At 38.7% G+C, this 245,253-nt stretch overlaps 9 protein-coding genes and 1 pseudogene across 29 annotated transcripts in view; 7 read left to right on the top strand and 3 right to left on the bottom strand.

Moving 5' to 3' along the window:
* The window catches only part of slc6a22.1 (solute carrier family 6 member 22, tandem duplicate 1), a 34,309-nt gene extending 31,711 nt beyond the window's left edge, over positions 1-2,598 (bottom strand). Inside the window, exon 1 of one of the 2 annotated variants that reach the window (XM_037534868.1) lies at positions 2,469-2,598. In XM_037534868.1, the coding sequence (XP_037390765.1) occupies positions 2,469-2,509 (41 nt within the window). In that variant the 5' untranslated portion in view covers positions 2,510-2,598. The remainder of the gene's footprint in view (positions 1-2,468) is intronic. The other variant, XM_037534869.1, reaches the window with a different exon arrangement.
* A 6,375-nt stretch (positions 2,599-8,973) lies between these two features.
* On the top strand, positions 8,974-24,044 carry slc6a22.2 (solute carrier family 6 member 22, tandem duplicate 2). 2 transcript variants are annotated; one of them, XM_037534776.1, is made up of 15 exons: positions 8,974-9,190; positions 12,128-12,327; positions 13,661-13,795; positions 15,825-15,965; positions 16,279-16,360; positions 18,265-18,397; positions 19,325-19,459; positions 19,640-19,743; positions 19,871-19,995; positions 20,263-20,375; positions 20,560-20,697; positions 20,887-20,989; positions 21,163-21,263; positions 22,447-22,617; positions 23,213-24,044. In XM_037534776.1, exons 2-15 carry the CDS (start codon positions 12,132-12,134, stop codon positions 23,354-23,356), a joined length of 1,821 nt encoding a protein of 606 aa, XP_037390673.1. In that variant the 5' UTR covers positions 8,974-9,190; positions 12,128-12,131; the 3' UTR covers positions 23,357-24,044. The 2 variants fall into 2 exon arrangements, with proteins under 2 accessions (XP_037390673.1, XP_017568118.1); XM_017712629.1 differs by having other exon boundaries at positions 12,125-12,327.
* Positions 24,045-33,022: 8,978 nt separating this feature from the next.
* On the top strand, positions 33,023-36,230 carry LOC108436244 (annotated as a pseudogene).
* Positions 36,231-37,973: 1,743 nt separating this feature from the next.
* LOC108436247 (synaptoporin) lies at positions 37,974-48,003 on the bottom strand. Its single transcript, XM_017712616.2, has 5 exons — positions 47,845-48,003; positions 44,618-44,736; positions 42,434-42,632; positions 42,010-42,201; positions 37,974-40,039 (listed from the first exon to the last, which is right to left on the bottom strand). Exons 1-5 carry the CDS (start codon positions 47,866-47,868, stop codon positions 39,716-39,718), a joined length of 858 nt encoding a protein of 285 aa, XP_017568105.1. The 5' UTR covers positions 47,869-48,003; the 3' UTR covers positions 37,974-39,715.
* A 28,080-nt stretch (positions 48,004-76,083) lies between these two features.
* On the top strand, positions 76,084-174,055 carry cadpsb (Ca2+-dependent activator protein for secretion b). Of its 15 annotated transcripts, XM_037534878.1 has the most exons (33): positions 76,088-76,728; positions 106,952-107,065; positions 109,948-110,280; positions 122,654-122,734; positions 122,934-123,167; positions 125,676-125,797; positions 132,314-132,425; positions 137,514-137,653; positions 140,835-140,901; positions 141,064-141,172; positions 143,635-143,847; positions 147,047-147,058; positions 150,249-150,385; positions 151,146-151,333; positions 153,423-153,524; positions 153,664-153,727; positions 153,904-154,027; positions 155,357-155,425; positions 156,797-156,829; positions 158,356-158,462; positions 158,963-158,992; positions 159,443-159,451; positions 161,560-161,716; positions 161,855-161,996; positions 163,150-163,311; positions 166,487-166,642; positions 166,926-167,073; positions 167,551-167,625; positions 167,744-167,827; positions 167,936-167,968; positions 168,088-168,195; positions 172,249-172,353; positions 173,248-174,055. In XM_037534878.1, exons 1-33 carry the CDS (start codon positions 76,390-76,392, stop codon positions 173,422-173,424), a joined length of 4,086 nt encoding a protein of 1,361 aa, XP_037390775.1. In that variant the 5' UTR covers positions 76,088-76,389; the 3' UTR covers positions 173,425-174,055. The 15 variants fall into 15 exon arrangements, with proteins under 15 accessions (XP_017568126.1, XP_017568127.1, XP_017568128.1 ...); XM_017712630.2 differs by lacking the exon at positions 156,797-156,829; XM_017712633.2 differs by lacking the exon at positions 155,357-155,425 and having other exon boundaries at positions 76,090-76,728.
* A 681-nt stretch (positions 174,056-174,736) lies between these two features.
* On the top strand, positions 174,737-179,077 carry cplane2 (ciliogenesis and planar polarity effector 2). Of its 2 annotated transcripts, none has more exons than XM_037534879.1 (5): positions 174,737-174,965; positions 176,810-176,962; positions 177,514-177,638; positions 177,731-177,867; positions 178,145-179,077. In XM_037534879.1, the coding sequence occupies exons 2-5, from the start codon at positions 176,830-176,832 to the stop codon at positions 178,380-178,382; spliced, it is 633 nt and encodes a 210-aa protein (XP_037390776.1). In that variant the 5' UTR covers positions 174,737-174,965; positions 176,810-176,829; the 3' UTR covers positions 178,383-179,077. The 2 variants fall into 2 exon arrangements, with proteins under 2 accessions (XP_037390776.1, XP_017568106.1); XM_017712617.2 differs by having other exon boundaries at positions 174,737-175,134.
* A 3,111-nt stretch (positions 179,078-182,188) lies between these two features.
* wdr82 (WD repeat domain 82) lies at positions 182,189-187,500 on the top strand. Its single transcript, XM_037535114.1, has 9 exons — positions 182,189-182,574; positions 183,474-183,571; positions 184,208-184,274; positions 184,485-184,584; positions 184,688-184,804; positions 185,140-185,295; positions 186,443-186,512; positions 186,667-186,809; positions 186,972-187,500. Exons 1-9 carry the CDS (start codon positions 182,414-182,416, stop codon positions 186,999-187,001), a joined length of 942 nt encoding a protein of 313 aa, XP_037391011.1. The 5' UTR covers positions 182,189-182,413; the 3' UTR covers positions 187,002-187,500.
* Positions 187,501-189,066: 1,566 nt separating this feature from the next.
* On the top strand, positions 189,067-207,040 carry LOC119262527 (twinfilin-2). 2 transcript variants are annotated; one of them, XM_037535112.1, is made up of 9 exons: positions 189,067-189,408; positions 196,823-197,001; positions 197,146-197,241; positions 199,065-199,169; positions 199,321-199,335; positions 200,462-200,587; positions 201,404-201,554; positions 202,775-202,896; positions 204,775-207,040. In XM_037535112.1, exons 1-9 carry the CDS (start codon positions 189,312-189,314, stop codon positions 204,940-204,942), a joined length of 1,059 nt encoding a protein of 352 aa, XP_037391009.1. In that variant the 5' UTR covers positions 189,067-189,311; the 3' UTR covers positions 204,943-207,040. The 2 variants fall into 2 exon arrangements, with proteins under 2 accessions (XP_037391009.1, XP_037391010.1); XM_037535113.1 differs by lacking the exon at positions 199,321-199,335.
* A 4,880-nt stretch (positions 207,041-211,920) lies between these two features.
* cish (cytokine inducible SH2-containing protein) lies at positions 211,921-215,978 on the top strand. Its single transcript, XM_017712641.2, has 3 exons — positions 211,921-212,545; positions 213,314-213,477; positions 214,700-215,978. The coding sequence occupies exons 1-3, from the start codon at positions 212,526-212,528 to the stop codon at positions 215,188-215,190; spliced, it is 675 nt and encodes a 224-aa protein (XP_017568130.1). The 5' UTR covers positions 211,921-212,525; the 3' UTR covers positions 215,191-215,978.
* A 3,373-nt stretch (positions 215,979-219,351) lies between these two features.
* Positions 219,352-232,771, bottom strand: hemk1 (HemK methyltransferase family member 1). 3 transcript variants are annotated; one of them, XM_017712645.2, is made up of 11 exons: positions 232,538-232,771; positions 230,732-230,908; positions 229,660-229,751; positions 229,220-229,313; positions 228,883-229,014; positions 227,769-227,833; positions 227,632-227,681; positions 225,099-225,204; positions 223,623-223,718; positions 222,636-222,746; positions 219,352-219,994 (listed from the first exon to the last, which is right to left on the bottom strand). In XM_017712645.2, the coding sequence occupies exons 1-11, from the start codon at positions 232,595-232,597 to the stop codon at positions 219,964-219,966; spliced, it is 1,014 nt and encodes a 337-aa protein (XP_017568134.1). In that variant the 5' UTR covers positions 232,598-232,771; the 3' UTR covers positions 219,352-219,963. The 3 variants fall into 3 exon arrangements, with proteins under 3 accessions (XP_017568134.1, XP_017568135.1, XP_037390831.1); XM_017712646.2 differs by having other exon boundaries at positions 232,725-232,761; XM_037534934.1 differs by lacking the exon at positions 230,732-230,908 and having other exon boundaries at positions 232,538-232,769.
* Between the last annotated feature and the right edge of the window lie 12,482 nt (positions 232,772-245,253).

The raw sequence follows: 245,253 nt of genomic DNA, 5'->3' as shown, positions 1-245,253 counted from the left end.
AAGTGGAGGAGTTCAAGTATCTCGGGGTCTTGTTCACGAGTGATGGTACAAGGGAGCGGGAGATTGACAGGCGGATTGGTGCTGGGTCAGCAGTGATGCGGGCTCTTTACCGGTCTGTTGTGGTAAAGAAAGAGCTGAGCCATAAGGCAAGGCTCTCGATTTACCGGTCGATCTACGTTCCCACCCTCACCTATGGTCATGAGCTTTGGGTAATGACCGAAAGAATAAGATCGCGAATACAAGCGGCCGAAATGAGTTTCCTCCGCAGGGTGTCTGGACTCTCCCTAAGAGATAGGGTGAGAAGTTCAGTCATCCGGGAAGGACTCGGAGTAGAGCCGCTGCTTCTTCACGTCGAGAGGAGCCAGCTGAGGTGGTTCGGGCATCTGGTTAGGATGCCTCCTGGACGCCTCCCTCGGGAGGTGTCACAGGCGAGTCCACCTGGGAGGAGACCCCGGGGAAGACCCAGGACACGCTGGCGCGACTATATCGCCCAGCTGGCCTGGGAGCGCCTCGGAATCCCCCTTGGAGAGCTGGTGGAAGTGGCTGGGGAAAGGGAGGTCTGGGCTTCATTGCTTAGGATGCTGACCCTGCGACCCGAACCCCGGACAAGCGGAAGATAATGGATGGATGGATGGATATATATACATACACATATATACACACACATATATATACACACATATATACACACACACACACATACATACATATATATATATATATATATATATATATATATATATATATATATGGGTCGCCAGTCCATCACAGGGCTATATATATATATATATATATATATATATATATATATATATATATATATATATATATATATATATATATATAAAATTTTGCTGTGAAACAACGCTGTTGTGGATGCAATGGGATTTTACTATAGCAAAACCTCAGTCTCAGCATGTAGATAAAAATGAAAGAAATCTAGCACAAAGCCATGTCACAAACGAGGGATGACCCATCCTGATCATAGAGATTTAATAAGGTAGAGTTTAGCACCAACCTTAATCCAACACACCTAATCCAGGTATTGAAGTTTTTCAGGGATATCTGAATATTAGAGCCAGGTGTTGGAACTGATATCTCCAGGACCAGCAGTATTGGGTCCCCCTACCCAAGACTAGCACTGGAGGTGAAAAAAGTCATATTGACAAATTCACTGCCTTTTGATTTGGCACTGTCATATGATGCCCCCTTTTCTGTAAAGTTTGTCAAATTCTTGTCCCGGTAGAGCTGTCCTAGTAAAATGTAAATTATGGTGATGTGCATATGCCAAGGAGAAACAAAAGCTCAGTAGTGGAATGAAGGGTAACATAGGCTTACGGAACAAGACCGTGAAGCATGAGCATAAAGCTGAAACATTTAATGTGGGCACATAGGCAGTTACAGCTGCAAAGTATGGACCAATGCCAAATTAATGCCAACATGCATGCTTTTAGAATGAAATTCAACAAACACATATGGAGGAATGTTGAGCCTCCACATACTTTTGATCATGTAGTGTACATTATTTCATCTGAAAATAGCATATATGTATACTTTTTGTGATAGCTATGGGCAGTAGACCAGTAAGAGTCAGAATGCAACTGATTCTCACATGGAAGCTGGTTGCCAACATCTGAAGATGAAGCGATCTTATGAACACTCTCTCGCTGAAAGTTCATGTTTTACCGCTTCTGCGTCTTTGCATTACATTTGTTGCAGCACATGGTTTGGTCACAAATCAAAGTGTACCTTAGTATAGTTCAAGAAGGAGGAATAAGGGGAAGGGGTTCCATTTAAGTGATACCTTGTCTAGCATTGTTTTATGGATGCCTGAGTGAGTTAGGCCATTATTGTACTTGTAGAAAATAATTCTGAGCATTTCTATGCATGTTGGATGCTGTTTTGTATAATGTGTGAGATGAGAAATGGATGAGCCCCACTTTGAACTCAGCCAGACTCTTACTTGTCACATATTACTTTTATGTTATAGTTATGGAAGCAGTAAGTTCACATATGACCACTGATTAATGTAGCTAGCAATACCACAATACCAGTATCTTCATGATCTGTGAATATATATAAATGTTATATGTTACTCATAAGTTCAGAGTGAACTTCCTCTGTTCTCTCTTGTGTGTGCAAGGAATTTGCTAGGTTGTAACAAATTAGCTACTCCTCAGGCCTTGGTTTTATCTTTGTTTCTTTAACTGAATTTTATTCCTGTATGTTAACATTCTATTAATTATTCAGATTACAGTTATGTGTAACCATTGTTTTACCATTGCACACATACACACACACACACACACATTCTATGTTTGCCTTATATTTACGCTGTTTGAACCCTTTAATTTCCCTCTGGAGATTAATAAAGTGTAATCTCTTATTGGTTAAATTTCAGGACTTAATCAGGCTGTAAACTGCAATTAGATTAGATAAATATTATATATAATAATATAAATACTCACTATGTTCCACGCTGGGTAACTGTGCAGCATCTATCAAACATCTTCACTGAGGATTCTTTCACAACAGCGACTTTGAAACCTGCTGGCTCGACTGCCGACCTGCAACTGGTAACTGTGATCCTGAGTCTGATGTTCTCCATCCAACTAGCACTGACTTTAAAACCCAGCTGGCAGACTTCACTATTAATGAGTCATCCATCCATCCATCTATCAATTTTCTAAGCCACTTCTCCGTACAATTAATGAGTCATGTTTTAATAAAAAGTCATGTCAAGCCAATTCTGTCTAAACCATAGTAAACTCTGCTCAGCAAATAAGGCTACACATTAAATAAAGCAAATCAATGATTAACGTTTCCAAACAGATGTACTGCATCATACAACCAAGCAGTTAACACCTTGCCATGCTCCATTCCTTCTATAAACATGCTGATCAGGTACAGTTCACCGCAAGTTTACAATAGCAAGTGGATTGAGTGGATTACGATGGCAAGAGGAAAAGATGCAAGTGACTTTGAAAGAGGGACGCAGACGTTAGGTGCTTCAGTTACATAGACTTCAGTGTTCAAAAAGAACGGTGACTAAAGTTACACCTGCATTTAAGTCTATAGGAAAGACATCAGTAAATTGTGTTCGGGAAGGTGCTTTCAATGACCATGATGCTTGTGCAATATGTAATGATAAACAGAAAAGCATTTGTTATTAAGGTTAATGGGAATGTCAAGCACAGGATGATCAGACTGTGTCAGCTGGAATAACCTCTCCTCAGCTATTTTGGGGACGAGCTAGTAAACATTATGTCCCAGAGGCAATATTATTGTTTGACAAAACAGCAAGAAGGGCCAGGGTTTGATTGCCTTTCGCCCGATGACCGCTGGGATAGGCTGTAGCACTCCCCGTGACCACTCAGGGAGAAGCAGCTTAGAAGATGTGTGTTTGGTGTACTATTTTGATCATGTGGAAGATCATGTGGCACAATCAATTATTTACAGCCAATCAATGCTTCACTATTTTTTTACATCATATTATACAATAGAATATTTTATCTATTTTTTTTCCTAGCAGGTTGCCAGCCTAATAAAATGTCTGCCACTTACCTCACCCCTCTAAGAATTCTAATTCATTTTCATGACAAGGTGCAGATATTTCAGAAGTATTGTTGAAAATAACATTGTGCTCATGGTTTTTGGATGGATAATAAAGCTCTACCTATTCTCTGCCAAATCACCATGGCAATGTTCACATTGATAGCATAATTCAGCTATGCTCCCATTTATTAAGATAATGTTAAAGGTCTGGTTCCAAAGCATGGTTGGTAGAATTGTTGTTAAACATAGATGGTACACGACTGATGGTCATATGCACATACGCCATATGTAAGCATTGTCATGGTGATTCGCCATATATGATACCTAATCTGTCCCTACTCGTGTGTGTGTGTGGCTACAAGCTCGGCAGATAGACAACAGGTTTCCCAAGAAAAGCCGGATGCCAAAATTCTCTTCAAGCTTTACTTAAGATTCACTGTAAAACTGTAAGCAAACATACAAAATATATCCTAGTTACATTTATTTGCGTGACACTGTACATTTAAAAGAACAGAAACCGAATCGTTAACTTAAGGCTAACGTCTATGGAAAAGTCCATATAGGTGCTAGCGATCAGCGTTTGCAAATTAACTTGAGACATAGAACTTATTTTCGTTCATCAACCAAGGTTTACATCAAAAATAGTCTCAGTATAAGTTTATACAGCAACTGAACATAAAAATACTCACAGGCAAATGTTTTCCTGGCCATAAAATGCAGAGTAAGAACCGTGACTGTTTATTTTTCTCATACAGCTTAAACTACCTACAGAACACTGAAAGTGCAAATAAACGCTGCTGAGACAATCTTGACCACTGGAGGTCTCCCTTTTGCCCAATGTTAATAACAGAACATCACAATACCACTATATTACTTTTCGATCCAATACTTAGTAACATTTGTCATTTCTTCAGTGACACCCAAACTGTATTTTCCTTTTTTTTAAATAAAAAAATTGATGTAGTGTGTAGGTAGTCAACATTGTATAATTTATTGTCCATATATGGACACTTACAATGGCCTTGTGCCATGCATCTGTCCTCTGGGCCCTGATGACAGCCGCAAGAACCAATGGGAAGGCGCGGCCTGAATCCCAAGGGACGTCACTCAAGCATGGGAATGAAGAACGGGGAATAGGGGCTAACAAACTATGCAGAGAAACAGATGGACTACAGTATGTAATTGTAGAACTACAAAGTGCACCTATGTAGTAAGTGGAGTTGATAAAATAGACGATAAGCATAGAATCAAGGAGGCTTTAATGTTATTAATGTTATTAATGTTTTAATGGTCTTAATGTTATGCCTGATCGGTGTATGAACAGACATGACATTCAGAGTCTTTATTAAACTTTAGCAACTTTAAAGGGTCAAACATTGAGAGACATTTTACAAGAAACTCACAGAGAAGTTTCCTGAGATGTGAGAAAAGCGGCTACTGCTGAACTAAAGGTTAAAGCAGAGCAAAGTCTGAGTTTGGGTTTATATTTTCAGCCTGTAATACAACATCAGCACACACTGTGATATACTTACAGCCAAGATGTTAAAATGGACATAAAATGTTATGGCTGGCACAGTGTGTGTGTGTGTGTGATTGCACAATCGCCACTAGTCCAATGAACGATCACGTTCTGTGGTTCATTTTGTGTGGATTGCCTGAAGCTTGTAGCAAAATTGTAGCGAATGTTTTCAGTATAGCTACACAAAAATTTGTAGGTGCTACAGCTACTAAGCGACATTTCATATAACTGTAGCGGCTACAGCTACTAGCTACTAAAATTTGTAGCTACTACAAAAAAGTAGCATGCTACTTAGCTTAACTGTAGCCTCATTATCGCCCCACCTAAAGAAATCCACAAAAAACACAGAGCAGCCAAATCAGAGCAGAGTTTTTTTTTATATGTCTCAAAGGCTTTAAAGATTTTGCATGTTTCAAAGATCTAAAAGATGAAAACAGGTTGGAAAAAAAACAATTGTTGTACATAATCTCACAAAAATGTCATAAGTAGATCTCGAAGAAAAGACAATGAAAAGCATGGCCATTTAAGGTTTTATCAAAGTCTCCAGGTAGAATCAAAGTGAAATCACATAGAGGATCTGAGGATGACGAACAGTAATATTTTAAATTATTATAAAATATTTTAAACCCTTTGGTACGCTGTGCTGCCCCAGCCTTGAGAACTGGTAAGAAGTGGACACCAAAGGCAGCAGTAGCAGATGCAAGGGTGGCTCTCAGACATCGAGACATAGTTGGGGGTAGGGGGGGAGGGTTGGCCTTGGAGTGATGGCTCCTACCTGGGGGAAAGCTTCTCCAGCAGACCACCGTTGCATGGTGGTGGAGGAGATTAGAAGGCAAGAGGAAGCATCCAGGTGTGCCAGAGCAGTCAGTCAGCTGCAGCAAGGACGGTGGATGAGATGGAATGGAATTGCCAAAAAGAAAATCTCCTGGAGCGAGCTATGGAACATGGCGTCTAACAGGCTAAGCTTTATCATAAAAGCCACTTATGACATTCTGCCTACGCCAGCAAACTTACACCTGTGGCTTGGTGAGGACCGGGCATGTTCCTTGTGCTCAGCCCCAGCAGGCCTCAAGCACATTCTTGTGAGCTGCAAGACCTCCCTTTCTCAAGGCAGATACACCTGGTGCCACAATCAAGTGCTGCGTTGTCTGGCCTCAGCCATAGAAGAGAAAAGAACTGCCACAAATGCCGCTCCACTTAATGCGCATCAAGAAGTCCAAACCTCAACAGCCTTCATCCGGGAGGGTGAAAGACAACCGACCAGAGCCCCTCCCACAATTTCAAGCCTCATTGGTATTGCCAGGGACTGGCAATTGCGGGCCGACCTTGACAAGAGCCTAGTGTTTCCATCTAACATTTCTGTGTCAAGCTTGCGCCCAGAGCTGGTTTTGTGGTCCAACTCCTGTCGCCGTGTTTACATCATCGAGCTCACTGTGCCCTGGGAGGAAGCCATTGATGAGGTCTATGAAAGGAAAATGTTACATGATTCAGGTGTGTCATTCAGTTGCATGTGGATAAATTTTGTTAAATCCACCCAATTGATGGTTTTTCACATTACTTTGTCAGGTAAGAATTGTGCTGATGTACACATTTTATTCATGGTCTATTGCTCAAACCTTTAAATCATGTCAGGGCCAAATTCCAAGTCAAATTTTAAGTTTCTCTAGGAAAAAAGGAGCAACATTAAGTAATGGGTCACGCTGACACAATAAGTAGTCCATATACAGGTTTCTTTTAGTTAAACATATACAGATCAGTGTATTTATCATTACTGCAAACAAGTTAATGTGGTACACAGCAGTTAAAAGTACATTGATTCTGTAAGTCTATATCCCAAAAAACATAAGGTTGATTTTATAGCACGTCTCTCTCTTGCTTCTAGTCTAGGGTACAAATGCAATGTGAGTCAATTGGAAATGTAAAAATATACAAAACTAATGATAGGTTGTAAAATTAATAGAGAGTTTCAGTGGTAAGCAGAACAAATGTAAAATAATTCCTCCTGCTAAATGTTTTGTTCTTTTTAATGCAGTAAATTGTATTATCCTAAGGAAAAACATGAGCCAGAGTTGATTTATTTACATATCTTTAATTTGAAATAGGGTCTAGCTTAGAAAAAAGCTTTGAAACACATTTTATCAATATTTTTTTAATTGTGTCTGGTTTACTAAGAGGACTTTCTGTTTTTTTTTCTTTGTTAATTGATATCTATCCAGTTTATAATGCTTAATGCAGAATTTTCTTATGGTCCCTGAGCACCATTGACATCTAGTGCAATAGACTATATAGCTACAATATCATCAGCAAAATTATAGGTTACAATGTTACTCCATGTTGGAGATATGCTTATATACCTAGACATATATGTGTAATTATGAGAGGTTCAAGGCTGAAAGATACAAGTGTGAGTCAAGATTTTTAGGCCCAACAATCATAATCATAGGCCACAGCAGAGGTCAGAGCACAGGTTGTCAGGGTCAGTCATAGTAACCTGTAGAAGCAAAAATAGAGCAAAACAAAACAGACAAAACAAGCAATAAACAAAATAACACAAGGAAATCCCATGAACTTGAAGCCACAGCTTAGAAGTGTTGCTGCATACAAGACTTTGCAAACAGCATAAGGACTGCGATAGGACAGGTGGATACCATTATAATCGAGAGGCACTATGGCAGAAACACAAGATTACAAACTGGGCTGACTAGTCGCAGGTAAATAATGATTAGGCAATGGAGCGCTAGGCGGAGCTGTAAAATTCCAACACAGTATCCCAGGCTGGGAATTCTATGACATAATGATGAGGGGCTGTAACTGTAAATTTCCAAAACAGGCTCCTACAGTGGGAATTCTGTGGCATACATAAAATAAATGCTGTCTTAGGACAGCAACTCTAATCTGCAGTATGTTAACAGTTATTAATATTAATTTATACACTGTCAGCATAATCCAGAAAATGCTGATTGAATAGTCAACACATTTCAGCCATTAAAATGTTGTAATTGAATCAATACAATCAAACCACACGCCTTGACAAATTTGAAGTGTTTACACCCCAAGATTAATGATCTCTAGCAGTTACATGGTGTTAAGACATATCTAATGTACAGTACCCAGCCTCAGTTCCCACCTCCTGTTAATAATATCTTTGATGAGATTACACAAGACTGGACATTGCTGCACATTTTCAAACATGCTAAGATATTAGGCCAACACTAGATGTCAGAGTGCAGCACTGTTGATTACCTGGACATCTGAGCCCATTCTGTCAATGTCAGAATGTGCTAATTCTGTTCCAAACTCTTTGCACGTTATTATGGCATATAATTTCTTTTGGCCAATCAGGCAGTTAATTTCAAGCAACTTGTAAAACTTTGAGCCCATACTCTGGCCACTGTACCCACTGAAGTGCTCAGTGAGATGTAAATAGAACGTGTTAGATTCAGGTTCTACAGGTTAAACAGGGGGACATGGGCAGCTTAGACGTTATCAGGTTTCCACCAACTGAATAGACATAAATGAAATCTTTATCTGAATGCAAAATAATATGTTTATCTAATGGAAAAGGATTACTTCCCTTACACTTTGTAAGTGTCCACATTCTAAGGCTTAATATTCAGCAAGCATTAGAAAAAGAGAATAGTTAGGTGTTTGTTAGTGAAACTGAGAGGGAAAGAGAGGGAGCATAGAAGAAAGAGAAACTGAAGCAGACATAGAAGCCCAAAAGCCCATGCTGGTGGCCAGTAGTGCCACTGATAAGACATGTCTGCATATCTCTTTAAAAAACATGCAAAATAGAAGGATAGAGACAGACAGGGGGGCGGGGCATGCACCTTTGCCTTCTCAAGCCCAGTTTAGGCTTGCTGCCTTAAGGTACCTCAAACTGCTGGTTTAGGATCAGCATGCTTTCCCTCTATTCAGTGCAGACAAAGCAAGACCAGTTTAAGAATCAGTGGCTCAGAGCAGCTCTGCCTGCGGGGCTCTTGACTCCTCCTCAATTCTTCATTCCTGTTGTGTCAACCTATCATTCCGAGCTGCTGCTGCTTCTAATGGACACAGTCATATGTAGAAACGCTCATCCATACAGGAAACATAAAAGACAAACATCTGCAAAATCAGGTACAGTTTGATATCCCTTTTGCTTGTTTTTCTGTGCACTGAACTTCAGTGGCAGTCATTAACAGAAAGCAATGCTGTGGTTACTTACTGAACTAGATTTCCCTCGTGTCTGATTTTTTTTCTGGTTTAATCATGCTTGTTGTGACATAATAAATCTAATAGGCAATTAGTGGTTTACTTTTTCATTGTATGCCAGGAAGATGAGTGACATTTTTGCCACTGGTGACTTAACAGCACTGCTGACATTGTTTTGGCGTTTTGGTAGGTTGTACTGTAGGTACTATACTGTAAAATGCAATCTTAAAAATAAAAGTAACAGAAATGTTTCCTTGGAGCTATCCCATAGAACCACTTTCACTCACTAAAGAGTCTTTTAATTTAGTGTTTTAAATTGAGTGTTGTAAAAAAAAAATACTTAGGGCACCAGAAGAAGTTCCTCTGTGGCATCATCCCAAACAACCTTGTAGTGAGAAACCGCTGATTTCTTAATTCAAAGCATGTGGGTCTGGTCAGGAAAGGGACATTTGACTCTCAAAGGAGGTAGATGAAGGGCTCCCCTCGAACAGGTGTAGAAGCACGGTTATGAATCCTTCAGGATTTTGGCCACTTGATTTTTTTCATCCATGTTAGTGTGAAGCAAACAAAATAATTCCAGTTGTGATGTAGCTGACAACAACTTGATAAACATCTGCTTGAACTATTACTGACTGATTGTGTGTTGAGGAAGCCTCAATAAAGGTCATTCAGATTTGGGCCGTGACAGCTAACTGAAAGATTATTTCATGTATTTTCTCTGTAATTTTATGTCATATTCTTTTGGAACTGCCCGGGGAACAAAACCCTACAGTCTATGTAACACAGTGTTTATATGTTTCATCCTTTTCCATATCTTCCTAAAGTAGTTAAAAACAGCTATGATAAGGGATATGGTGCAACTGCTGATATTGCAGTACTTTTCCACTTGCAAAGCTTGGGCTGGACCCCAGTGGGTGGATTCTCTTGAAACAGAGCCTCTGAGTTAAATTCCAGAATGCACTGAGCTGAGACTCCAGGATGCAGTCTTGCACTGAAAAGCAATATTTTATTTATTTATGCATTTCTTTATTTATTTGAATGGTATTATAAATAAAACTGTAAAACATTCTATAGAAGACAAATATGCTTTCAGAATGTTTAGCATTTACATTCTAGCTAAAAATCTATGGCAGCAAATGTGTAGGTCTTTATTTTGTTAGCAGAAATGCCCCTGGCTCTCATGAGGCTCAAGTTAACTGTTAAGTTTTACTGACAGGAGTGTAAAAATGAACACCTTCCTATAGAACTGTTTGAAATATGTGTGTCATAGTCAGGTGGGGCAGCCTTTGCCATTAATAACATAAATGAACTGAGGTATTATGTGAAGTGAAAAGTAAAAAAGGAAAAGTAAAAAAGTAAAAAAGCACTTGGCTTACGCCCAACCTTAATAACAGCTTCTCCCTCAGGGTCGGGGGGAGGGGAGGGGGGGGGGCGGTGGTGTGGGTGGGTGTGGTGCTGGAAGGTCATTGGGCAGAAGGCAGGATTATACAACCCCAATTCCTATGAAGTTGGGACGTTGTGTAAATCATAAATAAAAACAAAATACAATGATTTGAAAATCCTTTTCAACCTATATTCAACTGAATACACTACAAAGACAAGATATTTAATGTTCAAATGGATAAACTTTATTGTTTTTTGCAAATATTCACTCATTTTAAATTTGATGCCTGCAACACGTTCCAAAGAAGTTGGGACAATTCAACAATTAGTGTCCTCAGTTTTCAAATGGTTATTGAGTGTTGTTAAAAGGAAAGGTGATGTAACACAGTGGTAAACATGCCCCTGTCCCAACTTCTTTGGAATGTGTTGCAGGCATCAAATTCAAAATGAGTGAATATTTGAAAAAAACAATAAAGTTTATCCCATTAAATATCTTGTCTTTGTAGTATATTCAATTGAATATAGGTTGAAAAGGATTTGCAAATCATCGTATTCTGTTTTTATCGATGTTTTTCACAACCTCCCAACTTCATTGGAATTGGGGTTGTATTATATTATATTATATTATATTATATTATATTATATTATATTATATTATATTATATTATATTAATTTATATTATGCAGTCATATACAAAAGCTTTGGTGAAGTTAAAATAAGTACACATCCTCTACAGAGATATATACTTCTGCACATTTCAATACACAATTAATGTTTATTTTGTGAATTTTATATATTAAATTTTTTTCCATTATGTTAAACTCTGTTTTTGATAGAGGTGATTTTAACTTATTTTCAATTAGACAATTAACAAAATGTGTAATTTGACCAGGGCATAAGACTGGATTATATTATATTATATTATAATATGGGAAATGGGAAATGATAAATGAGTAGCAATGGGAAACTACCTGCTCTTTCTTAATAACAGCAGATAGCAGGAGATCACGTCTAGCCACACAATTCCTCTTTGTGGTTAACACACCTACACAGTAAAACACTCCACAGCCCAGCATAATAAAACATGTGCAACACAAAGACACACTGTTAGCTCGAACAAGCACAACAGTAACAGCGCAAATGTTGTCCTTTCTTACCATGAGCATGGCACCGTCTGTGAGCTTCTTTGCATGGCTGTGCCTCCCACACAGCCCATGGCAGATGCCACAAATGGTCCAGATTTACTTGGAATTGAATATCATAAGCTTACATTAAACGTTAAGAATGTTTATGAGAAATGGGTTGTGTTCCAAAAATTATCATATTATATTCTATTTACAAAAGTGTAATATGTGTAATAGAGCAATGACTGCATAGCTCATGAGTTGCATTTACAATGGTATAATTTCCATTCCTGTATTTGTACCTGTTATAGCCTGCTTTGCATTGTGCTATCGTTTTTTTTTTCTTCTCAGCAGAATTATGGACCGTGGCTATGAGCCAGCAATGAGGCTAAAGCTGATGAATGGAACAGGCTCTATGGCACAGCCCCAGCACAAACCTCAGCAGAGAGAACAGTGGGCCAGTAAACTGGAGTTTTTCTTGGCCGTTGCAGGACATATTATTGGCCTGGGAAATGTGTGGAGATTCCCTTATCTGTGTTACAAGAATGGAGGAGGTGGGTTAAGAACTACTTTTCTTCTGCTTATAGATTAATTAATGTGGATTACTTAGCTCCCTGAACCTTTATGGTTAATAATTCAGCTATTAATTGCAATGCTTATTATTAAATAACTACTGTGAGTTATAAACTATAAAACTATATATAAACTATATATTATAAAACAAGTAAAGTAAAATGATATGATTGATGAAGGTCTGAAGTTGCGTAGTATGAAATATGAAGGAGTAGGGAGCTGAAATCCTGGCCCATAGGCTTTAGGATTTAAAGCCGCATTGTGTCATTTTGCATGTACTTTAACTGTATGTGGATAATAAGATTATAAGTACAATGATGTTCATACAATTCAGGCAATGATTTTTTATACTGTACAGGCTATGTTTGTGAGTTACTATGTCTTAAACCAGTCTGATCTGTCGCATACTCTTCAGGCCTCAGATCAGCATTAGAGAAAGCTTGCTTCCTGGAGAAAAGCTTAAACATGCCTACTGTATGTGGTACTGTTTCTCTAGGACAGGGGCCGCATGAGGCGGTGGGTGAAGTTGTATAACTGCATACTTGGTTTTGTGGTAAGACATGCAAGTGACCTCAGTGACTTAAACACATGAGCAGGATTGTAAAAAAAAGTCTCCATAAGCTTCCCTCTTTCTCAAATTATCTGAGGTGCATGATGCTTAAAGGAATAATTTATTTAAAAAATCAAATGTATATTATGCCTCCTTATACCATATATACAGAGCTGATCTGTCAAGACATGTTTAATGTCCACAATGTGCTTCTTTATTTTTTTTGCACTGGAGCTATGAGGTTAATATATAAAAGTTATCAATAAAAATGAAGGAGTCCAGGTCTCAGGATGGCAGCCACTATAGTAGATGCAGCATATTTTTATTCAGTTTTATAGATAACCATATGTCTTGTTTGTCAGAAACATAAGCAAGTCTGTTTGAGATTGCCTAACAACATGATGTGGTATGAGGTAAGATTGCTGTGATTTAGACATGCAGCTTACAGAATGAAATAGTGAAATATGAACCTCCTTTTGTTGTAAGCTACATTAGCCCCATAGCTCCACTGCAGAGCTAAAGAAGCAATCTTCTGATGCCCTGGCAGATCAGCTAAATTTGATATATGGGTAAAATTATACAAATTAGATTTTTCACAGAGTGCTCCTTTAAATAAGCAACATTATGCATGTAAATTAGAGGAGCTGAATGCATAGATTCAATAGATTACACTTTTGCTGACTGAACAGTTGACACATACAAGAGTATTTTGTTCACTTTTATTTTCTGAATCATGTATTGAAAGCAATTTGTTTGTATCAAAGGAGCTTTCTTTGTGCCATACGTGCTCTTCCTGTTTTCCTGTGGGATACCACTCTTCTTCTTGGAGACATCATTGGGCCAATACACCAGCCAAGGTGGCATTACATGCTGGAGAAAGATCTGCCCCCTTTTTGAAGGTGAAGGAGACAATATCTCACCAACTGTGCACTTAAAGAAATGTTTTTGTATTTTTTCATGGGACAACACAATAGAAATGAAACTTGGATATAACTTAAAGTAGTCAGTGTACAGCTTGTATAGCAGTATAGATTTACTGTCCTCTGAAAACAACTCAACACACAGCCATTAATGTCTAAATAGCTGGTAACACAAGTGAGTACATCTCACAGTAAACATGTCCAAATTGTTCTCAACTGTCTTGTTATCCCTCCCTGGTTTCGTTAGAGTTACAAGGTTCCAAGTGTGAATGGGGAGCAGAGCTGTTAAGTTTGGGGTTTGGGGTACAATTTGCTTATACTGGGCACTGGATATTCAACATGGCACCCAACTCTGAGGATGTGAGAAATAGAATTATTGCTCTCCACTGCTTCTTCTGAAGCTGATGCACAAGAAAGCCTGCGCACAGTTTGCTGAAGACAAGCAGTCCAAGAATATGGATTACCATGTCCTGTGGTCTGACGAGACCAAGATAAACTTTTTTGGCTCAGATCGTGTCTAGCATGTGTGGCGGAGCCCTGGTGAGGAGTACCAAGATAACTGTCTCTTGCTAACAGTCAAGCATGGTGGTGGTAGCATCATGGTCTGGAGCTGCATGAGTGCAGCCGGCACTGGGGAGCTATGGTTCATTGAGAGAAACATGAATTCCAACATGTACTTTGACATTCTGAAGCAGAGCATGATGCCCACCCTTCGTAAAGTGCGCCACATGGCAGTTTTTCAACACAATAATGACTCCAAACACACCTCCAAGATGACAACTGCCTGAAGGTAAAGGTGATGGACTGGCCAAGTATGTCTCCAGACCTAAACTCAATTGAGCATCTGTGGGGCATCCTCAAGTGGAAGAAGGAGGAGTGCAAAGTGTCTAACATTCACCAGCTCTGTGATGTCATCATGGAGGAGTGGAAGAGGATTCTAGTAGCAGCAGCTCTGGTGAATTTCATGGCCAAGAGGGTTACGGCAGTGCTAGATAATAATGGTGGTCACACAAAATATTGACACTTTGTGCACAATTTGGACATGTTCACTGTGAGGTGGACTCACTTGTGTTGCCAGCTAGACATTAATGGCAGTGTGTTGAGATTTTTTAGAGGCCAGTAAATCTATAATGCTATACAAGCTGTACACTGACTACTAAGTTATATCCAAGTTTAATGTCTATAATGTTGTCCCATGAAGATATAATAAAACATTTGCAGAAATGTGAGGGGTGTACTCACTTTTGTGGGATACTGTCTAACCTATACTCGTTTAAGTGCATATATTCTTTAACAAATATTCGTGTAAATTTACATTTAACAGTAGAATTATATAGGACTCTTATTGTGATAGCATTACAGTTCCTGCAAAATGTGAGTGATTTTTTTTGGTTAAAACGAACAGTTAAAACTGATGTGTGATTTGTGATGTATTAATTTTTCAATTCTGTATCTACCAGATGTCATGAATGAATCCACAAAGGCAGATTAGAGTAATTAACATCTGTGGTTTAAGTTAGTGATCACCAACCCTGTTCCTGAAGATCTACCTACTAAGAGTCTAGTTCCAGCCACATGCTGGAGGGATATCTGCCCACGTCTGCTGAATCTAATTAAGTTCTTCAGAAGTCACTGATTGGCTGGGTCTGATGCTGTAATGTTATGTGTTTGTGGGTTTGGGAGGGGGGCGGTGTAACATGTTTGACGCAGGTTGGAACTAAACTCTGCAGGAAGGTAGCTCTCCAGGAAGAGGGTTGGGGACCACTGGTGTAACAGCTAAATTACATCCATTATGCTGGGTAATCTACCACACTCTCTGCTGAGTAAAACAAATCATTTTAAATATTACCCGGCCGGGTTTATTGTAAATATGATAAATTGTAAATATATGACAGGCCTCATAAAGTTGCCAGTAGTTTGAGATGCCTGTGCTAGAAAGATAAGCTGGCATCTAATACTTATTTTTCAATGGTAAAGAAGAAGAAAATGCTTTTGTACTTCTTCTCAGGACTTGGCTATGGTAGCCAGGTGGTGGTCCTGTATACTGGAGTCTATTATATCATCATTCTGGCTTGGGCATTTCTCTACCTATTCTCCTCCTTCAGCTCAGAACTCCCATGGGCTAGCTGCAAGAATAGCTGGAACACAGGTGACAATACTCTCATTGTAATGACCTGGTACTACAGCAATCTAGATTTACATCATGTTCTTTCAATTCAATAGTGTTTGGTTTAACTAAATAAAGTTTAATGACAAGCTTTGTACAAATATTTTTTGTGCCAGAATGAGGCAAACATTTCTAGGTTTAATGAAACACACATTCTGCTGGAATATTCAAGGCAAACATTCTTCATTTGTTCCTTAGTTTATGGAGCAGCTTCCGGACATAGACTTCTTATGCAGGGACTTCTTATACACTGTGAGAGTTTATAAGAATATTTTTTCCATTTTTCTGTTTGTAGAGTACTGCGTGGAATTTAGTCAGAGCAACATAACTGAAAATATTCCAGTAAAAGTGACATCCCCAGTTATGGAATTTTGGGAGTGAGTATTTCAGAATGGCACCCTATTAAAGTGATTGTCTGGCAAAAATATTTTGGGTCAGAAAACACATAAGCAAGGCTTTATGTTCAAGTTTACAATTTAACTCAGTTGTGATGAGCTTCCATTACTATCTTCTTCAGATTTGCATGTCTTGACTGATAGACTACAACCCCAATTCCAATGAAGTTGGGACGTTATGTAAAACATAAATAAAAACAATGAATTGTAAATCCTTTTCAACCTATATTCAACTGAATACACTACAAAGACAAGATATTTAATGTTCAAACGGATGAACTTTATTGTTTTTTGCAAATATTCACTCACTTTAAATTTGATGCCTGCAACACGTTCCAAAGAAGTTGGGACAGAGGCATGTTTACCCCTTTACATCACCTTTCCTTTTAACAACACTCAATAAGCGTTTGGGAACTGAGGACACTAATTGTTGAAGCTTTGTAGGTAGAATTCTTTCCCATTCTTGCTTGATGTACAACTTCAGTTGCTCAACAGTCCAGGGTTTCCATTGTTGTATTTTGTGCTTCATAATACGCCACACATTTTCAATGGGAGACAGGTCTGGACTGCAGGCAGGCCAGTCTAGTACCCACACTCTTTTACTATGAAGCCACACTGTTGTAACACGTGCAGAATGTGGCTTGGCATTGTCTTGCTGAAATAAGCAGGGACGTCCCTGAAAAAGACGTTGCTTGGATGGCAGCATATGTTGCTCCAAAACCTGTATGTACCTTTCAGCATTAATGGTGACTTCACGGATATAAATAACACACCCCCATACCATCAGAGATGCTGGCTTTTGAACTGAGCTGATAACAATCCAGACAGTCCTTTTCCTCTTTGGCGACGATGTCCATGATTTCCACAAACAATTTGAAGTGTCGACACGTCAGACCACAGGACACTTTTCCACTTTGCATTAGTCCATCTCAGATGAGCTCGGGCCCAGAGAAGCCGGCGGAATTTCTGGGTGTTGTTGATATATGACTTTCACTTTGCATGGCAGAGTTTTAACTTGCACTTGCAGATGGAGCGACAAACTGTGTTCACTGACAATGGTTTTCTCAAGTGTTCCTGAGCCCATGTGGTAATATCCGTTACAGAATGATGTCAGTTTTTAATGCAGTGCCACCTGAGGGATCGAAGGTCATGGGCATTCAATGTTGGTTTTCTATCTTGCCGCTTACTTGCAGAGATTTCTCCAGATTCTCTGAAGCTTTTGATGATATTATGGACTGTAGATGATGAAATGCACGTTGAGAAACGTTGTTCTTAAACTGTTGGACTATTTGCTCATGCAGTTGTTCATAAAGTGGTGAACCTCGCCCCATCCTTGCTTGTGAACGACTGAGCCTTTCAGGGATGCTTCCTTTATACCCAATCATGACACTCACCTGTTTCCAATTAACCTGTTCACCTGTGGAATGTTCCAAAGAGGTGTTTTTGAGTTGATTCCTCAACTTTCCCAGTCTTTTGTTGCCCCTGTCCCAACTTCTTTTTGCAGGCATCAAATTCAAAATGAGTGAACATTTGCAAAAAACAATAAAGTTTAACCATTTGAATATTAAATATCTTGTCTTTGTAGTGTATTCAATTGAATATAGGTTGAAAAGGATTTGCAAATCATTGTATTCTGTTTTTATTTATGTTTTACACAACTTTCCAGCTTCGTTGGAATTGGGGTTGGACATTTAGGGTAAGAGAAAAATTGTGTAAATGTTTATTTCTTGCTGAAGCCTTGATTTAAAACTGCAGACAAAATTACATCTTTAGATGAAAGAAAACTTTGTAAATCCATCATTCAACCCAGCTCACATTTCACATTAACTGGAAGAAAGCTTGAGTTATGAGAAATATACCAGATGTTGAAATGTCTGTGCTTGTAGGAGAAGGATTTTGGGTTTGTCTGGAGGGATTGAAGAGGTTGGTAATGTGAGGTGGGAGCTGGCTCTGTGTCTGCTGCTGGCCTGGATCATCTGTTACTTCTGTGTGTGGAATGGAGTGAAGTCTACTGGCAAGGTGGGCACCACTATGAGATTTGTGGACTGATGCCAACATTCAGTTTTATGTACATACTTCCTGAAGCTGCATTTAATTAGTATTGCAGAGAATTTCAATATTTCTGACCAGCATTGAAGGAAATCCCTTCAATAAAACAATGATGATGCCTTTGAGGAATGTGATGCTGTTTTGAACAGCCAGACTGTTTAGAAACACTGTTAATTTGTGAAGTAGAACAAGCAATATACAATTTGATCTTGAACACAGAGCTCTTCACCTCATTCTTTAAGATCTGTTTTTAAGGCTATCTTATATGATTATTAATAAGCGACTTGTTTTTGTCATTTAAGACTGTGAGGGTTTTCAAAGACTTTGCAACTAAGATGTTCTTCTGACTATGGTCTCACTAGTCCAGTAAATGTCTGTACTGCCATGTACAAACTAATTATTATACACTTGGTCACAGTTTATGTTACCACACTGTGAAATGTAATAATTGAGTAACAATATTTCTCACTGCTACCTCAAAAAGCTGATTTGATGTTTTTCACAGATGTAAGTTTGCAAAGTTATCTGAGAGAAGGCCATAGTGCAAAACAGCAGTGAGACTTCAGTCCTCTCTCTACTGCTCTTCCTCTGGCTTAACTTTAGGCAAGTCACACTGAGGCGTTTCTTTTGTAAGAGCCAAGGAATTATGCCCACCACTTTTGGAGGTGTGGTGCCACCCCTGCTACTGACACTAATGCTTTTTTCTTTTCATTACCAAAGTGTGAGAGTGAAGAGGCTGTTCTATCAGTCAGTAAATTCATGTTTAACAAAAACTATTGGAGCCTGTTCATTTTTGAGCATATAAAACTACATCACATTATTTGTTATCAGCATTTTGAGCTTCTCAGAATCAATATTGCTCAAGCCTTAATTCACTGTGCTGTCATATTTTCTCAGGTGGTCTATTTCACTGCTACCTTTCCTTATGTGATGCTGGCAGTTCTGCTGGTACGTGGACTCACGCTGCCTGGAGCCATTAATGGTATCAAATTCTATCTGTATCCAGATCCTTCACGCCTCACGGACCCTCAGGTACTGAACTGCAGACTTAAATTCTTTGGTTCTTTGTGTCTTAACTGTCTTAACTACTACTTGTTGTTTAGCGTCACTGTAAATATGAATGCAAGTAATATTAGTCTTAAGAACATGTGCCAAAGTTTGGATCACTTTTGAACCACTATCCATGTTTGAAGATGATGTGTTCCATTTCAGGTGTGGATGGATGCAGGTAGTCAGATATTTTACTCCTATGGAGTTTGTACAGGCGTTCTGACAGCTTTAGGAAGTTACAATAAATATGAAAACAACTGTTACAGGTAAAGAAAATAAGACTTCTAGAAAGTAGTTTAATATACTTTTTGATTAGGGTTATGTCCATAATTCTGTGCTTGAGAAGGGGTCAAAGGTCAGAAAAGACATTTCTTGTCTTTTTATGTTTTACAGAGACTGTGTGTACTTGTGCTTGCTAAACAGCATGACCAGCTTTGTAGCTGGCTTTGCCATCTTCTCTGTCCTGGGTTTCATGGCAGATGAACAGGGAATGGACATTTCAATGGTAGCAGAGTCAGGTATGATATGTGTACTGGCACAAGATCAGTCAAACCCAAGAGTAACACAGAATCTTTGTGATGTAGAAGTCTAGTATTCTGTTTGTTAAATTGCATTGGAAAAAAGAGACTGCTATGAACAGAAAGCTATACATTTGTTCATCATTGTAATTATGGTCATATGTCATATAATATTTAATGAGCTAAAAGGCAGGATATCTAAGTAAATTATGAAGTTTTATGAACTCTCTTTAAACATTGCACACTCATCAGTCTTTCTTTCTGTAGGTCCTGGTCTGGCATTCATTGCATACCCACGTGCAGTGGCCTTAATGCCTTTACCTCAGTTATGGGCAATTTTCTTTTTCATTATGATAATTTTTCTTGGATTGGACAGTGAGGTGCGACTCCACATTCATTTCAAACCTTTAACTGGTTTCATTTAATAGAGAATAACTTTTTTGTGTGAATCACATTGAAGGCCCGATGGTAGGCCTATCATATAGAAACATTGCTAGAGGAACTTTAAAATAAGCTGTATTAGAATGTGGGATTGCTAATGAAGAGTATGTTTTGTATGTGCAGTTTGTATATCATGAAGCTCTGGTAACGGCAATCTCAGATATGTATCCCTCCTTCTTCCAAATTGGACATCGGCGTAAAATCCTGCTTCTCTTATTCTGCGTAGCCAGTTTCCTCATTGGCTTGCTGATGGTAACAGAGGTGAGAGGCCATCCAGAGTAGTCATATGGCAAGAATTCAATGTTTTCTTCTTCATCACATTAAACAAACAAACAACTTTGTGGTGGTAGTGCAAAATACATTTTAACCATGCCACAAATCAAGAGTCTTGATTACACCCTTCAAAATGAAAATAGGATTTTAAGAAGTTCTTTCTCTGTTTTTCTGAAGGGTGGTCTGTACGTCTTCCAGCTGTTTGACTATTATGCTTGCAGTGGAATGACTCTCCTGGCCTTTGCCATCCTACAGTCCATCTGTGTTGGATGGGTTTATGGTAGAGACTTCTGTTGTAACATATTTGTTATCTTGGGTAAATGTAAATGAAAGAAAAGCCTGATTTTTAGCATGCAGATTTGACACTCTGCTACTGTTTAAGTGATCTTAAAATATCTTAAGGAATAGTTAGGTTAAAAGCAAAGGAATTATGTATACTGTTTGTGCTTTTAGGTGCAGACCGTCTGTACAACAACATCGAGGACATGATTGGCTATCAGCCCTGGCCACACATGAAGTACTGCTGGAAATACGTCACCCCTATTATTTGCACAGTGAGTAATTTGCTGGCAAAACAGTTCTCAAGCGGAAAATGACCTAATTTGCTAAAATTTGTTTTCAGAAGTTCAGAGGTTACTGAAAATAGATTTTTTACACATACATTTAGATTATCTAACAGACCATGGAAGTCCTTGGTAAGACAAATGGCTCTCAGATAGCAATTTAGATATGGTCCAAACCTGGGCCACATCCAGCTTTTACTTGCAGTCCACATACCTCATGGAATGATGGCACAGTAGAGGGCCAGATGCAGTTGCCAGAATCCAGTCTGCTTCCTGACATTAGAATGCCACATCTCAGCCATCTTTAAACCACCACTGCAGGAACTGATCCACCACACAAAACCACTAGTACGATAAAAACAGGGACTTCCACTGTTGTACAGTGCCACCAGACTCAGAGAGTGGAGGTCAGCGTGTACTTTCCCTACTTTGACTACCAGCTTCAGATGGTTAGGGGGGTTTAATAGGATGTCAACTCAAAATATGTCAACTCAGATCAATTTTATTGTTCTATTAACTTATTGTTCAATGTGCAATGAAAACTAATTTTTAGCAGCCACAAATTATTTTAAACTAAATCTTAATAAAATTCTGAACTAGGAAATGTAGGATTGTGTTGGGCTAAATAAATTTAATGTTTTACCCAACATTTGAAGTAACAAAGAAAATGTGACATAGGCCAAAAGATTTTCGGTTGGACTTTTTTGCAGTTTACTATGCCATATATGGCAGGTATCTAAATTTAAACTATGCTCCCACACTATGCTGTTTAAAACATATCAGCACTGGCAATCTTTGCCAGAAGTGGCCCAGATCTGTTTTGAGACATGTGGGCCACTTTTGGCTCACATGCCGTTTGCTAGTGCCAACTATGGGCAAGACATGACCTACATCTGCATGTTATATATTCATCTCATTTACAAACACTGTTCTTTAAACAATCAGCCATTGAAAGTTCCTTTAAGCTTTCATTATTTTCAGTATCTCAGCCTGCTGTAAGTCTGTTTGTGACACCTGTCACCAGCATCTGTCTTTCTGGAAAAGACAGGTGAGACCTGTATGACTTCAAACTTCAAGAGTTTATGTAAGGAAAAGCCTGCCTGGTTAACTGCATGTCCATCTCCCTCATCCTCATCATTATCTCTCTTATCTCCTTTCTGTATCTTCCCCACAGGGGACTTTTGTCTTCTCCTTGGTTAAGTACACCCCTCTAAAGTTTAACAACGTTTATGAGTACCCTTGGTGGGGGTATGCCATTGGAGGCTTCTTCACACTGTCCTCAACCTTGCTGGTGCCTATATGGATGGTTTATGCGGTTTGGAAAACTCCTGGCTCTATGAGGAAGGTAAATGAATGTTGTCCAACTTTAATACAAACATCTCAAATGTTTTGGAAGTGACTTAGCAGTGTCAGTGCAAAATACACATAAATGTAGTCATAAATTTTCTTTAGGCCTTAGTTATATCCTTCAAAAAGTGAAAAAAATGTAACTGATATTGTATTACATTCTATTGTATTAGTCTGGAAAAGGCTACAAAGGATAGAGAGGATCAAACCCTAGTTTGCTACATAGAGGACACTGGTATTACCCACTACAGCATGATCTAAGGTTCTCTTTTTTAGTACTGGAGCTACAAGGCTAATATAGATAACAAGTATTGGAAGCTTGTATCCCACGAATTAGCACCATGCAAACTGCTTGTCTAAATAATCATTTCCATCAAAACGTGGAGATGTTAAGTTATATCAAACAGACCTGCTTATGTCGTAACTGACACCATAGCCTTGTAGCTCCAGTGTGAAACTAAAGAAGCAAACTTCAGATCTGAGACATGTGTTGGCTAATCGATAAATATCAACAGATAATATGGCTTTCTGGTAAATTTTGAGCTTTTGAAAATAATATGCTAAGCAAACTGTAATTTGTCTTCCTAAACTAGCGAATGAAAACCCTGTGCACCCCTGCCGAAGACCTGCCTAATCCAAAGTCTCCAAAGAAAGGGCTCTCTTCTAGCACGTTTGAGACTTTCACAGATCTTCAGACCTTACGCACTGTTCACAGACACACTCCAGCAGACATATGAACTCGCTGTAGTACGTAAAGGAGCATACAAACACACACTCACTCCAACAGAGCGCACTGCTACATGGTGGACACTTTCAAAATGGCCTGGTCATTGCTGTCATCCCTATCATCTTCATCATCTTCATTGTCATCATGACAAGCAGAATCTTTGATTTCTTTTTACATGCAGTGTTTACATGTTTCTCTGAAATGTACACTGTTACAGAAAAAGAATGGCATGTTATAAGCTATGTGTACAGGACTGTAAAGTTGAGATACAGTTATATAACTATGCATTATACAACTGTATGTTGTATAATGTACAGTTAATGCCAGTGCTGATAATGAGGCGTTATTTTTCATTTACACCAATGCCTATATTTAGACGTGATCTTTATGGATCAGTCTGTTGCCATTTTTCAAGTTGAATCTTTATCACTGCCTGTATAGAAACAAATTCTTTTAAATGTTTTATGATTGTATGGTCTTGCATGGATTTGTATGGAATTTCCTTTGTTGCCTATGAATGGCTGTAAGTTTGTATGTCTTTACTCAAATTTATACACTTTAAAGATTTCTATGAGACATGTACTTTAAATAGATGAAGTTCCCATAATGAACATTATATGCCTTTACAATAACTACCGTCACTGTTGGTTGAGGTTGGTCCCTCTTTCTATACAGTACAATAAATAAAATTGTTTTAATATTTTGGGTGGCTTAATGTAACAGTAAGAACATTCTATTCATTATAGGCTTTGAATGGACTTATTTGATAATTATAACTTTTGTAAACTGCTAAAATTTTCTACATTAACAGAGGCGTTCCCAGTTACTGTGAGAAATCAGAACATTATTTTTCTCCTTAACAAAGGGACCACTTGTTGTTGCACACACAAGCCTATTTAACACATGCGCTTCCAGGAATACAGTAATGTCTTGTCTTTCAGCTTTGGAGGAACAGTTCCATCTACTGGACAAATTGAATTATTGCCAGTTCTGTAATAATGTTTATCCACAAAACACTTATTTAGTGTTTATCCACAAAATACTATATTCAGACATTTCAATACTTCTAATAGTAACTAACAAACTATTGCTAATATTTGCATGAATGGAAAATGAAATGATTGAGGATTGCAACTGTACTGCAGTTTCTTGCAAAGCTTCCTGGTCCCTGAGTGTTGTGTGTGAATAATCTGCTACACCGCTGTGCCCCACTATCCACTATACAAGCACTTTTTAAAAGTTTCAGACCTGCTTATTTGTTTAGTAACCTACGCCCAAAGACTGTTTTAGATTGGAGCCTTATATAGTAAACTCAGCTAACCACAAGCACAACAGTCCAGTTATATCCTCAACATGTGTGTACATGTACACTACCCACCAAATATTTTAGGGCACCTGCTTTTTTTGTTTTTTGTTTTGTTGAGGAACATTTTCCATTTTTCTCCCTGTTTTATTTTAAGTGAGAAAACAGCTACTTATTTATATTCATTTATACATTATGTATATTTTATGACAATTGGTTTCATATTCATGTTTGAATGGAGAAGTGTGATTCGTTACTCCAGAGAACACGTCTCCACTGCTCTAGAGTCCAGTGGTGGTGCTTTGAACCTCTGCATTCGACACTTTGCATTGCACTTGGTGATTTAAGGCTTAGATGCAGCTGCTCAGCCTTGGAAACTCATTCCTTGAAGCTCTCTACGCTGTTCTTGAGCTAATCTGAAGGCCACATGAAGTTTGGAGGTCTGTAGTGATTGACTCTGCAGAAAGTTAGTGACCTCTGGGTGCTATGCGCCTTAGCATCTGGGTCATTTCATATGACCTACCACTTTGTGCCTCAGCTTGACCCCACTCTGCTGACCCCACTCTGTCATTTTATGTGGCCTACCACTTTGTGGCTGAGTTACTGTCGTTCCCAATCACTTCCACTTTGTTATAATACCACTGACAGTTGACTGTGGAATACTTTAGTGAAGAAATTTCATGACTGGACATGTGCACATGTTGCATCCCGTCACAGTACCACGGTGGAATTCACTGAGCTCCTGAGAGCGACCCATCCTTTAATAAAGTTTATAGAAGCAGTCTGCATGCTTAGGTGCTTGGTTCTATACACCTGTGGCCATGGAAGTGATTGGATTGGGTGAGTGAATACTTTTGGAAATATAGTGAAGCTTTAGAATTGTAGCTTCTGAGATAGCTAACACTACATTGTCTATACAAAGAGATAAGTCTAAAAATATGACTGACACATCAAGAGACAAAATAGACGAGCTGAACAAACAGATCAGGTTTCAGTGCGACATGAGAGCTGCTGCGTTTTAGCGCTCACAGAGACGTGGCTATCCATGGCAATTAAATCTCCCATCCAAAAAGAACAGACTCTTGACCACTGTTACACTGCACTCAAGAACCACCCTGCCTTCAGCAAAGCTGATCACACCTCTATTCTTCTCCTGCCGGGATACAAACTAAAACTTAAACAGGCAAAACCAGTTCTCAGTTCAGTCCATCAATGGAGTGAGGGGCCATCTTCACACTTTAGTCATGTACTGGTGCTTTCTGACTCTATTTTCACCTGAAAGAGTGAAAAACTGCTGAATAACACTGCAAATTTGCAGCTGAAGTCAGACACAGCAACACTCAAATAAACATTCAGTACAGGAAGATTTTTTGTTGTCAGTCAGTCAATCAGTGACTTAGTAAGAGACAACAACTCATGTAGGCTGGCTCACTGAGCAGTCCAGCAAAATCCAGTCCATCTACTCAGCTTTTGGACAAATAATGTAGTACAAATTCTGTCTTAGAGAAACTTTTGGAGAAACTTACATCTTTTACTTGAAAAAATTGTTGGGAGGGGACTTTATACACACAAGAAATGACAGTGCTGTATTATGATTAATGCCATATATTAATAATAGAGAAATAAAAATGTGTTTTCCATTTTGCCATATGTGTAATATGTATATTTGCTGTTATCCTTTTCAAAAACTCATTATATCCAAAATTGTTTCAAATGGATATAGAGCATGTTGAAAGGAAAATCTTCATATACATAACGGTCATAAAAAGGGTGTGGCAGGGATGTGATGCATCTGTTTTTTTGAAGTGTAAATAATTAGATATAATATTTAATTCTAGCAATTCATTCTGTCATTTGCCATGTCTGTCCATTGGAGGTATATGAGATTAGGCACTGTCCCCACACACCTGACTTGATTTTCCTTTGTAAGTACCTCTAATTGAAACTACTCCCATGATGGCTTCTGGAATAGACCTTCATTATTTAACCTTACTGTCTCATATTAATTAACAAAATACTTCATCACAAGTTAATTAGAAAAATCAAGGTACTTTCAGCTTTAAATGGTAGTGTTGAATGCCATTAGACCTGAGAAGAGGTGGGTTAGAAGAAACTAAAGAGGAACCTATACATTGAGCAAGAGGAACCTCTGAAAGATCAGATGTGGAAGAACTTTGGGCAGTTTTGGTGTGCTTTAAACTGCAGAGTCTGTATTTTACCTATGATGCTAGATGATTTTTGTAGCTGTAACCAGCTACACAACTGCTTTGTTTTCTCAGATTTGTTACCAGCATTACAGTTTATAATATGTGCAATCATTTCAGTGCTGTAATTCATAAATTTTTATAGCTTGTAATTAATCATTGTTATTATTAAGGGTGGCCAATTTGGCATAAATCTAACATAATACTCAAAGACATTATACTTGGTCTCAAAATGTTCAGTTTTTCTAAGATTTGATAACAGATGAAAAAGTACCAGCAGTGCAAACTATGAATGCAATGATTTTTATTCATTGTTTTGATGCACTAAATCAAACACACAATTTGTCATTGTTTGATATCCATAATGTGCTCAGAAAACCATATGGTTTCATCATATGATATTCATCATGATAACATTGTCTTGTTTCCCACCCCGACTGTTTTAGTAAAAAAGGGGCTGTGTGAATGTGTGTCTCTGTGGATAGTAAAACTGGCAGGGGAACTTGTGATGGACAATAACGTAAATGAGAGGGAACAAATGTCATGAGCAGTTATGTACATTCTTGGCTCTGCTCACTCCTGCTAACATAGCCAAGATTTTTCTAGAGGGTGACAATCCAATCAGAGAGGATTGGAGCATTAGGTGGAATACAAGCTCCAGGAGTGTTAACAGCTTGTTAGTACCTATTTATGCCTCTAATGCTACACTCACGCTGCTAGCAACTGGAAATCCATCTTGAAAGTGTTGACGTACCAACTTGGGAGATTAAAATCTAACAGATATATCTGTTTTATATATATATATATATATATATATATATATATATATATATATATATATATATATATATATATAATAACACACAATCTGAAGATGAGCAAATCCTGCCATTACAGGCCATGTCATTTTCAGTTCTGTTTTTATCTCACTCTTCTGTCTTTATTTTGACACACAATTGCCACAACACAAAAACATATCTGTCAATGTCTGCCTCTTTCTGTATAGAGTATTGAATTTTAAACATTATCTGCAGGATGTTTCTGTTTCAGGACAGTCTTTCTTTCCTGACATCCTTTACTGAACTACATGTACATGCTAACTGCAAGTGAACAAAATGCCAATAAAACCTTTTCACAGGGCAATTTTATCTAAAAACATGCTTCTATAATCCTTTAAATGAACAGACCTTAGCATGTAATAAGCCTGGGATTTTAAGTGGATAATACTCATGCTGACCTGTGCCAGGATAATATTCAGTCAATACAGGTTGAGCTGATCTACATCATTGTCTATTGGGTTAAGTTGGCTATCCAGCATATTCTTGGCATTGATACTGTCAACATGAAAGATTAAACCAAAACTAGTACCAAAGTATCCAAAGCAAACTTCTGTGGTGAACCAGTGAAAACTGACAATAGTAGTCATTAGAGTCTATACTATTTTTATGCATTTCAATAAAATGGTCACACAAAGCAAACAGAATTCAGTTTTCTAGCATGTTAACTAGTCAAGTCAAGTCAAGAGGCTTTTATTGTCGTTCCATCTATGTACAAGTACACAGTGGAGTGAAATTACAACAACACGGTGCAACACAGAACCAAAAGTTCAAAATGCAAACGTGCAGACTTCCTGTGTGCAAACAAACAATTAAGCTAGAAACAATATAATAAATATGATAAATTAAACAGACATTAGACACAGTAAACTGACAGGACAGTGCAGCACAGACACAGCACATATTTCGGGACATGAGGTAGTGAGAATAAGGCGCTGAGATATTTAACATGCTGCGATCTGTGAGTCACGTAGTCAGATGACAGACATAAACACAGCAGTTACTGAGGTAGTAAAACTTAAATAAACAGTGTAAACACAGTATAGCAGCAATGTTCCAGATAGTGCAAGTAGAGCATCAAAAGAGGTGTGTGTGTGTGTGTGTGTGTGTGTGTGTGTGTGTGTGTGTGTGTGTGTGTGTGTGTGTGAGAGTGTAGAGTATGTGAGTGAGGACGATTTGCAGATCAGTCCTTGTCAGTATAAAAAACCTGACTGCTTGCGGAACAAAGCTGTTGCAGAGTTTGGCAGTGGTGGCACGGATGCTCCGGTACCTTCCGCCAGGCCCAGCAGGCTCAGTTTACCAATCAGCTGCTGAGGGATGATGGTGTCGATTGCTAAACTGAAGTCTATGAACAGCATTCTGACATAGGTGTCTTTATTGTGCAGGTGGGTGAGAGCCAGGTGGAGTGTGGTGGAGATCATCATGTGGAGGCATCATCTTTTGAGCAGGTGGGTACCAGTGAAAGAGGAAGCTAGTCTTTTATGTGCCTCATGACAAGCCTCTTGAAGCACTTCATGATGATGGGAGTGAATGCAATGTTATGGTAGTCATTGTGGCAGAACACTGGAGACTTCTTTGGCCGAGGGATGATGATGGTGGACTTGAAGCACATTGGAACGATTGCAGTGCTCAGAGAGATGTTGAATATGTCCATGAGAACATCAGCCAGCTGTTCGGTGCATTCTCTGAGCACTCTGCCCGGTATTCTGTCGGATCCTGGTGCTTTTTTGGGTTGACTCAGTGTAGAGTTCTCCACATCAGCTGTGGTCAGTACCTGTTCACTTGGAGGAGATGTGATTTCCTTCGCTGTCATGCCGTTCTGTGCCTCAAACTGAACATAGAAGATATTACGTGCGTCTTGAAGGGAGGCATCACTGCCACAAGCAGGTGGAGGTGACTTGTAGTTCGTGATGGCCTGGATGCCCTGCCACATGTGCTGTGTGTCAGCAGTGTTTTGAAAATGATTGTGGATTTTCTTTGAGTAGGTATGCTTAGCCTCTTTGATGGCCTGGGAAAGCTTGGCTCTTGTTATCCTGAGGCATGCTTTGTCCCTTGACTCGAAAGCCTTGTTGCGGGCTCTCAGCAGCATGAGCACCTTTGCAGTCATCCATGGTTTTGGGTTGGGGTGCGTAGTGATGAGTTTGAAGACAGTAACATCATCAATGCACTTGCTGATGTAGCCAGTCACTGATTCTGTGTATTCCCCCAGGTTGATGGAGTCACTGGTAGTTGCTGCTTCTCTGAACATCTCCCAGTCAGTGTGCTCAAAACAGACCTGAAGAGCAGAGATAGCGCCAGGTTCTCACTTGCTTCTGGTCTGGTTTGACATGTCTGATGAGCAGTCTGCATGAGCATCACAGAGATCTGGTCTGAGTAGCCATTGTAGGGGCAGGGCTCAGCACTGTACATACCGGGGGTGTTTGTGTAAACAAGATCCAGCACATTAGCCCCCCAGGATGTCCACATACTGGTGAAATTTGGGGAGTACTGACTTCAGATTAGCATGGTTGAAATCTCCAGCAACAATAAGCAGTCCATCTGGGAGTATTTTGCAGCTTCGCTGATAGCATTGCACTGCACTACTATGTTAGCAAATAAAAAGTTGCTGTGTTCACCAACTCTCTTCCTGGAGATCTACTTTCCTGCATGTTTCACCGCCAACCTCAAACAAACACACTGCATTCAGCTAATCAAGGACCTCTGAAGGCTGGTTACTACTGCTGAATATTATTACATTCTGTGAATGTATGCATATATGATATGGTAACATATTAAGGGAGAAAAACAATGAAAACAATGTTTCTTAGTAAGTTGTAGGACCACCATCAGCCACCAGAACAGCTTTATTGGATCTTAGCCTATTATATTATTAGTTTCTATTATGGAACTCTGGTGTTTTGATGAAGGTTGTAGAGAGCGCAGTCTAACAAATTGGTCTAAAATTTTCCTTAAGTGCTCGATTTAGTTCACATCTAGTGTAAAGGCTGTGGCATATGATTTATGTCATTTTCATACTCATCAAATTTTCAGTGACCCCTCATTCAGAGGACACCTCATTCATGGACTGTCGGCCCTGGGAATCGAACCGGCAACCTTCCGTTCACAGGGCCAGATCCTGAACCTCCAGCCCACAACTTTACATTGATTTGCAGTAACCCTTCTTTCAGTGGTGGAAACCTCCCACAGCATAACAAAGCCACTGAACCCCCTCATTATAGCGGTCAAGCATTCAGGCCAGCATCACTGTCTTGACGGCCACCACACAGGCACTCACCCGCTTGTAGAGAATGTGATTAAATGGGTAGGCCAGATGGTTTCTGCACTACATAACTTTCAGATGTGCATTCATCTTTATAATGAGGAGTTTCTGCACTGCAACTCAACTATATCATCCCTATATATACTATATTGACAGGAAATCATCATTTACTGCACTGACAGTCATATTGAGGAACTATTGCTGTTTCTCCTAACATGTTGCATTAATGCATTGCAGGAACAACTGTAAACTAAAATGCTCCTCGTGATGTCTGCCAAGTCTCAAACAAATTGCTTCAGTTATACCATTCTGTGGTGAAAATCCTGTTAGGCTTTTTTCACAAAATGCCTGCACCAATGCTCTGACAATGATGGACTAATGAGGTTTGTCTAATTGACTAGTCAGTGAAAACAAGGTAAAGGCCAGTTTAAGCAGATAAATGAAAGTGTCTCTCAATCTTGGCATGCAACCCACTTGGCTAAAACATCCAAGGGAATTATATTAAATGCTGACACATGCAGCATTCTTACATGCAGTAAGAAAGGCCTGTACTTTTGTTTGGTTGATCAGATACGTAAATACTTTCAAATCAAAATAGTTGTTTAATTTACATCTAATATGCTGGAGTACAGTACCATAATTATGAAATGTGTATCCAGTCCCTGTCCAATTTCTAATGGTCTACACTGAATACTTGTTTTGGACATAATTGTAATCACACGATCTTGTGAAATACTAAAAATAACTACAATAATATTGGATTTCATATGAATCTTGCAAGGTTTGTCCTCTAAGTCTGCACTTACCACTACCCTTAGGCATAAAATCCTGTTGGTGCTGTTAATGTGCCAATACAAACAGTGCCGTGTCTGCAGGTTTACAGCAAAATCAACTTTATGTAACATGTATACTGAACACATAATGTGTCATTTTGGAGAACATTTGAACAAATCTTATGGTATAAAATATGATGTAGCAATAAAAAACAATAGTTGCTCATTACTGGTTAAATTAGCTATTTAGCCAGTAGTTATTTACTATGAAAGAAGACTCACCAAGTCATGTAACAAACTAGAATCATACTGTTTATCACTGAACTCTCTTGTTCAGTTTTGTCAATAATTTGAATAAGGAGGCTAAGCATGTTAAATGATCCACTCTCAATAAAGTTAAAACCAATTGAATAATTAGATAATCCTTTCTAGGATGTCTCTCTAGGGTGTCTCTTTTTTGGCAAGACCTCACTGGTTAAGACTGATTGCTGCAATAATCAGATTGCCATAAGAAATATGTTCTCTTACAAAATGCAGTTTGCATTTGAAGAATGCAGAAGAATAAGTGGCTTAGAAAATAGCTTGAAATGTGCTGAAACAGTGCATATTTCTCAGTTATCTCACTGCTAAATCTGAACGTTTTACACTTTTAAAAGTGAAAAGAGCCATAAAGTGTTTTTAGAGCAATGCAGTCTTATATTCAATGAGCCATCTGGTTCTCTGTTCTTTTACAAAGTTTAGGGAAAAACGTATTGTCCTTTGTAGATGACCTACTGTTACAGATGAGGCAGATGATAATCAGTTGGGTATATATTAAACAATCTTTTAAAGGTTCTTTTAGCAACCAAATGTTATTCTGTTGAGTCAGTTCAAAGCAGAAAACAGGGTATTTAACATTATTTTATCCTCTGCATTTTGTCCTTTGTTGATGGTATGCTCCATTTATTTATTTATTAAATCCTTAATTCCTTCCTTTCTTTCTTTCTTTCTTTTCTTCTCTTTCTTTTTTCCTTGCTGATAATTAAATGACACACATAGGCTTAACTCTTTCAAGCAAACATCTCTGCTTTCAAATGTGTTGTGTGCTTATTCCAGTGTAGGTCAAAGGTTAGCATATAATCTGTCTCAACTTTCACCCCCATCTTTCCTGATTACATTTGGCTTTCTTTTATTAATCTCCTCATAAGATATAAATCCAGCCCCTTCAATATAAGCGCAGGTCACAACTTCAGGGGGACCAAAACTTATTAAACACCTAGGAAGCCATTTCAGATGTTTTCTTTTTGTCAGTAGGTTTGATCTTCAGGATGAATGGCACAGAGGGACATTCTACATTCCCATGTCCAACAGGACCGGGCTTGTAAGGAACCCTTTTGAATATACTTAGTACTGCTTAGCTGATCCATGGCAGTTCAAACTACTGGCTTTCTACGTGTTTATACTGATCTGTTTTGGCCTTCCAATAAATGGGCTGACACTAGTGGTCACCACTCAGCACAAAAAGCTCAGACAGCCTCTCAACTTCATTCTGGTCAATTTGGCAGTGGCTGGAATGATCATGGTCTGCTTTGGATTCATCATAACACTGACTATAGCTTTTAATGGCTACTTTGTCTTTGGACCTACAGGCTGTGCCATTGAGGGCTTCATAGCAACACTTGGGAGTAAGTAAAACACTTTCATTTTAAAAGCTTTAATTTATTAATTTACTTTAAAAGTGCTGTGAATTTGTTACATTTGTTTGTTTCAAATTTGCAGCACCTGAAGATTTTTGCAGGTATTCATGTCAGCATTTTCACTTTTTTCCTTTTAGGTCAAGTTTCATTGTGGGCCTCGGTTGTGCTGGCTACTGAGAGATGCATAGTGGTGTGCAAACCCATGGGCAGCTTCAAGTTCAGCTCTACTCATGCTTTAGGAGGCATTGGTTTTACCTGGTTGATGGTAGCTAGTTGTGTGTTCCTCCACTTGTTGGCTGGTCCAGGTCAGAAAAGTTTTAGTTGTTTTCAGTATGGAAGTTGGAAAAGTGTAAATAATGTTGGTTAATGGAAAGTTAATATATAGGGGCCTCAAAGAAGTTTTTGGCATCTCTTTTGACATGGATAACAACAAAACTGTCATAACTGACTTATGTCATCTTTTTCCAGACAGATTCATCCCTGAAGGCATGCAGTGCTCATGTGGACCAGATTACTATACCCTGAACCCTCCATTCAACCATGAGTCATTCGTCATTTACATGTTTAGTTGCCACTTTATTGTTCCTGTCACTGTCATCTTCTTTACTTATGGAAGACTTGTGTGCACAGTAAAACTGGTAAGGCATTTTAAGTGCATATAGAATCCCAACTTGCTAAAACATTTGTATTTGTCAATGATTATCATTCATTAAGAGTACTGTGTAAAAGTAAGAGACCACCCTTCATTTATTTGGTAACAGTTTATTTGAAGTCCAGTCAAAATGACCATTATGTACAAGTCATTCATTTATGAGTGTCAAGCAAAAAGTAGAATACATATTAAACAGAAAACAACACAGAAGCCTCGACAAATGCATATAATGTTAAAATTGTCATAATTTATTGTCAAGCTTTACTCTTAGAAGTTGGTTGTGATTTCTGCTTCTCATGATTCAAATAACCAGTCGCTTCTTTGTTGACAGCAATATATATATAGTGGCATTATATTTTTTAAGGGTGTAATGACTGTTGGATCCTATGTTGCATCTTTGCTGCAAACCTGACATTAATCTAATGATGATCTTCTTCAGGCTGCAGCCTCCCAGCAAGAATCAGCATCCACCCAGAATGCAGAGAAAGAAGTGACACGAATGGTCATCTTGATGGTCCTGGGTTTCCTGGTTGCTTGGACACCTTATGCTAGTATTGTTGTTTGGATTTTCATGAACAAGGGAGCTGCTTTCATGGCCCAGTTCATGACTGTTCCTGCATTTTTTTCCAAAACCTCAGCAATTTTCAACCCTATCATCTATGTGGTGCTAAACAAACAAGTAAGCCCCCAGTAATACATACTGTTGGATGTATTATTCTACAGGAAAAATGTGTTTTTGAAGAACTGGCCAGTGAAAGAATTTTTATGGAACCAATAGGAGAATGTACAAGTTAAGCTAAGTGCATCTCAATATCTTATAGAAATGCAGCCATAAGTTCTGCTTTACAGCATAAATATAGCATCTCTCTATTTTTGCTTTTTTTTCCTCAGTTCTGTAGCTGCATGCTGACCACCCTTTTCTATGGCAAGAACCATTTTGGTGATGAAGACTCCTCTTCAGTAATCTTAAACAAAACTGAGGTGTCTTCAGTGGCTCCAGTGTAGATGCAGCTCATCGTCTGCTCTCTCTCTCTTTTTCTGCAATGGACTGCCCTGACATCATCATTTCTTGGCTGATTTCTTGTTCCTATAAGCATGATCTACATAGCTTCTATTATTAGAAGTTATATAGTACCATGATCTCTCCTCAATCACTATGTAGTTTCTTTGTCTCAAGCCTCTGCAATCATTACATGCTCGGGTGATTGGCACCATAACCGGATTAAGAAGTCAGAAGAGTAGGAGACACACAATAGTGCTTCTGGAGAGGTAATGCATTGATATCTTGATTTTGCATCTGGTTATTTAATTAATTCCACAAAATTAAGCTCTCATTTGCATAAGGAAGCATATGGAGAGTCCAGTCGGCTTAATCAGTGTCCAGTCGTTTGTCTGGCAGGTTGTTTAGCAGGTTTCTTCTGTTTATACTTTATACTAGATTTGTGTATATTGTGTACATAAAAAGCAAAGTAAAACAAAACAAAACAAAGGAAAAAGGTGAGAGTAGACATTTGTAGACACAAAGCTGAACAGTACACATATAGCTGAACAGCCAAACCCACATGTCACATGTTGAAAAACCCACATGTTGAAAAAATCTTACATAAACACACTGAACAAATAACCAGTCAGCGAATGTATTTTGTGGTTAAGGAAGGTATGGTGCAACATGTTTTTCCTGAGGGTTTGCAATGTTCTTGACAGCTTTTTGTGTAGGCTGAATATGCTTTTGCAAACAACAGAGGGCAGTAGACCCCACAAACCATCTGCTCCTCTCCAACAGACCAGAGACCTCAAATCAAATAAGACAAACAGTTTTATGCTTTTACGTTCACAAATATTTCAGCATGTCTACTTGAGGATCATCTACCATCCAAATGCACATTCGCACATGCTTAAGTGCACATGTAGAAACAGGAAGTGGCCACTAAGAGGATTTGCATGGAGGATGGGAAGAATGGCTTGTTTTGAGGGTTTTGCCTGTCAACAGAGCAGTATGAGTTGGAGAGAGACCATGTTCTTTGATCCTCATTCTCATGTGGATGTGTGAAGCAGTCATTCCAGGGCATGTGCTCCTGTTGGGAACTGCACTGGTGAATGAATGAATGAATGAATGAATGAATGAACGAATGAAGGAATAAAATGATAAATGAATCGATGGAAAAGATAAATGCTTCCTATTGGCCAATGCACTGATAAATAAATCAGTGAAAGGAAATGACAAATACCCCCTGCTGGGAACTGCACTGAATGAATGAATAAATGTATATGCTTTCGATTGGGAGTTACACTAATGATATAAATGAATGGGAATGATATATACATCCTATATATATATATATATATATATATATATATATATATATATATATATATATATATATATATATATATATATGCACTGTGATTTCCTCATTTCATACCATGAAATCTACAGTAAACTTACAAAGTCTAAATAGTAGAATGTGAGACCTGGAGAAGCTGAATGCTTTGGTGTTTTGATTCATGAGGATCTGACCAGAAACCTGACGATGGGCCAGTAGGGACAGATGGACGAACAGGAAGAAGTACCAGGACTGACAGAGAGGCGAAGGGGGGGTCAACCTAACCCCCCCTCACCTACACTTGTTCCAGCTAATAACTAACACCATGGAGTCTTATCATCCGCTCAGCTAAGTCTAGGATTAGCTTTTATGCTCAATTCTCCGTAGCTGAATTGAAAACCAGCACAAGATCCCTGGGCTGCACCAAAATCACTTTGTGAGTCAGCAGTTCTGCCTTGCTGGAATGAACTGCCAGACTTAGTAATACAATCTGTCTTTTACAGAGTAGGTCTAACATGCATTTAATGATTTTTTTCAGTTCATCCAGCTGAAAATAGAGAGAAATACATTAATATAAGCTCAGATCTTTGCTAAGATGACTGTGTGCAATACTCTGATCACATATTCATAATTCTATGTGAAGAAGGAATCACGTTTATTGACTTCATTTTTGTTTTTGATACGGCTAATGTTTGTCAATAGATTTCTGCTTATATCAACATCAGCTTGTGAGAACAGTACTCATTATACAAGAACACTGCAATTATTGCCCTGCAGGCTCCGCCCACTCTCTCTCTCACATTCTCTCTCTCTCATACACACTCTCTCTCTTTCTCTTTCTCTCTCCTCTCTATCTCTATGTAATTGAGCCCTACTAACAGCTGCAGACAGTTCTTAAGCAGCAACCTTTCATTTCCTGTTATAAGCTAAATGGCAACAGCTATAGACCCATAGCCACCTAAAGCTGCAATTTCGGAGGCTGGGCACCTGCAGGCAGTTAGATTCACTGCAGTGGGTCGGAGAATGGAAAGCAGAGCCTGTAAGCATGAGGACAGGCTAGAACTCTGACAGACCTAGAGATCCTAATTGCCCCCTAATACCCCCTCATTAACGAGGCTTAATGAGGAAAATGAGTGTCTTCTCTTTCCCTTTGTCTTGAGCATGAGAAGAAGCTGGTTTGCTTAGGTGGGTAGCCTTAACGAAGAGACAGCCCAACCAACCCAATACTGATTTTGGAGAACAGAACACAATGAAAATATTCTGGAGCTGTGAAAGAGATCTTTGATTTGGAACATCACTGCTATTGCAACATAGTCAAAATTAGAAATCATGTATTAGAACTTTCTCTCATTACTCCATAAGAGTGAGAATGCTAGTATAGAAAAGATTCTGACTAATTCTCCCATCTTAGGAGTACTGGGTGTGGTGACATCATTACATACATATACATATACATATACATATATATATATATATATATATATATATATATATATATATATATATATATATATACACATCTGTATATAAGCTTAGATTTTAGTGCTTGAATATTAAAAGACTTGCCCAAGACTGATACACACATGACAGTAATCAGAGCCACCTGACAGAATTTTTAATGTCTTTATTCCCTTTTAGACAACAAGGCCAGTTTACAGTGTTCACTGATCAACTCTACAAGGTACAACATGATTGCATCACTTGTGTTGACTGAGACTTTCTACATCACTACACTTCATGCACTGCACTGGACACAGCGAATATACCAAGTAATTAATAATACAGCCTTCTGATTAGGCATTTTACATCTTCAGACACCTCATAACCTCAGACTGTGGTTTTGACACAAAAATATGTCAAGAAAATCCTACATACAACCATGTCATCAGTATAGTTTTCAGAGAGGTGCAACTATAACCATACTTCACTTTGTCATACATGAGATGAGATGTTTACTTGTCTTCTGAAGTGTGTCTTCTAATATGCTTTTATAACTCACTCATTCACTCACTCATTTTGCAGGCTGATGATTCTCCTGGTTGGGCTGTTAGCACCCATATAGCTTTCCGTGCTTCATAAGAGCAGGGCTTTACATCTGTGGCACTGTATGTCCTTGTTAGGTTGGCTTTACAGTGAAACCTCAATGCAACTAGTGGAATGTTATGAGTTGCCTGAAAACTTGGCGGTTATGCAAAGCAAGTTTCACACAACACATTTAATTTGATTTGATTAGCCAAATTAGCAGCTCCTATATTTTAATGCATCATATTATTCTCTCTATGGTCTCTTTAAGTAATCTATGGAGTTTTATTTACATTTGCATATTTGTAGCACTTTAAAATCATCTTTGCATAATTTTTCTCAGTGTCATTGCCTTTCTTTTTTAGACTACTACCCTTACATAAAATCGTTCTCTTTTTCAGCCTTCCAATAAAACACATTCTGTTTCATTTTCTTGTCCATTAAAGTAATTAAATCAGTCCTTTGGATTGATGATGCATTTTAAGTGTTTTGATTGATTGGAGATGCTTGCAACTGTTGCAGCTGACTTTCACGTTGTAGCTGACTTTGTGCATGCATCTTCATCTCGTTTCCAACACGTTTAACTCCCTAGCCTACATTGTTGTTGGCTGTAAGGGCATCTTCACATTATTCAGGACACTTTACATTACGCAATTTGAGTGAGAATTTTTCAAGCAGTTAAAGTTGCATGTAAGTTTCACTCTGTAAAGCCAACCTTGAACATGTATTTTTCCAATTCTTTTATTATACCTGATGAGTCTGACACTATCAATAAATACAGTACATAAATCAATGAATACAAACATTAGTCATGTTCACTGGACTTGTTAGGCTTATTCACTTGAGAATATACTTAAGAAAAACATCAAATATGTTGTGTACACTATCAGTACACAAGCAAACGAGGCCTCATTATTTAACAGATAGAAATGTTTAAATTAACATACAGTATTTTTATAAGTAACATTAGCTTTGATTTGCATTTGCAATGCATACATGGTTACATTTAAACACAATTAATCTTCCTGAAAAATATAAAACCACAAGACTAAACCAGAGAAAAGATTAGCCAAAAACAAAGTCAATTAAATAACCACTGACTCTTCTGCCAATGACAACAGAATTTATTCATGTCGCCTGTGATCCTGCTACTGGTCAAGGATTTTTCGGTTTCTGTCTTTTTCTGTGCCCCATAGGACTCAGAACTCAGAATCTCAGAACTTATTTTCTCTTTAGTCTCTCACTTTTTATCTCTTTTCCTTTTCTCTTGTCTCTTTTTATTTTTGACTGTACATAGTAATCACTCTGTATTCACTTCTCTCACTGACTCTCATTGACAAATATCAGAGGTCCTTTGGAGGTGGGGCTCCCCATCTGTCGGTAAAGCATCGGTGGTCCCAGATTGGTCTGCGGCAGGCTGAAGCTTCCACTCGATAGGTCAAAACTCGCCTGGCTGTAGAGCCTTTGTTCAAAGCCTGCTCCGGATTGGTCAAAGCTGCTTTGACTGTACTGCCTGAAACTGCTGCTGCGTTTCTCAGAGGGGGTTCTGGAGGGATAGCGCTGACCAGACTTGTGCAAGCCTGTCTCTTTGTAGGCAAACCAAATGTTACCAGCCCACAGGGAGAAGTTCAAGAAGCCAAAGGCCTGGAAGCAGGGAAGGATGGTTCAGTCATGACTGATTCACACTCCCAAAAATAAATGGCTCTTGGATTGCATGTATGATTTCAGGAAAAAAATATTTGACTGGTGCAGAAGCTTTCAGTCTGTGATGTTTTGTTTTTTTTAACTTTCAAAAAGGTTGTTCACACTTCAGCATCTCATTTAGAAATGGTGACATAAAGAACCATCCTATAAACAATTCTTTAGGGATCCAAAGGGTTCCTCAATAACAATAATCCAAAATGTTCTTTTTGGTGCCTTTATTTTATGAGCTTAGAAGAATGTAATGAGAAATCATATTCAGATATAATTTTAGAAGGTCATTAATATTTGTGTATCCGCACAAAGGCTCATGTTCTCCAAGCCTTTTGTTCTTCTTTTTTGTTGCATACAAAACAAAGTTATCTTTAGATATGGAACAAAAGCCTCTATACATCCTTCTGAGGATTTATTGCTTGCTGAATAGCTAATTTTTGAATATTATCAATGAAAAGTGCCCCATTTAAAATTGCAGACACTTTTTTTGTTTAAATAATATGATATTCTCGTGGTGTAGGCCAAAAGTTCATATGTCCCACATTTTTATAAATTCTCCCCCCACTTTCAATCCACTTGTGATGTCTACATGGTTTGCATAATTTTCAAACCTCAAAACATCTACACAGGTTGTTTCTGTTACTGTGACTTTAATCCCTTAAATGCCAGGCTTATTATGTACTAAGGCTTATTATTCAGTGCCTAAAGGGATTTCAGTGCAAACCGACTGAGCTAATCTCAGGTTATACAAGTGTGAACTAAAACGGGCCTTTTAAGGGGTTGATCTTTTTTTTGTCATTGTATGTAAGTTAGTGAAACTGAATTAGTTGTGTTGTTTCAATAAAATAAGGTGAGCTGTCAGACTTACTTTATAAGTGTTTGTTTGATCAATGTATTATTGTTGAGTAGAACTACATTGTTGTTGGCTGTGAGTGCAACTTAAAATCTTGTCTTTAATTAGTACATATTACTCAACTGAACATCCTAAACCACTTAACACAGTTGTGTGGCACCACCTGACACAACATTTTTGAGTAAATCTAACATTTCATTTTTGGGGTAATACATAAACATTTTCAGTCCAGTTAATCAAAATTTACTCAAATTGCTTTAGTGGAATTTACTTGAATTCATTAAGTACATAATACTCAAGCAAGTACCTTAGAAGCTACTTAAAACAGTTGTGTGCAACTGACTTTAGTGTACATTACTGTTTACGTGTCTGGGTTTATACATAGTAATAGCTTATAGAATATAAGAGTAACTATCCTAACCCTAATTAGATCTCGATATTTCAAGTATTTGGGAATACCAAGAAGTTGTTTTATATATATATATATATATATATATATATATATATATATATATATATATATATATATATATATATATATATGATCTATTTACAGTTCTTTGTTATCTAATCATCTGTATTTGATCATCATTTTTGTATCCAGGGTTGGGTGGCAAGGGTGGGGAGGACGAGTAGGATGGAGGAGTGGAGTTAGATTGTTACAAGGTATTGTGGAATTGACATTGTTTTCTTTCAAGTTGTGGAATAAAAGGGGGGGGCAGCATGGTTGTTAATCAAAGAGGAGTACCATTTGATCAAGCAAAAAGTTATTTGTGCATTAAAATGCTATGCGTGTTTTTGATTCCATATAGAACCAATGTGCTTACTCAGGAAGAACCATTTATCACTCTGGACACTTTACTTTTCTGCTCATTTGACACGTCTAACTCTTTTTTCTATGTTATAAGCGTTTTAATGGTATAAAGAAGTAATGCAATTAGCATAAAGACATTCTCATTTGAGGACTGGTGGAGTTACTAGTTGTTTCTGACCAACAGAAAAACAGGCTTGTTCACAGAACACCTTGCTGATGTTCATGATAGAGTGTCACGGTGAAGTAACTTACCACCGACATGTTAAGATTGGTCCAGGCAGGCTCCTCTAGTGTCTCGCAGAGGTTCTCAGGGTCTCTGCAGGCAGACATTAACAGCTGCATCTGACCTACATCTAAGGCTGTTTTCAGTCCGGACAGTGTTTTAGCCCAGGCTATTGAACTCACTAACCACAGCCCAGAGAAAACCACCGTTACCAGACAGTCCTGCAGAAGAAGCACATTAGATTTAAAAAGTGTTGATTACTTCTTTGAAAAATACTAGCTGCCACACATGTCACAAAGGTAGTAGGAGCCAGATATTGTTATGCAAATTAGATGATGATAATTGGCCCCTACTAGCTTCTATTCATTACTAGCTACTTTAGCTTTTTTGGATGATGTGAATTTTCTAAGATTCTTTTCAGCTCATCCACTACGTGATTCTGAAAGCACTCACCAGTACAGGTCCTCTGTTCTTTTCTCTGTACTTGTTCTGGTAGAAGATGTACACTACTGTAGCCAGGAGGGAGTAGAGAAACGCGAGAACAGACACAGTAACGAAGAACTGTGTTGAAGAAGAGTAATCTCCCTCGAGGAAAAGCGTCTCATGCCTCTTACCCTCACAGAGAGGAGCATTAAAGTGCACCTGCTGAAGTCTGGAGGAACAGCACAGGAGAAGTCTCAGAGACTGAGCAACTTTCCAAATCACACTCAAATCATAAAAGATTCATTCTGGCTTACATACATTAATGTACTACATTGTCCATTGTGTTCACATATTAGCAACATACAGTAAGGGTGACCGGCCATACACCACACTGTTGTTTTCTGTAAAAAATCATGTTTATACAGTTCCATTCGAACTGGAATTACTTGATATATAGTTTTGTGTTATTGTAAGTACAATAATAATTTATATAATATAGAGTTAATATTTATAAAACACACCAAAAGACATTAAATGTTTTACTCAAATCTTCAGCAATTTAGTTATTATATTATTATATATACATTGCAATCATTTATTTTCAACATTTTTGTCAAGTTATCTGCCTCAAGATTTAATTATCGGTATTCAAATACAAAGTATACTGGATGATAGATTTATTACAACTTCAGTCTCAAAAATCTTTTGAACAGTAGTGCACAACACTTATGAAAAATAACTTACTTATGTTAAATAATTCTTAATGTTCAGTTCAGCATTTTTGTCATTTCCTTAGATAGAAAGCTTTAAAATACAAGGACATTGAGAGAGAAAAATATGAAATGCTGACAAAAAGTGCAGTGCCTCCTCCTTCAACTGAATTCTGGACATAATATTCTTCCCAGAGAAGATCCAGAACATGTTTGCACTAGAGCATGTCCTCCATATATCGTCTAATCTCAATTTTAACCACAATAAAATCTGTTTTTGATTACTTGCCTGTTTTTCTGAGGCATCTTTCAACCAAACTGCATGTCCAAACATTTGTAGACACTTGCTTATCCAAGGGTATCAGTAGGGAGTTTGTCCACCTTTTGCAAGTACTGATGTTACATTATTACTTCTGGATTAGTCTGAAATGTCACTCTAACCCATCCCTAAGGTATAGCTAAATCACTACAAAGAACGCAGCTTTCTCAGCTCTGAGATTTTATACCCCTCTAGCTGAAGTTTGGCACTAGGCATGAACCCGTAGGTCCTGGTTACCCCAGAGCATCCGTTTCTAGTAGCAATACTTCGTGACTGTCCAAGTCTGTGTGCAATTGGGTGCCTGTGTCAGCAATGAGTCACCTTTAAGTAGTCAAATGAGCAATCTGAAGGAGTGTCTGGATATTTTTGGGCATTCATTGTATAATAAGCTCTGATACACAGTAAAGCTTATATAGGCTAGTTAGGTAGTCTTGAATTTTAGCCAATTACTGTAGACAAGATACCAAGGAAACAGAATTAGCAGCAGTTCAAGGTATTAATAAATGGGCTAAAATGACTTCTAAATTAGAGGTAATTCCCCATTGTGATCTAATGTACTTTGTAGAGACAAAAGAAGTACATTATAAACCATTCTTTTTGACACTTAAGGCCCATTATCGACTGAAGTGCACAAACCTCTCTACGGCCTGATCTACTTTCAAGCCTTTAACAGACAGGCAAGTCTGTGCAAATCAAATCTAGGCCTGCCTTGCCAGAAGCAACACAGCAATCAATACATGTGGTGTAGTAGAACTGTTTCTTTGTTTTAACTCTGTGTACGATATGATAATTGTTGTGTGGCAATGCTTTAGAAATAATTTTAATTCTGCTCAATCAAATTAGTAGTGTTTTAAGTGTAAATTATTTATTTATACAGTTCACGTTCCCCCCACTTTAGAAATTCCCACTAAATTTAGTCATCAGCCCTTGCAGCTGTCGCTTTATATCACAATACAGTGCAATCTATGATTGTGGGTGGATGAAGTCTTCACACATTTCCCCTAAGGCTTGACAGATCTGTCACCACATCTGTCTAACACCCCACTGACTACAAAACATCTGCCTTGCCAAGAGTGGTCCTAGATGGACCTTAATCCACTGAGAACATATTCTGGATCATTGATCAGAATCTTTCTCTGTTCAGCTGTCATGTCTGATGGTGTTGAGAGGAATGAGCACACTCACCTGAATGGATAGCTGAAACTGATACTGATGTTGCTTTGGGTTTTATCCAGGCATTCCACTTTAACCGTTATCTGGCCAGAATATCCGCCACATAATGCAAATGCAAAAACAGCAAAAAGCTGTGGAAGTAAAGTAAATCACTCATGAAAACCTTACAATGTATGTGGTGATGTGATGTAGAACACTGACCCAGCAAAAACAACGTTAGTAGTCTTGTTCTTAAGTGATGAGCCAAAGATTTTTTGTACTTTAACTGAGATGTTTGAGCTCACCAGCACAGCAGAAAGACTGCATACAATGATACTTTAGTTTTGTGAGTTTTTAAAAAGTGTCCACTGTAAATCTCAACTTTCTTATCTCACAGAGACTACACACAGATATGTAAACTACAGTGTAGTGCACTTTAGCCTTGTGAGATTATTTTCTTGCCACCAAAAGGCTATTAAGCCAGTAGCATGTGTTAATGCAATTAAAAATAACCTGTTATCATTATTAATTAATAGAGGACCTACATATAGAATTCTTGACAACTTTTTCTCTGAACTTCTGCAAAATTAGACACAAGAGACCATTACATACAGTCATTATTTCTGACCCAAATTAACCTTAATGAGAATTGCTTTGTAAAATGCTGCCCTTTAATTTGTCTTTATGTACAGACAAAAAATAACTACTTCTGCTTTTTTCATTTTTATTTTTTTATTTTCACCGTATGTAATATTTTAATATTTAAATTTAATATGACTGAACAGAATTTGCCAAAGTAATAAAAATATAGATTTCTGTCCCAAAACTACTATGAACCGTTGGTCATGTGTTATCTTTATTGGTTCACCAGTAGGATCCAACAGGATTCAAACAGGACCATTGTTTCAACTGCACTGTTAAAAATCAAACTGCCAAAACGTGTTCTTTGCATGATGTCATAGAAGAACTGCTTTTGAAAAAGAAGGAAAAAAATGCTCAGAGGATGGTTCTATAGAGAACCATTTTTATAAATGAGATACATGAATGTGAAGAATCTTTTTAGTTTAAAGAACCTCCACATAATGTTATGTTTCTAGGAAGAACCGTTAAAATGATATAGAATCCTTAAAATCTCTTTTTAAATAGGGTTCTTTAGGAAACCCAAAGTGGTTCTTATATGACATTACTCAAAGAATCCTTTGTGGCATGATGTTTAACAGTGAACTCTACATACTCTCTAACACTTCTGCACATGTAACTGAAATGGATTGGCCAACTCACCAAATTAATGTAAACACACAAATCAGCGCTCTTTGCTAAGTGGCTTTGGCAGTAAAAGGATGTTGTAATATAATAGTGTTAAAGCTGTGTATAGTTGTAATACTACATACATGTACATTCCTGTAACTTAGTTATGTTAATTACATGTGCAGCAGTGTTAGCTTGCTTGTAGTAATATTCAGATTTCAGCTTTATGATCTCATAGTCATTCATTTTTCCTGTACACAAAAATGACTTAGACCCTGAGCTGTTAGTTTATGCATGTAGCTGACTCCAAAAAGATATATAATGTCAGACATCTTTTGTGAGAAAATGAACAAACCCTAACCCTAACCCTAACCATTTTCCATTTCCAACAGCCCACTGATTAAGCTGCCACTCATATTCACAGTGATGTATCCAGGACCTCCAGAAGGCTGAGTGGAGGAGTGAAGAGTGACTTTTTTCACAAAATTGGTCCCACCAATTGCAAATCAGAATGTGATCGGTTGATTCTTCTTTCATTCCATAATTATGCTGATACCTAAACACCTTATGGCTTCTCTTCAGCTCTTGATATCCTAATCAACAGGAGAGCTCACATAGCTATATCTAGTTAGTTACTACAGAGAATAACAATTGCAGATTGGCCTTTTTTCTGCTTAATGTTTTAAGGATTTAAAACAAGAGTACCACTGTGATATTGCCTAGTGACAATGAAAGATTACAAGAAAACAAGGTTCATGTTGATTTAAGTGAATTATGGTGAATGTGATGAGGGACATGAATTAACACATTGAAAAAACAGGGGTTTGGATTTTAGCTTGGCTTTAAAGTGAAATTTAGGGTCTGGCCATGCAGAGCAGCCTGTTGTGCACTAACTCTGGCTATGATGAATAAAAAGTGTATTCGGATGCTCCAAGCAAATCTGTCTTTTTGTGGAAACAGGGGGGCTCTGTGTCCAAGACAACTATCCTCTCTCTCTCTCTGTCTCTCTGTCTCTGTCTCTGTCTCTGTCTCTCTCTCTCTCTCTCTCTCTGTCTTTCTCTCTTTCTCTCTCCTTCTCTCTCTCTCTCTCTCTCTCTCTCTCTCACTCTCTCTTTCTCTCTCTCTCGCTCTCTCTGTCTGTCTCCTTTTGACATAGAAACAGGGAAAGTATGTATTTCAGGGCATGTTTGTGCAGATTTAAGAAACATTCTTTAAGAAATACTTACATTACCAAAGCAAACAACCAAACACAACATTTATATCAAGACATGTATTGTAAAGGAACAATGAACCATTGCAAATAACCCCACACATACAAGTTAATTTATTCACTAAAAATGAACTGTACATAAAGTTTTTTACTTAATTTTTCCCCCAATTGTGTTAAATTGTGCATGGCGATGTGAAGAATATCTTCACTTATTTTCATTTAGACAATCAACAAAACATACCATTTGACTGGAGGTACTTTTGCAAACAACTTTATAGATGTAACTGTAACTATTAAATAGCAAATCAATGGCAGTATAGCATCTAATAAAATTCACTGAATAATGTAGAGGTACCCCCCTGTGGTTGCCAGAGTACAAAAGCAAGTGCAAACATATGCACAAACACACATACACTCACACAGGCACACACATGTACACATCATTCAAAGATGCACAAAAAATATGTGCAAAGAATTGTATCAAGCTCTGATTAAGGATTAGCATCGATCTCTTGCACATGTCAGTAAGAGGAGATTAATTATTCAGACAGGAGGGACTACAAACAGGCGATGCTGGGACCCCTCACAGTGATTGAATCTGATGAAATAATTGAACCTTAGGCATACACACACACTGCCATATAATTATATACACACACTCACACACGCACATATGTAGTTATATATGTGCTCACATGTATGTATGTTATTTGCAAGTTATCATGCCTAAAATTATTACAGACTACACAAATTAAAAATCAAGATGTTTTGGTAAGTAAATTATGGGAAAAGATTGTCTTACCGGAGCAAATATGACCATACACATTGATGAAGACGTTTGATCATCAGTCGTTATGTCTCAGTGAAGGAGTGACGGCTCCTCTCCCATCCAATACCTCAGACTGTGACTGAGAATTCACTACACAGACGCGTCTACATAGGAACCAGGCAGAGTGAGCGTGTGTGTGCTAGTGTGTGTGTGTGTGTGTGTGAGAGAGAGAGAGAGAGAGAGAGAGAGAGAAAGGAAAGGAAAATGGAAAGGAAAAATGGATTTTGCAAACCAGGATGATATACTAGAATGTTGGCTTCAAAGTGCTGTGACATAAAAGCACTCATGTACGGTACTGTACAAAAGTGAGACCACCTTATATTTATTTAATTTCCTGTCAAAACGAGGAGTAAGGAATAAAAAAATAAGGAAGGGGTGGTCAAAAGCAAAGGCAAAGGCATCTCTGAGATTGAGGGGAAAATCAAGCTCCACTCTTACAGGTCTGAAAACATCTGCAGACGTTTCTGTCCATGCGTCCATTGTGAGAAGACACCTCAGCACTATGGGTCTGAAAGGACGTGTAACTGTCAAGAAGCTGTTACTGAGCAAAGAAAACAGATAAAAAAGAAAAAAACTGCAAATCACACAAAGAAGCTGCTGATGTTCTCAGAACAATATACTGACCACCCCACAGTCCAGACCTCAATATCACTGAACGTGTTTGGGATTACTCGGATTGTGAGAAGCAGAAAATGCAACCAACTTCTAAGGCTGAACTTTAAAGGTGTTGGAAACATTGTTGCAGATTTCTTTGAAAAATTGAAAGCAAGTCTCTTGAAAAGAATGGAAGCCATACAAAATTTAGGGTGGACACACTAAATACTGAGACAATTGATATCATATTTAGTTTCTGAGGCTTCTGTGTAATTTTCTGTTAAATGTATGTTTTCAGGTTTGTTCTAATGCTGAAAAATGAATCAAATGTATTGGAAATATTTAATGGAAATTAAAGGAATAATATGTAAGATTAACAGCAAGTGTTTAAAAATGGGTACTGCAAGAGTTGTCTGCCCCTGCCCCTGACCCCTCCTCCCCAAGCTCACGTGGTAATGAGCAATAAAGATAATAAGTCCTACACTATAAGCTGATCAGCTAATGTATATACTTGCAATGTTTTTTTTTATTGTTGTATAAGTTGTATACGTTATATACATGCTCATGTGGATAAATAGCTAGAAGACTAGCTGGGGATGGACATGAGTAATGTTACTCAATCTGGACATCGTTCATTCAATGTATAGAGTCACTGCATTAGTAAATTGAGTCAATTAAGAGTAAAACTTGCAGTTTCTCTTGTGTAGTTCTGTCATGCTGGTTGGTGCTGAAATAGCAAACAGCAATGGCCTGTCCACTCCTCCAATGTGGCTGATATCAGTTCAGGAGAAAAGCCAACTCAACATCCCTCTTAAGGTCCTTCTGGGCTCTAAGCTGTATTGGCTGTGCCCATATTTACTCACGTTTACAACATCTCTGGTCATAGAGCTTTTTAGAAGCGTGCAGAAGCTTTTTAGGTCAGGTATAATCTAACGTTATCTCTGTTGATTCAGTCTGTTTGTTTGCTTCCATGACCGCAGCATGTTAAGTTTGCCTGTCAATTTATTTCATATCTGAAACAAATGTTAATGGGAAATGGGCAGCGGACAGGAACACAAGCCAAAACACAAACAGATATTCCTCTCCGGAGCAGAAATTTCAAAGAACATACTGGCTGTAGCATTGAGGTTGGCGATGCTGATGTTGTGCAACATCCTGTCTTGCCCTGTGCTTGTCATTATCTGTTTCAGCCTTTGTTTTCATGTTCTGTGTGCTTTTGTTTATGTAGGCCATGTGCTTTTGTTTTTCTTTTGGTCTTTTTCTCCTCCCTAGTCCTGCCTTCTTGCCATCTGTCTCACCTGTTTGTAGTTTGTAGACCTGGCCCTGTATTAGTCCCAGGTGTTTCTTGTCTTGTCCTCAGTGCCTTAACACCGCTGTGTGTGTCTCTTTGTCTTGCATTGTTGATGTTACTGTTTGATGCTGATGGTCTTGTGAGCCCTTTTCTGTTCTCATTTAAGGTTGTGAATTATTCAGTTTGTCTTTCTTGGTGTTTAGTTCATTTCTGTTTTGTTTCAACATGGACTTTTCTGCTTTACTCACCTCAACTACTCAGTTTCTGAACTCTGTTAAATCTGACTTAAATAAAGAAAGCTCACACTTGCATCCAGCCTCAACACCCACATCATGACACCTTAATCTATGATGACATATCATAGTAATTTTATGATTTAATACAATAAATATATCACATATTGCTCCTTTAAATAAATGAAGGGTGGTCTCTGACTTTTGCACAATATTGTATGTGTACAAAGTAGAACAAATACCATTTAAATTAATATGCAGAATGATTCAAATAAATAAAAATCATCAATAAAAAACTCAAAAACACAAGAGAGCTGTAGGAAATGTGTAGAATTACAAAATCACAAACCGTTCTACTGATATGATAACTTTAGCCCAAATTTGCACCATTTTTAAATGTGGTCTTTACTGTACAGAACTGGAAGAGCATTTGTTGCTTTCCAGGCAATACATTTGTGATGCTGTAAAAAATAGCATTAAGAGTTGAAATGAACAACAGGGATTTGGTCCATTTTAAAATGAATTTTTATGCTCAGACCATTGCACAGTTTCAAATATTCTGCAGTGAAGTGAAAAATGTTAAAATGCTTCAGAGGATTCAGCAGCATCATTGTAATCTGTAAGCAAACCACAGTCTCACAGTACTAGATGCTAATCTGGAAAACAGTTAAAGGAAATTGTACGACAAGCTGAGAAGGTTCTGTCTCAAATTTTTAGCAAGGGTGATGGGTGATGTTGAGCAGAAGAGCTCATGATGATCTCTCTATTAGCATGACGCCCTCAGTTAACATGAACAATACTTAGAGGATAAAGTCGACTTAGTTCAGACTTAAACCAAAGAAATACATATGTATGTATATATGTATGTGTGTATATGTATGCATGCATGTACACTCACTGGCCACTTTATTAGGTATTATGTTCAGTTGCTTGTTAACACAAATAACTAATCAGCCAATCACATGGCCACAGCTCAATGCATTTAGGCATGTAGAGGTGATCAAGACAAGTTCAAACCGAGCATCAGAATGGGGAAGAAAGGTGGTTTAAGTGACTTTGAACGTGGAACGAAGAATTAAGGCAGTTCTGAAGGCAAAAGGGGGTCCAACCTTTTACTAGCAAGGTGTACCTAATAAAGTGGCTGGTGAGTGTATGTATCTATATATATGTAGCACATTTGTGATACTATATAAAAAAATCATATTTGCCTGTCATGAATTTCATTTGCCAAGAAGAACAGCATTCAGTTTTCTAATGCAAAACACATGGGAAAGTCTTCCACATGAAGACCCTCAGAGTCCTATGGCTATTTGCTCACTCTGCTCTTCGGAGCTGGATTTGTTAAAAATCTTTGTCTTATTTGTGTATTTTTTTACATGATTTTGGATCATATTAATGAGTATATGTGTACATAAAATAGTAAATTACATGCCTCACATACTAATTTCAAATAATTCTTGGTCTTCAAATTATGGATGGCTGTGGCATTACTGGGGTTCAAATTTAAACTTCTGATGCTGTGGTGACGCATGTTACTTTCTGAAGTTTTACAGTGTATTAACCATTTATGAAGCTTCAGGGGCCAGCTAGTGGAGAAATCAAGTGAAAAAGAAATTCTGCATGGTTTTCCTGACTGAGATGCAGAACTAGAAAATGAGTCAAGAAAACTTTTGATTAACTATGAATTGGTTCTAAATCTGAGTTAACTGAAGAAAATCTATTGTAATCTGACCTGTTATTTTATCATTTTAAATTGAGCGTTTCATATTTTACAGTGTAAGACTGAATAGTCAATTGAAAATATATTATTAAAGCATCTGTATTACTTTATTCAAGGAACATATGTTGGGGCACTTGTTCTTTGTTTAGTAAAGTCCAAATTAGACACTTGTAAATAGTAAATTAACTATAAATGAAGCATCATTCATTCTGACTTGCATTTTAGTGCATTAGGACATATATTTGAAAATCACTTATTTGCATTTTTAGTTTCACATCTTAGTGTATAATTCTTAGTGTTAGATTTTTTTCAGCAATATGCAAAATAACATTGCTTGTTAAATACCATACTTTGTTTGTTTATTTTCTAAGTGAAAATATGTCATCTTCTAGTGAGAACAAGTGCACAATTTCTATTCCACTTTGGAAAATATATAGTTAAATATACTCAAAAAAATTTAAGTTATGTTCCGTGAATTTTGCACAGGCCACATTTTCTGTTTAATTTTTTCCAGTATGGTAAAATCAGCAATTAAACAGTAATTGTGTATTAACATGTGCTGTAGAGAATGTGTATTTTCAATTGAAAAAAAAAACAAAACATATAATACCATAGGCACCTAAATGTCTGCATACAACAGTGCAGGTTCTAGGTAGTGTTAAGTTTTTTGCATTAATGCATTTTATTACTTACATTTGATAAAAATTATGCTTAAATAATTACTTACATTTTATAAGAAATAATAAGCATTTGATGAGTTACTGATGCTGCAAAATGTGTTCCAATACTGTATAGCTTTAGCTGCTCAGCTCTCATATGGATCACATATTGATGCCTTTGTGAACTGTTCAATCTTTTTGGCACCTAAAATACCATGAATAGTAAGAATGATGCAAACTGACTCAATGAAATCATATTTACAAACTGAAGCTTTTTAAGCTCAATTTCTAGGAAGCAATATGGCACTAAACTCTCCCATTTGTAAAAGGGGAGCACGTTGCAAATATAACTCAGTCATTTTTAAATAGCAAATGAAATAACATCGCAGATACGAGAAGATACGATTTACCTCATGATTTTTCTGCAAATGATACATGGGCATTGACTCAGCCTGGCTCTCTCTCAACTCACAGAGAGATCTATCCACAAAAGTGCTTACTCAAGATATATCACTTGGATTTAAATTGGTCTTAAACTTAAGTGGTGCATCTTTTCACTGAATATCATCTAGACTTGACTGTTCATCCTTCATTTCAGAGACATAGACAGAAATAGACACTCAACATTGCATAATAGACTCACTTTTCAAAACCTCTTTTTGTCCCCTTTATATAAATGAAATGGCTGAAAGGAATGCAAAGCACTTAAAGTCCAATGATCACACCAAATGAGAAATTGAGTCTAGTCCTGTTATGTTATGCATGATCACCCCCTTCAGGGCACACATATACATCACACCATTGATCGCTCACTCCACTAGTTTATCTGTGCCAGTCTCAATTCAGAGATTCAATAGACAAGTGTCAGATGTACATAGTGCGATATTTAATAAAGTGATTTTTATCTTATAAATGTTTCTTACATCACTCCATCTTCTCAATGCAATCAACTCTTGTCACTCTCCCTGTATAATCCATGTGATTTCAGTGTGTCTTTCCAAAGTCATGGTAAGTCCATTTATCTGCAGACCTGGACGTTTCTAGTCCTTATATTCATTTACTCAGATTCTGTTGTGCGCATTTATGGGTGTTACCATCTTTGTGTACTACTGTTTGCGCTACCATATCAGCTAGTAAACACAGCTGCCAATGAAAATGTTACAATATATTAGTTCTGCATTCATACGCTAGCACTCATGTTGCAAGGGGGTTCGCAGCAACTGACTTCCTGAGTATTTTTTTTTTTTTTTTACCAGAGCCATCCAGACTCATCCAGTTACCACTTCAAAAATTATACTAAGTGACACACTGCTACCATCTACTGTTCTAAATAGGACTGTGCATGATATCAGTACTTCTTCATTCTATCATGAGCAGTATACTTTGCCAGACCAAAAAACTACATGCATGCCTCTTTTCTGAAGCTGATTTATCTTCAGCACAGTTTTACAGTTAATGGTCGTTTCATACACTTTTAAATGAAGGTATTCAGCATTCATCTCATTCATCTGACAAACATGCATACTGACCTTAAATCATAAAGTAGTGCTACCATAAGACCCCACTAGAGGAACTGTTGAGCTTCATTAAACTATAATACTTGTTTGTAATTAATGTGGGAGTGCTTCTCAAAGACATCATCAGAATTCGTCAAGACTTAAAGAATCACACACATGCACGACAGGTCGCCAGTCCATTACAGGGCACTTAAAGAACCACAAAATCTGAATTATCTCTGATTTTGTGCACAGAGGACATGGTTTCCATGTTAGATGTTTTAGAATAACAAAAACTTTCCTTTTTGAGTCATGAAATTTGTTGACTAACTAGTTTGATGCACAAATGACTGCTATACATTCTTGTCTCTGAGATGGGCTTGTTTAAAGCTCTGTCAGAAAGACTTTAGCCCATCTTTTAGCTGAAGTTCAAACAGACAAGATACACTATATTTCCAAAAGCATTCACTCGTCTGCCTTCACACGCATATGAACTTGAGTAACATCCCATTATTAATGCATAGGATTTAATATGATGATTTCCACAAGGGTTAGGAGAGTGTTTATGGAAAATTTTGACCATTCTTCCAGAAGCGCATTTGTGAGGTAAGACACACAGATATTGGCTGAGAAGGCCTGGCTCGCAGTCTCTGCTCTAATTCATCCCAAAGATGTTCTGTCTGGTTGACGTCAGGACTTGATGCCAGTCAATTCTTCTACACCAGACTGACTCATCCATGTCTTTATGGGCCTTTCTTTGTGCACTGGTGCGCAGTCATGTTGGAACAGGAAGGAGCCATCCCCAAACTGTTCCCACAAAGTTGGGAGCATTAATGGTCCAAAATCTCTTGGTCTGCTGAAGCATTAAGAATTCCTTTCACTGGAACTAAGGGGTCGAGCCCAACTGCTGAAAAACAACACCACACCATAATCCCCCCTCCACCAAACTCTACATTTGGCATAATGCAGTCAGACAAGTACCGTTCTCCATGCAGCCACCAAACCCAGAGTCACCCTTCAGATTGCCAGATGGAGAAGCGTGATTCGACACTCCAGAGATCACGTCTCCATTGCTCTAGAGTCCAGTGGCAGCACTTTACAACCAGTGGTGGACAGTAACTTAGTAAATGTAATTTATTATTGTACTTAAGTAGTTTTTTCATGTATCTGTACTTTACTTAAGTATTTCCATTTTGGGTGACTTTTTACTTTCACTCCACTACATTTTGAGAAATCTGTCGTTCCTTTTGATTTTTGTGTGTATAAAAACATAACATGTCAAAACAAAAGAAGTGCAAAGCAAGAACACCAATCAGGGCACAGTGGTCACTTTGTTCTGAACTTGTTTTGACCTGTTGGTCATACCAACCCAGTGCAAGCACAAGGCTCAACGTCAGTGCAGCAGTGTAAAACTTTAGGAGCGCGTACGTCTGCCTAAATGATGGAACTAACCTAACTTTGTGTAAATAGACCACAGTATAGAACTATGTACACATGCAGTCGTGACTGGAATGTTTCTTTTTTCTGAATTCATACAAACACTTTCATTCTATAGTAAATTAGTTTTGGTTAGTTTATGTTTATGAACAGAGACCTACAGATCAACATAGAAAAGGAAAACTTATTTGTGATCCTGAGTTTAAAGCAAGCTTTTATTCAACTTGTAACTAAGTTACAAAGCAATCTTAAACTGAAACTTTGCTTGTTTGTAAGTGATTTCAGACCCACTTGGTTCTCACTGATGAAAACTGTTTACCTTCAGTGTTTTGTGCTTATGATCATTTTAATAGATGTCAGCGTCAATAATTGATGATATTCTATTAAACAACTGGTTTACCAAGAGAGATGCTGGAGTATTTTCACCAAAAATGAGTTCAGAGCCATAATTAATCTTTTAGTACTTTTACTTTCGATACTTAAGTACATTTGAAGGCAAATACTTTTGTACTTTTACTGAAGTTGAGGTCTAGAGTAAGGACTTCTACTTTTACTGGAGTAATATTTTACCTTGGGTATCTCTACTTTAACTCAAGTACATGATTTGTGTACTTCGTCCACCTCTGGTTACACCACTGCATTTGATGCTTTGTATTGCGCTTGGTGATGTAAGGCTTGGATGCAGCTGCTCAGCCATGTAAACCCATTCCATGAAGCTCTCTACACTGTTCTTGAGCTTATCTGAAGGCCACATGAAGTTTGAAGGTCTGTAGTGATTGACTCTGTAGAAAGTTGGCGACCTCTGTGCACAATGCGCCTCAGCATCTGCTGACACCGCTCTGTCATTTTACTTGGTCTACCAGTTCATGGTTGAGTTCCTGTCGTTCCTACTTGCTTCCACTTTGTTACAATACCACTGACAGCTGACTGTGGAAGATTTAGTAACAAGGAAATTTCATGACTGCACTTGTTGCACAGGTGGCATCCTATCATGGTACCACGCTAGAATTCACTGAGCTCCTGAGAGCAGCCCATTCTTTCACAAAAGTCTGTAGAAGCAGTCTACAGGCCTATGTGCTTGGTTTTATACACATGTGGCCATGAAAGTGATTGGAACACCCGATTTCAATTATTTGGATGGGTGAGTGTACACTTTTGGAATTATAATGTATGTCATGAAGTGGTCGTTTGTCGCAACAAAGGTGCAATCAGCTTTTCATTAAGCCTTTTCATGTACCTGACAACTGACTGAACCCAAGTGTTGGACCCAAGGAAAGCTGTGCACATGTGTTTTAAAGGCTGGTTTTAGCACTAGTATTTGCTGCTGTGGAGTTTTATTGTGGCTTGAGAGTAGTTGGTGGTCTCAGACTGTGGTTTTATGCTCAAGCTGAATCCCTGTTTATGTGCTCTTGCACAAGTAAATAGACCTTTTATTGGAATAGTAACCAGCTGCATTCTGAACATGATACACATTTTCTCCTCCCCCTGCTGTACTGCAACATGGCTGCCTGAAACAGTCTTTGCACTTGGGATCTTGCACTTGGGATCACCACCTGGGATCCTCATGAGTCAAGGACCCCATGAATGTACAAATGAGATGTATTGCATGTGATGATGTTCAATAAACTATTCTGAAATTAAAATTCTTTTCAGAAAAGTGAAAAAACAGTAATGATCTACATTCTTTGGTGTGATTTTCTGAGTATTAAGTGGGAAATTCAAATAAAAGTTATCCAAGTGCAATAGATAAATGCAAAAACAACAGCAAGCAAGCTTTAAAATGTAGCAGCATGAAGTGAAGTAAACAAATGACACATCTATGAAAAAATAGCTTGAAACTTTTTGTCTGTCAAAAGCAACACATCATATCACATTATGCTGCTCACAGCTGTTACACAACTTCACAATTCAGCTATAATGGGAGCATTTTGGTTTTCTCGCTGCTCGCTGGCATTGCTTGCTATAAGGACAAGTCAAAGTTTGTTGCTGCACTCCCAAAATTTGCTCTTTTTTCAGTCAGAGTGGCGCGCAGACTCACCTGTACATAATGCTAGTGTTAAAGTTGGTACAGATAGCTTCAGCATTGGGTACAAGTTATTAATTACTTCTCTAAAATTATACATGACTTATTACTTCCTGAAAAACAAAATACCTAAAAAAGTACTCATTCCTTTACTTCTGTGTAACTCTGCACCAAATTACCATGCTATCTTGGCAGATAATTCAGCTATATTTCTTAAAACAAGCAAAACTGCCTGTTATTATAGTTATTACTTCAAGTTAAATAATCTTATACCATTGTTACAACACTCTAAAAATGAGAAACATTAGATATTATCAACTAGATGAGTTTACTTGCCACATCAGTTTTTGCAGTATAAGCAGATATGCCACTCTGGAACCCCAAGCCTCAAACAACCTGCATCCAGGGGAGCCATTCCTGTTTCTTGTCTAGGGCCCCAGAATCACTAAATCCAACCTTGGGCACACATAGGCAGATGCCTAGGGCCTCTATAAGCCAAAGGCCCCATAGAAACACAAATTAGATATGTTTTATGGTGTTAAATGACTTATTCCAAAATATATACGTTTTAAAAATAGCTATTATTTGCAATTGTAGTGATTCTTTTCAGTAATTGCAATGCAGACCCACCCTCTGATCATGGTTATAATGGATTATTCCATGTTGTTATGAGATGACACAGCTGTGTAAAGATAGACTGGTATGAGCAGGGCATTTAAGCCATAATCTACATTTTGAAGAGGAGGTTTGCCCCCATCCGGGTCCCCGACGATGACGGCCAAGAGAGCCGGCAGAAAGCTGCGAGTGTGGAGCGGGCGGAGCGAGCTCCCGGACTGACAGGAGAGCGGCGGCGGGAGGAGGAGGACGAGGATGCTGGTGCCAACCGTGAGAGGCACCAGTGCAAGGAGCGAGTTCCGAGCTCCGCCACCCGGGCGCCGCCCCCTGTTACGCAGCGAGGCTGCTACGTTCGACCCAGGCGGCTGAGCTGCCAGCTGGGGGCGGTAATGGGGAGGCGGAGCGTCGAGCTCTTGTTCCCTCTCGGCTCTGGTCATCTGGCGGGCAGCGTGAGCGCCTTGATATGCAATCATGCAAACCATATTATTAAAGTAAAATACTACAAAGGGAGTGTATGAAATGTTGAAACTTTTAATTGAAATTGTATTGTTTTTTTGAAAATATTTTGAATTTGATACAACAACATGTTAAAAAATGTTGGCATGGGGGCCTGTTTACCACTGTGTTTCATCACCTCTTCTTTAAACAACACTCTGTAAGTGTATGGGAACTGAATAGACTGACTGCTGTACTTTTGAAAGAGAAATGTTTCCCGTTCTTGTTTGATATAGGATTTCAGATGCTCTTCAGTTCGGGGTCTCCTTTGTCACATTTTTCATTTCATAATGCGCAAAGGTTTTCAGTGGGTGAAGTGTTTAAACTGCTGGCAGGCCAGTTTAGCACCTAGACTCTTTTAATACAGAGACATGCTGTTAAAATTAAAATGCCAAAACATATTTATATCATTTAGCTTTAATGGTGTCTTCCATGCAATGTGCACTAATGCATGCCTATACCATCATGAATACTGGCTTTTGAACTGTGCACTGATAATAAGCTGAGTGGACTTTAGCCCGGAGGACACAGTATCCATGATTTCTAAAAAGAATTCAATGCTGACCACAGGACACTTTTAATACTTCCCCTCAGTCCATTTTAAATGAGCTTGGACTCAGAGAAGGTGGCAGTATTCTTGGATCATGTTTATATATGGTTTATATATGGCATTTTAGGGATTTAACTTGCATTTGTGGATGCAGTGATGAACTGTTTTCACAGACAGTGGCTTGCAGAAGTGTTCCTGAGCCCATGCAGTGATTTCCACTGCAGAATGCCTGTTTTTAATGCAGTGCCACCTGAGGACCCAAAGTTTACAGCCAGCAAATACTGGTTGCCAGGCTTGTCCCTTGCAAAAAATTCCCCCAGATTCTCTAAATCTTTTAATGTACTGTAGATGATAAAAAAGCAAAAGTTCTTTGCTATTTTATGTTGAGAAACATTATTCTGAAATTGTGTTTTTTAGCCTAGGGACCCAGAATCACTATATCTGCCCCTGGCCTTGGAACATTTGGTCAGTACTTAATTGAAAAGGTCTTCTGAATTCACCAAAACACAGTGAACTTAAAATATCAAGTTAGAGACAGACGGCATGCTTGTCTATATTCCATTGAAATGATTTAATCATTGTTCTCTGTGTTCTCTATGCAGGCCATTTCTATAAAACACCACCATACATCACCACTCTCTCTCTCTCTCTCTCTCTCTCTCTCTCTCTCTCTCTCTCTCTCGTGCCAGGAACCACTCAAAGCTAATTTCATTTTGGCTCCCTTCTGCACACATGCCAAGAGCTTTTTTTATTCTGGTAGGCAAACAATACATTTTCTAAAGCACAATGCAGCCAGCCACTGACAAACTGTCTGAGAAACGGTGAACTGATGATAAAATGGATGTAAATGATCGTCTGTTTTCACCAACAGATCAACAAGGTTTTGGGGAAAGGACATTATTTACAGCTCTATTTGTGTTACGATGCAGCATCAGGCTTATTTAGCACAGTGCATTGAATCACTAGAAGTACCTACAAAGGCTGGTATTTATCTGTCTGCATCTCCTCACTCTAATATTGGAAGAACTAACTGATCTCTTTTATAAAGCACTCTCAGGGGCCATGCAAATCTAGACTGATGTTCTATAGTTTTTCATTGAGAGTTATCAATGCATGCATGAGACAAGATGATGTTACAGCAGAATTAACCTGTCAATATTCCTCCTACCAAACAGTTGTTTCATGCATAAGACATACAGTAGTCCTTGTTTACTGTTGCATGTTTGGTCAAGCTTTAGAGAAGGCTGGCGACAATCTTATTTAATCTAATTAGAAAGTGCTGCATAAAATTATTCACATCACTGTTGTGTTCGTTTGCAGTTGCAGTTCAAATGTCATTGTAGCTAACCGCCACTAGGCAGGTTGCAAACAAAGGTATATAATCATGAACATGTGGCAACTACATAGGACATAGCAATGTTCAATGGATAAAGTTTCACTTTATAAGTATATTAATCAGATTAAGTATGTTTATCAGGTTACCATTAAGAGAATGCTCATTTCTGCTAGTGCATCTGTGGGATTAAGTATTACAAGCAAGCTAGAGGTGAGATAAATTCACTTTCCTATAATGGGTTTAATTCTATGGCTCCACCTGATTTTGTCTTCAAAGTTAAAAAAATTAAGCATAAAGTATTTTTGAGAATAGAACAGAGTTGTTTGAGCAGTGCTAGTGCCTGCCATGAATGATGACTGTATGGCTGGAAGTGACCTGTCTGCTATCTCAGCCATTACAGTATCACTGGGTGATGGTTCTCCCTTGCTTCCAGTTCAATAAAAGAGCATTCACCTTTAATGTGCAATGGTTCTTCTCTCCTATTCTATGCTGAAATGTATACTATTGTACTAGGGCTCATTTAAATTACAGTCCCAAACACAACAACCAAAATTTGCCATTACTGTCAGTATTTTGGTTAAGTCTGTTCCGTTCATATTTACCACTACTGGAAATTAACTACTTTCAACACTGACCCTATATGAGCTGTCTTCCTTGAATTGCCATTAAACCTGTATGTTTATAATCCTTCTAATTTGGTCTGTAAATCCTGTCCAGCCTTGCAACTGTAGCTATAAATGGGCAGATTTGTGGGTGGATTATGGTGGATCAATTGACATGTTTGCACATTTCTCCTAATACAAGCTGTCCTGTGTTTATAGGGTCCATGTCTGTGTTTTTCTATGCAGGTTGTGTAGTGCCTTTGCATCTCCAGAAGATTCCAGCTGGTATCTCCCCATTGAGAGTGAAGTTGATGCTCTGACAGCAAGGAGGTTTTCACCCAGCTGAAGTGAGGAAGGCCTCTCTTCTTCGCTGCATAATTAATGATTCTTTTTCTGGCTTTCTCTTCACTCCTCCATCACCCTCTACCCCGAGCAGCAAAAAGGTAACAGCGGAAAAGGGGGACAACACAAAGTGGGCTGTGAAGCTGTGATCAGCCCAAATGTTCAGTTTCAGAACATCATCGCAGTAGTTGCTTCCTGGGTGCTCTTAGATCGGCACTTCCTTCTCTTTTTCTGCTCTGAAAGGGTAGCTGGAAGGAGGGAAGTACTCAGATAGCAATCACAGTCCTTATAAAACCCAGAGATTTGGCTCAGAACAGAGCAGAAATGCACTTCTCAACCAGCTCTGCTCACTAATGTGACAGATCAAGGAGCAGCACATGGTAGAACTCTATATATAGAAATGATGGTACTCTTCAAACCAGCCCGCTCTCCTCTGAGGGAGGAAAAGAGAGGTAAGAGACAGCATCTTAAAAAGGCAGCCTTAGATATGAACTTTTACACACTTAAATGTTCTACATCTATCCTACATATTTCTTGAATGTCATGCTAAATATAAAGACCCCTATTCTGTTTGGCTGCCCTGCATTTTGTCTCATTCTGAAAGCTGTCCAGGCTGGAACACACCTTGGAACTTCAGTATAAATGGTCAGAACTAAACTGCTATAGGCTGTATAGGTAGATATTTGTAAATGTGTTGGTTTTTGTTGTATTGCAAGAACAATTGTTTCAAAAATGGGCTGTTTTTGCAACTTAGTTTCCATATATGGCCTGTGTGGACTGGGCACTGAATGCTACATTTTGAAACTACACCAAGCACTTTTATCAAAGTGAGAAAAATTTGCTGTGCTTTCCTAAAGAACCTTTCACATGATGGTTCTTTGAAGACTCATTATGAAAATGGCAGATGGGTGAATGTGAACACTGCCAGAAATGATATTTTGGCAAGCGAAGGTATCTTAAATTTTGGCTGAATATCAACTGTATCTCATTATGAGATTGCTTGAAGAATGTCAGCATCTCTCTCTTCCATCACAAAGCACAATGCCAGCCTATGCATGCTTCTTTCAGCTGGCATAATACATTTAGCAGTTAGTGTTCTCTTATAAGTGTGTTAAGCCTTGCAATGACATTGTGTTAGCAGCAGTTTGAAAAAATGCAACGTCTGGCTTTATGTGAGTCAGGCAAAACATGTGCTAGCATTCACCCTCCCAGCTTGCCAACACTGTGTTATAGAGGCCTTGCTAGTGGAAAAATTAGTTACAATTTAACTGGAGGGAAAACATTTTTTAACTCAATTTGTTTTGCTTTTATTTAAAAGACTTGTAAAGACTTAATATGTAAACACTGGTAAAGTTTCAAAACGCGCCATTCACTACCCAGTCCACACAATCCATTTATAGAAACTAAGCTGCATGAACAGCCTGTTATGAATTTACTGTCTGTGATGTCACAAGAACATCTACTCTTATCCATTTATTCAGTCTACGCCAACCTATTCAGTCTATCTATTCAGCGAAAAGGATTTTAGCCACACCCATTATCCTTGAAGTTCTATTCATTCTTTCAGCTCTGGGTGCTTTTTGAATGAGACTCAATGCAGCACAGCCAATTAGAACAGAGCTCTTTACATATATCAGCCTTGAAGGCACTGTAATAAAAAACAGCCTGCTTAACTGTAAGGGATAAAGAGAGGTTGGAAAATGATACAAACTGAATTATGAACATTTTTGGCACGTAAAAGCACAAAAATTTAATGAGTGGAACATGAGGCAAATAAACAACAAGAACAAACGTTAAAACGGGTCCTTTTCATGATTTTTCATGCTATTTTGCTTATTGGGGATGTTGAAACAAAACATTATCTCCAAAAAAGCAACTTTAACGAGAGAAAAAATAAAAACATCCTAAACTACCAATACAAGTTTATGTGACAAGTAATTTTGGACCAATTGTATTTGTCCACTTGTCATTAAATATTAACATAATGTAAAAGACAGCGGTTGTTTTAAAATTATGAAAAAAAAAACAAAAGTTAAAATATGGAGATATGTATTTTCTGTCAGGGATATTTTTATAAAGTGATAAGCAGTGACAGTATCTGCACTGGCAGGTGATTTTACTTCCTTGAAGGAATCTTTCTAGGACCAAACAAAGTAATCTGACAGTGCAGTAAAATAATTTGATTTGATTAAATTACGTACAACATCTAGATCTCATATCATGCTTCAATGATTTCAAAACACAAAATATTATATTATATTATATTATATTATATTATATTATATTATATTATATTATATTATATTATATTATGTATTTAAAGAAGCTCTGTATATTGTAAAGCTTCTACACAATTAAATGTTTCTCCTAAAACTCAAAGCAAAGAACCATTTTGAAGCAGTTGTTTATGAGCATAGTAAATGCAAATCAAGGGACTAAAGATTTATATATGAGTGCGAGAGTGATTTGTCACAACATATAGGACAGAAGCAGACTAGTCACCTTCATGTGCATGAGGGGACAAGACTCATGGTCACTGCCCTTCACACAGGTGCAGAACAAAAGCTGCCTTTCAGCAGCTTTGAAAAGCAGCATTCACAAAGCACTCTGCAGCAGGGCTACTGTACACTGGCCTTATTCAATCAATCTCATGTGTGCAGAGAGAGAGAGAGGGAGAGAGGGAGGGAGAGAGAGAAAGAAACACTCAATGTGTTTTAATATTTCAGCGAGTCACTTGGCCCAGGTTTTTTTGAGCTTTCAGATTCAGCATCCTGCCTTCTTCATGGACCTTTCAGTCTCACACTCAAAGTGTCCTATGCGCGACCTTTCTCACCCAAAACATCTGCCACACACACACACCCACCCACCCAAACAGACGTATGTATACATGCTCTCTATGATGGATAAACATATGAATAAAAAAGCATATATTTCATAAATGAAATATTTATAATAATTAGAGTGTTCACAATGATTGGTGTAAAAGTAGAGGAGGCAGTAGATAGGGCAAGATGGAGGCAGATGATCCGCTGTGGCGACCCCTAAAGGGAGCAGCCGAAAGAAGAAGAAGAAGAGTGTTCACAATGAAAGCCTTAAGTCATATACGCTGCTAGTTCACAGCGGCCGTTCCTTTTGCCTACCCTTGCACACACTGAGCTTTAAGTCCCTGAGCTGGAGTTTGCAGTGGATTGTGGGATGGCTTCATGAATATGCAAATGAGGGTTGTTCCAGTGATTGATTACCAGTCGAGTGATTTTTCCCCCCTTTGTGTTTTTCCAAATGGATCCACTGGTCTTACACAGAGAGTGGGAGAAAGGAGACAAGATGCTTGTAGAACATCTGCAAAACAACCACAAAGCCTTAGGAGGGTATTTATTGACCTTGGTGAAGGTTATGGGGGTATTGACTGAAACAGAGCTGGAGTAAATATAACGGGTATGTATTTCATATAGCGTGTAGAGTTACTTAGTTCTGGTGAAGGTCTAATTGCATGTATTCTTCTTCATTGTATGTCACAATCTGTTATCTCAATGCATTTGGTAATGTGCTGTTGTAACGGGGAGCGAGGAGGCGGATGCACATGTTGAGATAAGCGAGATTTATTAAGGGCAAATCCAGGGTCATCGTCGCAACAGTCCAGGTTCAAGTAGCAATACAGAGAGATCGTGGGGCAGACATGACAGACATCAGAATTCAACAGAACAAACAGAACATCCAATACAGCAGATAACAAACAAAGTCCAGCCAAGACAAGGGGTAAACACAGGGCTTATAAAACAGGGATAACGAGGGACAGGTGAAAACAATCAGGGGCAGAGTCAACAAACAAGGGAACTGAACCAAAACAAATGCACATGGAAGACCAAAACAAAAAGCACATGGAGTGGGAGGAGCCAATCAGGAACAACCTGGAGGAACAAACAGACACAAGACCCACTCGGCCATTCTCAAGGCTTACTCGAGCCATAGGCAGGTCGCAGTGGCGTTTGCAAACGAGCCGAGTACCACAGAAAGTGTTATCTGAATGTTCCATCTGTCTAGCCTCATCTTGCACTGCAGGTTGCTCCTCCCTGCAGCGTTGCTCAAGACAGGCAGACCCAAGGCGCTTACCTGAGCACTTGTCATCCTGACACAAGGCGGGAAGATCCTTCGCCTTCTTACGGGACTGATGAGACACTCGTGTTCCCTCAGCACCAGGGGATTTGCTGTCTCCAGCTTGGTGGCCAGAGTTTCGTCCCAACAGCCAACCACATACCGGAGTCTCGCTTACTCGCTGCATCCTTTGGTGGTCTTTCTGTAATGGGGAGCAAGGAGGCAGACGCACATGCTGAGATAAGCGAGATTTATTAAGGGCAAATCCAGGGTCATTGTCGTAACAGTCCAGGTTCAAGTAACCAATACAGAGAGATCAGGGGGGCCGACATGACAGACACCAGAATTCAACAGAACAAGCAGAACAGAACAAGCAGAACAGAACAAGCAAAACATCCAATACAGCAGATAACAAACAAAGACCAGCCAAGACAAAGGGGCAAACACAGGGCTTATAAAACAGGGATAACGAGGGACAGGTGAAAACAATCAGGGGCTGAGTCAACAAACAAGGGGGCTGAACCAAAACAAACACACATGGAAGACCAAAACAAAAAGCATATGGAATGGGAGTAGCAGTGGTGAAACATCTGAATACACTGAACTAATTACCTTTTAGATGTTATGTTGATACATTAATTACATTAAGTAGATATGTTGGTGTTGTAAACTTACCCAACTTTAGTCAGAACCTAACTCAAACCCTGGCCCTAATCCTAACTCTAACCTTCACCTCAACCCAAAACCTGATCCTAACACTCATATGTTTTGACATGTTAAACTGAGTCCACTGAGTGCTTGTTTTATCTGAAAGGAACACTCAAAATAAAGTGTCACCAACATCTCTAATCTAGTCAACGTATTTATTATTTCTCTATTATGTCTATTATTCCAAACAGTTCTAATTGCTCACTGGCAAATAAGAGTTAAAAATAATTAAAACATATACAGAAAAAGGAGCCCCTAATAACTATACAAGACCTGGTAGGTCACCAAAACCTTCGCTGTCAGATAAACAGTACTATCAAATCATTTAAACAATAAATTCAAGCTTGACTCTTGCTTTAACTTTCTCACCCAAAACATCTGCAAAACGTGAACAGCTGTGAGAAGACAACTCAGCGCTGTGAGTCTGCAATGATGTGTAGCTTTCAAGAAGCTTTTACTGAGAAAAGTAAATAGATCATAAAAAGAAGAAAATTTGTACTAGAACACCAAAACAAGACATCCTGAGATGTAGAGTACAGCCTTATGGACTGTTGAGTCTAAATATGATATGATCTCTGGATGTAATAGAAGACAGTATGTCCACCAGCAAAATGGACTCCATGAACCATTTCTACAACTGTCACTCAAGCCTGGTGAAGGATCAGTGCAAGTGTGAGGATGTATAACAACATCTGGAACTGGTGATTTGTTTCTGATTAAACGCATTATGAATACTGACCAAGTCCAAGCAAATGTCCAGACCTCTCTGAACATCGCTGAAAGTGTTCAGGATTACTTGGATCAAGAGAAACAAAATATAACCAACTTCAAAGACTGAACTTTATGAAAATATATTACATGAGAAGAATTTTCTAATGCATCTAATGTTCAAGGTAAGCTGCTCCAACATGCTCTTGCCTGACTCTAGAGCCACCGCTGTCCAGAGGAAGAAGAGGCGATGTCAAAAAGTGGTATTAAGCTTTCTCAGGCGTGGGATTAGAACCCCATTTTATTTGAGCCTGAGAGAGGGGAGACTGGCACACGAGGAGGGAGGGGGTGGAGTGTTAAACTTCTTTGAAAATGTTGCAATTATGAAACTGTCATTACTGCGGTATTAAAGCTAGATGAGCCTCAGAGAGGAGGAAAAAGAGAAAGAGGGAGAGATAGAGGGAGGTTGAGGGGTCAAAGCCACTGTCTTCTGTCGTCCTATAAATAGCTCAGTTTAATTGTTCTTCATATTCGGGGGAGAAAGTAGTATAAATGCCAGCTGTGTTGCTGAGCACTCATGATTTTGAGAAAGTGACTTTTAGCAGCAAATAAACTGTGATGTGTTTAATGATTCAACTCAATGATTTAAAGGGGCTAAATTATGAAAAACAACTTGCTTTTGAAAGAATGCATACCTGGAAACTAAACTGCAAAACAGTCTGTTTTCAATTTGCTGTTTTGTGTTGTCACAAAAACCAACACATTTAATTATAGCCACCTATTCAGCCTCCACATATTCACAATGAAGTTACAAAGGGTGTTTGAGACTACTTTTTGAATGAGGTACAATAACGAGTAGCCAATCAGGACATATATAATCATATGCAAAAGTTTGGGCACGCCTGGGTCAAATTACATGATTTGTTGATGTTCTGAAAACAAGTAACACATCCCCAACAGGAAAAAAAACCCTCTGCACATTTTAATGCACAATTACTGTTTATTTGCTGAGTTAAACTGTGTAGAAATTGTGCAATTGTGCAGTAAAATTGTGCATTTTCACTTGGGAAATCAACAAAAGAAAATTTGGCCATGGATGTACAAACATTTGCATGCAACTGTATCATTCTTAAAGGTACAGTAACAAAACAGCCTGTTTAATTTGTGATAAAGAGAGGTTGGGAAATGTAAAACTGAACTCTGACTGTTTTTGGTACCAACAATCAAATCAAAAATCACATCAAAAGTGAACCTCAGGGGAAAAGAAATACAAGAAAAATGTAGGACATGGATCCTGTCAAATAAAAACAACAACAACTTGGGCCACTCAAATCTCTTTATTTTGCTGTGCTTTGAACGGCTTGTAGAGGGAGTTGAGTTACACCATGATGACGCAAGACTCTTTTAAAGGCTCCTATAGAGAACAAACTCTTCTTTACCAAAACAAATAGAAAAAAAAAACGTAACAGCACAGTGATACGACACATCGCGCTGGCAGTCATAAATATAGTCTGCTACAAACAGGTGTGGTAAAGTTTAATACAGTGCTGTGATACAGTCAAAGGTACTCACAGTCACCATCACTCTCTCTGTTCCAGGACATGCTTTGCTTTTACTTTTAACTCAGCATTTGCAAACAGTTAGCTTTGGTATGTAACATTCTCCAGCACCTACGCAAGCAATGAAACATACATGCAGGCAGAAGCAGAGCCGGGGAGAGCCGATTTGATCAATTATTAATGGTTAAGATGCAGGGAGAGTGCTACTGCAGATGAAGCAAGGGAAATCTGGAGAGCACCCAGGGCCCAACATCCACTGGAGAAAGAAAGAGTTAGCAAACAGAGGTAGAACAGCAACTACCCAACTTTCATGCAACAAAGTACCACATTGTAAATAAATTCAACACAACACATAAGCCGGTTATACGTGTTAGTGGGTCAAAGCAAGATCTCATTTTTTAAATGCTAGATGCCTTTTATATTGAATACGTAAAGATGAATGGATGACTGAACCAATAATGTGAAACTCCACCAGTTTCTTAACATTTCTACGTAATTAAATGGTTCAGATGTAAACAAAGTTATTCAGAATGGTTTGGTGTGAAATGCTCCATTCTAGAGAAACTTACTGAGTCAGAATAGTTCATAGTTGTAGTGACAGGATGCCTGAGGAGTTCCATGCCTCTAAAAGCACCTTTGCAGAAAGTTTTTACACAAAATGGTCAATATGCTGTCTATGATAAGATTTTGGCCTAAAACATATTGTTAATCCATTTATTTTAATCTTTTTGTTTTTAGTTTTGTTACAACAGCAAAATTTGCTTCTTTTCTTACTAAAATAGTTACATTAGCATCTGCGATGTACATGAGAGAAAAGTAAGCTTTAGGATCTGTAGATCAGTTGGTATACACTGGATTTTGGTAATTAAGTAATGACTGTATGCTTAAGGGGAATGTATGTCTATCAAACAAACCATGTTGGAATTACAGCCCTTTTACACACAGTACCCTCTTTCAGAAGGCCATAAGCTATTGGATGATACTGTTGCATCACTACTTCATGAAAAGCAACAAGAAAAGTACAAGAAAAAATACTAGAAAAGTAACAAATGATTTAGAGTTGATTCTAAATGTGGCATTTCCTCCTGAAGATTGCTGCCAAACTCTGAAGCATACAGGAACATCTTAAAAGCTTAAATCCAACTAAATGACTCAAAGCTCTCCTTGCAGAAGGACAATAACTTAAAACATGCTACTACAGCAAATATGGATATTTTCAAGGCCAAAATTAAGTGCTCTTGCCTGGTCACATCAATCCACAATCAACAGCCTTACTGGGCATACTTTTCATTTACAGAAGACAAACAGCCCCCAAAACAAGAAGGACGTGAATGTCTGAATTACAAACTTGGAAGCCAGTCTGTTAATGCCACATTGACATTTTACTTAATATGTCAATGTTGAAACCTGAAATGTATTTGTTTAGCAAGCAAATGCTAGTTTATATTAAGTCCCCTCTACTGAGGCAGGTGCACTGACGCTTTCTGAGCACAGCTTTGTAATGCCTAAAAAAGTAGGCAAAATGTAGGTAAATTCCTTCATACATTAAGACATGTGATTCAGGATTGTGTGGTTCCTGATTTTGTACATGTAGTACCATCAGTATTTTATCTAAATGTGTCAGTGCTCCTTCTGGTCTTATTAAATGAATGTTATATTTTATATATTTATCCTTTTCATTGTTTTTGGTAATATCTCCTTCACTATCAGTCCAGCTGAAACAGGAAATCAGTCTTTTCATTTCAAAATGACATGTCATAAACAGATATGCATCATTTTCCCAAATGGGTGCGTTTGTCAGATTTTATGATTTTATGACATTATTACCAAAGTGTAATACCAGCAAGTGACACGAAGTAACTGGGCAGAAGCCATTGATTGATAGAAAAACATCACTCTAACTTTTCACAAGTAAGCTTAATATGGGCAATGGATTCAGAAAGGATTCAGACCCCCAATTTTACACACACACATTTTATTTGATTGTTTGCAAATGTATTCAATTATCCTTCAAATTCCCTTTTGTCTCATAAAATGTTTTATTCATCTTAATTACATAGTAATTAATATTAATTACATGGTACAATAGTAAACATGTTTAATGAATTTTAAATGAACCTAAATTCTTTAATGTTCTGGTATCTTGTACTAGGAGGTTTGGTATAACAAGATTGACACTTGTGGCATATGTCAGCATTTACTTCTCACTTCTAACTCCACTGGTTTCCAGTTGCTGCTCGTATCAAATTTAAAACTCTTACGATTGCCTACAAGGTGTTAACAGAGCAGGCTCCTTCCTACCTGCACTCGCTCCTAAAGGCTTACAGCACCGCCTGGTCGTTGCAATCCTCCAATGAACGTCGCTTAGCTTTGCCAAACATTCACACAAAGCAATCGAGACTGTTCTCATACTTGATTCCCCAATGGTGGAACAAGCTACCTTCCGCTGTCAGAGCAGGGGCGTCCCTCGCTATTTTTAAGAAACTCCTGAAGACAGAGCTCTTCAGGGAGCACTTACTCTAATCGCCTCTTGCAAATCTAACCACTACCAACCTCATCTCCTTCTTGCCCTCCTTCCCTTCTCTACCCCGCTATTATCCTTTGGCCTCCTTTAAGGCCTGACTATGTTTGTTCTATGTACCACATTATTTGTAAGTCGCTTTGGATAAAAGCGTCTGCTAAATGTAATGTAATGTAATCATGGATAACACTTTGCATTAGGATTAGTGTTCACAAGGCTACATGTCACCTTATAAGCTTGGCATGACTACTTACATGACCCTACATAAGTGTTTGTAATGTTTATTCCAATAGGCATCATCTGTCATTAAGGCCACTTTAGCCAACTTTGATCAAAATTGGCAAATGTAATATTTGTTTGCATTCATTTCATTAAATGTAATATTTACGATGATGCCTATTGGAATAAGCATTTATAAACATTTATGTAGGGTTATGTAAGTTGTTATGATAAGCTGTCATGTAGCCTTAAGAGCAGTACCCTACAGAAAAGTGTTACCCTTCTCAGGCAATGAACACAGGAACAAACAGGAGTATCTTTCAAACAAAATGTTAAAATATATGAAACATTTAATAGCCAATTATTAGACAAGAAAAGCAAAAATCCTTGCAATTTATAATGATTCTTATGAGAAGATCATGTAATTTCCAAGAGCAGTGTAAATTATGTAATGATCCATTATTTTACATGTGAGTTTTCATTGGAGTAATAGTGTTGAGTCTACTGTATATTCAGAGCTAAGGTGGTTTTTGTGTTGCTGACATTGGGTATTTGACCTCAGCTCAGTACTAAAATGCCCCAGATTTTGTTTACCATCATATAATGGGCCATTTCAAATATTCGGAGAAATAGCAGAAATCAGACCATGAAGAAGAAAGCCGATTTCAGTAGAGACGATCACTCTGTCATTTTGAATTCAGAACTCAACATATACTAAAGGGTCAGTATGAGCCCAAATAAACCACTACAGTTGAGGAAAAAATACTGTACTTTATTATGAATTTGTGTAGTCACTCAGACTAGGGCTAGTTTTTTTGCCTTATGAAAGCTTTCCAGTGCCATTTGAAAGTTTTCTTTTTAGTATATTGTCATTGCCCACAAACAAAATAAAAAGTAGGAACATTTTTTTTCTCTATTAATTAAATGCAACAGTTGTCATTTACCCTGCATGACTAATAGAAATGTTTCTCAATTACATGGAAAAAAATCTCTTTACATTAACTTCCATCAAATGTAGGATAGTTTTTGCCTTCTTCTGTACTACTTCTATGGAGATACATGGTTTTGTTTGCTTGTTTTGTTTGGGGTTTGTTTGGACAGCACTGATATAGGTTAAAGCAGTTGAAGGACTTGTGCAGGACTTGCAATGAATTTAGAGCACAAGTTTGCTGCAGGCCTTGTTGAATTGAAGCTGGCTGGGTAAGGTCACCCACATAAAGCAAGAATTGTATCATAAAGAGTCCAGGAGCTGTAGCTGCTGTGCTAACTCACTGAGATAAACGCTGAAAACGGTTAGACTGTGTTTTACACAACCCGCAGAAAGTCTTTTTTTGTCCTCTCTCTTTGTCACACACTCTCTTACACTTTCTCTCTATCTAGCCACCTCTCTGTATATGTGTTTGTGAAGGGGTGTCTCTATGTGTGTGTGTGTGTGTGTGTGTGTCTTTCTCTGCATTTGAATTCAAATGTCTTTTTTTAAACCTAGAACAAGTCCATCTCTTTCAGTGTAGCTGGTTTAAATTAAACCAGTGTTAGATTAGGTTTGTGAGCTGTGTGAACATACAGATGTTCCAGCAGTGCTTCCTTTTACTGACCATCTGGTGCAGTACTTTAGTATCTTGAGCTGTCAGACATTCATATTTATAGTCTTAAGTGCAAAGTGTGCCTGGGAGCCCCTGAGCACCTACTGTGTGTTCAAATTCCAGCTTCTCTCCTTCTCTTTCTTTCTCTCTCTCTCTTGCTCTCTCTCTCTCTCTCTCTCTCTCTGTCTGTCTCTATAGTAACCTCTTCTGACCTGTGATACCTTGGCCCTGTCCAAACACTTTGCTGAATAAAATATGAAACATATTGTCTCTTCACATTATAATCTCTTTTTTAAGGTCATCATTTTGAACGATGCATTCAATTCATCATTGACGGAGCTCACGAGAGGGTGCACAAAATTGACATCTTTTGACAGTTTGGCATGTTGGGCAGTGACACAACAAAGCAAGACAGCAGATGCAGCAGCTTTTAAAATGCCAAAATGAAGTGTATAAATGATGGTTACTTTCCCATTGTAATTTAGACAGTAGTCTGATGTGTCTATTCTAGTCGGCTACAAAAGACTGAAATATCACTTCTTTCATTTTTGCGCACTGTTCCATTTATTCCACCCCCAGACGCATCCACATAGTTTAATTTTAAAGCTGTATGATTTTTTTTGTTAAATTACTCTGCAAAGTCTGTAACAGTCATTTAAAAGTCAGAGGTGAGGGGTCTGATTTTGTGCATGTACATGTTAACGGCACATGCACAGACTCATAAAGACAGCCTGGCTCAAATTTTAGGCCTTAAGTGAAAATCATTATACTGAGGAGGTTTTGTATGTAATCATCAGATTCGTTCAGGGAAGCATTTGAACATTTGAAGCATGTTCATCCGCATGTTGCATGCAACTGCCCATTTCCAAAACCAAATAATCTCCAAATATTAAATAGCAACTTATATAACTTCTACCTTTTAACATCACACATTTATTCATATACCTAGACTACTAACAGAAATATAAACCATTTTTATACCACATTCTAATAGAAAGGTTGAAATATCTGCCTTTATTAAAATGCACAAACTTATACCTTTGTTTCATGTATCAGTGTGACTGTACAAGAATCCAACATATAAATTAGGCATATCTGGGGATCCTCAAATAGTGTCAGAGGACTCAATTATCTATGGGTCTTTACAAAGAGAGTCTTATTCATAAATCATGATGTAGACAAATGTATGATTTTTGGGTCAGTCTGTATGGAACTCTTATATACCTAAGGAGCCTTACAAATGCATGGGATATAAATCCCAGAGCTCACTCCATGTCAGCTCTTTCAGAGAATGGAACACTGAATCAATGCAAGGGACAGTGACTTTAGCATAGCAACCAAATAACAAAAGACAGGACTTAAATTAAATACAGGTAAACAACTTGCATTCAGGGGTGCAACGACTAATAGCTTTGTGAATTGTGTATTTGTGTTAGTACTTCAGACCAGTGAGGGCCTGAGGGCGATTATTGAAACCAAACAAAATCAATACAATTTATACAAAATTTCCATTGTCTATCAAAAGAAAATGTTCAATCAATGTCATTTTCAGTAGAGTCTTGGATGTTTGGAAATATGGACTAATTCTTGCCACCGGGCATTAAGTAGGGCACATTTTTCACGCTGGCTTTTTAAAAAAATTTTTTACAAGCAATAGATTATGTGTGCATTGACAGAATAACCTCACGTTTCTGAAATGCAAAGAATGTGACAAAGAAAGAAACAGACCAGGAGGAAATGCAAGGAAGGCCATATATGAGGAAGATGAAGAGGAGAGAAAAGTAGAAGTCAAGAATAAGGGGATTTTATAGCCCTATATATAGTGCAATACAGTGTAGCTCAGCCTAACTGATATATACATTACTGTGCACCAGTCAGAAATCAGCCTTCGTGTCCAAATGGCTGTTAAATATGATGTATTTATTTCTGAAAATTCTGAAATTCTGAGTAGATTAGATTTAAGATAATCCACTTACATACGGATCAGAAAAGTTAAAGCAAAATAAATGAAAAACAAGCTTCCTAAAACTGGAGTTCATAAAACAATTCAAATAACCGTGCAGGACCTGGTACACCATCAAAACTGACACCATTAGATAAACAGTACTTAAATCATTCATCTCTGAGAGAGGATCTCTGAACATCAAGCTCAGATCTGAAAAAAATAAAGGTGTTTCTGTCCATCCTTCCACTGTGAGAAGACAACTCATCACTATGAGTCTGAAATGATGTGTTGCTGTGAAGAAGCTGTTACTGAGACAAGGAGATGAGACAAACATTTGCAAAATCAAACAAAGAAGCTGCTGGTTTTCTCAGAACAATGGACTGACCACCAGACCTCAACATCACTGAATGAGGTGTTGCAAGAACCCAAAAACACGAGTTTCCAAGGCAGAAATTTGGAGGCGTGAAAGACATCCCTGCAGATTTCTTTGAAAAACTGAAAACAAGTCTTAAAGCTGCATGGAAGCTGCAATAAAGGCAAAGCATAAACATATTAATAACGGAAAAATGTGAGATTATATTTTGTTGTAGAGGCTTCTGTGTTTTTTTCTGATAAACATGTTTTCCTGATGGTGAAAATGAATAACTCAAAGGTCCTTTTGACTGGGCCATTTTGCAGCTTTCCACTCCACAGTCTGGCCTCAGAATGACCTTTAGAAATGTTACCTTAGCTCTGGAGGCAGATGTCCCATTTGTGAGAAAAGCATTTTTCTCTACAATGAAAAAAACATGGAACTTTGTTCCTATCATTACAGGCAGCAGTGCATGAACACAGGTCTAACACCACCATTCGGAGAGCATTTCACATTTGATTGCATGACCTTGTTTCCTGGCAGCTGTTTCATCTACCCACTTGAACAAAAGTGCTGTGTGCCAGTGGCTTCAGATCAACACTTGAATGCAGGCCTAGGAACATGGACGTTTACTGAAATGATGCTATTACCTTGCTTAATATTCAAAAGGCAGACAGATGCCACTTGATTGTCGGCCTCCTTGTAGTGCTGTTAAAGCTGAAAGAGGTCTTAATGCAGACTGCAGACTGTCCATGTCTGGGTGTAATGAAACTCGAATACTGAAAATGTGTACAAGTGACTCCAGCTACCGTGCTGTGCGAGCAGTCGCGCGACCGGAACAAGCCTCGCCCGCATTCAGTACCACGGACAGCTGCCGCGCCTGGCAGGAAGTGGACATCGTTTGTTTTTTCCCCACCCGTATTCCGTCAAACCCCGCTGGTAGCGCTGTTATTGGTTAGTAGTTCATGCTAACAAGCCGCTGCGGTGTATGAGTATGAATTAACAGCCAATTCTAGCGCAGGAGGCGGGAGCTGCCGAAACCAAATTCGGGTGCTGAAAGCATCCGGAAAACCGGTGGGAAAACCAATACGCCGTTCGTTTCCTTTCATTGAAAGAGCTGCTCGCCCCCTTCTCAACCCGGCCCCCACCCCACCCTCTCTCTCTCCCTCTCCCTCACTCTCTTACACGCGCATCTCTCGCACTGACTGGCCCCCTGAACACACACGTAAGCAGCGGTGTCGCTCCGGCCGCGTGCAGAGCGATTGCAGCGTCCGCGCCCGCAGCCTCCGCGCGCGAAATATCCCCAGCATTCCGACAATCTTACGACCGCGTTTTGTGAATTAGTCGATTAGTCGAGCTCGGCCAGCCCCGACTCCAGCCCAGCGCGGTCCGTCGCTGATTTGAAACCAAAAAAGGGAAGGAAAAGAAAAGAGGCAAAATGTTGGATCCGTCATCCAGCGAGGAGGAATCGGACGGGATAGTGGAGGAGGAGAGCAAAGAGGCGCTGGCGCCGCAGGCGAGCTTCTCTCGCGTCTCGCCGAACCGGAGCAATGAGAGCTCGGACAGGCTGCAGCCCAGCAGCCGCGGCAGCAGCGCCAGGCCGGCCAGCCCGAGCCCCACGGCCGCCGGAGAGCAGGAGAAGGAGGACGCGGAGAGGCTGCAGCGGGAGGAAGAGGAGAGGAAGAGGAAGCTGCAGCTCTACGTGTTCGTCATGCGCTGCGTCGCGTACCCGTTCAACGCCAAGCAGCCGACCGACATGGCGCGGAGACAGCTGAAGGTAAGAGCGCGCTCGGAGGCGGGGTTGGGGGGGGGGAGCATGCGCTGCTCTCACCTTCACAGGCTCACTTGGTTCACCCCCCAACACACACACACACACACACACACACACACACACACACACACACACACACACACACACCATAATCATCACCACCAAAAACATGATAACAAGGCCGCGCCGCAGCTCCGGTTCTAACGTTCTGCTGTTATATAAGGCAGCAGAGCGACAACGGGGACGAAGGATGTGTGGGGTGGTCGTGCAGTCCGCTGGTGGTGGGACAGTGATGTTTCAAACGCAGCCTCGCGCCCTTCGGCTCGGGACAGCTGCCCGTTCTAGCTCTCCTCCGGGGGCTCCTGATGGAGCGGACCAAAATAAAGCAGTGTCATTGCCGTAGTAGGGGGTCACGTGACCTGCGCGGTGGCGCGCGTCCTCCGTGCAGCACAGCCCCACTTTGCTCCGCGCGCGCCATCCACCGCCCCGCTCATTCATCTTCCAAGGTGACTTTAGGGCCAAGATGCAAACGCGAGATCGGCCGCGTGCGCAGAGGGCCGCGCGCTACAGCGCTCACCCCGATTAGATGGGTGTGCTTTGCCGGTTTAATGTAATCCAGTGAATTTATTGGCCTTTTTAATAACAATAACTCAATAATTTTCATTTTTTTGTTGTGATGGCAGAGACTACTTATATTAAAATATTATTAGTATCATGACTATTGTTATTATTATTATTATTATCATTAACTAACTATACTATCTGTTGCTAATAAAACAAACACAACCAAATAGGCAAGTTAACCTATTATTATTATTATTATTGTTATTATTGTGAGGTTTATTATTAGGTGTGCTTTTCTCGCCATAGACCTCCATTCATTATTTAGCTCCAAACGGTCCGTTTTATTACTACTCGCTCATGTAGTCACAGCTGAAGGTTTCCTATGTAAAACACATTTTCAGGTCTGCAGCCCAGTCTGTGTATTTTTTCTATTTCTCTCTTCACATTTTTCCCAGTTAACTTTTTTCCTTCAACTTCTTGGAGTCTAATAATACTGAGCTATGAAGCTCCACATTATCCCCACTGCTCTGTGTATTTGATCCTTCTAGCTTTCATTCCTCCTCCGTTCTCCCAAAAGAAAACTGATTTTGCAAATCCCTCAGTGTTCAAGATAGAGGCCCAGAATTCTGTGTATACCCAAAAGCTACATGAAACAGGCCTGTTTTGTGTTCTTACTCCCATGCATCCTATTCATTCCTCTATTCTTTTAGCTTATTGCCCCTGTTGACTGCAAAAGCCTTTTTCAAAACTGCCCCCCGTATTTACAGTGTTAAATCTAGAACAACTAAACTTGGTATTAAGGTTCAGGCTGGCCCAATACATAATCATGCTTTGCATGCAGATTGCCTCTTTTGTTATCATCTGGCTATCTTGGTTTTTTTTTTCTTTCTTTCATTCGTTCTTTCTTTCTTTCAGCCCAGTCCTGGTGTAAAGCTGCAGGCTATTGATCACAGTATGCTGCAGAGTGTCATACTGTTACCACTCTTGTGTCTGATCCTGATCTTGCATGGACGCACTACAGCACCCATCTAATTCCCCTCAGTTATTGATCCAGGTTGATCACTTACAATTTACAACAAGCTCTTAACAGCTGGAGGTCACTAGCCCACTACAGACATGGCCAGATGGATAAAATCAATTAGGCCATTTTTGATTTTGATCCATCTTCAAAAGGGAAGGAATTAGTCTGATTATGAAATTCATCTCACAAATCAAAATCACCCGCATATTATGGTGTAAATGTCTCAAATTCTCCTTTTGAGATCAGTTAACTTCCCAGTTACGAAGATCTGAAATGGAGCTCACCTCAGGTCTTGTAACAGGTAAATTCTTCAGTGGAATGAATTAAGAATGTTTTTAATTATCATGGTGGATCCTCATTTGTCTGAACAGATCAGTCTTACCCAAATCATACATAAAATTGTGTTTAATTTTGTGTTGAAGGAGTGAAGGGTACTGTGAACAATGAGGCAAAAATATTCTATACAAGAATTCCTTGTTAAAGCAGACAGATATTGAATGAAGTATGTACTGTTTGACCGAGACTGAGTTCGACCTCCATAGCACAAACATTTTAAAGCACTCATTTCAGATAGATGGATGTGTTTGCTTAAGACAAGTGGACACTTTGGCTGCTTCCTGGATTGACTAGGCAGGTCATCTTTTTTAACCATCTCCTTTTTTCCTATTATAGGTTTTGTCTTATAGAACAAACTGCTTACATCTACATTAATGTTTTGGTGCTTATATGCACAGAATAAGGGGAAAATATGGAAAAAGTAAAGAAAAACATCCAGGCATAACTTTCACGTTGTAGTTTAAACATAATAACTTCTTGTTATCCATGTTACAATGCCAGATGGACAATGTTACACCAGATGCAAACACCAAGTGCTGAGTAAAAAGCAGTGTACACATTAGCAGCAGCCCAACTTAGTTCTTTTTTGTCGTATGTGTAGCCCTGTGAACTCTGACCATTATATAATTCGGTGGAATATCTGGTGCGAATCAGTAAAAGACATCAAGGCTCTGATTCTCCCACTGGGAGTGAGTTCAGTTTAGTGAGTCAGTGCTGGTGGTATTTAGGTCATTGGTTTGAATTTTAGTGTTGAGTCACTGCTGAAGTCTCTAAAGCGCAGGAGAGTCACTGCAGTCAATCACTGCCATGATTCAGAGTCATGTGTGTGAATCATCACGGTGAAGGACATCCATCAATTGCAAGCACAAAATGAGTGACATATCTGCCATTCTGCTCTGTCTGTTTCTCAGATATAAAGTGGATGTGTATGGTGAGGTCGATGTGACCGGCGTAGCAAAATCCCATTTCAAGTTAGCCTAAGGAAGGGTAATTGTGAAATTCACTTCACAATTTAAATTCACCTGCATATTTTGGTGTAAATTTCCCACATAACGAACCAAATTCCCCTATTGAACTCAATTAATTTCCCAATTTTGAGGATTTGAAACAGAACTGGCTCCAGGTCTTGTAACAGGCACACATTTGTCATTAAAATGACTTCAGAATGTTCTTTATTATCATGGGTGACTGTGAAAAGAGGCTTATGTGTCTGCACAGACAAGTCTTACCCAAATCATCCTTGAAATTGTATTCATTTTGTCAAAAAAGTGAAGGCTATTTTGAAAAATAAAGTCAAATATTTTATCTAGTAGAATTTCTCATTAAAGTACACAGATATTGAATGACCTAGACATAGTTTAATCTCTATAGCATACAGATTTCTAAAGCTGTGCAAAAACATTTTAAATGGCTTGAACTTTGATTGACTTTAGAGATTGTTTTGCAAAGTTTTGTAAACTCATTCCAACTTCAATTTATATTCACGTTGCCTCACAACAAGGACTTCTGAAAGATCAAGTATAGAAAAAGGCCCCAATTAAGATACTTTGCTCTGGTTGAGGGTGGCCCAAGGATCAAACTGAGTTAGGGCAGAGGGGGTCCCAGACCTACCATAAGAATAAACAAGACCCATACAACAGACATGTTATTTCCTTAAATACGTTTTTGTTTTATAACAAATGTAATATGCTCACACAAGGTGACCCTTTTTCCCCCTGCATTTTCATTGAATCCGACATTAGATTCCTCCTGCTGGAAAAACTATGAATTCACACTGTCCACATTTTTAAAGTAGCTGTAGAATCTGGTGCACCATGCTGCATTGCTATAATTTAAAACTGGGGAGCATTAAATTTTGCTGCATAATTTTACAGCGTAATTTGGTTGCATGTCAAAATAATTTTTACTGCCTAAATAATGTTTTACTTCATTAACTGAGAGAAGGAAGGCTATTAGACATACTTGCCTCATATTTTCACAACTCTCTAAGTGTAAGTACAGAGGTAAACCTCTCAAAATTATTTTGTGATAATATAAGATATAAATACAACATATACAGGTCAGATGTTCCACCAGGTTCCACCTTGGACCAGTGGAAATGCTATTTTGGAGACTTTTTGTTGTTGTTTTCTTTTTTTATTTGACACAGCAATGATATACAAAAGTGCACACGAGCAGCCACCACCCCATTGATTTTATTATGGGTGCTGTTACACATGCTTAGTACTTTTTACAGCCACTTTTAAGAGCAAAACAATGCAAAAAAAATTGCAACAGTTGAAAATGTTAGTAAATCTGCCTCTGGAATATTACAGCAACTCCAGCAACCTATGTTTCTGGGCTAACTCTTTTGTACTTAAAATGATAATTTTGCTGATGTCTGCAGAAGAAGCCCATCCATCCATCATCTAAGCCGCTTCTCCGTCAGGGTTGCTGGAGCCTATCCCAGCAGTCATCGGGCAGAAGGCAGGATACACCCTGGACAGGTCACCAGTAGACTTGAACTCACAACCCCTGGTTTACAAGACCAGTGCTCTAACTACAGAGCTATAGACCCACAGTCTGCAGAAGAAGCCTTTTCTATAATTGCCTGTTAATGTATTTTGGGTCCTGTCCCATTGTCTATTCACATGACCCGCAATACTTAATAAAAGATGATCATTTACTGATTGCCCATAAAATCAAAGGCCCCTACAGTACTAGATAGTTTCCTGTTGTCCACCCTACTTTCCTATTCATGTTAACGGAATTAGGCTCTTACTCTACCCCAAAAGTAATTAAGCATTTTATTGTCATTTCAAAGACTGGAAAGAAGTGATGATTCTTTGAGCTTAAAGTATGACTAAAATAATAATACTGAAGTCAAGGCTGTACATTGCATTGTCACAGGACTTGTGTGGGTGTGCGTGTATCTCTGTGTCTTTTTGCATGCCGACAGGCCTAGTTAGCTTTTTGTATGAACTGCAGTGTTGTGCCTTGAAGTAGCAGTCACTGACCTTATGAAAGAGAACACAAAAGAGCTATTACACTCTGTCACTAGCTATCGGGCCCTTTGAGATTCTTTTTAGCTCATGTAATCGCCTCGCCCAACTCTCCATGCACAAATGCATACACATGCATTTCTTTTTTCCTTGTAGTTCTGTAGAACTGTGTCACTATTGTGCATTCAACATGCTGTCTCACTGCATTACTCTACATGTATAGAATATATGGTACAAAAAACCTTGTAACAATTTACTAGTTTAATATTTATCTTTTTTATTTTCTCAAAAATGTCATCCACCCTTTGCATTGTATGTCATTTCATTATGAATGGTCCAATAGAAACGGTACAAAATTAATTGGAAGTCTTGTTATAACCATGACAAAATGCAGTAAAGAGCAAAAGTCAGAGAACTTCATTAATTTGTTTTCCATCAAAATGGCCATTGTGTACCATTAACTTATTAATTTCTCAGATCTCAGCATCAGGAGAAATGTATAAAATATATTTAACAGAAAATTATCCATACAACTCAACATGTGATGCAATATTATATTTTTTTTTCAGCATTTAGCCTTTCCACACTTTGCCTCTCACAATCCAAGTAATCCATATTTAGTCATGTTGAGATCTGGACTCAGGGGTGGTCAGTCAGAACAACTTCAGCTTCTTTGTTTGATTTGCAAATTTTCATCTTTTTTGTCTATTGCCTTTTCTGAGATGCTGCTTCTTGGCAGCAGATTCATAGCATTAAGTTGTCTTCTCACAGTGGAAGGATGGACAGAAACAGATCTGAAGAACGAGTAGAGCTTGATTTTTTCCTTTCTCTCAAAGATGAAAGCTTTAAAAACTCTTCTGATGGTGGTCTGGCAGGATTTGAACAGTTGTTAAGAGCCCCATTTTCTCTTTTACTCATTTTATGAACTCCAGTTTGGTAACTTACTTTCTTTTGAGGTTCCCTTGCCTTATTCAAGTGGATTATTTTATATCTAAACTCATACCTAGATAAATGAATAACCTAATGGCTGTTGTGACTGTTTTTTTTCCAAATTTCCATTTGTGAACTCTAGGATTTACTTGGTGTATGTGCCTCCCCTGAAGTTTATAGCAAATAAGTACAGAGTAGTAAAAAAAGTGGTAGCAGCCACCTTGAAGCCTGAATTCTGGTTGTACTTTTGCCCATGGTTTATAGTCATACAACGTCAAAAACCACATAATCAAGTCTATTTGAGATTATTGTAGAACTCAACATAGCTAGAGGCATGTATGTGATGATTTAAGCTGCAGTTTTCACAGTGCTAACAGTGTCTGTTAGCTTCTCTTATTTGTTAGCTACATTAGCCCTGTAGCTCCAGGGCCAAAGCTACAAGCTATCACTTTAAGATCATCTTAACTTTTCTAACAAGTGCTCTAAAAGAATGCTGTCTTTCATCTCCTGATGATCTTTGTGTTGCAGTGATGCTGTGAAGCCAGGCCCATGGGAGTTTTTCTGAACATGAAAACACTTGGTGAATGAGAAACGAGTTACTCAATCAGGTCTCGTGCTTCTTACTGTTTGTTACAATGGGTGATGATGAGAGCGACTCCATTACCCTTCTCGCTACAGTCAGAGCGCAACAGAGTGAGGCTGCAGGCCACATGATTATCTCCTTCTTCAGAGCGGGATGCAAATCAGGGCAGCATTGTGTGATGGGTGAAGTTAGCGTGGCTGTAATAGTAGCCAGTCTAGCAAATTCACTTTCATTCTTCCCTGATTTTCCCTTGAGATCTTTTATGGAGTTGCACTTATGTGTTGAACATAGCCTTTTTTGGTTCTCTCTCTTGTCACACACTCTCTTACACTTTCTCTCTATCTAGCCACCTCTCTGTATATGTGTTTGTGAAGGGGTGTCTGTGTGTGTGTGTATGTGCGTGTATGTGTGCATGCATGGTGAGTGTGTGATAGTGAAAAAGGCAGCATGTGCAACCTCAGCCCTTCGCCACACTCATGCACTCTGATGGATCAATATGTCAGTCACAAGCCATGTGATCAGCATGAAACATGAGACATTAAGGTAATCAGAGAGTGACATGAGGGACAAGCAGAAAAAAAGACTAAGGGAGTGCAAGAGGCATACAGATGAGTCTCAGGCCACTGAAAAACCATTTCTTTGATCTGCATCCATGAAAACTGAAATACCACCAGCTCATAATATGGAACTGATAGGAGTGATAGGAGAGGAAGTTCAGAATATTTTGTTTTCTTGCAGCCGCTCTGTGAAAAGGGCAAAGATAAAGACATTTCGAGTTTAGTTGTACGAACAGGCTGAAGACAAGCTGCACTCTCCACTAACTCATTTCACTTTAGCAGGTGAACAAGCCGAGTGGAGTCTGTGATTAGAACAGACCTGACAGCACAGTATCCACATGCTATGCACTGACAGCAGTGATTTCATCCAGGATAGCCTTGAACTCTAGCCACTAAAACATTGCACGAACACACAGAGCCACTGCTGTTGAACCTTAAGGGACATCAGCCATTTTTATTCTGACAAATCAGAGCCAAGAGACGAAAAAAGAGGTGGGATTCAATTAGGAATTCATGTGCATTCGCTTAATGATTCTCCAGTGGGCAATTAGTTCAATCACAGTCCAACCAGAGTAGCTTTTACTATAATCCACTGCTATAGTAAACACATCAACTATGTCTTGTGTGGAAGTCACCATCCTTAAATAAAGGCACTGAATCTCTTTTACTGAGCCGGTTAAATGTATCTGACATACTGTGGGAGAAGCAGAATTAATTTCATCCTCTAATATCCATTGTTGTTGAAACATATTAGAACAGACACCTTTGTTTTCTAGTCACTGCTAAATATTGAGTTAGCTAGCTAACACTGTTTGCTTCAGGGGTTTATTTGTAAGGATTGACTGTCTGAATAATTGGAAGCAGTGGGAACCTAATGTAAAATTTTTAAATCAATAGTGTACAATCTACATAAAAGCATTGACAATAGAATGACACCCTCTGGAGCAACCACACACGGTTACCATATCCAATTGTAAGCACTGGCTAGAGGGGTATAAAGCCCCTCAGCATTTTCCAAGTGATGCTGTAGAACAGTAGAACTGTGTTCTCTGGATGTCACAACATCACTTGGAAAAGTTTGGAGCAGCATTTGTGATCCAGAAATAATCACCCAGAATCAGTACCTTGCCTCAATAAAATGGGGCCATATGCAATGAAATCCTCACAGCAATGGTCCAACATCAAGCATAAAGCCTTCTCAAAAGAGTAGGGATTGTTATTGTAGTAAAAGAAGGGCAAACTCCTTATTAAAACACTTGATTTCAGAAGAAACACTGGACAAGCAGGTATAGCGCACTGTGAAGTCTATAGAGACACCACTCAGGATCAGCTGCAGATACTGCTGATAAATCCATAGTTCGCTAAAGACACCCGCAGCTTGCACTGTGACCTGAAACAAGAAGATGGTTACGCCAGAGGAAATTAAATCAGACTCATGTAGGGCAGATAAAGAGGAATGAGAGGAAGAGAGAGAGAGAGAAAGAGAGAGAGAGGTGCAAGCCGTCAGCATGAAAGAAGGTGGTGTGTTTAGAGAAAGGATAAAACAGTGGCAGAAGCAGTAAGAAAGAGCGAGAGAGGGAAAGAACAGAAAGAAAGATAACCACAGTAAAGCCTGGTGAATCGAGGGTGAGCAGGTTAAGAGGGGATTTTGTGTAGATATGAGAGGCCTGAGGTAGAACCATATCTACTGAGAGACGTTCTGGAGATAAACTACTTTTTAAGACAAAATTGGTGAATTTAATCAGCTAGCACATTAAGGGGCAGGGTGAGAGGCTTGTGTGGACCTATGACAGTTTGATTGGGGGCAGCATTTGCAATATAAATTACTGAGCAGACCACATTTTATTTGTGTAAGATCTGATCAAAAATATTTTAAAAAATACAGAGAACAACAGGAAACAGTACTAAAAGTGTTCATCCTTGAGAGAGGAGAAAACCAGGCTCCACTCTTCATTTAGATCTGAAAAAATCCACAGGTGTGTCTGTCTGATACCCTGATGCTATGGTTATGAAGGCATGTGTAACTGTGCAGGGAAAAGGAATCAGACAAATAAGAAGAATACTGCAAATCAAACAAAGAAGCTGCTGGTGTTCTCAGAACAATGGACCTCAGAAGCCAGACCTCAATGTCATTAATGTGTTTGAGATTACTTGGATTATTATAAGCAGAAAATGGAACCAACTTCTAAGACTGAACTTTGGAGGTTTGTTAAATATGCCTGTAGTTTTATCTGGAAAAACTCAAAGCACGTTTCCAAAAAAATTGAAGCTGTAATAAAGGCAAAGTGTAGACCTGTTAAATACAGAATAAAGATATTTAGCTGTGAAGGATTATGTGTAATTTTCTGTTAAATATTTGTTTTCTAAGTTTTGCACAGTCTTTTACATTTATGTGTAAAGCACTCTCATTGTCATTTCAAAACATCATAACTAAGTATGCCATTAGCATACATTACAGCTAAGAACATTTATTTCCTTCTCCTACAAATGTTTGCTTCTGAGACTAAATTTTGTTACGGTACATTCGTGGTTCTCATGGCTTCATTTATTTTGCAGCTTCATATTACACCCATCAGCAGCCATAATGAAGAGTAGGCACATTCTTGTATGTCCTATCAAAATAAACTGACCATATACTTCTAGTTCTGTCTTCTGTATGTTTTACTGAGAAAGCTATAAATGTTACAATCTGCCTGCACAGTTGGGTTCTTACAGATACCCTACTTAAGCCCTCATAACTGTACTAATGAGAGGCCTATTATTCTAAAAACAGAACATCCTGCTGCATTGCTAATTATAGGCAAATACACAGTATGTCTAATTTATGTTGCTAGTAAGACATAATAGGCGTCTCACTCTCCCACTCTTTGAAGCTAGACAGCTCAATTAGGAGTAAGAGCAATCAAGAGCAAGACTAATGATCCTATCCACTAGTTACAATACATATCAAACCTACAGTCAGAAAAGTTCATGGCAAAGTAAGCATTTGGACCAAATCTGTGGGTGTGCAGTGAGAATGTTGAGCTGCAAGGTATCTAGCTGGTTCTGCTTTGGTGAATGAAGAAAATGCTGACTAATACTGGCCTTAGCATTGATTTTTTTTTCTTTTACAAAGAACCGGCCTATTTGTGTGGGATACGGATGGTAATTTACACAGCTATTATAATGAGAAAAGAGGCGGGATCCATTAAAGAAGACAGGGGGTGGAGTATGTGCTCTTCACACTAAGAGCAACAGCATACCAGCTGTTTTTAGAATCAATATAAACATGCATGCTCACAGTAGTGGGTAGGTTTTGTTCTAAAGACCAAAAACTCTCTTACTCAGGCACATGAACAGAAGAACCCAAGAGGGTTCTTGAGCCCCTGCCCTTTTGCCCTCAGACTGTTCAAGTGTCCTCTTGTTCGCTATGGGTAATAATTGTGTTTTATGTGGTCTCCATCATTGTACAAGATCCATTTCATTGAGGTATAGTTTGCTTAGCCACATTCGACACATAATATGTTAGACACATGGACTGAATACACACATTCATATAACATTGACAGAACAGTGGATAACACTAGCAATGTATATGCTGGCGACTGGGTAGAAATAAGGATTTCTAACACAGGTTTTGCTTTCCTCTGAAAATAATTAGATTGTATAAGCGTGTATGCCTTGTGCTGTAAGTTAAATGAAAATTCAGTCATGTCCAGTGTGCCCTTTTTCCCCTTAAACCCGCATCTCCCAAAATGTCTATGGATGGGCCTGCTTCTGCTGTTACTCTTCCCCCACCCCCTCTAACCCACAAACATTCACACTCACACATTGCTGCAGACACTTTACTGTAAAATGGCTTGTCGTATAAACCTAAGAAATGTACTTGATGTGTAAACGAGCAGTTTAACTGGTTTTGTTGAGACTTGATCAAGCCATGAAGTGAAGCACAGGAAAACAGCATCTTATATGATCAAAAGCAATGTTTTCCCTCTATTTTAATCTCATGATCACTTCAAGTCAACTTCTGTCCATTTTTTCAAAGACGTTCCTCCTTCTTTTATCGACATCTCATCACCCTTAACAGTACCACCCCTCTCCTGCTTACCCCCAATGAACAACTATTTGTCATAACACAACCACAGAGTAAGCCAGGCCTGATAGATCAAGCTTTTACTAAAACCCACTGATGAATTCATTAAGGCACTGAATCATGGTTTAATAAATCTAATAAAAGGAAGGGCTAGACTCAAATTCACCATTTAATGTACATTGAATGTATTGAATGTATTGGAGAGTGAGACACAACCTGACACATTTAATTTTTTGCTAAAAAAAATGTAAAACATATTTGAGCAAGACTGATAATTCTTTTATGCACACGACTTACACATCTCTGCTACAAATCAAAGCATCAGCTTTATTTCAAGCACAGAGTATAAATGTTAACGCTTACCCCATATGCTGGGTTAAATGTAACAGGCTGATGAGTTTGTTAAATAAAGATGAATTAAATTCAATTACAATTCAATACAATTCTATGCTGTTTGAAGCAGACAAATAAACATAATATCTAAAAACATCTGTATCAAAGTGATCTGTGGATAGAGGCTGTTTCAAACACTGATACATTTATTTTAGTCCACAAAAGAGAACAGCAAATGTCAGCATAATAAAACTGAATTATATTATATTTATATGACATCTATAGAACGTCTTTGATGAATCTATGAATAAAATGTTTAAAAAATGAAGTTTAAATGAGGGGAAAAATGACTAATCTCACTGTTTACTTAAGGGGCATTAGTTTTAAAACTTCATCAGAAGCTGTACTTTAGCCTAGCTGGCTGTACTTATGAGCTGATTACAGGCACAATGATTAAAATAATATAGGTGTACATTCTGTGACTTATTCACACAACTCAGCAATCAAATAACACTTACAATAAAAAAGTTACTTTCATGAATCAAACATGGCTTACATGGTGAATCTTGAGAAATATCTGTCCAGTATCTTCTGTGAAACTATTGTGCTTCTCAACTGGTTCACAGAAATATTTAACATCTCTCTTAGGTGGTATGCTGTGCCAAAAGGTTTTAAAGAATCAGTTATCAATCCTGTGCCTAAAGATGGTATCTACCACCTCACTGAATGATTTTAGACCCATAGCACTTACTTCAGTTGCTATGAAGACATTTTAGCATATTATCCTGAAGTCATGTACAGCTTCAGTATTGTATTCATATGAATTTGCTTACTGAGCCAGTTGATGGGTCAACAATGACATATATCTATCATATCTTCATCACATTTAAATGTCATTGATTTTCCGAGTGGAAACAATCTGTTAAAATCAATCATTTAACTTCACAGTGTTTGTCATGTAGTTCAGGGGTGCCTCAGGGCTATGTGCTATGCCTCTGTAGCTTTTTTCTCTCTCTATACTAATGATCTGGTATCTCACAATGAATCTGTTAAAATTGTGAAATATACAGACAAAATGACCATAATAGGCCTCATTGCAGACAATTACAAAAGACCAGTTATTGGCAGGAGATAAATAGATTAGTACTAACAATGACCTCCAGCTTAATACATCAAAAACTATGGAGATCATTGTGGATTATTGGAAGAAACATAATGTAAAAATTCCAGTGCAGTTTTTGGGACAGTCAATATAAGGTACTTACATTAGGAATTCTTTGAAGTAGAATTAATTCTATTCATATCATCAAAAATCTCAAAAGATTGTTCTATTTAAGACAAAAATAAAAAGTAAGAAAAGATCTACAGGTGACATTTTATTCATCTGTTATTGAGAGTGCTCTTACGTCATCTATTACAGTTTGGTATAGAAATATAGATATTCAAACTCATAATACATTGCAAGGTATTGCTGGCAAAGCTCCACCAGGCTGGACTGCTCACACAAGGCAGGTTAGGCCCATGGATGCATGCTGTCGGCACTGAACTCTGCGATGCTTTTCTGCTCTCTACAATTGTATATAGTGGTTATCTGAATTACCTTTCTGTATTAGCCTTTCTGTCAGGTCAAACTACTCTGGCTATTCTCTGTTCTCTCTCTCATCAACAAGGCATTTCCATCTGCAGAACTGCCGATCACAGGATGTTTTTTCTTTATTGCACTATTCTTAATAAATTCTAGAGATTGTTGTGCATGAAAATTTAAATATAGAAAAATATAGAAAATTTAAATATAGAAATACTCAAACCAGCCTGTTTGGCACCAACAATCATGGCATGGTCAAAACCACTGAGATCACATTTTTCCATATTCTAAGGATTGATACGAACATTACTTGAAGCTGCCTGCCTGTATCTGCATGAATTTATGCTCTGCACTGCTGCCAAATGGCAAATTAAATAATAGCATTAGCGCTCAGTGAGTGTATGTCCATAGACCAAAAATCTGAAAAACTGCATTTAAATTTTTATGTAGTCAAAATGTTGATATAGGGTTTTTTTATGTTAATGCAGTCTCTCCCCTAAAAGTACACTATATAGTCCATAAAGACACTACTTGAGATCAACGGGAGTTTCTGTTGAATAATCTATGTTTCACTAAAGATATCCACACTTTACATTGAAAAACTGTACCTTGGAAATGGCATATTCCTCTAATGCTGATAAGAAATATCTTATAACAGCTGTTGTTTGCTTTGCTCTGACTGCTAAATACTTTAACAGTTCGTTATCTGTTTTCCCATATCCTATCAACCTTTAAGCAATAATGCCCCTCTCTCACTCACCCCCCACTGGCAGGCAGGCCTGCGTGACCTTTTTCATTACTCAAGGTTGAATAGCAAAAAAGCACTCTGCTCAAGGTCCTGCTGGCTGGGAGGAGAAATAAGGAAGCATCAGACGTTGCTCATGTGCATTCAGGCTGTAAAGTTCTCTCTGTGGTGTATGTGTAGAGAGTCATCCGTTCTGCGTTTCTGCTGTCTCTTCACTCAGAATAAGTATGCCTCCATGGGGAGCCATTTTACCGACTCTGCCATGTCACATGTCTGAAATCCTTATTTTTAGCTGGATTAGGAGAGTTTCAGGCGAGTGCTCTCACCCCCGCGCACACATTAGCTCTCTCTTGCAAACACACATATTAGTTCTTATCTCATGCATGGGCTGAAAACATATACACGCACAAGTTATACAACTGCTCTCTTCTGTCAAACCCAAGGTTGCTGAACATGTGTGCACAAAGTTATTATTAAGAATAATTTTATTAGCTTTATTAATAACATACAGTGCATACATGAAAACACAGAATATAAAATTTATATTTAATAACGTAAAAATATAAGTGAGTCAAAATTACTTCTCATGTACATTAACATTAAAAGCTTTTTTCATTGTCAGACAATTCCATTTTATATACAGTACTGTGTGAAAGGTTTAGGCATCTAAGCAAATTTTTTAACAATTTACCTCAGCAGTGAGTTTATCACAATATACATTAGAATAAAGTCATATTCATAATTCAAATAAACACAAAAACAATAAAAGTAACAAGAATTTCTTGGGTTCATTTTTTCCTTGACACCTTCACAGCCACCACAGAGACTTGTTAATATCATCAATGACATCATGAGCACAATTTACTGAAGCACTGATTGGTCAAACCAGGAGTTGCCTTATAAGTACATATAATACTGGGCTTCCTCGAGGAGAGGTTTGAAAATGGTTAAACAAACAAACTAATTAACATTTATATATGTATATAATACATATATAATATATTATAAATTTCTATTAGTCCATTCACTGTGAGATTTGATGCAGTAAAAATGCCACTAGTGTTGTGTAGTTTTGAAAAAAATAAAAAGAAAGAAAAAAAAAAGATTTTGCTTGAACAGTGATTCTGTTGTGACACTTAGTTGCCAGCAGCACTGCTGTGTCTAATCCACTTATACCAGCGCACATACACTAACTTGCCACAACCATGTCAGTGTCGCTGCAGTGCTGAGAATAATCCACCACCTTTAAAATACCTGCTCTGTGGTGGTCCTGTGGGGGTGATAAAATGACAATAAATGTAGATACAAGAAGGTTTACTTGATGTATATATTGTAGTGTTCACACTGGTGGTAATAGACACCAGACGTCCTACCTGACAGAAACAATTCCTAATATGGTAACAGATAAGACATTGTTTTAAAATTTTTTAGAGGGAAGCTTTTTATCATAAAACATATTTCTCAAAAATCCATTTACGGTGGAGAGGTACAACCAATAATTTTTCTTTAAGGTGCACACATTGAGCACACAGAGCTTGTATAATCTCCATAGAAAAGCATTGCCAGTAGGATGAGGCACTCTGGAGCAGCTGCACATGAGCCTGAGGTCACCATGCTCCATGACAATTGAGGTCTAAAGGGGCATAAAGCCCCCCCAGCAATAGGCTGTAGAGCAGTGAAACTACATTCTCCATTCTCTGGATCATCCAGTACCTTTGGGATGAGTTGGAGTGTCAGTTGTCATTCAGAATTAATCATACAACATCAGTACCTGACCGCATTAACGTTCTAAATATATATATATATTATAAATATACTATATATATATATATGCCTGTTTCGTCATCATACAGTATTTCTTGTACCTCCTGTTTTCATTCACCATCTCTCGCTCTCTCTCTCTCTCTCTCTCTCTCTCTCTCTCTCTCTCTCTCTCTCTCTCTCTCTCTCATGTACTGCTCTGGAGTACCCTTCTGGGGGTGAGGGTGTAGAATCTGTCTTTTGAATGTTAGTTGCTGTTGATGGATCAGTGCGTAGTCAGCTCTACAGCTACAGAACGCCAATAGTGTCTTTTTTTTCTAACAGAAATTCTACCTCCAGGTCTTCCATCCCAGTCCTTTAGCACATGCACCCACCGCACCCATGTGTATGTACATGCATATGAAAACTAGCACAGGCAGACAAATTGCATCATGTGTATTCCCATGCAGTCTCCGTTATTATCAAATAAATATAATTCCCTTGCTCAGTCACATTGAGCGTTAGGGAGCTGCTTTGCTGCTTTCAATGATGAATAAGACATTGCAGTGTGTGCATGTGCGATGCAGTCTTACATAAAGCAAACACAAGCTTGTTTCTGGGGCAGCGCCTAGTGCAGCTTTTTGTGGCTTAGTGTAATGGGCTGCCTATGAGAATCATACATTTCAAAGCACAGTGGCATGTTATTGCTGTATGACAGTCTTTGAATGGACCTGCTTCAAACAGATTAATCACGAATAGTTGCATTATTTTGTGCTGTTCATCACGATTATTTGCATGTACCTTATTTACCTGAAGAAAGATTTTCTCCACCTATAGGATAATGAAAAAACATAACTTGATGTAATAGAAGTGAATGTATGAGGATTTTGTTCCAAGTGAATTTGAAACTTTTCTATTGGTCTATTTATCATAAAAAACATTATTATGTGAATAGAGTGTAAATAGTAACTGGAGTTTTTAAATTATGCAAAAAAATAAAAACAAAACAAAGATAAACGTACAAGGTTTTTTCATGACAGCAACAATATATACAGTCAGTGGTTCCAATTCATCTGCAATTGTGGTGGTGCAATTGTCTTAAGCATTGGTCCTATCTGTATCTGATCAGAAGATCATGAGTTCGATTTTGGGTGATGCTACAGCCATCTGTATCTAGGAGTCCATGAGAGCACAATTGGCCTTGCTCTCTCTGGGTAGGATAACCCCCTCTTCTCCCCCCATCACTCAACGCGCTGCTAGTCAGCGCAGGCGTCTGTTAGCTGACGTAACAGATCTGGCGGTTGGTGCTTTCCTCCAAGCACGTTCGGCTGTCCAATGACATGAACGGTAGTTCGAAAAGAAGCAGTGGCTGGCTTCACAGGTCTCAGAGGAAGCCTGTGTTAGCCTTCACCAAATTAAAAAAAAAAAAAAGATATTTCTGGGCCTCCCCAGGGCACTCATTTACTTTGTGTTACCAACGATCTGATTACCAATGCTTGATTTTAATGTAATGGCAGTAGTACTTAATGGAATGCAATAACTGTGGCCTTTTGCAATTAGCTAATTGCAGGGGCCAAAGTCATGATTACATTTCATATACAATTAATTGTTCAACCTAATGTTTATTGCCCACTCTGATGTTTAGTGGGGAATTTCTGCTCCTTTTTCAGCTTTACCTGATATAAAAGGAATATTCTAATGTTTTCTACCTAAACTCTATCTACGTTATCTGTGTTGTCCTGTTGATTACCATGTAAAATAAATTCAGTGTATTTTCCAGTACTTAGACAAAAAGCACTGACATGAAATTCTCTCATAAGTCATTCAGACCTTGATCATTAAGCTTTAGTGGACGCTTACTTGGCTACCTTTGGTGAGCCTCTACCTGGCTACCTTTTTCTGTGGTTAGGGCAAGTTTTATTAGGGCTATGCAGTACTATGCTAGCAGCATCCTAAACATGGCGTGTCACTACTATAAGCATTCTTTCACTGATCCTTTCATTTGTTTGTTTATAATGTTCATGTTGCATAGCTGCTAGTAGTAGACAATGCTAAGTTATCTAAGAGGTTCAAGAAACCAAGCATCCTGCCACAGCAGGTGTGGAAAATGTTTATGTCTTAACTTTGATTATTTTGCACAGAGGTAGATAGTTGTCACTGCTGACAGTGATCTCTTATTCAGGCTGACTTAAGTTGTTTGGCTTTGGAAATGGGCATGCTGTACTCTGTTGAGGTATGATGTCAGGCTTTTACAGGCCCCAAGGCACATATTGTGCATCTGTGAAATTCAAATTCAAAAGAATCACAGAAATGCTAGCTTCCTGTTAAAAAACAAAGCTTGACTGAGATTAAGGCAGGTATTGGCCAAGCAGTGATTAGAGGCGAAAATAAAGTGGATGTTCAGGAAAAACCTGGAGGGCGTAAGGGTTAAGATCAGCCGAAACACAAGGTCGAAATTAGTTACATATTTTTGGTTGTGCTCTTAGTTCCCAGTCTTAGTCAAGGCAGCTTTTTTGATTTAGACATAATTTCTAATGTGGGTCCTCTATTGACTTCGGCTTCTGGGCATGCCACTTGTTAGAAAAAAACATTGCTGAAAAAAAAACAATTTTTAATAACTTTCAGTGTAAGTTAATGTAACAACTTTCTGGACATTTTTGTGGTTTATTTGTCAAGAAATAAATCACAAAAAATGTCCAGAAAGTTGTTACATTATGTCCAGAAAGTTGCTGGCATATGTCAAAAAATTTAAACTGACAAAAATGGCAAAACAAGGTGTTTCCAACAGCAACTATTTGCTTTTATTATGATTTTCTGGTAACAGGCAGGAACCAGCAAAACCCACATTAGAAATTCTTCCATTTGGAAAACTACTTTCATCTTTGAATGAATTAATTATGCACATATACAGCTTAATTTACAAATGCTGCTTAAGAACTCATGCAAGTCTTAAAAATAATGTGTTTTACATACATGTTTAAGTGATGTAATTCAGCAGCTTCTGTTATAAGTCAGTTTGAGTCAACAGGTTTTTCCTTCCATTCTAGATACAGAGAATGCGTCAAAATGACTGTCAACACACTACAGATGTCGCAGATAAAGATTTGGTTGAAAAACACTGTATTATCCTTTTAACTCTGGTGTTTCAAGGTGTGTTGAGGTGAACATAACAGGCTGAATGATTCATTTAGATAAGATTCAAAAATAGAAACCCTGTCCTGTCTCTGGAGAAAGCTATGCTGAGACTCTATTTGTGGGAGAACGGTGGATTTGCATGATTCCCGTCTCAAATCTGAGCTGTATGTGAAAGCAGCACAGTGAGAGCCTGTGAGTTTTACCCTTTGGCTCTGAGTGTACCAAAACTTGAGCAAACCAGGCACACTCAGCCACAGTCACTCTGCAGCAGCTCTGAGCGCGGTCATCCTCGGGGTGGAGAGAAAGGACGGAGAGTTGGAGGGAGTGAAGGGGAGAGGGGGCTGATGAAGAAGTGGAACAAGGTGTTCTTTTGCTGGCAGAATTCCCTCAGAGTTCAAGAGCAGCTAGTAGCTGGGTTAGGGCACTAGGCAGCTTTGTGACGTTTGTTCTGTCTCAGTTGTTTTCTGTGGATGTGAATTAGATGAAGACGATGCTCTGCTGAATAGAGCGCGGACATACAAAGGGCTGTTCTGTTTGCTTGGGGCACTGTGTGTGGAGCTGTGTGTTTGGTTTGCGAGTCTGTGTTTGTGTCACGGAAAAAGCCTTGAGTAAATATAAAAAAAACCTGCAGAACTTTGCAGCAGGATTGCTGGCATGATCTATGCAAAGATTCAGTTTTCTCTGTGTGATGTGGCTGCATTTATTTCTCTGTTATCTGCTCTAAGCATTGTTTGGCTTTGTCTGACTCTTGGCCCTGGTGTCAAATGATATCTGCGGACAGTAAAGTGATCAAATGGAAGTACAGCAACCTGTGCAGTCCAATATGCATCTTCACCACACCTAACATAAACAAACACCTACTTAAGTCACAGCACATTTCCGTGTGCTGGCACATAAAAGGACACTAAAAGGACCATTCCTCTGTTTGGAGGCCGTCCCTTCTGAAGTCCTCCTGGACCTTTATGCAGCATAGAATGTGCCCGTCTGAATTTATAGTTGTTTGTATGGCAGCTCTTCAAACCCAGCATTTTATCCATACATAGAAGGTAAGCTGTTAGAGCTGCATCTTCACAAAAACAAAGAAAAAACACCATGCTAGCACCTGTATGGGATTCTAGTAGTATATTAATGTTAAGCTAATATCAGTCCACATTAGCATTTCTTAGTTGTACTAGGTTAAACTTTGAATTTTGAGGTTTGTAAAAGACATTTCTTATTTGAAGCTTGTAATAGACATTCACATATATTTTACTTTTTAGCAGTTCTACAGTGACTGTTTCAGTAAAGAGCCATATAGCAGCTGCAGTTGTTTTCCATTTCTAACGACTGTAACAAAAACACATTCATCAGGCTAGCAGTTGTATTTGCTGTAAGCAGTGTTTTTAGGACTTGAACTGTCCTAGAGTTTTTTTTCCCTCCCAAAATTGGTTCCACCAATGGTAAATCAAAACACAACTGGTTGATTCCACTGTCAGTTCCTAATTATGTTGGCAGTTATGCTGCTTTCATTTGGTCTGGAGGTACCCTTCAAAGTGATGAAGTCAGGTACATTGAAAGTTATAATGTCAATGCTAGTTTCAACATTGGGGGAGGTTAGAAGCAAACAGTCACACAACAAGAAGTTGTCAGAAATATAAAAAATGATAATATTAAAGTAACTTTTAACCACTACAGATGGCACAGATAGAGATTAGGTTAACAAACGCAAGAGTATCCCTTTAACTGTAGTGTTTCATGGTGTGTTGAGGTGAACTTAACAGGCTGAACAATGCATTCAGATAAGATCCAAAAATGGAAACCGTGGCACTGTCCTGTCTCTGGAGAAAGCTCGGCTGAGACTCTCTATTTGTGGTAGAACGCATGGTTCCTGTCTCAAATCTAACCTATATTTCATTCCTGCTTTGTATGAATTCAAAACACAATGCCAGCTAGCCAGTAAAGTACACCTATTTCACAACCAATGTTCTGTTTATCTCTCATATAAACCACATCTACATAGACATCTACATAGACAGCACAGAGAAAAAAGAAACATTCATAGATCTTTTTCTATTGGGCATTTCACAGTTTGCATACAATAAGCATGCTAAATACTTCTAAATGCAAAATGAATTTAGAATTACAGTAAATTTTATTTCACAGAAATCATTAGGGCTACTCTTCAAAGAAGGTTCAGAGGTCTCCTTGTTCTTGACACTAACTCTTTGATGAAATAAAGGGTCCGTTGTGCACATGGAGTCGCTCCTCCAGTTGTACTTCGGCTGTTGTACTTCGGCTTCCTGCTTCTAAATTTGGCAAGCACCTCCATTTTCCTTCAGTCATTCAGTTACATAATATCTAGGGAAATGTTCTCTTTCTTCCTTTGTGTCTTTCTTGCTCTGTGTTTGATGAGCCAGTTACAGAAGGTTCAAGCCCATCAAAACCAAATGCAATTTCGGACGAGCTTAATTGATTTAGCTAAAAGTGGATTTCATTTGAAAGTACTACAACAATTAAACGCTCTATTTTGGATGCGACTACTATATTTTCTATCTGCAGTCTGACATTTAAAGTCTCTAGTTCATTTTTTGCCCCCCCCACCCCCACCGCCCCCACCCCCCCTTCTTTCTCTCTGTCTCTCATGCATCATCTTCTGGCCCTTAGCGAAAGCTGCTGCACTCATGCAATTATCATAATTACTAACGACTCTGCAGTGTGCTTCTGCTGAGTACGCACGCACACTCACTCACATACACACAAACACAGTATTAACTTGGCTTTACATTGTGCATGAAAGACATTCTCCCAATGCACTAAAGGAAAAAAAACTGAATGTTATTTTTTGCATACACAATAAATGCAAATTATTCCATAAATACATAAATAATGAAGATGTTGAAATCATGCCCTCGGAGGGGAAAATTATATTTAAACATTGTGATTCATGAAAAGCAGACAGCACATTAGCAAGTATAGTTTGATGAGGCTTTTTTAGTTCAAGACAATAACTAGAAATGTGCATATGGAAACAGACCTTAGGTTACAAGAAATGTCTGTTGCTACTGAATGTTGGATCAAAATGGAATTTCCTGCTTGGCTGCAGCACCACACTTGATATTCAGGCCTTTAGCAACAATTGATGGAAAGTCACACTTTCCCTGTGTACTTCTCACTAACAGAAACGGCCCATCTGTGCAAGTCAGCATGTACGTGTACTGTATGTTCTCTGCCCTTGCACTGACATATAGAGGGTGATGTATGTGTTTGTCCTCTCTAGTCTGCTGTTCTAAACCTGGCTGCCAAGAATTCTGATAAGGAAGCTTTGAGGAAAAAAAAGGATTGATGGAGCTCTGTGTGGGTTAAATGTAGGCGGAGATGCAATGAAATTGCTGAAGAACATTGGCTCCTTCTCCAATCTGTCAAACGGATGAGCAATGCCAGGCCTCAGCAGTGAGCGAATGGCCGGAACAACATTAACTGACCAGGGCTCAAGTGCTTTTAATGTAATTAAGAAAGGAACCTAGCTGACCTGTGCTAGCCTTCTGAGTCATCACACTGTGCTCCCTCACTGGCACATACAGATAGATGCATAGTCAGAGGGAAAAGATCATGCTAAAAAGGATTTTTTTATATTATTCAGTTGTTATTTTTAATTGAAGAATTTATACACTTAACAAAAAGAAAACTGTACTTTAAAGGGTCCATTTTATAGAAAACCATAAATGTTTTATCATAAATGTACCATTCATAACACGTTCCACACAAATGGAAACAGACTGTTCTGAATTCACTGTTTCTGTGATGTCACTTAAGTTACATAATATAATACATACCTCCCAGTTTAGCTCTGCCTATTCATATTGAAGCTCTGAGCAGTGTTGTAGCTCTGAGTGCTGCTTGAATGAGATGCAACACAGGACAGCCAATCAAAACAGAGCTCATTATTTTACATCAGTCTTTAAAGGAACAGTAACAAAAACAGTTTGTTTAATTGTAGTGGATAAAGGCAGGCCAGAAAATTGTCATGTAAAACTAAATTATACAAATAATAAAATACAATATAAACCCTTTAAGCAAAATTTACTTTGTAGGATTTCTTGAAAGAGACAATATATCGAGCTCATAACAGCACCCTATGCATCTTAAAACATAAAGAAAGAGCAGGAAATATGCAAATATGCATTTAATTATTATTCTGTTTCAATGCACAATAAAAAGTTAAACAGACTTGATATGTCAATTATGTATGCATAAAGTATGAATATAGAAATGAATCTATACACATATGCCGGTTGGAGGAAACATATAATTATACTGTTATACTGTATACTGTAAGTTATACTGTAATGCACTTAGAGAGGTTTGTTGGTTTCAGTTCAAAATTGTGTAAGGTGTCCATGTTTGATTAGCGCTATAGCTCTGGGGAAAAAGCTCTTAGCAAGTCTGGATGTGCTGGCTATGATGGTCCTGAATCTTCTACCAGAGGAAAATGGCTGGAAGAGGTGATGTCCAGGATAAGAGGGGTCAACTATAGTTTTGTCAGCATGTTTTATCATAATGGTGTTGTAGATGTCCTGAAGCATTGGCAAACTAAATCCAACAATCCTCTTAGCTGTTCTGATTATGCACTGGATTTTGGCTTGTTCTTGTGGGTGGAGGATGTGAGGATGGACTCAATGATCGCTGCGTAGAACTGGGTCATCAGGCTTTGCAGTAGGTTGAATTTCTTCAGCCGTCTCAGGAAGAACATCCTCTGCTCTTCTATCTTGGCAACGGAGACCATGTTCCTCTCGCACTTCAGGTCACTGGATGTGATTGTGCCCAGGAACTTGAGTGACTCCCCAGTGGAAACCACAGAGCCATGGATGTTAAGGGGGTAGTGAGGGGGAGGTGTTGCTCCCTAAGTCCACCATTATCTCTGCAGTCTTTTGCATGTTCAGCAGCAGGTGGTTGATGCTGCACCAGGACACCAGCTGCGCGACTTCCTTTCTGTAGACTGACTCATCACAGTTGGCTATGAGGCCCATCATAGTGGTGTCATCTGCAAACTTCAGGATCTTCACAGCTTGTTCCTTAGAGACGCAGTCATTGATGTAGAGACTGAAAAGAAGGGGTGAAAGCATGCGACCCTGTGGTACTCCGGCACTAAGGTTCCAGGGGTCTAACAAGTATTTTCTATGCCACAACTGCTGTCTACTGTTTGTGAGCCCATGGGACCTGGCACAGCCACCTGGGACAGTTTGACCTGCAGAAGCTCTGGCACCAAATCTGGCCCCAAAGTATTTCTCACCTTTTTATTTGCTGAAGAATTTGTTGGCATCCTGTTCATTGATGGCAAGATGAGCAGAGGGTAGAGGTGAGAGAGCCAGAGTGGGAGAGGGAAAGTGGACTGGGAGAGAAAGGCTTAAGTTTGTCCCTTTTTTCTTTCAAATCTGCAGTAGAACTCACTGGTCATTGGTGAGCTGGGGGGGTCATTCAGGAGAAGAGGAGTTTTAACTTGTAGTTGGTGATCTCTTAGAGGCCTTTCCAGACTGAATTTTGTGGCTATGTGGCTTTGTGGCTTTTCAGTTTTTCTTGGTATTGTTGCTTTGCTGCTTTAATCCCTTTCTCTGGCTTCTTTATAGAGAATTCTGTCCCTACTCTTGAATGCTACCTCCTTTTCCCTCTGAAGCTCTCTGAGTTCAGCTGAAATTCATGGTTCATCATTGCTGTCAAATGCAGCTGTCCTGTGATTCAAAGCAGTCCTGTAGCTTTTCAATGTCTCTGTTGGTCCCCTTCTTTACTCTTTTGACCACAGGCTGGTTTTAAGGTTTTGCCTGTATGTTAGGATGAGGTGAACAAAAAATGTGGTCAGAATACCTGAGAACTGTGCATGTGATAACATGATATGCTTTTTGAGTAGTGGTATAGCAGTGGTCCAGAATGTTCCCTTCTCTTATAACACATGGGTTTCCTGTATTTGGGCATTTCCTGTGTTAGATTGTCACTGTTAAATTGTGATGAGAAGTGAGTCTGGATTCTCTCTTTTTACATTCATTATCTGATCAGCCAGCAGTTTCGGCATGTTGCTTGGGACCGCTACTGGCAGTACATAAACAGTGATCAACATAAAAGAAGAAAATTCTCTGAGATAGTATAACACTTTGCAGTTGATGAAAAGTGACTCTAGATGAGAAGTACATGACTTTAACAGTACCGTGATGTCTTTACACCAGAGATCACTGACATAGAAGCTTAGATTCCTAATACTTTGGATTTTATTTCATAGTTAATGTTATTAATTATCTGATGTGCATAAGCGCTGTCAAAATTGGCCAAAATTAATGTTTGATTATACCTTCTAAAAATACAGTTCAAACTATTTGAATATCTAGCCTATTTTTGTGTATCATGTGCATAAGAGGGCAAAGTGCAAAATCAGCACCAAACAACACTGCAACTACAGGATGTAAATAAGGTTCAGGAAAGGTGTAAATCTTTGCTTTGCCTCTGATTGACTGATGCATTGTTAAATTGAGGCTTTAGACTTTTTCACCCATTTTGCTTTCCATTGTTTCAGTTTTGCATGAATGTCTACCCGTGACCATGATTTATTAGGGGAACATACATTTGAGGAAGAACTGAATCGGATGCATTTGGGTGCATATTTTTGAGATGTGCCGTCAGGTTGCTTGTGCTGGAATCATAGGCTACTGTAGCCTACATAGGTTGCATATAACTTTATCTAAAGGTTCTACCATTTTGCTCTCTACTGGCCTTTAAGTATTGCTCTGAAGTATTTCCAAATGGGGCTTTTGAGATTGCACGGAGTGCAGATCACTCCCCCTGCAGCCGAGTTGGGCTCTGAACTCTCTACCATCATTATTACATGGTTGTTGAATTATTTGCTTGCTTCAGCTGGACCTACACCTCATTTTAAATCATGAAAGAGACATTGTGTGACTCCTGTCCATCATGCAGTGCATTAAGCACAATGCCCCCTGTCCCACACAAAAACTCTTGAGGCAGACAGCTGTGGGTAATGCTGCTTTTTTTTACAACTGAATATTAATTTTCACATTTTTTTACAATTCAATTATATAATGTAAACATAGAATATTCATAGCCTTAGTACCTAATGCAGTATATCAGATGTAAGCAGATTATGCAGCATATTCACTGTTGGGTGGTGGGGTGGAGGTGTTGGGGAGGGGGGCAGCAGTAATTGTTCCTTGCTTGATGTACAATAGACAGCACTGACAAATAAAAACAAATATAAAACCTATGAGCATCTCACTGAGGCTGCCATCTTCGGCACTATTTTGAAAACTCAGTGCTTTAAGGAACCAAAAATGGTTCTTGTATTGCATCACACAAATAACACTTTATGGCACCCAATTTTAGAGCATTTGTTTTTAAAAATACAATGCCATAGGTTTGTAGACTGAAAAACATTTAGGTGGGTTTATGCGTAAATGATTTTCTCCAGAACCTGAACAACCCCTTGCCTTTTTTTTCCAAGTGTGAACAAAATAGTTTTTCATGCTGAAACATATCTCTCAGGAGCTCATAGCACAGTACAGACAAAGCCGCTGTTGCTCTCACCAAGAACTCTCAGGGCAAAAAAAAAACATATCTGAAATATTGATTATATTTTGCTCATTTCCAAGACAGGCTGAAACACTCTGAAAGGACAGATTCTGTGTGTGTGTGTGTGTGTGTGTGTGTGTGTGTGTGTGTGTGTGTCCATTTGAGGGAGAGTGAGGACAGTAACAAAGAGATGAACACACAGATGGTGCTGTAATGCCTCACAGGCACACTCTACATGGTACTTTTCCACCTTCCTCCCACACCAGAATCTATCTCGCGCGCATGCAAACACACATGCACACACATACGCATACACGCTCTCGTTCGCTCCCTCTCACACACCTCACACAACCCGGAATTTATATTTCTCTAGACAACAGCAGGTGATGACCAATTAAACACTGAAGGCATTCAGGCACTAGAGTTCGCCAGATTCTAAAACATGTCAGTTCGCTTCTTTTTAAGACAATTTGTGTCCCTTATATCTTTTTTTTATGTATCACAATACCACCAGATCAAAAAGGCAAGATCCAACAGACCACTGAATATTTGCTGTTACCAGCTGGCTTGAATTGGAAATCAAGCCCTGAACCAAATCAGTGTTTCCAAAAATTCCTTTTCTTCACATAAATTCCTCTCAGGGTACTGAAGCACAGAAGTGACAAATCAAGCTGTTTATAGATAGATAAATACAGTCGTGAGAAAATATTTTGTGAACCCACTGATATTATCTGGATTTCTGCATGAATGCCTCCCAAAATGTTAGCCAATCATCACCAAGTTATAATAATAAATGCCCAGATCATATTTTAGTAGCCATTCATGCAGAAATCCAGGGTTTGAAAGTGCTGTGTGGGGAGGGTGTTGTGGAGCGAACTGAATGGGGTTCAACCGATTCTCTGTGAACACACTGCGTCAGTTTTTGTCAGTCGTCTGCCTTCTTGGAGGTTTTATAACCGCTGTTAGTGTTTACAGACATGCATCACAATATCATTGTAGCTTAGCACTTGTCTCAGAAAAGTAAAAGCTTGCCTAGTAAATTAGCTAGAGTTAATGTTAACCAGTTAATGTAACGTTAGTTAGTTAGCTAGGTTAGCTAATTAATGCCCGGGGCAAGTGAAATATTAGCTAATTAACGAATGCCTGGAATATTACTGTTAGCTGGCTAGTTAGCTACGAAACTAGTTAACGTTACGATACGAGATGTTTGGCGACCTTGACCTTTTTGCACTTGAGTGTCAGTGTAGAAAATATATTGTCTGGAATTTGGTCATATTGAGTTTGGTTACTCCTGTAATTCCTTCACATTTAGGTTTTAGCTTTGGTTCCATACCAGAGCTGTTAAAGAACCATCCGAATCCCTTTGAGGACCAGTTAGGTATCCCTAGAGAACCCACAGATCACTTTTTAGTTTAGGAAGGAAACTTATGTTAGTGCAAAGAACCTTTTTGTTAAAATTTTTTTGTGGCTCCAACTTTTAAAGAACCAGTTCTTTAAGGAACCAAATGCGATTCTTAGTTCTTATATGCTGTCACTCCAAGGAATTCTTCTGGTTCCACTTGGCTCCATTATTTTTAAAGATACCTGGAGTTTCATTCCAAAGTGCTGTGTAGGTGTGATTTCATGATTTGGGTGCCACATAGCCCTTCTGATTCTTGAAAATGAGACATTATTGAAGTATAATTTTTATTTAACATTTATATTATTAAAAAAATATTTTTCAACATTGAATCTAAAGAAATGTGCATTAAACCTTTGAAAAGATGACCCATCTCAGGAACAATATATCAAGAAGGGCCTGGGTTCGATTCCCCGGCCAGGCGACCAGGGTCCACTCTGTGTGGAGTTTGCATGTTCTCCCCGTGTCTGCGTGGGTTTCCTCCGGGTTCTCCGGTTTCCTCCCACAGTCCAAAGACATGCAGTCAGGCCAGTTGGACATGCTAAACTGCCCCTGGGTGTGAGTGTGTGAGTGACTGTCTGCGTCTGTCTGTCTGCCCTGCGATGGACTGGCGATCTGTCCAGGGTGTATCCTGCCTTCCGCCTGAAGACTGGTGGGATAGGCTCCAGCACCCCCCCGCGACCCTGACGGAGAAGCGGCTTAGAAAATGGATGGATGGATATAAAGGAAGCTTTATGAAAAAAAGATGTTTCAAGCATGATGTGTTAAATGGTTTCACAGATTAATGAAATATGAATTTGACTAAAATTTCTTTTACCAACAACTTATATCATAAAGAAAATTAATTAAATCAAAAGCTAGAATAAAATTACAGTAAAATAACACATCACCTGAACCAAGCGATGGAGCCATGATAACTGAATTGTGAGATAAAAATCAATAAACCTCTGGTTTCAGAATAAACAGGCCTTTCATATAAACACTTGTGTACTTCTACTAAGTTGCCCTCATTTTTCAATTACAGCTTACAAATTATCTGAAGCCTGTGAAGTTGCGGATTACTAGTATTATGTCAAATTATTATGATTACAAAACTAGTTTTATGTTTATTAAATGTGTAATTCGTTTGAATCGTATTGTACTTAGTACACTAACCTGTTCTTATAGGAAGCACTTTTTAGTAAAAGAGAGGGGGGAAATATCTCTCAAAGGCGAATGCTTTATAAAGTATATAAAGTAACAAATCTTACAAGCCTGACTGCTTACTCACCGGTAAACAGCGATACAGGCTGTTTATCCTCAAGTTACCTGTAAGCTCAGAGTGAGGAGTCACTTAAAGTTTTGCTCTTGTACCAAAAAAATCACACATCAGTGTGCCTATCATACTGTTCAGATTCCGTTTTATTTCAACAACCAGGCAGTTGTCTACCTTTTGACACATGATCAGTAAAACTAGCTCATAAAATAACTGACTGCTACACATTGCTTTAATTCTAATGGTTTTCAAGGCTTACAAAGTGCTGCCTGAGTAACAGTTGCAAAGTTCATACAAAGATTTGACTCTGACGGAATTCTTTAATTGTAATGATAGTGCCTTGAGGTGGGAAATGTATGAAGTACATTTTCTGCTTGATGTGATTTCCCCCTTTGAGCAGGGAGTAGATGCTGGTGAGGCTGTTTCTCTTTAGTTTGCTTTAAACATTCACTCTGAGTACATTTGTTATAATATAAGTTGTCTTGCTTTGTAGGATTGTTGTGCATATGGGAGAGAGAGAAGTCAGTCAATGTTGTTGCTCTGCTCTGTGCTGCTGCTGTGTGAGACAGGAGGATGCGGCTTGGCTCCTTGTCATCCCCGTTTCCTGCTTGACACCTCTTTCGTTATGCGGCTGCCTTGTTTGCCGCTGATAATCGGCAAGGATGACTTGTTTACATCATATCTAGCCCAGTCCTTAAGGACTTCAGAGTGTCCATGTTTCAGCTCTGTTCCAGCTCCCTACACACCTGAGCCAGGTAAACAACGGCTGTGGAACTGTGATTAGCTTGCTCAGGTGCATTTGGAGCGGGAATAGAAATTTGTGGACCGACTCAAGGCCATTTCTTTTACACACCTGCACAGAAGGACATCAGAGAGGGATGGCTTTGTTGAAGGAGAAGGAGATAGGGTGTGTATTGAATTAGTTTTTTGTGCTAGGAACCAAACTGCATAATAAAGACAGAGATGCTGGAAGTAGATGAGAGTTTTAGAGAAGAGAAATATGATGTGCATGGGATGTTTCACAAGATACTTTGAGAGAAAATTAAAACATGAACTGCAGTGAAGACTGCAGTGAACATTTCCTGATTTACTACACTATTTTTCTTCTCATTGCCCCAGGGTCCTTCATAAACATTAAAAATCATTTGTTTTGGAGCCGTATGGGAGTACTCAGATTTGAAACTTTTAGAACAGATCAGTAAACAGTAATCTACAGTCTAGCGGGGCAACATAAAAGGAGACCTAAAATAGCATGCAGCACAAATCATTGCACAAAGAGTGAGACATATCTATGGGTTTTGTCATTTTGTATACCAGAATTTACAGTCTCCTTCCAGTCAATGCTCCCTCTCTCTCTCTCTCTCTCTCTCTCTCTCTCTCTCTTTGTGTGCTTGCATTATCATTGATTAGCCACTGAGGTAGCTTTGTTTTCTCTCTTTCTCCAGATCACCAAGCAGCAGCTTCAGACCACCAAGGATCGTTTTGAGTCATTCCTCAAAGGAGACACTCAGATTGTGGCAGATGAGGCCTTCATCAATGCAGTTCAGAGCTACTATGAGGTACAGTAGCAACCAATTCTAGTAGAATGTTCTTATAATCTGCAAAATAAGCCCTTGTTATAGCCTTTTGATGTTAGCGCTGATGAGCCATCAACAAGATATACAAAATGAAAAAAAAATCCAACCTCTTGAGTATTTTATAACATGTTAAAAATGCATTTAATTTTAATAGCTCATAGCAGATGTCACATTATAAAAAACATGTTGGTGATGACATGTCTTTGTCTAAGTAAATTAGCATTGAGATGAGAGTCCTAAACAGCCCTCAGGGGACATTTAAAAGGCTCTTTTTAGCTCAAAGCCTCATATACTCATTCACTCACATAAACACACATTCGCTTGAGCGTGCACACACACACACTGAGGAAATTTCTATGCTAATGGCCTTACTGATAAAGTATTGTTGTTGTAAGGTCACTATGTCATTCTCTTCTGTTGCTATGGTTTGGGCCTCAGTGGATGCTAATTAGCCTGTGTGGCTAAATACAAGGCAGAATCACAGGCAAAGGCTCTGGGACTGTGTTCCAGCTTTGGGTTAAATAAGGAAGCTGCCTTACCTTTACAAAAACTTGTCATCATTTGTGGAGACAGTAGGCATGTGGGAAGAACATACATTTAATTATAATGAATAAAAGACATCATCATATTACGTCAATAATATTAGCTGTAAGAAAAGACTAGCAAACATATGTAGTGAAGCAGAAAAGATGTAGCAAGTATGTTATTTTGATGTAAAGAAAAGGCCTTAGGCAGAGTGCTTGGTATATGCTTTAGTGCCACAATAGTTGTGCAATTGTCATACTCTAAGGCAAGGAAAATACCAGTTTGATAAAAGTGAAAATAGCCTCATTGCACCACACAAAACAAAATGAGTTTTCTTCCAGGGTAATTTGCACTAATTAGATTATTCTGATAATAGTCCATTATGGTGTTCCCTTTATCAGGTACTTATCATTTAGCATTCAGTAACAGGGTATGTGCATCTTTTACTTTTTTGTGTCTTTGTAGCCACAGGTGCAAAGCAGTCCAATATATAATTGTAATTATGGAACAGCAAATTAGGACTCATTTACTGCCATAAACGTTTGAGGTTTCGTTTTAGTCATCGAAGCGCTGCATGGTAAAATAAAATAAACCAAAACCATTTTAGAGCATAGAAAGACTTTGTCTTATTTATAAAACAATAGCTGCAATATACAAGATTAAAATGTCTTTATATGAAGCCTTATCCTCACCCTGCACTTTACAGACTTTCACTCATCAACATACATGTGATCCTGACAGTTCTTCTCTTTTCCACTCTGCCATCACACACCTCAGTATAAGTACAGTTTTAACCTACAGTGCAGTTCATTTCTGAGTCCTGTGATTAATCCTCTTTAATGATTCTTCTGCATGTTATCATTATTAATGATTTTTGCATTCATAGAGAGAAACATTGCTGGAAAGAAATATAGGTGATAAATTCTGATTTGCTCACAGCTCATGCAGATGGTTAGAATCCATAAACCGCACACTGTGGTCTGCATAATCAAACATCTTAGCCCCCTATTCCAAGATCATGTTTGTCCCGAAAGTGGGGTCTTATTGGACAACAGTTCATTTTCAAAGTGGTTTGTCGGTGTATGTGCAGGTAGAGAGAGGCTCGTGGGAAATCGACGTCTGGATTGGAACCAGACAGCAATTTAGAGCCCCATCCGTCTTCCTGAACAGAGCAGTGGAGAGGGGCTTTTAAAAGCAAGGAAAAGCAGCTGCCAAACATTTCAACCAGACCTTCCAAATGTAGAGAAAGAACATAAATCACATTTTACTCGCACTTCCATAAAACTCAATTTGAAACATAGTTGGTGGTGAGGAGGGGGGCAGGGTAAGCGTCTGGATCTTAGTCAGACTCTTTACACCATACACAACTGCCACTGCAGTAGGACCAGAGCAGAAATCACACTTTTTTATCATCTTGGTTTCAGTAGGGAAAAAAGGTCTGAATAATTCAGAGAGAGATGGAAAATTTGTGGCCTTATGAATGTAACATTTCTGCCCACACTGGCTCCATCAGTTTAAAGCTGTGAAATTTTAAAGTTTCCATTTCTTCCTGTGGCTGTAATGACCTTGCTATATTATTTCAGTCCATCACAATAGATGTAGGTATATCCATCATATTGTAGAATATTAAAACATAACTCTGAGAAATAATTTCCCCAAGCGGACTGGAATTGGTTTCATTTTTGATTGAAATCATTGTGCATATTGACCTAGGTTTACTTTCCAGAGGGGTAGCACTGTTGGAAAACCATACAGAAATACATACTTCTTAGGTCATTACTAGAAGAATCATTACTAAAGGAAAGGAAAATGCTTCTACAAACTTTTTGTTTTTGCATTTTTATCTATTTTCCTAAAATCCCCCATTCACGTGACAAGCTATTTAAACATTTATGTGTCTTTTCTGCAAGGTGATTTAACCTTATTTGACAAGACTTCATGTTGAACACTGCAGGGCTGTAAATGTGTGGTAGTTTGCTTGATAATGCAGCTTCACTAAAGGCCCTGCAAGTATGGGTTTTTTAAATGAAAATGATGAAGTACAGTATATATAATAAACTACTGATATTGATTTATGGTAAAAACATAAAGTGACAGAATGATTTCTTTTAAGATAAACAGTAATTGGTTAGAGAATTTCAATCAACAAAACCTTTGAAGGAATTATTTGCTAAAGTTAATGTGCTTTGGCTGCCACTGTGCTGTCTACAAGCAGTAATTCTAAGTAACATTATTAAACCAGAGCAGTTTAACTAGCACCCTGAGATCCATTTCAGCTTTGTGATTTGGAGCACATATGAGGCACATTAAAAAACACTCTTTGAATATATCTCTCATAGGTGTTTCTGAAGAGTGATCGTGTGGCTAAGATGGTCCAGACTGGAGGTTTCTCGGCTGTGGATTGCCGCGAAGTTTTCAAGCGTCACATTGAGAAGCGTGTTCGTAGCTTGCCTGAGATTGACGGATTGAGCAAGGAGACGGTGCTCAGCTCCTGGATGGCCAAGTTTGACACCATCTACCGCGGGGACGAGGACCCACGCAAGGCACAGCAGCGCATGACAGCTAGCGCTGCTTCAGAGCTCATCCTCAGCAAAGACCAGCTCTATGAGATGTTCCAGCAGATCCTAGGCATCAAGAAATTCGAGCACCAGCTTCTGTACCAGGCCTGCCAGGTGAGGTTGCTTGTAGATAGGTTAGCAAATAGAGACCGACTTTTGAAGCCATATTTAGATACAAAACATCTTGTAATTCTCACCCTCACTGACATTTTAAAGGCTGAAGATTCTCCTCAAAGGGGAGGTGTTAGTAGTCAAGTAGCTTTTGTGCATTTGATTGAAAGAGAGGAAACTTGCAAGAAGCTACCCTAGCAGGATCTCACAGAAGTGTGATGGCAATAGCTTATAGGAAGGGCTCACCCAATCAATGATACATGGAGATAACTACAGGCAAAAAAAGCAACTGAAATGCTGTTTTAGGATGGTCCTTCACATAAATGACACAATGTCCTTGTAAAAGTCTGTTTTTCCGTGATGGGTGCCAGTCTTTCCTTTGCATTTTTTGGTTGTTGTTCTTCATTCTGATCAGAGTTACAAAATAAAGAAAACTGTAATGTATTTCCAAATTAAACAAGCGTGTTCTCAGGAACAGGGCATTTCATGAAGGATATACAGTGTTTTAGTGTCACTGAGTTCATAACTCATTATTTCTGCTCAGAGCAAGTTTTACAGCATTTGAAGTGAGCTCTGTGAATAATAAGCACACTGGTGCTAATCTGTTCTTCCAAGGCCATGATTAGAAGCCTTGTCACGAGGCGATTAAGCAAGAAGCAGAAAGAAATTTACATCTCCTCATCAGTTTAATGCATTTGAGAGTCCTCTTCTCCCGTGCATGTACTAATAATACACGTGCCCTCGGACACCACTGAACTATAGGAATGTGATGATCACAGTAAATGTGATATTACTAGTTACAGAATTTTTTATATTTTCATAAAGTTGCTGTCAGTCTATAGTCAAAAACCTGAGGTAAAACTTTAACAAAACGTGATTTCAGGTGTAGATGTCAACACAAGTTTTCTACTGCTCTCTTAATTTTTTTGCTGTCTCTTTTTTAGAGATCTCATCTGTGCCCTTAGTCTTGAAATCTATCATCTTCTCTCTCTCTCTCTCTCTCTCTCTCTCTCTCTCTCTCTCTCTCTCTCTCTCTCTCTCTCTCTCTCTCTCTCACTTTCTTTCTCTCTCTCTCTCTCTCTCTCTCTCACTCTCTCTTTCTTTCTTTCTCTCACTTTCTTTCTCTCTCTCTCTCTCTCTCTCTCTCTCTTTCTTTCTCTCTCTCACTTTCTTTCTCTCTCTCTCTCTCTCTCTCTCTCTCTCTCTCTTTCTTTCTCTTTCTCTCCCCCCGCCGTTCTTCTTTGAAGATGGCTAACCCACTTTTCCCTTGCTGCTGGCTCAGACTTCAGGGTCAGGAATTTGCATATCATCTCCCAACAAACGTCTCTCAGAAATCCAAACTGAATAATAGAACAGAAGTTACAGAGCATCATGTTTAGTCTGTTTAGCACTTTAGAGGTTAGACACTGCTCTGTCATAATGTTACATAGTTCAAAGAACAGTTTAAAGACTAATCGCTTTGCACACTTAGCAGTCAACTGCCTTCCACTTACCAAAAATAGCCAAGTGGAGGTTTGAACACAGGGCTTAAAAGAGCTGCAAAATGTTTTCAGGGAAACAAGCTGGTAGACAAACTCTAATTGCCCTGCAATAACTGGCTAACCCATCCTTTCGTCGGATGAAGAGATAAAGAGAGGGAGGCAATGGACAGGAGAGAATACGTTAAAGACAGTATTCAGCACTTAATCTTCCCTTTCTCAGCAATGTCATTGAAGTCAAAACATCACAGCGTAGCCGAGGAAAAAATCGCCTCATCTACTGACAAATAAGTCAAATAAGATCAGATTTGCCATTTTCAAATGACATATACTGCCTCAAGCCAACACTGTTCATTTGACACACAAACAAAGTCCTACCTACAATTTGCTGCCAGTGTGTGGAAAGTGAGTTTGTTTACCATCAAAAACAGACAGCAGGAATATTAAAACCACAGTGAAACTTCAGCCCTGCTCTGTCAGGTGCAACCTTCAGTACATTTCCCCCTGGAGATGATCTGCCTTCTAGGAATTATGACTGAAATGTCTAGCTTGAATTTGTTGCGACAGGGTGAGGTTATCTCAGGAGACTTTAATTGTAGAGAAATTCTGGCATATAAAAATGGCCATAAATATATCATTTTTGTCCTTTGAGGGCAACAAAGATCTTAAATGATAGATAACTCAGGAAGTGTGGGACAGCATAGACCTTAAAGAGAGTTTGTATAGAGAGATCAGGTGGAATCTGTTCCAGTTGCCCAAGGGTGCCCACATCATGGATACATTCATCCTTAGATCCAGGAAGCGTGAAACAATCCAGAGAACTATTTTTGTCTCCTATCAAGTGAAGCAGGCAGACATTAGGAATGAGTCAGAGGCTTAGCTGTCACCGTCATTCTGCCGACTATAGCAGCAAAAACATTTCTGATCATAAAGCTGGAGCAGTCTGGCTATTTGGGCAATTAGTTGCCTTGTTTTGAAAGGCCTGTCCTAATATGCCTCTTTTCAACACCCTTTGGTATGTTTTGCTCTGTTAAGAGATGACACCAGCTCGACATGGATTTACAAACAGAGCTGTCCTCAGTAATATGTAGGCTACAACCAGTTTGAAAACAAACTGTCATTGCTTTGGAAATGCTAGATCAGGGCCCAGAGAGTTTATATTCAGTATGCCACCCATGTATTGCAGCACAGCCTATTTTTGTTTGATTTCTGAACATCAGATAATTCACTAATTTAATTAATTTATTGAGAGGGATTAGAAATTGAGATGTTAAAGAAAGCCTGATATGGATCAAAGTCATACTTCCAACATCTCTCTCATTGCAGCTTCAGGCTAATCTCAGTCTGTGTCCTACACCCCACTGTTAAGCTACACATTGTTAAGTCAATAACCTGCCTTTGCTGTACACACATTCTGCTCACATCACTAACAAAATCAAGTAAATACACATCAAATACTCCTCTCCACATCAAACACAGATTGGTTAGCCTCTGTAACTGCATGGAAAACATTTTGTGTGCACCTTTTCTGTCTCGATCCGTCGGAAGGACGGTGCTGTATGGATCTCAAGGCCACGCATAGAAGGCCTTTTTTTCTTTGCCTGCCAATAGATGCCTCATGCACCACCTGGAGTGTATTTAATGAAAGCACAATCACACGTAATTGGCAGAAATTGTCTGGCACTATACACACACAGTCTGAGCAACTGCGCCGTTGCCTGCCCCGCGCACACACACATGTATTCACCTCGTCACAGATAAAAACAAATGGCCCATCATCTTACATTAACAGCTCCTCATCTGGCTGGAATTTCTGGTTGAGGACACTGAGGAGAGACATACTGGAGCCAAGTTCTGCAAACACTGTCAATGTTGCCTCTGCATATTTCAATATCAGATATTCCAAAAGGCACACTTGCTGAGCCACTGAATCTAAAAGACACTATAATGATCATCCACCTGCACAGCTAATGAGGCAGCCGAAACCTTTGTTTGGAAAGTGGCCGATTGAGCATTCACATTGGCAAACAACTCTTGTCTCTCGCAAAGCTGGAGCTCTTGGGTAGAAATTCATAATGGGCCATAGCATCTAACTACTGACTGTGCAGAACGTGTTTTCTCTTCTTTTTTGTCCTAATGTTTGTTAACAAACTACTGTTTGCGAAAACCATGGCAACTGACAGCACAGTCAACACAGTCATCTGTCTGCCCTCTGTGAAGCATTGTAGATGGATGTTATGGTGAATGTTTCTGTATAACACATTTACTTAATGATAAATATATACTCATCTTAGTCATTTCCTAGTTCTTGATAAGTAGTAGGTTTCTGACTGCTGTTGGCTGGATTTTGGGTGGCAGGCTGCTCTAGAAATCAGTTGAATAATCTTATAGTATTCTTACAACAGTCTCACAATGAGAAATATTAGCTATATTATTTATATTAACATTTTATTAAGTGTTTTCATCTGCCAAGATATTATTTTGCAGTACATGTCAACGTTACTGACATATGTTACAACTGTACAAGTGAGAGACCTTTTATTTATATAATATCCTGTCAAAACGGCTTTTCAACTACAAGTAAGTCATTTTTAAGAAGATATTTTAAAAAAATATTAGATTTAAGATAATTAGCTTCCAATAAGAAAGGCAAAGTTAAGGAAAGACAGAAAGAAAATAGGACTCCTACCAACCGGTGGCATGTTGTTAATGGTGCGCCACTAAAACTGTCACTTTCACATAAACAGTACAGAATCAAATTCCACTCTTGCTTCAGACCTGAAAAAATCACCATAGGTGATTACTGAAAAGTAAATAGAAATGAAAGAAAAACGTTGCAGACCAAAAACCAAAACTGGACATCTGAGATGTAGAGTTGGAGAGCCCAGAGCAGGGTTAGTATAATTTTAAACTTTCATTAGGTTTTATTTTTATTCACTTCTTCATTTTGGATTTTGATTTTGGTTTAGGTCTAAAGGGTGCCTTAATAATTTTAGTTTTGTTTTATTTTCTGAAAAATAATAGTTTTAGTTGAGTTTTTATTTATTTTTAGGAGTATGATGACTGCTGTGATAGTAGGTATTTGAGAAGGGTGGAGTAAAAATAACACAACAGTTGATTGAGTTCAGCTGAGCTCCAGCTTTCCTTAAAGAAAGCCAATCATGGAAGGAATCCACAGTGAACTCACTCACGCTGAAAATCTTTTTTCCCCTCAATAATTCCATTTTGTTTGTTTCTTTTAGTTTTAATTCAGCTTTTGAAAATGACCTTTTTATTGTTACTATAGTTAACAATCATATTTTTCACAGCTAGTTTTATATATAACTATAGTAATCCTCACCCAGACCTCAACATCATTGAATGTGGGATTTCTTGAATTGTGAAAAGCAGAAATGCCACCTTTTAATACTGCACTTTGGAGATGTGGAAAAAAATTCTTGCAGATTTCTTTGAAAAGTCCCCCAAAAAGGTGGACATTGGGATTTTGGCAAGGGGTGGAAGTATCAAATATTTAAAAAGCATGTAATATTTTCTTGTTGAGGCCTTAGTTTTATGTTCTATTAAATCTAAGTTTTCTGCTTTTTTTCTGGCACTGAAAATGAATAACTTGTGGCCATTTTGACTGGAACTTAATAAATAAAGGATGAACTGTTTTGCACAGTACTGTATATGCGTATAACACCTTTCTATGCATGTATAAGTTAAAGAATCTACATTGGTACTATTTCTGATGTTTTCATGTTGAGTCTAGTCATTTATTTAATGTTTTATTAATGAAGAATTGTAAACATCATTAGTCTCATTAGCCTTTCTGTAAGCTTAAAGAGGATCAAAACACAGGCAGGTGGACTAATATACACTCTTCACATACATAGCAGCAGATGGAAAACCCTTAAAAGAACTCAGCAGCTGACCGACACTGGTCTGTTGTTACATAAAACGCTACAATATTCTGTGAGTATATGTGCTTCCATGCTATGATGCACTGACTCAAACAGTGTTGAGTATTACATCTCTGTGAAACGCTGTCGCTAGCTCCTAAATCGCTCCATTCACACCCATCTCCCTGCAGTCATGAATATTTCCCCTCACGGATTCACTTCGTAACACACTTCTCTCTTTCCAGCTCTCTTGTGCTGATTGAATTAGTTAACAACCAGGAACGGAGCAGGAGAGCAATGAGAATGTCAATCTCTAACTCATGTGAAGAGGTATTATAATTGTGTGTGTGTACACAGCGTCTAGTTTCTCTCTCTCAGCGCGCTGTGACAGCTCAGTAGATCTTGCAGGTTGCTGGGTCGCCAGCCGTGTTATTAAAAACACCCCCAACCCCTTCAGGAGTATTTTGACTGCTGAGGTGCACCAGCCTAATTAGGAATGAGCATACACATTATTAATACTGAGTATTAATAACTGGAGTAACAAGGTTGGAACCTGACATCTGAGAATGCGATTGATGCTTCGCCTAGAGATGCACTGATCCCTTGGCATTGGGGTCAACATGATGGACAGCAGGACGGACGTTTCTGCATGTTTGTGTGAGGGAGAATAATGCTAGGAAGCTGCAGCAGAATGAATGCCATGCAGACTCTCTGTGAGAGAGAAAGAAAGAGGGTGGTTTTGTGCAGCTGGTGGCTAGAGCTGATTATGTGCTCCACTAACCAGCAGCTCAGGGAGAACCAGCAGGGTTACAGCACGCACACACAAACACACTCACATGTGCACACACAATACATAGTTACAATCACACAAACTCATGGTGGGTGCTTTATTCAGCCTGGCTGTGTTCTTTATGTGGAGCAGACCTTGAAGTCCATCAGTGATTTACTGTATGTGGAAGGCTACTGTAGATACAGGACCCTTAATAATTAATGCTCTCTCTCTCTCTCTCTCTCTCTCTCTCTCTCTCTCTTTCTCTCTCTCTCTCTGTTTGATTCTATCTCTCTCTGTCTCTCTTTCTCTCTCTCCTTCATTTTCCTGACAATCTCACTTTTCCTTGCAACCTCAAGAGGCTGTACATAATCCATCTCCAAGACAGGAGATCGTATGCATTGGCAAATATTGATTTTTATTTTCTTTTATGGGTTCTGCATGCACGTGCCCTGACACACCAACTTATACTAAGCACTCAAACATGATTTACTTATTGTCTCTTTATTTCTCTTTCTCTTTCTTTTTCTCTCTCTCACTCTTTCTCTAACCCACCCTTCCCTGTTCAGAGGTATGTCACAGAGGATTACAGTTATGAAACAGACATCCAGAATCCAGAAGATTTTTAACCACCTTGTCACCACAGCACAGTTGCTCCCTTTTCCTCTCATACACTCAGACAGTTCTGAGACATAAGGACAGAGACAAGTGGGTGGAAAAGAAGACTTCCATGTCTCCTAGTCAAAGAGGGAGAGTGAGAGTCAGAGTATTTGGTTCCGTTGTCTCTGGCCTGCTGTCAACAAATCTAAATGTGTGGATTCATTATTAATGCACAGAATCCTTAGTGCCCTCCATCAGTGTGTGGATGAAACTAGGCTAACAGCTGCCAGGAGCTCCCTCTGCTGAGAGACAGCCACTAACCCAGCCACGCAGCCATGCTCAGTAGGGAACAAGATGGTGCTCTCAAACCACTTACATCTTTCAGGCATCCACTGCTTTATTAGAAACACCTACCTTGTGTTTACACTTAGTGTGCACTTTGAGGTCCACCTTCTCTATAGGTCTTTTATATAATTGACATGCACAGTTTGTCAGTCAACTTCTACCTCGTTTATTACTGGACAGTTTATGAATACAAGGCTTTTATCACCCAGATATTATTTGGATGATGGACCATTCTCAACACAGCAGTGATACTGACATGTTTGTGGTGTTGCACTGCCACAAGTGCACAAGGGACAGTAGTGTTATTAGATGCTCCACCACCCAACAGTATCCAGCCAAGAGCAGCTATGGTGAGGAAATGACATTTGATGTCTGGTTAGAGCAGGGATCAGCAGCCTAAATGTAAGAAGAGGCATTTTGTCCTTTCAACAAAAATCAAACCACCTTGTCCATTTTACCATCTTAGCTGTAAATGTCTTAGATGTAAATATAAAATAATTTAATTGCTGACTTAATTTGTTGTGCTTTAAGTTTTAGTTCAGCTATAGTCGCTTTCTCGCATCTCAGTAAGGAAACTTTTCCCCAAAAGCAGAAAAGTTTCTTGTAAAATATCTTCATTGTTCGACTTATTATGAGGCTAAGTCAGCTTCTCATTTGCCAGCTGCTTGTTTGAATTTTCCCATTCCACCTTATGTCGAACAGGGAAATTAGAACGAGAAGCTGGTGAACGAGAATATGACTTCAGCTTCACGACTTCTTAGTGTTTGATAGATTTTCAATGCAGATTAAACATATCAGGAAACCAGCTGGAGTACTTATAAATGCAGATAAGTCCAGTTGTCTCCAAATTATCGATGCTCATCTTAAATCTTTCTCTTTGCTTTTTTGTTAGCTACTAGCTAGGTAAGACTGTTTTCTGCATTGCTGTATGACCAGCAGTCTGTGTGTCAACCCTTGGGGTTGAAGGTTGGTGAATTTGCAGTTATAGGCTGCATTAACTTACAACGTTTAAGACCATTTATTGTGAAAACTATGTTATAATGACTAGCAGAGCTTTATTTTACCACAAAGGAGGATTATGTTATTTTTACCTAAAAATCTAATTATGCTGTGGAGCCACAACAGGGCAGTAAAAGAGCCGCATGTTGCCGACCCCTGGGCTAGAGGATGACTAATACAATTCATAGCGCAGAAAAAAAGTAATTGTACTAACATAATTTCCTTTAAATGTTCCTTTAGTGGTCTCACATCACAGGTTTTGGCACAAGGCCTTCTTGAATGTGCCGAAACGCATCTGTCCTGCTGTAAAACCATTAGCCCCTTAAATGGCCAGGGCCCATCGATTAGTCCGATGTTTCGTTGCACACTTCTATAATCTAAGAGTAGCTCAGTCAGTTTGCATAGCTGTCTGTTTACTTACTGAATAATAAAACTTACTATGTAATAAGCCTGAGATTTTAAGTGGTTAAACTAACATTTAAAGAAAATTATGCCAGCATTGTCTGTTTTTTTTATATAGTTTGGATCCAGCACACCATTCATTACCACCTATCATAATTGCATGCGTTGCAACAGATGTGCTGCAGTTTCTTACTGTACACCATCAAGGTGGACATGCATATTTTGTGTTTCTGATGAAATGGCTAGTGAGCAGGCGCTGCTTATAGAAGAGTTTACAGGACTGTGAACTTAAACACTGGTAGTATAGTAACTTTTGCAGGACCTGCTTTTCCTGTTCACAGAGATTAAAAAAAGAAAGTGAATAGTCTAATGAGTTGTGTGTTTATGTTAGTGTACATAGGACCATAACATAGCCAGGGTTTATTGTTCATGGATTATCTCCATAGAAACGACTGCTGTGTCTGTAAAATGAGCAAGGCTGGTGAAAGCCCCTTCAGGTGCACTACAGGCAGAGAGAAGCTGAGCTGCAGAAGCACTGCAGTCAAGGCCAACTGCTAGAGCGAAAAACATGGTGCTCATGCAGCAAACAAAATGGTGTAATACAGTGAGCAGAGAGGAAGTGGAAGATTGTTTTGCCCATCTGTAGTTGCCCATCTTAATTAAGTCCCCTGTTCAGATCCAGGCCAGTGGTTTGAGTTTGTTATGTTTATACTATCATTTAACCATATGGTAGTGGCAGGCTGAGAATCTGACTATGGAACGACACCCAGAGGTTTCCTGCATTAAACCTCTTGTTGAGATCTCTAGATACTTACTTGAGAGCAGTTCTATAGAAGACATTTTTGACATTATTGCTCACAGAGGCAAAGAATTAGAAGTGAATTTGTAGTGAGGACAATTGCCACTTTCTGGGTTTGTCAGATGCTAAAGGGTGCTTCAGAGCAAGCCCAAAATGAATGGGTTTCTAAGGCGTTTTTATGCAAAATCATAGTTTGTAATTGTCTAGTTGTTTTTATACACAAAATGCACTTGCAGGCATCTTCTAGAGTTTTGCAGTCTTGCCTTTGATATGATCAGAGAAATAGGAAGTGGGGAGATTCCCCTTAAACTGACTCTGGCTGAGTGTTCTGGTTTGGACACTGCCCCCTAGTGCACATGTTCACATTATGTGCAGGTATGTTGGCAGATGCCTGTGCGAATGACTGCGCATCACGCCTGAATATGTTGGCAGATACGCAGACTCATAAATATAATGCGATCTTACTTCTTCCGGGCTTTGGTTGTACAGTTTTTGTCCAAACAATATAAAATGGGTTGAACAATAACAAACCATGCATGGTTCCAAAATACTAATACTAATGCCCCAAAAAACATACATGTGATCTAACAGTGTCAAATATTTGTACATTTTTATTTACTTTATGCCATAAACAAATCAATAATTAGTGCTTACTGATCAAACCTCTGGAAAAATAATCTTTTATACAGTGATAGAAAACATGGTAGCACGCAGACAGCTTTGATTCTACACACTCAGATGTTTCACTATGTCCACCACATACATTCACATGCCATAACTCCTCTGCTGGCAAATATAATCAAGTTTTGGGAGCCTCAGAATGGATCACCTTTGAGACACTTGGTTCAACAGGGTTATCTGTAAGAGAGGCCAGAAGGAGAGTTAAAAATGATTACATTATCACAAAGCAAATTTTCAAATAATCACTACCTATTCATAGAGATAATTTTTAATCACTGATACTCTTTTTCTGTTAATTGAGTTTTTTGATAAATTGAGTTTAATTGCGTAATCGTTATCCTTAAACTCTTCACTCGTGTTACTAGATTACAGAAATCCGTGCACATGAGCACAAAGCTTTGGCTGGGGTCACTGTGAGCGCTCTTCCTGTTTAGCGGATCTTCACCGCCCCCTCACTCACAGCACTGTCCTGTCCTTCGCTAGAGCCTCAGCCACATTTTCACACACGGACAGAGGGCTCCCGTGGATGCTGTGCCATGCTTAATTAGAGCAGAGCCCCAGGAGAGCTGGCCACAGAGAGGGGGCTCAGGGGACACACACTGTGCCGTGCCCCCGGTGACGGGGTTTCCCGCTCCACAACGACAGTTGCCACAGCGAGGGTTACCGTGGCGCTGTAGCCCCTGGATGCTGTGTGGGCGAGAACAAGCAAGTGACACAGACAGGAAGTGACGGCTGAGTGGGTGGGAGGGACGTGCTAGTTATAATAGTACACACACATAACTTCACACTGAGCATGTTTGTGTATAGTGGTGAGCACACACTCATTCTTGATCTCACCTTATTTACATGCAGTCTCACATACAGCACATGAACATGTGCAGATAATCACACTGGGCCTGCTGTGAGGCTGCAGTCATTGTCATACAGAGGACCATAGGAGCTGTAGCACAAGCATTTTGAGATCAAGCAAGAAGACATACAGGGAAGTTTTCAGGTTTAGAAAATAATGAAAGTAGGCAAATGATATTCTGCACTTCATTTTAGGTGCAATCTGCCTGCTTCCCATTACTTTTGAATTAGTTGACTTTTAAAGTCAAATAAAATTAAATTAAAACAAGTTAAAAACAGATTTTAACAGGCAACAGGATTTGGAAATGTCATAATAACTTGGTGGAGTTCATGAAATACTGAAATACAGCATGTATAGACTGGAAAAAAAGAAAGCATCAGTAAAACGTTTAATGTCTGTGGTGTCTTTATTTATTTATCAATGCACTTGTTTGTTTGTTTATTTGTTGATTTGCCATTGATTATTTGGGTAGTGACATTAGGACACATCCATTTTTGAAAAGCGAAGGCAGTGTGGGGTTTTTACTGCCTTGTTTAGGAAATGAAACTTTGCATGTTTTGAAGAAGTCTGATGTCTGAAGCTCAGTTTGAGTTGCTGGTGTAAGTTGCTGAGACACAACCAATCGCTCATTATGTAGAGACAACCAATAGGTTGAGTGAGTTTTCACTTATCTGTAACATAATTACTGTCTTTTTTCTGTAACTGTAAGAGTTACCTTTTTTGTATCCTGATTATGTAACAGTGTTATATGTACAACCTCAATTCCAATGAAGTTGGGACGTTGTGTAAAACATAAATAAAAACAGAAAACGATGATTTGCAAATCCTTTTCAACCTATATTCAATTGAATACCCTACAAAGACAAGATATTTCATGTTCAAATGGATAAACTTTCCCAGTCTTTTATTTGCCCCTGTCCCAACTTTTTTTGAACGTGTTGCAGGCCTCAAATTCAAAATGAGTGAATATTTAAAAAATAAAAAAATTAAGTTTATCCATTTGAACATTAAATATCTTGTCCTTTGTAGTGTATTCAATTGAATATAGGTTGAAAAGGATTTGCAAATCATCGTATACTGTTTTTACTTGTTTTACACAACTTCATTGGAATTGGAGCTGTATTATGTTACTGCTTTGTATTCAAAATGCCTTCATACTTCTTAAAATATTAGTCTCCAATAATCCAAGAATCATAGTATTGCACAGAATGGGATATTCATCATATAAAGAATTAAATGTATTTAGGCAATTAAAAACATACTTGAAGCAAACATAACCATGTTCTCTCCATCTATGGACTTTTGTGACATACTGTGATCAGTAGCCCTCCAGTTTATTGACCTGGCCTATTAAGTTAATAAACTAAACTCTGTGATTGCCCTTTCACCTCTCAGGAAACATCAGACATCTTACCTCCCTTTAAATTAAAGGGTGACCTTTGGTAAACAGCTGTGTGAAAACCTATTGGAATGGATTAGTTGTCCACCGGAAGAATATGAGATATTCTTTGAACAGCGGTAATGGGACATCAAGAATTAATGTAAATGTGTGTATCTGTATATGATTTACAGTTGGATAATCTGGATGAGCAGGCAGCTCAAATCCGGAGGGAGCTGGATGGGCGTCTGCAGATGGCTGATCAGATTGCCAGAGTGAGTTGCATTTTCGGATCAGTCACACGCCTTAAATGCTCACACAGTAGAGTGTGAATTTTATCTGCATGCGCTGTAAACCTGAGAATTACCGATGATGACACTTGTTTAAAACTGTTGTGTGGAGCTTGGTAGTTGTGGCAGTAAATTAGTGACATCTTTATTCTAACATTTCTTCCTTTCGTTCTGTAAACAACAGGCAGGCAAGTTCCCCAAGTTTGTGTCTAAGGAAATGGAGGCCATGTACATCGAAGAGCTAAAGTCATCAGTAAACCAACTGATGGCTAATTTGGAAAGCATGCCTGTGTCCAAGGGAGGCGAGTTCAAACTTCAGAAGCTGAAGAGAGGACACAACACCTCCATTATTGACATGGGCCAGGAGGACGAGAATCAGCTGTCCAAATCAGACGTTGTTCTCTCCTTCACTCTTGAGGTACAGCATGACTGAGTGTCATTAGTTCAAGTCATGAAAAATGAATGAATTTTCTCAGTGTCTGGAGTGCACTGAGAAGTCAAGAGCAAAATATGTGTTCTTCTCACTGTCTTCTTTTAACCAATGTGTTAATACATTTTTTAAAAGCAAGAAATGTTACTGCATTTCACTGCTTTTATGCTTATTTGCATTTATTTTAATGTTATATAGTGTTTTTACAGGCAGAAAGCACAGCTGAAATAAAAAAATTATTGCTGAAATTAAAAGTTCTGAACAGTATTGTATATATTATTTTTAGATATCGCAGCTGTTGGAACAAAACTTTGTATCAATGTTTATTTTTTCTACATTTTTACATAATTTGAAAGCACCAACTGGCCTTTTCATGAAGTTATTTTTACATGAACATCTAATATAAATTGGTGATGGGAAGCTTTGTACCAGGAGCATCGATATAAAGTCGTATGCACAAATTTTAACACCTCTGGTCACATGACATGTTTTGGTGATTTTCTAAGTGAAAATAAGTAACATGTCATGTACAAACTTAAATATGGCATTTTTTTCTGGAATTTGCAGTGCATAATTTCTGTATATTTCCTGAGTTTAACAGTCTAAAAAAAGCATAAAATATAAAATGTGCAATAATGCTTACACAGGCCACATTTTGGTTTTTTTTTTGCAGTATGTTAAATTTATAATAAACAAAAAGTAAAAATCATCAAAATCAAAAAAAATCATAAAATGTGCCATAGACATCATGTAACATGTTGATTAGGGCACTCTTTTGTACTCATTGTACTTTTGTGTACAATGGTTTGTGTGTGTGTGTGTATATATATATATGCTCCCATCTAGGTTTTACAAAGTAATTCAGTACACTGCAAAATAACAAAATACTATGAAACAATAACTGTTAGCGTACACACAGTTACAGTCTTTTTCCCATAAAAGGCATATGAACAGAATGTGTACCCATTTCTGGTGCTGAGAACCCTCTTTATGCAGGCCCTAACAGCGTTGTCACTCTGTGTCACTGTCAGTAGTCTTTTTATATAAATATTGCGTTACTCATTGCCTACAACTCTGCTTTTCTGCTTGACAGCACTAATTTGTCAAAAGGAAGGATCACCTAAATGTGCTTTTAATGTTTTTTCCATTATGTTCCATGCCATTCAGACACATCAGAGAACATGATTCAGTGTTTTGCCTTTCATTTAGTGCTCCAACATTTGATTTACAAGTACAAATTAATATTGGCTGTGATGGGTGCATATGTATACTAGCAGAATTTTTTTGCATAAGTATTATGCTGTGTTTAAAAATCCAGCTCTTTGCTTCATTTACACAAAATGCCTTCTGAAAGTTTTAAGGTTTGTCTCTCCTTATTAGAAATTCATGAGAGGCTGCTGATGATAGAGAATCTGAGAATGTGCTAGATGTAGCTAGCAGCTCCAGTGTTATTTTGACACGTGTGAGGCTTCAGGATTCTCAAGATTACCAAGCTTCCCTGTTGAATAAATTGCAGATGTACTGCATTGTGAGTAGAAAAGGCTGCAGTTTATTAAAAAGAGTAATACTGCATTTCTGATGAGAAATTATTGAATATTGAATACCCTGAAGAACTCTGTCACCCAAAAGTTTGTGCTATAATTACAACATCTTGTGCTCACGTCCTCTTTGCTCTTCATTATAATACTGCAGGGCAATAGTCATTACTCTACCTGGTAAAGCTGTGGCTCATGGATTTGAGAAGCAGAATTGAGTCTTGGATGTCTGTTTTGTATTCGTGCTCTGGTTTTATGGGTGCTGCTGGGGGTGTGAGGATTGATTTTTGTGGAGTTGCTTTGAACAGCGAAGTGAACAACACATAATCAGTGCAGCAGAGTGAGGATCTTGTAAATGAAAGATGCTACAACCCCAATTCCAATGAAGTTGAGACGTTGAGTAAAACATAAATAAAAACAGAATACAATGATTTGCAAATCCTTTTCAACCTATATTCAATTGAATACACTACAAAGACAAGATATTTAATGTTTTAACTTTATTGTTTTTTGCAAATATTCACTCATTTTTAATTTGATGCCTGCGACACGTTCAAAAGAAGTTTGGATTTTATGCCAATATAGGCTAGTAAAAGTTTTAAAATATTAGTTTTTTGTACTAATCTAAAAGTAAGAGTGCTTGTATTCCAGCCAAGTTTCTAACCAATCAAAAAATATCCACCTGTGTAATTTGGTTCATTTTAGATTGTGTGAATGGAACCAAATAAAACAGAAACAGTACCAGAGTAATGCAAACTCTATTTTGGACATTAGAAAACAAAATAGGTTTTAAAATAACCTTAGTCCACTTCTAAGTAAATCTTTGTTCAGTTACCTGCAGGTGGGAATGCATTTTTGTGATGGTCTGCCCCAAATCAGACCATGCTTTCCTCTTCTGTCTTAAAGGTTTCTAGCTTATTATTCTGTATTGCTGTTAAGTATTAAGTGTGAACCTGTGCAGGTGGTGATAATGGAGGTGCAGGGGCTGAAATCTCTGGCTCCAAACCGCATTGTGTACTGCACCATGGAGGTGGAGGGAGGAGAGAAACTCCAGACTGACCAGGCTGAGGCCTCCAAACCAACGTAAGTCTTGCATACTCATATCTCTATTGTCTGTGTATTGTTAGTCTGACTTCTGAGAATTACTTTCAGCAATGTATATGTTTCAATGTGAAACTGTTGCTGATATTTAAACTGTCTTCATGCATTTAAAATGGCATCATCAAATCCAGACTATAATACATTTTGACTCTTTAAAGCTCAAGTCTGTATGTGGACCCACACATTAGTCTCTCACTCTCATAACTACATACATTAATATTAGTTCATTAGCAGCAAATTACATAATTGAGCAGAATCATTGATACCAGGTCTTTAAAAATAAATCAGTCAGCGGGAATCAAAAGGGATTATGCTGTAGAATATGCCACTTTTAGTTCCTTAGAGACTTCAGTGGATACTTTTTAGTGAACCATTTTTGTAAAAGAGAAATGTAAGTGTGAAAGACCTATTTAACATTTAAAGAACTTCCGTGTCATGTGAAGGTTCTTTGTCAACAAAATGTTTTTAGGGTGATGCTGTACTGTGGGGTAGTGTCCATAAGGCTGCATCACACCTACATAAGCTTTTCATGACATCTGATATAAACCAACATAAACATTTATGAGGCTGTATCGCAACAGGTGTTGTCTGTCATAAAGGTTTCTTTTTTCAACTTGATATCAAAGTTGACAAAACATCTGCATCAGGTGTCATTTTTTTTTCGTGACACATTTTTGTTGATATAATATAGCATATTGTAACAACTATAGATTAATGTATATTACAGTGAAATAATGCTCATGATGGTACATGATGGATTAAATGAGACTCTTTACCTAAGGGCCACAGAAAATGCTCACTTGTTCAAGCAGTCTGACACATGAATATAGTTATGTCATATTGCAATATAACATTATGTTACTATGATAAACACTGAACTACAAAATCTGTCGTTTCACAAAGTCAGTCATTTCAAGTGTCATGACAACCTAATGTCATAAAAAAAATCACATGACATAGATGTTATGTCAACTTGATATCTAAGTAATTTATGATCAATTGTACCTATTGGAATAAGTGTTTATATATGTTTATGTGGGTGTCATGTAGTCTTATTAACACTGTCTTACAATCAAAATACCATTTGTCCTTTGAACCATACGTCCAAGGCAAGAACCATTTAAGAGTCTTGATAGTAAAGAATGTAAGAATAATAAACAAATAATTAATCTGTTTACAGGGTTAAATGCATAATAAATCATCATCAATATCATCAGTATGTTATAAGCACTAAAATTGTAAAACACTACAAAACACTGCTGCTACTCTGGTGGAGGTGAGTGAACATCATTGCAGCGCTGCTTCAGGTGCTGTGTGCTCCAGCCTGCACTCATTTAGACACACAGCGGCAGAGGCTCTGGGGAGGAGCACATGATTTTGAGCTATTTTTGGGCCCTCTCTTCCGTCACTGGATCAGGTGCCAATTTATAATGAACTAAGGAGGGGGAGGGGAAAAGGGGGGTAGGGGAGGGTAAGGCAGAGAGAGTGTGAGAGATAGAAAGGGAGAATGAAAGGGAGCACAGCCTCTGTTTCCCCTCACAAGTGCAGTCAGCTGTGGACAAACTGATTAGAAACATGGAGAGAGAGATGGAGTGAGAAAAGAGAGGGAGAGAAAGGGAATCGGGAAAGGGAAAGAGTGAGAGTGAAAATGAGAGAGCCTCCAGCACTCCAGCACCGAAGAATAATGACATCACAGGAGAATTAGCGTGATCCATCATTGCACATGCAATGCATAGTTTCACATACAATTGACTGACTGTCTGCTTCAAACTCAAGCGTAACCCAAAACACATTTATGGATGTTGTACCATCAGTATGCTGTAAATATAATGTCTTTCTGCCCATCCCTGGATGCACAAGGTCACCTTCATGCTCTGCGTCATTGGTGACAAAACCCAGCATGAAGAGGCACCAAGGACACTCTCTCCTCTACTCCTCCCTTTCACCCCCTCTTTCTCTCCCTTTTCCTCTGTCTCTACCCTCTGTCCTCCCCTTTTTTTGCTTTACAAGTTTCTATTTCTCTCCTCTGCCTTGTTCCCGAAGGAGTGACTGATGTATGCCTGCAGCTATCATAGAAAGGTTCTAAATAACTATCAGAATCAGTTAAGTAAGACAGAACTAGAAAGATTGTTTTTCACCAAGCCATTTGTATCACACACACTTACACACAGCACAGAAGCACATACACATGCACGAGTTCAGTGTTCACTGATGCGTGCCATAGTGCAGTGTCAGCACGCTCTCTGGCGATTGCCCTTAGCACTGTCAGAATGCTGACCGCCTCATCGCCGTGGGAACCAAACATGCTGGACCAGGAAGGAACCACCTGACCAGCTGCAACCTGGCTCCATTCATTCTCACAGGCTTCAGTGATTTAGCGGAGGTTACTTCTTCTGAAGCACCTGACGTCGGCCCAGCTGTGGTGCTTAATATTTTAATCTCATAAGTTTTAACTCTAGGTTTATTATTCAGTTATTCATTTTAAGGGGGCCATTTCGTAAAAGATTGAGCTTTTCAGAGCTTTTTGCTTTCCATATAGATTAACAAAAGCCTGAATATCCCTTGCCTTTACGAATAAAGAAAACTGAAATATGTAAAAATTCAAAATGTACCATTCACTACATTGTCCATACAGTCCATATATGGAAACTGTCCTGCAAAACAGCTTGCTTTGAATTGATTGTTTCAGTGGTGTTGCAAGAATATATTCATCTACTTATCTACTACCTGTTCAGCCTACAGCAGTTTAGCTGGATCTAAGGAATGTTTCAACAGGGCATCCAATCAGAACAGAGATCATTTGCATAGCTCAGTCTTAGAGCAGAGTTACAAAAATGGCTTTTGTCATTCGAAAGGGTAAAGATAAGATTATAAAATTGTCATGAAAAAAGAATGATGACTATTTTTGGTACATAAGCACACAAATGTTATAAATGAACCACAGAGAAGTAAGATACAAATTAATGTAGAATATGGACTCTTTAATGCTTATGTACAGTATCTCTTGAATTATTCAGTAACTACAATAAAACTATTATGTAAGGTAAGCACTTATTAGAGTGAGGTATGGAAGTCTTGGGGTTGAAGTGTGGCTGTGTATTATTTAGCCTCACTGTCTTGCCAGTTATGTTGTTTATCAGTTGTACTTAGTCACCTTTTACAATCACCCAAACACTAGTCGTCTTTAATCTTTTAATTTTACGATGGCTTTTTTACGGCCCTGTGAGCATGTTTATGGACTCTGGCCAGTTGAGTTACTGTCATGCCCCCGTGTGGTTAGAAGTGAGAGTGGTGGTATTGTCTTCAATTACTGCACTCCCCCATCCTAAGTCTAAATTTGTCACTCTCACACTGCTCAGAGAGACAGTTTTTTTCTGTGCACAGATAAAACACAATACACACACACTCTGCCTCTCCCTCTTGCACTCTCTGTCTCATTTGACTGCTGTCTCTGACACGTGCAGCCTGTTTCCACGGCAGCAGATGTTGTCACGTGTTCCTGTCTTTACTAGGCCGGCACTGCTTCTCACTGAGGCTGTCTATGTATGTGATAACAGACTGAATGATGGATGCTTAAGGTGAACATGTCTTAGTACATCAACAACATGTTTAAATAAAGCGTTTCAGTGCTATAAGAGTAACTTTGAGTCTGCAGGAGTTAATTCGTCCTGCAGCACTGAGTGATTTTCATTTTGTCTTAACCCCTAAAAATCCCAGGCTTATTACGTACTAAAGCTTGTTATTCAGCAGCTAGAGGGACTTCAATGCAAGCAAGTTGAGCTATTGTTAGGTTATAGAAGTGTGTAATAAAACTGCCCATGGCCATGTAAGGGGTTAATATAAAGTTTTGTGCAAGAGTTAGTGACCATCATTTATGGATTTCATTTCCATTATGGTCAAGTTATACATTTTTTTTAGAGATGTTCATGAGGAGTTATACAACAGTTAGTTCTGGCCATGCAAGCTGATTGGTTGTGAAGCATTCTAACTGTGTTGCTATTTCACCGTAACAGCACAGGTTTTTCACAGACGCTATCGCTCCACTGAGACACCATTGCTAAGCAGTTACTTTGACAGCTGTGGGAGACGCTCAACTACACTACACTAGACAACACTACGCTTTTCAGTCGGCAGCTGCAACAGAAGAACACCTAAACTACCTGGAATTAGCCAGAAATTAATTGAATACCATTCACCAAACAAAATGGGCTGTAAGATGCTTTACAGACTGGCTGGAACAAAACAGCATTAATATTAATCTAGCAAAAATTGACAAAACTGAGCTAAATTTGATATTGCGGCGGTTTTATGCCTCAGTCTGTACTTCAAAAGGTGAGGCGTACAGCAGACTGTATAGCGATCACATTACTGTGATGTAGCAACAAGTTGCTTGTTAAAGAACTAGCTATAATTTGGCGGAAGAAACTGCTAACAAAAACATTACATTTCACATTTGCAGACCAATTTATTTATTCCTTACTTTATTTATTTAACTGTTGTATAAAAGCAATAGAACCCTTGAGGTCGTATGTTATCACCAACAACATCATGGCTGTAATGATCTGCAAATCACAGCCGTGAAGTTATGTTGCGATAACATATAACCTCAAGTGTTCTATTGCTTAAATTAGATTGCATAGGAAGGGGAACACAAAGGAAAAAAACAAATGTTCACCAAACTGAAGTTAAAAATGATTAAATGACCACCAAAACTGTCTCCGTGAGATAAACAGCAGTTAAAACTCATCTTTGAGAGATGAGACAAAGCCAAGCTCCACTCTTTCTTCAGATCTGAAAAATCCACAGGTGTTTTTGTCCATCCTTCCACTGTGAGAAGATGTCAACACTATAAAGGATATACGGTTGTTCAGAAGCCATTTCAGAGAAAAGGAAATGGATAAAAAAGAAGAACATCAAACAAAGAAAGCTTTACAGAAGAAAGAAAAGGAAAATATTCTTGCACATTTCTTTGAAAAACTGAAAGCAAACATTCTGAAAAGAATGGAAACTAATGAAATTGAGGTTTCTGGGAGTTGTTCTGCCTGAAAAATTTAATTTGACTAAAGTTTATAGTGACGTCTTGGTTTCTGACTTGCACAGCAGTGTATGTGTTTGTTAGTATGTGATTTTTATTTCATTTTTTACCTTGTCCACAATGTTCATTTCAGCCTAATATTTTTTCATAAACCAGTCAATTGAAATGCGCTGTAGGTACTGCATACTATAGCAGTACCAGCATTTCAAAGGACAGTATAAGTTTCTCTCTCTGTCTCCTTTTTTACTTTGACTTTCTTCTTTGCAGTCGCTCTCGCTCTCTCTCTCTCTCTCTCTCTCACTCTCTCTCTCTATCTCTCTCTCTCTCTCTCTCTCACACACACACACACACACACACACACACACACACCTGTTCCTCATTGTTTTCCTCCTCTTATGATTGCTTCACCAGAATGATGATATATATCTGTGAGGGGGAGAAGAGAGCATGTAGAATGAGGATAGATCTGTGAGGGGGAGAAGAGAGCATGCAGAATGAGGATAGATCTGTGAGGGGGAGAAGAGAGCATGTAGCATGGAAATATCTGAAGGTAGAGAGCAGATAGGGAGAGAGATCAACTACAGGACCTAGATATCCTAGGAAAAGAGCAGGGAAGATGGGGAGGGAATTGAAAGTGTGGATTATCTGCTTTGTGTGGATATTCTGAATTGAACTATAAATGAGTGAAAAAATTGTGGAAAAGACTTTTTGTACAGTTTTCTTTGTTTATTAGATTTTAATGTATTAAGCATGTCACAATCATTAAATGTAACTCATGATTAAGTACAATATAAAGAACTGCATTTAACAATTTCATCATCTTTTTTATCCATTTCATTCTATTTAGTTAGTACTATTAGTAATAGCGCTGTTAAAGTTGCAGATCTAATCTGGTCAAATAAAATCTTAAATTTGTAATTAATGCCATGTACTAATGTGAAATTACTACAAAGCACTGCTGTATGTACTTGCACAAACAAGCAGATGTCTTCAGTTACATAGTATGATGCATCACCAATCAAGCAGAGTTTACATGTTGCATTGTTAACTTGATAGTGTGAAAATGTAAGCAATAAATTCTTTCTGGAGGCATACATGCTAACAATGCTAGCATTCTAGCTAGTAAATAAACAAATATTACTGACTGCAGCTCTCGAATCATGTTATAACATCAAGGAGACCCAAGACAAAAAAAAAATACAGTGCAAGAAAAATGAAGGATACGTTTCATACATATTGACAATCGTAATAACATTATCTTCATTGGGTTGACTATAAAATTACATAATCCACTGCACCTCACAGACTTCCTGAAATTATTGATTTTTTCTTAATCAGTCCTTTTTTTAAAAGATATAGTAAACACTGCAGTCCAAAGATGAAATGCCAGTTTGCTCATTTTTCTGTAGCATGATAACTTGGCACTAGTAGACAATGTGATTGGATTTGTGTGCATGTTACAGATGGGGGACTCAAGGAGACTTCACGACTACACACCCACTGCCAGCAGTCAAAGTCAAATTGTTCACCGAGAGTACAGGAGTGCTGGCCCTGGAGGATAAGGAGCTGGGCAGGGTAAGGGTCTGCTTCTGCTTCATCTGCTTCACAGTTGTGCTTGGTGTGCTCCTACTTTACTGAAATGGAAAAGTCTAATCATGCTCTCAGCCTGTGATGTTCAACAAAAAACAGACAAAAAATGCACTAACAATTATAAATAATTGAAAGCATCTTAAATATAGGCAACATATCTTTCTCATTATGACATTGCTCTAAGACTGTCATTAAATTATTAAGTCTCTTTCTAGACATGAGTATTTACATAAAGTAATCTTTAGTGACATTATCTTACATTTACTTCTTTCAAGTATTATTTCTTGAAACAAGACTGTGATCTGCCAGTGTAGGAAAAAATCCACTGAATAAATAGGCTTAAAGTAAAACGTCTAGGAATAGGTTACATAACAGTATTCATTAAACAAATAATGAGAAAATAGATATTTTGCTTACAAAATTTTAGATACTTTGCAATATAAGATATTTTGCTAAGATTTTTTTTCAATGATCTGTATTTGGTATATACAAAATATCAGGCACTGTACTGTTTTCTTTAAAATAATAAAAATCCATTAAACATGCTGTCACGATTGCCCCCCCACACAGTCCTGTCCATGTGTTCATGTTTTGGTTTAGCACATGTGTGTTTGTTTTGGTTTAGCCCCCTCGTTTCATGACTCCACCCCTTGATTGTCTCCACCTGTTTTCCACATGTCCCTCGTTTTCCATGTGTATTTAAGCCCTGTGTTTGCCCCTTGTCTTGGCTGGTCTTTGTTTGAATCTCTGTATGCTTTGTTGGTTGTTCTATGCTGTGTTGGATGTTCTGTTTTGCTTGTTCTGCTGTAGTCTGGTTTATGTCATGTCTGCCCCCCCAATCTGTCCATATTGGCTCTATGACCCTGGACTGGCTCGACCCTGATTTTGGATTTGCCCTTAATAAATCTTGCTTATCTCCACATATGCGTCCGCCTCCTCGCTCCCCGTTACAGAAAGACCAGTCACCAAAGGACGCATATGCAAGGGACAGGTGAAAAGCAGGTGGAAACAATCAGGGGTGGAGTCATGAAAGAGGGGGCTAAACCAAAACAAACGCACATGGGCTAAACCGAAACATGAACACATGGACAGGACTGGGAGGGGGCAAATTAGTAAGAAAATTATAATTTATGAATGCAACATATACAAGTAATACAGATTAGTGAATACTCACTGTTGCAAGTAAATTACTCTCCTCAACACAGTGGGAATTTATAAAACAGTTAACCCTGAGGGCATTAGGCATGTAAACTTTGTCTTGATGATGGCAACACCTAATTACAAATCAAACTTCAGCAGATAACCGTGTTGCTATAATATTCCCACTGTACATCATACAGAGTGTAATCACATTACCTGTCCTTTGGTTCTTAGCCATTTTGTTTCCCTCTTACAACTCTCAGGGCAAATTAGAAAAATCAATAGTTATTTATTATTTAGATGCAGATCCACAGATAACAGCTGTAACAGAATACTGTGGAGACATTGTGGTCTGTTGGAATTTGATAGCTAAAATTTTAACACTGGCTACTTTGTACATCATACACAGAGAGACCATTTCAGCAGCGATGGGTAAGTTCCCGTGAGAAAAATAAAACCATCTGGTTAAAAGAGAAAGACCAGCCGCTCTGTCCATCACTCTGTCCTTTGTATGTTCCCTGCTGACACACATGCACACACACACAACTGAAAGGTCTATCTCAGACTCAATTAACCTCCCTGTGGAGAGACAAGTCCAGTTCAACCTTTAAGTCTAAACTCTATTGTGACATTCAGTGCTATATGAAAAAGCCACAAGTGGAAATAACTTGAACAAAATTGTGTTACGTGACGATGTTGCTATGTCCAGAGCTTTTTCAAGTTTGAAATTGTCCTGCCAGTTTTGTTTGGTGTACTTTAAATGCAGTTATTTGAATAAATGGAAATTTAAAGTCATTATTTACTCAATCAGGTCTTTAAATAAAGCATTCAATATGTAAATGTTAAAAACTTGTTGACTGTTTTTAAAAGTGAAGCATGTCATAGACTTGGCTAAAGTGAAGGTTTAGGTTGTGAAAATTACCTTGGGAAAACGGGTGCTTTGCATCAATAGCACTGTGTGGCCTTGTTTATTCATAACAGTGTCAAATATTTGTTAAAATGGGACAAAATGAAAAGTGGGTATTGTTAAAATAGGAGAAAAATATACTTAGGTGGCTGTAATTATTCTTGAGGCTGCCTCCTAAGTATTCCCCATGTGGGGGGAATACTAAAAATGTGATGGAGCAAAGATGAAAATCTGCATATTTACTTTGTGTCAAAATACCATTTTGAAAAAGAAAACATATGTAGTTCAAGCTGACACTTTGATGGAACAGATCAATAATAAGTGTTTCCATAGTGATGCAAGTTCTATTCTGTATGCATGCCAATCCAGAAACTATTGCAGTACATCCAACAGTATGGATAGCATTATGCTTCTATTAAATATCTCTATTTCTGTTTTCTGTAATTTGAAAATGCTGGCTGTTATTGACACCAAGTCAATTTTAATGAAACATACATAGTCAATTGATTTGAATAGTTGATACTTTATATCTTATATTACTGTGCAAAAGTCAGAAACCACCTTAGATTTAATTTCCACTCAATTATTATTAAGTATGAGATTCACTTTTCAGGAGCCATTTCTGAAGAAATTAGAGGTGAAAGTTAAAGCAAAATCAGTGAATAAACAGGAGGAAAATGTAACCAACTTCTAAGACTGAACGTTGGTGATAGTGGATGAATGTGCTTGCAGATTTGTTTAAGAAAGCTATAATAAAAGGCAAAGGTTTCTGTGTAATTGTCTACTTTTTCATGACACTGAAAAAGAAATAATTGCATTGTGACTGGAAATAAACGGAAGGGTGGTCTCTGACTTTTTCACAGTACTATATGTTTAAATCTTAACATTACTATTATGACTAGCAAACACAGCTTTGAACACCCACACACACAAACTCAGTATTTCATTAAAATAGAAAAAAGTTTACTTAGTTGCATAAAATGTGTTTTAGTAATGACAATTCTTAATGTTACACATTGATTTAGATTTTGGGACACATTTACTTTAGAACAGTAGGATCTAACTGCTCATCGTCTGACCATGAGAGACAGAGATGGAGTCTCACTTTCTGCTCTAAAATTAAACTAGTGATAGAACTAAATATATTTATTTCACTTTAAAAGAAATCAGTTAAACACAATTAGTATTATTTCAGTTGAAATTTAGGGGTTAGTGTAACGCCTGATAGCGGAGATGATGATACAAGTCCGGAGAGAAGCAAGATTTATTATGGGCAAATCCAGGATCATGGTCGATACAGTCCAGGGTCATAGAGCCAACACGTAGAGATCAATGGGCAGACATAAATCAAAGAACACAAACAGGCAGCTCGCAGTGGCGGTGGAGTACAAGCCGAGTACCATATAATGGGTAATCTGCAGGTTCCTTCAGTCTCACCTCGACTTGCGCTGCAGGTCGCTCCTCCCTGCAGCATTGCTGAAGCCAGGTGGACCCAAGGCGCTTATCTTAGCTCTCGTTGTCCGAATCGAGGCATGGTCCTTTGCCTTCCTATGGGACAGATGAGACGCTCGTGTACCCTCAGCACCAGGGGATTCGTTGTCTCCGGCTTGGCAGCATTGGGATGTGGGTAACTCGGGCTGCGTAGAAGCAGCCGGAGTTTTGTTTCCAATGGAACAGCCACAAACCTGAGTCTTGCTTTTTTGCTGCGTCCTTGTTTGGCAGGTCTTTCAAATATTCAACACCATCAAACAATCAGCACAAAGACCAACATACATCCATACAAAGACCTGTAATCACACAGGGGAAAACACAGGGCTTAAATACATGAGGGTAAATAAGGGACAGGCAGAAACAAAGGTGGAGACAATCAGGGGTGGAGTCACGAAACAAGAGGGCAGGACTGAAAACCAAAACAAAGAAGCACATGGACAGGACAGGAAGGGGCCAATCTTGACAGTTAGGTTTGAGACCTCCCTATAGTAAATGTAAATGAATGATGATTTTGTATATATTTTGCTTAATACTATCTCAATTAATGCCTTGAATTTAACATAATGTAGTCTTTGTAAATATCTAAGATCTAAATACTATTTTTTTAACAGTTTTTTAGTTTGGGTCTGCAGTATAATCCACATAGTGATCTAGTGATATAAACCACAATATCACTCAGAAAAGTGCAGTTTATACATATTTTTACAATGCCCAAGATGCTATGCCACTATGTCGCACCTTCTAGCGGAAAATAATTTATTATGTTAAAGGAAACACTGAGTTCTGTATGTATTGCTGGAAAGACATTAGGTAAGGTAGGTTTAAAGTCAATAAAAATGAACCAGTGATTGCAAGAATGAACAACTTATTTCAAGCCTTTTTTAAATGGGTTCTGCAACATTCAGCATCAGCCCACATACCTCTACGCAAAATAATACAAGCGGCATGAATGCTGAAGTCTGACTAGACGCTGCCTTCTGCTTTTTGACCTTGCCTGCTGACAGAGCTGTGTGATGTGTTTCCTCTGAGGCTGAAGCAGGCAGCCATCTCAAAGCTCTTTAACTCTGCAAAGAGAAAGATTACGCCAACTCATCAGAGAAAGGGAGAGGGAGGGGGAGCTGGAGACCAGGGATGAAAGAGTGAGAAGAGAGACTGATAGAAAAAGACTGTGAGAGAGAGAGAGAGAGAGAGAGAGAGGAAGTGCGAGAGAGAATGAGAAAGAAACTCGCTCTACTCTGATAAGGTGCCAGAGGAGCAGCAGCACATTCAGCCTCCCCATGCTCAGGGGGGGGATGAGTGAAAATTAATTGAGTGTTGAAAATTTCTCCAAAAATGCTGACTGGCAAAAGTAATACGTTCATATCGGCTCCACTCACACCCATATCCGTGGATATTCTCCCTCATGCTTGCAACCTGTTTATCGCATGGTGCTGCATGTGTGAAAGCGAGTTGGACAGAATATGGCAGCATTTTGACTTTAGCAGTCACAATCTTGCTGTACTTATAACTAATGTCCTCTCTGGTTGATCAATTAGGTTGTCCTTCACCCAACCCCTAACAGCCCAAAGCAGTCAGAGCTGCATAAGATGACCGTGACCAAGGCCTGCCCTGACCAAGACCTAAAGATCAAACTGGCTGTTCGCATGGATAAGCCTCAGAACATGAAGGCTTGTGGGTAAGGGCAAATTTGGTGTATGTGACATATTTTTTTTAGGACTGTCAAATAATTAATCTAATGAATTACAATTACTCACATTTATCTTATTTTCTCCAATCTGAAATCAATGACATATTTTTCCTATAAAAAAAGCAGTTAATTTTGTCATAGCCTTATCCATCCATCCATCCATCCATCCATCCATTATCTTCCGCTTCTCCGGGGTTCAGGTCACAGGGGCAGCATCCTAAGCAATGAGGCCCAGACCTCCCTTTCCCCAGCCATTTCCACTAGCTCTCCAAGGGGGATTCCGAGGCGCTCCCAGGCCAGCTGGGCGATATAGTCACGCCAGCGTATCCTGGGTCTTCCCCGGGGTCTCCTCCTAGGTGGACTTGCCTGTGACACCTCCCGAGGGAGGCGTCCAGGAGGCATCCTAACCAGATACCCGAACCACCTCAGCTGGCTCCTCTCGACGTGAAGAAGCAGTGGCTCTACTCCGAGTCCCTCCCGGATGACCGAACTTCTCACCCTATCTCTAAGGGAGAGTCCAGACACCCTGCGGAGGAAACTCATTTCGGCTGCTTGTATTCGTGATCTTATTCTTTCGGTCATTACCCAAAGCTCATGACCCTAGGTGAGGGTGGGAACGTAGATCGACCGGTAAATCGAGAGCCTTGCCTTATGGCTCAGCTCTTTCTTTACCACAACAGACCGGTAAAGAGCCTGCATCACTGCTGACCCAGCACCAATCCACCTGTCAATCTCCCTCTCCCTTGTACCATCACTTGTGAACAAGACCCAAAGATACTTGAACTCCTCCACTTGAGGCAAGAGCCTATCCCCGACCCATAGAGGGCTCTCCGCCCTTTTCCGCCTGAGAACCATCGTCTCGGATTTAGAGGTACTGATTCTCATCCCGGCCGCTTCACACTCGGCTGCAAACCAATCCAGCAAAAGCTGAAGTTTGCGGCCTGATGTCCCCAATAGGACTACATCATCTGCAAACAGCAGCAATGTGACCCTGAGGTCACCAAACCAGACACCCTCCATCCCCTGACTGGTCCAACTCTCACTGGGAACGAGTCTGACTTACTGCTGGCTATGCAAACCAAACTCCAGCTTTGTTTGTACAGGGCCTGAATGGCTCGTAGCAAAGAGCCATGTACCCCGTACTCCCAAAACACCTCCCACAGAATACCCCGGGGAACACAGTTGAATGACTTCTCCAGATCCACAAAGCACATGCGGACTGGTTGTGCAAACTCCCATGCCCGGTACGACTCCTTCTTCAGCTTGACAGCATCTCTCACCTGGGGTATCCACCACCGGATTCGAGGATTACCGCCCCAACAGGTACCAACTACCTTACGGCCACAGCTACAGTCAGCCGCTTCAACAATGGAGGAGCGGAACATGGCCCATTCTAAGTCAATGTTCCCCACCTCCCCCGATATCTGGTCAAAGTTCTGACAGCTCCTCTCTTTACCCGAGTGTCCAAAACACATGGCCGCAAGTCCAATGACACGACTACAAAGTCAATCATTAAACTGCGGCCTAGGGTGTCCTGGTGCCATGTGCACTTATGGACATCCTTGTGTTCAAACATGGTGTTCGTGATGGACAAACTGGTTTGCACAGAAGTCCAAAAATTGAACACCACCCGGGTTGAGATCAGAGAGGCCATTCCTCCCAATCACACCCCTCCAGCTCTCACTGTCATTGCCCACGTGAGCGTTAAAGTCCCCCAGTAGGACAATAGAGTCTCCAGGAGGAGCACTTTCAAGCACCCTTCCCAAGGACTCTAAGAAGGCTGGGTACTCTGAACTGCTGTTCAGTGCATAAGCACAGACAGCAGTCAGGACCCATTCCCCAACCCGAAGGCGTAGGGAAGCTACCCTCTCGTCCACCGGAGAAAACCTCAACATACAGGCACCGAGTCGAGGGGCTATGAGAAAGCCCACATCTGCCCGCCACCTCTCACCATGGGCAACTCCAGAAAAGAATAAAGTCCAGCCCCTCTCAAGGAGATTGGACCCAGAGCCCAAGCTGTGTGTTGAGGTGAGCCCGACAATATCTAGCCGGTACCTCTCAACCTCACGCACCAACTCAGGCTGCTTCCCCGCCAATGAGGTAACGTTCCAAGTGCCAAAAGCCAGTTTCAGCAACCGAGGATCAGAACGCCAAGGCCCACGCCTTCGGACACTGCCCGATCCACAAAGCACAAAGTCACCTAGGACCAGTTTGCCATGGGAGATCCAACCAGGAGCTTTTGCTCCAGACAACATAGCTCCTAGGATCATTCAAGCATGCAAACCCCTCCACCACGATAAGGTGATGATCCATGGAGAGGGTCATAGCTTTATCAGTGGTTAAAATAAGCTTCATCAAAATGCATTTATTATTTTTGATAATTCAGTTAGATTATCACACAGAGTTCACATTCCTGAACATAAAAATCATGTGATTTATATAAAATAAACACAGTTCCCAATTTTCATCACCAGTGTCAGGGAGAGCAGTAGTGAATGTTTGAGCCAATGAGCGTATATATCATATATGCAGTCAGTGGTTTGAACTCCTCCTTGATTGTAGCCCTTTGCTCTTGTTCCCATTCCTTCCCTCAAGGGGAACTGTAATTTTCCACTTTGTCCTTGCACTTGTTAGTTTGCTCCTTGTTGATTTACTGAAGGTCAGAGTACTGTCCAAGCATTTGCTATTTGCAAGCTGTATTTAAATAAGAGGACTACAATTGTGGGTTCTGTCATAGCAACATACAGTGTGTGAGCAGTTGGACTTCAGCCTGGACACTTTAAGATGGTTCGAAGGACCAAACTAGGAAAATATGTTAAGGGTGTTAAAAGATTAGTGGGCTTATTTAACAGATTCACACTTTATTAATCATTTAATGTTGATTTTTTTATGTGTTGCTTCTACCCTTAGTGCTGGTCTCTTATTCACTTTTTATTATTCAGTGACCACTACATTTTGTTTTGTAATTATTATAGAAGTAATCTATAAGTTTTGCAATTATAAGAGAAGAACTGATGTGTGGCTCTGTTTATGGGCTCCTGCAATGTTAGAGGTTTAAAGTAGCAAAAACAGTAGAATTAAAAATGTTCTGAGGGCTTTTTTAAATCGTGTGTGCTCTGCTTTGAAATGGTATCATTGGCCTTCACACATCTTCTGTTTTACTGCATAGGTATTTGTGGGCTTTCGGGAAGAATGTTTGGAAGCGCTGGAAGAAGCGGTTCTTTGTACTGGTCCAGGTAAGTCAGCACGGATTTGAGTTTCAGGCCATGTGATAAGAGCAATGTGAAAATGTGCGATGTAAAGAATAATCAATGGAAATATGTTCATATAACACATTACAGTGGAAATGGAGTCAATATTAAATATTTTCTTGTGCCTGGTTTTTGTTTTTGCTGCAGGTGAGCCAGTACACTTTTGCCATGTGCAGCTATCGGGAGAAGAAGTCTGAGCCTCAAGAGCTGCTGCAGCTGGATGGGTATACTGTGGATTACACTGACCCACAACCAGGTACATACATACACACATTTAAATTCAATATATATGTCTCTTGCATAGCACATTTTGCTAAAGCAATGTTTAAAAAACATTTGATTCAATTTTCTTTTTCAGATTTTTTCAAATATTTGTAATCACATTAAATAGCTACATAATTTGTTAATCTTTAAATACAACACAATAAAACAACAATTCCATATTGTGTTATTTTCAAAGAGATCCTGTTACTACGATAAAACGCGAATTATAGTTGAAATTTTGATAACCATAGCAGGTTATGCTAAAACATAAAAACATCTGATTATTTTAAAGTAATCAAAATTGGCATCCATTTTCTAAATAATATGGATGACACTAGCTAAACTTATTGCATGGTAACTGCTACATGACCAAATCAACTGGAATGGGCTACTAGCAAGTAATATTGCAAAATGCATTAACACTTTAAAAACAGTTCTAAATGAAAACCAAACAATAACTGCTCAAAGAATCCAGCGCACCAAATGATTCATTTTAAGTTCACACAAAAGGCAAATGCTACACCTATTGTACTGTGTAAATTTAAAGTTAGGCAAGACCTTTATTGCCATTTCTGTAAGTCAGCAGTAGTTCACTTGTATATGCATATGTTCTGGGTGTCAACAGAGCCACGCTTTTGTAAAACATGCAGAGTGTGGTTAAGCATATTCTTACTGAAATAAGCAAGGCTTTCTCTAAAAGAGACGTCTGGGTGGCAGCATATATTGCTCCAAAACCTGTCTGCATTGTTCAGCATTAGCCATGCCACAAATGTGCGAGTCATCCATGAAGACAAGCTGGATGGTCCCTCTCCTCTTCAGGTTGGAGGACACAGCACCCATGATTTCTTGAAAGAATATCAAATTTTGATTCATTTGACAACAGGACACTTCTCCACTTCACCTTAGTCTATCTTAAATGAGCTCAGAACCAGAGAAGGTGGCAGCATTTCTGGGTCCTGTTTATACTTGTTTTTGTCTTTGCATGGTGGAGTTTTAACTTGCATTTGTGGACACAACAACAAACTGTGTTCACAGTGATTTCCACTACAGATTCTTGTGTATTTTTAATGCAGTGGCACCTGAGGGCCCAAAGATCATCGCCAGCCAAAATTGTTTTTTGGCCTTGTCCCTTACATACAGATTTCTCTGCATTCTCTGAATCTTTTAATGGTATTATGTACCATTGTTTATTAAAATCTTTGCTGTTTTACATTGAGAAACATTATCGTCTCGCTATTTGTCTTTCACAGAGTGGCGAGCGCTTCCCCATCTGTACTCTCTGGGATGCTCTTTTTATATCAATACTGACCTGCCATTTAACCTAATTGTATGTGAGATGTTCTAGCAAGTGTTCTTTAGCATTACACTACTTAACCTGTTACCCTGTCTTTACTTTTTTGAAACCAAATTCACCAAATTCAAATGAATAAAAATAAATATTTCAAAAAACAAAAACAATCTTAGTTTCAACATTTGATATGTTGTCTTTGTACTATTTGCAATTAAACATAGGGTTTAAATGATTTCCACATCATTGCATTTACAAATTACATTTTGCACAGCATCCCGACTTCAAGAGATTCTCTAATATTTTGGGAAAATCTGTACACAAAGACCCATAAACATTCCTTCTTCTTGATGACTACAGAATCATCGAAAAAGGGTTTATTTTTTTTGGCCAGCCATACAGCAGCCAAAATGACAAATTTGAAAATATGAGTTGAAGCCTTCCGTTTCTGCTCATCATGGTTTGCTTGCTTATTTTCAGGACATTACTCTTCTGCAATATACAATGATTGGGATAAATTAGACCAAATAAGAACAGTTGTATCAAATACTGAGAAAGATTTTTTTTAAATATCAGAGCTTCATGACTTTTGTTAACTGATGTGAGTGTGTGGAAACTCTTTCTTACTGCAGGCCTTTGTTTATTTTTTTATGTGCATGTCTCCTCTTCTTTTGTGTAACACTGACCATCACTGCTATCATTATTAATATTTCTAACATTGGTATCTAATATTAACTACCAGCTCTATATGATTACTGTTGTGAAGGATATTCTGATTGATATCATGAATATAGTTCTTTTGATCTGCAATTATATGTTACTGAATTTTAAAAAATATTCACTTTGCCATCTTAACAGATTGAATAATATTTTTGGGTGGATGAATTAAAAAAAAAAGAAAGCTTTTTTGAGGGTCACGTGTCATCCACAATCTGTACTTTGCGAAAAAATAGGTTTATATATATATCATTGTAAATTGAGGAAATGTGTTTGTTACTCTGAGGCAACATTGTTAAAAGAGATTATTGTTAATCTTTTGCTGTAATGTTAATTTCCTGGTCAGGGTTGTTGTATAATTGCAGGACCACTAAAACTATGCACTTAAACACTTTAAGTGGTGTGAAATCTCTTTTATTAATCTAATCTCTCGCATGTCATGAATGTAGGTTTGGATGGAGGCCGCGCATTTTTTAATGCCGTAAAGGAAGGGGACACTGTGATTTTCGCCAGCGATGATGAACAGGATCGCATTCTATGGGTGCAGGCCATGTATCGGGCCACTGGCCAATCACATAAACCAGTCCCACCCACCCAAGTCCAGAAACTCAACTCTAAGGGCGGAGCTTCAGCGCAGATGGATGCGCCCATCTCTCAGTTCTGTAAGTTAAGGACACTGGCAAAGCATTCACTACCTCTCACATACAACCAGAGAACCATAGTGCAGTTCATTTTGACATTTTATATATAAATCAGGGCTCTTACCATGTTGGAATTTTTTTTCAAGACAGAACAAGGGCTCAATCTGACCTAGTGTTAAACTTACAGAATATAATTAGGATCAGTGGTTTATAGATTGTGCTAACCTTGAGACATGTCAGGCTAGTTTGCAGCCCCTGAAGAAACAGTGTCAGCAATATAACAGGCATGCATACACACAGTAACGTTATGTGCCTTAATGTCTTTGCACAGGGACCATTTCAGATCTGTTACACAAGATTTTAACTCTAATGCCAGTGTTCAAACCAGAATCCATTCAAAATGTATAGTTTCATTCAATGATTTGAGAAACTGATCATTGTTGAGAAACTAATGCTTTAACCCATGAGACAGCTTAGCAGACTGCACTGGAAGCAAAGGGAAGGTAAGAGTGCAAAGGGTGAAACGTACATTCATTCCAGTATCCTCTTCTCCAAGGAATGCGGGAAGGAGTTTTCTGTTGGGGGTGCTAAGGTATATGTCATGTCACCGATGACATGCAAAATGATTTGCTGTCGTTCTTTTTATTTTTTTAAATTTGTTTAATTTATTTATTTGTTTGTTTGTTTATTTATTTATTTAGCTAATTTACATTGTGCGGAACATGTAATAAACTGCTCTAATGAAGCGATTGACAACAATATATTTAACTGATGCACATCATCGCTGTGCTCTGTCCTGGACAACTTTAATGCAAATGAACTGAGTGGCGATCATTCACACTGAAGATATGTGGTGTGGTAACTGATTATGTGATGCCCACAATGGTGAGATTTAACACTGACCTGCCTACCGACCGGGAGATAATGCCTAATAAAAAACTTCATTATTAAAATAGAAAACAGTATTAGGCTGCTTTGGGCCTTAGAACTATATAGACCTTCTCTCTATGAACTTCAGCCTGCATGTGTTTAAGCGGTACACCCCCAAAGCATCCAAAAGTTTTTGGCTCTCTATTATGAAAATATGGCATTCACTTAAAAAATGCAGGACTACTGTTGGATTACTATGAAATCAATAGGTGCTGCAGCACCCTTGGCACCCCCACTTCCCGCGTCCCTGCCCTTCTCTGTCTTATTTATACCCTTTGACTTCTGTGTGAGGTTATAGTCCGCCCACCACAACCATAAAAAGATAAAGCCCCTTTCAGAATATATGCATTGCCGTCTACAAGTATGATATAACACTGAATATTTAGTCACTCAGCTATGACTGTGATGACATTTCTGTCTAAACTGTAGTCTGAACTTAATTTTTTCATTGCTGTGTTTTTGCATTGCACATTAAAAGTTTTAAAATAAGCACAGCCTCTTAATTACCAGTATACAGCTCAAAATAACTCATCTGTAGTAATCTAATCTTAAATGCTGCTCTATCTTTAAATACTGAACATGAAGTCTTGTAAAAACATTTTATCAGTAAGCATCCTTTTAAACAACATTCAATTCAGTCACAGTGTAATAAAATATGTTATCAATAAGACTTTGATTAACTTTTGAATTCTCAAATGCCTTTTTAAATGCTTTTCCTCAAACAGGTAAAATAAAAATTTTTCAAAGCGCTCGTTCAAATCTACTTTAGAGGATGTAAACAAAATAGATCCTGCTATTCAGAACCAAATCCATGTTTTTGGTGTGCATCTTTCAATCTCAACATCTCGCCAGAAGATTTTTGTCAAAACCTGCTTTTGAAAGCCACTGAGATGTAAACACCTTTGCCTTTTTCTTGTTAGACTGTGCAGTTTTTGAAGGCAATAAACACCCATAAAGGGTCGATTTAAGGAAATCTAGCATGTGAAAATAATATTTTTTAACTTCTTCTATGCATAAACTCATACAGTTAATGGGATTGAAAGGATCAGGAGAACAAGTCTACCAACAGAGATTCTTTGTTATTTCTCCATTGGTTTTTTGTCTAGTATGTGAATGTTTCTTGTGGTCAGTTGAATCCTGACAAAGTTCAGCTGATGCCATTCAACTTCCTCACTAAAACACAGACCCTACCCCTCTCCCGAAACATTATTACACAGTGTAAATGTTTCACACTCTCACCTTCTACACAACCAAGTGGTTTTGAATGGCATAGATAAGTAATACACACCATGTACCTTACACATCTTAATTGCAGCAGACAGCACTGTACAAATTTTGCTGCAGTTGATTTTGCCAGATTCTAGAATGCTATGAAGGTTCTGGAATGTTCTGTTTTGTTTTGAAGGACATACCATAGACTAACCTTATAAAACAGGCAATAAACTTAGGATAACATTAAAATGAAAATGTGACTACATTGGGCCCATAAATAAAAACTGTAAAGTCTTATAGGTTCTTGATTTACAGCTTTTGAAATGTTTTCAAATTTGTCTCGCAAGAGTTTTATTTTTAAAAATATGAAGGTATTGGACAAGTATAAATGGCTTTATCTTCCAATACCTTTAACCGATGCAGTGCCTTCATAGAATCCTTATAGTTGCTGTTACTGGCATCAAATACACATTTTTACTAGCATTCAGATATGGATGTCTAAAGGTAAGTGTGTTTGCCAGTACAGTGTTAGTCACTGTTAAATGTAAAGTTGAATTGCTCTTATCTTTCTCCATGTAGATGCTGTAAGTGTTCATGATTCAGCACACTCATGTGGATTATAGAGCAAAGAATCCTGTTAAAAACAACTGCAGCAGAACAATGAATACAAGAAACAAAAGACACCAGTCTTTACTTTCTCCCCATCTTTCCCTCTCTGTCTCTTATACTCTCACTCTGTCTCTCTCTCTCTCTTTCTCTCTCTCTTTCTCGCTCTCTTTCTCTCTCTCTCTCCTCCTTATTCTCTCTTTCTCTCCCTTTGTCTGTCTCTCTTCCTCTCTTTTTGTCTGTCTCTCTGTCTCTCTCTGACATTGTTCCACACCAGCTCAGACTGCACTATCATGTTGGTACAGGTCGTTGTTTTGTGTTGTGTTTTTCTTCCTTCATGCTTTGCTTGTACCCTTTTTTAGTCGTGCAGCTGTAGTGGGGTCAGGGTTTTCGTGTCTGCTTTTTTCCTTCAGCCTTGTTGCTAGTCTTTATGTTATTCTGGTTTGTCCCTTCTTACCCTGCTGTCTTCTAGCTGGACTTAAGGGTAAGTGCTTCCCTGTTAGCTAGCACCAGTCAGATAATCCTAAAACCATTATCTGACAAATGCAACGTGCTTTTTTACTCTCTCTGTTCCCTCTTCCTCTTTCCTTTTCTTTCTCGAATCTCGCTTTTCATGCCTTAGACCAAAGTAGACTGTTTTTCTTTTTTTTGTCGATTTAATTTATTGGTTGTAGGTCTAAATATATAAATTTCCATTAATTTTGCCAGTTTAGGATGCATGAAATTTTTAATTCCTCTCTCAGTACCATAAAGCTCAGTTATTATGGTTGATTTATTTGCATAATTGCCTTCTCTACAGTATGTAATATCACTGGCGTGAGAAGACCCCTCAGAGTAAAGATAAAAGATGAATCCAGTGTTTATATTCTTTCAGCTGCTTAAGCTTACAAAATGCAATCGAGGTATACCAAGAGGCTATGCTTCTAACTAATGGTAATTTCAAATTGGAATATAGCACTTGCACCAGAGTGAAGAGAGAATGCAGTTCGGAGTTATAAAGATCTTCAAGTGGTAGAACTGTGAAAATCCGATAAAATGTTCATTTTATTTTAAAATCAAAATTGGACCAATAATTGTTCATGTTGTTCCACTATTTAGAGCAGTTTTAAATTTTGATTAGTTTAGCTATTCACTGATTAGAACCTATCTTTGGTGAAAACATCTGAATCTGAAGTGCTTTACTCTTGAGGGTTCAATTACATTTAGCATTTAGCCACTTTCCTTCTTTTTGGCTTTGGTTCACAAGAGTTGGCAAATATGTAAGTGGAGTATTCTGAATGCCAATGCCAAAGACTAGGTATTGCCATCCTTCTTTACCGTGAAATACTCCCGATTTTGTAATATTTATCAAGTTTTCTGGGCCTATTTTGAATAGCTGCTTGGCCCAGCATAGCACCTTTAGCAATGAGAGACTCCATTTTGAATTTCTGTTCTGATTGCCCATTTATTGCTTGAGTAGGAGAGCACTCAAGTGTCACGTTGTCCATTTAGGTGGTGGCAAAAGGGCAGGGGTTTTCCTTTTTTGTTTTGTTATTCCCCATTTTCCCAGAGAATGAATGACCCACTTTTAGCCTCTGTTGGCTTCATGCTAAACCCATGTACTTGCACCAGAACTGTAATGCTAGCCTGTTAGCGTGCCACCTCAGTGGCTTGCTTGCTAGTGTGCTCAGCAGTTGTGAACACACTAATAATTTCTTAAGTATTGTCAACTTGCAAATGCTAATAGAAAATAAGGAATGCAAATAGTTAACATTAAATGGAAAATGTATCAACAATTTGTTTCCTTGCATGACAAGCATAGTACTCGCTGTATTCCCGCATGTGAATGTAGATAATCATGGAGCATTTACATACACTCATGTTCCAAGAAAATTACCTTGTAAATAAACATAATCCAAGATAGTCATTACTAGTGAAACCGAAGCGTGTCAATAATTTTATCATATTCAGACTCTTATACATTTGAATCTGAGGACACGTCAGTTGTCAGGACATTAGTTACATGGAGATACTGTCATACCTCTTCAGCTGTAATATTAATCCCCTCTTTCAAGCACGCTTATTTTGTCCCTTTTTTCCTATCATTTTTTTCTGTTCTGTTGTCCACATGTCCTCCCTCTCTTTCTCATACACTCTTCTCTGTTCTTTTTGTAACCCACCCTCTCACCTGTCACATTTTTATTCTATACTTACCATTCCACATAATGCTGTCCATATTTTTTGCCAATCGCTATGATTTTTAATGTTTAATTTGTTATTTATTTTGTCTATTCTCTCTTCTGTCATAGTTCTCTCTTTCTCATTATGTTCTTCATTCCATCTCTCTCCTGCTCTGGTTTTACCCATGGAGGAATATTTACTTTTATTCCTTTTTTGCCACCTCAACTCTCATTTCTGTGTTCTTGGCCCTCCTAATGGATCATTTCACAAATATATGTCTTCACTAGACCCGTAATTTAAAATTTATAATGCCCTCGTTACCTCTAAAAAAACTAATTAGAAACATTTAAAAATGGCTACAAGTATTGCATTTTAGAGTCCTGTCTTTACTCTATGTAAAAAGTCGTTAAATTGTTCAGTCACCACTTCTCAACACATTCATAACCATTTCTACCTGTTCATGTGTCAAAAAAGACATGATGAGCTACTATTAAGCTCAAAGACTGCACACATTTTTCTCTGTATATTGTCTTTCATTAGTACACAGTCATCACTGCACTAGTTTGTATTGCATCATTCTGTTCAGAAACTAAGCCATTCTTTAGTGGCCAGGCAAGGAGATATTTAACACCTGTTTGAATAGTATTTTTTTATAGTAGAAAAAAGTGTTTTCTTTTTTCTCACAAGAAGGAAATAATTGATAGATCTCTTTTTTATAGAAAATTAAGACTGATGATTTTTCTTTCTTATAGCAAACGCATTATAAAACATGATGTTCAAACCATGTATGCAAAAATCAGCTAAGATGGGAAAGAGCAACCTCGCAATCGTCCTAGCTGCAATGTACCTGAAAATGTGACAGTAAAGAATTTTTATGAGACATCAATAGTTTTTGTCCCATTACACCATCAACAAAAAACTCTATTGGAATTAAACGAGTCTTTTGAAAAAGAAAGACTTATTATTTTTTGTAGTGTATCTTTATCCAGTACCCTACAACAGCAAAACATGTAACTAGTAACTGGTTAAAACTTGCTAAAATCCTCCTGATTTTCTGACATCTCCATTTTTACAAGCACACAATCCATCATTTCTCTCTAAGTGAGTGACATTAACCAATTGCGAATGGCAGAATCTATTGTATTCATATGAATTTAAAAACATTACAATTCATCATTAAGATCAATAAGTTGTGATCAAACAAAAACTTAGTAAACGTTTAGAGAAACTGCACCCAAATCAGTCCATGCATGTCCATCCAGTATGAATGTGGGTTGATGAGTTGAACTTGAGCATCGCCCAGTACCATATTGCTAGGTCTAATTGAACTCTGCTTGACTTTTGCTGCAAGTTGACAATGAGAAAGCTGAAAGTCTTTGAGTTGCTGTAGAGTAGTTGACAAGATGGTGGTCTTTTGTTGAAGCAAGGTGTATCTTTATAGGCTAATTTACTAACTTCCTCTTCCTTACGCCACCTCCCCCTTTCCCTACATCTTGCGTGATTGACTGGATTAGATGCTGACAGGGCACAGAAGCACGGCATGGATGAGTTTATCTCGGCTAACCCTTGTAGCTTTGACCACGCTTCGCTGTTTGAGATGGTGCAGAGGCTTACACTGGACCACAGGCTCAATGACAACTTTGCATGCCTGGTAAGTGAGACATTGTAGTATTGTGTCAGAAGACAAAGTACTCCTTTTATACTGCAGTTCTTATATTTTTGCTATTTGCACTCCGGTAATTAGAAATTAGTTAGATTTACTCAGTTATAGGTACTTAAATAAAATTTGAATGTGTTTATGCTTATACCTGAATATTATAAAATACTTCTTCAATAAAAATAGCTTATTTTAGAGATTAGGGTTAGGGTTAGGGTTAGACCCTAACCCTAACCCTAACCCTAACCTCTCATTTAACATTTTATTTTAGGCCAAAATAATTCCAAAAAAAAAGAAGAAGAACAACTAAATTAACCACATTTGATGTGCCAGTTGTTGCTGCTGTACAAGGCCATTCCACTATAGATCTATTGGGAACATTTTTAACTCCTACTCCTACTTCTACTTATTATTCAATAAAGGAAGAACATTTTTACTTGAGCATGGGTTTAGACTACTCTAACCAGCTTTGGTTTCTGCATACCATCAATCTGAGACGATGAAGCTTGCAACACTTAATCTGAGGTGTTTCGCAAAATGTTTTCATGCCATGACACACCAACATCTTTGGAGGAGTGTACTAACTAGCCCAGTTACAGTATCACTGTGTGAAAGTCTCAGTGACTACAACCTGCAGGCCCTTTCTCCTGGACACACAGGCATGAAGGGTCCATGACATCTTTTAGGTTTATAGGCACTACTCTACTAGTACACAACTCCCAGCCTGTTTATTGTTTTACTGATTTTCTTGCAGGGATGGTTTAGCCCAGGGCAAGTCTTTGTTCTGGATGAGTATTGCGCTCGAAATGGAGTGAGGGGATGTCACAGACACTTGTGTTACCTTGGCGACCTGCTGGAGAGAGCGGATGCCGGGAGCATGATTGACCCGACGCTGCTGCACTACAGCTTCGCTTTCTGTGCCTCACATGTCCATGGGAACAGGTATGTTTACCGTTTCCTTAGCAAAAGCAATAGGCTGCACACCAATGACATGTCTCCAATGACATGACTAAAGGAATGTTTAAAGAAAAACTTGTGGAAGAATGAAGAACCAGCGGGCTTTTTAAATCACCCTTTGCTTCAGTGTTTGTCTGTTGAGTTGGTTGTTTTTTTCCTTTTAAATGTCATGTATGTTTGTTTTCGTGGCATTTCACATTATTAATTTTGTTTTATTATTTCTTCTCTCCACCTTAATCCATTTCTTCCCCTGTATTTCAACAGTGCTCATTAAACCCTAAAGGCTCCCCTTCTCTTCCTCATTAATTTGCTCCCTGAATCTCATTGTTTTAATATTGCTCACCTCATCATATGTTCCTGATAGTCAGAGGGGGTCTGAGTTACAGGGGTGTGGTTCTAAGCCAGGAGGGAAAAAGGAGTCTAAAAAAAAGAGGAACTGTAAAGCTCAGCCAGTCCTTGTGTGCCAAAGGTAAGAGGCTTTAAATGCAGGGAGGAAATTGATATTTAATAAGTCAGGAAAAGAGAAAAAGAGAGTAAGCTGTGCAGTTACATGGATAAAGTCATTGTTTTTCTTCATTCCTGTTTTGTTCAAAATATAGTGAGGCTTTGAAATCATTATCAAGAATTGAATCAAATTGAATCGTCTGCTGAGTGTGTTGTTAGACCGCTAACTGGTCTCATGTGAACAGCTTCAGTTTTGAACAACATGGAAACTGGTCCATTCTTAAAATAGAACAGATTTATTTTTATGTTGAGCTGGTGGGAGAATGCAATGAGGGTGGAAGGCTCCCTCTATCTTTTTCAAAAGAAAACAGATATGGATGAAAGATTAACTCTTAACTGTTTTCTAAATAGCATTCCTGTCACAAATAAGGCACTGTGACTTTAACAGGACACAGTTTTAGTTGAAACAAGGTCTGCAAATTTTCTGTTTGTGGTGACTGTTCAATTTAACTGTTTGTCAAATTATTTCAGCTTTCAGCCTCTGTTGATCAATGATGAGGCATTTTGTTTTAATGCTGGTTATTATCTGTCAGTGTGTTTTAGCTCAAATTTAAATGTAGATGCATTGAATTAGTTTAAAGTAAGATCTGCATGTATATTGCCTTTTACTTAAAATTTAGTCAATGTCCCTTTTTTCCATTATTTTGTCTCCCTTAATTAGACCCATTATGGGGAACATAGAGGCTAAGATTTAAAATGGCAAAAATCACCAAAAAGATTAAATAATCAGTCATTCTTGTACCTCCATAGTCAATCTTTCACAAGGATGTGCCTTTGCTGCCACCTCGAGGATAGGTTTGCTGTAATCTATATTCAAGTAGTAGTGGTATTTGTGCATATTCAATCCAAAAATATGTTATTAAATCCCTAAAAGCCATCTTTCAGCTAACTTTGTTTTTAATTGGTAATGGTTGTGTTACAAATAAATGGATTGCATGAAGCCAGTGACAGGCTCAGGCTAATCAGAATGCTTAATAATTATGACCCTCTTTGTTAGGGCCTTGAGGTGATGCAGGGTGCGTGGCACTGCTAGCACATTAGTGACAGATTAGGAGTTTGTTCAAAGTACACATATTTTCAGTAGCTAAATGACAAATGACTTAACAATGCCCAAGACCCAGAGGGGCTGATTGAAGTGTGCATGAGTACTACATGATCTACACACTGAAAATCATCACCTTGACAGCTGTAACTTGGTTATATCGTGTCCTAAGTATCTCTGTGAGGCAACCCATCTGCTGCTTCCAACAGAAAAAAAAAGTTTAAATGTACTAGGTTCAGTATCCTACAGTGTGAACTTGTGAACATTTACTGTGAGATTAACTTAATAATTGGGTACTTCAGATTGACTGACCTCAGAAAATAAAAGAATAAAATGAATCAGCAATTCATCTGTTCGGTTTTCTAAAAATGTTACGGCACCTTCTCCAAAATCTCTTTGAGGTCAGAGAATAGTGCTGAAATAAAGATGTCCTTGCACTTGTCCATGATAAGAATATTGTGTATTGCAGAACAGTACAGGTTGACTGATGTCTAAACAGTTGGAATCATCCTTTTCTTTCTAAAATAGACCTGATGGTCTTGGAACGGTAACAGTGGAAGAAAAAGAACGCTTTGAGGAAATCAAAGAACGATTACGTGTTCTGTTGGAGAATCAGATCACGAACTTTAGGTGAGTAGATGCTACTAGGCTACATACTATGATTTTAGTTTGTCCTTTTTTTAAGCACATCTGATGTTTTTTTTTAGCTTTATATTCCAAAAATATGCCACCTGCAGCACTGTTCATTGTGGTTTTGTTCCTAACATAGGTATTGTTTTCCTTTTGGTCGCCCTGAGGGAGCACTGAAAGCCACTCTGTCTCTGCTGGAGAGGGTAATGACACCATTGTTTCCTATAGATACGTTGCTCTAGAGATAGTGGATGTCTGTGTGTGGCTTTGTATCTCAGAACTGGAGGTAGAGAAAACGTCTCTTGTGGAACAATGTGCTTCACACACAGCAGCATTAAATACACAGACATTTATAGTTTGGTGTTCTGTTGATCTTCAGGTTCTTATGAAGGACATTGTGACCCCAGTCCCGCAGGAGGACGTAAAGGGTGTGATCCGTAAATGCCTGGAGCAGGCAGCTCAGATCAACTACCAGCGCATTACTGACTACGCTAGAGTCGAAGGTGACTACCATTGCTCTGCCATTTCACACTATGCCTTTAACTTTCTGACCCACCAGTTGGATCTGAGCTACAGATAGAACAGCTATTTGCCTTTGCATCCAGCCTTCTGTCACTACATTGTCAAATTGCTGTAGATCTTAAAGATGTTAACAGCTGTTTAGAGCTCGGAATGTGTTCTTTTGAAGTTGCATTTTCTGGCTTTCTATCAACGATTTGTGTGAATTTGTTTGTTAACAGATTTAACAGATTGTTCTCTGCCTGTTGGAAGCCTATAAAAAGTGCATTTCTCTACTTTAACCTGAAAAATTAGACCAACTCAAAACAATATTAAAAAGAGAAAGTTTGTGTGTCCCATAAATTGCCACAGTAATCATCAGTTCCATTTTAAAGAATACTTGCTTACCTGTATCTTCTGTATTTTCAGAGACTGTTTAGGTTAACTTGATCAAATGAAATGTTATTGAATCAAGGCTTAGTTGTTGTATGCATTCTCTTGCTGTAGACTTGTGAGTGAAAATGCATTCAAATCAATAGAGTGAAGAGCTTCTGGTCCCTTCCATTCACTTGAAGTGATATGGAAAATGGAACATAAGGACTTGGCTTAAGGATGTAAAATATCCTCCATTACCCTGCACCTTTCTGTTTCTTTGTATACAGTTCTGCCCAATTCTAAAGCTAAGATCTATCCTTACGATTATTCTTGCATGTATGGATCAAGGTAAATCTGGCAAGGCCTGTGTTTGGCTTCGTGAAATATCCTTCCATTCAGGTGTTCATGCCAAGTCAAAGGCTAGTGAATTGGGAAGAGGTGATATCTGTTGATCCTAACCAGGGAATGGAACAAAAACCCAGAGAAAATGAGCAACGGCAAGTACCTCAATGGAAGGACCCAGGAGAGAAAAGACTCTCCAGGTGAATCAGAGGTAAAAATAATCCAGGAATATCGTGATGGTCTTATTGGAATTGGGCTTTTTTTACCTTCAAAAAGACAGGGAACCCTGTTCATTTGAGTACTTCCCTGTCTTTTGACACCAGCTCACCCCACTCTCCCTCTCCCAACTAGTCATCAAGTCATTGGCACTAATATTTTGTTCCCTGTAATTTGTGATCCCCAAGGGTCACAAATGGTGAACCCAACAATACAGTACTTATTTTGTTCTTTCTGGGGCATTATCTGCTTCTTCCCTTTTCAGATGATTTCAGTGCCATTGCCTTGACAATGAAAATTTGCACGAGTGACCACCAGATATGCCCTTCACCATCTTTAACCCTTGACCCCCTGACCTCTGACCCCAAACTCTTGCATGCCAAAATCCTCTTTTTCTTCAGGAAAAAAGAGGGAAATGTATGATCACCCTGTCTACTCCTTGGCTACACAAGTGATGGATTTAACCATCCGTGAGTAATTTCCTCATCCTTATCATCCCTTGACCTCTTCGCTCCTGTTCACCCCATCTTTCATGAAATCGTCATTCCTTTTTTAACTCTTATTTTTAATTTTTTTGAGAGAAGACAAAATTAACATAGTATTAAAACTGAAGAAATGGACACTCCGAGATTAGCTTTTCCTGACACTCTTTAATGAGCAGTTCCAAATACTGTAGCAGGAAAATCAGTGCACCTACAGTAAGATACACTGTGTCCTAAAACACATAAAGAAGTCTATGTGTGGTATAATGAAGATCTAGATGCAGGTGGGTAAAGAGAAGTTTTGGAGATGTATTCACAGAAAGGATTTGGGTGACTATTGATTTCTAGTGTTTTTGTTAGCAGTGCTAGCCTTGTAGCTCCAGCACTAAACTAAAGAGGCAAATTTTGGACAAAAAATATGTCCTGGTTGACCAAGTACATGTAGGGAAAGGAGAAATTTTGTTAATTTAATTTTTTGCTAAATCATTCCTTTAATTACTAGTCAGTAAGTGTGTATTTTATGAATTGAGCATTGCTTTAATTTGGCTTCTTAACAAGTTTGCATTTTCCCAAGTCATATATCATATATGTCATATATTTCACTTCCATATCACAGGATCATATGGTGGAATGAACCCTTGTTATGTCATTCAGTGTCATTATTTGGCCATCCATTGGGTTATGTCCCTTCTAGTCATTGTAATTCCATGGAGTGGACAGGAGTATGTGCCAGTTATGGCACATCTGTTTGTGACAACACAACTAAGCATCTGTTCAGCTTCTTCTTGTCCTTTTTTATTTGAAGCTCATGCTCATGACTTGAATGCATTTTTGCTTTTTTGCTTATCTCTCTCAGTTGTCTGCTTATGTGTCTGTGCTGTAGTGTGCTAGCTGCTTTCACTGAGGATTCCAGAGCACTTCAGCAGGTGACTCAGCTGCCAGGAGAACTGGACTAGAGCAGTGGAGAAATGAGTCATATGTGTTTGAGCCTATGTCATGAATTTGTTCTGTTCAACTACACTAGCTGTCATCAATGTTTTGTTAGGACAAACCACTGGTCTGTGGTCTCTCTGTTGAGTGTGTCATGTTGCTTCTTCACTGTTTCTGCCAGGTAAATGTCTGTGTCTTTGTTTGTTGCTGGATGTTTTACTTATTTTTAAAGAGATTTGTCTTCTTACTAATGCCCAAAAATCCCAGACAAGTGCAGTCAAGACTGAAAAGTCAAGGAGTGATGCCCGTCACTGACTTCGGGACTTAAACACATCGCTACAGGAAATCAGTCTTAATAATTACTCTGTGTTTCTCTCTTTTCATTTTCTCTTTCTTTCTTTCTCTCTTTCTTCCTTTCTCTCTCTCAAGTTGAGAAATCTCTAAAGGATCAGAGGGATCCAGGTGAAGCCATATTTGACATCAACCTCTGTCCCCTGCAACATATAACCCAGCACACCTTATATATAACACTCAAACACAAACATACTCTGTACTCTTTCACACTCATCTACAGCTAACTGAGCCCTAACATCATCAGTCTCGAAAAAAACCCTTACCCCTTGACACAAGACTTTCTCCTGTGCGATTTTGGCATGGTCTGTCCTTTCTCTGAGCCATACTGAATGCTGAAGACTGTTTGTGAAGATAGTATTCTTCTAAAAACCTGCACAGCAGTTGTGTTTGGCTATAACCATGGGGCAAATCATTACTTTAAGTTACCAGCAAAATGTTATAAATTCTTTATGCAACACTATCTATCACAAACATCTCAGAGACAGCATTTTCAATGTGTTAAACTGTACAAATATAGGTTTTACAAATGTTCCACAATGAAGCAATTAATGTGTTTCACTAATGTGGATTAAGACCAAGAACTTCATACAAATTTTATGAGTACAAGCCTAAATGTCTCAACAAGGAAAACAATAGCGTTAACAACAGTTTAATACCCTGAAAATGGATGAAGTATGAAAACTGGATGATGATAATCTTGGATTATCATTAAAGCCACTATCATTACTTCATCATGTTGTGTTGATGACATCATGACTTTAGGAGGAAATCAGCAAATAACTATGCAGTGTTATAGTTTTGCATTTAAAACAAGCTATACAAATATAATAAGAGCATGTAGTCTTTCAAGTCAGTTAACCAGTTTTAACAAAAAAAAAAAAACAACAGAATAAGCTGTCTTAAAAGGGCCCGGCAAATTAAATAATTTTCAGTCAAACAGTGTTTGCATAAATTGGTGCTCATGTTTCAATGGAGACATAATTTTGCTGCTTGTCATGTATTTTTGTTATTCTGTTTTATTAAAATTGTCTTGTTCAGAGAATGTTTTATTATATGTTATAACCAAAAGCTTTCTGTGTCCTGCATTCATTTCATTGAATCAAATGTCTCACAGTCTGATCTGCTATTTGTCCTCTGCTGTTTGTGGTATTTCCACAGATTTAACAATAGTTGCATTGCAAACAGTTCAGGATTGCTACTTTTTGGTAACTTTTGTTGTCAAGAAGATTAGAAAATAAAGAATAATGATCCTGTATGTTCTGTAAGTGCTATTCTGATGAACTGGCCATTCCCTGAAAAGAATTCTCAATGGAAAGTCTTTGCCAATAGGCTAATATTTCCATTGCAACTTTTAAAACACCTCACAGCGCATGCGCCACAGTGCCTCATTTGAACAAATGCAGTTTCAGGTTAGCTAATTTGTTAAATCAGTAAGGTCACTATAAGAATAGATGCCCATTAACCCCCTCAAGAATGCTTCTTTACTTTTCTTAGATGTTAAATTAATGTCATCAACTGCATTACTGTTTCTGCATGCAAAATGGGGCAGTTTGATTTGAGCTGCTTAGGTCTCGTCCCAAAGAGTATCATTGCACTGCTATTAACCTCTATTCTTCCACACTTTTCTGCTCCAGAGAATGTAGCAAACCTAGCTACACCTGCCAAAAAACTGGAGCACGTCATCCGCCTGGCAGAGTTAGTCATAGAGGTTCTCCAGCAGAATCAGGACCATCATGCCGAGGTGAGCAAGGCTTACATTAATTTCTTTTATTGCCCCTACTCCTCTCTATGCAGGCAATGTCTCAGACCTTATGCTATGAATAGTAGATTTCCTCTTAATAGCAATTGCACACTTTGTAACAGCACAGTTTGTTATTGAACTTGATGGACATGGTTTCTTATAATCCAGTCTCTTTCACCCTCCTGTTTCTGGATCTTCCCTTTACAGACAGCCTTAAAACATATAACAGATGTTTATCTTTACAAAATACAAGGCAAATGCCCTGGAAAAGCACAATGCATACATGTAAAATGAAAAAAATGAGCAAATGGGGTTGACAGGAGTTTTAAATAATCATAACAATTAGCCAGTCTGCATGATTCATTAGTTGTTTACATCCACCAACTGGTCAGAAATATCCATGGTTGGCATGACTACAGTACATGCAGTTTATATTTAGATAACCCGTGGTCTTCCTGAGCTCTACAGATTTACTCTATTTTTTTGAATATGCTTAACAGGCTGCGGTCACAAGTACAGGAGACCAGTCGGTACAGTATCCATGTTTCCTTCCTTCTCAAGTCCTCATCACATAGTGTATCTTTCCCCTTAAGCATGTCAAGTCACGCTAGGGGCTTTACTGTCATTTTTGGGGTGGGTGGATGGGGCAGTTATAGTTGAGCGTGGAACTGATGAGATGACTTCATTTGTATAATGCATCAGTGAAGGTCTGAAACCCCTAAAATGCATTTTTATTGCTGTGAATCATGCTTGAGCAGAGCATGGATGCTTAAGAAGCTTATATTAAGAATTTGAGCAATATGTGTCAGAATAACAAGGTGTAAACAGAGGTCCTCCACAGAAGAATCCAAAATATCCCTTTGATCTTTCTAATTCCCTGAGTTCGTCTAAGTATCTTCTTTCCTAAGCCATTTGCACATACGTCACTGAATATCTCCATGTCTTTCTCACCACTCAATCCATCCTTTGGGCTTGGGCAGGGAAAAGAGGTACGTGAGCAAACTGAATGCAATGAATTAGCCCCTTTGTTCCCTAAAATGGTTTGTGCATGAGCTATGTGGGGCCTCTATTCCTGTAATTCCCTGTCCCTCCCAGTATGGGGAATTTTAACATTGTGTCTGACTTTGGTGCGTCCCAGTTTGCTAGCACTGTCTCTGTCCAGTCTCTCCTGGAGAAAATGTTTGTAAGATTTGCATTCCAAATTTCTAGGGTTGGTCTGGTTGAAAGTTTTTCTTTTTCCAGAGGGAATGTATATATATATACATATATACCACCCCGTCCCCTAGTTTTGTTATCCTAGCCTTGTCCCAGTTTGCCCTGTCAGTTGCCCCCTTCTGCTGCTGTTTCTCTGCCACTCCCTTCCAAAGTTGAATTCTACTTTCTCTCTATACACTTTAATCCAAAATCACATCCTAGCTCCTTCCCTTGAACCTTTCTAAACTACTTCAAATAAATGAGCTCAAATATAATGTCATATTTGTCATCTAGCTAAACATAGGGCAACATTTTTCCACATTGTAAGAAAGGATTTGGGGAAGGATCTTGGAGTTGATTGGATTTGACATCACTACCCTTTCTATTTGTGTGTCTGGTAGAGCTCGGCCATATGCGTTTCCCTGCTGCCCAAGCAAATGCTTTGATTTCTGTTCATAATTTAAGATGTTGGTCAATGTAATGTACTCAAAGATTAATTGTGGGTAGGCCAGGTAAGTGAAATGTTAAGTTTCGATCTAGTTTATAAACCTGGTTCCAGCGGAGTTTATCTTTTGGGGAAAAAAGTATATATGGTTCATGGAGTGGGTTTGCAGGATATAACAACAAAACAGCATGCTACCAAAGGGAAGGATTAACCTTCTCAAAGGCTGATCAGTTCCCTGAATGACTTTGCTACTGGTCAGTTTTTTTTTTCTGTTAGCAAGAAGAAAAGTAATTGATGCCAAGACTGCACGCAAGTTGGTTCATCTGAGAGAGTATACGAGAGCCTTTTCTCACCACCTCAGATAAAAAGAAAATAATTTATTCGTTCCAACAAGGAAAAACTATTTCTGCTCTCATACCTTTTTCAAGAAGCTTGTTGCATGCTTGCAGTCTTAGGCATGCCAGGTTTTGCAAGGTTGCATGATGATGAGACACATCCCCATCCTAATGGCAGGGATGCAGTGATGTGAATGGTTGAACAACTACATCTTCCATCTGGAGACCGAAAGCATGCAGCGATTTCTACTTCACCTGCATGAGAACTGCACCTCTTCTGGCATCTTGACTCAACTGATTGTAGATTTACTGTAAATGAGAAAAGGTTCTTTTGAGAAAAAAAACAGCGATTTTTTCATACACTAGCACGTTTGCAACACAAGACATGTAGAAATGTTGGTAATTGTGATACATGCAGATATAGTCTATTAAAAATGATAGTACATATTATTATAGTTGCTCTTATAATAGATCCAAAATAATAATTCCACTTATTTAAGGGCCATCCACATGTTTGTGTAATCTCAATATATTTGTGATTGACATTTTTACCTCAGAGATTAATGTATCTAGCTAATCATCTGTCATTCATTCTGTTAAGTCATTAGGCCAGTGTCTCCCTATTATTTTATGCAGCATAGAAACAATTTATAGAAGAATCTGAAACATGCATGTTTTATTCTGTGTTGCAAATCCACTAAAAAATAACTGTATTTTAAGGTTCCTTAGATTAAACTGATCATCTGTACTGGTGTAAACTGGTTAAAGGAGTGCCATATTTTTTAAGATTCATCTTCACTATCTACAATATTTATTACAGCAATAAAACCAATATTAATTTAACATTGTACAGTGTAGGCACAACAGGTCTAGACTCTAAGTGAAGCAAGGGGTTCATTTAATCCAGGTGATTTTTAGGTGACGCCGCATTTAAGTGACTCACTAGTTCCTGAATCTGACCACAAATCTTTGTGTTGCAACTATTACTAATGAACTCTTTAATTTTGTGCAACTTATCACATGGCAGAAACCAGTTTACTCCCTTTCCTTTGGTTAGATCACGTCATCTACTCTGACTCTGTCTCTCCCTCTGTCCTTTTTCCCCTTTTCACTGGTAAACAAGGCCTTTGCTTGGTGGTCAGATCTGATGGTGGAGCATGCTGAGCATTTCTTGTCCCTCTACGGCGTGGACATGGACGCAGCTCTAGAGATCCAGTCTCCTGAAAGCTGGGACAGTTTTCCTCTCTTCCAGCTCCTTAATGACTTCCTACGAACTGACTGTAAGCATCCCTGTACTAGATGCAATTAACTGATGTAGTGGTGACACAGTTTTTGCCGTCATACTTACTGATTATGTAAACAGCGTGCATAAATCTTTGGTTGAATAAATCTTAGGTTGTCTATTTCTCTCCCCCTAGACCATCTGTGCAATGGAAAGTTCCACAAGCACCTGCAGGACCTTTATGCCCCCCTGGTGGTGCGATATGTTGATCTAATGGAGTCCTCCATTTCTCAGTCCATTCACAGGGGCTTTGAGCGCGAGTCATGGGAGCCTGTGAAGTAAGACACCACTATCTGCCTGCTCTACATCGCTGGGTGTGAATGTGAGGCAGGGTCTTTTGTGACAGTCATTTAGAGCCACTAATGCCCCAGAGAAGCAGTGTTGGCAAATACTGGATGATACATTTCATCCAGTGTTTGGAGGCATCATGAAACACATGCAGTATATGCAGTATATACATTAAGCAACTTCAGTTATGTTTTCACTGATGTCCATTTTTGACCACGTTTAACTTTACAACAAATCAAAAAGTTTTAGGATATATTTAAAACATGTTGTTTTTAATACAACAATAAAACTGTAATTGGGGGTCTAAGTAAGTCCAAGCAGACCTTTTTCATTGATCTCTGTTCATCATAAGCAGCGATTCACCACTGCTCAATTTAGTCCAAAGGAACCTTGCTCTATCAGGCTAGACTCCAGTCAGTGCCTTTCATGTTTTCATCTTTTTGTTTTGTAAACTAACCCTCATAATGCGTGCTTGAATGAAATAGGATGCCTTTTATGTGCTAATCAGTTCTTCTTTCTTTCCTGCCTCTCTGATTTTGCTTTGCATATTGATTTTACCATTTCCTAGCTGGATATAATGCTGTTTAGATGAGGGGTTGGCAAAATTTCTTTTTAACCCTATCTCATCGATTTTTTGTAAACTAAAGAGATGCTCCTCTGAACCCTAATTTGTTGAATCACTGTCTAGAGCTGCCGCATAAGCCTACACAAAAGGAGTTTACACCCTTTTAACCATGCCCCAACAGTACCATAGAAAACAGCTTTCTTTATTTGTCTGTCTTCTACTTGTGTGTTTTAAATTCTCACCGCTGGCTGTTTAACCTGTAAATCTGCTGTTTGTGCCTGCTGTTGAAATATGTTACTTCTGTTTCTTTCTTTATCTGTATGTATGTGCTTTTGTCTATATTATGTCATGTTTCTTTTTACTGTAGGTCCTCTGTTTCAATGTTTTAGAGATCTTCCCTACATTTGACAGCTGATTCTTTATGTCTGCTACTTTCGGATGTCTGAAAATGGCCTTTTCCTTTATATAGTTTTTCTTACTTCTTGTTACTTTCTTACTGTATGTCTTACATTGCTTTTTTGCAGCATTCCACATTGCCACTGTTATGGATTTTTGTTTCTTTTTGTCTGTTTCTGCAGGAGTTTAACAAGTAATCTGCCCAATGTGAATCTACCAAATGTGAACCTCCAAATTCCCAAAGTACCAAATCTTCCCGTGCCAGTAGCAGGACTATCTGTTAACCTTCCACAAATGCCTAGCTTTTCCACTCCATCCTGGATGGCTGCTATTTATGACTCTGAGTGTGTATTCAATGAGTTTACATCAGATCTGATGAATTCAAAATGTGCCCCCTTGGCATGAAAGTGTTCTCCTGAGGCTGGTTAACTTTGGATAAAAAAGTAGAAAATGTTAAGTAATTTTTGAAAACAGACATTGTACTGGCTTGAGAAACATGGTTAAATTGCTTTAAAAAACCTTCTAACCACATCATAGCTCATAGTTAGGAACTGATAGGAATAGTTTAAACAAAGGGGTCTGTGTGGGGCCTGGGAGCATCAAACTATTTAATTTACTCTTCTTATTATCATGCATTCGTATAGTGCTCACAATTAGTCTTGGGACACTCACTGACCACAGTTTATGTCTTGTTTATTTACTTTGCTTTCTAACCTAAACATACCATTTATTTATTTTTATCCATCAGAAAAAATTATAACTAGCAGTATTTTATTTTATTCAAGTTAATATTTGGTTGCCTATTCATTAGATGACAGATTTTCTTCTAGTCTTGGAGTGCATGAGTTTGTACAATTGATGCTCACTGGATTTGTTCAATTTTCTCTTTTGGATGGCCAGACACTTTGTCTCTTTCCAAAACCCACTTGATTTTGGAATTGTACATTTCTTCCAAAGGCACTATATTTTTGGACAGACTAACTAAATAGCTATAGATGAAATTGTGTACTTTTGAATGGAAGGGTACAATTTCTGTATGCAAATGACATAATTCAAAAATACAAGTGATGATAAAAGGTATCCCAGGACTACTTTTATCACCATTTATAAATACATCTGCTTCTATTATTTTTGATGAAAATAGAAAGGATGTCTCAATATAATTTAAAGTAAAATAAAGCTAGGTTGATTACACTTTAAAGCTGGCATAGAAGATTGAGAAGATTGGAGGCACAAGCATCCTTTAGTGGCTTAACACCAGTATATTGCTAATGTGGTTGGATGTAAGTCTGTTTGTTCACCAGTTGCTGTTTTCATGGCCAGAAATCACTGTACTTGCACTGACATGGGAAGGCACAACAGGAAGTATGACATTAAAAATTCTCTAGTGAAACAGTATTTTTGAACCCACTTTGGTCAAAAATTGTGCTTGTTTCCACCTCCTGTGCAACCCACTCTTAGCACAGAAGCAAGGCCAAAATTGTTTTTTCCTGACTTCAAGTAAAGGCTTAAAATCTTGTCCCATTTATTACAACCCAGTTTCATGGATGTACACTTTTTCTTTCACCCCACTTCAATATAAATAGACTACTTCATCCAGCTACTAACTGCATAAAGCTGACAGCAATGTTTGTCAAGCCAGCATAATCAACATTATACTATATTCATATTGTATTGTAATGTACAAAGTGGTAAAAGTAATTTAAATGATTTGTATCCTACAATTAAAATAAACAAACAATCTGTGCATAAAGAAAAGTTTAGCAGTTACTGCCTTTCAAGTCATTTTCATGCCAAGAAGATTGCAGGGGGTTTGGGTCAAGCCCATGTTGTTTGTTTATTTGAAATGAGAACTGAAAAGCTTTTCATTTTCCTCAATGTGCATGCCATTGAGGTGGGACTGAGGTGGTGAGATCTGGATTGCAACCCAAACCTACGAACAGTCAGCCCTAAGTCTCCCTGCTTCCAACTAAGGAAAATTTCCCCATTCAACACAGTATCTGCCTCTAATTTCTAAGGTTAGGACTGCAGTTTAAGTCACTCATGTGTGTTCTTCCAGAACCTTTTTGAGTTTATGACACCCAGCCCTTCATAAGGCTGTTTTTAGTTCTTTTCCAGATAGTCTCTCATCAGCTCATAACATTACTGATCCCAAAATGAGTACATTTTAATCATGCAGAGACATTAGGGTGTAGGTAGTCCTTGACCACAATAAACCTGTAGAAGCAGCATCAAATAGCGGACCTTTGACATCTGTGGTAAGAAATCCATTTTTAGAGGATCCATCCAAACTTTCAGGTGGAGGGGGTTGTTAAAGGGTCATCAGTGGGTTCAGGTTTGTTTGAAAGGTGTCAGTGGATGTGGGTTGGTGGAACTCGCTGCCTGGTAATAGACCTCCTGCTTGGTCTTTTTGTATTAGAAGAAAATGCTCTGAAGCAGTCTATATGTCAGCCTGCAGCTGGCATCCAAGGCAGTAGAAATCAGCCACCACTGAGTTTAAACATTAGAGTGGTCTTCAGATTTTCATACCTGCATGCCACATTCTGTGGCATGTACCATAAAATAGTAAAGTCTTGATATCATAACTCTCCTGTAACATGAACCAAAATCAGAGCAACTATTGACACTGTTCATATTCTGTTTCTTGGTTTTACCCCTACCAAAATTGGCAATACCTGGCAATTACTCTTTTGTTTCAACTCTATGGTAGCCTACCACCCCCCTTCCTGACCCTTACAACACTCCTCCTCCTCCCGTCCCATCTATCTCCACTCAGGATGGCAGCGTCTTCAGAGTTGACTGCATGGTGTGTGTTGACCTCTGGAACTCCGTCAGCCTCGTCGGGCATGGGTGGTGAGAGAGAGCCTGATCTTTGTGTTTCTGTTCATCCACTGGGCTCAGATAATGTAGCCTTTTCCATCTTTCACTGAAAATGGTGGCCCATGCAAATCAAACTATTTGGGTTTACAAAACTGTTTGTATTGCTAACAAATAATTCTGTAGCACTAATGAGAGAATGGTAGGGCTCTAAGGTAATGAACTGGTCACTGTTAAAATTGTTGCTCAGTTTATGTAGATATGCAGCTTTATGTGTATAAAAGCAGGTTCCTAAAAATCTTAGTGACCCTCCCTCTACATGCCTTCTCTCACCATGACATTCCCTAGCCCCTTTCCCCCTTTCCTTAGAGAAATGTGACCAATAAAATGTGCATGATTCCAGGCCCTCTCAAGGGTGAATAACCACGCAACTGTGCGAGGTTATTGATGTGTTTTGGAAACACACCTGTCCATTTTACCATACACTGACTGATCATGTGAAACTTCTCCATGTGAATTAAATACACTGGTATGATTCACCAGGCCTCTGGGCCACATGTCAGTGCATGGTTAAAATAATCTAAAAAAATGTTATGAGTAGAGTCATGGTGAAATATCTACCTTTATATTGCTGCTTTTACTGAGCAGCTTGTTGGCAAAGGTTGTGGCCACTGACCTCTGACGTGTTACTGTGCCTGGCAGTAATGGCTCGGGGACTTCAGAAGATCTGTTTTGGAAGCTTGATGCCCTGCAGACGTTCATCAGGGATCTACACTGGCCTGAGGAGGAGTTTGCCAAGCACCTAGACAACCGTATGAAGCTCATGTCCAGTGACATGATTGAGTCCTGTGTTAAACGGTATGTGTATGTTTGGTGTGAGAGTTAAAGGGGTCAACCATAGTATAACAAAACCTGTGATAGCACAATTGGCATCTGTAAAAGTTTCAACATAATCTGCATAACATCTACAGATAAAATCCAACCATCAGTCATGTTAAACCTAACACAAATGAGTTTCCATTAACCATCATGGACAGGATCTCTCAGAATGCAGACTCCTCATGTAAGGTAAAGCCCCCAGAGAGCTTCACACTGTGGCCTAAATGCACTTCTGACATATTTGGTTCATTTTTTGCTTTAGCACCAGGGCAGCATTTGAATCCAAGCTGGCCAAGAGTAGCCGTTCAACAGACTTCCGCATCCCACTGTCCTTATGCACCATGTTTAATGTGATGGTGGACGCCAAGGACCAGTCAGCTAAACTGTGTGCCATGGAGATGGGCCAGGAGGTAATGAAAAGATCTGTCTGGTTTGTTTCTTTAAAAAAAATCCTGAATATAAAGTTGGCAAGCATACATTTGCATCTCAACTTGGCATCACAAGCTAAAAAATGTTCTACTGGGGAACAAAGAGGAACAACTAATAATATTTAGGCCATGCTGCTCATCACACAATATATTATCAGCTCCCTACTGACTTCCTTGTACCAGCATCTTATGAGTGTTCAGTACCAACCACAGACATAGTTATTTGAATGGTTTAAAATCAGTGTGACATGAACATAACATCATGACATCACTTTTTCTCTTGCTTTTCTGACGTTCTTTTCTGTTTATTGGTTAATGTACAATGAATATTAGAAATGCATTGTAGAAAACAGAAGTGTGTTGAAATCTTGAGTTCTTATTATTTACCATACCATCTGTTTTCAAATGTGTAGAATATAATGATTTATTTTATATCTTTAAATCTGTTGTTCATTTTAGAAACAGTATCACTCTAAAATCGATGACCTTATAGAAGAGAGTGTGAAGGACATGATTAATCTTTTGGTGGCTAAGGTAATTTTTAGTTGAATATTTTGTTGGATATGTTGGTTAAATATGTATTGTGAGTTGTGTTGGTGTATGGTCACTCACCTGTTTTAGATTATGTGTCATATTTATATCATTTGCACAGTTTGTGGCAATTCTGGAAAGTGTTTTAGCCAAGATCTCCAGGTATGATGAGGGAACTCTGTTCTCATCCTTCCTCTCCTTTACGGTGAGATTTAGTTACTTTTTCAGATTCTGTTATGTTTTTACTATTATTATTATTATTATTAATCTAGAAGCTATAAACCCTTATGTGAAATAATCTATTTGTTTTCAGGTGAAAGCAGCTTCAAAGTATGTGGATGTCCCAGTAAGTATTAAGCAAATTCAATTAAAAATATTCAGCTTTGTAGCTGGCTGCTTTTAGTTGTTGATCATAATACAATGAGTATTATGATCATAACTCCCTCTGTATTCTCTCTTCTACAGAAACCGGGAATGGATGTTGCTGATGGCTATGTGACCTTTGTTCGTCACTCTCAGGACATACTGCGAGATAAGGTCAATGAGGAGGTGTATATAGAGAGGTTATTTGATGTAAGTAAGATGCCGTCTCCTCCATGCCTAACAGGGGAGGTTCCATCCAAAATGTGGCAAAACAATGGGGCATATGAGGGATAAGTCACATTTTGAGTGCCGTGCTCTGAATCGTTCCATCCTGACAGATAAGGCCAGTCTTTTCCCGAGGGTCTCGCTCTCACTCCTCAGTGTCTCATTGCTGTGATTTCTTGTTCAGCCCTCTGTGCTCTGGTGTTGCATTTGCCACAATGAGTTGCACCTTTGTGCTATGATGTTGCGTTAGCTACTGTTTGTTGGACCTTTGTGCTCAGAGCTCACGAGGCAAAGTGTCACCACCACCACCAAGTGGATTATTCAAGACAGTGCTCTCAAAGACAGTGAATTAAATGTATGAATAATTGTTTATTGCCATTGTTTTCTACAATAATAAGTATTTCCATAGGAATTGGATGGGACTCAGGTATTGGTCTACAGCATTAATTCAATGTATAGCAAAGGTATTAGATGGCAGATTAACAGTAGTACTGATGTAAATGATGGTGTACACTGGAGAGCACTGTTACATTCAGAAATAATCCTTTGTGAATCATTTTGTGATTTGGTGTTGCACAATTGTGTGTGTGTGTGTGTGGGGGGGGTGGGAGGTTTATTCTGTGTACAGTAGATTTGTGCTGGTTTTATGTGTGTGGGTACGTATGTGTGTGTGCGTGTAGAAATTAGAGCAGTGTGTTGAAACTTTTTGAGAGTATGGTCATTTTGAGTTTGTGGTTGCATTTTGACAAGATGCAGCACAGTACGGTAAGGTATATGCAGTGTGTGTGAGAGCTTGAAAACAGCGTGTGTGTTGTGTGCTTGAATTCAGTGTTCTGCTTTTCCTGTTTGTGTCATGAACATGCGACAAGCATTAATGACGCATGACTAATGGATCTGCTTGTGTTTCTTGTTCCTTTTAAACTACAATTGCAATCCATTGCGTCATTTAACCATTCTTTTAGCTGTAATTTCATTCCATATCAGACTTTCGCACAAGAGGTTGTATGTCCTTGGTATGCTCTCCAACCAAGCACAGATCTTTTGACAAATTAGTTATTAGGGGTATAACAGTGCATTGTGACACTGTGAAATCACAATGCAGAACTGTGACAGTGTGCATAGCAGCGAATGGACATATTAATAATTATACCATCTAATGCAAGTCGTGTGAGCTGCGCATATTGCTACAGTATTAATCATATTATTCTAATATATACAATGTGATGGCTTAGAGTATTTACATTTTTGCTCATTCATATACACTATGGGCTGGTTTCCTGACCAGTGATTAAGCCTAGTCCTGGGCTACACAGCATTTGGAATGGAAAGGAAAATAAAGTGACTAGGCTTAATCCCTCTATGTAAAACTGGTCCTATATGTCCAAACGTATCTGGACACACCTTCTAATTACTGAGTTCAGCTACTTCAAGGTGCAATCATTGCTTACACAGGCGTTCAATTGCACACACACACTTAATACCCATAAAAAAGAATTGCTAATAATATGGAAAGCTCTGGAACAGCTGCATATGAGCCTAGGGTCACCATGCCCAAAGCATGAGCTTAGCTGGTCATAATGCTCTTCTGGCTTAATGCACTCAAATTTTCAGAGCCTTTTCAAGAGAGAAGATGCTGTTATTGCAGCAAAGGGGGAAGAACCTCCCTATTAATACCCTTGATTTCAGAAGAAATGCTGGTTGAGCAGGTGTCTGAAAACTTTTGGACATATCCAAATAGATTATAACTATACAAGTTTGCAATCTATAAATTATTCGGAGACATTAAAGGACCTACAGCCTGACATTTCCCAAGCTGAATATCACATTAAATCCATAAAAGCTGTTTCCCAATCTGCATACTTGCATTCCCCAAGTGTATGTGTGGCTCATTTTTTGGTATTTGTAGCATGCACTGTGGGATACTGACAGCCTAATTATATTTGACAAACAAAACAAGGTTTTCTCGTGTAGCTGGATCAGAATAAGTTATGTTGTAGCAGTGATTAAGATAAAGTAAGACATGAGCACTAGAAAGATTTTGTTTATGCTTACATAATGGGTTTTATCACACTAAGTACATCCAAAGCAAATTCATATAGCCCATATAAAACTGTTAAATAGCTCTACTGAGTCCAATATAGGGACTCAGCTCTGGTAGATACGCAAAGTGAAAGGAAGCAAGCATGCATATTTGATAAACAGCTGACGTCTTACAGATCTCTCACAAGTCATACTCATCTTTTCCAGTTATCTCTGTCAAATCTATTCATATTTTAACATCACTTTCTATTCTATTCTATTCTATTCTATTCTATTCTATTCTATTCTATTCTATTCTATTCTTTCCATCCTCAAGACAATACCACCCTCCTTTTATAACAAAGTGGAACTTATCTCTAGATGTCCTGCTGTTTGATCACATTCTGTTGAGTGGCATGATTTCTAATCAAATAATCTTCCTGTGTACATCTACTAGCATGACCCACCTCCTAAAGTTTCCACGTCATACACACACACAGCTCTCTGCCCCACCCACTCACCTGCTCCTTCTGCATGCACTGCACGCTCCGACCAATCAACTGTTTGAAGTGGCCATGCAAGCAAACAAATCAGCTAATCACCAACCAAATCACCAAACAGTAAACAGCTCGGCCAGATGTAAATCACAAATCGAAACACTCTTCAAATTAGCAAATCACAACATAGGTTTGTCAATTCCTGGTCAAAGCAATTATTGATCATTGCTATAATCCACTGATTCAGATAGCCAACTACTGCTGAGTTCTGTTTTCAGAATTATTGGAAGTATCAGAATTTTTGCTTGAATTAGAAATTGGAACAACTGAGGATTTTTACTCAGGTTTCCAGGTTGTAATGTGTAATAGTGAACATCATTCAAACAGTAAAAGACTGATTAGGTTTCCCCATCTTAAACAGACAATCCTAACCCCTCACGGAAAAAACCCACTTCAAAATGCTCAAATATGCCGAGTCACTCCACAGAATCTTGTTACTATTTTTTTTCTCTGTAAGAGATTACAACATCATCCATTATACAACACATGTGCTGTTCTCTTTGAACTATAAGTAGAATGTATGGCATTCTGAGATTTCAAGAGTTCCCAATGCACTTTGTCTTCAGATTCGCATTTTAAGTATTTCTGATGCAATATATAATATAGCAGTACAGAAATAGTTTAAGATAACAGTACAAACCCTCCTTGCCTGCAGACTCCTCTCGCTCTCACTTTTATATATTGATTTCCAAGTTTTATGGTTATGATCATACTAAAGTTTGCTGCTTTGACTTGAAAATGTTCTGTTGGATTTGGGGATGTTTGTAAAATATTTGCATTTAAAGGTTAATAGCATGGATAAATGCTTTCATTTCAAGGTTTTGTTTATCACATTCAGCATAGTTCTGTTAAAAGACTGGCAAAGGCCAAAAAAAATATGAATGAATCTGGATTTAGCTCTTAACTGTAATTGTAGACATTTTAAAAACACAATAGTTCTGCTGCTGGATTTAGGCCTACCTTTAAATTTTAAATAATCTTCAGACTTCTAATCTGAACATGCTCATTTTAACTCACAGACTATGCTGTATATATGTTAAGAATAATACAATTCAAGTGTTTATTATGTTGTTAATTATGCAACTCATTAATGCATGATTTATGTACTTTTTTGCAGATGGTCATATTGCTGGCTCTGTAAATTAATTTAAAATGGCCTGACTAACCTAGTGCTAAGTGAGGGTGTGATTGTGTCTTTGTTGGTATGCATGTTTTGTGTTTTGTGTGTATGTGCTTGTCTCTGCATGCATAACGGTATATGTGTGTGTGCGCGGGTGTGTGCGTGCATGTGTACGTGTCTGAGAGTGGGCATATGTGCGTGTGAGTATGTTGGTGTGAATAGAAGTATTTATATTTATATATTTATGTCTACATGTATGTCTAGACACTCTGGTCTCTTGCATGGGTTTGTTCGTGTGTGTGTGTGTGTTGCTGGAGAACGCTGTGTTTGTGTGCATTGCAGCAATGGTACACAGCCACCATGAATCTGCTGGGGACTTGGCTCACTGACCGAATGGACCAACAGCTCCATGTCTACCAGCTCAAAATCCTCATCAGGATTGTAAAGGTACTGCGTACAGGGAAAATGTTTCTCTTCCCTAATGTGAGGCTGTGGTATGTTGTAGTGGTGGGCAGTGTATTATCTGTAGAGGCACAGCGGCTGTAGTGTTATTGAACAGTATTGATTTTAGCACTGTTTATAAAAAACAAAACTTAGTTAAGAGCAATGTAGTCTTTTGCTGTCTTTTCTGATTATGTTGAAAGAACAAAACATAATAACTCCACTGACCAGTTACTATCCGTTTTCAGTTTACAGTGTTGTGTATGGTTCCTGTTGGTATAATTAGGGCTGGGCAATATATCAAAAATACAGTGTGAGAATACTTGAAAACTTTTTCATGAACTCAATATTACTCAATATACTCAACTCAATATAATGTTGGAACAGACAGTATTTCCTAGCAGTGCCACATTTAAAAAATACTATCAAAACATTGAATATAATTTCACTACATTATATTAAATAGGACTAGTTATGCCATTTTTAATGAAACATGCCGTTCTTAATGAAATATGCAGTTGGTTAGTGTTCTTTAAGTAGCGGTATCCGCAATATGTTCAGAAAAGCATCTTGTCTTATGAAAGTTATTTATAATTTTTTAAATTAAATTACTTAATTTATATGATAGAGTATTGGCACACTGCCCACCCCTAGTACAATTTTAAGATAACACAACAGAACAAACCGAACAGGTCACTCCAAACAAGTCATCTTGGTGTAGGCAAGACATTCTTTTAGTGTTGAAAAGCATTGCATGGACAGCATTGGTCAGCCTTTATTCATTCTAACTGAAATGTTCTCTGATACTATAGTATTTTCACTGGTATGTTGGTTTGTGCAGATAGGCTATTATGTGGCTGTGCAAGTTCAATAGAATTTGACTTCTCTTGCACTTTGTAGAAAAAATATCGAGACTTTAGGCTGCAAGGCGTTCTTGACTCAACATTGAACAGCAAGATGTACGATACGGTACGGAACCGGCTCACCCTGGAAGAGGCAACCGCCTCGGTCCGAGAAGGAGGCATGCAGGGCATTTCCATGAAGGACAGCGACGAAGAGGATAAGGAGGATGATTAAAGCACCAACCCACCAGGTGCTCTGCCCCACCCACCTGGAACCTACCCCAACAACACCGCCCTACCCTACCCCAACTTAGCCTGGTAACAGAAGATGCATGTACCAACTCTGATTACTCCAGTTAGCCATTCTAGGACCTCCCCCATCAGCTCGAAATGCCCACAAACAGAGCTAAAGTCGAGAAAAATCTAGTAATTATACTAAAAAAGAAACTTTAAAAAAGTTACAAGAACATGATTGACAATTTTAGCTGTGTGATGATATAATAAAGAATTAAGAAAAAACTACCAGATTTTTTGGACTGATTTATTTGGGAATTTCTTTCTATGTGTTCCTAAGCAATATGGAGTACCATTTGTTTGACAATGTCGAGTGAGATTATTAGGTGTGTCCCTGTCCAATGCGATAACATATATGGCGCTTCTTTGACGTACTCTTACATACATTAATGGTACATTGTCGTGAAGATGAGTGTATGGATCCTTTCCTTTGTCTTGTCTGTTTTTAAAGTGGATGCCAACTGCTTCAAAACTGAAAATGAACTTCTGTATTTAAGTTAAAAGCTGTTAACTGTAAATGTCCTCTGTGTCTGCACACTTTCATAAAGATGTACCAACTTTATTTTATATGATTTACTTGTGCTGAGGCTCTGTGACTCTTCTGACGATCTTATGTTGCGAATCACCTACAAGTCATTGTCTCACATTCATCTTAAAACTAAAAAAGAATTGGTATTCTAGAACGGCAATATCCTCTTAGCTCCAATTTGATATCTTATTGGAGACGTCTTTTCTTTAGATGTCAGAAATGACCACAAAATAATATATTTTTCTTTAGTTTAACTTTTACAAAGAAAAAGATCTCTTGCTTTTCTTGGTTTTTTATGTTCATATTAGAGATATTCTTTTTTTTTTTATTATTATTATTTCAGTAGCCTGAGATACGTGCCATTTTTGGGGGGTCTCACTATTGTTTTGTATATACGAAGCTGTATATTGCATTCTGAGCCATCGCTGCATGCCTGTGGGTACCACCTTCTCCAAAAGCTTTTTGTTTTTTTTTCTGTGTCAGTTAGCTGGTGGATTCATTCTTGCGTTTGCCTTATCAAAGCCAACAGTTGTTATATGCAAGAGCTGTGGCCTCTCAATAAAGATAACTGTACAAATACATAATTTGCCTCTGTTTGATTTAAAAGTTCAAGTTGGCCATTTTATTGTTAACAAATTAATGTGATAATTTATTGTGACATACACAAATGAAGCACTGCAACTACGTTTAATATCATAAATAGACTTTATCACCTCTGATGATAGGTTTTCTTTTCGTTTGAAGACAGTTAAAAGTAACAAGAGACAGTAATGCATTTACAATTTAGACGCTGTTATTTAATGTTGACCTCTTTCCAGTGGTGCACTGCACTGTGATCTGACGTGAACAAGTTCTATTGACAGTTTTTAATGTGTGGACTTTTACTTTGAAATAAAGTGAACAGTCGTTGTGGTGGCTCCCTTCATGGCTTGAAGCGTCTTCTGGAGTCCTAGGTGATTTTGTAGCTTAGTCTGTTTTATGAGCTACTTACTTTTAATTAAAGGGCTGAAATGGCAGCCCCAGTACCTCCCGGATCGATCATTGTAGCGGACTGGCACCGGAGCCCGGAGAGCAGAGAGTTTTTCAAAAAGATACTGCACAAGAAGAAACGTCGGGAATTTGGTACGGCTTGTCACTATGGAGACCGCTCAGCGACCGCTGCCCATCAAAGGCGGGAGCTGATCTGAGATCAGGGGCGGATTCACCAAAGAGGCGTATTAAATGTTTTCGCCTTAGCTTCAAACTGAGGAAAACGGTTATGATGATGGTTATTCGTCCAACTCCTTTTTAAAATTGATTTAACTTTTTTCTATAGAACAATTCTAAGAACAAATGGTGTTCTTGGAACAAATGTTCTGTATCGTTTTAAAGCATGTTTAAATGTTATATTAGCCTAACAATACAAAGACTTGAGGTGAGGGTCGCCTCTGAAACTGTAAACTGAGTGTCACTGAGCGTCAGTAATATCAGACTTTCTCTGTAGTGAGTTTAAATACTTTAATGAAGTGACGTTAAAAGTCTAACATGACGTTAAGGTCTAACATGCTCATTTAACAACCGAGCACAAAATGGAGAGCTTGCTGTGTTTCTGAAATCCGGGTATTAACGCGTTTAAGGCCTTTATACGCTTAAGAATTTAAATAACGTAGTTTTCTTACTGACTAACCAAACTACCTGCCTTAGCAGCTTGAGAGGGAACATCCCTTGCTGAAAAATAATTGGGATTAAACCTAATGGTTTTGCTTTTTAATGGGAATTGGCTTAATGGATTCCAGTAGAGACTTTTAGTTTCCCGTTGAATATCTTTAGATACCATTAGGATCCTTTACATTATAGCTACTAATTTAAAATGCCCAAAACACATTACACATCCATTAGGAACCAACTGAAACACTTAATGGTTTCTATGGGCTTTTTTCAGCAGGACCACCGTATAGAGGAGGGGATGATCACTGGTTAAGAACTCTGGTCTGATTACAGGCAAAGCCACGCCCTTCATTAAATTAACCAATCAGTTCGCTTGTTTTCCGTACGTGGGAAAAACTCCCTCTCCTTCTGCAGATCTGCGCAGGCGCAGTAGCCAAAACAGGCTCAATTTTTGTTTGTTATTTAAACCAAACGCTACAAACTGTTTGTGCAGAATAGGATGGTTTTGTCAGATTTTATCATCAAAAATGTGTATTTGAAACGTTAACGTGGCTTTTGTCCTCCATTATGTGTCTGTCCACATTTAAAGAGATCGGAGTCTTCCTTCTATGACTGGACATAACTGATCGGCCAAGATGGCTTTAGAGTGGACAGACCTTCCTGTGAGGAGCTGCAGTGTCTCCAAATAAGAAACATATTTTTTCTTCCAAAGCCTCTGATTAACTTTGCTTCAATTAACATCACTTCATTACCAATGTTCTTGAAGGTCTGTTTGTCCTCATGTGCTGAAAAATTCAACTGAAATAGCCAAAACATTGAAGCCTGTGCAGAATTCAGAATGTGTCACGCGCCGTCTGTGATTGTGTTTTTCAGTTTTTGACACAATAAGAAAAAAATTGGTACTCTTTACATTTGGTCATTTCTGTTGGTTCATTCAACATTTCATGATGAATGAACCAACAGAAATGGCCTAAAATTAATTAGAAAAAAAGTCTGGTTCCATTGACTTATATTAAAAGTAAATTATGTTTTTTCCTTCTCCTATCAAGTTAGCATTTTGGAGATACAAGGTTTTGTTCCAACAGCAGCGATATGCTGATTTAGTTTGCTTTCTTGACCGTCTGAAAAGTCCTTTCATATTCTGTATTAGGTCTCTTGGAGACACCAGTGATGCCCCCTCATTTGAAAGCAGACACAGTTCGTTACAAAGTGTTCATCTCAGGTAAAAGTGGTGTGGGGAAGACCGCTCTGGCTGCCCGGCTTGCTGGCCATCATATTCCAAACTTGCACTATGAAACAACAGGTAAATGTCTTGAGTACCAGATTGTACTCTGCACCACACCTAGAAGTAATATGTTTAGGCACAGTATGTATGAAACTCTTACATAGGCAGAAACCTGATAGGCTATACTTAGTCAAGTGTGCGATTTTGCACTTGCCTTATTCATTTGGTAACGCTTCATTTTGAGTGGTCCTTTGTAGATGGTTAATAAATGAACAGATTATCAGTAACATGTCAACAACATATCAGTGAATTAGCATTAGTGCAGCATCTGAAAGCATCAAAGTAAATATCTTGTAGAGGTTCTGTTTATACATTACTTGTGTTAACCTCACCCAACCTCACCCAAAGCCTAACCCTAGCCCTAATCCTAACCCTGACCTCAATCTCAACCCAAAACCTAATCCTAACCCTCATATATTTTTGACATGAGAGTACATTGAGTGGCTATTATTGCTGTTATAGTGGTTATTTTGACATTTAAAAAGCTTAATATCTCCTAATAAATTCAGACCCTTTACCCTGGTCTCATCATGCTGTAATCCCAACTGATAGTCATCTAACTCCCACAGGCCTGGAGACATCTGTGGTTTTTTGGCCTGTGAAGCTCAGAGAAAATTGCCGTGTGCTGTTCTTTCACTTCCAACTTTGGGACTGTGGGGAGAATGCCATGCGCAGATTCGACCACATGCTACCGGTGCCAGTATTTTTCCAGCACAGACTCATATTTGTTCATTGACATGTTCCGCATACTTCTATGCCCTGAATTGTCATGGATTTTTTTCACAGTCTTGCAAGGAGCAGGTGGATGCCATACTCTTCCTGTTCTCCTTCACTGACCATGGCTCTTTTGAGGACATCTCAAATCAGATGTCTCGGATCACAGACCCCTCTGACAGAGTTGTCAGGTTTGTGGTCGGCACAAAGTATCCTTCATTTAAAGCTGATATGACTACCTGAGGTTCAAATAAACTACTTTTGAAGAACTGGTCTGGACTCATTATGGTGTTAATGATATTAAAATAATCTAATGTAAAAATAAACCTTAAAGTGCATTACTGAAACCTGTAGAATGTTAACGTGATGAAAGTTACAATATGAATACTTCCAAGTAACAGTAGAAAATAGAATATTTGATAAGAAAATGTATTCATCTGTGAGTTTTGAGGTAGTTTGGGTTTAGTATTGGCCTTAACTATACAGATTTGACTTGTTTATGCACACAGATGTGACAGAGAGTGAGATCACACGGTTTCAGGAGGTTTGGGGTGTGCCAGTCTTCCGTGTGGGAGGTGATGTGAGCGGGGGGTTTGGCGAGATTGCGCCCCTACTAAATGCCTTGGCAGAAAACCTGTGGCACCAGGACTGTGTTCACGCTTCCTCCGCCTCTCTACCCCACGTTTGTCACCCAGAGGATACAAGCCGAGAGGTGATTGTGTAGCTGCTTGGCTGAACTTCATAAGGACTGTCTTTTTTTATGCTTGCTTGTTTTTTTCATAAAAATTGTCATGTTTTCATACTTAATGGGAGATGCTGTGATCACATCAGACTGTATAACCCTAACAATACAAGCTGAAGGACTTGGAAAAACAACTCAAAGCTATATTCACATCTTCTTTCTGAATGCCCTGTGTAGTATAACGTCTCAATATAGATCATTGATGTTTATAACTGCAGAAAGTCAGATTTTGTCAGTGATCCGATCAACATGTTTATATGCACTTGAGTGTTGAGTAATCAGATAATGGGGAAACTCTGAGTCTGCATTAGTCAGGCAGTAATCAGATTTGTGCTTTGCAACCTGTCAATAAACTCACAGAAGAAAATGTGACATAACCATGCAGCTAAAAAAATTACACCCATTTAAATGAAAATATGTACGCACATCATCTAGAAGATGAAGAATACGTAAATACTTAATTTCATCGAGAATGTAGTTGGCTTCAATGTCGCTCTAAGGCACCAGTGTGTCAAACTGAGGGGATTGTTGCAGAACAGTGAATTCAGTACTGTTTTACTCTATTTTGACTATAAAAACAGAAGAGCAAATATCACATTAATATTTAAATGTATATAAATTACATGATATAAGTAGTTTTGTTTAATATGTGTATAAAACCTTTGTTTAAAACCAAACTCTTTGGACTTCTCTTATTGTTTATTTGGGAAAATGCATGTTAAAACTAACCCTGCCATGTGGAGGCTGTACTTTAGCCTGGCTAGTTCTCACTTTTTGTATGCTTCAAAGTGCTGCTGTGTTACAGGCACCAAAAGACTAATTCACAATAGTTATTATAGTTACCAAATAGCACAAATGGTGAAATAAGTTCACACCTGACGTTGCTAAGTTCATAAGCATGAACTTATTTAACTACAAAAAATATCTGTGATACATTTTACTCTGTCGTAGGTTGTGCTCCACTCTCCCCCTATGCTTAAACTATTTATAACAGTTAACAGTATTAAAAGAATAACACTACAGCTACATCTACCCACTATAATGTCTAACATGACATTTTTTTACTTTTTTTGTGAAAAAACTTTTATGTGTGTAAATTGTTTCTTTATTTTAAATAGATAGCATTAACAAAACAGTGGCCAGTATTAAAAATTGCTCACCATACTTTCTGAAGTTTACTGAATGTTGTGAAATGATGAACACATAACTCACAAAATAAGCATATCAAAATATTTACTTGAATAAATAAATTTAATTAGCACTGAAACAAAAGAATACTTTGGCATGAAAATAATGAAACCTGATTACTATGAAATTAATTGTTTTATATTGGGTATGTACATCTCACCATGAAAAGAAAGAACATAAGTTTTAGCAGGGGAGAAAAGCTTCAAAATGCTTTTTGAAGAAGGTTTTGTCCTTCAGTACCAAAGACGAGTCACAAAGATGGATGGATCATTTAACTGTAGTTATAAAGAGAAATAAATTCAGTTTCAGTTTCACAGAGGCTGTAGAGATCTACGCATTAAGGCTATATTCCTGTACTTAAACTACATGTTGTCTGACCTTTTGCCTTGTGTTTGAAAGCTGTAACTGTCAGTGCACCACCTTTTCCCAAGGACAATGTCACTGACATGGGGTCCACATCTGCTGGAAACTGACATTTGTGGGAAAATGTGTCTATGATTGTGCCATCTGATGCCAACTGGATAGTAGTGAGAAATAATGAGGAAAAAAACACAATATTAGAGTAAATCAATGTAAAAATGTGAGCTGTGCACCACATGGCAACAAATACAAGGCCAAGCGGCTTTCTGTGAGCTAAAGATTTACAGTTTTCATTAAGGCATCCTTAACTTCACTACAAAGCTTCAAACTTGTTCATACCCACTGGCTCTCCAGGTCATAGATACAGTACTTCAGATTACTTTGCTTACCTTCTCAGCGGAAACTTGTATGAGGTTATTTGAAGAAGTGACAATCACTTGCTCTGGTGAGAAGGCACTAACATCCACTGTGAACATGTACATGTCTCCAAGAGTGCACATTTCCCCCTTTAGAAAACAGATATCAACATAGTCCTGCTATTCAAGTGCAAAGGAAGGAATCTGTGGTTTATAATCAACTGATGTGCAAGTGGGATCCTTATAGCACACTGCTGTCTCTTCTCTAAACTTGATTCACAGCTGCATTATTGTACTGTATGATGTCTAGTGCTAAAAATGTACTGTGCAAGCAAACACTGAAGCCAGTCTACAGCCACAGCATTACACAAACAGTGAAAACTGAAAAGATTACCTGAACTCACCTTCAGAATATTTCTTGACATGGTTGGAAAAGCAAATGGGAGTTTTTTCACAAAAGAGACAAAAGATACTGTGGAATTTAGTCTAATACCTCAATGGTAGCTTAATGAACATCCATTACTGAGTGCACTGAGCTCCTAGAAGGATTCCATTCTGGACACAGATGTTTCCTCACTCTGTTCAGTTCCACAATCTCTGAGTGTCTTATATATTAAATGGCTGTCTAGTGTCAGTTATGGTTGAATATGGGTGAGGTTAGTATGATGTCTATGTGTAGTATTTATCATGGTGGATAGAAGTGCGACTAATAATATCCTCCCTGCTCTTGGTCAGATGGCTTTGTGTTTACATTGAGAGAACACGATGACTGACAAGAATGGGACACTGGATTTAGAACTTGAAATAAAATTGACTCCCCGTTACAAATATGGAGATAAATGGGGTACAGCTTAGCAACACAACAAAAACAGAGTTGTGTAATACCTTGAGAACTGTTGTGACATTCTAGGCCTTCTCACCACAAGTGTTAATTATTACATCCACTCTAATTAAGCAGTTACTGAGCTTCTGTCATACACAGATAGAAAGATTGATTATACATGGTGCATAATATGCAGGGTTGGGCAGATTGCTTTGAAAAAGTGACGGCTGAATACTGAATATGCTGTCCTCATTGTCTTCAGTAATGTATTTCACTACAATAAATAAAAAAAACATTCAGAATACATTTAGAATACATATTGATGAAGTACATGGGAGAAAACTCTGCTGTATTTTTTATTTATTTCATGCTGTTCCTTGCTGTTACTGGTTGGCAGTTTTAAATGTAAATCTTCTGAAGTTTCTTGAAAAATTAATTCACATTAACAACAATAAATACGAAATTCTCTACATTTCTTGGCTCTCATTGCTTGCTTCGGTCCACTCCCGCTCCCATAATCTCCCTGCCCTCTCATGACCCAATTCTCCATATCAATAACAAAATATGACAAAATGACTATAAAATGAGTAGCTATGTGATTTTCAGTTAATGATAGGCATGTAACCACAGAGCGCATCCACAAGACCAGTACAACACCAAGGCTAAGCTTATCACTCTAGATTATCTCCACTACTCACTTCAGTCATCCCTCAAAAGAGTTTACTAACGCTCAGATTAATAACTTAATATAGTTTCCTAACAAGCATTGATCAGGTTTATATATATATATATATATATATATATATATATATATATATATATATATATATATATATATATATATATATATATATATATATACACACACACACATATATACACTGTATTCTGCAGGCCATATACAGATACTTAATTTCTTTATTCTGATGCATCCTAGCTCTGATAATAAGGAGGTTAATTCAACTATTATAATCTGGAATGTGTTATATGATTTGGTTTCCAGCAGGACTTTTATTCTTAATCTATGTTCTGCGATTCGCGGCCATTTTCTAGAAGGAGTGACTGCTAACTTCACTACCGCCTGGAAACACCTTCCGTTACCGAGTTCACGGACTCGTCCGGGCGGGCTTTTCCTTGCATGACCGAAGCTACATCTGAGCACGCTTTCGTTCACAAAGTTATAAACGCACATACAGGCTGCGATATTACCTACACCGACAGCGGTCTATTTGACTTTGTGCCGAGATAAGCCTGCGCCTGGCCAGGCACAAAGCAAGGCCGCCAGCATGAAGCTCACGGACAATGTGCTGCGGAGTTTCAGGGTTGCGAAGGTTTTCCGAGAAAATTCCGATAAAATCAACTGTTTTGACTTCAGCTCAAATGGCGAGACGGTGATATCGAGTAGCGACGACGACTCGATTGTCTTATATGACTGCCAGGAGGGAAAGTGAGTGCACAGTGTTGTCTTGTGCGGTGTGGGAAGATGAAGTCATGTTCTCTTTGGTCAGCTTCTTGTTCGGATTTCCCCGTTCCACCTTAAATGATGCAGCGGTTACTGGCTCCAGAATGTAAGTGCTGCACCATTTAAGGTGGAACGGGGATATTCGAACAAGAAGCTGACGAATAGGAAGCCAACTTCTGTCTCGTTTTTAAAGGCGTTACTTACTGGTGGGCGGATTTTCGCACCAAGGCCTACTGCTGCAAAGAGCCTCGGACTCGAGTAGATTAGCGACCCCAAGCATTCTTGCTAACGATGAGCTAACTTTGTGGCTAGCAGCCAAAGCGTGGGAAAACCTGCATCAAACATCGAAGGTCAAAAATGAGTGGACATCACTTTACGAATGTCCACAGTGAAACGCCCATTTGGTCGAGCTTAATGTTTTTTATTTAGATAGTGTTAGCCCACAAATGCTAACGTTTAGGAAATACAAGGCTAGCGAGTGCCCAGCTGCTTTTGGGATGTTAGCCACCTTTTTTTACTTTACGTTTGTGAGAATTTTTTTACATAGTTATTAGACAAACTTGTAGCCTAGTGATGTAACCTAAATGTTAGCTTTATAAAGATCTAGCTGGGTAGCTTACGTTAGTGGAGTTTCTACAGGGTTTCTGTAACAGTTGTTATAAATATTGTTACATATGGTACATTTACTGTAGTATACTGTGGAGTAAGTATTAGCACTAGAGTTATTATCACAGGTATTATAGATGATCATAACCAGAGTCTTAACTGCATGAATTGTTTGTCATTTTATGAAGTTTATGTCTATATAGATTCTTTGACCAAATCAGGTAGATTTTATGTTGTTTCAATCAACAGTAATGAGCCGTTTCTTCTTTGTCATACAGACCTAAACGGACCCTGTACAGTAAAAAATATGGAGTTGACCTCATCAGATATACACATGCTGCCAATACAGTCGTCTACAGTTCCAACAAAATCGATGGTATGAGCTTTTTGAAAGTCTTTTCTATACTTTTCTCTTTTTATCGAGGGGGAATGCACCTTGTATCTTGTTCCCCACACAGTGAAGTGTTTCTCACACTAAAAAATCCTCTTTGGTAGTTTGTATGCTGTTCATGTGTAGTTATTCTGTGCTGTGTAGGTGTATTCATGCTTATAGGTCTCTTTGTATGTGTAATACCAATTGTAGTAAGTTGAAGTGAAGAGGTATTTGGCGACCCTTCTGCTCACCAAAGTACCAAGTGTGTGTTCGGGACTTCCTGGCTGTGCCCACTCTGGCTTGAGGTAGTTGTTTGTACAGTTTGAGGGTCTGTGATTCTGCCCTTTCAAGGAGCTAACTGTACAGACTACTGCCTTGCCCAGGGTGGCGCCAACTCTTCTAAAACTACCTGGGGATCTGCGCCAACCGGACCTTGTTAGAGGTTCACATTTAGGCTTTGAGTTCCACAATTAAAGAATACAATACTGCTTGGCATCATCTGATTTCATTCATCGGATAAAGTCAAGTAAAATGTATAATTCTCTACACAGCAGTTCCTGAAATGTTTTATTGACTTTGTGTACATGAACGACGTTTGTGATATCTGAGTTTTTATTCTCTATTACTGTGTTACTACAGATACTATACGGTACCTGTCGCTACACGACAATAAGTACATTCGTTACTTTCCTGGGCACAATAAGAGGTAAGGATCATTATTATTGTTAAGTGCTCTAGACACATTGATCTCTGAGCTAAAGCTATAACACGGGTTATAAACAAATTTGAAAGTTGTTGTTTTTTTGTTGTTATTTTTATAGTACACTAGCAACATTTGGACTTTTGACACCTTGGACATTTGAAAATAAGTTAAAATTAGATTTATGTGCATTGTAATTATGTTGTGATTTTACAGGGTTGTTGCACTTTCCATGTCTCCTGTTGATGACACCTTCATCTCTGGCTCCTTGGATAAAACAATTCGGCTATGGGATCTTCGCTCTCCCAACTGTCAGGTAAGGCTTGTATGAACTCCCCTTAAAAGACTCTTGCTTGTTGTGTCTGTTGTTTTGTTTATCCCTCATATCTGTTGGATTACAATCCTATATGTGGTCACAGGGACTGATGCATCTGCAGGGGAAGCCAGTGTGCTCATTTGATCCTGAGGGCCTGATATTTGCTGCAGGAGTCAACTCTGAAATGGTCAAACTTTATGACCTGCGCTCTTTTGACAAAGTAAGAGACATTCATTTGGCAAATGTTATCTTATGTTGAAAAGATGGACATGGTAAAAATAAAATAAAAAAATAAAATCAGCCTGGAAAAAAATCAGTATTGAAGCAAACTTTTAGCCAATTTACAAACAAAATATGCTTAAACTGTTTCAAAATGATAAAGTGTGGTAAATTTGAATTAAAGTGCAGGTGGTTAAGGAATTTAGGAGGAGTATTTAAACAAGCCTGTGAGAAAACAGACTGGTCCTCCTGTTTATTTGCATACAGCTCCATTTGCCTTGGTTAAAAACATTGTGTCTACTGCAACTAAAAGAACGTTCTAATTTTCTCCTTTAGGGTCCCTTTGCTACATTTAAACTACAGTATGAGCGAACATGCGAGTGGACCGGCCTAAAGTTCAGCAATGATGGCAAACTTATCCTGGTTTCCAGCAATGGAGGAACACTTCGACTGCTCGATGCTTTCAAAGGAGCTGTACTACATTCATTTGGGGTGAGTGAGGGTTTTTCCCCCCTCTAAACCACTTTATGTATTGAGGTTGCTTGGAAATGTGAATTCTGACATACCTATGCTAAATACGAATAACTTTAAAGCACGTTGTGCTTGCTGCAGAGGTTTGGTATTTTTATTCTTGATAATGGTAAGTTATATTGTTGCTTGTTAAGCTGCGTTGTACAACATTTAAGGCAGCAGTCCCCAGTCTTATCCACAAAGGCCTGCTGTGTCTGCAGGTTTTCATTCCAGTCAAGCAGAAGCATGCCTCATATAACTTAATCATTTCCTAGAAGACTTGAGACCAACTGATTAAACAAGTGGAATCAGATGTGTTTCTGCTTGCTTGTAATGAAATCCTGAAGCCACACTGACCCGTTGTCACTTTATTAGGTACAGTTCAGTTGCTTGTTAACACAAATAGCTAATCAGCCAATCACATGGCCACAGCTCAATGCATTTAGGCTTGTAGAGGTGGTCAAGACAACTTGTTGAAGTGCAAACTGAGCATCAGAATGGGTAAGAAAGGGGACTTAAGTGACTTTGAACGTTGCATGGTTGTTGGTTTCAGACGGGCTGAACTGAGTATTTCAGAAACTGCTGATCTACTGGGAATTTCACACCCAACCATCTTTAGGGTTTACAGAGAATGGTCAGAAAAAGAGAAAATATCCAGTGAGCGGCAGTTGTGTGGATGAAAATGCCTTGTTGATGTGAGAGGTCAGAGGAGAATGGGCAGACTGGTTCCAGATGATAGAAAGGCAACAGTAACTCAAATAACCAACCAAAATCTCTGAGGAACGTTTCCAACCCCTTGTTGAAAGTCTGCCACGAAGAATTAAGGCAGTTCTGAAGACAAAAAGGGGTCCTACCTTTTATTAACTAATAAAGTGGCTGGTGAGTGTATAAGGAAATTATTTAGATCAAAAGTCATCATCCTGTCCTGGAAGGCAGTTTGGTGACTTTCTTGCTCATACAAACCTGATTTATTTCAGCAGTCAGTTAAAAGGCATAGTGGGTGTGTTTATTGACAAGACATTCAACCTGGAATGAATCACCCCTGATTTAGTTAGATAATATCTACATCTTTGCTTTCTCTAAATCAAGTTCTCTTTTGGGTTTTTTTGGGGGTTTTTTTGTGCTGTAGGGCTACAACAACGGTAAAGGTGTGATTCTGGAAGCTTCCTTCACCCCAGACTCTCAGTTTGTAATGATTGGTAAGTAGAAATCTAACCTTTACCCTCTGTATTATTTTAGAAATTAGGTCCATCATTAATTGTCACCTCTTTCAGGAAAGTGATTTTCTCTTTAATAATGAAGAAAGTTGATTGATTTGTGTACTATAAGGATGTGTGTGCATTTGTTCTACAGGTTCAGAGGATGGGAAGATCCATGTATGGAATGCTGAGAGTGGAATGAAGGTGGCACTCTTGGATGGGAAACATACAGGGCCTGTTACCTGCCTACAGTTTAACCCCAAATTCATGACATTTGCCAGTGCATGTTCAAACATGGTGAGATGCTATTTTGTTACATGTAATTACATTCATCTGCTCTTTACTTTTAGTGAGCACCTTATTAAGGCATACTACTCCTAGTAAAACTGTTTACGCAGGTTATGATTACTATTATTTGTTTATTTATTTACTAACAGACCTAATTTCTTACTTGCACAGGCATTCTGGTTACCCACAATCGATGACTGAAGAGCTGAGCTCTGTGCTACACGTTCAATATGACAAGTTGTTCCTTGTCAACAGAGGGCAGCATTTCCACTGCCTCTACTTTATTGGAACTGTTGTGGGACTTGTGGACTGTAAATAGGTTGACCATGAGGTCAAGTTGTATTTCTTTCATGTTCATTTTATACTTCTCATTAAACAATGTTCTTTTGTAAATCACTGTAATCTGTTTGTGATGCTTGTTTATTTCTGAGGTTTGTGGTTGCCCTGGAACAATAGTTTCAGCTGTCAAAAACATCTTTGTTTAGATTTTAGCATGTTTCAGAATACAAAGAATATGTAAATAATGCAGCTTAAAGAACTGTCTGTGAGACATGTTTAAGGAAATATGTATACTGCTCCTCTTCTGTAAATGATTGGGAAAAAAAGTTTAGGAAATCTTGTTTTATTCCCCAAACCTTAACTCAAGCTTGTGCAACTGCTGAGACGTTATTCTGCCTCAATAAAAGAATGATTAATGGTAGATTTAGTGTTGCGATTTCTGTACTACTGCATCATTGAGAATGACACTGCGTACTGTTACTGCCTTTGCCTTCAGTACTGATGTCCTAACCAAAACTAAAAATGAGCATTTGAAGGAAATTTAAAGATCTACAGTGCAATAAATAACATGAGATTTTTAAGTCTGAGATTGGACACAGATTTAGTTGAGATGTTCAATCCAGCAGCAAAATATTCCAAATTTATACAGTTTTTGCCAAACAAAGTAATGTTTCATTTTAAATAGCTTGTGGAAAGATGCAATTGACAAGGCTGCTTACTGTGCCCTGGCCATTATATATATATACACATATACACACACACACACACACACACACACACACACAAATAAAATTATAAATATTGGTTTGTCATTTTGGCCGCCTGAACGCAAGAAGTTTGAGCATCCCTGTTCTAACCAGTCTATAATATAGATACTGTAGCTTACCATGACATGGGTTTGTAGGTGCTATCAAAGAGAGCTGGTGAAATCTTCAAACCTTTGCTCCTGCATGTGGCACCGGCATCAATTACGCCTGTGTAATCAGAGCAGTATGATGTTACACCCATTTAAGGGAACTATAGCGGCTGCTCATTTACTTCAAAATACAGTACCTTGCTTTGTTGTAACAATTTGCAGTGTCTTTCATTACTTATTTAGTGTCCTGAGTGACACTAGCAGCTACACTGTAGCCCACTCTGACTATTCTTAATCAGTACTCGAGTGAGGCAACTTGTTTAGCCTTCATATATTTGCAAGTGGTTATTTTATTCTAAGTTCTAAAGAATGGAAATATGGGAAATATTAACCTGTTTCACTCTGTGATGCTCTGAAACATGAATAATAATCCTATAACAGTATTTTAAAAGGACATTCTGAAAGTCTAGTCTTTCTAGCTGAAGGCCTGAGTGCATCAATGTAGTGTGATGCCAAAGAAGATTTGTGAGTGTAAAGAACCTTGTAAAGATTCCATGCCAATTTAAGGGGTCTTCCTAGATCCTTTATACTATGTGGATGTTCTTTAAACTGCAAACATGTTCTTCACATCTCATTTACGTAATTTGGAAAGTGGTGCATCTATGATATCATAGAAAATAACATTTTGGCACCTTTATTTTTTTAAAGAGAATAGTGTGAATGAGAGAGAGCCATTGAAAAGCACCAAACATTCATATACAGGTGTGGTACACCAACCCGTACCTATTGATGCTTGTTAGAGAACATCAGGCTGATATTCTCTGGGCTTTCAGCACTGTAATCTCATTTACATTCCAGTGTAATCTTAGGATGTGCTGAGTTTGCCCAGTCAAGGCCTCATCCTCATGCAAGAGAGATGGAGCTTTAGCAGATCCCAGGTGAGCATTTTGCACAGCTCCTTTGGCTCAGCTCTGATGGCTGGTTGTGTGAAAGGCTGTGGTGGTGAGGGGGAGGGGAAGCTGTTACCCAAGGCCAGGCACACCAAGCCTGTGGCTGCTAAATTTGGGGCAAGCGGGATCGAGTTCCATCTGCAGGCACACACAATCCTGCCCTAGTTACAGGACCCCTCTCTCTCACACACACACACACATACATAGGTCTCACATGCTGTCTTGACTTAAGAGGTGCAAACACCCAAGCTCTTTTGCCTCATAGTCTGTATCCTGCCTTTGGAGGGCTTTGAGCTTCTTACCTTAGTTTTAGAAGTCACTAGTTCAGTAAAGATCCTCTAGGTGACCCTCACCTGCATCTACATCAGGCTTCAGGTTTTCACCCCCAACTGAGCGCTCCTGGGCGGGTAGACGGGCTGACCCGCCATGTTTCTGGTTCTGGTGGTAACAGATGAACTGAGGCAGTTCCTGGTGAAGGCGAGGAGCGGGATGGGCCGCCTCATCCAGGTGCTGATCCGGGACGGTGAGTGAGCTACAGAGACAAAGAGACAGTTACCCCACTGACAATTCTGGTTTGAAACTACATATCAGTTTGTGTAAAAACATTTTAGAATTCATATCGTTCTATTTGTATTGCTAGTTTTATTTTAACTATTTTAAACTGCAAGGGTCTGTACGTGGGCCCTCAAAGCAATTCCTCACTCTCATTACTGAATCATGTACAATATTAGTTTCATAGTAGTTACAGAACAACTCACAGTAGTTAATAAGTCTGAAGATTAATAACTGAATAATAAGTCTGCAGTTTAAAGGGTTTAACCAAGGTGGTCACACTGAATTGAAAAATCTCTTTTCTGAGGAAAACAGTGCACAAAATTTCAAATTTAGAACGCATAGAAAAGTCAAATTTACAGACATAAGACATTAGAATAATGTACAGTAAAAATGTAGGCCTTGGGAGTTAAAGGATGAAACAGAGATTGTGCTGTAGAGCTGCAGAGCCAGAGGATCTAATGGTGTGAGGGGGACTGTAGGGTTGAAGGAGTTCAGTAAAGTATGCAGGGGCAACACCGTGAAGGGCTTTAAATGTTCAAAGTTTCTACTTGATACAAGAGTGTACTGGTAACTAATGAAGCTGACATACAATATACACATTCATTTCTTAGTAGACTTGAGAAGCCTGGCTATTAAGTCTTGAATATATGCAAACATCCCCTGATGTTAAGCCCAGCTTTCCTTTCTGCAACTGCAATCTTCAGAATCAGGTATAGACATGGTGTGCTGCAGAATGAAAGGGAGCCTTGGGCCACTATAATTTATTCCTTTAGAGAAGGCCCACAGCACTAAGGGAACAGACAAGTGTCTGTTAGTGTCGCTACACTTATTAAATATACATTTTTTTGTGTCAACTCCACCATATCTTTTCTGTGAGGCTATGGTAATATAACCCAAAGGTGTCCTTTGATTACAGCTTTTGAGTAAGCATGACACAGCACAACCACACATGCACTGTTCTATAGACATTCTGTACCAGTGAATGAACACTGGCCTTAAATGAACAAGTCTAAGTTGCATAGGTATAACATCGTAGTTATAGATCTACTTATTATTATTCATTATAATTCCACTGGGCTAAATAAAAAATGAACCACTTCAGTAGCATCAGATTTGTCAAGAGCTTGTATGTTTTTAAAATGTTTCTAACTGTAATTTCATAATGTAGTACATATATGTTTACATGTAGCCCTACAGGTGTGAAATTGCTGAGTGATATTCTGACTTTCTGTCTTCTGCAGTGTAATGTTTGTGTTTCGTGTGTTGTCTGGCTTGTGTTTATTTAAGATGAAGTAATACAGGGGAAGGGGCAAAAATATATTTCACAACGTATTTTGGTTGGGAAAGGCCAGGGTGAACATGAGTGAGGTCAGGTGACGCACCAGTTGAGACTAAAGCTGACTGGTGTGTGAGGGAACTACTCTACACAAGAGTGTCTGTAGCATGACAGATTTACTGATCTCTGTTGCAATGTGAGTGACTGTGTGTGTGTGTGTGTGTGTGTGTGTGTGTGTGTGTGTGTGTGTGTGTTTGTGTGTGTGAGTGTCCAATATCCACTGAAATGTTAAACTACTATCAGATGACATGACTCACTTGATAAGACAGGACAGAAAAGACAATTACATTTGAGTGAGGTCATCCCTCCTGAGTCGCTTCTGTGTATCATTATGTGTATGAATGCTTTGTGTAGTTATGTGCAGTGATTCACATGCCTAATTATAACAGTGTGCCTGACCATAATATAATTGAGTGTGTAACTGTCTTGACAACAGCAGATGTCCCTCACTTCATATGTGTGTGTGTGTGTGTGTGTGTGTGTGTGTGTGTGTGTGTGTGTGTGTGTGTGTGTGTGTGTGTGTGTGTGTGCGTGTGTGTGTGTGAATTAACTTTTTTGGTTTCTGTGTAGTCTTGCCATCTATCGGCACTAATTTTGTCACTCAACATGGCCTACTTTGATATGAAGGGGAAATTTGACTGACATCGAAGCTGGCCAGTTACACATTGGTGTTTATGTTTGAGTGTAGGGACAGGCAAGTTTGTAGGTCCGCTCACCTTAGTGGAACTGGTACAAGCTTCAGTGGCACCAAAATGTTTGGTTCAACAATTCTTCTTTTGAAATGGCTCTTTTCTGGTTATGTGCTCTTCCACACCTTAATTGTGAAGTTACACATCTTCTCTAGTGTCTTCGGTTTGAGAAATGACTATTCACTCTTTCCACCAATATCTTGTGAAACTGGGCAAGTTTTAAGATTTACAAATATGTACATTTTTCAGAAGTGTTCTGAGCATAATTACAGTTGCCAGGCTATAAAGGACCAATCGGGTGAACCACCTTGCTACAGTGCTACACACCTGTGCAGCATAACTTTACTTCCACGGACCCCCCAAAATGTAGATTTTGAGACATTCAGGGGATTCAAGAGATTCATTTTGGGGTCTTGCAACCACCAGAGCCCCCTGTATTTTGTACGTTGGTGTTCCTACCACTTGTTTACTTGCTACTAAGAAATTGTTTAAAAGACCGTTTTTTAGAACTTTAGAAGATATGATGTGAATTTCACAACTTTTTTTTCAATCCAGCAACTTTATCTTGCTCTGAAAGGCTGACAGAGCAGGAATCTACACTGTAAAAATAGATGGTTTTAAAAAAAGTATGTAACCTGATTGGCCTATATATATATTTTTGAGTTACTGTGTGTGTGTGTGTGTGTGTGTGTGTGTGTGTGTGTGTGTGTGTGTGTGTGTGTGTGTGTACGATTTATTTATTTTATTTTATTGAACTTACATTACTAAGTAAACAGGAGAATAATTAGTGTTTTACACGTGTTAAGCTTTTTTAAGTTAAGCTTAATTTTTTTTCCAGTGTACACATTCCTGGTGACTAGCCAGCCTTTAGCAGATAACTAATCAGAGTGTAACTGGCAAAATTGCAATAGTTGTGGGGATCTCAGCATTCAGTAAATATCAGATGGTCCTTCTGAGTATAGAGCATATGAAGCTGAGACTGGTTTCTCTGTGTTCCTGTTACTCATGTGCCAGTCAAACAGAGTGTAAAGTAATAAAATGTCTCTTTGGCATGAAGCCAGACAATGTGTCAGACCTTTACTCTATCACATTGCATACGTAGACAGTCAGACTTTTTATTCAATGGTATCAGATGACTGGCTGCTGAATAAGAAATTTCTAAAATGGTACCCTGTTCACTAACTAGCACACTATTAGGGGAGTCTGCCATTGTGTAGTGGCATCTGAAAACATATCTAGTGCACCCTTACATTCCCACAATACACCACAATAGGTGATATAGAAATGATGGGCCAATGATATGGTGTCATCTTCAACAGATAGCCAGGTTAGCTAAATTCTACAGAAATTTTACATAATATACTTTGTCCCTGTCAATCTAAACAGAATAAAGTGATGTAGTGGACACTATACATATAATGCACTGTGCGGTTTGGTTTGAAGATTCTTTGATGAGATCAGTGAGTCACATAACCCTTTGATGGTACTGTTGCAAATATATCAAAATCTGATATATATCAAAATATCTATTTCAAATAGGTGGCATATATTACATATATATAGATTTAATTAATTTATCCAACTTATATTTGTCACATATGGCAATATATGCCAACTTATTTAAAACCTTTCAAATATGGGACATATTTTTCAGCCATTTATCAGCTTATTCAGGTGTGTAACACATATACTTAAAAATATATGATAGAAATGTTCATATGTGAACAGCAAATATTGCATGTATAAATACTAGCTCCATGTAATGTGAGCTTTTATCACTGAGTATACGACTCTGGTGCATTTCATTTAAATTTTTTTGCTTCTAAAAAATCTTTGTTTGTATCAGACATATATGTATGATATATGTTCACCCACCTATCAAACATGTATGTGTGAGCCATATATTATATGTCTATATGTCCAATATTTGATACTAACATATAAGTACACAACATTTATGTACATATTTTTCGAAATATATGCCTGACCCTTTATGACATGTGCAAATTGGGCCATGTATCGGATTTGGGATTTGCATGGCTGTTTGCATGTTTATGTAACGGAATGTAACTACTGTCACAATGTGATGAGTGAACCTGAGTAACATTAGAGGACAAAACTTTATTGAATCAAGATCCACAGAGAACTACAGATCTACAGAGAACACACGTCTACACACTGCTGTCTACTATCTTCTGCTGAAATTAAATGTACAAAAGTTATGGCACATTTTATATTTTATGTTTGACCTTTAAATGATCATATGAATAAAAAATATGTGTTAAAATTAGCTGATTTTAGCCAAAAGTGCCATAGTGAAATGTGTTCTCTGTAAATGTGTTAACCTATTTTCACTTAGAAAATCAACAAAACATGGAATTTGAGCAGGGAGTTTAAACTTTTTCATATATAGGGATCTTGCTTGTAAGTAATCGTGATCAGGGCACCATTCTGAACACAGTGACTCATGTTTCTGTCTGTACTGCACTGTTTGCAATCATGTTCACATTGAGAAAAACTTCACCACTTTGAGCTTTGGAGACAGATGTATATTGGTGTTGTTGTTGATGTAATGTCACTGTTTGGGCTCCTGTCTATATCCCGTGTGCGGTGTGTGGGACTTGTTTTGCTTGTCTCCTGTCCATTGCATGCTGGACAGCGAGCTGCTATTTGGCCACAGATATTTTCAGCGTGATTTAGTCAGAGAAGCCGGCCAAAGTGGTCATAACTCTCTCAATTGGCTGTGCTTATCAGTCACATGCATAGCTGGTGGGTGATTGGCTGGATACGTGGGGATCATGGTCTACTGTTGTTTGGGGTTCATATTCAAGCACTTTGGTAAATAGTGATGTAGAACAGAAAGAATGCCAGTCAATCTCAGCGCCTTGAATCAGTCTGTCATTTGATGTAGCTGATGTAGGCCATTTGCATGTGTGTACATCACTTTTTATATTTGTGTGCCTATGCATGTGGGTGAGTGAATGGCTAATGGAAAGTATGCATCTATGCTGATAGCCGGAATGTGTGCAGGCCTAGAATAGCAGTTGCTGCAAAAGACAGTCAGGAAATCCCCCACCAAGGTCATATTGGTGTGTGTGTGTGTGTTTCTGATGTGCACACTATTGACAAATCCTGTCCTCATCAGGGGGTTATTTTGCTGAAGTATAAATTCTTGCAATGAATCTCCACGGTTTTCACATGCTTTGAATCTTTAGGCCTCAACAACAACATCAACCTGTTTCAACACTACTGTTCTATTGATAGTGAGTGAAGTCTGGCACTTTTCTGCTAATTTTAGTGCTCAATTTCTTTTTTTTACATATAAATATAATAAAACATACAACATAAAATGAGATATTCAACAAATAAGCAGTAATTGTGTATTAAGTGTGTTCTCTGCAGAGGATGTGTTAATCCATTTTAACTTAGAAAATCAACAAAACGTTAATTTGACCAGAGGTGTTCAAACCTTTGCATGGGACTGTAACTAGAAAGATTGCAGCTTAAAATTTAAGACTGTTTAAAATTAAAGAATCTTTTAGTCACATTTAATATGACCTTTAAAAATGTGACCAATCAATAGAAAAATTGTATTATGTTTACATTAAAAACTGCATTGATGAAAAAAATTAAAGCAGGTGTAGCACTAAACACTTTCTGGATGGTGTACATAGAGGGATTGATGGTGTTTACCAACCACTGAAAAGCAGGAAACAGAAGCTTGAGATGATTTCAGAAAATAAACACTTGTGGTACAGCAGTTAATTAGTACCTGCAGACAACTTGTGTATGTGTGTGGACATAGGATCTGTGTGAAGAGTGTAAAATGAGACAGAAACAAATGAGGACATGAAGTACCTGTCAGATCAAATATATTATGTGTCACTTTCGATGTGTTAATCCATGAGACTCAATAAAAATAAGCATCACCTTTTTTCTTTTTCCTCCCTGAGTCTACTTTAAATGTGGATGGTGGACCAGACTATGAACACTCCTGTCTGGCAGCTGCTGTTTGGAAAACAAAAAGTTTAATATTGGGTGAACTCCTCCCAAAGTGCTAGTAGCACATTTTTAGCCCACTCTAAAATACACTACAAGCTAAAAACATATCCCCCTGCCTTACTTCTCACATTTTTATATTAGCTTATTCTCTAATAGGTGCATCTCTTCATCAATCAATTTGGTCACCACATGTTGAGCGCACTCCTAAAGACTGGTTTCAACCAGTTTTTACCAGACTGCTTTACCTTTCAAGGTCAACTTGCACCTCTCTTCACTGGGTCAGTAAGTACACAAGGCCTCTCTGTGAACCCAGGGGCTTTTCAGTGTCTAGAATCTCCTATGCAGACAGACTAAGGCCTTCCCTTTGTGAGAGTATTAATACTCTCTGTTAGCCAATACAACCTATTTGGCTATTGTTTACCATATCTAATCTATTTGTTTACTGATTGTGGGACTATTTATCAGAAATGAGCAGATAAGAGGGACAGTGAAGGTGGAGCAGTTTGGAGATAAAGCCAGAGAGGCCAGGTTGAGATGGTTTGGACATGTGTTGAGGAGGTATAGTAGATATATTGGGCAAAGAATGTTGGAGATGGAGCTGCCGGGTAGAAGGAGAAGAGGTAGACCTCAGAGAAGGTTTATGGATGTAGTGAAGGTGGACATGGAGATGGCTGGTGTAAAAGTAGAGGAGGCAGTGGATAGGGCAAGATGGAGGCAGATGATCCGCTGTGGCGACCCCTAAAGGGAGCAGCCGAAAGAAGAAGATCTGTCACTACCCATACCGAAGTGATGAAAAGAGGAAAGTTTGGAGAGAAAAAGTAAACTGTTCATAACTTCATCTGTGAAAAATGTGTGACTTCAGCTAAAGCAGATTATATCAGATGCTCTTCACTAATGAAGTGACCATATTCCGAAGTTTAAAGAAGTGATTAATCTCCACATGTCCAAACAAAAGCCCCAAACTTAGAAGGCAGCAACTACTGGCAACTACTGCCACCTGGCAGCAACTACTATAGAAACTCTGGTTTTTAGGACCACCAAGTAAAATGGCCAAGCCTTTCAGACAATTGGAACTCCACTGAGCATTCGTTTCACTTCCTCAAAGCAGAAAGAGAAAGTTCCCAAAAACACAGCAGCAGTTCAGTTTTACTGACCCCAGAAATGAAGGAACTCTGTTCCATCCACTATGGATAAAACACCGCTGAAATAAATCTGCACTTTACTTTCATAGCCATTGCTTCATGTTTTAACTGAAAAGTGGAAAATACTCTACCATAGTTTATGTAATTCTATGTGTGCATAATACAGAATATATTTTACCATGTGTGTGATGTGAGCTTTACTGTGTGTTTCAGAGCAGCTGGTGCTGGGGGCGTACAGAGAGCCGTCTCAGTCCTGGGAGGAAGATTATGACCACTTTCTGCTTCCTCTACTGGACCCTCTGGAGCCCTGCTACATCCTCTACCGCCTTGACTCCCAGAATGCACAGGGCTATGAGTGGCTCTTCATTTCCTGGTCACCTGACCAGTCTCCAGTGTGTAATACATCAAAATCCAAATGCATATACACTCTCACAGACACTCATATTAGATCACACTGCTGTTCGCTGAAATTTCCCTTTAATCTAATTCATTAAGACTATTTTACTTTCTCTGTGAATATATTTTACTCTTTGTAGGTCAGGCAGAAGATGCTGTATGCTGCCACTCGTGCCACAGTGAAGAAGGAATTTGGAGGAGGCCATGTCAAAGATGAGATCTTTGGCAATGTGGAGGTAGACGTCTAATGATCCACAGAATTAATCATTTGAACTGAAATGTTCAATATACAGTTGTGTCTTAACATTTTCCATTACAGCACAAATAATGAGTGGCTGAAAATGTATTTCCATTTTTAGAGTTTTAGTGCATTCAACATTATAAAAGTACAATACTTGAAACAGCAGGGGAATCCCCAACACCACTGCGTCCTATAGAATGGAACAGGCCGTTCCGTCACTGCATTAGCGAAGTGTGTTAGATGAGTCCGCAAAGGAACAAAGGATCGAATGAACACAAGTGCCAACTTTGGCAGAAGAACTGATCCACTGGTACATTTTCTTTATCAAACCACACAAAAATGGCAAAAAAAGCTGTTCGTAAGCCATAACAATCAACAACTTTAAAATGCTTAATATTTCAAAACCAGGACTTTTAATTTGTTGGACTTTATTATGCAGACTATATTACTCCAGGAAATACACCATAAAAGTCCGGCCCCAGTGCTGAATGTCAGATTTCAATTAGCCCACCGCTTTTGTTTTAGAGTGTGTTACAAGAGGCCTGCCAGCCAGTACACTGCAGTTCTTCCTTTCATGGTGGAAGCCATAAAATTACAGTGTAATGTGCCACACTGTGGTAACAAAGTTGGCCAAATTTTACGAGCCTTTCTTCACTGACTAGACCTGCAGCTTCATTTATTGAACCACGTTTAGTCAAGACTACATACAGCACAAACTTCACACTGAGAACTGATTTTAGAGAAATGGAAATTCGAATACTTCTTAATTGAGAACCACAGCAAATACACGTGGCTCTCATTTCAAAGACTGTAACGAATAGACAAACAAAGCATGGACATTACAAGAAATACTCAGGAGAGAAACTAATGTAACAGCTACCAGTCTCACAGCACCACCTTCTTACCAGAGCAAATACAGCAGTTCAGTAAATATTAGCCATTTCAAGTGGAACAATAACATGGCTATTTATGTTGTTTAATCTTGTTTGATGAAGTGATGTGTCTGTTGCTGTGCTAAATTATAAATGTTTACTCAGCTAATTATGAATGAAAGAAATGAAGAAAAAGTAAGTAAATTGGACTGTGGGTGGAAAGTGAGTGGCGTTTTGTATAATACTGTGATTAACCACCAGTCAGCCCCCTGGAAAAATGCTGAGCAAAAATCCAGTGGGCCAAGCTTTGCCATCTGCGTGCCAACCAAGGCTTACTATCCTGTTGTGACAGTATATATATAATGACTCCCCTCCTGTTTATAGAAAATGAAGTTTAAAGTAGCTCTTACTCTAATGGGGCTTTTCTGCAGTGTTGTGTATCTATCCGACAAATCTATCTGAGAAATAAGGTACTGATTAAGTTGGTCACTTCTACATACCATTACTGTTTCCAATTGAAGTCCACAGTTACAATGCTAACTCATCCATTGTGAGCTCCTGTATCCTGTGAGATGGATGTAGCAAGTGACCTAATTATCTGCAATTGAACAGGTTCATTAAATAGATCACAGGCCCACTGTATTTAGAATGGAACCTTGGGAGGCTTCCAGGAACAATGTTGGAAATGATTAGAAGTCATGGTCAATACAGAGACATATGACTCAGTACATTACTGTAATCTATTGAAGGACATTGATAGGATAACTTGGGCATATAAAATTTGAACTTATAAATTCATTCTATCATATGTGTATTTATTAATGTTAATATATTTTGAAGAGTTGAACAGCTTTTGATGCATCGACATCAGAGCTAGATAAGACTTTGAAATTAGGAGTAAATACCTGTCTGTTCATTCTGTGGTTTGTATTTCCATCCTCTTTAGGATGACGTGTGTCTTCAGGGTTACCTGCGTCATGTATCCTCCAGCTCCGGCCCGGCTCCACTCACAGCTGCTGAACAGGAGCTGCAGCGAATCAAAATCACTGAGGTAAGAATCCCTGCTTTTTAACCCTAGAATGACTGAATTGAAATCACAATGAGTTAATTTAATTAATTGTTAAGATTTAACATTAAAAATGGTCATGTTAGTACTGACAGTGAACTTAGATGGTAATATTTCTAATATTGGGTCTTTGCAGGGCAGGGTAAAGCAGGTGAGTAGGTGTGGTCCTGAACAGGGTTTGGCGGTGTGTGACGCTAATGCTCTGTGTATGTGTGTGTGTGTGTGTGTGTGTGTGTGTGCATGCATGGCAAAATTGCACACTATGTTAAAAATGTTCTTACAGACCCTTTATTTAAAGGACGGTCCTTCAACACAGTAATGTAAACAAGTTCAGCATTTTTAATAACAATGTATAAAAAAGTGCCTTCAGCCTTAATGCTTGATTCAGTGCTAATGAATCAATTAATATGTGTGCAGTTTATTTTCTGTGCACAACATACAATGCAACCAAATATAAAATAAAAATATATCAAACGATGGTTTCATTTGAAATAAGGGGAATACAGTAAGATCCAAAAATTGGAGAACACGTTTTTTTTTTAACTAGGAAAAAAAACAGCAGAAAGATTCAGAATTTTTAATATTTTAAAATTTATAGCAGTATAATGAAGAAAAAATTTTCAAGGCTCTGCACTACTTCTAGGTCACTATTTCAATTTAAGCACATCTGTGACGATGTTAAGGTGAAAGTACAAAAAGGTCAGATTTTTTTCAGTCATATCTCTTCAATTGAAACAATTGAAATGTTCAGGCGACTCTTGGGTGGATCTGATCATCAGAGGCTTTTGCACAAACTCATGGAGTCCACGCCAGCTTGAGTTATAGAATAAAAGGGGGACAAACCAAATACAGAAGAAATTTGAAAATTCATGTCAATTTTTGAAAAATTCTACGTCTCACTCAAATTGTTATGCTGATAACATAATTTGTAATGAAGAAAACAACAACTTTGCATTAAAGTAGAAAGTAGAAATATTTTCCCTAGTGGTCTCAGACATTTGGGCCCTGCTCTACGTGCAATTTTATATCTCAAATGCTGAATTTGGTCAGTGCTAGCATGTTTTCAAGCCTTACTGCAGTGTCCTTCAAATAAAGTGAGCTATGAGTTGTTCATGTTTCCACCATGAAAAAATCATGCATGACTGCTGCATTCATTCATACTGGATGATACAGCATTCACTCTTTCAGCTGTCATATAATGAGATACGCATGGGGAATTAATATCTCCCAATCATTATATCCATGTTGTGTGCTTGTGCATGTGTCTCCCTCTGCAGGTGAAAACAGAGATCAGCGTGGAAACTAAACATCAGACTCTGCAGGGTCTGGCCTTTCCGCTACAGATGGAGGCCAAGCGTGCTCTACAGCAGCTCACAGAGAGACGTATTAACTACATTCAGCTGGTGAGACTGCAACACACACACACACACACACACACACACACACACACACATATACACACACTTTCTAGGAATCTACAAGAGCCCAAATGATATAATACTTTTTCCCAATATCGATTTTAACAAATTAAAACTTTCTTATTAAACATTTAACCTCTTAAATTTAAACTTAAATTTCCAGGCGTATAACATACTAGGGCTTATTCTGTAACCATGCAAAGTTGTAGGAGTGAAGAAAGAAGGCCTCCACCTGCTGATGGCTCCATGGCATTTACTAGTACTAGGGTACTAGACTGGCCTGCCTGCAGTCCAGACCTGTCTCCCATTGAAAATGTGTGGTGCATTATGAAGCACAAAATACGACAGCGGAGACCTATATTGGTGTATATACTAGTGGTACACAATACAATCAGAATGACATCTGTTTCGACAGAGAATTGCTTTAAAAAAATGATGTTGTCATCAGACAGATGATTACATTTGAGTGACATTTCAAATATTTAATGATGTATTTATTGTGCTTTGGCCAAGAGAATGTTTAGCCTTCATTTTATTCATTTTAGTATTTGGTATAGTACGTCAGATATCGGCATTGTCCCACATTTCCTACATAGGTACTACTATATACAGGACAATTCCCATTCCAATTTCATACATAGAACATTCCATGTATTATTTATTTCTATAAAAATCATGTTTATTCCTTTACACAAACATTCCTGCTCCCATATAACATGCACTCAATTCACTATGAGTTCATTCTCATTTTAAAGTTCTACCTTTATAAATAATGCTCCTGTGTGCGTGCTGCTGTGTCAGAGGTTGGACACAGAGAAGGAGACGATTGAGCTGGTGCACACTCGGCCCACAGAGACACGTGACATGCCCTGCAGAATCCCTAAAGACACGCCCCGCTACCACTTCTTCCTCTACAAACACACCCATGAGGGAGACTACCTTGAGTCTGTGGGTACGAACCAGTGCACCCTCACTGCAGCCTCATATACACTAAAGGTCAAAAGTTTGGTACTTTCAATAGCATAAAAGGAATTTGATCGCAGATGCATGTAATGTGCATCATCACAGGTATCAAGTAATTAGTATGAAGCTGTAAAAAAAAGCAGTAATTATACACACACCAGCCACTTTATTAGGTACAAAGGCCTGCTGTGTCTGCAGGTTTTCATTCCAGTCAAGCAGAAGCATGCCTCATATAACTTAATCATTTCCTAGAAGACTTGAGACCAACTGATTAAACAAGTGGAATCAGATGTGTTTCTGCTAGCTTGTAATGAAATCCTGAAGCCACACTGACCCGTTGTCACTTTATTAGGTACAGTTCAATTGCTTTTTAACACAAATAGCTAAACAGCCAATCACATGGCTGCAAGTCAATGCATTTAGACATGTAGACTTGGTCAAAACAACTTGCTGAAGTGCAGACCGAGCATCAGAATGGGGAAGAAAGGTGATTTAAGTGACTTTGAACGTGGCGTGGTTGTTGGTGCCAGACGGGCTGGTCTGTGTATTTCAGAAACTGCTGATCTACTGGGATTTTCACGCACAACCATCTCTAGGGTTTACAGAGAATGGTCAGAAAAAAGAAAATATGCAGCGAGCGGCAGTTGTGTGGATGAAAATGCCTTGTTGAGGTGAGAGGTCAGAGGAGAATGGGCAGACTGTTTGGAGATGATAGAAAGGCAACAGGAACTCAAATAACCAACCAAAATTAAAAAGGAATGTTTCCAACACCTTGTTCTAAGTATGCCACAAAGAATTAAGGCAGTTCTGAAGACAAAAGGGGGTCCAACCTTATACTAGCAATACAGTACCTAATAAAGTGGCTAATAATATATACCTAATACATACCTAATAAAGTGGCCGGTGAGTGCAGATGTGTACCGAATAATGAAGAGAGCTGTAGATGATTGTTAGATGACAGAGAAAGCTGTATAGCGTCAAGAATGTTAATAAATGAAATACTTGTCCAGAATGCCTCATATTTCAAAGGTGGCAATCAAATCTCAAATCAAACAATTGCTTTGTGTTACTTATTATTTAATAACATCCCAAAACACTTTGAATAAAACATCTACAATGACATTTTGATGTCTTGGTTATAACAAAATGTACATTGTGTACATAAAATAACAGACTTTTCATATCTCTCTCTTTCTCTCTCCTTCTTAGTGTTTATCTACTCAATGCCAGGTTATCTCTGCAGCGTTAAGGAGAGGATGCTGTATTCTACCTGTAAGAGTCGGCTGCTGGAGGAGGTGGAGCGGGATTACCACATAGAGGTGGTCAAAAAGGTACAAACGCACTGTCTGTACTGCTTACTTTGCTTGCTTGCTCTGTATTTGGTGTTGGCCCTTTAGCTTCTGAGTATAACGGCCCAATTTTTGAATAAGATAAGGAGGAGGACACTGATCTAATATTATATTACATAATAGGAGAATGATTTATCTATTAACAATTGACTAAATGTTAAATATGAACTATTCTTAAAGTCATTCAGAATGATTTGATGTAAAAATGCACCATTCTAGAGGAACTTGTCATGTCAGAATTATTCACAGCAGTGGTGAAAGCAACCAGATGTCTGAAGAGTTCAATACATCTTAAAGCTACCTCACATAAGCTAGTACACAAAATGTTTGTGAATATGCTGCCTGATACCTGAGACATTGTTTTATGATATGTCTGAGATAAAATTTGCCCTAAAACATTCATGGAGGTGCATGCAGGGCACTGTAAAGCAAAGCTTTACTGCTATCTTACCATCATCAAAATTACATATAAAACTCAGACGAGTAGGTTTACTGGTGGTTTTTTATAGTAAATAAAATGGCAATAATTGTGTTGGGGACATTGCAAGGCTTGCTTCATTCATCACTACGGTAAGAAAAAGCAGTCAGTGGATTTCTCTACAGTGAGACATTTCCAAACACCCGGAATGACTTAATTTACACCTCAATGATTGAATTATGCAGAAATATATATTTTGAAAAATTTCCCTTTCAGACTGAAAACATGTTAACACTATTTGGAGTGGTCCTTTGTAGATTATTATTAAAAAAACTCTTAACAGAGCATCAGTAACACATCAACAACCTATCAGTGAAGTAGTAGTAGTCCAGCATCTGAACACACTGAGGTAAATATCGTGAAGATGTACTGTTGATACATTACTTACATTAAGTAGATGTGTTGCTTATATTTTAATTGAAGTTAATCCTCACCCTGGCCCTAATTCTAACCCTAAACTAAACCTCAACCCAAAACTTACATCTACAGATATGAATTTTTATTTACACAGTTAACTAAAAGTCTTGATAAGCTACTGAATGAATCCACTGCTGCTGTTTCACTGATAAGTTGTTGATACATTACTGAGAGTCTGTTGAGCGTTTATTTCATCTGAAAAGGACCACTCAAAGCGTCACCAACGACACAGGCAAGATCTTTCTTTCATGTGGTTATGAGCAAAACAACCACAGTAAGTAGGAGTAAACAGAAGTAGACTAAGTAAAACAAAGTAGGACGAGTGAGGAAGCAGACAGAAAAACCCGATGACGAGTGCATATTTACACTGTCATCAAAGGAAACCTGACTTATACACTATTGCTTGTTGCTAATTGTTGATAAAAAAAAAAAAGCTGGGAACATATAAAAAACGTGAATAAAAACAGTTGGTATTCTTCATCAGGGCTGTCAAACTCAACAAATAAAAGGACCATATTAAAAAATCTCAACAAATCTGTAGGCCAGAGGACGCAAATGTCTTCATTTCATTTTAATGAACATTTTGCTTTGACCCAAACTGGCCATTCTTTCAAAACACACCAAAACTTCAACAACACAAATATAGGCTGTCCTGTTCACCTTTTTACTTGAACTAGACACCTAGACACATCTTTTCTGTTTGTGGTATAACTGCTATCCCATAGATTGCTGGTGGCCGTTACAGGCCATCAAGTTTGTTGCAGTGCATGCTGGAGGTTGTGGTGCAGTGCATTGTAAAACAGGCTAATATTAATAAAAATTAAAATAATACTCCAGGCCAAATAGGATTGTGCTGACATGGCCCGAAGACTTTGAATTTGACACATTGGCCTTAGATCATTGGGGAATGCTAAAAGATAGTAATACCAGTGTGTGTGTGTGTGTGTGTTTCTCTGTGTGAGCAGTTGGAGATAGACAGTGGTGAAGAGCTGACGGAGGAGTACTTGTACGAGGAGGTTCATCCTAAGCAGCACGCTCACAAGCAGGCCTTCGCCAAACCCCGCGGCCCTGCAGGCAAGAGAGGAAACAAGCGTCTCATTAGAGGAGGAGGAGAGAACGGAGAGAATAGCTAGAAAGCGAGAACTGAACGTCCTGGACGTTCTGTCAGTGAATCCGAGGCATTCTGCTGAAGCCGAGCAGCCTCTTCATTTGTGAGGAACAGGGCCAAACAGGCCGGAATGTTGCCTCCAGTTGTTTGTATTCTTCCTGATTGTGATTTTTGTGATTTTTACTTCTTTGGCTTGTGTTTCATTTTCATAAGATGTCTTGTGTTTTTGGCAAACTCATGCACACATCAACAAAGACAAGAGAAAACTCAGGAATTCATCATGTCTCTATAAACTGTCTGTCCACATTTCGAGCTGCACTCAGACATGGGGACACAAGTTAAGAAACACCTACACATATTCACAATAATCTGGGGATGGACAAAAAAAACAGACATTTACAACAGTCAGGTAATCAATCACAGTCATGTTGTATGATATTTTCTCAATATTTTCTGTAGAAAAAGCTTACTTTGCTGTTCAAAAGTTTGGAATCACTGTTTTCAATTATATAAAACCAATTTAGTGGCAAGAGAATGAAATGATTCTCATAAAGTACAGTGTTAGAAGTGAAAAGCCAGCCCTAGAACACTAGAATAGAATACTGAATCTCAGGTAGACAATATAGAATATGTTTTCCTTTTTTACTAAATTTCTCCACTATCTGGGACTTTTTCCATTGGATTCCCAGGTCTGGACAACTGTGGTGTTGCTATGGTTCAAAGTCACACTCCCCTGATGTTGAGGCAAATGCTTCTTAGACAGTTGTGTCCCCTGATGTCCCTTAGACCTGTTATTGTAACAATTAAAAATAACTTTACTTTTAAAAATAAAATAAGATAATAAGTTTGCATACTGTAAGACTTATTATATCATGTGCAATTAACTCAAAAATTCAGGTTAGCCACAAATGATTCGAAACTAAACATAAATGAAAGCACATTGCTTTGGAATAGCTAAAATTAACATTTTAACATAAAAAATGTCAAATTCTTTGTTTAGGTAACAAAGAAAATACAGCTAGACAAATACATTAAAGTAGTTTTTACAGTGTGTCCAACTTTGTCCAACTGTTCAACTGTTATAGCTTTCAAATAATAAGCAAGATATGCAAGATTAATAAGGGCTGTTAATTAAATTTAAGTGTTCACAATGATTGACAGAGCTGTGAAAGATTCCAAAATTACGCAAAACGCTGTAAAAGATTAATATCCAAAATCCTTCACAGTTCAAAAGAGGAGATCAAATCTCAAGGCAGATGACAAAAATGTAAATAATATATTATGACTTTCCTAAGAAAAACAAGTACCTCCAAAAGGGTAACTTCACAGTAGTTTACTCTAAGTTAATGTAAATACATTTTATTTCAAGCAATTTTGGAGAATTTGGTAACAGCGTAAAGGGCAGCGTGCTCAAACGATGTAAAAAAATTTACAGAAAAATTGGAGATACATGTTTTTGGTGTGCACAGTGACTTGAAATATTGAATTCAATGTATAAAGTTACTTTAAAATCTACCTTGTTATTGTGTCTCTAAACTATATTTGTATATAAAATAGTGAAACGTATCTATCGCAAGTGATTCCAAACTTTGTAATGGTCAAGTCTAAGTGGTATTTTAACTTTTATAACAACTTATATAAAAAAAAAATCTCTCTCTCTCTCTCTCTCTCTCTCTCTCTCTCTCTTTTCTCTCACGGATGCACATACACACACTCACAAACAGCAGCCAAATCTCTCTTCCACGTGAACAAACTACCATATCAGAAGACTCTTTGTGAGCTGACCAATTGGTTAAAGGATGGACACATAAACATGTTGCACTCCTGTTGGCAGAGGCTTCTGGACTCAGCAGTGAAGGAAGCTTGTATGAATAAGACGTTATAGATATTTGTAGGTAGAACTGCTGTTTTTATTATATTTTAGATCTGTGCTACAGGACTGACTGCATATTTCCTGACTCGCTTTGCCATTTTAGCATTAAAGTTCTAATCATGTGTGCACATAAGCTTCATTCTCTCATGCAGACTTCAGACTTGCTCAGTGTTTTGTGTCAAACATATCACTTGTGCAAATAGCTGTTAATAATCAGAGGAAGAAATTCATAATAAAAAATATTTCTGTATGCCGCATGTCATCTTTTTCAAATTCAAGGACATCTAAGGTCAGAGACTGATTCAGAGAATAAACTGACTGAGCATATATTGTAGGAATACAGCTCACTATAGGACCATCGTCCTTTCATAGAAGCCTTGATCTATATGAGAAGAATGTGAAAACACTTCAGTTATCCACACTGCATGTCTGAAAGTATCCAGACATGAATCAGCTACTAGAATATGCACCCAACGCTGACACAGGTGTGCTACTATACAGCATATAATCTCCACAGAAAACTGTGGCTAATAGAACGGGATGCTCTGAAGCAGCTGTACATGCACCTACATAAGTCATGTCCAATGCCAAGTGTCAGAGGGCTATGAAGCCCCCCAGCATTGGGCTGTGGATCATTCCCAATTGTGACTGAGTGAGACTTTGGAATGAGTTTACAGTGTTTGTGATTCAAAACTTATAATTCAACACCAGTAGCTGAACTGACTAATGCTCTCGTGGCTGAACGCAATCAAATCCTCACAGCAATGTGCTAAGGTCTAATGTAAAGCATTTCCAGCAGAGTAGAGGCTGTTACTGCAGCAAAGGACACTGATGGTCAAATTACGTGTTGTTGATTTTCTAAGTGAAAGTAAGTTAACACATCCTCCGATACAGATAACACAATTAAAGATGGAGCTGTTCTGCTGATTTTAGAGCACAATTTATTTATTTATTTATTTATTTTGTTTTGCTGAGTTTCACATTTTGGAAAAGTTACACATAAAATATAAAATGTGCAATAACTTTTGCACAGGCCATGTTTTATGTTTTGTTTTTAATCTGCTATGTTGAATTCATGAAATAAACAGTAACAGCTTATTAAAGTGTGCGAAAGTGTGTTCTTTGCAGAGAATGTGTACTTAAACCTGATGAACCATTTCCAGACAGATTTGTCATGGCTGTTTTAATGAAAGTGAGATGAACTCTCATGAGTTCAAAAGGAAAGAACATTGGATGACAGAGGTCACCAGAGTAGCCTAAAACTACACTCAGTGTTGATAATTCCATGAAATTATAATTCAAGAGGATGAAAAAGTTCAACTGAAGTTCTCTAGGTGTTGTTTTACTCATTACATATATATATATATATATATATATATATATATATATATATATATATATATATATATATATATATATATATATAGTACTGTGCACAAATGTTGAGCTTGCCGCTATATGTAGGTCAATGTGCTTGGCTAAACAGTACTTTATTGTGTTATACCTTAACAAATCAATGCAGTGGCTGGGGTCACTGAGGAGATACCTGGAACCAAACTTTGCTCTTCAAACTAATTCTTAATATGTCAACTATTAATTATTCCCTTTTACTGTATTTATGCTCATTTCCATGTATGCTGTTGACAATATGACAAATGAGTGATCTGCAGAGACAAATTGTTTTGTACAGTACTGTATGCATATATTTATGACTGAGACTGATACTAAAACTTGCATTTAGAAAAACTATACTTAGAAAAGTATTTTTAGTCTTCAATTACAAAATATTTTGTATGTTTCACTAATTATGAGAGCAAAGTTAAAATGTTTAATTGATTTTTCTTGCATTAAATGGATCTGATCAACAAAAATGATTTATATGATACTGAATATTAACTCTAGCAGATGTGAATCATATTTTTGGATGGACAAAAATGGTAAATGCAGGCAAATTATCTGGTACAGAAATATGTAGCATCCACAAATATAAGCCTTTTTCTCATTTATCTGAACTATTCCCTTCATTAATAATTCCTTTACACTTTCATTGTCATTAAATATGTATCACGTCACTGTGAAGTGAGGTAATTGGGTTTGTTACCCTGAGGCAATACCATGCAATAGAGGGTTAAGTACCTGTAACTAAGTAAACATTATTGCACGCTTCTGTTTGCGATGCAGGCTACAGTCTAACACGGGGCAGCACGACCAAGTTTGAGTCAATGACCTCCAGATGGCGATACCAACAAGAGTATTTCATGCATATGTTGGGGTAATGTGTTGCCTGCGGGGAGCTGAAATGATCGCAGTCTGCTGTGCGTAGTCATACCCTGTGTTTGAAGCTGAGTTGTGGCTCTTAAAGGAAGGGTTTGCTGTTTTTTCAGAACAGACCATGTTAAAACTTTGTTGTCATCATTATATGTATGTTGACCAACACTTTGCTGATATCTTTAAACCATTCCTCAACAAATTAAAAGGCAATAACACTGTTGTTCAAAACATTATTAGATCGATCTCATGTGACTGTACAGGGAGTTTCTAATTTCGAAAAGGAGATTTATCAGGCTTAACTGACTGCCCAATCAAACAGAGTTTAAGCCCAGTGAAAAGCAGCAGAGCAGTGGTCAGTTGGGAGGTGTTATGCACTATTATATATAGTGGGAAACAGTGACCACATCCTTTACCCCCTTAAATGACCAGGGCCCCTCAAGCAGGCCCAAAGTAATTATACATTTCTAAGAACAGCTCAGCCACTTTTCACTAAGGTTCTTATAGCAAGGTGTGAAATATGGGGCCTCCTGAATGTCTCAAATTCAAAATTCTTATGCTTCTGTCTTCTTAACTGACTATGTAGCACTTAAGGGCCTCAGGGTGGCACAGTAGCTAATTAATTCACCCTGTTAGTTCTTCATAGCCTTGCAGCTGTAACTGTACCTGAGCCCTTTTATGAGGAGCCTGGCCACTGCCTATTCCCACCGTTATATCAAAAATAGGACTGCTAATCGTGAGTGAATCCTCAATGAATGGGAGTAAGTGGAGCGCAATGGCTAAAAACGAAAAGTTAAAATAGTTTCTAATCACTCGCCCAGAGCGTTTCTTTCATTTTAGAAAGTAAAAGGTAAATGTATTTCACTAAAAATGCAAAGAAAACTCACCTGTATATTTACTTTTTTCTACAGAAAACGGGTTTTGGGCATCAGGAGGCGGGCATTACTGCTAGAGCCTGACGATGAATTGGCGAGCGGAGCAGCTCATTGGCTGATCGCGCTCAGTGACGTCATGGACACGCATGAGGCACCTTTTTGAAACTCCTACAACTCGCGTTTAAAAGCTCTTAAAATATAACAGCAGTGTTCAAATGATTTATGATATTCAGTGTTCAGGACGTTATTGCAGTCTTTTACATTAAAAATGTTTAGGTTTTTATAAACTATGATTTTGCTCAAATGTTCCATATCAACCCATTCATTTGGGACGCACTCGGGAGCGCCCTCTAGCGTTTGAGAAAACCGTAAGACACTGCAGAGCGGTAATTCTCCTCTATACAAGTTCTCTGTCTGCCCAGGACAGCTTTGAAGAACTTCACAATATGTTGTAAAGCATCGTAAATCTGAAAACGTGTACCGTCGCAAAACGTTGGTGGAAAGAATGACTTGTTACTCAATTCTCGAACTGAAGACACTAAAGAGGATTGGTAAGACATTAATTAATGAGAGGAAGAGTGCATTACTAAACTAGAAAAGAAAAGAGCATTTTTAAAGAAGACATGTTGAACCAAACATTTGTTGTCAGTGAAGATAGCACCAGCGCTGCTAAGGCTACGTTGGCGGTTAGCTAACGCTGGGGCGTCCAACCAACATGGGACCCCAAATACCGAGGAGTATGTCACACACTGCTGAATAATAAGCCTTAGTATGGGATAAGCCTGGCATTAAAAGGGGTTAGCATCTTCTCTACAAGCGTCTCATTCACAGCAGGTATGTGGCAGTAAATGTCAGAGGCATGAGTCATATTTTGACTGATTTGCACTTTTCTGTGTATTTTGAAACGTTAATGTTAGGGAATGTACTTTTACTCCGTTCGATCTTAGTCATTCACAGTCGTTCAGTTTATTGTGTTCAGTTTCATTCTGCTCTGTTGCTCCTCACATCTCTTACTTTTGAGCTTTAGCATTTAATTTTGAACCAAACCCGTACAGCCAGAAGTTCAGTTCCAGGGCTGATAGCTTAGATGCTGGATGCAGTAAGAAGTTTCCCTGCTGTTCTTTTGGGAACTCAGTACTTGTCGAATTTCGACCTGATACTCTTTAACTCCAGCTTGTTTTTCCGAGGTGCTTTACTTTTATTTTATCCATTATTTCATTGAAGAAATGTTTAGCCTGAGTCTGGCAGCCTTGCCGTCCTGACAGCGGCTTTACCTCACTTACCTCGCAGCATTCAGTGAGCTGCTTAAAGGAAAAAAAACAGTTAAGGGGAATTCCAGCTTTTTCATTTTCAGCACAAAGCACTCGTTGACCAGTAATGAAAGGAATGCAAAGTTTTGAAGAAAATTGTCCATACTAGGAAAATGGACTTCCCTTTCAGTATTAGTGATAGGAACCAGGGATCATTATGTCTACAATGCAAAAACGCTCTGTTTGTTATCCAAACAACCAGTAACCCTGAGGTTTATATGTACTGTTGATGCTAAAATTATACTAGTTAACGGGATGTGTGTCACTGACTTTTGTTGCGTTAAGTTACTGTTAGAAGTTAAACTCAAAATGACCTCAACTTTTTAAACCAGTACTGTCAATTACTATTTGTTTTAAGTGACAAATCTTTTTGACCGTGTTTAAAATACCTTTAGATGCTTTAAACACTTCGGGTTGATTTATTCCTTCTGTGCACTCGTTAAGATTTTATAAGCGCATTATTCACGACCCATTAAAGCAATCCAAAGGACTTTGTTTACATCTCAGCAGAATTGTGGTTCAATTCTGAAAAACCGGCGGAATTCCCCTTTAAGCCAGGCGCGAGGATATAGGGGCGGGGCTGCAGAGGCGCAGAACGCGCGCTGATTGGCTGCGGCGGGCAGCACGCTCCGTTTTCCTGGAAAGTTCTGAGAAGGCTTTTGGGCAGAGCGCCTGTAACGCTAACAGCGCTGAGGGTGCGCTGACATACGCCCGTTTGACACGGCTGCTAAACTGTGTCCCGCACACCAATAAATCCCCCGGTTAGTCATGACACAACTCGCCTGACTGTGTGTCTCTAAAGTCTCTGAGACAACCGAGTTTAAAAAAAGAAAGAGAGACAAAACGCTCGCCTACTGGAAATGATTCACTGCGTGTGAGTGAGAGGGAGGCTCGCGCTCGCGCTCGCGTCAGAGGCGATTCCGAGAAAAAAGCCTTCCTGGAAGTGAGGCGAGCTCAGGCGGCCAAACCCTACAGGGTTTCATCGGTTCACTTTTAGGATATTAGCAGGCGTAACACCTCTCATTTCCACAAGCCATGTCCGCGGCCGTTTCGCTACCAGCTCAGCTTCTGCTTCATTAGTGTATTATGAGCCGTTTATAACGTCGGTCTGTCTTTTTTCCCACACAACGGAGCAGAGACGCTGCTGAGGAGGATCCGGTCTGAGACGCGCATCGCCCTCAGGGCTGGATTTACATTTTTTGAAGCCACGGCAAACTAGACCCCTCAGGAGCGGACAAGAAACTTTCAGAGACCGTTTAGGATTCAGACTTTGAGATCAACGATGATTCTCTGCGTTCAAGGGTGAGTTCAGTCAGATTATACGCAGTATGAATGGAAACATGTGAGTGGGCTTACACTGTCATTATTCAGTGAGTCTGTTCACACCTTAGTCGCTAATGCAGGCTAGTCGCAGTGCCTCGAGTGTTTAGAGGCACTGCTTCGTTCTCCCGGGGCTTTGGTGTCTTTATTGTCTTTATTTTATGGTAAAGTTGCCTCTAATTGTCTTCTGTTCTACCTATGAAGCTTGATGTTCAGATTTAGGACTGGAAAAAAATCTCGATAATCTTATTCTTACACCGAAAACGCCAGAGGAGTCAAATCGAAAGCTAAATCGAAAAAAATAGCTTTCAGTGACATGAATAAAGCTGCAGGAAATCCAATAGGCTTGCCCTAAAAAACAGTGTCGTTAGGAAGACTCGCAGTTCTTAATTGTAATTTGTTCGCTTCATTCTTTCATCAGGCTAACAGAATGCATTTTGTTTAGTACATATTTTTTTTAATAAAAGTAAGCCTCACAACGGTTATATCATAAATACTGTAGGCTATTCTAGCTTGTCCCAGATTGAGTTGCCTCTTTGACGCAGTAAATCAATAGACATGGACAGGCTATCCAAGAACAGGACAAAGAGGGGAACAATGATGTATTGTTCTCTGTAAAGTGGTTCTCTGATAATCCGCTGTGATTATTTGATTTTTCTTAGACATAAAAATACTGAGTCAGTAGGACCAAAAGATTTTTTTTGATTATTATTACATTTTTATTGTTTCTCCTCACTTCTTTCTTTTCAGTCCAAGAGCACTGTTGCCAGACTCTCAAACTCAGGTGGTTCCTCTTGGGGTGTCTGTCATCTCTTCCTCTTCTCCAAGATGTCTTCACAATGCCACCAAGATATGGGACCCCTCCAAAGATCTGCGTGCCATTGCCAGCACATTCTGTTATCTAGATGCATCAGGTAAACAAAAATATTAACACACACACACACACACACACACACACACATATATATATATATATATATATATATATATATATATATATATATATATATATATATGTATATGTATCTCACACTATATGGACAAAAGTCTAAAGTATTGGGACACACCTCTTAATCATTTAATTTAGGTGTTCCATTCAGTCTCTTTGCCACAGGTTTATAAAATCAAGCACCGAGCCATGTAGTCTGCCTTTACAAACATTTGTGAAAGAATGGGTCATTCTAAAGAGCTTACTGAATTTGAGTTTAATACTGTAATAGGATGCCATCATTGCAATGAGTCAGTTCATGAAATTTCTTCCCTCCTAGACCTTCCACAATCAACTGTGAGTAGTATTATTGAATAGTGGAATTGTTTAGGAATCACAGCAATTCAGTCACAAAGTGGCAGACCACATAAAGTTACTTAGCACTTGGCCATGCCACAGTAGGCTCACTTAGTGCATAAAAGTCACCAACGCTCTGCTGACTCAATAACTGTAGAATTTCAAACGTCCTCTGGCATTAACATCAGCACAAAAACTTTGCGCTGGGAGCTTCATGGCATGGGTTTCCATGGCTGAGTAGTTTCATGCAAGCTAAGTACAATGACAAACATTGGATGGAGTGGTCTAAAGCACGCCGCCACTGGACTCTGGAGCAGTGGAAGTATAATGTGTGTCTCTGTCTATAAAGACACAGTTAAGTCAGTTTGGTGTAGAAGAACATGACTGACCTGCATAGAACCCTGACCTCAACCCCATTGAACACCTTTGGGATGAGCTAGTCATCTGAACTGAGTCAGGCCCTCTCTGGATGAATGGGCAAAAAAGTCCCACAGACACACTCAAAAATCTTATAGAAAGTTGTTTTAGCTGCAAAAAAGGAAGAGGGGGTCAACTCCACATTAATGCCTATGGATTTTGAATATGTCATAAAAGCTCCTGTACTTACTTTTGTCCATATAGTGTATGTACCTATACAAGGATAGCCTGATTTGGGTGTAAATCTGCTGTACTTTGTTGAAATGAGGTTATGCAGACAAAATGACTTCTAAACTGTAGAGGATGTTCTCTCTCTAGACCACAGCTCAGATATGATGTAGGCGTGTGGAGATATAGAAACTGCAGAGGATGTTTTATTGTCTTGCAGCTGACGTTGATGAAAGAGGGTTTCTGTTCTTGTTTTTTTTTTTTAGGGTGGTACTGGGGCGCCATCACTGCTGGCGAGGCCCATTCGGTCCTTCAGGGGGCACTGGAGGGCACGTTCCTGGTGAGAGATAGCAGCCACCCGCTCTACATGTTGACTTTGTCTGTCAAAACGGGGCGCGGGCCTACCAACGTCCGCATTGAGTATAGCCAGGGATGCTTCCGTCTGGACTCCAGCTCCCCAGCCAGAACCAGGCTGCTCTCCTTTCCTGACGTACCCAGCCTCGTGCAGCACTATGTGGGCTCCAGGAGAGGGAAAGAGGTGTCCGAGGAGGACGAGAAGGATTCCAAAGTGACTCCGGTGCCTAAGGAATGTGCGGTGCTACTAAAGCTGAAACGTCCACTCCACCGTCCCCAAGCTTTCCCCTCTTTGCAACATCTCACACGCTTGGCCATCAACAGATATACAACCTGCCCAGAAAACCTGCCTCTACCTAGGCCAATACTCCAATACCTACAGGACTACCCTTTCCAACTCTGAAAACAACATGACAAACACATGGCAGGGTATAAGGAAAGGAGAGGGCACTGACGTCATGCCAGTTAAGCCTGCAGGCATGGGAATCAGTCGAAAGCGCACTTCCAATAAAAATGGGGCTTTTGGCTCCCAGTCCAGTGGTCGCTACTTGTAATGTTCTAGAACAATCTCTCCTTTGATTGTTAAGCCTAATTTATGATCTGGCCAATGCTTTTTCAGGAAGTTAAATTAACCTTTATGTTCCAAGAACTGACTGTCCAAAACTGTAATGGAACCTAATGGACTTGTGAATGACAAATAGGTGAGAAAGAAATTGGCAGCCAAGCTAACGTTCTTCGGTGCAAATGGAGAGAAGAATTTTGTTCATAGAAATTATACATTCATTATACCAGTCATTATACCAGAGACGCTGGGTGGACTTTGTAAAGACAAAGATTGGGAGTTCGCCATGGATTTGTTGCTCCCTGCACTGTAGCCTTTGCATAGGATCATTTCACATATTTAAGAGATTCTTAGAGAGAAGGTATAGAGTTTGAAGCAGTCAGTGAGCTGTACAGCTTGTTACCTGACTGCTTGATACATGGCACTGTCAAGGCACATTCAGTAGAAGCCCTGTCTCTCTTTTTTTCCTTTTCTTTTCATTTTTTTCTTGTTGAAATACATTCTGGTATATCTGACTATATTAATCAGTTCAGATTAATTTATTTTTTTCTATCCCCACAATGTGGGTGTTGTATATAATTATGGACAAAGATCCTTTTCATTTTGTAATAAAAATTAACTTTATTGAGCCTTCTGAGTCTTTCCAATTTATCTGATTTACTTTGGTCTGACCCTGAAAATGATTACATGTTGTCATTGTCCAAAAAAAAAAAAAACCCACAACTATCTATTTTTGGTGATTTGTATTTTTCTGTATCATTTGTACACAGCAGTCCTTTACACAGTGATAATTCTATGATGAATGGACCAGCAGAATTGCTCCAAAATTTCCTGGAATAAAATCTCTTTACATTATCTCATATTAAAAGCCAGGAACGTTTGTGCCTTCTCCTGTAAAGCTATCATTTTGGAGGTACATGTTTTTCTTTGGACAGTGACAATATATGCACTTTTTTATTTTTTTGTACTTTTAGTAGATCTCCCAGTGTTGAAATGTTCACCTTTCTTTATCCTTCTATCTGCATTTCAATTAACTGAACATTTAAGGAAACCAGGGATATGAACTTGTTTTAAACGTAAAAGAGCAAATACTTTTTTACAGTGTATTTAAAAAAAAACAAAAAAAAACTTAAAAGTCTTGGTGAAAATGGTAGGACCTAAAGTCCATAGACTATTCCAGTTTGTGGCTGGGTAGAAAAGAATTTTAAAAAGGCAACTCTGAGGCTGAGAAATGAAACGTGAACGCATGGAACTATGCAGTGATAAACCAGTGAACGAAAAGTTTTTTCTCCCGACATAGATCTCTGGGAAAACAAAGAAAGTGTTCTGGGAAAGAGAATGACCTGGAACACATTAATACGTAAGAGAATCAAGCTGAATCTCTTGTCTTCCAGGTACTGGCTTTTCAGTAAATGCATATGTGGATGAGTAAATTGGCTGTCCACTCACAGAGCCATCTACTGCACGATCATTGTCATAAACACATTAAAATAAGGATCCTGAGAGGTTCACCAGAATAAAACCCTTTTTATACAAACATTATTCATCTTATTCAAAATAAATACTACTCAAAAATGCATTTGTAAATGTTAAACTAAATATTACAGGGCACACAATCACACGGTGGTCAAGTAATCTGACTTCACTAAATTGTTATATAAAAATAGTTTTAAATTTAATTTGCTTTTCTTTCTAAATCAACTTGAGTTAAAATGAAGGACACAAAAGGCAGTGGAAAAGCCGCAGTCCTATTCACCAGCCTATTTACAAACAGTCTGGATTTTGCGGCTTCCAAAGCTTATTACTTTGGAAAAAAGTGAATGTGGCAATCAAATTCATGGAAGAGAGAGGGATAGTGATGTTTAACTAACGAGAAAGAGAGAGAGAATGATAGCGTGATCAATTTTCTCCTTCTTCTCTCACTGCAGGTCTTTCTCAGCAAAATTGTGATTAGAATTTCCAAGAAAGCAAATATATCTGAGTAGCTCAAGCTTACATAAATACACTGGCAACGTAAATATATGGAGGACCATAGAAGGTTTTTTAAGGTTTTCTCTACATTTGTCCCCTCTAGCGGTATTAACCTCAGAAATATCATCTGTAGTGGTTATTAAACTGCTTTGTTGGAAATCATAAGTTATTACAAACCTTTTTATAAGTGAATACAGTCTAGCCTGCATGCAGTGACTCACAGTAACAGAAAGAATATAGTGTTCACTTTAAGCAGTATTGTTGGGAATATGTGTTTGTGCCTGTGTGTTTGTTCGCTAGCGAGTGAGTGTGCGGCAGGCCGCCAGCTGTTTCGCAGAATGCACACACTGCTTCCAGGGAGAGGGTAGTGCAGCATCGGGAGGGGGAGTTCTCAGAAAAGGCCTCAATAATTACCTTCAGCCTACTGCACCCTGCCACACACACACACACACACACACACACACACACACACACACACACACACACACACACACACACACACTTTCTCACATGCACAAACGCACTAAATGCAGTCTCACCACAATAAACCACAGCCACATACAAGAAGCCATAGCCAGACATGCAAAGTGTAGGAGGCACTGCGCTAGTTGGTTGCGAAGGAAATAAGAAAAACAATTGACAATCATAACAACAGAAATGGTTAAGTAGTAGGGCTGCCAGATGTTGTTCATTTCACAAAGAGATAACCAGCCTTTTAAAATTTTGTGTGGGTCTTGAAAATGGAACACCCCCCTTTTATTTTAAATCCTTATTTAATCATGCTAAAGACTCTGAGCCGTCCTAATCAAGCCAAAGGGCCAGTGCTTGGCATGTTGCAACCACTACAAGAGTGTCCAAGCCTGCTGTCTGGCTCAGGGATCCTTTCTTTTTGGTCTTGCATCACTTCCAGTGATGACAGCGTCTGACATGCTTTATAAGCATAAGTGGCATTACAGGGTAACTTTAAGAATGTGATTTTCCAAAGGGCACACCTGTTTAAAGCAAAATTATGCAATGCAGGCATACTGAAGATCCAGTCTGACTACTCTGGGAACTGGTTGCAATATAATGGGAAGAAAATAGGGGACAGTAAAAAAAAACCACTCTGAGCTGCGTTTTTATAGTCAAAATAACACAATGTTAAAATAAAGTACATTTGTTACATAAAGCATATTTTATACCTGCATTACGGTCCTGTTTTCTTTTATAAATGAAACCGTAATAATTCCAGCATCTGTTTGTATTAGTAACAGCAATCTCACATTAGAGCTACTTCAGGAACACAATGCCATTTGGAGTCTGTTTCTCTTTTTTAGCCCACCTGCTGCAATTGAAAGTTAAATGTCTTGCTGAAGTGCACAGGTGCAGCAGTCAGAGGAAGTTTAGAATCTCCAGTCTTCTGACACAGAGACCTGCCTGAAACCTGTTACTCTATGTTCCTGGATGGGAAACAGTGAGAATTATTTTTTGGATTTCTCACTGCTTTTAAATCAGCCCTTTATTACACCAACATAAAAGTATATGTGAGGTAACATACCTTTCAATAAATAGCAATGAGTTCCATTAAATCAGTGCAGATGGTGTGTATGAATTAAAAAACTCTACAAGTCAAGTCAATGCATGTTCATGAGAAGAGTCTGCCTTTCCATTGTAATGCATTTCAAGTCTACAAATCAAACCTTTGAAGGCAGCCAACAATTTCCTTTTTCTTTTTTCCCCCACAGTTCCAGTCATGTGTGGGTTTACATATCAAAAAGTTATAAATTAATTACTGAACATTTCCAACCTACCTTTGTACCTTTTGTTACAGTGCCTTTAAGAGTGATATAGGTAAATGTCCAGTGTTCTGATTGGCCACCCTGTACTGTGCCTCAATCAAAAAACAACCCACTTTAAATTGAATAAGAGCTAAGCTACCGTTTTTTTTATGACATCACAACAGATGAATTAAAAACGGGCCATTTGGCAGCTTAATTTCCATAGAATCATATACATAATTTTGAAAATAAGTACAAATCCAATACAGATGACAACACTTCTGCACATTTTAATGCATAATGACTGTTTATTTGTTCATATTGGGGAAAAAAAGTAAATGTGGCCAGTGCAAAAGGTACACGGCTTATAGTTTATGTTCTTATCTCTTAAACCTCAGCAAAAAAATGAAAGTTTGCACTAACATAAGCAGAAAATGCCACATTCGAGTGTGCTCTCTGTAGAGAATGTGTTACTTATTTTCACTTAGAAAATCAACAAAACATGTAATTTGACTGGGGGTGTTCAAACTTATGCATTCCATTGTATATAAACTGTACGGTGAATAGTAGGTTTCAAACTGATGTGAAAGACGTTCGTGGTCTATTTTCCATGATCTGGGCCCTTCAACTCTTCAAAAAATCTCAGTACGTGCCGAGAGGAGGGAAGCTTATAGGAACTGAGATGCAAGCAATGCACTTTGGCAGGAGGCCACAGAAAAAGATCCTTCATGGCGGTGACTCCATCCATCGTTTCCAGATCAGCTTTCTTCCAAGTTATGTGCTTTCTCTGTCCATCTTGCTCTCTTTCTTAACCTGTACCTCAGCTCACTCTCTTACACAATCTGTGCCTCTTACTCACACAGAAGCATGCTCTCCCTCAGTCTAGTCATCTTCTCTGTAGGATGCAGAATCGTGGCCTGGAAAACCAACAGACAAGCAAAGCAGTGGTGATTATTAATAAAAATACTTACTGTAACCTGTTTATTTGATGCTTAGAGACACTAACATTCACATGTTAGATAACAGGGAAAGTGGCATGGGCAGATTTCTCGGAATGGGTGTAATTCTTTTTAAATTACTTTGTGGTTTTGCCTAGACAAAGTGTGGTTGTAACTGTCCCGTGGGATCACATGCATACGAACGTATCATGTGACCGGTATGATGTCTAGAACCTGAAAGCTAACAAGGCTCAGTTCTGAACATGCCATGAACTGAAGCTGCTAGTTTTAGGAGTTAAGGTATGAACTCAGACTCAAATTACACTCCTATAGAGCTCTCAGGTTTCCAGAGCACCATTCCATTCCAGCACTACCCATCTATGTCACTATCCTTTATGTCAGTCAAGGAGAAACCAAACTATTGATTGATTATTTCTATATGTATGTATGTATGTATGTATTTGGACTTTTACCCAGTTTGTCTCTCCAGTTTTAGTCATGGCCAATGTCAACTATAGTGGCTGAAGTCCCAACACATTGCAAATAGCACAATGGAAATGTTTCTGGAGGACACTCAGAGAGGACAGAACCATTCAGACTTTTACATTCTGTGCAGTACAAACATTCACAGTAAAAGCTGACTTTTATTTGTGTAGATAACTGCTATCACTGTATCGTAATGAGAATTAGCTGTAAATGTTTAACTAGTAGTAGTTAACTACCATAGTACAGCTGTGGCATGTCAGAGAGTAAACTAGCAAGCCAGGTTAACCATGAACTGGGGGATGCGAGTGTCCATGATTTGATCTACTTCTGTCAGTGATTTTCCATCATAGATATTCCTCCCTTTTGAACCCTCGGAGTCTTCAAGAGACACTTGCGATGCATTGTGACTGGCTTTGCTGTGTTTCTGAAGTTGCAAATTTTATGGGATGTAGTGTCGGTGTCGTCATTTTGATGAAAGTGCTTTCTGAGTTTTGCAGCTCATTTTTATTTGTTGGATCTTCTCAGTCACCGTAGTCAACCCACTAGAAAGGTCTCCTTTGACACACTGCTGTAAACTGGGAGGGTAAAGTTTAGTACATCCTCCATGGAACATGAAGCTAGACACATCTTTTCGAACTGCCACTAATGCAGCATCAGTGGACAGCTGAACACATTTGGAGGAAAAAGCCAACTGCTCATTCTGTTACATCAAGTGTTGGCTCCCATCATGCCGAGTCATGGGGAAAGAAAGAGGGCCATACTACCCACCCACAGAGAGTGATGACAATTATGTGCCCAATCTAAATCTCTAGACTCTGACCCTATAACCGTCACTGTCACCAAACTCTGCACATGAATTGGGTATTATTTTCACTCCTCATGTTTCATGTCATCACCTGTGTTTTCTTATGAACTTTGGGTAACTCCACATGTCTGCTGAAGTCTGCATCCAAAGCAGCCTCATTGGGCATTATGCCCTTTACAGTCTAGAAGAATGTTATGTCCTTGTGTCTGCACTCCCAAGCCTTTTAAAGAGTGGTATCCAATCTTATCCACAAAGGCTGTGCATGGTTTGTTGTTAAGTGCACTTTTATTGTTTTGCCTTGACTGGTAATTCTGATATTCTGGTAACTTGAGTAATTGTCCACATAAGTGGTCAATATTACATCAATAATGATACGGCATGCACAGCCTTTCAGACATTCCATAATGCATTCTTGGGTAAAGACAGACAAGGACGCCTTTAAAACAGTAAGGCCCAATGTTGCACACAAAGGTTTCCATTTAAAAAAAGCAGCAGCTCACCTGATTCCACTCATGAATCAGTTGGTCTCCTGTGAGCTCCTGCTTTGTTAGCATTTTAAAAAAATCCCTAAAAAGATGCATTAAAAATGCCAAAGATGCATGTACATGTGTGTGTGTGTGTGTGTGTGTGTGTGTGTGTGTGTGTGTGTCAGGCTTTGTTTCATTCTTAACACTTAGAGAACTTAAAATAATGCATTATCCACATATGAAGTATCCAGGCTCCTTTTCTAATTGTAAACTCAGTACTTCAAGGTGCACCTATTAGCAAAACAGCTATTTGAATTGTGTGCACACAGCTCTAATAGAATGGGATGCTCTGGAGCAGCTGAAAATGAGCCTAAAGTCACCATGTCCAATGCCATGTGTGGGCTATACAAAGGAGTATAAAGGAGTATAAAAGCCCCAGCTTTGGGCTTTGGTGCAGAAGAGCCCTATCCAATACCTTGGGGGTGTTTTGATGTGGCATTTTTGATCCAGAACTAATCATTCAGCATCAGTATCTGACCTCACTAATGTTCTTATGGCTGAATACAAATAAATTCTTACAGCAATTTTCCAACATCTACTGTAAAGCCTTCTCAGAAGAGTAGAGGCTGTTACAAAGGAGGGACAAACTCCCTCAGGATGGGACAAACATTGAACGAGCAGGTGTCTATATATTTATACAATTTCCTCCATGTTCCATATTATCCTAGTTCATTAATCTACATTAAAGAACCTCCAGAACTACTTGGCTGATTTGACATTTAGGGAAATTACAGATTATAAAATAGTTTTCACTAGTTTAAGGCAAACAAACCAATTTCTGATTTGTCTTGGTAATTCTGACCTGTTTGTGAAATCATAGCGTGTTTCCAGATACTGCAATCCTAGCTTCCTCTGCTCTACCAGATGCTTTAGCAGGGCAGGATGGCGTGGATCCACCTCCAAATACACACGACTGATAAAAAAGCAGAGTTGGCAAATGAACAAGTGCAGGAAAGAAGATAAAGCAGAGAGGATGTATGATGTATCAAAGAGATTTTATCACAGGAACAGTTAGAAAAGGCTTATGATTACAAAAACAGGGAGACTCATGTCTTATGCAAGAATTTTTTAAATAAAACATTCATATGTAACTAAGAAAATGGAGAAAGCTACATTTCTGGGAATGAAAACTACATTAACAGATTTCAGAAGATTCACTAGATGAGAGTGATGATGCTTGTAGGATACAAAAGATGTACATAAACAACTAAAGAAATACTTGAAAGCAAAGAGAGCAAACACTCACTTTTGAGTGATGACACACATGTACCCACACCCACACCCCCCCCCCCCCCCCCCCCACACACACACACATACACACACACACTATCTCTCTCTGTCTAACACAGGCTGTTAATTTTAGGCTTGTATGACAAGAGGTTAGCCATTTTTTAAATGTGTAATTTCAAAAGAATGAAATGCTTTACTCAAGCCAGATTCAGTCATCACCAACAGCCAGTCATGCAGCGTGCGGTGGTGAATACTGTGGGGTAATAACTGGGAGAAAGCCTGGATCCCTGGAAAACTCTTATCTGCTTCCATGAAAGTGTGGAGAAGTGTGAGCAGCACAGATTCCCTGAAGCGCTTAAGAAGTGCTGGGAAAGCTCCTTAGCTAGATTAGAGCCAAGCTATTTATACTCCACTGCTCTTCTAGGCCACAGACACTAGATCATATTCACTGAGCGAGCAACACACACACAGACACACACACACACAGACACACACACAGACACACACACACACACACACACACACACACACACACACACACACACACACTCCCTCTTACCCGTCCTTTGTGAGGAGTTTGGGTGCTAGAGTCAGAATCTGACTTATTACTCTCATGCCATCTGAACCCCCATCCAGTGCTGAATGGTCTTCAAATCTGCAGAAGGGAAGTGACATGACACCTGTCAAAAGTTTAGGGACACCTCGCTTTCTTTTGAACTGTTCTGTGTTTTCTTTTCAATTCAGCCATTTCATCCCAGCTTATTCTCAGATCTGTGAGTAAAATTACACATTTTGTTGATTTACTAAGCGAAAAAGACTTGATGCTCTGGCATTGTTCTGTTCATTACAATGTACAGCTTCTATTTATTTGCTGAACATGTTTGGAAAAAATATATAACATGAAATATATAATGTGCCATAACTTTTGCACAGGCCATAATTTGTTTTTGTCTTTTTTTTTTTTTACATTAAATTCAGCAAATAAAGTAACTGTGCATTAAAATGCGCAGAAGTGATTTCTCTGTCAAGGATAAATTATTTTGCTTAGGAAATCAACAAAGTGTCATTTATCCAGGGGTGACTATGACTAAGAAAGTAGCTTTATTCTGGGTCACAGTTAATAATTGTAATTGTAAATAAAATAATAATAATTGTTATAATTGAATTGAAATAATTGAACTGATAAGCAGTATATTAACAATTATATTAAAAAAAAAAAACTAAACAGAAGCTGCATGCATCTTTATTAGGTAACCTTGGCCATACCATCTAATTAAAATATCATTAATAGACCTTTTAAAGATTAGATGTACCAAAATAGGATAGTTACAGACATATTCTAACATATTTTACAAACTTTTGTGGACCTCATCTTTCCTGAAATAGATGGAAATAAATGACTTTGGCCATGTGACCAATTACTCAACTACATGAAAATGTGAAATGAAAGCAAGACAATAAAATTTAATTCACAATTGACCATTTAGTGGAAAACATTTTTTTTAAATCAACACACATTTTAAATACAATCTAAAAACTCATCAGTGACCAAGCAGATTTAAAGGGTTTAGTAAGAGAAAATATCTGCAACAGTTTGGTTACAATAAAGCTGATATTTACAAGTACTTTGTACTTGTATTTGTAATTTTGTAACTCTGTAAGCTTCACTTTCATCAAAGAGCAGCATAGGCTGAAATACTATGTGCTAGACAACAGGGTGTATTTATAGAGGTTTATTAGATATTTAAAGTTCTAAGGGAACACCAAATGTTAAGTCAATGACCAATAATATACTGTAATTTCATGTACACTTTCTGTAAGGGAGCTTTAAGAGGCACAAAATTCTGATATTCCCGACGTTACTCAAGAATAGGGCATTCCAAATCAAATCACTCTGAACGACTTTGTTTATATTTAAATGACAGAATCATGCAGATGTTCTTTAATGGATGGAATTCCTCTAGAATTTTGTCATATCTCTGTGTTTGGTATTCGTGAGTGTGGCCCACTGTATATGAGTGCGTGTTTTCAGTACCTGATGATCTCTTCTTGCAGAGACTCCATATCCTCCGTGAATAGGTAGGGGGGGTTGCTAACCAGCACATCAACAGCACTGCAGTCTCTCACCATCAAATCTGCATCTAAAAATAGGACCCCCATACAGATACGTTTCTGAATACAATATCAGCTAAAGTACCCCCGCTAACACGCCAACTGGCTCTGAAAGCCTTGGCAACATGCGCTGCTTCAGCTTCCCATTAATAGAGGCATTAAGCTGTCGGAACTGAGGCTACAAGAACAATATTCAACAGCCAGAGAAGCCACAGGCCTGTGGAGGTCACCCAATCAGGAGGAAATAGACAGTATAGGAAATATATGAGCCCTGTGGAGCACCTTTCACAAAGAGACTGATGAAAAACCCTGACATGTTTGCTACACTAAAAGATTTGTGTTTTAGATGCTGTAAGGTAGAAGAAAACCTGCAGTGTAACATTTGTGTCCTCCTTTTTAATAAAAAAATAATATAGGTATAGAGATAATATCTCCACTGGATCACTGAGCAATGCAGAAAAGAGCATACAGTCATTACAAATCATAGGGAAAACAGCCCCTAATAAGCCCCATACACAGTAGAAGGCCACTTCCTATTTATTGTAAAATATTTAAGAATTTGATGTAGTTAAAAAATACTGAGCATCTTATCCAACAAAAGCACGCATCCTCTCTGTCTGTTACTGTGAGCGTTGAGTCAAATTTATTTTTCAACATTTTTTTAAATTAAAGAGTGATAACAGATGACAGTGTTGCTCAAAGTTTAGAAATGTTTAGAAAGGATACCTTCTTTGAGCTAGCAGCTAAAGTCAGAAATGACTAATAGCTCTGTACACAGTCTGGGCTCATCCATATAGTCATACACAGTCTAAGCATGTATACATATACAGTGGGTGTTTAAGTCGAAACACCCTCATCCAAACTAAAAAACCTTACAAACAAAATGTGCCATAACTTTTGCACAAGCCATATTTTGTTTTTACTTTTGTCCAACATGTTAAATCCAGCAAATAAAGAATCATTGTGCATTAGTGTTTTAATTAGAATGTGTTTTCTTTGAAAAGGATTTTAACTTATTTTTACTTAACAAAACAAAAAAAAAAACAAATAATTTGAATACTTGAAATACTTGAATACTTTGGAGATGTGGAAACATATCCCCTGCAAATTTCATTGTAAAACTAAGAGCAAGTCTCCTGAAAAAAAAATGGAACCTCTAATACAGCTAAAAGATGGACACTTTAAAACCTGCAAAAAAACCTGAAATACTGAAAATATTCATAACATACACTGCATTGTTTTTCCCTTATACAAAACCAATTTCTCACCAATTTCTCTCATATAAGCCAATATGAGCAGCAGACATGCTTCACACTGACTCAGGAAGGACACTGTGACTGCATGTGTGTTTTACCATCATCTAGTGGAAAACGTCTGACACTACATGTAATGCAGACCAGCACTGGTTTTCAGTCTTTGTCCTGGTTTACCCCTGACCTGCATATCTAGGTGTTACTCGAAAAAAAGCAGAATAAATTCTGTCAGAAGTCCAGATTCTTTCTTGTAACTGACACTACATTTGAATTTGGAAGAAGAAGAAGAGATATTTTATTATGATTTGAGCAAAGTTATTGGTCTCGTTTTGTGAAAATAAACAGTCCTTTCTATTTTTCCATAGTTCAGCCACTGCTTAACATCGAAACAAACAGAAAAATGTCAAAAGTTCAATTTAGTGTAATTCCCTGTAATTACTTGTGTAATTAAGGGAAAAATCACAGTAACAAGAACTCTATATGTCTAACGGCTACCCAAAGGGCTAATAACAATATACTAGCGTATTGGCATCTACAGACACTGTAGACGTGTGTGTGGAAATCTTGTTACTCATAACATAAATGACTAAATATGTAATTATATTTAAACAATATAGCAAAATTACAGTACAGTAACCTCTGACTTAAGTGTTAACAATCCCTTCCTGCTGCTTCTGTATTTTTGCTTGTCATGCTTGCCTTGCAAAAAATAAAATGCTACTCTTCCATGGTGCTGACATTTGCTTCCCATCATCTGTCACTGTGCAGCACAAATACCTTTGTGTCTTACTGCAAAATCCAGCCGATACTTCACAGATACTACACATATTTAGTTCTATTTCTCTCATTATCTCTGCAGCCTGAATTTCCTGTTATACACTGCAACGGTGTGACCCAGTCTGTGTAAGCTTGTCTGTAAAAACACCTTCGATTTCAAACAACTTTAACCTCGGTCATTGTGTCTTCTGTGTCACGCTGTTACATTATCTGTTTGTGCTGTTGGGGACGAGGTCAAAACAAGTGGAAGCTCTTCATTGCATAACACCACAATGTCGTCAAAGCAGTCAATCATCAACCACTTCATACTGTATGTTTTTCTCTGTAAAAGAAGCTCCACAACATTCTACTTTAAAGAGGGGATGCTTTCTTCTTCCTAATGTAAAATCATAATGAAATTTTAAACTTTAAACATTCCTCACTTACCCTTTATAATATCTAAATGATGCACTTCCAGTCTGCCCTGGAGTCCCAGTCTGAAGGGAAATAAACATGTAGGTGTTAGTGCGTGAATGAACAGCTCACTTGTATTCATATCTGCTGGCATTAAAGGTGATAATTACCTGCTTGCATTTTCCTTCGTTAGGAAAACTGCTTCCTGGCTTTGGTCCAATGCAATAGCCTTGAGCTTACAGTAAAAGCATTAAAGGAACAAATTACCTCATCAAGAATTACCACTCAATAGTCTTACACATTATGGATATTATGAAATGAAGGTCTGTTTTAGTCAAGACTGTGATTTAACCTCATACACTGCAAGCTTACTATTCAGTTATTAATCTTAAAGGGGAACCATTTTTTTAATAGCAATAGAGCTGCATCATGCCAATGCTTTGAAAACCCATGGGTTTTACCATCTAAGCCATTTCAGAGAAAAAAAGACAAGGAAAAACTGAACTACTGACATCACTGGTCCCGTCTCCTGAGGGAGGGAACTGCCAAGAATCAACAGAGACGTGACGCACATGGCTTTTCTGCTCCCATGCATTTGTCCATCCTCTTAAAACTTATAAATAAACGAAAGAGCAGCCTTAACAAATGTGGATACAAAGCTAGCCATAGTAGTTGTTAGAGCACACTACATTTTTAAATATAATAAGGCAGAAGATGAAACAGATTTTGAAGCCATTCATTTTAAAATAGAATTCACCAATAGAGGAGAGACAACAACACAAACAGTGAACGAGCCCAGATGCAGGACCTTGCTCAGTTTATCCTCTCTTCTGCGGTGGTGATGCATCTGTCGACAGCGATAGGCAACTGTCCCCGGAAGGAACGAGATCTAATCTGAATCTGATGCTCAAAAACATCCAAGTGTTTGGAGCGCAAGCAAATGTTCTCAGTTCATCTCTTGTCAACAGCACAAGTTGGCATACTGACTGACTCAGAGTGAGAGTTTTGTTAATTTCACAGAAAGTGCAGCTCCTTGTTTAAACTGTGCAGATGTATGCAGTATAAAACTGGTCCCCTTTAAGACTTTTTATTCAGTAACTACCACAAACAACTTGGTAACCACTATGAGTCTAATATGTAAAACTAGTATGTAATATGTGTTATGTACTTTTGAACACTTTAGGGAACTGAAGCCCAAATACCACTTAGTAACATATCTTCGCAAGATAACAGCGCAGTATCTTCCAGTAAGGATAATGAGTGCTGGGTGTGGTGGAAACTAACCTGTGGTACGCTGTGCAGTAAGCTAAGAGATATTGCGCCCGTTCCACAGCCCACCTCTAGGCATCTTAAAGCAGGCCACGTCCTGCCCCTCCACTCTGTCTGGAGATCCTCCAACACCAAACTAACCAGCTCCTACACGCAATCCCACACACACAGAAACGCACAAATCTGCACGTTTGTCATGATACCTGTATAATCACACACCATGTTTATGCATGAGTCACATCCTGTGTTTCCAAAATTAATTTCTAGTGCATTAGAAGTGAAGGTCTCCGCTTGGCATACAAGATAAAGGGCACTGCAGATTACTGAGAAATGCGTGTGTGTGATGTTGGACCTCTGTTTCGGGGCGTGGGATAAACACTGGAGGTCTCATCTTCAGAGTCAGGTCCCTAAAGTCCCACTCTTCAATTACATACTGCAGTGGCATCCTGAAACACACAAACACACTCTAAACACCAGGTCAGACAAAATGTACAGTTTTCCCCTCATCCCAAATGTAGTTGATCTGCCAAATCTGCTAAAATGTTTTGTGCTGGGGCTATAAGGATGCACTTGGATTATGAGAATCAACTTCTAAGACTGAACTTTGGAGGTGTGGAAAAATAACCCTGCAGATTTCCTTGAAAAACTGTGGTCTCTCGAAAGGAATGGAAGCCATAATAACGGCAAAAGGTGAAGACACTAAATAATGAAAAAACTGGCTGCTTGGCCCTGGCCTGTCGCACTGTGTTTAAATATTAGAATACCATTGTCGGTAGACAGTTGAGTCAGTACCTTGTGAGGCGCTTGGTACACAGTTTCCACACATTCTCCCTCTGCTGGTCAGTCAGACTGTCACTGAGATGACTCCTCTCCACACAGTGCAGCTTTCAGAGAGAAAGAGAGGGGAGAGACAAAGAGAGAGAGAGAAAGAGAGAGAGAGAGAGAGAGAGAGAGAGAGAGAGAGAGAGAGAGAGAGAGAGAGAGAGAGAGAGAGAGACAGAGAGAGAGAGAGAGAGAGAGAGAGGAGAGAGAGAGAGAGAGAGAGAGAGAGAGAGAGAGAGAGAGAGAGAGAGAGAGAGAGATGTTTATAATTAGGAAAACAAGGCAGTGGGGGGATGTGGGGAAGCATAATTCCTAGAAGTTCTCGGACAAACAGGCAGTAATTGTGGTGGAACTGCTCAGTGTGTTTGTTGAAAAGAATATGAGTCTACGTGTTCTGGATAAATACAGTGAGACAACAATGAAACACTCTTGCCAGTTACCACACACACACACACACACACACACACCTTGTTAACTTATATTGCTCAGCAGTAAATCACTCCATTTATGGAAGGCAGGCAACCAAGGCAAATAAAAACAGGAAAGTTACTCATAAAGAAAAGCTGAAATATATGAAAAATAAAGAGATTGTTTTCCCAGACATGGTTCCAACCTAGTCACATACAGACTTTTCATACATATAGCAACTCTGTATTACTTTATGACCCAATTATGTACTATACGTGGGCTGTGGGAATCAAATGGGCCAGTAGTTGAGGCAGTGATGATGTAACTAATGGCCTGTGGTTGGTGTTTTCTTGAAGAGTACAACACAAAAATAGCGCAGAATTGCAGCACCTGGCCATTAGACTGGTCCGCTGAAGATGAGACTAAATCAAACTCAGTTTATCTACGTTATTCTGTCATTAGAGATCCTCTATTTATTCTAGCATCACACACAATCAGTGTCTGGAGATTAATCTTGTTGTTTCGGCTCAGACCTCTAGTGCATGGGACTTGCAATGAAATAAAGACTAGGAGATTAATTTGCAGAATGTCGGAAAACAGGAAGTCACAGGCAGAGAGAGAGAAATAAACTCACTGTTTTCTTTCCAAGCACATGAGCTATGATGTACTGGCTGGAAAGGAGGGGTTCAGAGATGCCGTGCTGCTGGAAGAGTCGAGCCCACAAACTAACTGCCTGCTCTACTGTCACACTGCAGTCTACAGGAGGGCCAACAGCGCCGCCTACAGCTCTGCAGGACAATGTGAACAATGCCTGGAAAAACATATTGTAAAGAAGATATGCAAAGTATTAGAAAACAAAATGCAATCGTTGAAATATAATAACAGCACAACTACAAACAGAAGACACCTACTTAATTAATTGGTTAAGGTGTAAACAATCATTCAGAGTGATGCAAAATGCTCTGTTCTAACTTGCTGAGTCAGAATTTACAGTGGTGATGATAGGAACCAGACATGTGAGTAGTTCAATTCCTTTGAAAGCTCCCTCACAGAAAACTATTACAATGGCTAGATGTGTATTGCCTGATGTCTGTCACATTGTTTATGACAGTCTTATGATAATGCTTTGGCTGAAAATGTATGCATGCATATTTTTTCAGATTTATAACTATTTCACCATAATCAACACTACGTATAAACATTCAGAATGCATGTGTAGGTTCAGTGATGGTTTTGGATAGCAAATAATCAAACCCACTTATTCAAATGAGGAGGGCCACTGTTGTGTCCAGAGAATCGATCTTTATTTCTTTGTGCACACATTTCACAGACAGACAACAAGCTAACCTGTTTAACATTGTAAGCATTGTGTTTCAAAAGGTTTTCAGGCACATAAACTGCCTGGACCATGACGTGTTCTTAAACTGCAGAATTGCTTTGAATGCACAGAATCTGTTCTTACCTAAGAACAAATGCCAAGTAAGAAGACATTCATGAATTCCAAAATCTTTGTGATAAATGCATAAGTAAAAAGAAAATTCTTCCTAAGAATGGTTGGTGGATGAGGCCCAAAGTCCTCTCAGGTACAGCTTATGTAAAATACACACAGATCATACATTATAACACATAATACTGAATATAGTATCATAGCATATAATACTGCAGAGCATTCCCTTGGTCAACCTCTACCAGAGAAATATGGCCAGTATTTCTCACCCACTACTCATCCTAAAATGATGTAAAGGCCCACCTGATCGTAATGCAATCCATGGATTGGAATTGACCATAATAAGCCTATAACATCACACATCTATTAATGTCTGATCGTTGATAAACAAAGACAACATATTGTTGTGAGCGCATATGTCAGATCTGGATCTCATGACTGGAAATAATAAATAAAATGTTTATGTCAGTGTTGTAGACATTGTGACTCCTGGCACCTGTCACTACCACTGTAAAGAATCAATGTCTGCAAGTTTCTCTACAATGCACCACTTTACAAACCACTCTGAATGACTTTGTTTACATCTCAAGGACTGAATTACTCAGAAATCTTGAGAAATTGGTGGAATTCCCCTTTAGGAGCAAGAAAAAAGTGGAGGACGAACAAGAACTGCCTGTTATACCTTTGCCACTAGCTCTTATTTTCTTATTCATTCTTTTGATTTGAACGAGAAGAATAAAATCCCACTGTTTTTACTCTATTGTGCATTACTCCTCTCCTTTTTACAATGGCTGTGAAGCACTTTCAGATGCATGTCAAATGTATGCACGACATTATAATAATACGGTGGTCAAACAGATTAAAGATATTTTGAGCTCGGAAATTAAGGTTATAAATCTCTGCCAAAAAAGTCCAAATCTAGCAATAATTTTTAGCACTACATATGAGAAAACCAGCTGACTGCAGCTGCACTCTCTTTATAACTGCTCTTACCTGCTGACTAGAAATGTTTCTTCTAATCCGGTGAATAACACGTTTGACAATGCTATTCATTTCCTGCGAACCTATATGGGCCTGCTGGATACTGAAATAAGGCCTAGTGGTAACATTTCACCGAACAGTCGCTCAAAAACATCACCATAACCCGAAAAGTCGCCGCCATCAAATCCTCAACACATACACACACTCTCCACTCTGACGGCTCCATGCTGCTGGTGACATTGTACACGCAGAAACAGCACGGCCCAACCAAATTTCAAAATAAGAGCATGCGTTCTCTCATGATTCTCTACTTCCAGACGCATAACCTACACAATCCATATGTCGTATTATAGACCTTTACCAGTCCTAAAACACATTTTGAAAATATATACCATTTTGTTCTAATTTTTCAATTACAAAAACTAATAAAATTCTATCTCTGGCAAAACCAAACAAATAACGGAAAACCATGATAACTTTGCTCTTTAAGAAACACAATTAAATTGGATTCAGTTAAAAATATTGTTATCAAAAATACTAATGAATTAGAAACAGCTTCATAAAGAGAAGTGTACGCATCCACTTACAACTCAGCTGGTGGACATTCTTTTCTCATGTAGCTCCTAACAACACAGGACAATTTGATAAAAGTTAACTTTTCCTTTTTCCTTTCTTTATGGGGGTCGGAGGTGGGGGGGGGGGGGGGGGGTTGATGCACTGTGCATCACAAACAAAGTCTGGTGGGAAGTTTGGGCACTTTTGGATATACAGTATAGCTAATGTAATACAACCTAATCCTAACAAATGTCCTGGTTGTTTATTTCATTGCTAAGTTGTTATTGAGTTTAACTGAAATAAGCAGCAGTCTGAAGCACAAAAGATCGTACAAAACATTGTGTGATGAGGGGACACTAAGCTAATGGATTGAACTGCAAACGACCAAAGCGAGGAGAAAGAATTGCCCCCAAAATTGTGTTCTATTTGTGACGTCATGCAAAACAGTGTCTTTCATATATTCATCTATTTAGTCTACAGCCGTTTTGCTTGTTTAGACTGACGGTAAGTAATGTTTCAGCCCGGGCTTCTTCTGTCACTGCAATGCAGCCAGCCATTCTTGAAGGCTTAACATATAATGGATGAAAAGTGGTTGGAATATGGTCACGGAAAATTAATTCTGACTTTTTTTGAATACTTAGACTCACACAAAACATTGTAAGTGGACCAGAGGGAGACAAACAAAACACAAAAACTGTAGAATATGGCCTCTTTAAAACGGTGGTTTACACTTAATCACTTGTGAACAGAAGAGGGCGCCATTCCCACAGCTTTTCTCTCTTCTCTCTTCTTGCTGGTGTCACAGAAATGTCAACAATTTTCAAGCGTGGACAAATTCATCGCTTGACCCCTTAGCTTGCGTGTGTGTGTTAACTGAAGGGAAATGAAGAGAAATGAGAATGTGTCTTAATAAAAGGTCGTGTGACCCCATCAGCCAAAGTTACCCTTTACTTTTAAAAATGGGTTAAGAGAGCGGCTGTGGGAACAGAGCTGTGGAGACCAACTAGTAACCCAGCTGGTGTTTAAATGGCACGACATTTCTAGCCCATTCAGTCAACACTAGATGAACAAAGACAGTCTTAAGTGTTTCTCTTCCCTCTATTCATTTTAGAATCACACAATCCACCAAAAAATGGCACAAGCTACTTCAGATGTGCTCAGTCCTGGTCCTGGAGATCTACAACCCTGGAGAGTTCTGACCTAACACACTTGGCTCTAATATTAAGATGACCCTGAAGGCTCTTTGGATTAGGTGTGCTAGACTTTGGATGGAGCTGAACTCTGCAGGGTGGTAGATTCCCAGGACCAGGACTGAACACCCCTGAACTAATTGCAAAACTGGAGAATGCGGGTCCAATGGCCTAAAAAAGTATACAAGGCTAAATGTCTAAAACTATGTAGATGTCCATTCATCCAAAGTTTCCTCTGAAATCAGGGGTGTTATTACGGAGTTTGTCCTCCTTCGTTGCCGTAACAGTATTTACTTTTCTGATAAGCTTTGTAATAGTAAAAAATGAAATAAAATGCAATAAAATGATGTGAGGATCTGATTGCATTCAGCCACAAGAGCATTAGTGATGTCAGGCATATTGGATGATTATCTCTAGATAACAAACACCACCCCAACTCACCCCAGCTCATCCCAACTCATGTGCAGCTGCCTTTGTCCCACTCTATTGGCAGTGCTTTTCTAAGAGGATTATACAAACTATGTGTGCACAATTGAACACAATTATCAGCAATAAGTGCAACTTAAAGCTGAATCCTCTGATCAGAAGTGACGTCTGAATACTTGTGTATAGACAGTGTAGCTAATGTGAACAGGCTGATCTTAACAAATGCCCTAGGCGTTTATGTCAGTGCTAAGTTCTAGGTAAAGTGGAAGCCTGGTAACTCCAGTGTGGATCTGTGAAGGAAAAGTATGAAGAGAAGCAGATTGGCTGGCAAGCCTGTGCTGATCATGTGTGCGAGAGAAAATGCTCTGCAGGCCAGATGGCACTGATTGTTGCTGTGTACTGGAGGGGCTGCAGAGTTCAATCTGGGTCTCTCTAAAAGTGGCCATGACTGCTCATATATATACTTAAAAAGATGGTTCTTCAATGGCTCTTTAGTAAAGGCAATGGTTCTTTTTAGAACCATCAGTTCTATCAGTTCCATATAGAATCATTTGCATGCGTAAATGTTTTTTAGTATGGTGAAATGGTTCTTCAGATTGATGGAGAACGTGTTGTAAATGGTTCTATTCAGGCACTGTAACAATAGCAAAGCCCTTTTTGGTGCTATATAGAAGCAATTTCAAATTATACAATCTTACGTTAATTATACATTCTCCATCAACCTAAAGACTGATTTCACCATGCAAAGAACCATTTAAGCATGAAATGGTTCTACATAGAACACATGGTTATAAAAAACATTGAAGAACAATCTTTTTAAGTGCACAGTGTTAAACCTGAAACACATCACCCAGGATCACACGAGAGAGAGAGAGAGCGAGAGAGAGAGAGAGAAATCAAGAGAGCGAGAGAGAGAGAAACATACAAGAAAAATGCAAAGCAAAGATTTTCAGAAAGACCAGAAGAAGTAAAGAAAAAAAGGAACTTGAAAGTGAGAAAGGAGAAGGAAGGGAGGAAGGAAGGAAGGAAGACAGCGACAAAGGAAAAGGCTCTAGTGGTCAATAAAAGCAAAAAATGTGGTCTAAGAGAGAAGAAAAGAAAAGAAGAGAGAAGAAAGGCAGGAGCCTGTATGATGCGTAGAGTTTATTTGACATGCATTTCTCCCAGAGGCGTGCCTGTGTTTAATAGCTCACAGTGTGTTTGTAATTACAGTCGCAGAAACTGGCTGATGCTTGTGAGCCAAAGTGAACTTGCGCTGGTATGCTGGTCAGAAGCAGACTACTACACAGTATTCTCCCAACCAACAATTCACTGCTGAAAAGGAACAACAAGAAGAAGAAACACTCTCCCACAATTTTATGGTGCTCTGTCAGTGCTGATTCCATTACGTATGATGGAGGTTCACTGTGCTGGTGATAGGAACCAGACATCTGAAGCTATAGGAACCAGACAACCGAAGCTCTGAAGTATTTCAAAAGCTTCGTCACAGAAAGCTATAACATGAAATGGTCATGAATACATGTGATGCCTGAGACATTGCTTTACAGTAGTACTTGTACTTAAGACAAGACTCTGGACCTGGAGGGTGTCCAGTATAATTTGGTGATTTACCTGCCCCGATACACCTGATTACACTCATACAGTACTGTGTGAAAGTTTTAGGCATCTAAGCATATTTTTAAACAATTTACCTCAGCAGTGAGTTTATCACAATATACATTAGAATAAAGTCATATTCATAATTCAAATAAACATAAAAATAAAAAGTAGCAAGAATTTCTTGGGTCCATATTTTTCCATGACACCTTCACAGCTGCCACAGAGACTTGTTAATATCCTCAATTACATCATGAGCACAATTTACTGAAGCACTGATTGGTCAAACCAGGAGTTGTTTTAACTACATATAATACTGGGCTTCCTCAAGGAGAGGTTTGAAAATGGGTAAACACACTAACATCCATAAAATCACTATTTACTACATATATATATATATATCTATCTATATATATATATGTATATCTATCTATCTATCTATCTATCTATCTATCTATATATACATATATATATATATATATATATATATATATATATAAAAATCATTATTAATTAATATTCTATATATTTTGTCTATTCAAATATTAACACTTTTCTTAGCAAATACACACATACTACACAAATACACAGATTTTGAAAATGTGTCTTGGGTGCCTAAGACTTTTGCACAGTTCTGTATGTTAATAGGTTACAAGTTTAGTGTGTGTGTGTTTGAGAGGGGACACTATTAAACTATGTTGGATATCAGACCTCCTGCAACCAGAGTTTTGCACTACTGGCCTAAAATGTGTTGTCTTAAACAGATTCATGGCAAAGAGGCAAATACAGGGCCAAAATAGTCCCCAAAGAACTTCTCTTGACTAATATTTCACCATTATAAACATTACATCAAACAAAATGGCTATATTTGTGTTATAGACATGATCACAACCCCTGGCTCCTCCTACCACCACTGTAAACAAATTCAAATCAGCATGTTTCTCTACAATGGACCGTTTCACATCAAACCACTCTGAATGAAAGTCTGAATGACTTTGTTTACATCTGAGTGATTGAATTATACAGACGTTATGAAAAAATTGTGGAATTCCTTCATTGAGAAAGATACATAAACATCTAAGCGAAGCGTGCCATTATTATTATTATTCGGCCACCAAGTTAATCCAAGTTTAGCATTAGAGATGTTGTGGAGAAGAAAAAGCTTTCTTCTTTTTTCTGTGTCCCTCAGTTTTCTTTGTACAATCTCAGGCTCATGTGGACCCGTCTGCCTTTCCTCAGTGAAAGTCAACTATGAAGAATATGCAAGTATTCAAATATTCAGAAACAGTCAAACAGTCCTGCATCCATATGAAATGTAAATAGGCACCAGAACAGTGTGAGGGGGGAAACACATGGAAGTTTCCTTTTCATAGATGAGTCACAGTTCCTGTGTGACAGGCAGCTTTGTGAAACTGCTTTGAAGTGGTGGGAAAGGTGTATTACTACATACTGTGTTATGGCTTGCACAGCTGATAATATCTGTGAGTTACCACTGCACAAAGCTCATCTGAAACACAGTAAGGGAAGGAGCTGAAAAAGCCCTGCTTACATGACGTGTTCATTTTAGATTGTTGGAAATTTTCACATTTGTCATTTGCAGATCTTTAAAGACAAAAACATTTTAAGCCAGTGGTCTAAAATAATGGCTTTGACCCTAGCTGGTGGCTAATCCTCAACTCTTCTCCTAGCATCCCTCTAACAGCCATAAGAACAGCCCTCACTTCCATAAAAAGAACCATAAACAAATGCACATGTGAAAAATTAAGCCCATAGTGCTCCACTTTATATTTCCATAAAGTCAGAGTTTGCAGTAATGAGTTCTCCAGGCCTTCTCTCTCTGGAATTATTCACCGCCAGAACAGCTCATGTGAGGATGAAATGTGTCACATTAGGCATTATACAGCTTTTATTTTGCAGATCTATATTCATTACAGACTAAATGTATTCATGTTGTGCAGACAAGAGCACACAGTTCAATGAATGTAATCAGTTCAACATTCATCATCAACGTTCTTAGTCAGTTTATCATCCAAACATCTCAAATAGGCCAAGTATTCTCAGTAAGGCTTAATCATCATATAAAAACATAAGGATAATGATCGATGACCTATGCTGAAGATCCATCATTCTGATTTATGCATCAGTGGAGTTAGACCTCACAAATTCTTTGTCCCAGAGCCTCATCTGTTCTTTTGACCTCCACTGGAGAAATGGATTCATTTACCTGCAACCTAAATTCAGTTCACCCTGTAGTGGTCTTTGCAGCTCACTGCTAGATGGGGGCAAATTAAGAAGTATGCCGTGCAAGAAATATTTAAATCACATGGTTTATGCGTTGTCATAGCTGGCATCATAACATGGCATTTGACATTTGTGAACTGAGTTTTGTACAGAGCCCTGCTGGTGACATCCCATGTAAACAAAAATTATGTGTGGCCCATAACACGCAGAAGCCAGATCATGCCTTATTAAGCTGTGTTCAAGGCTTAATTATCTCATTCCCATGGCTTAGTAAGTCATGGGCATGCATAAGGATTTTGTTCCCATGCTTTATTAAATCATGATCACGACTTAATTATCTTGTACCCACAACTTGCTAAGTTGTGGCCACATATTATTTTTATTTATACAAGGTGTCACCAGCAGGGCTCTGTAGTTTTGTCTTATTTTCATCTTATTAAAAATGTGTACATGTGGAATGAATGATGTTGCGAGTGTTATTTGGTCTGGCGAAAAAATCAACTTTACAGAATTGTACAAAACTTTTCACTTGCCCCACACGTAGTCCGTCAGCCATGATGTCCAAATTTTGCTTCTTAGGGCCAGAAACAAAGCCAACACAAATATGCCAATACAAATGGTGATGCTGTGCAAACTCATCGCAAACGCACAGTCCTGTACAAATTCATTGTGCATTCTTATATTACTCTGACTTTTAAAACTCTCAGTATTCAGAAAACGAATCAGAATCTACTGTTGTTGCAACCAGCACAACCACTAAATATACTGGCATTAGAGAAGTGTGGGCTGCTTCACTTGCTCTATTGGAATAAAAGGCAAAGTGAAACGTATTAAATATAATACTTATGTGAGCAAATTGTTTTTGTAAGACACTTATCCAAATGATGTGACAAATGCTGTGTGATCGTATGATATAGATAGCGTGGGCTGGCTTGGCTGCTGTTAGAGCGCCCCCTTCTGTAATGCTGAGAATGCAGCTTAATTTTGAAGCTAACTTTAAATTTTCAAGCTGGAGATGTATGTTTCGAAAAGAAACAACAGAAATTGTGAAGATTATCTAGCATCCATATGCCTGCGTGCGTGTATGTGAAGTGAAAAGCTCTATGATTTCTAAATCAAGTTGACTTTAAAAGTCAGACATGAATTATCAAAAAACAATGCAAACATTTTTCATTTTCATTCATTTTAAACAAAATATTCCTGATTTTCTGCCCTGTTTTAATTGTATTACTTCACCATATTCTATAATCTATCATCCTCCAGCTCCCCACCATTTCCAAATTGCATTCACTCCCTGCATTACTCTGAATATCCTGGCAGCCTTCCAGATGGTCTCCTCTCTCTGGCTCATATGGTGTCCCCTGTGTCTTAGTCTGGTGGATGGACTTGCTTAGTGGAGACTCTCTCTCTCTCTCTCTCTCTCTCTTTCTCTCTCTCTTTTCTTCTCTTTCTTTTCAGACTAAAATACTGAGAGAAATCTCACAATGGGGCTTTGTCCCTCAAAAACACTGAAGTCATAGTTTCCCAGGCTCCTGCCCCCTGAGACGCCTAGCAATGAGTAGGAGAGAGGAGGGGCACAAGACTTGGCAATGGTTTGCCATAAGCAATGGACAGGATACATTCTTGTGCCGGCAATAGAACTTTCACTGCCTTAAGCTCAGGCCAATTCATATAAGTTCAAGCCAAATACTGGATCTGTGCCTCGACTCAGAAGAGCACTCTCAATATAGAGCAAATGAAAAACATCTTTGAATGATCCATCTCAACTTTCAAGAACAGAAATACTACAAACCTCCTTCACTGCCAACCTCTTTCTCTGCAAATCTATTTCTTTTTTCTTAATAAACAATATAACAAATCATCATTTCTGTGACATAAATAATTGACTGGATTCTTGGTTTTCAAGTGTTAAGCTTTCAAGAGAGTGCCTTTAAGCAGAAGAACCACTCCCACTGATGGATATTTCTGAGAAGAAGCCCATTTCTGAGTTATGCATTCTTCAGGCTTGTCATCTTCATTCATGTAGACTGCAGGTCAGTTCATGCCCGAGAAACTTTTTTTTAATTATTTCTTTTATTCGGAGGATCTGCTGAAGAGTCGAATGTTGACTGCGTCAGGAGCTATTCCACTGTGATGAATGCTGCTGCACAAAGACAAGCGCAGTATGGGGTAGGCGCACAGACGGTAGCTCCAGTGGCCAGTACAGTGGGAGTTATGCAATAACAGAAGGTCCACCTAAAGCTAAAGGCTTTGGAGAACACCTCTGGGTCTTCTAGTGTGAAGTCTGTAGTAAAAACACTGCTGGGAGAAGTTCAGCATCTTGAACTGAAGCTCCAGGCAGTACGCAAAGGAGTTACTTCACTTTCATACCCATTATCTTACAGAGAAGGGAGCCATATGTGGGGATTTGATAGTGGTGCTGTCTGTGTGTGTGTGTGTGTGTGTGTGTGTGTGTGTGTGTGTGTGTGTGTGTGTGTGTGTGTGTGTGTGTGTCTTTGTGAGAGGGTGGTGGGGGTGGTGGAAGTGGTGTAAGGTTAGACTTTATGGGAGTGTGTTTTCATCATTAGTGTTAAATGTCAGGAAGCATTTAACCAATACTACTCAAAGCCAATGCAAAGGGAGGAATTCATGAAATAAAATACATTATCCGTGGGCTGAGAAGAAAAAATACAGGTAAAAATAGTAAAAAATTATACAAGGCTTACTGTGTTTGTGTCTGTTTAGGCATTTGGAAGAGAGACATTGTGTAGTTAATCTGAAGACTGCTTAGCAAAAGACTAATTACACTGAACCACAGAAACTGCAATATATATATAAATGCGTTGTCAAAATATAATAAAACACGTTAAAGAAATATATTGGAATAGCATCGCTGTCCAAAGAAAAATAAGTATGTAAGGTATCCAAATAGTAACAACAGTAAAAAAAGGATCTAATATCCAAATAATATCCATGTAAGTTAATGTAATGAGATTTTATTCCAAGTGATTTTATAACATTTTTGGTGGTACGTTCATCCACAATTTTCATAGAATGTAAAGGACAGCTGCTGTGTTGAAATGATGTAGAAAAATACAAGTCGACAAAAATGGAGATACGTGGTTTTCTCTGGAAAGTGATGATATATTATACTATTTAAAAAAATCAGAGACTAGTTTTCATTTGTTTAATTTCTATTAAAAATGACCATTACATTATTCATTTTTCAGCATCAGGAAAAAAACTGAAATATATATTTAACACAAAATAACACAGAAGTCTCAACAACTAAGAATAATATGAAATATTTTAATATTTTGTGTATCCACTCATTCTCTTTAATACAGCTTCCATTCTTTTAGGGAGACTTGGCTTCAGTTTTTCAAAAACATCTGCAGGGGTATTTTTCCACACCTCCAAAGGTCAGACTCATAGGGTTGAGTTGTCCTCTCACAGTGGAAGGATGGACAGAAACATCTGTGGATTTTGCCAGATCTGAAATAAAAGTGGAGCTTGATTTTCTCCTCTTTCTTTAGCCTTCCTTATGCAAGTGGATTCTCTTGTATCTATTTTTACAGGTATATGTCCAGATAATTTCTACCTAATGACCTTTTAGAGCAGAAACTGAATAAATGAAGAATGGTGTCTGACTTTTGCACAGTTCTGAATAAATATATGTAATTTTATATGGGCAGTGGAATCTGTTTGCTTAAGAATTCCTGGTTTGAATTGCACTCAGATTAATATATGGCCAACTTTTTTTATTACTATTGAATTTGTGTGAATTTGTATGTGATTGACAACTCAGTCATTTGCATGCATTAAAATCTCTGTCACGAATGCACTTAATAGTTATTTTTCTGCATCACCTTCACTTACATTTGTGGCCTTGCAGTGTCAGTTGGCTCATGGTCCATTTCACTAAGAGCTGTTCTGCCACATGGCTGGATCACCGATCGGGTGGTGTGGTGACAGATTTCAGAGCTGCGATGCTCCTCTCTTAGACCTTAGCCTTAAACAGCTCACTGACAGGAGCTGTCAGCAAGGACACAATTTCAGGGCTCGCTCTGCCTCACTTTGAAAACTTTGCTTTGACATCCAGTAGATGAGCCTGCCTGCATGACACTGCACTGGCAGGCCTCGTTTCACCCCCCAAGCAGCAACCTCCCAAGTAGATGTGCGGCACAGAGAAGGGCCAAATGAGAATAGGAGCTAAAGCATTTGTTTTGCTTGACTTGGTGCACTGTTCTGATGACAGTCTTTAAGGAGAATTTCACAGATTTATCAAAATTTCAGCTAAAATAAATTGTTGAGATGTAAACAAATTCATTCAAGGTGTTTTGAATTAAAGTGTTGGATTACAGACAAACTTGCCAGCTTAATTTTTCTTCACAGTGGTGATGATAGGAACCAGGAGTCATGATGTGAGTTGCACAAATGTAGCCATTTTTATTAACTTCCAAAATGACTGGTGAACACATCCTCTGAATTTTTAGATGTCATATTGATAAGGGCAAAATAGTGAAAAACCTGAAAAAATAAGTTTTATTTGGGGACAATTTTGTCTTACAACATTTTACATGTATCCACCCAACTTGAATGTGATTATGGCATTTTGTTTCCCAAAACTATTGTAAAACAACATCTCAGGTCTCAAGCAATGTTTTTGTAATAATTTTATGTTATAGTTGTCAGTGATTTAGCTTATTTAAAGGTGCAGTGTGTACATTTTAGGGGCATCTCTTAACAGAAATGGAACATAGTATAAAACACATGTTTTCTTTAGTGTAAAATGTTGCGCCACCATGTTTCTATAGTAGCCCAGAACAGACAAACCAAACACTGGCAGCCTGAATTCAATGAAGCTGTAGCACCAGTTGGAAGATTTCTCATCATCGAGTCTTTGGCATCAGGTGACGTTCCAGCAACGTTCAAGATGGCAAGAGTACTCCCCATCTTGAAGAAACCCATGCTTGATAGCTCTGATGTCAACAACTACAGACCGGTATCACTTCTTTCTTTCCTTTCAAAGGTTCTTGAACGTGCAGTCTATAATCAACTTTCTCTCTTTCTCACACAGAAACAGCTCCAAGACCCCAACCAGTCTGGCTTCAAACCAGCACACTCCAATCGCAAGATCGGCCAAATTGTCTTCTGTCCTGATCCTTCTTGATCTCTCAGCAGCTTTTGACACGGTCAACCATACGATCCTTCTGGACATCCTCACCAACCTCGGAATCACTGGTTATGCGTGGAAGTGGTTCAAGTCCTATCTGGAGGATCGCTCTTATCAGGTAACATGGAGAGGGTTCACATCCTCTCCATGCAGGCTCTCCACTGGCGTCCCCCAAGGCTCAGTCCTGGGTTCTCTTCTCTTTTCTCGTTACACTAGCTCTCTTGGTGATGTAATATCTTCTCATGGCTTCTCTTACCACTGTTATGCTGATGACACTCAACTAATGTTTTCTTTCTCTCCCTCTGACACACAGGTTTCCAGTCGCATCTCGGCATGCCTGTCTGACATCTCTACATGGATGGCAGCCCACCACCTGAAGCTCAATCCCAGCAAGACTGAGCTGATATTCATCCCTGCGACTACAGGACCTCATCATGATCTTGCCATCTCATTCGAGAACTCCCTGATTGTTCCATCTGTAGAGGCAAGAAGTCTTGGTGTGACCCTGGATGGCCAGTTATCGTTCTTGACTCACATCACGAACCTGACTCGGTCATGCAGGTTTCTCCTGTACAACATCCGGAGGATCCGACCCTTCCTCACCCGAGAGGCCACCCAGGTGCTAGTGCAGTCTCTGGTCATCTCAAGGCTTGACTACTGCAACTCACTCTTGGCTGGTCTTCCCATGCAGACCATGAAGCCTCTGCAACTCATCCAGAATGTGGCAGCACGACTCGTCTTCAATCTGCCCAAGTTCAGCCACGTCACCCCATTGCTGCGCTCCCTTCACTGGCTTCCTGTAGCTGCGCGCATCAGATTTAAAACCCCAATGCTTGCCTACAAAGCCAAAAATGGACCAGCCCCTACCTACTTGATGGCAATGGTGAAATCTCGAACTGTACCACAAGCCCTTCGACCTTCGAGTACAGCTCGGCTTGACCCGCCATCCTTCAAGGTGCACGGAAGACAAGCGTCGAGAATGTTCTCTGTACTGGCACCCAGGTGGTGGAATGAACAGCAGAGTCTCTTGCTGTCTTCAAACGTAGACTGAAGACTCATCTCTTTACACAGCACTTAAATGAGCATTGAACTATAAGCTGCACTTATTTTATTGTACTGCACTCTGTATTGTAGTTTATTGTATTGTATCTTATTGTTATTGTATTGCATTGAATGGCACAGAGTTCTGCGTTCAACTCTGTTTCTTTTTCTCTTGGTGTCTGCAGTGACATTTTGTTTCTAGCAGTATCTGAGCTCAGGACGGTCTTTTTCTCTAAGCTATTGGTAACTAGCAAAGATACTTTCTCTAGATTGACAAAGTACTTCTTGTAAGTCGCTCTGGATAAGAGCATCTGCTAAATACTGTAAATGTAAATGTAATGATGTAGAAAGAAGTACTGTTTTGAACAAATGGAGGCTCACACTTATTATTTGAAAAAGTAAGGGAGGGTGAATCCTCGTCATCAAAAAAGCAAAAAACACGATAACCTCGGTAGGTTCTACCATATGCTTGGAAAGGGAGGGGTGAGGGAGGGTTATTCAGTTGGTTGCAATCTGCAACCTGA

Source organism: Pygocentrus nattereri, chromosome 26 (genome assembly GCF_015220715.1).
Source record: "Pygocentrus nattereri isolate fPygNat1 chromosome 26, fPygNat1.pri, whole genome shotgun sequence".
Classification (NCBI taxonomy): domain Eukaryota; kingdom Metazoa; phylum Chordata; class Actinopteri; order Characiformes; family Serrasalmidae; genus Pygocentrus; species Pygocentrus nattereri.
This window is presented reverse-complemented; position numbering and strand designations above follow the sequence as displayed.

Coding starts and splice junctions, on each gene's coding strand:
- cplane2 (XM_017712617.2), top strand. CDS start 175,023: ATGGCAGCCCCAGTACCTCCCGGATCGATCATTGTAGCGGACTGGCAC. Junction 177,639..177,730: donor GATTCGACCACATGCTACCG/GTGCCAGTATTT, acceptor TTTTTTTCACAG/TCTTGCAAGGAGCAGGTGGA. Junction 177,868..178,144: donor AGGTTTGTGGTCGGCACAAA/GTATCCTTCATT, acceptor TTAACTATACAG/ATTTGACTTGTTTATGCACA.
- hemk1 (XM_017712645.2), bottom strand. CDS start 232,597: ATGAATAGCATTGTCAAACGTGTTATTCACCGGATTAGAAGAAACATT. Junction 230,909..232,537: donor GAAACATTTCTAGTCAGCAG/GTAAGAGCAGTT, acceptor ATGTTTTTCCAG/GCATTGTTCACATTGTCCTG. Junction 229,314..229,659: donor TGTACCAAGCGCCTCACAAG/GTACTGACTCAA, acceptor TGTGTGTTTCAG/GATGCCACTGCAGTATGTAA.
- LOC119262527 (XM_037535112.1), top strand. CDS start 189,312: ATGTTTCTGGTTCTGGTGGTAACAGATGAACTGAGGCAGTTCCTGGTG. Junction 197,242..199,064: donor AGATCTTTGGCAATGTGGAG/GTAGACGTCTAA, acceptor CATCCTCTTTAG/GATGACGTGTGTCTTCAGGG. Junction 202,897..204,774: donor ACATAGAGGTGGTCAAAAAG/GTACAAACGCAC, acceptor CTGTGTGAGCAG/TTGGAGATAGACAGTGGTGA.
- cadpsb (XM_037534878.1), top strand. CDS start 76,390: ATGTTGGATCCGTCATCCAGCGAGGAGGAATCGGACGGGATAGTGGAG. Junction 161,997..163,149: donor GAGTCATGGGAGCCTGTGAA/GTAAGACACCAC, acceptor CTGTTTCTGCAG/GAGTTTAACAAGTAATCTGC. Junction 167,626..167,743: donor TTAATCTTTTGGTGGCTAAG/GTAATTTTTAGT, acceptor TCATTTGCACAG/TTTGTGGCAATTCTGGAAAG.
- wdr82 (XM_037535114.1), top strand. CDS start 182,414: ATGAAGCTCACGGACAATGTGCTGCGGAGTTTCAGGGTTGCGAAGGTT. Junction 185,296..186,442: donor CTGTACTACATTCATTTGGG/GTGAGTGAGGGT, acceptor TTTGTGCTGTAG/GGCTACAACAACGGTAAAGG. Junction 186,810..186,971: donor CCAGTGCATGTTCAAACATG/GTGAGATGCTAT, acceptor TTACTTGCACAG/GCATTCTGGTTACCCACAAT.
- LOC108436247 (XM_017712616.2), bottom strand. CDS start 47,868: ATGTGTATGGTCATATTTGCTCCG. Junction 44,737..47,844: donor GTATGGTCATATTTGCTCCG/GTAAGACAATCT, acceptor TTACTTCCACAG/CTTTTTGCTGTTTTTGCATT. Junction 42,633..44,617: donor AGTTTCAGCTATCCATTCAG/GTGAGTGTGCTC, acceptor CTGTTCCTCCAG/ACTTCAGCAGGTGCACTTTA.
- cish (XM_017712641.2), top strand. CDS start 212,526: ATGATTCTCTGCGTTCAAGG. Junction 212,546..213,313: donor ATGATTCTCTGCGTTCAAGG/GTGAGTTCAGTC, acceptor CTTTCTTTTCAG/TCCAAGAGCACTGTTGCCAG. Junction 213,478..214,699: donor CTGTTATCTAGATGCATCAG/GTAAACAAAAAT, acceptor TTTTTTTTTTAG/GGTGGTACTGGGGCGCCATC.
- slc6a22.2 (XM_037534776.1), top strand. CDS start 12,132: ATGGACCGTGGCTATGAGCCAGCAATGAGGCTAAAGCTGATGAATGGA. Junction 19,744..19,870: donor TATGAAAACAACTGTTACAG/GTAAAGAAAATA, acceptor TATGTTTTACAG/AGACTGTGTGTACTTGTGCT. Junction 20,376..20,559: donor TTCTTGGATTGGACAGTGAG/GTGCGACTCCAC, acceptor TTGTATGTGCAG/TTTGTATATCATGAAGCTCT.